This window comes from Lepidochelys olivacea (genome assembly GCF_965140295.1).
Source record: "Lepidochelys olivacea isolate rLepOli2 genome assembly, chromosome: 26".
NCBI classification, from domain to species: Eukaryota; Metazoa; Chordata; order Testudines; family Cheloniidae; genus Lepidochelys; species Lepidochelys olivacea.
In genome coordinates, this window is record NC_140436.1 from 7,583,504 (window position 1) to 7,856,361 (window position 272,858).

The 272,858-nt window shown below is 42.9% G+C and overlaps 1 protein-coding gene across 2 annotated transcripts; it reads right to left on the minus strand.

The window, feature by feature from the left end:
* Window positions 1-44,515: 44,515 nt before the first annotated feature.
* EBF2 (EBF transcription factor 2) lies at window positions 44,516-222,059 on the minus strand. 2 transcript variants are annotated; one of them, XM_084615097.1, is made up of 16 exons: window positions 221,484-222,059; window positions 218,825-218,981; window positions 217,759-217,822; window positions 217,359-217,414; window positions 216,947-217,020; window positions 210,380-210,448; window positions 96,311-96,392; window positions 80,499-80,616; window positions 78,598-78,728; window positions 77,828-77,954; window positions 68,582-68,670; window positions 67,290-67,355; window positions 67,011-67,188; window positions 64,711-64,896; window positions 61,308-61,475; window positions 44,516-48,513 (listed from the first exon to the last, which is right to left on the minus strand). In XM_084615097.1, the coding sequence occupies exons 1-16, from the start codon at window positions 221,612-221,614 to the stop codon at window positions 48,494-48,496; spliced, it is 1,716 nt and encodes a 571-aa protein (XP_084471223.1). In that variant the 5' UTR covers window positions 221,615-222,059; the 3' UTR covers window positions 44,516-48,493. The 2 variants fall into 2 exon arrangements, with proteins under 2 accessions (XP_084471223.1, XP_084471222.1); XM_084615096.1 differs by having other exon boundaries at window positions 44,516-48,601.
* Between the last annotated feature and the right edge of the window lie 50,799 nt (window positions 222,060-272,858).

Below are 272,858 nucleotides of genomic sequence, written 5' to 3' on the forward strand. Positions count from 1 at the left end.
CGGTCTGGGTATTCATTGCAATGCATTAGCTTTATTTTATTGTCAGTATCTGCATGGCTCTAATGTGAGCGCTGTAACTCTTTATTGAAAAGGGAATAGGAATTCTCGGTAGTTAGTGTCTTCTGGTATCAAGGCCTATTGCTTGCTATATTTATGATTTACATCTGTTCTAATTTGCACTCTCTTCTCAGGCAAATGTTGCACTGTGTCTGCTACATGGTGCAAAACAAGTGTGTTGCAGACATGCTGCATGGTTTCACACTGTATTAACTCCATCTTAGCTGTTCTTTGCTTTGCCTCAATCTCTTCACCACTGAAAATTTAGATATGGTAAAAAATAGGATTTGCCATATTGGACAGACCCCACTGACCCAACAAGTCCATTGCCTCTGGCAATGTTCAATACCAGATGCTCCAGAGGAAGATGAAATACCCATAATGCACTTGGTCAACTGCATAATCCTGTACATCATTACAGATGCCTGGAACTGGGGAAGTGAACTTCTTAAAGGTTTTAGAGAACCGTATGTCATAGTTCATGGCAACTGCACCTGTATTCCCCCTCCATGGCCCAGCAAATGGCACCCACTTTAGGCTTCTGGTCTGCTTTCTCTTGCCCCTGGACTGCAAGCTGCTGGATTTCCAGATGCAGTTGGTCACTCTCCAGCTGTATCCTCTCTGGTAGATCAGTCCATGATCCCAATGAATGCGGTTGCTACTTTAGTCAGGTTCTCTCCACTCTCCCACCAGGGCGTCAGCTCCAAGATTTCCCCACCAGCTGGACCCTCTGCCAGTGGGCTGGATGTTCCCTGTCAACCTGGACCATCATTTTTCTTCTGGTCATCAGAATACAGCAGGTCGACCAGCTGCACCCTTGTCTGCTCCTCAGTGTCTGCTGCTTTACAGTATAGCTCAACCAGCTGGCCTTTCTTCAGCTATTCACAATTAATTTCCCCTGTCTCTTTCTTCACTATTACTTTCCCGAAATGATTGAGATTTTTCGGTTCTTTTCCCTTCCAGGGTACTTGCTTTCCCCGCTGTTGGCACTTACAGCAATTCACCAGGTCACAGATCCCACGCATGCTGCCGCCAAACCCGACTGTATTCCGATGGAACCCTGTTGATTTAGTGCCTATTTGGTTTTATAAGACTTTTCCCATAAGAGTCAGTAAAGGATAGTCATGATAATATCACCCCTCTTTTGGTAAATTTGAATGACAATTTTGCACGGTTGACTTAATTCCTATTTTGGATGTCTGAGTCGCATTTCCTTCACCCTAGCCTTTTAGGGCTTGATCCTACAAATTGCTGAGCAGTCTGGCCCCAGTCCAACAAAGCATGAAGGCACCTGAAATAAGCAGGGAGAGATTTTCAAAGGCGCAAATGCTAGTTAGGTCCCTAACTCCCATTGACTTTCTCTAACTACCCATTGCATCTTGAAAAATCTTTCTTTAAATCAAAAAGGTTCTATAGAAGTTACTCTCAAAACCTATAGAACCTCATAGAAAAGTAGATCTTTTGCTTGTTTGGCTTTAAATTATCCTGTAGAGTTCCACTGCAGAGGTACAATTCCTCATTAAATGCTATAGGATGGAACAAAAATCCTATGGAAAGGAAATTATTTTCTATTGGTTCCTATATGAACAAAAAAAAATTTTTTTTAAAGAGCTGTTTTATTTGCCCATTTTTAAAAAACCACACTTCCACAGGTTCACTTGAATGCTTAAAGATAAGCATATGCATAAGTGCTTTTCTGGATTGGGGCCACAATATTCCACATGTTGCAAGATAGAGCCATTAGTGGATGACAACCAGATTTCAAGAAGATATTGATGGCTTTGGATGGTTGTCTCAGCTCAGGCTGCCTGCCTTCCATGCGTTAATCATACATAATGAGACATTTGCCGTGCGAATATATTTACGCTTACAAGAAAATAATGTTATAACATCTTTATACAGGTGATCGCATCCAGTACTGAATTGTAATGAGAAGGAAAGCTAAACTCAGCCACATGCTAACATGGACATCCAAGTGGAAAGTTACTATGAAGTATATTTTAATAATAGTATTTTTCCTTCTTTTATTTTATAAAGCATTTTAGAGGAGCAGAAAAAACCATTCCTCCAAGAGCTTTGATCTGTATCTTTGAGACAAAATCCATTAATAGCCTGTTTGGTTTGGCAGTATCTTCGCTTCTGGGCAAAACACGTGCAGATAACCTGTTGGGGAGGCAGGGTGTGATGGTATGATGGACACACAACTTTTTGTGTCAGAGATGCAAGTCAGACTGGAGTTATCCATTCTGGCTTCTTATTTGTCCAGTCTACTCTGACTTGTTACACACCTCCTGGCAGTTAAAAATGCCTCCCCTTCCCGTACAATGTGAAGAATATGATTCAGGGACACTGGAAATACAATTTCACAATGGAAATACTTCCTGTGCTTGCATGACTGGTGAGTTACATGCTTATTGACAATATGATATTAATATGCTGAGACACACAACTTAGAACTTGGAGGCAGTATCGTCTGGATTGGGCATCAGGAGAGTTTTTCTTCCACTGACCAGTTTGCACCTCTCTGTTTCTCCTCTTGCCATTTGTCTGTTCAGATTATAAAATCTTCAGGGCAGGGACTGTCTCCTTTTTGTGTCTGCTCAGCACCTGGCACGATGCACCTCTAATATTGCTTGGAGCCCCTAGGTGCTGCCATAATACAATCAAGTGAGGCGTGAAGGGCTTTCAGTTTCCATAGTCAAATGGTGCTCATCATCTCTCCAAACTGAGTCTCAAGTTATTCATACTCCGTTGCCCATTTTAGCAGAGAATGGGTGACTATAAAACACTGGCCATGCTACCGAATTTACCTGCAAGTAGTTAAAACTGGGTTGTACAAACCTTATTCACATGAGCAATCCTTACTTGCACAAGAAGTCAATGGGACTATTCTTGTGAATAGGGATTACTCATGTGAGGAAGGATTGTGGGATTGGGGCCAGGAATGGGATCCTGACACTATGGAAAAAATCCAATAGAATTTAATCATATGTGATAAATTGTCTGTAGCTTGTTTTGGGGGCCATCCAATCGCATTTAATTGAAAACTGTATACATGCCATAGACTTCTATAGGATAGTTTCCACACCCATCACTACCCAAAATGACAACCTGTGGAAATAATCTAATTCTGTGTTAAATACTATAGGTTTATAAAGTAATTTCTATAGATCCCTATTGATTCCATCTCTGCTAAACTCTGTAGGACTTTCCCATAATGTGTGAACACCTATAGTTTTCAGCAACCTCAAAAACAGGCATTGATCATATAAAAACTGTAGGAGTTCAATATACTTCTGTACTGTGGGCCAGATCCTTAGCTGTTGTAAATTGGTACGGCTCCACTGAGGCCAACGAAGCTAGTTTGATTTATACCCACTGAGAATCTGGTCCACGGGTCACAAATACATTTGAAGCAAGAAAATCTTCCGAAGACAAAAGAGAGATGTTGCCTTTGTCACTGCAAATGGGTTTTGCCACTTTCTTCTTGTTGTTGCCTGTCTTCTAAACCGTCTTAGCGTGCAGTGGCATAGGTGTCTTAAGTCTTTGTCTGCGTAGGCAAGAGAGCATATGTACAATAGCTGCTAGCCATCTTGGCGCATATACAGCAGTCTTGTTTTAATGTTTAATCGCTAATTGGTGCGATGATCAAGGGACAGGCGAGGGAGCACTTTGACATCTGATCTTTTGAACTGATTACATGTGCTTTGCGCTACATGTTGTTTATCACGGTCAGGCTAATTTCCTTCGCCGAGCGCTGATTTCTTTTTGTGGTGAAATCTCACACTGAGGCTGGCAGGGAGAGACTTTCATTTTATTTATTTATTTATTTATTTATTTATTTAAAGGATTCTAATATGCACTGGGCTCCTGTTATTGACCAGACTCTCCAATAAATGTGATTCAAGTTCTGTTGGATGATTGGACTTGAACTTTTCTCCCATGCTCGCACTCAACTCTCATTTTCTGTTTGTTCTCTTTGTTCATTCGTTTTCTCTCCATCTTTCTTTCCTTCCCACCACTCTCTCTCTTTCTCTGTTCCCCTCTCCTTTATTTTATCTTCCCTTTCCTGTATGGTTTGGGGTTTCGTTGTTGTTGTTGGTTGTTGTTACTTCTGTGACTGAAATCATACCTTTCAGGGTCTCCTTTTAATCTTGCTCAAAACAACAGCAGCAAGAATACAACCCGAACTGTCAATCCCAGTAGGGGAAGAGGGTTCTCTCCCTTTTTGTATTATTATTATTATTTGTTAAGGGAAGTGGGAAAAAAATGGAGAGAGAATTTGACATTATTGTATAATTTAAAATTGCACAGCCTACAGCCCACAAAACAGAGCATGTAATTACACACTTACTAGAGGTAACAGCAGTGCTGATAATTATTCTTTACACAGGAGGATCTCACTGATATCCCAGAGTCGGAAAGTGGGAACTACAATATCTTTAATACCATCCTTAGAGACCCTTATAAGCAGAGGAGAAGTCTGAGGAGGCACACAGGGTCCAGAGCAATATCTTCATCGCACCAGAATGTCAAGGGCTTTAGCACAGCAGAAATCAATAGTTTCAAGTACATTTTTTTTAAGATACAATATTTTTTTTATGACCCTACCCAGAGAAAGTACAGCAAAGCCAGAGGTGCGGCAGTGGTATGAAACAAACATTTTGAACGGAAGCCTTGTCGGTTTAGAAGAGCAGCAAGCTAGATTTTTATGAGAAACAAGTTTGGCATTAACCATCTCTGGGCTGTAATCCTGGAATTTCTTTGGCATTCCATCTCTGCATTGTTTTTCTTCCCTTTCTATTGCCCTTTCCATGTGCACCTTGTCTAAAATGTTGTTGTCTCATAGACTTTAAACCCAGGTCACTACGATTATCTAGTCTATCCTCCTGCATAACACAGGGCATAGAATTTCACGCAGTGATTGCTCCATTGAGGCTGATCACTTGCAGTTGAGCTAGTGTATATCTTTTAGAAAAGGATTGCCATCTTGATGTAAAGACTTCCAGTGAAGGAGAATTTATCCTAGCCCTTGGTAATCTGGTCCAATGCACAATTTACTCTGCGGTGTTCTTATATGGGCCAGATTTTGCTACCCTTACTTGCATTCTGTAGTACCTTGCTCTGTAAATAGTTCCATTGATTTCATGGAGTCTGGTAACACGCACTGAGTTAGGGCAGCAGAATCTGCCCCCTATACGTGGGATACTTTTTCAAGTTACCATTCAGCCAAGGCATGGAGAAAATCAAAGTAGTGGGGCCTGATTTTCTCCCACTGCTCTGGGCCGCTTCACGTGGTTCAGGCAGTGAAAAGTTATGATTGACTGACTGTCCAGTTCTGAATTCCTCGAGAGTAGGGGAGTTTTCAGTTCGCATAGTCAGCTCCTATTCCAGATGTGTGTCTCATGCTGGTCTAAGGGATGGGAGGGCACATTCTGGAAGCAGGAGGGTGTGGGACACTGTTCCTCCTATTCTCAACTGTGATACAGTCTCATGAGGCCCATTGCAGTCAGGTATAAGCTAGAGCAGCGTAAAGGCTGCTGTAACTGAAGCTGTTGAGCCAGGACTGGTGTGGATGCACCAGGAGAGTCAGGGAGGCATAACTTGCTCCCTGATGGTCTCAACTCTCCTGCCTGAGCCGATCACAGCATGATTGGAGAGAATCTGGGTCATGTTTCCAAAGTGCTGAGGAAATCAAAGCGAATAATGCGTCGAGGGGGGCTGAGGAGGAATCAAGGGACATAAAGTTAATTAAAAAAAATGTGTGCTTAATATCCCTCCTATCCACCTTAAAGTGACACCATGATCTCAGAAGTTGGCTTTAATCCCATCTAAAATCATTTACGCTTCTCCTTTCACTCGGGCCACAGGCTAATACCGCAAACATCGTTCAAATGCCGGTGAGCGCTCGCTCCTCCTTTCGGAAGGAAGCCTTTGTTATCCAAAACCATCCATCGCAATATGGTGGGGGGATCTGGAGTTAAGACAGCAATGTGTGCTGTGTAGTCATAGTCATTTCAGATCTGAGCTAAACCGGCTGTTGCTTGGGGATGCTGGGTGGGCAGCGTGAGGAGATGGGAAGGATCACAATAATTTCTTCAGGTTTAAGGCACTGAGACTCGGGAGATCTGAGTTCAGTTCCCAGCTCTGCCGCAGACTTCCTGTGTGACCTTGTGTAGGTCACCAAACTTCTCTATGCCTCGGTTCCCCAGTGTAAGGCTCCAAGTAATTTCTGCAGGCTTCGGGGTTGTTTTTTATTTTCAAGGGCTGGGGATGAGGGGGAAGGGGAATATGCTGGATAGAAAGTGCCTCGAATCCCATCTGCATTGGTAAAAGATTTTTACATTTTATTTTACTGTCAACATTTACAGAAATTAAATTCCCAGTATCTGGAGCTACCGAGTGTCTTAGCAAATCCTCCAAGATAGGAAGCCAGATCTTCTGGCGATCAGGACCATAAGTGCCTGATTTTAAGCTACACTGAGACCTCTTTGAACTGTTCTGGCAGTAGAAAGGAACCTTTGCGTGGGTAGAAATTCATCCCTTTCCCCTGCCATTAGGCCCCAATGTCTTAAAAAATAAGACTCTTTTCTTCAGATTTGTGAATGGTGATCGAAGAAAAATGAATTGGCCTCAGAAGTAAAACTGGATTTAATGGTGATCAAAGATGTTTAAGGGCTTGATCCAAAGTCCTTTGAAATCATTTGAACTCCTGTTCTCCTGATCAATTGCTACAATCCTTTGTGGCAGGGTTTGCAGTGTGGTTCATAGCTCAAAGGAACGATGACCTTCTGTTTCAGACATTGTACTCAAGAGGCCTGGGTTCAGTTCTCAGCTCTGCCACGGATTACCTGAATAATTTTGAGTAGGTCATTTAACCTCTCTGTGCCTCAATTCCCTACTTGCAAAACTGAATAACAACTCATCTCCTTTCTCCCATCTTGTGTCATTCTTTTTAAAATGTAAGCTCTTTGGGGCCGGAACTCTTTATTAATATGTGATTTGTGCAATGCCTTGTGCAACAGGGGCCTGAGCTTGCTTGTGATTTCTAGGTAATGCTGTAATACAAATAATAATAACGATGGATCATCTAATTTGTCATCAAGGTCCTGGAAGGACACCAGCTAAATCTCCATGCCTGTACCTTATGAAACAGAAGGCAAAACATCCTCGTCAGGGAAACGAATCCTTGCAAAGACCAAGATTCTTGCATATACTTTTTAGATCAATACAAGTACCTTGTTCTCTGCCTCATTAGTGTTTGTTTAAAGAGGAAATTCAATTTTTAGTCACCTGCAACTTTCTGTTGCTTTGTTTGATTTGCCATGGTTATGTGGCAAAGGCATGCAGAGCCTGTTTAGTGGGATGTACGTCTAGGAGATAATACTCATAAGTCTAGGAGATAATACTGAGAGAGGGGCCTAGGAGGCTGGCTTTGGGTTTTACAAAATCAGATCAAGGAGGCAGTTGGGTTCAAGTTCCATTATTATTTATACCTGAATCTCCAAATTGAGGCCTAGATCCTGCACCATCCCTCACCACTCATTGTCTTCAGTGAGTCCTTCACATTTGGGAGTCAGATAAACATTCTGGTTTTGACCCATCTCCTTGCTGTTTGTTTATTTCAAGTTCCCAAAGCATCCTGGATTCTTTTTGAAACCCATCTGCAGATCCTTGGCTAAATCTTGTCCTCTTTTCTTACACTTCGGATGAATGTAGTGGTGATGTGGCTGTGTGGTTTCCAAGATATTAGAGAGATAAGGAAATATCTTTTCTTGGACCAAGCTCTGTTGGTGAGAGACATAAGCTTTCAAGCTCACACAGAGCTCTTCTTCAGGTCAATAGTAAATTTGCTGAACTAACATTACTATATGCATTTATGTGTTGTGACAGCCAATCTGATAGCTACCTTTGCTTTACTCAGATGTGTTATATCTTGGCATTTTGTGATTCACATGTTATGTTGCTAATTATTATTGTTTCACACTTAATAACATCTTGGTAACTAAATTGCTCCAGGGTTGCAAACTTGTTTATTACATTTTAGCCCTGAGCAAATTTTTGCATCCAAGCTCCGACCTCCGTCCCCAAATATGAATTTATATTGGAAATTCTGATGGATCCTGTCCGGAATGGGGGCAAAGCAACACAGCTGTGAACGAATAATGTAAAACATTGACTTTGTTACACGTCGGGATTGGGGGTATCTTTTTTTTTCTCCCCTTCCTTTCTTTTGTGTAAATCTGTTTTCACCACAGGAGCACATGCTGTCTCTTCTGGCTACAACACTACTTACTAATTCATCGATTCATCTTTAATGAGGCCCCCTGCCAATGTTTAAATAGCATTCAGAACAAAGAAAAAGGCAACATTTCCAAAACAGCTGCTTCTCTCCGATCCTGACATATCAGCCCTTTGGAATATCAAGAAATATATATTTTTTTCTTCCCTTAAAGTTGGTAATTTATAATTTAGGTGCAGCTTTATAATTAATTGTTTGCAGGGGGAGAGGGGATATAGAAAGAGATGGGAATGAAAAGGGAAAAAAAGAGTAAAGTTTCCCTCAGGCTGTTATGATACATGAAACCAACACAGCTTCTGTGGATTGCACTTGCACTGCAGATATAACAGTGGGAGAATTTTCTTTTACAGCCAGAATCGTTTGTTGTATGTTGCAAGTTGGTGCAAGGACATGACTGAGGAAGTTTTTCTGCATCAGCGGCACATAGGAATATACAGCCTCAGGATCCAGTTGGTTAACAACCCCCTGATATATCGGGGTGGATTTCCATAGGCTGCTCTTAAGAAGACTGTGGAGTGTCCATTGCCTTAGTGACTATTGTTTGTTTTTATTCCAGTCATATCTAGAAGCCCCAACTCAGATCAGGGTTCTGCTGTAATAGCTATTGTATGCACATACAGTAAGAGCGACAGTGGGGAAAAGAATGGAGCCCTTAAGGGTTATGCCTACACTTCGGCTGGGAGCAAGTCTCCCACCGGGGCTCAAGCTCACCTCTGGATGTTGTAGCCTCTGGCGGAGACTTGGGCTAGCCATCTGATCTGAAGCCTAGGGGACCAGGTGGGCTTGAGCTTGGGTGGCTCGCATGAGTCTCTGCCAGAGCTCGCAACGTCCCAATGGCTCGAGCCCAACTAACATGTGCCTGCCTACCTGGCTGGGAGTCTCGTTCCCAGCTACAATACAGACATATCCCTTGTGTACGTCTACATGGCACACTAAGCCCAGGTTTGTGGGAACCAAGCTTGTGGACTGGGGGTTTCCAAGCCCATGCTTGAGCTTCCATGCTGCATTGTACACCCAGATTTACGATCGTTGGACCTGGGTCTCGCAGCTGTGCCGACACCTACATACTGCGCTATGCAGACCTTCTGACTCCGGTCTGCAACATGACACTGCACAATGACAGGGTTTGGACCAGAGTCCCGGTGGGACTTGAGCTCTGACCCTTAGCAGGGCCCAAGACCTAGGTTCCGAGTGCTTGTTGACTTGAGTCAGACTATTTTGTGTGTGAATGAAAGAAGGGCTTAGTCAGAGCCCAGGTTTAGCATGCAGTGAAGACATATTCTTGGTGACTTAAGAGCCTAATGCCCATTATGAAAAGTAACTTCAGCCCTTAGAAGCCCAAGTCCCATTGATTTTCAATGACACTGAGACATCTAAGTCACTTTTGAAAAGGAGACCTGGGCTCCTAAGGGACTTATGCTTTTTGAAAATTTCACTCACACTGAGCACACAATTTAAATAGACAAGGAAGACAAACAGTGGGAGAAAGGAAAGGTGGTTATCCCCATGTTACAGATGGGGAATTGAGGTATGGAGAGATGAAGTGGCAGGTCCAAGGTTGTACATGGAGGCTGTGGCAAAGCAACTGAACCCAGATCTCCTGAGACCTAATCCACTATCTTAGCCTCAAGACCATCCTTCTTCTCCGGGAGGATCACAGTAAGCAACTTTATACTGCCCACAAGAGGTGCCTGCTTGACAGCCCTGGAGACTGAAACTCTCGGTTTGATCGACAGAAAAAGTACACCTAGCAACAGTGTAGTCCCTCACACTGCACCACTTCCTGGGACTGGAAGGTTTTGTCTCTGTGATCTATTCAGTCCTTGGGAGGAAGGACTCCGAAGGAATTGCCATCCAGGATACCAAATGTGCTTTGTAGGTTGTGTGTGCGCTGTAGGATCTGGACTGAAACCCATCAGCTGAGATCACATAGGTCCTTGAACGGTCGTCATGTGGCCTATCACCCATGTGAGCTGAATTCAAATCCGTGACCTAGAGGTTGATAAAAGGCTCCATTTCTCATTCCCGAAATCTTTGAGCCATCCGATGCACTCCAAACTGTGTGTTTCCCTGTGGTTTAGTAGTAAACAAGAGGTTCTCGTCGTCCTCTTCACATGTTGCAGTATAGAGAATAATCAAACATTGTTTGACTCTCTCAGCAAGTCACAGCCCAGAACCACTAACTTTGCATGGTTACATTAATAGTAAGAAACACTGATATAGAGTTTAAGTGATGTGTCCTGCTCTACTCAGCAATCCATTCGTAACTACCTAATCCAGTCCAGGATCTAAGAAGACCCTATGTGGCTGTAACCCACCTGCCCCCTCTGGACCTTATCCAGTATGCATTTCCAACCCCACAGCAATAGAACCTGGATCTGTAGCCCAAGCTGTAGAGACTCGTGTTCAGCTCTAGTCGAATCCCTGGTGTCAACCAAGATGGCAGCCATCACGTTGTGACCACAGGAAGCACAGGCCATGTTAATCAGTCTGAGACCTAGAGTGAACTACATAGCCATGTCTGGGTCCAGCAGCCTCGGCAGAGAATACTCCTCTCTATTCATTACATCAGAGTCCTGTCTCTTCTCAACTATGACGGACACAGTACACATGCGTGAATCTTCCTGTTGTCAAACCAGTTTATTTTACTTGTACATACAGATATAGGGGTGAATATTTTAATACCCACCTGCTCTCAGAACGGTGAGAGAAACACTGTCAAAGGAGCTCCATGCAGAACAGAGGGAAGGCTTTGAAAGAGGAGAGGACGTTGTACATTTATATAACGTAGAATCTAATTTAGATTCTAAAGGCTTTTTACATTAAATAACAGCACGACTCTTGTACTTCCCCCAATGCACCTGAAAACAACAACAAACAAAACAAAATAAAGGAGGCTGGAGATGTTTCCAGGGAAAAGATTCACGATTCTGTTTCCATGGAAGCGACAGCACATCCCAAGTGGCAGGAAGAACCGACAGAGCGCAGCTATGAAAGTTAAAGTGCCATCTTCCTCTTTCCACCAAAGAGCAGAGCCGGGGATGGGGGTGGGGAGAAATGGTTTTGAAAAAGAACAAGGGGAATTAAAAGGATGGACGGTCTAGTGGTTAAGGCACTGGATTGGTGATCTGGGTTCCATTCTTGGCTTGGCCACTGACTTCCTGTATCACCATGGGCAAGTCACTTAAGACCTGATCCCATTCTTGTTGCTATCAGTGGGAGTCATTCCATTGACTTCAATGGGCATTGGATTGGGGGCTTAACCATTCTGTGTCTCTGTGTTATAACTCTAAAATATCTCCTTTCGTTGGCCCTTTCCTCTTGTTTTTTAGATTATAAGCTCTTCAAGGCATGGGGTGTCTTACTATGTGCATACAGCTCCTAGCACAATGGAGCCACCATCTTGGTTGGGATGTCTATGACCTACTGTAATACAGATAATAAATAATCCAAAAATCACAAAACTCTGCATATGGAAAGGTGATTTAATTGCCTAGATGTGTCGCTTCCAGAAATTACATCTGGGGAATTGAGCTGCCACCAGTCGTCATTGTGCTGCCTCAACAACATTTCAGGCAGCACCAGAACCTTTAGGTGGTACCAAATAGGTGTATAAATGGTGGCACCACACGCCCAGCAGGCAGACTGTAGAATATCCACCTTTGTCCTCTTACTGTCACGGGCAGGAGAGACTGTCCACGTTTTTTTTTTCCTCGTTCATTTGGCCCAGAGCTGCCGTGAAATTTTATCTTGCTTAAATTTTTTTTGCAGAATCAGAAGATGTTTGAAAACTTGTAGGATTCAGGCCTTTGCTCGAAAGTCAGTAGGACTAAGGAGCCGAAGTCTTTTAGGCCTTTTTGAAAATGTTACCGTATCTCTCACTATATGATCCCCTGAGCCATCAACATGCTTTGTGACCTGTGGAAAATACCTGTGCAACAAAATCTGTCGCCTTGATGGAAGGAATTCCTGCTATATCTGCAGACTCTGCATTAGTAAACTGAAGAAATTCAGCTATTTTCTACCGTTTTGGTGAGCAACGTGTGCAATAGGTTGTGGTAAAATATTTGAAATCAGGGCACTTTTGCATCTTGTTGTGAATTTGAAGTTGATCCTGTAGTTGAGATTTGATTTTTTTTTTTTTGCATGTGTTGAAATGTGCCAATTTTCAAGCAAAGCAATTAGTCTGTGGAACTGATTGTCACTAGGTATTATTGAGACCAAGAGCTTTGCAGCGTTAAAAAAAGACTAGGCATTTATATGGATAATGACAACATCCAGCATTGCAATAGGCAAAAATATGAAAATAAACTCCTAACATTTGGAAAGGTTATAAAATTTGCATGCTTCTCAGTATAAGCCAAACGAAAACTAATAGGGGCTATGCAGAAACTTGGCATGTCAGCAGGTTATTCCATAATGTCCTATATTAGGGTTTATTGTACATTATTATGCTCAAAATGTACTGGTTCGGACTGGTCAGAAAATTCCAATTGTCTTTTGCTGGACACTTTTGGGGGAAAACAAACCTTTTTGTTGACGTTTTCTGTGACTCTTTTCAACTTTAGAAAACTGAAACTCAAAATGTATGTTTGATTTGTCCATTGAAAAGAATCAGAATTTTGCTGTGAAAAGCTATTTAAAATGTTCTTGACCGAGTTTTTGACGAGCTTGTCACTTTACAGAACAAATGGAATGATGTGAAGCCTGATCCAAAGCTGGTTGAAAAGGATGGAAAGACCTCCATTGACTTGCATAGTCCCTTCCTCTTTCTGATTTTAGGCGTAACATGAGGAAGGATGACAAACAATGGGGTAAGTGGCAAAGGAAGGGAAAGGGTTACCATAGTAAGACCACATGGTAACTTAGTTGTGGTATACACACATCTTGATGGTTCCATTGCTGTTTGTACCTGAAGCAGCTAATACTGGCCGCTGTCAGAGATGGGATACTGGATTGAATAGACCAGTGATCTGGCAGGTTCCAAGTTTTCATTGTGAAACCTGAGAAAAGTGAAATGAATAATTCATTGCTCGTTTGCAAAATAAGATTTTTCATGTGTGGTTTCAAACTCTTGATTTTGTCTTTATTAATATACATGAACTGGAAAACAGAATTCAAATTACACTGATGCTTATCCCTATTAACACTAGCCCTAATGCAATCAAGTATTGTAGGTCTTACTCGTAACAATTTCCGCCTATCTCACCTTTCAGTTGTATCTTTTTTTTAACTTGTAAAGAAGCAAGAGGGTCAGAAAATCTTGCCAGTGTGAAAGTAAGACATTTTAGAAGCACAAAAAGAAGCCAAAGCAAAATTCTATTCACTCACCACCACCCCCAACCAGATTTTTTTTTGCCAAATGTTCAGTTGATTGCAGTTTAAATTTGAAATTTTAACTCCCCTCATACATACCTCTGATAAGGCTATTGAACCACTGGAATAAACTACCAAGGAGAGTAGTAGATTCTCCATCTCTCAACTGAATGCCTTGGCTCCATCAAGACTGGATGCTTTTTGGAAAATGTGCTTTAGCCAAACACAAGTTATTGGGAATGTATGGGAAAGTGGGTGAACTTTTCTGGCCTGTGTTATGCAGAAGGGCAGACCCTATGATGTAATGGTTCCTTCTGGCCTCAAATCTATCACCATCATCATCCTGGTCCTATTATGCCTCTGGTGGTTAGGGCAGTGATGAAGCTCCCTCTCCTGTCTGTTTCTGGCAAGTCTTTCAATGGTTCCCCAGCCATGTCCCAGGTTTTTCAGCTCGGCTTCCACAGCTCTTCGCCATGTTGTTTTCGGATGGCCTCGTTTTCGCTTGCCTTCAGGGGTCCATCTTATTGCTACTGTGCGGATGGAATCAGTTTCCATCTGAAGCACATGACCGATCCATCTCCAACGCCTCCTGGCAACGATGGTGCTCAGATCCTCTTGGCTGCACTGTGTCAATAGATCTTGGTTTGAGATTGTTCTGGACAAAAGATGCAGAGGATTTTTCTGAGGCAGGTTGTAGGGAATGAAGACAGTTTGGACATGTCAGACTTTCTCATTCCCCAGCATTCTGCACTATAAAGTAGTGTTGAAAGTACGCAGCTCTGATAAATCTTGAGTTTGGTTTGGTGGTGTATTTTGATGATTTCCAGACTGTATTTAAGCTCCTGAAGGTGTTCCTGGCTTTATTGATTTTGTTCTGGGTGTCCTGGCTTGTTCCACTGTCCTGGCTGATGGTGCTGCCCAAGTATGTGAATGTTTCTACATTGGTGAGACCATAATCCTCTATCTGTACTGGTGATGGTGAGGCACTATTAAAGGCCATGAGATCTGTCTTCCTGCTGTTGATTTTAAGTCCGATTTGCCTGGCTGAATGCGTTGACTTGAGTTGTTTTTTTCTTGAATATGGTGTTGGGTATGTGATAGGAGAGCCAGGTCTTCAAGGGATGAGACGAATGTCCATTGAATGCCTCTTGGCATGTCTTCTGTTGTATGATGCATTATCCAGTCGTTGGCAATGTTGAAGAGGATTGCAGACGTGACACACCCCTGACATACTCTTGTTTTGACTTAAAAATTGAGCTCACTGTGATCAACACTGCATGTCAAGTTGAAATAGCAGCTTTTCATGACGTTGATTATGAAATCTATAGAAGGAAATATTCTGTAAGTAGCTCCATGTGGGGCAAACCTGTGCCCACCTAGACCCATTGAAATCAGTGGGGCTGCGCAGGGGTCTGGCTGCAAGGAGCTCCTGGCAGGATCAAGGTCTAAAGCATTCCATAAGCAATGTTCGTGCTCGCGACTCGTTACTTTTAACTAGCAGAGCAGTTTTGCCATGGTCCTCTTTGAGAGAGCTTTAACTACTGCCGTGCAGACATAATCAGGGTGCAAAGAATGAGCTGGCCATATGCAACAAGCAGGAAAAACAGGCATGGTGGAGGGGGAAAAAAATTAAATTTGCTTCTGGCAATTTATTATATAAGTGCTTTCCCCCTCCCCCGCCAAGCATTAGAGAGAGCTCCAGTGTTTCCTTATGAATGCTGGAGGAGAATGTCCAATTGGGCTAATTTTTTATACATACTGTCAGAGCATTCAGCTGTCTGCTTTGCAAAAGGAAAAGACATGTTATTACTTCTCAGAAGAAATGTTTTTAATTGCATACTATTGATTTTTTTCCCCCTTCCCTTGCTGGAGCACATGTTCTGTTGTTGATGGATATAGTTGAATACAGGACTGGCGTATGTGCATAGACTGGCACCGAAATAACACAGTGTGTGAATTGGCTTATTTTGGTGCAAGATATGTGTAGATCAGCCCATGTGGAACTTACTTTTTCTTTTGCTGAATTTCGTGAAATAGATACAATTGATCTGTCTTTTTTTTTCCAATGGACTTAGGCTACACTGTGTATATTTCGCTTTCTGTCTGTCCCTCTCTCAGTGGATTCAATGAAATGTACACAAGTATTCATTCTCTCTCTCTCTCTCTCTCTCTCTCTCTGTTTGTTACTACTGTTAGCACCCAGTACAGCACAGCCATCAGTCCATATAAAATGATATCATGTCTGCATTTGTGGCTGCTCTAATTTACCTGTTAAATTCCCTCTCCTCCTTCAATACTGGAGTGGCTTTTAAAGCTTTTTTTTTTTTTTTTTTTTTGGGGGGGGGGTTAATAGTCACATATATTTTACTTGGCTTCCCGTTGCAAAATAAAACAAGCTGTAGAACCCCCCAGTCCCTCTCGCACACCCTGGGGAAAGAAAGTAATTTTGTGAATGGCTGGATATAAGCAGGTTAAGGCAGAACCATGGAGTATAACCCTTCCTTTATCATTACCCGTACGTGTTATGATGATATGCAGTTCAGAGCCAATAAAAGACACATGCATGCATGTTGATAAAGGGCCAGGGAGTTCTAAAATTGTTTTCACATTTCTATGTAAAGCCATTACTGATTTTTCTTTGCCTCATAACCTGAGAAATGGAGCAGACATACAGGAAGTCTTATTTTTTATTTCTCTCAAGTAGACTTGTAAAGCATGCAGCTCTGGTATACAGTGCAACAAGAGTCAAATGAAAACTGGATTTTTTTTTACTGCATTACTTGTAGCCCCTTAATTCAGGCAAATACCTTCAGAGCAGGGAGGCGGTGGGTGAAAGAATAGAAGGTTTCAAGAAGCCGACACTACATTCATTCACCTTCCTGGCGATCAGCAGATTGTTCCAGTGTATGTGTGTTTCTCCAGATCACCACCGTCCCACGCTGTCACATTTAAGGCCTTGAGAAATGAAACTTTAAAATCATTTTGTTTTTTTCCCCAATTACCACTTGGGAAGCCGTTTAATACAACGAAAGACAAGGTGGGTGAGGTCATTTATTGGACTAACTTCTGTTGGGGAGAGAGGCAGGCTTTCCCGCTACACAGAGCTGTCCCTCAGGTCTGAGAAAGGTACCAAGGGATTGTCTACACTACTGGCCGGATTGGCGGGCAGCGATCGATCCAGCGGGGGTCGATTTATGGCATCTCGACCGCTGAGCACTCTCCCATCGACTCCGGTACTCTACCAGAACGACGGGAGAGCTTCAGCTGTCGACTTATCCCAGTGAAGACACGGCGGTGAGTAGATCTAAGTACGTTGACTTCAGCTACGCTATTCATGTAGCTGAAGTTGCGTCTCTTAGATCGACCCCGCATGGTAGTGTAGACAAGCCTTAAGCGTGAGTGTGTCAGCTAAATACAAGGTTGAACAGATAGTTTAGCATAAGTAGTTAGCACATATTTCAAGGGACCATTCAAGGTGAAGTGGCCCGTTAACACTCCTGCGGTCATAGGATAAAACAGCAGGTTTGTGCGTTACAGATTGTTGACATAAGCCATAAATCCAGTGTCCTTATTAAAACCATGATTTTTAGTGTCTAGCAAAATTATGAATTAAAGCTCCCAGTCTTGTCTTTTGAAACATCAAATAAAACACCATTTTGAGCCTACTTGTTCTTTTATGGAGTGTAATTAATTCATTTTCAGAATTTGCCTTTCATCTCATTGCTCATTTTACAAAGGTGCTAAGCCCTTCCCATCAGGACAGAATTTAAACAGATTTGTTCCTGCATCCTTAAATTAAGAGTCGATTGAATCAGTGTTCATTAAGGTGGGGCAGTCCAGTGATGGTGCAAAGAAGGGCTGGTCTGGTGCTTAATACACTGGCCTGGGAGATTTGTGTTCGGTTTCTGGCTCTGCCACAGATTGCCTGTGTGAGTTTGGGTAAATCCATTTAATCTCTCCATGCCTCAGTGCCCCATTAGTAAAATGGGGGTAATAATACTACTTTTCTCTCAACCTTTGTTTACAGTGTAAACACACCAAGCTCTTTAGAGTAGGGACCATTTCTTGCCATATTGAGCAGCAGGCCTCCTGACAGAAATTCTGGGCCCCTAGGCAGAACAGTCAATGGGCCTCGATGGTACTAGTGAGCTTCTGGGTACGCTGTCTTTCAACACAACCATAGCTTCCACATGCCTGTCCGGCGGCCTTCGTCGCCACCAGTACCACCCCATGCGTGTCTAGGAGCATAGGCACCGACTTCCAGATTTCCCGGGGGAAATTATCCCAGAAGCTAGATGTACTTCACCCTAAAGTACTTCAGTAAGACCCTCTAGCCCTATGGTGTATCAATAAAAGACATTAAAATACGATGGTGAGGCAAATGTGTTGAAATACTGTACTACTATTTCATTTCCTTTACCTTCTGTATGCTGGCGATGCTGGCTTAGTTTCAATATGTGTTTAGATATTCTGTATTGTGCACAGTTCCATTACTACAAAAGAGCATAATCTAGAGGTTTAGGGGTTTTTTGGCTGATAGTAGCTTTCTTTGGCCTGGAGATATATGGTAGCTCCAAACAGAGAGGCTATGTTGGCAGGGACAATTACAGCTGTTTGTAGTATTCCTACTGACCTAGCAATTATCTGATGGTGGGCCCAAGCAACTGGAAAAGCTCAGGGCTGTAGCAACGAAGGAAGGAGGGGATTGTTATTAATAATAACTTATGGTGAAAAATTATTTACACAGCAAAACCAATTTTACTCAGCACTTTGCAAACATAAATAAGACTCATCCCTTCCCCTGGAGAGCTTCCAGTTTAATGATGCGTAGTATTTAGATGGCACTTTTCATCCACAGATCTCAGAGTACTTTACAAAGGAAGGTATGTAGCGTTAGCCCCATTTCACAGATGAAAGGCTCAGAGAGATTAAGTCAGTTCTTTCAGATCATACAGCAGGTCAGTGGCAGAGCCGGAACCCAAGCCTCAGGGCTCTGTCTAGTTGTCCTGTACACTGGACAATGCTGCCCCCTTTTACTAAAAGGGAAGAAAAGACAGAGGGCAGCCGTTAAAGGAAGAAGGGAAACGTCTGGCTTATTGGTGAGGAGAGAAAAGGAAGGAAGAAATCCTGAAAGGTGGGTTTCAAGAAGGGGTTTCGGACAAGTAAGAGGTGGAGAAAAGAGTGGTCTTGTTGGACAGGAAGCGGGAAATGGTTCCAAGCAGGGGGACGCTGAGAAAAGGTACAAAGGTAAGAAAGGGAGGGGTATGGGGAGAGGACTGGGAAGATCATAGGGAGTTGTAGGAAGAAACGAAAACAGAGCTGTAGATGAGGATAAGATCATGCAGGGCTTTGATTGAGATGTTGGTGCAGTTTGAACCTAATATGGTAGGAGCAAGGGAGGGGACTTGGTTGAGTGTTGGGAGAACAAGGTGATTTACGCAGGTGTGCTGTGACTAGAATGGAAACGGCTGTTTTCTAAAGGAGGAAAATGATTTTAAGGCCAGATTTTCAAAAGTGCTCAGTACCCATAAATAGGGGCCAGGTTTTTCAAAAGCTCAGATCCCAGTTAAGTCCCTAAATGAAGGGGCAGGATTTCTGAGTGAACTTAATGAGCCAAAGGCTTCTTCGTGGGAGCTGCTGGGTACTGAGACCTCTTGAAAATATCACCCACTTCATTCAAGTGTCTAAATGACAGCTGGCCTTAAAATTCTACTCCATTCTGCGCTCTTCAGGTTCTTATCCTATATCCATCCCCATGGCATCTGAGCATCTGGCTTGACATCAGGCACCTCACATAGGGTCTTTCCCATAGCTTTAAACAGTTATCGTTAGCCCTAGTACCTTTGTTTTTGTTTTGCTTTCTCTGTCATTGGAAAAAACTTGTAAACCTGCACTGGCAAAATATTAAGGGAGTCTGAGCTGAAGAACTGGAAACAACACAGATAAATAGGACAAGGTCCTGCATCTTCTGACAACAGCTCTGGGTATTAAGTCTCCATTCGTCCCTTTCAATCATCCATAAAACGGTCTCCAAAACGTAGGCCAGTGTTCAACGTAATTCGTGTTTTATTTGTATTCCCAACCTTTCAATTTTGGGTAGAGGGAAGGTGTGGCATCATTTTTAGTAAGATGACATTCCATACATGGTGGTGGAGGAAAGGTTGATCTAAGTCACCTTTGCAAATGGAACTTCTTTTTATATATTTGATATGTGTTGCGTTAGCACCTAGGAGTTGCAGAGATAAATCAAGACCATATTGTGCTAAGTGCTGTACAAACACAGAACAAAAAGATGGTCCCTGCCCCCAAAGAGTTTACAATCTAAGTATAAGACAAGACAACAGATGGATACAGACGGATGGGGAGTACAATGAGTCAATAGTCTCCAAATAGACAAGAAAGACACAGGTTGGGGAGAAAAGGGTATAACACACAGCAGAATAAACAATGTGATGGTGGCAAATAGTGCCGTGTTTATTTTTTAGTCAGTCTCCAAAGTTAGTTAGGAGCTTTGGAAAATGTTAGCCTTGCATTTCTTTGTAAATCACCTGACATGCCATCATTACTACAAATAATGCTAATAATTCTGTCTCCATGTATTTGTAATATGCCCATCCAGATGACAACATGTCTTGGTTTCCAAATTAATGTAACTGAATAAAAATGTCACACTCAGTCCAGAAGAATGTTTGATTTCATTCCAGGCATAAAGTAACAAATTACCTTTATTGGCAGCGTCACCAGAAACCGGCCTCAGTCGCTTTGCCATGTCACTTTCAAGTGCCTTGTTGATATTTTTATGGATTTTTATTATATAGCTTGTTATGCAGCTTAGAGCAACCACGCCACGTTCTGGGGGAGCAGCAGGCAGTGGGGGATGAGCTACAATAAGAATTGTTACACTCCTGGTTTTAATATCTTTTACTTCAAAGCAAGGAGTTGATTTGATCTTTCATCATCTCAGCTGTTGTTTACCAGCTTCCTACAGATGCTGTTTGAACTAACAAACCTCACATTTCCTGGTTTGAGTGAGTAATTCCCTTGGCACTTGCAATCCGTTCACTTGGAAGCTTAGTCATCCTGATTGAATGATGCCACTAACAAGAAGGGGATAAACCATTTAAACGTGCAGTATCACCTTTCAATCAAATAATAACTGGCTAAATTAGCTTGGCTTAGCTTCTTAGCCCTGCTGTTTGTTTACTGCTCAGAGGGGAAACAGCCAACAAGAACAGGTCTGGATTTTGGGTCAGTTTGCTCCAAGTCTCAGATGTGTTTCTGATCCCAGGACTTCTCTTTGGTGCTGATTTGTGCATAGCATTTTTGTTTACTAGCAGAGTCTTTTAAATCAGTTGAACTGTAAAAATTACAGATGAGGAAAGAGCTGCTAGGTCACCTATTCCGCGTAGAGCTGAATAAGTTCTTCTTCTTCACCCGTTGCTGTAGTGTGGAAGCGCTTTAAGTGGGGTTACTAGCATCAGTCATGTATGGTTCATTTTTTCTTCCTGTTCCCAGCTCCTCATCTGGGAGAAGATAGAATATGCATTTAAAACCATATGGATTACAGTAGAACTGAAAGGCCTCAACAAAAATGTGGGTCTCATTGCTGTGGGTACTGTACAGGCGTATAGTGAGAGACAATCCTTGCCCCACAGAGATGGCAGTCCAAACAGACGAAGGTTGGGAGGGGAAGCAGAAGCAGAAAGTGACTTGCCCAATCTCATGAAGCAAGTCAAAGGTGGACTGGGGGAATCGAACTTGCATCTCCAAGTCCACTTCCCTATCCAGTGGACCACATTGGCTCTCTTTTCTTTTCTTAAATGTATGGTTTTTTTTGGTGGCTGTTTTATTAGTGAAGGTGCTTTGAAGAAATACACCTTGAACTTGGAATGGAAGGCAGTGAGGTTTGTGGTAGGTCTTACATCCTGCAGGAGAAAATCCCACAGTCTTGGACTGGCCCCCTCAAAAGCTCAGTCTCCTGCACAAACCCACTTTACCCTGGCTGTAGACAGTTCCACTACACCAAAGGAGCAGAATGACTGATTGTGGTCCTCCTCTTGGAACGTTAGGCAATCTTTTAAGTATCCCGGGTCCAGATCATTAAGAACCTTGAAGGTAAGGATCAAGAACTTGAATTTGATGTGATATTCTATGGGAAAGTATCTGATCATCCTACAGGGCCATATTTCCCATTAACTGCAGATTGTACTGGTTGCACGGAGCACACTACTGGAATCTCTGTGGTAACTGTCTATGTAAGTGGAAAATTATAGACTCCGAAACCACTTACCCGTGTCCAGCTGGAACTGCCCCTCCCTGGGTGCGAGGAGGTTGCAATCAATACCTCATGTTCTTAGATTCTTGTCTCCAGTGCAATTTTATTGAACAAAAGTTTAATTGACCTGAAAGAGAAACTTGCTGGGTTTCAAAGCCATCGGTGCACCTAGCAAAATAAACATTCTTTAGGGCGACTTCCGTGTTATTTCTGTGCTCAATTTCTCTTTTTTTTTTTTTTTTTTCCTTCAGTCACCTCTTACAGCAAAAGGCAAAACCACTGTGATGGAATCTACTCCGTTCCCAATATTTTCTAATAAAACACCATTTTTTAAAAGAAGGCATCTTAGTAAGAAGCACGTATGGGAAAAATGATGGATGGTCTTGTTTCATAGAGGTCCAAGAATAATTTCTCCACTGTTCAGGATACTGGAATATTTAGTCTACATCAGAGGCATGGGACCTTGATCAACTAGAGTCATTTTGTTACTGAATGGAGTCTGAGAGTCACACAGGGATGTAGAATTTGTAAAATAAGAGCCTGATTCTCATTTGCACTTAAGGCTCCTTTGCGTAGCTAGTGGCATAAGACTGTTGTATCAGATCTTTCACAAAATCTATTCACCTGATGTGCTTTAGGGTTAAATTAATTCAGTTAATGAGTTAAATAACAGATGAGGGAGAGAGAAATTAAGAGGCACAGGCAAGAAGGGAAGAAAGATGCTTGCAGCTGAGTTTTGGAAAGTGAGGAAGAGTGATGCAGGAAAGCGACACTGGATGGCAAGGAGGGTGGAGGAGGGCGCACTCACACCCTTGGTCGTCAGATTTTATGAAGGGACTGAGAGATGGTCATGACTGCAGAAGTGTGTAAGAGTTTTATAATAAATAGGAGTTAAGGAACAAGTTTAATACAAGCTAGAGTCAGATATAGTTTTCACTTCTCTTAACTGGTTATTGCAAAGTACCTACAGATGGCGCAAATGTCTCTTATTTATTAATTATTTGTATCGAGGTAATGCCTCTGAGTCCCAGTCATGGACCAGGACCCCATTGCGCTAGGCACTGTACAATACAGAAAAAAGAAAAAAAGATGGTCCCTGTCTTGGTCTCATGCCATTCAGAATCTCACAGTGCTAAACCCAGATTGACTTGTGGAACTTGCTGCTCCAACAAGGACAGGTTCCGACCACTTGAGATAAATAGTCTCTTTGGGTGATGCACAAGCGGTGTATTTTCCACTCCATGCATCCGATGAAGTGGGTTTTAGCCCACGAAAACTTGTGCCCAAATAAATTTGTTAGTCTCTAAGGTGCCACAAGGACTCCTCATTGTTTTTGCTGATACAGACTAACACAGCTATCCCTCTGAAACCTGTAGTGACTTAGATTCCAAGGGAAAAATAGGACCTCATAACCACAGGGTCTGAGGGCCTCACATCTGCCTAAATAAGGGCTGCATGAGAACTAGAGAACCATGGGTTCAGAACATAGGAAAGGTTCCTAAGTCACGTGGGTGCACTGAAAATTTCACCCTTAATCTTTTACATTTCTTTTCCTATGAGAGATCTTTCTAAGCATCAAATTGTTTTCCCTGGCCTTCTCTGTATCAGGGTTGAGTATCGCAGGTCTTGACGAGAGAGAATATTTGAACATATGTGGATCTTTCTTTCCCATTTTAATAGAAATCCCTAAATTCATACAAGGCAGGACTTTATGCTAGGTGACTGGCCCTAAAAGAAATAGCACAAAATGATACTTTAAACAGCCCACAGTTCCTAACATGATTAGACTGATGAGGATTCTTTACACTTTAAGAAACCTCTGAGGCTCACAAACAGGGACCCTATGTTTAATTGTTTGGATACAAACAGCCTTGAGTAATTTCCCCAGGTTTTATATCATTGCCCTATCACAGTGCAATTAGCGTGAAAGGAGGTGCCTTGAAAGCTTGGAAAACAGTAACTACAGACCTGGTTGTGCTCAGCAGAACTTCTTCAGTGCTTTACATGAAATCTTCAGACAAACTCATTGGACAAAAGTTGGTTTAAAACAAAAATCTAAAAGTCCAAGTTTTCCACCGAGGCTTATTTAAGGAATATAAATAAAACATGTCCTGGATATGCTTTTAACTGGGGTACAGGCAACCTGCAGCTGATGTAAGAGGGAATTTGTCCTCACTTAATGTTCAATCTGTGCAAAGCTTACTGTTAAGTCCCAAGTTACTGGGAGCTCCTTAAATCAAGGCAGGGAGACTTGATAGTGAGACACAGAACTGTGAGCTTTATTGATCATCCTTCCGTTGTATTGCACTGGGCTGGAAAATAACTCCCTGGTTTGAAAGGGGTTCTCTAAAATGTTTCTGTGAAGAATCGGTCCACGTGGGTTTGCTTGCAGGCCTCAAAGTTGGAAAAGGTTTGCGTTCGAATGAGCCTGGTTTCTCTTCAGTCCAAATTTGCTGTGAGCACAGAGGCATGATTTGGGGTGATTGTGTTTGTGCCCATTTGCCAGGACTGTAATTGGGACTAGGTAGACAAGGGGGGTGAGGTAATATCTTTCACTGGGCCAATTTCTGTTGGTGGAAGAGACAAGCTTTCGAGCTTCAAACCGCTTAACCGCCATGGGATTTTCTGTCCCTACAGCAGAAATGGATTCTGAGGAACATGGAAATTTTAGCACCGAGCATCCAGTCGAAAAGAACTCTTGTGCTATTAATTGGTGAGCCATCTTTATTATTTATTTGTATTGTGGTAGCACCTACGTGCCCCAGCCTTGGACCAGAATCCCATTGTGCCTGACATTGTACAAACACAGAGCAAAGCCTTTCCCTGCCCTAATGTGCTGCCAGTCTCAATTTACCGTCGTGACCAAGAAATAAGAATTGTTGATGATGTGGGAGAGTTTTTTCAAAGGCACAAAACAGTTAGGCTTTCAACTCATGTTGAAAGTCTATAGGTGTTAGATGTCTTAACTCCCATTCATGCCTTTGAATAATCTCTCTTTCTGACATGATCTTACCACCGCGATTCGTAGCATTCTACTGCTTCGAGAAGTTGAAATGCGAAGAAAGGGAATTGAGGAAGGGGAGTGCTTATTGGGCACGTAGAGGGACACTGTAATGGGTTCCAATTAATGGGAGGGGTAAGCCAAAGAAGGAAAACTTAGTGACGAGGGTATCTTGTTTGTATCCTCTCAGAGAGTCGATTACATGCTTATCACACAGCACAAAGCATGGTTGTCTAGACAATCATCTAATTGTCTTGGCTCGGTAAACAGCGGCCCTAGTGACATTCCAGACCTTGACCTCTGCCCCATCCAGCTCGAAAACAAGTGCTGTTAGGAATCATGTAACGTTGTGTATTAAAAATTGTTGAAGAAGGTCAAGGGGTCAACCTACTACAGGAACTTTAACAACATTTCTGAATATAGCACACGCTTCTTCTCTCTCTCTCTTTGAGACTAGGTATCTTTGTACGAGAGCATTAGTACAGCGCTGGTCCTTCTAGTAAAGGATGAGTCTGCGCTGGTACACTCTGGTGTGTGTGGTATTTAAAAGGTAGGGCTTCTCGGACATACCGTGTTGGACTTTGTAAAAAAGCAGCAATTCCCAATTAGGAAAGGGACTATAAAAATATTATAGTTTGGTGTTTGAATAGGAAGATGACAATAAATAGGGTTATAAAGAGTTTTCCAGTCCGAAGGCCTGGTCTCTAGGTACTGCATTAATAAACAGTAATATTAACTTCCATTACCGTAGGACCTACGAGCCCTAGTCATGGACCCAGGACCCCATTGTGCTAGGTACTGTACAAACACAGAACAAAAAGACTCTCCCTCCCCCAAAGCGCTTCCAATCCAAGTGTGAGACAAGAGACATAAATAATAATTTTCTATCCTCAGTAAAATTTTCCAAAGTGGTCCTGGAGTCTGACGGTATGTCTACGCTTTGAGCTGGGGGTGATTTCCAGCTCACGGAGACCTAGTCATTCTAGCACTCATTGAGCTGGCGAAATCAAACCAGAACATCGACATAATGGTGTGTGGGCTAGCTGCCCCAAATACGTGACTAGTGTCTCTGACGGTAGTGCACTAGGGCCGGCTAGGCCCTCCCACGGCCCGTGATACCACGGCTACGCTCTTATTAGTGTGTTAACATGATGAACATGCGAGTATGTCTCCTCGAGCTGGGAATTGCACCTCCAGCTCAGGGTATGGACATACCCAAAGGTCCAAGCACTAAGGCACTCTTGAAAAGTTTCCCTGAAGCTTAGCAAGCTGGTGACCAGAAAATTCTGGGTAGAGCCTGCAAATATAAGGTTAAGTTCTCTGCTGGTGTAAGCAGATATTCTTGTTCCTTCATTCTAATGGGCAGGCGCTAGTCCTGTCTGCTCCTCAAGAGGAGAACCTTGAAATATAATCTCCCGTTTGAGAATCCTGATGATTCTATTTACCGAGGGCCTGATTTTCAGAGGTATTAAGCACCCAGAAGTGCTACCTACTTCAGGTTGCAGCTGGGGATGCTCAGGACCGCTGAATATCAGGCCCTGAATATAGAAACTGAGGTCCCAATTCAGGAAGGAACACATCCCTAATATTAAACACACGAGCAGTCCCGTGGAAGTTTTGGATTTATTGAAGAGAGTAATAGATGGAGAACTGTTTATAGACTGACACAATCTGGGCTAAATCCTCAGCTGGTGTCAACTGGCATAGTTCTATTAAAGCCAGTTGACACCAGCTGAGGATCTGGCCCACTTATCATGCATACCAGAGGTGTTTGCATGCAAGTGACTATAGAAATCATTGCGCAAAAGTTGAGCACTCCAAGCTCAATCAAATATCTGATCCAGAGAGGGTACGTCCATGGCTTTAAAGGGAATAAAGGAACGAAAATTGTGAACTGTTAACTGATTTTTATTTTTTTAAGGAGTTTTATAATGACAGGTCACATTCTGGAGGACGATAAAGCGTCAAATCTAACACCCATTATTGAAAAAGGGCAAAAGATACAGCAAGCAATTATAGTTTAACACCAGTTGTGGGAAAAATATTAGCAACCATTTGATGGGATTTGGGGAGTGAACAGCTTGGAAAGTGTAATTTGATTAGAGATGGCCAACTTGGGTTTTTGAGGGAAGTTTTAACGAACTTGGAGTTCTTCAAAGGTATTGCTGCTGTGGGAGGCAATACATCTGGATTGGCTAGCCTTACACTTGGGGTAAACTTTCGAAGTGGTGAACTGGGAGGCAACCACACAGCTCCTGTTAGTTTCATTGCACTGTGCCACTGAGTCAATTTTAAAGATGTTTTAGATGAGGTGGAAAATCGGCTTCTTGACCACTCCTGGGGATGAAATGTAGACTCGGTCTGAATGGGTGCCACGTGATTGACTGAATCTGGCTCGTACTCTTTAAAACCGTGCCTGTGCCTATACCCGTGTGCGTGTGTTAATAAGGGAAAAGGACGAATAGCCATCGTGGTTCAAGGCACGGGACTGGGACTCACAATCTGGGTTTGCTGCCCAGCTCTGCCACGGGCACCCCACGTGACTGTGGAGAAGCCACTTGGAGCTACATCTTGTGAATGGGTCTGCCAGGGTGCATGAGGGGGCAGGGGCTCAGACCCGGGCTCCAACCAGTGCCCAAATGGCTATGCTACAGTTTTACAGCCCTTGAGCCCTGTGAGGTGGCTAGCCCAGGCCAGCCACGGGTCTTTGATTGCAGTCTAGGCATAGCCTTAATTCCCTGTCTGTAAAATGGGGGACAGTCTGACACCCTCTGTCTCGTCTATTTAGACTCTGAACTCTTCAGGCCAGCGATTGTCTTTAGCAGTGGGATTAGCTCTGCCACTGACCTGTTGGTTGACCTTGGGCTCCACCTCTCCACTCCACCTCTCTGTACCTCAGTTTCCCTTTGCACCTTTTGTGTCTCTTGTCTAGTAATTTGGGGCAGAGACAGTCTCTCATCCAGTGCCGAGCACAAGGGACCCTGAGCCAAGCTGAGACCTCTTGAGGCTACTGGAGTGCAAACAATTAATGCTAATAAAAAAAGAAGGTTTCCAACAAAGAAAAAGAAGCTGGCTCTAAACACTAGCTTCCCTAACGGCAAAAAAAGGTTATTCAGGTTCTGGGTTTGAACCCACTTTTGTTTCATATTCAAGAAAAGGATTTGGAAGGGTAGAAGCCTGAAGTTAGGCTACTAACTGGATATTTAGGCTCCCAAACAAGCTACCTGACTTTCCAAAGCACGGAGCCCCACTGCTCAGCACTTTGTTCAGGAGCCACGAATAAAATGTTTTAAATTGTCTCAGGGTACATCAGTGCAGCCTGCTGCAGTCAGACTGGGTCTCACGCTACTGTGCCAAAAATAGCTGTGTAGACCATGTGGCTAGCTCTGGCGCTTGGGCTCTGAAGCCTAAGGTGGGGGGTGGGCCTCAGAGCCTGAGTCGCCACTTGAGCACTGTCTATTTTTAGCACGGCAGCATTTGCCCAAGTTTGTCCACCTGGGAGGCTCGCTGCTATGAGCTGTGTAGATGTACCCGAAGTGACTTTTTTTGACCCAAAGACCATAGGATTTAGGCTCCTGAATCACTTTAGATGCTCTTGAAAATTTTACCGCCAGACATTAACTTTGGAGCCTATCTTTAGACTTCTGTCCTTGAAAATTGTGGCCTGACTGTGCACGTTAAATGTTACAATCTGAGGTATGTGACAGAACGAGGAGTAATGGTCTCAAGTTGCAGTGGGGGAGGTTTAGGTTGGATATTAGGAAAAACTTTTTCATTAAGAGGGTGGTGAAACACTGGAATGCGTTACCTAGGGAGGTGGTAGAATCTCCTTCCTTAGAGGTTTTTAAGGTCAGGCTTGACAAAGCCCTGGCTGGGATGATTTAACTGGGAGTTGGTCCTGCTTCGAGCAGGGGGTTGGACTAGATGACCTTCAGGGGTCCCTTCCAACCCTGATATTCTATGATTCTATGTGGGTCCTACAAAAGTGGAAGGTGCGGTGGGTAAGGAGAAGGAAATGCCACCGTGTTTCGACGTATTTAGCTCTCTTTGGGGGCCCACAAATGGAAAATGTAGTTTTAATGCAGACAAATGTAAAATAAGAAGTCTGGGGGCAATGCACCAAAACCGAGAGTACGTGTTAAATGGAAGAGCCACGGAGCATACTGATCAGGAAAGGGATTTAGGGGTTATTGTAGAAAAATCCTTCAAGCCATCATCCCAGTGTATCGCTGCAGTTGGGCGGGGGGGAATGCAAACCAGCTCAGTGCAAAGCATTAGCAGGAAGTAGAGAATACAAGTCAAAGGAGTGATCTTCTTATTGTTAAAGTGCTTTAGCCAGACATCAAGAACTCTGGTCACCGCCTCACAGGGAGCAAAGCATTTGCTTTTTAGCAGGACTCGTATAGCAGAGTTCTGATCGCAGGGCTTTTCCCGATTGTTCGTAATGGAGGAAAGTCTTGAGAGATTGAGAGGATTCCCCTCAGGAAACAGGCCTCTGTGGGTTGAATGGAAGTATTCAAAATTATTAAAGGTTTCAGAGTAACAGCCGTGTTAGTCTGTATTCGCAAAAAGAAAAGGAGGACTTGTGGCACCTTAGAGACTAACCAATTTATTTGAGCATGAGCTTTCGTGAGCTACAGCTCACTTCATCGGATGCATACCGTGGAAACTGCAGCAGACTTTATATACACACAGAGAATATGAAACAATAAGAGCAGAAGATGGAGGAGGGCGGAACTGGGTGCTTAAGGTTCGATCCTCAGCAGGGGTAATAGGGCATGGCTCCATTGAAGTCGCTGACACAGCTGGGAATAGAATCTAGGCATCTTGAGTGGAGTTCAGTCCCCTAAATCACAGCAGCATTTTACCATCTCTGTGTATTAAGAGCCAGTTCTTCAACTGCCGTAAAAGGGATTAGGGCTTAAAGGAATACTCCTCCTGGGCCTAATAGCCAGCAATTAGCGTATCTTCAATATCCTTTATCATGCAGCTCTGTAATTTCATATTTATTTCCCATTAAATTAAATGAATACATTTTATACCACACCAAAAATTGTCTGGTATATTTGTATGCAGCCAGTATTCAGTTTGTTTATTGTTGAACTGCAGGAAGGGGACCTCATTCGAGTGTAATTACAGTGTGTAGGACTTATCGGGGGCTAACAAAGTTCTTCTAAGCTCAGGATCTTTCATTTCAATTGATGGAAGATTAATCTTAATTATCATGGACACGAGAGCGAGCCCAGAATGGAGGGGACATGTTTCAGAGGCTACAACAAATGGCTGAGAGCCAGGAGGCCTGTTACGGACTCACTCAGCTACCTTGGTCAAGTCATTTAATCTCCCTCTTCCTTATATCCCTTATATGTGCTTCCAAGGGATAATAAGCACTCACCTTTCATAAAGTGTGTCAAGATGCCTGAGTGATATTTAAGGGCAGAGTTATTAATGAGGTTCAAAACCAATATGAAAACTGAATTAAACGTAATTTTTGTGTTCAGCAAAATTTTTGTGTTTTTAAGAAGTTGAAATGATTTTTTCCCTTCTAAAATTCTCCTGATTAAAGCTGATGCTTTGTATTTTCAAATTTCAATATATGTAGTTTTTTAAATGTATTTATTATTTTAAAATGTGATGTTGGCTGAGATTTTTCAAAGTTTAACAGCCTTGGTGGTTGTTTTTAATTTGTATTCCAACAGCCCCATCCTGGTAGGCACAATACAAACATGATAAGAGATGGTCCCTGCTCCAGACAGCTTACAGTCTAACGACAGACAGGCAAGGTGGGAAGGGAAACAGAGGCACAAACCGATTAAGTGACTTGCTCAAAGTCCCACAGCAGTTCAAGTGGCAGAGCCAGGTCACCTGGCTGCCAGTCCATGAGACCACACAACTGTCAGAGACCCACTGTCCCCAAGCAGTTAGAGGGGGAAAATCCTATCTGAAACTGTTTTTTAATAGGAGACACTTACTGTATTGGAATTAAAATCCACAGAATCTAGAGGGTTGTGGCAGTTACTTCGATTGCAAACTCTTTGTGGGCAAGGGCCGTTTTTTGTTGTTCTGTTTGTACAGCACCTAACACAATGGGGTCGTGGACTGAGGCTTCTTGGTGCTATGGTGATACAACTAATAAATAACAATAATTGCAGCAATCTGTGGGGAAAGGGTTGGAAAACTGTACCTGAATAATACCAATGTTTGCTCGTTATATTAAAATAGGTTAGGATCATTGTGGAGGTAACTGAAACAACATAAAAACCCTGAAATCCAATATGCATAAATACATAATTAAGTACATTTCTTTTCCATATGGAGAGGATTAGCCTCCTCTCCTCAGTGGGGAATTGCTTTATTTGGTGTCCCTTTCTTTTAGATGGCTTAAAAGATATGTTGAAAGGGAGTTGCATCCCCTGACTAATGAATGACTTTTGCAATAAGGAATTTCAGGTTTATGGGGAAGACTGCCTCACAAAACTGGCGTTTACGGACCTTAAAGGCTGACCTATCATATCTGCCTCTTTCTGATCCGAAGTGGGCCCTATGGGGTGATATTGCCCACCTTACCAAGACTTATTGCTAAGTCATAAATCTAGGGGGAGAGAGAGAGAGAGAGAGAGATGTGTGGCTAGTAAATGCTGAAGTATCAGCAAAAGCTCTTTAACTTAGGTTTCATAAGTCTAGAAATATTTTTTCACCCTTGTGAGTTGAACCTCTGAAAATCAATAGAGCTTGAGAGTTGCCTGTATTGATCTGAAAGCCTGACTTGTATTGAAATATTTGTGTGTGTGTGTGTGGCAGGCAATGAGGTGTAGGTAGATTTGAGTGTAAGTCTGTCTCATTTTTCATTTAAAATAGATTAAGACTATTAGGTGACTCACAAAGCAAATGCTTAAAAGGAAGTGAGTTTGTTTGACTTACAAACAGGCTTCTGACAGATACCAAGAAACGCCTTCTCCTTATTATTATTTTTCTTAAATGGCAAACTGTTTGGATGAAAAAGTCAAGGAGATCTGATAAAATTAGCACCATGTTCTCTTGGGACTTTCTGGGGCTGCTTTGTTTGCAAAGCCAATTTGGACACTGCGTCTTTGATCTTCACTTTCAGTAGTTGAGCAGGCATGTTAGTATCACTCATTTCACATGAGATTTGGGATTCAAGTTTCTTCAGCAATTTAAAAAGCAGTACATTAGAAGGGGAATTGTCTGCCGGTCGTCTTAGAGTCTCAATACCCTTGATACTAATTTGATGTGATGCATTTCACCAGATGTGTCTACCTGAAAGATGTTCTGTGCCCGGGAGATTTGTGCTACTGCTGTAGAGTATTAAACTTGCTTCCTTCTCCTCGCCCCTTCCCTTTCATCCAAAAGCATCCACAATTTTAATCTGCATATAGATGCCACACGTTACAAATATTTCAGGGGGAAGGTGGAGAATCACGAGGAAAAACACTGACAAATAATGAACCAAAACTAAAAATATCGTTTCCTTGTGAATGCCCCCTTACATACTAATGCATAAATGTGTTTAGATCAAACTGCAAGACCCACATTTTTTCCCAAAAGCCACTTTTCTCTTATTCATGACGAGTGCTTAGATCACTAGCTTAGGACTTGAGGAACTGGTGTTGAAATTCCTGCTCTGCCACATACTTCCTGTGTGACCTTGAGCAGGTGACTTAGTCGCTCTCTCTTGGTGCCCAAAATTGGGCTTTGTATATTTGAGGTTTTCACCTATCTCTGCTGTAGAATACAAAACACTGAAGACAATGGGAGTTGCACACATGCAAGTGACAGGCTGAAAACTACCTGGGTTTAGATGATGAACTCTCTCCTTTGCATTTGCCTCCACTGCCATAAATCAGAATAACCTCAGAAATGTGAGATGCTACATAGAGAGAGCGCACGCACACACAAATCTTCTTAATTGTATTGTTGAATATCTCAGATGCATCCGTTGCCAAGCTGGCATATGGTATAAATTGTACAATGCCTTGTACGCTAGTTGTACATAAGTAACTGCAGCGTGAACAAAAGCAATGGCACACGTACAACTATACTTCTGTGCGCACAGGTGGTTTTGGTTTGGGATTTTTGTTCTGCCCGCTAGCTAGCAGGCATGGCAAGATTTTATTTGTGTTTTTGTTTGTTTTTTGGTGGGCGTCGTTGCATGGTACGAATGGGAAATCCATGGCTATTTTCTCGGTGTTCTGCTGCTTTCTAGGATATGTAAATTAAGAAGGCAGCATCTTAACTAGTGAGGTTTTCAGCTTCCCTTTCTAATTTGTGTAGCACTTAAAGTAGGTTATTCTGGTCTGTTCAAAGTGGCACTGGAAAAGTCCATGGGTGGAGAAAATGTTTCCTCTTTAAGCAGGACTGCAGTAAGTGGTGGCCATTGAACCTGATTACTATCCATGTACTGTTTCAGAGTAACAGCCGTGTTAGTCTGTATTCGCAAAAAGAAAAGGAGGACTTGTAGCTCACAAAAGCTTATGCTCAAATAAATTGGTTAGTCTCTAAGGTGCCACAAGTCCTCCTTTTCTTGATCCATGTACTGTGAGCTGTCCCTGGCAGTTTCTGAGAATGTTTGTTTTGCACATTACTTGCTCTCTGGCTCCATCCTTCCAGGAATTCCTTTGGTCAGACCGGATGATCTAATGGTCTCTTCTGGCCTTAATCTGTAATATCTGAATATCCTATATTTGCTGTGCTCTGGAGAGAGAATTTTGTCCTAAAGTGGATGATCTCAGGTACAAAACCAATTTTCGACCCACTTATTTACAGATTACCATTTTACTTGCCCAATACTTTTAAAGATCAGGACGACGCAACAAATTGAGACACAGAAAGATTGGCTGGCTCAAACCTGGCTGGCTTTTCAAGTGAATCTCAGTCATACCTGGCTGTTTTGTTAATGTAAGATACCTTTTCTCTCCAGAAAAAAATATCCAGTTTTATGTCTGCCAAGCTCCTTGCTTTGAGATTCTGTAGGCAGATTCATAGAATATCAGGGTTGGAAGGGACCTCAGGAGGTCATCTAGTCCAACCCCCTGCTCAAAGCAGGACCAATCCCCAACTAAACCATCACAGCCAGGGCTTTGTCAAGCCTGACCTTAAAAACCTCTAAGGAAGGAGATTTCACCACCTCACTAGGTAACCCACTGCAGTGCTTCACCACCCTCCTCGTGAAAAAGTTTTTCCTAATATCCAACCTCAACCTCCCCCACTGCAACTTGAGACCATTACTCCTCGTTCTGTCATCTGGTACCACTAAGAACAGTCTAGATCCATCCTCTTTGGAACCCCCTCATTCTTCTCTTCTGCAGACTAAATAATCCCAGTTCCCTCAGCCTCTCCTCATAAATCATGTACTCCAGCCCCCTGATCATTTTTGTTTCTCCCACTTGATTACAAGCCTTTGAGTGAAACTATTTTCTGGGTTCCCTGTTTGTTCTTTACTTGCTGGTGGTTTTGGTTGCATTCCCGTGTCTTGGGATCTTTTCTCCCATTTGGTAACTCTAGCCTAAATTCACAAAAATTGCTAGTGATTTTGGGGTGCTCAGTTTTTGCTGGCCCAATCTGACCCCTCTTGAAAAGAACAGGCCTTATTTTCAGAGAACAGCCATTCAAAAATCAGCTTCCTTTTAAGAAGCCCCATATTTGGCAAGCCAAAAAAATGACAGGATATCTACATATCATCTGTGGCCCTTACATGGCCCACGTCATGAGAGTCTAGTTTCCCAGGCTAGCTCCCTAACCCATGTCGTTCCAATAATATCTGAAAACATCATAATGTGTAGTTAAAAAACAATTTCAAATTTTAAACATTCCGGAAAATAAAATAAAGGGTTGGGGGTGGGGACTTCTCATAATTTTTTAATGGATTTTTGACCAGCTATAGAGTTGGTTGAAATTTTACAAATATTTTCCTCCCTATTTCTTTTTTTGTCATGATTTTCCATGATTTCCCCCCTCCCCATTTTTTTTTGACCATCTTCTGTCTTGTGTTCTCGTTGGTACCATTGCATTTGAATATATTGAAGTACCCCTTACAAACTTGCAATGTTCTGGGAACAGAGGGGGGCATCTACATTTCCCATCCAACACGCTAAGCGAAGTTGAACTGAAGATCATCCAACTGTTGGTCAGATAATAAACCCTTTTGGGTTTGGATCTATCCTAGAACCAAAACCCCAAGCAGCCAGTTGGGCTCTAGGAATTCTCCCTCCCCTGAAATTCAGAGAGGCTTGGATTGAGGTCCCAAATCTGGCTTACAGCTTTTTAAAACCTCAAGTTCAAAAACTTTTCTGTTAATAAGCAAAAGGGGGGAAAATACACCAATGCTCTATTTATTGTCATTCCTCAATGGCAAAGCAAAGGAATGTTTAAGTGACTGACATCAAAGATCTGGTTTCTCTGAAGCTAAAGAGCCTATTAATCAAAAATTTTAAAGTGTTCTTTAATTACCCTCTAATAAAATGACACACACAGAGGGGGGCGAGGAAACATAGTATACTTTTCGGGGGTTTTATGTTTGTTTGTGTTTCAAATCTCACCGGAAAATCTCTCGGATCCCCCTGGCCTCTACTGCCTAATTCCTCTCTCCCTTAGCTATTGATTATCATTTAACTACATTACCAGTGTGTGATGTGATTCTACAAAAAAAGTGTTTTGGGAGAGTGCGCCGGCTCCGAAGCTTGTTTCTGACAGGTTCAAATGCAATGGAAAGACTGCATTGGGAGAGTACAAAATGGAGCACTTGTACAGGGGGATTTAGACTGTCAATTCAGCAAGAGACTTAAGCACGTGTTTAAATTTAAGCCAGAGGGACAACTCTGGGACATAATGTTCCATGTGTACCTTGCTGGATCAGGGCCTTATTGGTTATGGAGGAGGTGGTCTCAAAGCTGTCCCAGGAGTGCTCTGCATATATGTAAATAGCCAGTTAATAGATAAAGTGCCGGTAGATGGCAATCAAGAATATCAAGTGTGGTCCCTGGATTATGTAGGAACAATAAAATGGCACTGTGGCTTCCTCTGGCAGCCTTCAACAACAGCACCGAGGAGAGGAGGTGAGAAGCAGCTGTGCTTCGGAAACACTTCTACCGATGGAATGATGCTACGTTTAGAAAGAAGGGAGGAGGCAGGGTGGATCTTTTTATTAAAACCTCACACAGAGAGTGGTAATTGCTGAGGCTGGGGGAGAGAGAGAAATTTTTAAAGGCAGCAGCAGAGAGGCCGCTAGTTTTGTTGTATTGAATTTAAGATAATTTTACCCGGGAGGTAGGTCAGGCGGTGGTTGAAGGTGGGAAAGATGAAGTCGCTGGCTTGTAACCAGACCTTCCTATCCAGTGTTGCCGTCTCTTTTATGATTTTATCTTGAGTCTCACGAATTTTGGTGTATTGCTTCAAGCCCAAATTCTTAGAATCGAGAAATTGCACGAGAAGATCAGCTTCCTTTTATTTCAGTAAGTTTCTCGCACTCACGGTTGTGGGGAAAATCTAGAAAATGTGAAGCAAGTGTACCGTAAAGTCTCATAAATCAAAAGGCAAATGAAAAGAACCCAACTTTTTATTTTTTTTAACCTTATCATTTTTTTAAGCCAATTTCATGATGTCTTGGGGCCTGGCTCATGATTTCAGAATGCTTCCAATTAGCAGTCGCCATGCCAACTGTAAACTCCAGGTTACCAGTGTGAGAGGCAGGGGAGAAGGGGCCTTGCAGGAGCAGCATGAACCAATCCTGCTGCTTGAAGGAGATGCCAGAATTGACCAATGTCAGTTCTCCTAATAAGTCAGGGTGTGTCTTTGGCTGGGGGAGGGGAAGGGGTGCTGCAACTCTGCATTGTGGTTGGGGCTGATCCTCTCCCCCCCACTCCTGCAATCATGGCCAGGGTACTTTTTGGTCTGAATTTGCTGCTAATGCAGTGGGGTGGGGTGGGGTGGGGGGGGGGGGGGAAGAACTCAGCCGAGTAGGTAACATTGTGGGCTGATCTATTTTCAAATTCAGACAGTTGTTAATGAAACAGTTGCTGTTTTGTTGACAGAACATTAATTACTTGATCTTAGGACTTGGTAATTGCACGGGCCCCCTCTGTATACATCACTAATTACATTAGCAATTATATGGTATTTTAAAGACAAAGAAATGACTGCTGCAATTGCAGTGTCATAGGGACCCTGCTGGTAAATTTCAATCAAGTTTCTAATATTTTCATGAAGTGTCGAGACAGGATCTCTCTGCAGCTGAATCATGCAGAACGGCTGGATTGCGATAGGTTGTCTGGCTATATTCTGCACTTAGCTCCCCTGCCCCCGTTCCCTGGAAAGCATTGGGAAATACAAGGGTGTATCTAGAACCTCTAATTAAGATGAGCTGTACTCTCCCTTATTAACTTGGTGCAGTCTTGGCAGCTTATTGGAAATATTTCTTTATATTAAGTTAAAAAATCATGAATGAGTAAGGCCTCAGAAAATCATGAGTTTTTTTTTAAAAAAAACAAAACTTATTTGCCTTCTGGGTTTTGAAACTTTAGAATGCACTTGACTCATATTTTCAAGCTTTTCTCAGCAACCAAGTGAGCTAGAAAGCAACTTATTTGTGTATTTATTTGTAAATGAAAGCTGAAAGTCACATGCCTCCGGGATCTGGGGCTTTATAAAATCCGTCAATCACGGTGAAACTTGCTTTACGACTGTGAGAGTTGGCAACACTGCAAATGCATACGTTACGTTGCCCTGGAACATAAAGGATGCTTCATGCTGCCAGAGCTTTGTAAAGGGGCCTTCCTTTAAATAAGAAACAGGACCATTGCGTACACAACTAGTCTGTGTGAAAACATGCTTCTATTACTGCTGCCTTCCCCTTCTTGTCCTCCATACCCACTTGTTTGTTAATCCCCCTGTTGCATCTTGTCAGTAACAGTGACTGTAAGCTCTTTGGGGCAGGTACCATCTCTAATACTTGTTTGTACATTGCCAAGTAGAACGGGTTCTTGATCCCTGGTTGAGGTTGCTAGGCACCATTGTATTGTAAGTACTAATGAGGGTGAGCTCTGCGCTCCTGGGCAATGCGCTGGCTTGAACAGGACGTAAAAGAAATAGCACTTTTGAGATTATTTTAGCTCTCTTTTTCCCTGTTTCATAGCTCTACTTTTAGCTTGCAGGCCAGAGGGGAACGTAATTCTGTGGTCAGATCTTCAGCTGGTGTAAATCAGTGTCGTCCCATCGACTTAGTTTGACACCTACCAAGGATCTGGCCCATGTCTTGTAGAAGCTTCAGCTTGTAAACAAAAACAGGGAAACTATTATTAGCCAGAGGCAATCTCTCTCTTTTATTTACTCATCCCCATCCCCTTTGTCCCACCACCTCGCAAATACAGTTGGTAGAGATTTTAAGGTAAATAAGGATGTGTAGTGAACTGTGCATACAGCAATAAAAGTTGTTTAGCAGGGATCAAAAGTGGACTTACCACCACGGAAAGCCCCAGTCCCTACCACTTGAGTTAAAGGAAGTAGCACATCTTCAGCTGGGAGTGAATGAGGAAGGATACTTCACTTCACTGTAGAAATGAATGGGTGAAATTCTATGTCCTGTGTTGTACAGGAGGTCAAACCAGATTAATTTACAGTAGTCCCTTTTGGACTTAAAATGTATGAAAGAGCAGGTGCTGGAAGCCACTAGAAAAAACACATGACTAGAGCTGGATGAAAAATTGGACAGGTTTCCATCGAAAAAAGGAGTTTCGTAGAAACGGACCCGTTCATTGGGAATGTGTCTATTTGTTTTGTTTCTAGAAGGTAAAAATGTTTTGTTTCAATTTTATCATTTGGATTAAATTTAATTTTGACTCTCTCCTATTAAAATACTATCTACATAAATATAACAACATTAAAAGTCAAAACGGACAGAATGAAAATCATAAAGCTGAAATGAAATGTGTTACCTTATCAAAACAACAACAGTTCCCCATGATCAAAATAAAACGAGTCAACGGTTCCCAACTGAAAATGTTTGGAACTTTGGTTTTGTGGGAAATTTTAACATTCCTGCTTTTCATTCTGATTTGAATTAATCTTTTTTAAATGCTGGTTTTTCCCAGAGAACAAAAATTCCAGTTCCCAGCTTTCCACATGACTACATGCACTAAGGTTTGATCATATATTCATTGAAGTCCATGGCAAAGCTCTTATTTACTTTAATGGGGCAGGATCAGGAACAATACCAGTTGCATGTGTATTAATTTTATTCCAGCCTAATTAGTGTCACCTTTTGCCATTGTGTAGCCCAATTATTAAGGAAAAGAGTTTGTTTTGCTTTTAAAGTTTTAACTTTGAGGTGATTGGATGTTTGATTCTTTCTGAAATTCCCAACTCCCTGCAGTCTTCAGAATGGCACTGACCTCATCCCACTCTATTGTGGGTTTTTGCCTTTTGCCAGCAATCAACTTTTGGAACTCTGCCTACTCTAGCTAATCTTGTTGCTGTATATTTTCCTCCCAGCCACATAATGTACGTAGCTGCATGTTTCTGTCCCACAACTGTGGATCATGCACAATTTATGGTTAGGTTGGAACAGCATCCAAAAATAATCCAGCTGTTCGTGCCCAGGCGGGGTTGCAGTAATCATTGATAATATTCATAAAAATAAGAGTATGTGATGAGTGCACCTACTTACTGTGCTATAAAAAATGACAACCGATTACTAAGTACATTAAATGGAAATAATAAATGAAGTCGCAAACTCAAGTATTGACACCAGGAAAGGAACTGACAATGGATCATGATTAATACTGGCAATAAAGTAGGGTGATTTTTGTGTTATGCATGTGGCTGCATTTTCTTGTGAAGGATAGATAGTTTAGCAGAAGCACAGAGAGAACCAAGAAACCTGATAAGACAGACACCATCCTTGGATTGCCTCCCTGGGACAGTATTTTGGTGCAGTCTGTTTCGGAGGAGGAAGTGTAGGGTTACTCACTTCCCCTTGTCTATGTTGATGTTTGCTAGACACTGTCTATGTTTCATGGCTGCTCTGTCTGCACCCTCTTGTATGGCCACCAGCTGTCTGTTTAATCCAGTCCCGCAAGCAGAGTTAATGAGACATTCCTACTTATGTAACCTGGTGTGATTAGAGCCTCAGATCTTTGCACCTCAGCAGCTGCGCGTTGTCATTGAGATAAATATTTTAACTGCTCTGTCAATTCCCTAGTCCCCGCATAAGTGGCTGAAAGAGAGGCTACTGTTTCACTATGTATAAAAGTGGAATTCAAGTTCTGACAAAACAAAAGCCTAAAAACAACCTATGAGGAGGGGGGAGGGGTGGGATTGTTGCGGCTGGTCAGTGGTTGATGGAATTTAGTTTTCCATAGGGCCTTTCCTGTGCGAGGTATTTCAGAGATTTACAATGTCCTGGTTGCCCGGACACAGGCCAAAGTGGCAGATGACTGAGTTCTCAACAATATCGCGTGCACAGCCCTTGGCTTTACAGTTACAATCATTGGTGAAGTATCAGTGTGCTTGGTGCTGTACAAAATGCAAAAATGACCCTGGTCTTGAGCTCATGTGTGAAATAGGATCCCATCTTATTTTTCACAGAGAAAATATTAGTCCGCTGGGAGAGCTGGCCAGTGACTGGACCAGGAGACTCTCATCAAGACTCCTGGTTGTCTTCCTGCCACTGTCCCCCTTAACCAATGTGGACCAGTCACTTAATCTCTGTGTATGCCTCAGTTTCCCCCAGAGACAACAACTGAGAACAGGGCCTTGCTGTGTTAGATGCTGTACAGGTGTGTACCAAGAGACAGACCCTGCCCTGAAGATGTGACAATCTAAATAGATAAGACAGACAACGGGTGGAAGGGCAGAGAGAAGCCCGTAGTGGGGAAGTGACTTGCCTAAGGTTGTACAGCAGGTCAGCAGCAGAGCGGGGTATAGAACTCAGAGGCACTGGACTGGGATTCAGGAGGCCTATCCATTAAATCATGTTTCCTTGGGGTGTCTTCAGGATTGATTGATGAGTTTGTAAAGTGCTTTAAGATCCCTTTAATGATGCTCTGTAGAGAACCGCAGGATCTTACGTGATTTGAAAAAATTAAGTGGCCGTAAGCCAAAGTCCCTACTGTGGTGATGGGTTAATATTTTCAAAAATGCTAAGGACTCTTGACATTCACTGGTATGTCCACCAGTGAGAGGCAGAAGGGAATTCTGTTTGTTTAGCCAACGGATGATAAATCTTGTCCCCCGTTTATGAGAGGGAAAATGTTACAGACCTAGGACCAGCCCTATGCATGGTGCTGCAGTCATACAAGAAGTCCAGGTCCCCAGTGCAAACAGCTTAATACAAAACACGGATGAAGGATGGGGGAGAAAGATTGCATTGGGAAAGCAACATGACTGACCAGGCTGCCTGTGTGTTCCAAGGCTTTGATTTAACATCGAATGTGAGCTAAATTTTTAGGGTTATGAGGCAAGGCATAATAGAATTGGGGGAGAGAGGCTTGAATTCTCAAGAGGTTAAGGGAGTTAGGAGTCTGGGTGTTGGGCACCTAACTCCATTAGGCACCTTTGAAAATCCCAGCAAGAATGCATAACGGAGGAAGTGCATTTAGACGACAGATTTGGAAGAGCTTGATCAGGGAGCCATTTGTAGGCATGGGGAATCATTGCTAAATCTAGCACTGAGTTGGGGGAGAGGGGCAGAGGTAAAGGGCATTGGAAGACACATTAACTTGGCATAACGTAGATTTAGACCCTGATGGGGAGGACCCAAATCCAAGGTGAGAATGAGTCGTTTGACTTGGTGCAAATCGGCTCACTTGGGTGCACCTTGTGGTGGTCTCCAGAAGGGCATGTGATCAGGGAAGGTTGTGTTACCTGCAGTGTGGCAGGCAGAGGGATCTGTCTGAGCTGGTCTTGTTTTTGAAGGCAGTTTCGCCTTCTGTAGTATGGGTCAAGAAAATGCTTGTCAATCCTGCTTCTGAGATGAGGCAAGTTTGTTATAACTGTGTTGTTCTGAACCCACTTAAGAAACAATAAAAACCAAACCAAGATCAGCTAACAGATTATTTTCCAGTGTAGACTGGGCTTCATAACACAGAGCACACACACATACCCTCTACTGCGTGGCTATGGTAGTGTGTGGTTGACTCAACATACCTTTTGTGTGTGCGTGTAACATTAAAGTCAGGAATTAATCATTTTTCTAAAACCGACTAGCCGTGAGATTTCCATGCATTTCTCCCCTCCCCGCAGCATTTTGTTTGGAATTTGCTCTGACTCAGGTGGGGGGTTTCTAAAGGTCAGTCTGATCACATATCACAATCGCACAGTGTGCTTGTGCATCAAAAATTTCTCAAAAGAGATTACAAATTGGTAGCACAGCGTAGCGAATTTCCGGGCTTTCTGCACCATCACAATGAGCTCTGCCCCCTTGCATCTAAAAACTAGGTCACTGCCATAGACTAGGAATCCCTTTCAGACTAAATGTGTAATTATATCCCTAGAAGTCTTTGCTTACTGTCACATTCCAGCAGCCTATATTAAAAAAAAAAAAAAAAGCGTCAAGCCTAATCTTAAATATTCTGGGCCAGATCCTCAGCTGGTGTAAATTGGTGTAGCTCGACTCATGACAAGTTGATGGGTTCTTCTCTTTGACAGTTGGGGTTGCGTGGTTTGTTAACAAGGATGCATGGCTATTGTTTCTGTTCCTCGAACGAACGATTGAAAAATGCATTTCCCCCTGTCAGTTTTTGGATGACACTTCCAGAGGTTTCATATGTGTGTCTGTGTGTATAAATATAATGTCTGAACACTCACCAGTGCCAGATTCTGTCTTGAACTAGAGCTTGTCAACAAACTTCTGCCAAAACTCTGTGTGAGGGGAAATGGCTTTTTCCTCCCCTAAGTGAAAATGTTTGCAAAAAAAAAATTCATTCAAAACTTTCTGATTTTGTTTTGACAAAAACACTGAAAAAATGTTCAGTTTTTGTAAACCAAGCCCTACCCTTCCCCCTCCCCCCCCCAAAAAAAAACCCCCCAGATGTGCCATCTTCAGATTTTGGGTTTTTTGATTGGGCGGGGGGAGGAGGAATTGAACAGGAGGTTTCAAAAGACCCTCCTCCCTTCATCTTTCTTTTTTCAAAATTTTTCATAAGAAACAACTAGTGCTTTTTTTTTTTTTTACGAGCTACCTACATGGGTTACCCAGACCTTGGATCTAGAGGCATAAGGGTAAGAAAGTGTTGCATGCCTCCATACTGCCTCCCAGGAGCAGGTGGGTGGGAATGGTTAGGACCAAGGTTCTTCCTTTCAACCCACTTGCTGGTCATCACAGTTGAGCTGGTGCAGAGAGTCTGGTCATTTATTATTGATTTAGGCCAGGAGCAGCAAATTAATATGCACATAATGAAGCAAGAGGGAATAGCGACTCAAAGTCTGACTTGTCATGTCTCCTGGGTTACTGCAGCTGAGGGCAGAACCCTTCCTCAGGGCTCTACCTAAAGACACAGGGTAGCCCACATGACCATGGGTCATATCAAATAATATGACCCATAAGTCTCGTCAAACCAGACTAGGCACTTTTATTTTTAATGGAAAAATGTTCATATTTTTTTTCCTATTTCATCAGCTCTAGTCAATGACTTGCTGCTTGCCAGCTCAAAAGGACAAGAGAAAACAAACAAAAACCCTCTATGCCTCTAACTGAAATCTGTCCTTTAATAGATAATCATTAAAACCCTATCCAGCTTCTGGGAAATGAGTTTTCGTCTGTAGATTTCTAGGGTTCGTCAAATATTTGAATGTGTTGAAGTTTGACCCCTCTCCCCCAGTAAAGGGAAATATAACCCCATTTTTAAGACAGAGCCAATAAATGTGAAGGCTAGAAATGATCATTACGGTCATGTAGTCTGCCAAAGATTTCTGCATCTAGCCCAAAACTTGGGGTTGAACCTTTCTTTTAGAAAAACATCTAGTATTGATTGAAAGACTTCACATGATGGCAAATTTCCCACCTCCCTTGGTAACCTGTTGTAATCGTCAATTACATGTGCTGTTTAAAAATGAGCATCTCACTACCACAGAAATACCTGGATAGATCCACAAAAATAGAAGAAGAAATACATAATAAAGGCTATTTGACATTCAGAAACTTTCAGACCATTCTTTTTACAGTACAAAAATTTTATTTTTTTTTGTTAGGATAATTTAAAGTTTAAAACTGAAGTAGACATATTCATTTTACAAACAAGATATTCTTCAATAAGTAGGACCATTAAAAACAGTAAACAAAAAAAAGCTATCTTTACAAAAAGCTCTGTGCATAGCAACTTCATACCGTATATAATAACTGACAAAGCAAAAAAAAAAAAATACAAAATAAATGAACTATACAATTGGGAGAAATTATTTTACAAAAGGGAGAGAACGGTCTTTTAAAACCATGCATATTGAAAATGTGCAAAGAAATAGGGAGAATAAAGATGCTATAACAAGATAAATAATGAAATAAAACATACTCTTTCAAAGTTATGATAAAATTTGTAACTACCTATCGCAACACTTGTCTTTCTAGTGTCAAAAAGGAAACTTGGTAGAGAATTCTTAAACAGCAATGACTAAAAAAAGGACTGATTAGTTTATTCCTTTTTTAAAAAAAAAAATCCTTACACACAAATTTACACATTAATTTTTTTTACTTTTTGCCACTGCCAAAGTCCTTGTTTCGTGATCAAGGATTTCTGGTTGTTTTTATTTACACATGTTTTTCCACGTAAAGCTGCCAACAAGTTGAACAAGATGCTTTCTACGCATGAGCAAAATTCATATTCTAAATCATGGCTATGTTAATTTCATTACTTTTGGTCAGCTCAAGTCAAGCTAAGACGTCCTTTTTGTTCACTCTGTGGGCAGCTACATTCATATTTCTCTTTCTCTAGGTACTTGAGAGAGTCTTCTAGGTGGGTTTTCTTTAGGTCTAAATTGTACTCCTGACTTTCCAAGTAGAGGGTGACTAGCAAATAGAGTTAATCAAAATACCTTTTTTTTTTTTAAATGCCACAGGAATTTTGAAAATTTTAGAAGCGTTTGTTTCAATGGTCTGATTTTCTTTTTCTCTCTTCAAAACTGGCAGGATTTTTTTCAATATATCTAAGATGACCAATCAAAAAAGCACAGTTTGAACAATTAGCAGGCTAGTATTTTCATGAAATGTTTCCAATGAAAAGTTTTGAGCAATAGATGAAATTATTTAATTAAAAAATTTCAGTAGCTCTAACTAGCAAGCAGCTGCTTCCCAACATATGGTCTAGAAATCCATATCCAGGATTTTCTTTGTGCACAGAAGTTCTAAGACTGACTCCATCTCCTTTTGACAGCAGAGATACCAGTATTTGAACGTAACCAATGGGAATCATTGGAGAGGCGAAAACAGGGACACACATCTTTATGCACTTCATGGAGCAAATGGACTGCTTCAGTGGCAAAGAATGGAAAACAAGAGATGCTTCAGCATTTATGGGAGAGGCCCAGAATGACAGGTGGACAGTGAGGGGTGAAAAATACCCCAGTGAGTTTCGTCCATCTCTTGGCAACGTAGGGCCTGATTCACTGAAGTCAATGGGAGTCTTGATTCCAGTTCTTATAGCTCTCAATGCAAATTTTCTGTATAGACAAGGGAGCCTCAAACATCAATTTGTGGCCTTCTAGTCTCATTATGATACTGAGATCTCTGAGTATATAAAAATTATTAGATTATTTGTGCTATATAACAGTCACCAGGTTAGTCAGATTGAGGGTGAATCTCGGTGAATTTATAATAGTACAGACTTTCACTCAAGACTCCTTACCACGTAAGGTCCTTTCACCTTCTTCTGCAGATCATTTGGTTTCAAGAAGAGTCACCCGTTCACTCCCAGATGGTGCTAAGGGCGCACAAAGGATCTGCAGAGGCATTAATTCTCACAAACACAGTTAATGGTAAGTTTTATCTTATTTTACCTTCTCTGGAATTCAGACGTTTTATCTAGTCTAACTAGAAGACTTTGGTTCACTCCATATTCATGATTCTGCTCCTGGAACACCAAATATCCCCAACCAATTCTCCTCTGCAGGGTACACTTAATTGCCACTTATGCTGCTCTTTAAATTGGGGTGTTGATTTTAAAAGCAAATAAAACCCTTTTCAAAGTGGATTTCATGCCAGTGAAAAAAGCACCTAATTGATCATCTATCAAACAGCCACAGCATGGTCAGTAGCAACACAAGCGTCTCCCTTGCCTGCCTCCCAGTTCTATCCCACTGGGATCATTTGAGTTTCCTTGGCTTCTCTGCTGAGCTGGGAGCTGATTAAGAGCCAGATCCTGCAAACAGTTAGGCAGATTGAGTAAAATTTCTCACATAAGCCCTGATCCTGCACTACACGCCATGAAGACGGAGCCTCGAGCGGGATCAACTCTGGTGCAGTGCAATGCAGGATCAGAACTGTAACTAATCCATCCCATTGACTCCATTGGGATTGTTTACATAAGTTAAGTTACCCAGGTGTCTGCTTGTAAGGCTATGGTCCTATGATGCTGGTTCTTGAGATGGAAACACCTGTCCACTAGAGACTAGACGAAGATCTGTGAAGTTAGGGGACACAGCAGCTTTCAGTCACAAATAACCTGGGCTAGATTTGAGGCTTTATAGCCTATTACTAATCCACTCCCAACATAGAAATGCACATTAGCTCAGCACTGCCAAAGTGTCATGAATGTTGACTCACTCCCCTTCTACCATATTAAATGATCACAGAATAAACTAATAATTTACTCACCCATCAAACACAATGACTCTCCTTGGCGAATGGGCAAATCGAATTTTGGGTGTTGCTTTATCTTAAGGGTGCATTTGTAAATAGTTAAATACATTCTTAATAGATGTAATAAGAATGTTCCAACCATACCTAGTGTATGTTAAAGACACTCCTAAGAAGAGCTGGTTGAAAACTTTTCGATGAAAAATGGCTCTTCAACTAAATGGCAATTTTCGTGATTGTTTTTTCATTTTTCATCAGGAAACCAAAAAATTCTCATTGGTGTGGCTTTTCCCCCTCCCCTTGTGTTTCCTTCTTTTTTCCCTTTGGGAACAGAAAATGGAAAACGAAACAAGTAAAATTTTTCCTTTTTTGTTTCTTCGTTGAAATGCTGAAAATTTTGAACCAAACAAATCTGGTGGGTTTTTCCCCATTAAAAATACTTAGCGTTGTTTGACTAGAACTAGCTCTAGTTATAAGAACATCAGTGGAAGATGGCATAAATAACCTGCTGGCTTGCACAACAACTGAATGACCCTTTACTGAGATGTATTACTCATTAAATCCATTAAAGATGAAGAAGCATTTTCCAATTTACTGATGAAAAGTGCTATAACAGAGTTAGGTGGTATTATTCATTGTTGTTATTATGTAACCCTTTATGACTGCACCCTTAATATAAAATGTAATCCTATTTTGTAAGTCTGCCATAACTTCATGGAAAACAATCATTTAGAGAACCTTTCCGATCCCCCTCCTGTTCATGTGAAAATTTGAAAACTAAACTCCTCATCACATGAAAACCTGATTTGTTCAAACACTTAGAAGCCATTCATTTACCAATAGGGTCTTTGAAACTAACCACCTTACCCCAGTACCTGAAAATCTTAAGTGAAGCAAAAGATGGAGAAGGAGGGAAAAGATGTTGATAAAATTCTTACATTAACTACTGGCTTATATATATACTGCAATGCGTATAAAAGTTTGTGATGCGTTAATCAGAAAGAACCCTACACATCCTTGCACATGGCTCAACAGGGGGCGAGGGAGAGAAGAGAAGAGCAACGGCAGCAACAAGTCTCTTAAACTTGTCACTACGTTTTTGCATCTTTTTTTTCTTCATTGTACAACAGGAGGAAAAAGTCCAAAAAAGGTCTTAATTGCTACCTCTACATACAATAAGTTACAAGTTTATTTAAATAATTGTAAAACATCTTACTTTTTTTTAAAGAGGTTAAACTATAAGTAAACACACACATACACCAAAAGTTCCATCATTCGTGTCAGTTTGTCCTAGAAATTCTTCCATGCTGGTACCCTGTTTTGTTGTTTGTTTGTTTCTGCATAAACTAAATTGGTATCTGAAAGGCTCCATAGAAAATAGAAACTTCAACTTTTTTTCCCCTACAAAGTAAAACAAATAGTATCCAAAATATCAAGCTTGAATCCTTTGCCAACTTTTTTTTCCCTTTTCGTATTTTACAAACGTTAGGAAGGTTTCATGTCCGTCAAAAAAGACCTTGCGTTTCTGACCCCGTTATGCCAACCGCTGTCCATCCTGGCTCTTGGCTGATCCTTTGTTTGCAATGTTTTAGGAGTTGAGATGGCTACATAGGAAATGTGGAACGCATAAAAGATCCAGACTCCTGTCTTGTCCGATTTGTAGCAGTTGTTCCTTTTATTTTTTCCGGGCGGGGCTTTCCCCCAAAAAAGACCTTGTAGTGCTTTTTTCTTTTTTTAAGTGGTCCATCACAATAAGTAGTTTTGTGCTGTAAAAGAAAAATGAAAAACAAAACAAAACCAAAAAGCAAAATGTCCTCTTCTTTTACATCGGGGGAACGACAAGACCAGTCATGGCTGAAAATGAAGATTGACAAGGTTGAAACTTTGGCGGCTCTTTTATGAATGCGGAATTGTGAGCCACGCCTTAATAGAGAAAGTGACAGGTGAGCCACTTCCTCTCCCACCTGTGATCAAATATCCCCATGGCAACTATCTGTGGAAAAGTAATACTAGGCAAGTTTATTAGTCATAGAGTTTAAGGCCAGGAGGGACCACCAGATCATCTCATCTGACCTCCTGTGTATCACAGGCCGCCAACCCCACCCAGCACCCGCACAGTAAACCCAACTACTGAAATTAGACCAAAGTATTACAGCCCACAGGCGACTAAACTATTATGTGTTATAGGCAGAGAATAGGAGGGACTGAGGTGCACCAGTGCCCAGGGCCCGCATTGACCCTTCAGCTTCTTTTAGTGCCAGTTAGCAGCCTGAAAAGAGGCGCGAGCATCATGTGACCCAACCCGCTTGTCACAAGCAGTGAATGAACCACTCCTTGAGAATAAACTCCTCCAAAACTTCTTGCCTTCTGATGCTGTTTGTTGGCTAAATGAAGTGAGTTGGTGGCTTCAGCATGGTGCCCAGCTTGAGACGCCTTCAAATGGCCTGATGTTCATAGGGTGGGTGCTCGGCCCTCCCTGAAAATCGGCCCCCTTTCGGGGGCCTGAGGTTGGGCCCCTGAAATCACGAATCACTTCTCAAAATGTAGGCTCAGGTGTCAAAACATACCACAACCACCAGATCCCTGGGTGAGTGGTCACAGCAGAGTGGCCGAAGATGGACGACGCATGAAAACAACCCCGCTTCCAGCCCCCGAGAGGTGGCCCCTCCAGAACGGGGGGTCACACATCGTAGTAGGGCAACTTGGGAGAAGCTCGCACTGCCACTTCCCATCCTGTTTTCCTTCTGTGCACAAGTTACGAGGTTTTGTCTCCAGAGCTGTTAATCCAGCTCCTTTCCTCTCCACTACATTCAATATAACTTCTCCATCTCCCCCTAAACCCTAGTGAGGCAGAGAATGAGTTCCCATCCCTTGACTTGAATTACTTATTTTGAATTAGCGCTGTATAAACTCCTTTCTTTTTTTTTAAAAAAAACCCAAGATTTCCTTTTAAGGGTGCCTAGTCAGATGCTTAGCAATGAATACTGGTTTATTGAGAGGGAGGTCATCCATCATTGTTAGAGTTTTATACTGCTGCCCATCACCACAGTATCTGTAAAACCAGTAGCAATGTCCTTAGCAGAGTTCACGTAACGTCTGGCCCTTCTCTCTTTTTGGGGGTCAAAACTCAGCTTGGGTCTCCCATTCTCCTTCCCCCACGCCCCACCTTCAAATTTCTCACTTGCAGAACTGGTTAAGCTGTGACTGGGCAGTGGTAACATGGAATCAAATGGGAGCTGTGCACCTGAAGCACCTACAGGATCTGGGCCCAGGGCTGCCTTTCCCCTTCCATCTGAGAGTGACCAGAACTAGATTTTGTCCATTTAGCTTCAGCAGAAATTATCCACCAGCCTCTCTTTCTCTTGGTTTATCCCCTTTGTCTGAATCGCTGTAGTTTACCGGGCACGTTCGCAGAACGCTGGACACAGGTCAACTATTTACTAGTCACTCTCACTGGCTTTAATTGAAGCTGTGTCTTTCCTAACAGACAACCAGAGCATTTTAAGCTGCCAGGAACTGGTACTGTTCCCAAAGGCTTCGTTGGGTAAGTTTGTTTGTTTGTTTGTTTATATATATTTAAAACAAAAGCTAGGGGTCATGTTTTCAAAGGGGCCTTGTTTCAGTGTAAAGCCCTAATTCTACAAAGATGTATGCCCATTGAAATCAGTCAGATTATTCATGTACTTAAAGTCCTGTCTTTGCAGAGCCTTGAATTTCACCCTTATGTTTGTGTTAAAATAAATTGCAGGAATAGGGTAAGAACTTCAGATGGCATAACTCCATTTACTTGAGTGGAACTTCATTGATTTTAAGCAACTGGAGATCCGGCCCACAATTGGGATCATTTAGCATTATATGTAAATAAATGTTTTTGTGTTCAGAAAGGATGATGAGGAATAAAGCTACCCTGCAATTTTAGGGCACAGAGACAGAAAGAGAGAGTGAAACTGACCAGTCTAGATTAATTGTTGCTGCTGAGTGAAATCTTTCTTTAAAAAAAAAAAATTGGCTAAGAATTCCCTGTGTGCAGTGCTGTTGTAGCCATCTTGGTCCCAGGATATTAATGAGACAAGGTGGGTGAGGTGATACCTTTTACTGGACCAACTTCTGTTGGTAAGAGAGACAAGCTTTCTAGCTACACAGCATTCTTCTGGTCTGGGAGAGGTACTCTGGGTATGTCTACACTTAAATCATGACAGTGATGCTATAACTGCACCGCTGTAGCGCTTAAGGGCTTGTCTACGCAGCTCAGCTCAGCTCCACCACTGCAGCCGTAGCGCTTCAGTGTAGACCCTACTCACACCAATGGGAGGGGATCTCCTGTCAGTGCAGGTAATCCACCTCGCGCTCTCTACGTTGGGAGTTTGGTCGATTTAATTACATTGCTCAGGCATGTGAATTTTTCACACCCTTGAGCAAGGTAGCTATGCTTGCTGTAAATTCCTAGTGTCGACCAGCCCTCAGTGTGTCACAGCTAAATACAAGGTGGAACAGTTTGGTTAGCATAAGCAATTAACAAACATTCTAAGAGACCGTTCAAGGTGAAATAGCCTGTTAACACCGCTGTGGTCATAGGACCAAAAAACCGGGGGGATAGTGGGTTATAGATTGTTGTAATAAGCCATAAATCCAGCGTCTTTACAAGACGCTAAAAATAGTCTGAATAAAGTTATGAATTTATGGTCCCAGGCTCGCGCTCTCTTTTTTTTTTTTTTTTGGAAGGTGTTGTGTAGGTTTCCGTTGAGGACGAGGACTGAGAGGTCACATGTGGAGCGATCATTTTGTGAAAAGTGTTCACTCATGGGCGATAGGGTGTTTTTGCCTTTTCATCATTTTTCTGAGAGTTCACATGAGAGGGTCGTGATTGTCTGGTTTCACCCACGTAGCTGTGACTGGGGCATTTAGTGCAACAGATGTGGTCCTCCACATATTGTGATATGCATCTAGGGTGACCAGATGTCCCGATTTTTATATGGACAGGCCCGATTTTTCATTTTTTTTTTTCTTATACTTGCTAAACTAATGTAAGAGTGGCCGTGGACAAAGCTTTGCTGGTTTAATTAAATCAGTTTAACATTTAAACTGACGCAACTTTGGGTGTGAACCAGGCCCTGGATTCTTTTTAAGGTGGGAGAGTTGTCAGAATAATTATATTGACAAAATTCATTATTGCTTTAATTTAAAAAAAAAAAGAGGCCGTACAGTCCAGAGCATTGGGCTAATATTTTTACTGATACAAAGGGCAGCGATATCAATTAAACTCATTTCTCCTAGTGCTGGGCAGAGCTCTAATCACCCCTGACGCTTCCATCTGAATATTGCATCTCCAGCTGTTCCTGTGGCAATGAGTAAGTAGATTTTAAGAATATTTTCTCTCCACACACCCCACGTGCACACACTTCTTTTCACAGCTCAAGTAAACGGCTTGGATCTGCTGCTTTCTCCTCTGCCCCACCCTCTTCCCCCCACTTCCCTTTGGGGCTGTGTTGTCAAAAGCCTATTTCCCAGCCTGTACCGCTTTTTATTGAATGTTTGCGAGGTTTGGATTAAGGTCTTACACTGCTAGCAAAGCTGTAATTATTTTTGCCTGTATTACTATATATTGAATCGATGTAACTTTTCAATAAAGGTGGTTCAATGCAGGACACTCCCTGATGGGTTGGGAATATAGAAAGCAGAGTCATTATCCCAGAGGGTTTTTTTTTTTCTTGGAGGGAAATGGAAAAAGAATTAGAGATGAGCCTTATTGTATTAGCCTTCACAGCTTGCAATTATCAACTGAAACACTTGATTAAAATTGTCACAAAGTTGGAGAATTTTATTTATTTATATCTATATCAAGCACCAAGAATACCCAGATGCTATGGTGATAGGCTTCTTCAGTGTGTGTAATTTAATAGTAACAATAGACACTACACAGCAATGGACCCTTTACATTTCTCCCTGCCTTGTAGGGAAAAGAACTCAGTGTTACTCATGGAACTCACCTAGCAGGCTAGGAAGAATTTTAAAGAGGTAGGGTGTTTATAGTAATGTAACCTCACACGGAGCGAACCAGATTTTCAAAAACAACTCGTGATTTTTAGATGGCCAACTTGAAACCCCTTTAAAGGGGCAGGTGCTCAGCCCTTTCTGAAAAACTGACCCCCTGTAAGGTATATCAAGTTAGGCACCCACAATGTCTCGACATCTGAAAGTAAGTGTGTGTGTAGCCATGTGTACAGAGACCCCATTTTATGGGCATGGTATTTCAGAAGTGCTAAGCACTCAGTTAACTCAATGAGAGTTATCCGTGCTCATCACCTATAAAAATCAGAGGCAAGGGGCGTGTGTGGGATGCTGTTGGGTAGGGGCAGGTGGGTGGAGGACAAAGAGAGGCTGGGGACCTTGACAGGTTGCCCAGGCAACTTTAATTCTGGTAGTCTTAATTTTTGGGTGCTTGGTTGTGCAACTTTAACATTCTTTCAGCATAGTTTCTTGGATGTAATATGCACATTTACTCTTATTTAAATATGAAACACTTCTTTTTACACCCCTACCCCAGCTTTTTTGCAGTTACCATGGTAACGTTTTGACAAGGCTGTCTGGCCAATGTAAGAAGATTGACCAAAGCTTGACCTAAGCAGTCCAAAGTCTAACAAATTCTTAGATATCTCCCCTTTCTCTTTACTAACACCCTACACCACTACCTCTTTGTTGCACTCTAGCAAAGGCCTGGTCTTTCACTTATCCCCAAACCTGAGGGTTATATTATATTTTCTTTTGAATCCTAACTATGAAACCAGAAAAGCTGTAATTGAAATATGATTAGGGTTGATATTTTTCAAAGATCTCTTGAATTAGAATTAAACAAATGTGGTGACAATGAAGTTGCTGGTTTGGGGAAAGAAGTCCAACATGTTTGTCAAATTAAAATGTGTTTGGCTTAATTATTGAAAGAAAAATGGAATTGATTTTTGCAATTATGCTTAGATTCGCCTGGAACAAGTAGATATGCATCGTCAGTTGCCTTTTCCATCATGTTGCTTTGTGGGAGCGAGAGGAAGGTAGCTTCCATTTCAACAGCGGATGGCTATTCAGAGTGGCAAGCTACAGCACTTCCCCAAGGAAGACTAAGAATTCAAGTAAGTTGTTGGCTTACATGCTGATAAGAGGGTTTAACCCTAAAACTATTGGGCCTTATTTTGTGGGCAGACCACAGTTCCAGCTGATGTCAATGGGAGCTGCAGCATCTCTGAAAATGACGCCCATTGGCTCTTAATAGACCTGGCTGAAATTTTTCATTCAAAACTTTTTTTAAGGCAATTTTCAGGGTTTTTGTGTGTAAGATTTTTCCAGTTTTTCATCTCAACCAAATATTTTGAGGGTTTTTTGTTTTTCCTTTTTGTGTCATAGAATGAAAGCTGTCTAGGGTTTTACTTGTTCAAAACACCTTCAACTTTGCCAAAGAAACTGAAATGCTGTTGCCCTGTAACTGGCATTCGAATGCAGCTCCTAATCCTCTGCTGTAACAAAAGGACGAGCGTAGCCTCTCACTTGCATAGGGTAAAAGTTGTGTGGGGATTAAGCCCTTGATGGCAGCGCTGGGGGTTAAGTGGAGAATGTGCTATGATCTGAGGGCAGGATGTTGACTAGAATAAGGGTAATGCAAGATGTGGCCCTGTTGGCTTCTGTTTGTCCAGCATGTGTCAGAGATATGTGGCACTGCCTTCTAGCAAAACACAGCATGAACTCCTGCACATGGGAGTGAGTTTATGGCAGTTTCACATGGACAAGGGTTGGGCGGGTGGGGGGTAGAAATAATATTTCTCTGTATATTGGCAGAGTCCAGACTCTATTTGACAGGGCCTCCATGGCTGAATGTAGCCCAGAAAGCCTGCACTTGATCAGCTGTAGCCTCACTAATGGGTTTCAGTCTAAAAACAGAGAGCTTGCTATGGCTGCCAGGAATACAGATGGGATGATGGATGGCGAATGCTAAGTTTAAGTCTCTGTGTTAAAACCATGAAGATGTTTGTATTAAATTGAAATGTGGGTTTATTTGTTTTTGCTTTTTTATAAAAACAATTGTGCCATTTAATTCTCTCCCTCCTTTAATTGCTGCAGGCTGTCTTGTATAACTAATCAAGTGATGGGGCTAGAAGAAGGGGACCACATGGAACACCAATGAGTTACACCAGCTGCCGCTCTGTAATAGGCATTAGAATGCAGAGGTTAAGGTAGGAAAGCATTATGAATTACAATGTGCACAGTCTCCCTGCCAGCTGAGGCAGGGTGATGCAGCATGGGAGATGTAGTTCAGCTCGGGAGTCTGGCCCATAGAACGGATGGGGGGCATGAGGCACTGTGATGGCATTTCCAAATGGAAAATGGCCAAAACATTTACATTGTGGGGGTGTCGTGGTTTTTGAAAATGAAGCTGAAATTTTCCATGGAAAGCAGATGCTGTTTTGGAAAAATGTCAAAACCCCAATTTTCCACAAAACTGGTTTTGATGGCAAAGTTTTGACCCACTCTAGTTAGGTAGGTGAGGATCTCACCCTGACCAGCTAACACATTTGTAAACAGCTCTGTCTGTGTCTACACTAGCTGCTAAGTGGTGTTTTAAATCACCACCCGTTTTCCCAGATTAGACAAGACCCTGGAATTCTATGGGAAGAAGGAGAAATAAATTAACTTGGCTTGTCTACATGGAAATCTGCACCAGATTAATAAAGGTGTGGGCTTGTTTTATAAACCAAGTTTGTTAAACTAGTACAAAAAGCTGACTGGACACTCTTATTGCAGTTGGAGAGAAGCTGAACTGTAATACGCCTAAATCAGTTCGGAATGACCTTCTACTAAACCACGCTTAAGAGTGTCCACACCAGGATTTGCATCAGTTTAACAAAACCGGTGCAAAGGTGGGTGTAGATTAGGTCTCTGTTCCCGATCTTTACTATTCTGCAGCCACTCAGGACTCGCCACTAGAACTTATCTTTTTGGGACCTGTCATTCTCTTGACCAGGTCAGGCGATGAGGGGGGAATTTAGGGTTGGTAACGACTAGCTTTTGCTCGTGAACCCCAAGTAGCCCCCCCATCCTTCCTGCAAAGTATACCATCCAGCCCTAAGAAATTGAGTGGTCTTGTATGTCTACACTACAATTGGAAGGTGTGACTGCAGCACATGTAGGCACACCTCACCAAGCTAGCCAGCACTGCTCTGGCTTAAGTGCTGGTATCACCCCTCCCGCTTGTCGTGTAGACACACCTTTACAGGTGAGCCCTTCCTGCCCTCCCCCTCTTTATGGTGTGTGATGAATAGGGCCTGAAAGATGTTTTCCCATTAAAAATAGATAAATAAACCTGTTTGTATTTTACACTAGAAATGGAGGTCTGGTCTCTCTCCTGGCTGATTGTAAGGCACCTGGAGAACTAGTGAAATTGACCATCTCAGAGAGTGAAACTGAGCAACAGTAAAGAGAGGAGGAATCTTTTTATGAAGACTGTTTTAAAACTTTTAAGTGTTAGCTCATGCCCATTTAATCGTTTCAATGGCTAAACAGCCCTTGGGAGAAAAGACCCCTTAGTTAAGATCCCCTGTGTTCTGAAGTGTGATTTCCCAATACTTCTCTCTATAACCAAGAAGCTGGGGAAAAATACTGGCAGCCCTCTATATAACATGCAGAAAAACTGCATTTTTGACCAAAAAAAAAAAAAAATCTTTCCTTATGATGGTTGGATAGCCTGAACTGAGAGCAAACCCCATTGCTGGTAACCTGTAACATGCTGAAGGCATTGTCTATGCTCAGGATTAAATCAGTCAGAGGTGTATTATTGATGTGTATGTCGTGGTGGTGTCTAGAAGCCTCTGTCAGGTCACCCATGTGTTAGACACGGTGCAAACAAAGAGATTACAATCTGTGTAGCTGCATCACTGCTGAGCCCCCAGGGCAAACCTGGAGAAGGATGGGGAAGCAGGGGACTTGAGTTCTGTTCCCAGCTCTGCAACCCTGAACAAGTCACTTCTTCTTCAAACTGGGGTCAACCCCAATGGGTGGCCTTTGGGACTCTCTACAGCTATGCTGATGACTGAGTTGGGGATATGCCACAGTGTAGACATGACTTGAATGCCCTTTAGATTGGCTAGGGTCCTGCGGGTTAACTGAACCACAGACCTTATGAGGGTTGCCTCCTGTTCCTTGCATTTTTTTTCTATTGAAATGTCCTGAGCTGGCCAATAGAAATTGAGGCAGTCAGTGTTCCAGCAGTTTCCAATTTACTTGCTTTCCTATCAGCTGCCTTACATCTGCGATGAGATGATTAAGCATAGTGTACTCATCATGCCATCTGATGTCACGTCACGTTATATCTTCCCTATGCCGTTTTTAAACTGGCTTGACGTATGACATGAAATCAGCATGCAATTTTTCAGCGCGGGCTCGCCTGCTATCAATCTGCAGTGTGTCTAGAATTGGATGGTGTTCAGGATGGACTGCTGCTTGTTCCACCCCATCGTGTCCTGTTATATAATGGGAATGTATAGCAGATGGAAAGATGTAAGCAGGAACACATGGCACAGGATGGGGTTATCTGAGGGTATCCCCGCATGGCTTGGGTGCGTTGGCTCTCAGCTTTGTGTTGTACAAGAGGCACGTGGGATTGCTACCTAACCTTACTCCTTAAGGTAGGGGCATGCTTTCTAAAACAATACTTAATCCTCTCTAGCAGCTTCCATCTAAAGACCGCAAGGGGATTCTGGCAAAAATTCCCCACCATTGCGAACACTGCTGTAAACTCCACCAGTGACAGGACGTCCAGATTCTGAAAGGCACTTAGCTGACAGGTAAGGTGGAGTTGCACGAGTGGGTGCATTACAAACATTAAGGCTTTGTCTACACAGAGAAGTTAATTGCGATTAAGGTCGGGTGTGAATTTAAAGCGCAGTAGCTATTCCTGACTAACTTCTGATGTGGGGACACTAATTCTGGAATAAGAACATGCATGCAGAGAGTTAATCAGGAATAGCTCCTGTATAGGCAAGCCCTACATTAACTCTCACAAAAAGCCTTGTGAGGGATGTAAGTATTATCCCCATTTTACAGATGGGGAAACTGAGATGGATACAAGGTCAAATAATTTGCCCAGTATAGGAGCTGGGAATAGAACCTACATCTGACTCTTTGGCCTCTGCTTTCATTGCTAGGCTATATACTTTACCTCCATGAGCCTGACCCAAAATCCACTGAAGTTGCTCATGGAAAGAATGCCCTTGATTACAAAACGAGTTAGATCAGGCTTTACTAATACAATATACATTTTTAGAACATGTGTTAACTGGTGGATGTGAACCCAACATCTTAGAGTTCAACTTGCCCAGTCTACACTAGGGTTTTAGAATGCATTAAACATTTTTGCGAATGTGTTTTTAAAAAGATACCTTTTATCCTAGTGTAGGCCAGCCCTAAAATAATGTTGACAAAGGAGCCCTGCCTCCGGGGAACTTGTGTTTTTTTTAGAAAGGATCCAGACCCATGGCCTAATTTCCAAATGAACATCCCCACAGTGTTGACAGTCCCCAAAAGTCAACAGGAGCGTTCCAATGAGGCTCCTTAAATGGCATTACTGTGCAAGGGATTAGAAATCTGCATTGCAGCATAGCCCGAGGGCTGGTCTATATGCAATTTTTAGTACTAGTTTCACTGTACTGATGTGTAAATTTAAGTATACTAAAGTTATATAGCGGTAGACAGGCACCTTTATAAAACGGCAGCCAGTCTAAGGATCCTGGCTGCGAGCACTAACATCTCATTGCTGGATGAAGGAGAGAGGTAGCTTTTCTACCCTTCTTTGAAAATTAAAATGCTGCTTGAGGTTAGTATTTACAGTATTGCCTACAGGGACCTCTTGTGCCAGGCATTATACATACACATAGTGAGGGCTTGTCTAAATGTAAAAGGTGTACTGCTGTAACTGTAGCTACACTCCCATGGTGTAGATCCAGTTGTACTGGTATAAAGATGGTTTTTCCCCTTAGAGTTATTACCGCATGGAAAGGGAATAAGCTATGCCACTTTAAAGGTGCCCTTTATTGCTACAACTGCATCCACACTGGGACTTGTACAAAAAGCGCATGGAGACCCCCATGAGAGAGAGTGAGTTCCAACCCAAAATACTTCTGGTCACACATTCCAGTAAGGTTTCACAGATGAAGGGCTAATAGATGGAATAGACATTGAGCAACATGAGTTATGGACGGATATAAGCAATCTGTTGAAGGAACAATTGATTTAACTATTTAAAAATGGAACTTTAATATGAAGTGTAACCGAGCGTCCAGTCTAAATAGACAAGACCAACACGGTATGTGTAGACTAGGAAAAAATGTGTTGTAAAAATTGAGTTAGCTACTTTGAGGCAGCCTGGGGTGGACCCCTACTAGCTTAATACAGCTGTAATAGGTTAGAACCTTTTACCTAGTGGTACCAGAACCTAGTGCAGATGCAAAGTGGTATTGGCTATCTTGAGGTGGTTGGTTTGGTTTATATACTTTTCTTTCCTTTGGCTGACATAGCTACAAAGGGTGAGTGGGACAATCACTGTTTTGAGTAGCTTACGACATGTGAGGGGACTTCCTAAAATGAGGCCTTATCTCTACACAAGTTGGAGCAGTTTACCAAAGGGCTTGTGTAGTCCCATTTCAAACAGGACTATGTCAACGTGAACCTGGTACCTTTTAATTCTACATGGAGCTGTTAGGGTGTAGCACAATCTATAATTCACATCCCTGTAGTCTGCACTACGGTGTAGACAAGCCCTAAGGCTTTTTAAAAACAGATTTTGCTAAAACTGGTGCAAACATGTGTTATTTCAGTAAAGCGCTAGTCTATGGGGAACAGGTTCAAAGTAAACTAAAATAAAAATGTCTACATAAGGGTTTGCACCCATTTAAATTCACATCCTAAATTAAACCAGTGCAACTTTCTTGTGTAGAGAAGCCCTACATCTGTTCTAGAGCTGTGTAATCTGATATCACTAAAACAGTTTAAGAGTGACTTAAAGAGGCACTCAAACTGGTTTAAGGCATCTGCATGCTGATTTTAAATGGGTATAACTTCTCTGTAGACAAAGCCTTATTTACCTACAGTTCAAGTATTTACTTCAAATCCTTTTACCCTCTTTTAAACTGATTGGGAGAGAAGTAACTTAGCTGTATTCTTTTCTCCCTCTTCATGAAATGTACTTATCTCTTTCTGGTTACTTGAAGACACAGCCAACCTTCAGGAAATCTCACTGAAACTAACTTGCTTCATATGGACCTGTATTAAAGGCATGAAGTCTCTCAAGTAAGTGGGCTTTTTTTTTTTTTTTAACAGCTACAGCACGCTTTTAAAAATATAATTATTTTTGTCTGATGCACATATGGGGGTGTGATTCTTTTATAAAATAAGGAAATTTATGTGCACTCCCTGTGGCCTAGGTAGGGATTAATAATGCACCCAAACAGGTGTGTTTTGTATGGCTCAGTTTGGAATTACCACTGAGTCTTGGCATGGCTGAAGTCCCAGAGCCGTGTTTTCTAGGGTATCGCTAATGAATCCTGAAGGAGCCAGATCGCTTCACAGGACGTATAATTTTTTTTTTTTAATGACGAGTTGGAGTGTATGTGCGTGCCTCATGTCTCCCCAACAGCCTGTTGAGAAAGGAATGCAGGACAGCTTTCCATTCTTATCTCAATGTTCACATTTGTTTTGCAGATCACCTTTAAAGAGGCTGTAAATGCACTGTAGGGCTCAATTCCCTCTATGAGCCTAAATCCTACAGCAAGTTTTAAGAAACTGGCTGCTTCCTATAGAGCTGTGGATTAGCACTGTGGGCACATTTAAATGTCCTTAAAGGTGAGGGAGAAGCCCTCGTTTTCAAAAGAGCTGGTATTTAAATGCAATTAGGGCATATCTATATTTGCAGCGCATGCAGTGAAGACCTCTATGCGGACGGGAGAGACCTCTCCTGTGCACACGAGCGCTTATGTCGGCCTAACTTATGTCACTCAAGGGGGTGGAATATTCACCCCCTTGAGTGACAGAAGTTAGACCGGCATAGGCTCTCTCTATGCTACTGCTTAAGTGAGTCAAGCATAGCTCCATTGAAATCAAGGTCACTTTCTTGAAGTCTACAGTGCTATCTACATGTTCTATTTAGATTTAGAAAAAAAGGTTAAAGGGTGGGGCGAGAAGAGAAATCCCATCCATAAGCTCTAGGTGTCCTTCGCCTAGTTTAAAAATAAATTCAAAATGCAGCAATTTAAGATACTGCATTACAAAACCTCTGTGATGGGGGGGAAAAAAGGCTAGCGAATTTCTCACAACACAGAAGGCCCTGGGTGCCACATGCTGAGTTTATCTGTAGCGCTTTCTTTTGAGATGTTGAGAATCTTTTTTGTACATAAACACAAGTCAGATCCTGCGCTGCTGTAAATCCGCATAGCTCCCTCGAACTCACCACTCACAAGATCTTTCCAGCCCTGTATGGTATATTGCTACACCTCTGCAGGCTGAAAATCAATTTTAAATGTCTTACCTCTAAACCCATTTCCATTGCCACTAGAGCAGGCAGGGGAGGGAGACCCTTGGGGCCTGATGACAGGGGCAAAGGCACTCTTCTGTTTGACAGCAGGAAAGACGGAGGAGGAGAATGGAAGGATGGAAGAAGCGCTGGAAGAGCCAACTGTTGGACTTGAAGACATTACTGCAAAATAAGAGATGATCTTCTTCAGCAATGGAATTGATAAGAGACTAGGTAAAATTGCATTGCAATACATTGTTTTCCCACCTTGATTCAGCTGTGAGAGTATAAAAATAATATTAATAAGAAACTTTTCCTATCCCAAATAGCTAACCATGCTCCGCTGATACGTATGTCTCAAGCAGATGCAGTTTTATGTAATATTACTGCTTTCATACAAATCGTATCCCAAAATGTTTTTCTCAGGTAAAATTAAATATAAGCATGGGGAATAATATTTTCAGGGGAGAGCTGAAAAAATGGCAGAGTGATAGCCCAGAACTGTTAAAATGAAGGAGCTAGAGAGGATAATGCTCTTTTACTCATGGGTTGAATGAAACAAAAGAGGATCTGCTGCTAGAGAAGTTGATGGGTTAGGGCCGGTCAAATAATGGTAACCATATCCCCTCCCCAAAAGGGAAAGTTTTAAATCTAAATAGAAAAGGAGGACTTGTGGCACCTTAGAGACTAACCGATTTATTTGAGCATAAGCTTTCGTGAGCTACAGCTCATTGCATCTGATGAAGTGAGCTGTAGCTCACGAAAGCTTATGCTCAAATAAATCGGTTAGTCTCTAAGGTGCCAAAAGTCTTCCTTTTCTTTTTGTGGATACAGACTAACACGGCTGCTACTCTGAAACCATTAAATCTAAATGCAATTTTTAGCAACCGAAATGAAACCTATTTAGGTTTCCCCAATGGAAGAGGAGGACAAAAATAGCTGATTTGTCCTCTCCCCCTCTAAAAAAGCCCTGCAACATTATGTTAACTCTAGAAGTGCGAAACAGCTGTATGTTTGCCATTAAGAAATATGCACAATAAAGCAACCTGTTAATCCGAACTGCATTTCAAAGTATGAGGCAAGGGATAAACTCAGTCTGCGTGGACTGAGGTTTGTATGAACCCAAAGAACTCAGACTTGAAGTCTAAAGTCATTGCAGCAAAACGCTGTGGGGGCCAATCCTGTTCTCACTACTAAACAGGGAGCAGGCTCTGTCTCCACCTGAACATTATGCATATTACTTTTAAACTTAAGTCACTGTTCTAACAGCAATGACATAGTTTTCAAGTGCCCAAAACTGTGATGGATTCAAAGATTTCAGGGCCTGAATGGATCATTATGGTCATCTCATCTGACCTGCATGACACAGGCCATAGAATTTCACCCATTGGGCTATATTTTAACAAAAGAAAAAATGATTTGCACTTAGAGCAGCTTTCAGCCAGGATGCTTGCAGCGCTTTACAGGGTCCTGTTAAGCCTAACTTCGGCGTAGGACACATTGTCTTCATTTTTACAGATGGGGAAATTGAAGCCCAGCGATGGGAAGTGACAGGGAAAGTCAGTAGCAGAGCCAGAAGTGGGGTCTGCCTCCCAGACCTCTCCTCTCTAACCCTGTGTCACTCATTCATAGCTCAAGATTCAAATGAAACTCGGTCTCACTTTAGGTCTCAGTTACTGCTAATTCTATTTGTTTATTGTTTTCATGGGGATTAAGTGACTTTAAATGCATCTTTTACAAGGAATTCAGCATGGATTATGTGATGATATCAGTAGAGCTGCAGCTTGGCAGAGACCAAAATGAAGCAAAGGCCCTCTTCCCTTCACACAAGGCCCTGCTCACAAATTCACAGCTGGAATTTACTCTGCATCTATTCTTCTTAGAGAAGAGAACATTTGCTTTAGTTAAGGGGTCTGTCAGCATTTCATTATAAACGCCTATTGTCAGGGGTTTATAATTCAGCCGTAAAATTCTCTCTCTCTCCCTGAGCTGAAACTTGGCACGGAGAGCGCAGCCAGGAAGTGAAGGCTGTATGTAAAAATTTGAAAAACATCTGTTTGGCCATTTTGAAACTCTACCAGCATAAAAACAATAGAAGAGGCAAGTTTCAGATGTATTTTTGTGTGTGTGTGCGTGCATGGAGGAGAGGTTCACTGGTGTAATTAAACCAAGAACCCTTCCATTTGATATTGCAAACCATTAGCTAATGCAGACTCCTGCTTTTTTTTTTTTAAATACCAGGTCAAATATTAATTCCCAGTTGTGCAGCCCCTTACACATAGGGGATAAAGCCATAGCTCTGTGATGACTGTCTGGAATGATACATTTATAGTCTCAGGTTGGGGCCATCCTGTGCAATAGATATTTTTCCCCCCAAAAAAATCAAATGTAGCACTGGCTGAACAGCCCTGGAGCCCTCCTTTTATAGAGGGATGTTTATTACAGAGACTATGGCAATGGTAGTAGAAGCCACTCTGCCAACCGTCACAATATCCTCTAAGGGCAAGAGGGGTAGTTGAGCTTTCACAGCCCATTCTACTCTAAGAGGGAGGAAGGCTTGGATTGTTAAAGTTGCCCAAGGGAGTTAACTCCAATCTATGTCTACACTGCAATCCCGGGGTGTGATTGTAGCTCAAGGAAACATATCCAAGCTCACTTGGATATTGGAGCAGTGAAGCTGCAGAACTGTGTACTTCAGGACTGTACAAGTCCACCTGGGATGCTGGCTAAAGTGCTCGGGTATCTGAGGAGGCAGATTAAAGCTTAGGGCTTGTGCTAGGGGCTATCGCCCTGGGCACCAACTTCTAGGAGGCACCATGTTGCTGTGGCACTTGCTTTTGTTTTTTTTTTTTTTTTACTCTGAGTGACCTGGGGGGGGGCACCAAAATGTTTTCTACCCTGGAGGGTAAAAAAGCTAGGGCCATTCCTGTTACAGCTAGCTTGGATATGTCTACATGAACTGCAATCACACCCCACAGTGAAGACATACCCTTAGTATGATTGGGGTGAATAATACCCTGTAGGCTCCTTTCAGAGAGCCAGGTGAAACACCTAGAGGGTCTAGAAATGACTCCAAAAGCCTACCCCTTTTCTAATAAAAATTGTAACAGGTGTTTTACAACCATCTTGTTATGGAGCAGGGATAAAACCATTGACACGTGATCCTTTTCTATTACATTTTATAAGTGAGCATTTGGCCTCCGCTGAGACTACCAGCATGGGGGACAGTTCTGATGGTAACTTTGGGAGGGGAAGGATATAACAAATTATTAAGTCTTGACAGGCCTGATGGATGCCTCTGACGTAAAGGCTTTGAGATCCTCAGTTGAAGGACACTGTAAGTGCAAAGTTTGATCCACGTACGGCTTAAGTGTAAAAAAAAAAAAAAAAAAAGTCTGTCAAAGAGGTGGGCACTTACTTCCATAGGGAGATCCTGTTGGAGAGCCATTAATGAATCCAGGTGAGCTGGGAACTCCCAAGTTAGACATCGGGACATTGCTGTAGCCGTTCATGCTATTACTGGAGGTGCTATAATTAGACTGCTGAGGTGTTGAACTGGAAGAGTAACCTCGAGGGGAGATGCTGCTTGTATTACGAATGTAACCTGAAATAAATTAAACATTTCACAGTGAGTCAGTGAATATGGCCTGAAACTTTTCTTTTCTCTGTTTTCCCAGTCTCAAAGAAATCTTTTGAGATTGCTCTTTTAGACCCAGATTCAACCAAACACTTCAGCAAGTTTCAATGGGACTGAAGCTTGTCTTTAAATGCTTTGCTAAAATATGGGCCTAAAACACGCTCAGAAATTTGTGTTTTTTGAGGCTGTGTGTGTATTTTCCTAATCAGATTTGATAGTTTAAAACTTGAAATCGGAGTCTGAGATCTGAAAAAAACAGTAAGCTCATCTTTTAATGGTTTTGTAATTTGTGTGGGTTGAGGTTATACTTTCCAAATAATTAATGGATTACCACTTAAAAATAAAGTACCAAAATGTATTAGTAATGGGAAACTGCAGTCAACTTTGGGATATACCCTCCTCTTCTTGTCTGTCACTGTGTGAGAAAAGATTGGCCCCATAAGTCAGAAAAAATTGGCTCAACTTGACCAGTAGGGACAATGGTTGTAAATACTGTAGGAGCAGGTTTTGGTCCATTTTTCCCCCAATCAAACACAATTTCAGTTTTCAAAAATGACTGGAAAAAAAGAGGAATGAAGCTAAAAAAAAATTCTGTATTTTCATTTTAGGCTCAGTTATTTTTCAGTGAAGAAACTTCATTAGAAAAATGTCATCACCACTAATTTAATGTAAGTTAGTTACCATTTAGGAAATCACTGGATTCTGCTAGTTGAGTTAATCCAGGTAAATTAATAAAGAAAATGCAAATCAACATGAACAATTACGTTTTTTCTATATATTACATTCCGGAGCTTGTTAAGACTTCATGATATCCAGTGCTGAAACCTTACTGCTGATCTGTGTAACATTACCTTTCTAGTTACATTTGGCAGGATATACCTGGACATAAGTTCATATGACATGACTTTCACCTCCTGGGAGGACATTGTGTCCAACTAACTGTGCATTCAGACTACCCAGATTGTATATTACAGGAATCTAGTGTTAAACTGAGAAATCAAGCACTCCAGTCAGGACATTCCAAAAGTTTAAATTGCTCCCCTGATGTTAGCTCTGCTGTGCTGCATGTATTTTATGGCACGCATTACTAACAATGGTACATTAAGGTTCACATTCAACAAGGAAAACAGCACTAGTAAATACATGCAATTTGGCAAAGTTAACATTGTAGAAGAAACAATTAACTTTTAAAAATTCTCAGCCTCTCTCCACAATGGTAGTAGATGCATTTACTGTCTTGGTGTTTTCTGAGGGCATGGATATGACTGAAAAATGTGAATTAGAATGGAAGTTGGAATTCAGCCTTACGTTTGCCAGAAAAGAGACTATGGGTAAAAATTTCAAATGCACCTAAGTCCTAATGACTTCAGTGAAAGTTAGAAGCTGAAGTCCCATTATCAAAAGTGACTTAAAGCCCTTGAACCTAACTCATAGAGGTGCTTTGAAAATGTTCCCTTCTTAGGATCTGCTCCAAAACCCACTGAAGTCCAAAGACTTTGGATCAAGCATTTACTCATCAGATCTGCTCCTTGTACTTGGATAGCAGGCCAGAAATTTGTCAAAACAGTTTTTCAATTAAACATGTAGATTTCAACAAAATTGTTTAGCTATAAAAAGCAGTTTTAAAAGTCTGAAGAGGTCAAAATCAGAATAAAAATCAGCCAAAACGAAATTTCAAAACTTTGTTTTTGGTCCAGGACAGAATGGAAAAAATTTAAAATCATGGCATTTCCTGCAAAACAGGAAACCAGGTCCCTGCCCAGCTCTAGTTTTGGTGACAAAAATAAGGGGTTTGTATGATTTACTCCAGCCCCACAGAGCCACTATTCTGTCTCCTGTGTCACCACAAGAGTTGTTACCTAAATTCCAGTTGCAGAACCTTTATTGTTGAGGACGCATGAGCTAGAAAGAAACTAGCTTGCCCAGTTTGCCAGCAACACATTAGCTATTAAGAAGGCCGGGTGCTACTTTTCAACCAAGTAGATATGGAAATTGAGACACCAACATGAAAACAGAGATCCCCTGACGCTATTTTTACAATCACATTTTAGGATATGTGCAAACATTATAACAGACATTACCTTGGTTGTTCCCCTGTGTCGACTCGGAGATGCTGACTCCTAACTGGCTCCCATAGGAGTTGATTCCCATCATGCTGCTGTGAGCTGGAGAACTAGACAAAGCAGGGATCTGGCCGGGATTCCTTGGGACACTATACAATGCTTCTGCTATGTCCGCAGCTCGCTTCAGAATAATATCCTACAAGACAGCAACAGCCTACGGTCAATTTAACTTCAGGAAGTTTTTACAAAACCTTGAAAAAGGTTTCCCCCCACCCCCACAAAAGCAGTCATTCTAACCTGGTTATTATGTGGTGTTCCATACAGTGCTTCAACTAGGTCAGCAGCTCTTTTCAACAGCATCTCCTGGAGGAGGAAGAGATGTATGAAATGGCAAACCTTCAGAGACCCCCTCACCCGCCAAAAAAGACCGTTTTCTGCCTGATCTGTTGTTTGTTTGAAATAAAAACCAGGGCCAAGATTTTCTAGTGTGACTGGTGTTGTGGGAGGTCCAACCTGGTATACTTTGAAGGAGTCTTGTTTTCAAAAAGTGCTGCCACGCACCCACTGAAAATCGAGCCCCTTTCAGGTTGGGCACCCAACATCGCCAGTCACTTCGGGAAGTTTTTACCTACACGTAAGAGCATCAATAAATCACAGTTTTATACTTTAACTGATAAGTGTGCCATCCTTCTGTCTAGGAGCTCTCCATAGTCCTGAAATTGCTCTTCAGAACATTGATTATAAGAAAATTTAAGGTGGGGTTTTCAAAAACACGGAGATGAATTAAGAGCATGAGTCCCCATTGACTTCCAAGGGGACTTTTGTTCCTTACTCAGCCACTTTTGAAAGTCCTACCCTTATTCTTTAAATTACACACATGCTTTTTTCTCAGTAATTGTAACAAACAATTAAGATTCCTCAAAGCCATCTTCAGTGTTTCTGTCATCTGCTGTTAATTATCTCTGGTTTTAGGGTTTGTTTGTTTTTTAATTACCATTATCTTCTTTCATCAGGCAAATTATACAAAGTTATTATTACTTTTAAATATAATCAGAAATTAGGCTCAGATTCTACAATGGAAGGGTCAAGCATGGCTATTATTATTGGTATTGCAATAGTGCCTAGGAGCCCCTGTCATGAACCAGAACCCCATGTGCTAGGTGCTATATAAACCTGGGTCTTTATACATTATCAATGTATCTGTTCCATGTGGTTTCAAAGCAGGCAGCCTTAAAGCTCACCTCTTTCCTGCTGTCATTCTGCTGATGGACCCCCTAAAACTGGATCTGTGTAGGCAGATCCCTGCAGCTCTATGGATCCTTATAGAATTCAATGGGGTGCCAGTTGAGTGCAAAGATCTGCTGCTGTGGATAAGGGCAGTAAACTACAGATTTGTACTGGGAGGGTGTCTGCAATGGTGGGTTCCCAGCTATGGAACTGATTCTCACACTGGCAATAAAAGAAATTCCACGTGCAACACATGGGCTGTAATGGTCAGATCTGACTTACCACTCTGTGCTTTATTACATATCAGCAGAAAAGAAAGTTGCAATTTAAAAGGCTTAGTGAAATGCTCGTAAATCTTTTACCTTGGCTAGTCTCTCTGGGTCACCGGGATGCCTCGGGATGACCTTTTGCAGTCTCTGGAAACCATAATCGATGGTGGGTTCATTTAAAGCTGGAAAAGAAGAGTAGTCAGACATGAGTGTGAGCCTTAGGCAATTGCTGGTTTAAAAAACCCCACAAAACAAAACATGAAGCCTTGAGGTGTATTCCGTGGAAGCCTGATCCAAAGTCCACTCATGTCACAGGAAAAACTCTTGTTGAATGGAACACCAAACCCTGCAGTGTCCTTAACATCATAACCTTAACGAAAAATTGGCCCCAATTAAGGGAGAGTCTCAGAGCCCAGCCTCCAGCCCGAGCCTGAATGTCTACACTGCTATGTAGACAAAGCCTGAATCCAAACACCCGAGTCAATTGACAACAGGCTCAGATTAGGTGTTGTAGGTTTTTCTTTGCAGTATATACTTGCCCTTGGAGACATATCCTCAGCGAGAGTAGATGGGCATAGCTCCACTGCAATCAATGGAATTATGCTAATTTACACCAACTAAGGATCTGGCCCTTTGGTTCTACTATTGCTGGACCACCAATTTGCTCTGTCAGCTTGGTTGTCACTTTCTCTGTCACTCTTTCTACCAAGCTCTCAGGATTCTTGTGAGGCTTTTGCTTATAGAATCCTTTAATCATCCTTGGAGTTCAAGGTAACTGAGCTCCTTGTCTCTCTTCTCCATTTTTACCTGGCTCCCTCTCACCATCTCAGACTCTCTCTTTCTTCCCAGTCCCTCCCATCTGATGAATGCAACTCATCCCACCTGTCTAGGCTTCCTGTGGCTGCCAGAAGAGTCATCCATTCCCGCTGAACCTACAGCTTGAAACTGCCTGCCAGCCCACTGCTCCAGATTCTATGCCAGCCTCATCCACAACCCCTACTTAATGTATTGTTGCTGGCACCAAGCCCCAGCTCATGACCAGTGGGAGGGCAGAAGAACAGGGAAGGTAACATATAATACCTGGAACAGAGGCAGGTAAATTTTAGACTGGATCTACTTAAGATTGCTGATCTGGTACCTCATTCCTCACCTCAACACCCTCCATGTCTACTCCTGAAGTTGCCTTATCCGTTAGCATTAGTCAGTATCCTAAGACTTGACCCAATGCTTGTGAAATGCTTTGTAGTTGTCCATTGGAAGACAAAGTATTGCAGCCCAAATTGTCAAAAGCTAGTGGTGATTTCAGGTGCCTAATGCCAGACCTCTAACAGGTGACTTTCAGAGGGTGGGTGCTCAGCACTTTCTGAAAAAAAAATCAACCCCTTTGAGGTATCTCAAGTCAGGAATCCAAAAAATGAGCCCCTCAAAATCATTAGCTCTTTTTGAACATTTAAGCCTACCACGTGGTAGTAATTATGTTCAGACACTTTGTGTGGGGAGTATGCCTACTATGAAACCCTCATGGGCCAACTGGCGTTTGGATAAAGTGATGATCCAAAATTCAACTATGTACCCCAAATTCAAAATTCATATTAGAAACCAACATTGACTTCTCTAAATCTCTGAGTACCCAAAGTCTTTGGCTGTCCTCAGACACAACGTTTACTAATAAAATTAAGGATCTGGCTTGTAAAAACCCAACTTGCAAGTGGTGATGAGATTTAAATGAGAAATTAACTCAACCAAGTGCTGAGAATCTTGCTAAAAATTCCTTGTACTGTTCAATGCTTAACATGTCCTTAACTCATTTGGCAGAGTCCCCATTCAATGGCAGCATCTTCCATCTCCTTGTGCCACTTGGCCCTATAAAAATGATCACTTGAAAGAAGTAGTGCCAACAGCTGAAAGGGTCCCATCCTATCCAACACTTAGTTCCTTTCCTCACAGTACTCAGCACCTTAGAGCATCAGGCACTAGAAGAATGAAACCATCAAGTGACACAGAATATTACTCTGATCCAGATTTTCTGTTTATCTGTGTCTGTCTTTGGTATAACACCATGAAGGTAAAAGGTCATATTCCCCACTGAGATACATTTTATATTTACTTTTTATTAAATAATTATGGCATGGCATGAAGTTTAAATATTACCGGAGCTAATAAAGAGGGAATTGAGTAGAGAAAACCCAGACCAGAGAATTTAGTCTTGGCTATACTTAGAATGTCTTCGCTCTCCACTGGGAACCATTCAGGTTTGCTTAAGGAGTTTAATAATACACATTTCAACTGCCACAGAATCTAAATCCCATTTGAGAAAGGGGGAATTTTTTTTGTGTGCCAATCTTGAGAATTCATGACAATTCTCTGGAGGGTCTATACATCATTATGTGCCATTTCTCTTCTTGCTTGCGAGACTACTAGTTTAGGTTATATATCTTGGACTAAGCAAAAAATAAATATATATATATATGTGTATATATTTAGCTAAAAATATCTAATGAGGAATATCCAAATCTATTACTCATGGAAAGGAACTGGCTACTACCCAACATGGTTCTTTCCCAAGGAATTGGCATGTATATATTTGTATTGTGCTCTGACATCTTAGAGCAGGAGAAGGTTCCTAGATCATATAAAACTGTTCTAAGAACAATTCAACCATTTTACACACATTATATATACAGCGGCTTTGATCACAAAGGACATGCCCAAAATATCCAAGTTGTTCACTTTGTTCACCAATGAAAGGCGACCACCTCTGAGGGAAACGCTTCCAATTGAAGCTGAAGGGTGGTGGTGGGGGTTGGGAGGGGTGAGGGTTTAGGTTCAGTTCCCAAGTTGAACTGTGGCCACAACATCGTTACCACCCCAACCCATTAAAAAAAATGCTATGGGATGTTCAGGTTATAGAAGGTGCATATATATATACGCACTCACTCCGAAGGCTTATAGGCCAGGATTTTGAAAAGTGACTAGTATCTTGGGGTGCATAGCTGGAGCCTCCTTAAGGGGTCTGATTTTCAGAGGATGGATTTTGAGCACTTCTGGTGTCTGAAATTGGGTATCTAAATAGTATGACATCCAGAATCACTAGTCACTTTTGGAAATTTTGGCTGTAAGTCTCAGGAAATCTTCCTGTTTCAGCTCACCATGGTTGTGACAAGCCACTTTGGTAAGCAAGTTTCACACACTAAACATCTGTTGAATTTTCAAGGTCAGACAAAAAAATTTTATGTGGACATCAGGTAACGGGGTAAAAAGAGTTAAAAGCTAGTCAGCAAATCAGATGGTCACCTAAGCTATTCACATCCCTCTGACATAACTGGTTTGATAACAGAACATTTACAGTCAATAATAGAGCTAGGTCTAAACGCACTGTAGCCCTCCTTAGTTTCTCTTTTGCACAGGCATGAATTCAGCTGGTATGCCCTACCCCGTACCTCTTTTATGCTGCCTCTTATGCTCCAGAATCTAAGCTTTCATTTACGATACAAATAGGGGCTTGTCTACACTTGGAAATTTATCAGAATAGCCATTCTGCTGCTGCCCCCCATGTGCACACTTGTATTCCAGAATACGAGCGACTTTCCCCCAGTTTCGCTTAATCCATTTTGGATAAATCTCATTCTGGAATAAGAGTGTCCACATTTGTAGATAATCAGGAACAACTTCATGTTCAGTCAGACCCTACGTCTCTAGCCGGAACAGTTGTTGAGATCGCCTCAAAAGCAGAAACTCACACTCATGGAACTGGTGCAGTGCCATCTCCCTGCATTTGCAGAACCTGAACAATAGCTCTGCCCCACTCTTCTCAATGAAAGCTAACTCAAATACCCAATGATCACTGACGCTTTAAATGTCAGCATTGTTATTTCACTGCCCAATCAAGTCACGTACACATGAGAGGGAGGATGACATGCACAATCTACTATGAGTGACAACTCATTCTGACGCCACCAGCAAATGGTCTTAGGAGATACCACTTCTTTCCCTCCCTCCTATCAAGAAGAGACCAATCCAAGGAATTTAGGAGAGCCCAGCAGGGGAGCTGGGAAACTTCCGCAGAGGGGAACCAAGCGCAAGAAGCCCACTGGACCAGGTCTGAGTGAAGGGACGCCAAGTGGAAGGAGCCCAGCGGAATCCATAGGTGTGTTCTGACCTCACCGCAGGAAAGCTGAGTGACTGGAGCCCATAAAGCATGTGTCAAGCATCTGCACAATCTACTGTTTGTGGTGAATCATGTGCGTGGGGCTTATTTTGTGGGCGGAGCTTCAAAAAGTACCAACTATCTTTCTTTTTTCCCAATCTGATCCCTGTCTCCGACTTTCGAAGCACCCTTTAATTTATGACAATGTCACTGAGTACTCTGCTGTATTTGCTGGGCCTTTACAAGCAACTCCCTAAGGTCCTATGGCTATTTCAATGCCCCTTTCTGGCATGTGCCCTTCATAGGCTCGGGCGGGACAGCAGCTGCCCGCAAGAAAAATCACATGCTTTTCCCAAGGTTAGTTTCCAACACTATCTCCATCCTTGTAAGTACTTCTTCCGAGAGAAGGATAACAAGGCCTTCTCAATTCCAGTTTACAAACCTTAAAAAACCAGCACGTCCTACAGTGTGCTGCTGGCATATTTCCCAACCCAAGGCAGCCCATTGGGAGTGCAGTAAATCCCACAGATCATAGAAATGTAGGGCTGGTAGGGACCTCGAGAAGTCATCAAAGTCCAGCCCCCTGCGCTGAGACAAGACCAAATAAACCCCAGACTATTCCTGACTGGTGTTTGTCCAACCTGTTCTTATACTGCATAGATGAGATTAGTTTACCTATCAAGCCTTTCTGTACAAGGATGAAAAGCTATGTTCAAAATCTTCCTGCCACATTATGTTTGAGATGAGTTTCCCTACAACAAACTACGTGCAGAGCTGGGGTCAAGTATAAGATCAAAAGCTTACAATGAGCCAGATTCTCACCTGAGCTCCATTAAAGTCAAGAACTTGGGCTTATATATTATTAGAGGCAGAATATAAGGCAACTGCTACATTAGTCGTGGAGAACAAATGCCTTCCTGTACCAAGAACGGCTAAGGAAAAGGGGGCGGGGTCACTCAGAACCCAGAAATGGGTGAGTCACCTTTAGTCACAGCTTTCACCTTTTTATACTGCAAGATATTAGAGGTCAACGTTTTGTCCTAAGGATGACATTTTACATAGTCATTGATTAAAAAAGAGAGACACGCTTTTTGTTTCTCTCTCTATATAGAATTACATAAAATTTTATATAATTATATCCACATTATCAGATTCAGCAAGGCTGTTCAGCAAACTCCAAGAAGAAGCTAGCAATGTCAGTCGATTTTTCAAGACTTTTCCATAGACCTCTAAATTCTGTCCGAGTTTTCCATAATGGGATCCTTATGGAAAAGGCCACACATTAAATTTTGGTGATGAGAGGAATGTGATGGCTGAATTGCAGCACCCCGAGTGATAGCACTTAAGAGTAGGAATGCTGAGAGAACCTCAATGGCAGCATTGCTCACACTGCACACTTCCCTCATAGCCTGTGCTGAATACACATCACAGGGAGCATATGCACTCCGGCAACAGCACCACTGTGGCATTTAGACTTACCCTGGAAATTTCTCTCTGATTCTTATACTAACCATTTATATCACTCTCTTCTTCAGCTTGTCAATGCTGCTCTTTTATAAAAAACTAAAGCTTCATCAGATTGAACATTACTATTTGATTATATACTAAATATTGAAAGCTTTACTCTAATCATGGGGAATCATGTACTTCAAACTACCAAAATCATTTCTGTTCCATCTCCACCTTTCTACAATAGATCTGGATTGGCTTGTGATTAAAACTCTGGGCCAGGACTCAAGACACCTGTGTTCAATTCCCAGACTTGCCACAGACTCCCTGTGTGACCCCGGGCAAATTGCTTAATCTCTCTCTGTCCCAATTCCCCAGCTGTAAAATCGGAGTAACAACACTTCCTTTCATCTGTTTAGATTGCGAACTCTTCAGGGTATGGCCTGTCACTTACTATGTCTATGTACAGTGCCTGACACATTGAAACCCTGAGCTTAGTTGTGGTCTCTAGGTTCGCGAGTAGTATGAAAGTATAAATAATAATAATAGTCATAGAATCTTAGGACTGGAAGGGACCTCAAAAGGTCATCTAGTCCAATTCCCTGCACTCATGGCAGGACTAAATACTGTCTAATTATGCTCATGGTCTGTCTTTAGCCAACTATTCAGTGCTTCTAACACTACATGACCCTTAGTTAGCTCTTTTCACCTGAAGATCTCACAGCACTTTATAAACGTTAAGGCCCAGATTTTTAAAAGCATTTAGACACCCAGCTCCTATTGAAATCAAGGGGTCAGGTACCAACATATCTTTTAAAATCTGGGCCTAAGGGCCTAGCACGATGGGATTCTGATTCCATTTGGGGCTTCTAATTTCGACCAAAATACAAATACTACTAAGAGGAGATGTCCCGCACTCTTTGATCTTCTGGGGATGGTGTTATGGCCTATGTGTTTCTTAGGAATATTGCCTGACGGAGGTTGAATGTAAAGAGTATTTCTTTAAAGAAAGGGTTCTCCACTTTTTCATAGTGTTGACATAATTTAATAGAGAGAACCAACCTTTCCTCCCATCTGCCACCACACAGACCACCTCCCCCGACATAAATGTGAGCAACTACAGCCAATCCTTATAAAGAACTTCCAGGAAACATTTAAGACATTTTTAGCTGTTTTACTCTCCACGAGAGAGGCTTTCCTGTGCTTGCCTATCTTTCCCTTCCCTCACTACTGTTGTATGTGCCCACTGGCTGCCATCCTCCACCCAAGAAGTGGCTGCATTTTCCTGGTGCAGTAGGTAAAGTTTGTAAAGCACTACGGCCACAAAAAGAGCTCCAGAATTTTTTTTAAAAAACCTTTGCGGTTCTTCATAGCACGGTCAAAACAGACTCATGATATCACAGCCATGGAGAGAGAAAAATAAACATGTTATTTTCATAGCTTGGCAGTTGTTTTTGCTGCTATTATCAGCAGCAATGACCTGGGGGAATTGATTACGCTATACTTAATAGCTGTGTTTATCATTTTGCCTAACATGATGGGAGAACTACAAGTCCTTGGGTAGATCGATTGAAAAGTTGTCTAATTTCACACCAGCTTATGTACTTCTGAATCTTCTGCTCACATGCTATTTTGTAACATATGGCAGTAAGCACCCACTCGCTCCTCAGTGAATCTAAACAGATATCTCCACGCTGATAACAAGAGCAAAATAGGCAGATTATATTATCCTCTCTCTCTTCTGCTATTTGTCATGTACATCTTCATGTCCTCTTTGGTGGAAATACGCTAATTAACATGTCAGAGAGCAGCACTACAGTTTGACTTCAACCCTCTAGAGATGGCACAGATCAGCCCTGCACATAAAACACAGACCTACAAAAAGAGGACTAATTTCCCCATAATAAAAAGACACTGCTCTGTTTTATGCATTTCTCCATCATTAAGACCCTGATCCTGCACACGAACATGCAAGCAGTCCAATCCATTGGATTTTCAGTTGCGTATACACTTATATCTTTGCAGGATCAGGGCCTAAATAAGTAAGAAGTGCCACCGAAGAACTTAAATTTTCAGTCTCTGACTCACGATATGCTCAAGAATTAACAGATCCTCCCCTTGTAAATTTCATACCAGACCCAACCCTGGTCCTGCAGCCTGTTAGTAAGTGAAATCAATGAGAAAGCTCATTTGCATAGGACTGGGTCCCTGATGGGTTTTTTCAATCTTGTGTCTGTACAATACAATTACATTTCATGCAGATTTGAGATCACAGTCACTTGAGTTTCAGTAAGTATATCTGCTAGTTAAAGAAGCTGTGCTCAATGTATTGAGGGCTCAGATTTATCCTTCCACAAATCAAAGCTGTCTCTTTAAAGGGAATTTGCTTACAAAAAATTATGGCAAAAGTCTCACCTCACAAACACGGGTATAAATCCAGAGCAGCTCCTTGCGCTTTAGTGAGGTTATTCTGGGGCAAGATCCGTTTCAGGCCCTAATCATCTGGGGCCCAGTCCAAAGTCCACCGACGTCACTGGAAGTCTTTCCATTGACTTCAGTGGGCTTTGGATCAGGACCCTACAGTGTAAACTCACTGGGTCAAGGATTGTTTTCTGATTTGTCTGCACAGAACCCAGCGTAACAGGGCCCTGATCCTAGACTGGATTTCCTGCCTGCTACTGGAATACATATGAATAAATACATTCTTAAGTAATAATAAACATGAAAGCTTGTAAAAACACATTAAAAATTAAAATGAGAATTATTGCTTTTTTAAAAATTATATGTTTAATAAATTTATAAAAATATCAATATTTCATTGAAAAAATTCCCATTTTTGAAACATTTTGACTGGCTCACCAGGTAGTCAAAAAACTGCAACATTATTAAGGAAAAATTTCTGGGGGTTTTCAGGTTGAGAATTGAATTTTTTTGCTGTGAAATTTGTCCAAAATTTGATATTCTAGAAATGTTTTCCAGATCTAATAGTAATAATAGGTTTTTTAAACCAAAAATCATTGCTTAAATTCTCAGCCACCTCAATAAAATATTACTACTAAAAATCTATTAGTTACATATATACATAATCCTCTAAAACATGCTACCATTCTCCAGCCACATATATTAGGAGGTAAAACTTTACTGTGTATACTGACAGCAAATGAAGACTCTTCTTTAGTTGCACTGATTTCTTTTTCTAGAGCTATAGATCTCTCTCTCTCTCTCGATATATAAATATTCTTCTGATGGCAGAGGTAAATGTGGGGCACTAAACAAGTTGACAATATCCTTTTAAAAAATAAAAAAAGTCATCAAGATTTATTTTGCACTCAGCTCATTGGCTTCTTTAGACATAAGACATTCTGCCTATCCCTGGGGGCCATCCTGAAAACAAGAGGTTACCCCCAGTGAGAGAGAAATGTAAAATAAATACTGTTATAAATAAAACATCTTCCAGTATGCAGAGCAATGCTATCAAGTTACTGTACACTTAATATATCTAGAGAGAGAGCCATACTGTATCAGCATGAGCTTTAATCTGCAAAATATATTAACATGTGGAGTAATATTCCCTTAGCTTCCTCATTGTGTACAGGTTTTATCTCCTTACACTTCCAAATACTCCAAATAGCAGAACAGTTTTCAAATGGCATGTGGCAAGTATTTAAAAGAGAGTAATCGATATTACTGAGAGGAAAAGACATTCATGTTCCAGCCCTCCACAGTAAATCACGTTCACCTACCGGTGTAAATAAACCTGCCCGGGGCTCCTTTGCAGAACTGTTTGGATTTATACGACAGTGTGACTTCGACTACACCAGGAATGTGACGAGGGGGGGTCTGGACTCGAATAGCGTGAGGTGTGATAAGCTGGGAAATAACAACAAGAGAGAAGCATGTCATGTATGGGATGTTGGAGTTTTTCCCCACTGGCCCCTCGTTGTGTTTCTCAAGCAAATGAAACTGTTTACTACTTCCTAGGAATTGCCAGATTGGATCAGACCAGTGGTCCATCTACTCCAACATCTTGTATCCAATCATGTGAAGCACCAGCTGCTTCAGAAGAAGGTTCAAGAAATCCTGCATAAGGCAACTTACAGGATAAATTGCCTACAGGGAAAGTTTCTTCCTGGCCCCCATTAATTAATTGTTGATTTATGCCCTGAAACTTGAAGGTTTGTTTCCTTTCCCAAACTCCAGGCCTTTTCTTTTAATCCTCCCCGTAACTCTAGATATTCTTCTTATCCATATAAACATCCAGTCCTTTTTAGAATCCCACTAAAAGTTCATGGACACAATGATACAATGTGGCAAAGTATTCCACAGACTAACCAAGCATGGGCGAAAAAGCATTTCCTTTCCTCAGTTTTAAAGTAACCATCTTCCAGTGTCATGGACCATCCCCTTGTTCTCGTGTTATGATGAGAATGAGCGAATAGTAGTTCCCCATCGACCTTCTCTATACCAGCGATATCTATCTTCGGCTATGCAATAGCAAGTTACTTTTGCCTACCTCACTCCATACAAGCATGGTCCCAAATACAACTTGTAGCCCATCGAAGAAATTGTCTCCTATAATGATCACCATTGCGCCCCCTGTAGTCCAGCCTTCACTTGGGCTAATAGCTTTGATGCATGGTGTGGCTAAACAGAAAAGGGATAACAGAGTGGTCAGTTAGTTTTCTTGCAACTGGTTTTGGAGCCTAGGTTTTTGGGTAGGTCGGGGCCAGTTATACCCCATGAGTGGATGGCAAAGCTGTTATTTGCACGAATTGCACTGGTGCAAATTGTGACTTATAGTTTTGCCTGTCCACTCTTGGGGGTTTGCACTGCTGCAGCTGTATTGCTGGCTTGTATACCCAGTGCCACCACAGCTAGGACACGTACCCTTAATTCGTTCACCCACGAAGACGGCTTACCACTCCAAGGAACCGAAAGTAAAATAAAATAATGTTGTTCTCTGCCTTGCTCGTGTTAATTACTTGCCTGTTCATTACCGGCACTTAACATTGTGTCATTAAGGTCTAATAGGCCAACTGTAGTACTGGGTGTAAAAGTGAAACCCTTAAGTGATTGGGCAGAGGCTGTTTTAAAAACACTCATTAGCATATGATCACACAAGAACAAAAAAAGCAGGCTGTAGGAGGGATGTGTTACAATTTACTGTGTTTATCAATGGGATAAAGAGATATGGAAATAGCTTGCCTTTCCTCCAGTTCCTATCAAGAGACAATTTCTAATAATTTTTGTGACTTTATGGAATTTTTGTGACTTTTTTTTCCTGCTCTTTTCCATATGTTCAAGGCCTCTGGACTATACATCCCATCAGGAACCCAATATGGTTTCCAGGCCATAACCAAAGTCAATCCATCACTCCATTCCCAATGTTGACAGGGTCAGAGGTGGAGGGGAACTTTGGCAGGGCTCCAAAAACATGAGACTCCTTTGAACAGCCAGTCAATCACATCCAATCAGTCAAGGAAAAACTGGATGGCTTCCTAGGCTTGGAATCCTGGGATTTTCCTTCTACCATTTCACTACCCGCTGGGGGGGAATTAACACTGCTCCGAATTCTTTACTGATTCAATCATTTTCTTCCAGTTCATTAATTCTTCTTAGGTTGATACAGGGCACATTTAAGAAGGGGGGCAACAAAACAGTGTAATGAAATAATAGCCTTGCTTGTCTCTTCTACTAACATCACAAACTCTTCTCACTTTCACAGGCTTCAGGGAGATTGGAGAAGGGGGGAAGAGACATAGATAGGATTTTTAAGTGGTGCCTGTTTTGAAGAAGTGGAGTTTGTGAGAGGGGCAGGGACGGGGGGTGGGGGTGGGGGGACGGGGTGGGGTGGGGGGGGTTACCCACTTTGAAGCTTAACAGATACAGGTATTGGTAATTGCTTTAATATACCCCAAGAACCGTCCCATGGACGACGGCAATTCCTGCTTAGCCAAACAAACTAAAATCAATTAGTGTCAGTTTCCTTCTGCGCATTGTTATGCTTTGCACACAGTTTGTTTAAGAGAACCAGACACTTTTTCATACACATCTTGCACTGTAATGTTTCTGTTTAAGTAAGATGTCATGTTGCCTAATTTGCCTGAAATCAAGTCTGGGCCAGCTGAGCAGTAAGTCTGACATTCTTAGCTAATTGTGAACGCTTTTACAGAGTTTTTCATCTTCACAGCCCTGTACAAATTAACTAATGAATAGATGGGGGGAGTCTCTCTCTTAGGTGAAGAAGGATCATATTCTGCATGCGGTAGAGCCTTTCTTGGGTTCATCTTCCTTCTCTAAAGCCCCTGAAGTTCTGCAGCTCTCTCCACTCCCACCAAAACAAACAAAAATTCAAGTGCAGAGTGTGTGTGTTTGTTTTCACTGGTGTACCATATTCCAGACAAAGTTCCATACCTTCTGAGGGGTCAAGTCTCCTCGCTCTCCGTCCATGTTTAGAGTTGTTATGAACAAACATGTTGTCAGACACTGCCAATACATGTCCATCAACATTCACTGTTGTTGATAACACAACCTAGGAAAAAAGGCAGGTAAATGACTTGTTTTAGTATTCAGCTTTTGATGTATTTATTATTATATTGAATTAAAATCTTGTTCTATTTGTAAAATATAATAGTTTATTTCCCACTGGGGGAAAAAGTATTTTCACTTTCTATCCTGTGCCTTCATTCCATTTAACATGGCATCCAAAGGGCCATATGCTATCCTCAATGTACATGACATAATGAACCAGTGACTAGAGACTATCTTAAGTTTAGTTTTCTGTGATGCATTGTAGCATAGAGGTCTGTATGTACAGACAATGAGCGCAGACTGCAGAGCACCAGAATAATGTGCTCGCTGCTATGTATATATAGAAGCACAGCCATCTGCTATCCTACACACACGTACATCATAGGAAATCAAACTTACAACCATCTGCTTCTAAAACATAGGTTTCTAAAACATGAGATAAACAGAAACTTCCATTAGCTGCAAGGGGTAGAAGGGCCTGGTTTCCAGAAGATGGCACTCAGTACTTTGTGCAAATCAGGCCGCTTTAGGGGTGTCTTAGGTTGGGCACCCACAAATTGTGGCTCTCAAAATCATGGATTTTGAAAATCTTGCCCTTTTTGTCCAATCTCGCTGGGTCCCAACAGGACACAAGTCAACTCCTACAGGAAATAATCATATTTGTTACTGAGACTCATTGAGATCTCTCTTTAAAACAAAATGTCCTAAGCTATAAATCTATTAAACCCAGAGATATGTGCGTCTTTAAACCACATATATTAAAAAAAAAAATCCTTCATTTGAACAAGTATGAAGAATGTGCATCTCATTAGAACTTTGAAGTCCAGACCCTCAGCGGGTCCACATTGGTGTACCTCCCTTGGCTTCAACAGAGCCTCCCTCATTTGCTGCTAGCTGTTAAGGATCTGACCCTGAGCGTGTGCATGAATTTTCAAAGATGCCATTGTCATGCTTTAAGTAAGAGACTTTCAGGCTTTAATTGTTGATAAACTGTATTCAGCACACAGCAGGAAAACCCTGCCCTCCTGTAGGATTTTGCTGGTTTAAAAATGCTCTCGCTCGGTCTCTTTTTTTTTTTTTTTTTTTTACGACAAGGTTAATTCATTCCAAAAGGCTCTTGTCATACTGTACATTAATACTTCTCATGCATTCCTGTCACAAAATGTGCTGCTTTTGTGTGTGCCAACTGATTTCATCATTGCACATTTGGGTGGAGTGAGACTCTGTTCCAAAGTGAACGTTTCCCGCATGACATAGCTGAACCCAGTCAGATGCACCTCATTATTTTCCGTTAAACAATGGAAATAAATTTTAATCTTTCACTGGCCAGCACAGACCATGCTATGGCAACAGGGGAATAGACCTGAATCATTCCAGTGTCTGAAATATTTACGACAAGATTTTAAATTGTAACCAAATGTAAATCAAAAATATACCCCATATATATATATATATACACACACACACACACTCACTCACACACACACACAAAATATACAAATACCCAGCCACACAGAGACAATTTTATATATCCACACACACAAAATATATATTAATACACACAAATATAAATCGTACACATTACAGGTGTGTGACTATATAGGTATCTGTATTATACACAAAAAGTGAGAGAATATAGATGATCAACATTTCATTTAAAAAGGTTCTACTGGTCCCTGAAACACAACAATAACTTCCAGACAGAAGTCACATTCTTGTGAAGTGCTGAGCACCCGCAAATCCCATGGTGAGCAGGGATTGCTGAGACCCCCGTAAGACCCCTCTCCTGGGTGGTTTCATTTTGTCACCTCTCAGGTTCACCACTGGGGGGGCGAAGACACCACCTCACAGAATGAAGCCAGAGTAAATAAATAAAACCATCCTCTGAGATGGACCCAACTCACAGAGGTTGGGTCTGGATCTGAACTCGCTCCGTGTTTTTTGGAGGTTGTTGGAGCTTAGGTTTTGGTTTGGGCCCATCTCTTGGCATTACTGCAATTCAGCAAGAGAGAGATTGTGTCTTCTTGACTATGATTCTTCTGGTTCACTTTTTTATCTATGCTACAGAGTAAGAATGTTTTAGATGATGGAGGTAAAGTTACTGGCGCTCCAGACTTAGCTCCACTCACTCCCCCTTGCCAGGTGAGGACAATCAAATGGTTGAATACTGAAGATTAAGACTCAACGTTTTAAGAATAAAAGGAAGCAGAATGTGCATTCCACCATAGTCTCTAACTCCCAGGCCCTCCCCTTTCACAAGCCAACAACTGCTTTCCCCCAGTGAGTATTTCCTGGGTCACGGAGGGTGACCCTTTCCATCTGGAATCAATCAGTCAACTCCTGACAACTTCCTGAAACACCTCACTCCATTTCCTGTTCTCTCCCCCTTCTCTCTTTCCCCCTGGTTTGCTTCACTCTTCAAAACTACAGGCCACAGCAGCTTAATGTTAGAGGGTCAGACACAGTTAGACTCCAAAACACTACACAAGGACACCTTTGACCTTCAAAAATCTTTACATCTTAGCTAAACAAATCAAGGTCAACATTTCTTACCATTACCTTGTTAACCATTTATAGGCAGTTTTGCCAATGCCCTTCTGAATGCATATCCATCAATACCACTTGTTCTCCCAAGATCGTAAAACATGGCAAGCTTTGTTTTCTTTATGTGTATTGAGTGCTGGTGAAAGGTGCTGGCATGACTTCCCTGGAGATTTAAGTCCTCAAATTTATCCACAGCACAGGCAAGTTACCTCAGGTACCACTATGCCAACTTGTCTGATTCCTCATCTGATGAGACCACCTCTCCGGGTGAGATTTGGCCACTAGGCCCATTCAGTTTATGGCTGTTCCACTGAGATCAGCAATGGGTGGCACACGTTGTTGTGGCTTTGGTAAACTCTTCTTGGGAAAGAGACTGAGAACACCAAATTATTTACATAGGGCATCAAACACCCTTTTGGCTCACGGCTGACCTGGGCTCAAGTTTAAGCAATTACGTAGAAACAAACGATTCTGCATCCCAATTCCTTGAATCAGCTAGTTCTCCAAACTGTAGTTTTAGAAGAAAATGAAGACTACAGTGACCTGAACAGTTAGAATAAAAAGGACAAGGCATCACATTCACAGATCTGAATCGGGGTTCCAGCAAGCATAATGGAGAGAGATTTGTGATCTTGTAAGTGGGGTTTTCAGCAGGTCTTAAGATTTACTTTGCTAGTCTGGATGGTTCCTCTTTACTGGCCTCAGATATTAGTTAATTATTCCCCGGCAACATTAGAAACCTGCATGTTTCTTCGAGTGCTTGTTCCTGTTCATTGCAATCAGGTGCGTGAGCGCGCACAGTAGCCAGAAGATTTTTCTCCTAGCAGCATCCAGGGGGTAGGCCTAGGTGCCCTCTGGAGTCGCACCTTCATGGCACCCAGTAAAGGGCCCTGCCGACCTGCCACCCTCTCAGTTCCTTCTTACCGCCAGTGACAGCAGCTGGGACTTCCCCTTGCTCTTGCTTCGGCAAGTGGCTTGGCAGTACTTTCAGTTTTTGCTGTAGATAGTTAGTTCTAGGTGGTTAGTATAACATAGTTAATTCACTTATAAGTTTCAGTTATGGGGAGGGTCCTCCTCCCCTCTTCCCCCCCCCCCCCCCCGGTTTCCTTCCGCCCCATTATTTTTCACCGGGGCATGCCGCGATCCCCAGGCTTCAAGACTTGCCAGGACTGCGTGAAGCGCATGGCTAAAAGTGACCCCCACACCTCCTGTTTACAGTGTCTGGGCAAGGGCCACCAAAAAGACCACTACAAGATCTGTCGGGAATTCCAACTGAGAACTCTTAAAGAGAGGGAGCAGAGGGCTTAAAATCCTCCTCATAGAGGCAGCTCTCTGACCTCAGTCGGACCCAGGCACTGGGGATCCTGCTTCCAGTATGTCTTCTTCAGCACGGAGCACTCCGGCGCCATCTTTGAGAGATCCAACGTCAAAGAAAGACACTGCCAAGAAGGCTCGGCACCATCATGGAGGCTCTCAGGGGCACTCCAGCCTTCGGCACCAGTCCCAATAGCCGGCATAGAAGAAGAAGAAGAAGAGGACAGAAAGAGGCCGATCCCCCTCAGCAAGATCCAGGGATCAGCCATCAGTGACAACTCAGTTGGGCCATGGCTCTGAGGCTCAGTGGGGCTATGTCGACTCCTGCCCAAGTGAGGCAGTCAAGTCCGAGCCCGTCACGCTTGCCGAACCCCCTCAGAGCACCTGCTGCTCCCGTCCACCCCGGAGCCTTTGAGGCAGCACAGGACCTGCTGAGACTCACGCCGCCAGTCTCGCCCCTGAGGCAGGAGGATGTGTGAGCACTGCAGGCTCCATCCCGGCACCCCGTTCAGTCAAAGGGAAAGCCAGCAAGGATGTCACGCCAATCCCCTTCACCTCGGTGCCCACCGACGTCAGTGCCTCCATCCAGGGAGCGGAGTCGGTCCCCAGGCGAGAGTTGCAGCGCTGCCCAGGTCCTCCTATTCTGAAACGTCAGAGTCGGACTCGTATCGCTCGGACAATAGCAGGAGCAGAAGGTCCAGCTCATGGCACCATAGGGGGTCCCGCCCAATGCAGTGGCCCTCACAATAGCAGAGCCCGGCTCAATAGCAGAACCCGAATTCTTTTGGACTCCATGGGCTTTCCATCAGGGCCAGAGTCGGAGCCATGGATCCCGCTTGGGAGCTGCGTCGGTGGCGTCTGCAACATTTGTTCCGCCACGACCAGCAACTGAGCCAGTACCTCTGGCGTCAACGCCATCGGCCGTGGCACGGTCACGGGCATCGACACCGACCACGGCGCCGCCGGGGGCATCAGACTGCTGCTACGGTGCTGGCTGCAAGGCCTTCAGCACCGACGTAGTCATCGACGCTGGCTGCGAAGGCGTCAATGAAGACCCTGGCGCAGGTGCGACCTGAGGCAGCTACACTGGTGCTGGAGTGGGACCAGGCATCGGCACCAATACCCAGGCCCTTCACGGCGCTGGAACTGGGCCAACCAACCACAGCCCCCCCCCGGGGTCACGAGATACCTTGGGTGGGGATGGTAGAGAGCAACCACCCCTTCTGGTGGCCTCCTCCGCCTCCTCTTCACAACCTGAGGTGCTGGCGGGCACTTCCGTAGCCCCAGCTTTGGAAGACTCCAGGGTGTTGCAGCAGTTGATGCGCCAGGTCTGGGCATTAAGGCGGAGGAAGTGGTCGAGGATGCAGACCCTGTGGTTGACATCCTGGCCCCCTCTGGCCTTTCCCGTATCGCTTTATCATTTATAAAGACAATTATGGACATGACTAAGACCCTGTGGCAGACCCCGGCCCCACTGCCAAGTGTAACTAACGCTGGTACTTTGTGCCCTCCAAGGGTTATGAACACCTTAATTCCCACCCCAAGCCTGACTCTCTGGTGGTGGACGCTGCTAACCAGTGGGAGAGGCAAGACTTTCAGGGCCCTACCCCCAAGAATAGGGACACTAAAAAACTAGACCTATTCGGGCAAAAGGTGTACTCAACAGGGGGACAACAACTCCAAATATCTAACCAGCAGGCCATTGTCAGCGGGTACTCCTACAATACCTGCTCGGCGATGGCTACATTCATGGAGTTGCTCCCCTCAGACTCTCCACAGAAAGCACCTCAGGTTTGTGGTGAACAATACCCACTACCAATTTACAGTCCTTCCGTTCGGCCTGTTAGCAGCACCTTGAGTCTTCACCTAGTGCGTGGCAGTCATCACTCCAACCACTCCAGTCATGCATCGATGTATCGACCAGCCCGGGACAGTTTGGACAGGATCATGACCCTGCCTTGCCCAGTCCTCAACTCCTTCCTGTGGTGGCTCAACCCTCAGGAGGCGTGCTCAGGGGGTCTCCTTCACCAGTCCACAGCCATCTCTGTCACTCGTGATGGACGCACCAGACGTGGGCTGGAGAGCACATCTAGGAGACCGCAGGACTCAAGGTCTCCAGCAGATCTGGCTCTCCACATCAGCGTCAGAGAGCTGACAGCTGTGCACCTGGCATGCCAGACCTTCTGGGCATACTTAAAGGGACAATGCACATCAGTTATGATGGACAGCACTACGGCAATGTTCTATATCAACAAACGGGGCAGCCCTCTCCTCTCCCCTGTGCCAGGAAGTCCTCATGCCGTGGGACTTCTGTGTAGAACATTCAATACACCAACAAGCGTCGTACCTCCTCGGGATACAGAATGAGATGGTGGACCACCTCAGCAGGTCCTTTCATGGCCATGTCACAAATTCAATCTTCCAGAGGTGGGGCTTTCCCCAGATAGACCTGTTCTCCAGGCAACGCAACAGGAAGTGCCAGCAATTCCAGAACCACAGCCTGGGCTCGAGAGCAGACGCGTTCCTCCTCCACTGGGGAGGTAGTCTCCTATACGCCTTTCCACCCATACTGCTCATTCACAAGGTACTCCTCAAGATCCAGAGGGAACGAGCTCAGGTCATATTGATAGCACCAGCCTGGCCCCATCAGCACTGATACACATCTCTCCTAGACATGTCCGTGGAAGCTCCAGGTCACCCTGCTGCTCTTCCCGGACCTTCTGACAAAAGATCATGGTCGCCTCCAACATCCGAACCAGACCAGGTTAGACAGGTCCTCCTTGGCAGCAAGAAACCCTCTAAGAGAGCTACCTATCTTGTCAAGTGGGAGAGATTTTCAGTCTGGTCAGCGCAGCACCTTACGTCCCCGACGCTGGCTCCAGTGCCACTTATTCTGGACTACCTGCTCCATCTGAAGCAGCAGGGGCTTTCATTGTCATCAATAAGGGTTCACTTGGCCACCATCTCGGCCTTCCACCCGAGCGCGGAGCGCCGCTCTGTCTTTGGTAACCCAATGGTCAGCCGGTTTCTAAAAGGTCTAAAAGGCCTCACGTGCGGCAGCCTGTCCTGGCTTGGGACCTCAACCTGGTAATTTCTAGACTCATGGGACCGCCCTTTGAACCCTTGGCGTCGTGCTCCCTGCTCTACCTCTCTTACGAGGTGGCATTCCTGGTGGCATTCCTCATCCAGGAGGATGTCTGAATGTAAGGCCCTAACCTAAGAGCCTCCCTACACCGTGTTCTATAAGGACAAGGTTCAGCTCAGAGCTCACCCTGCTTTCCTACCAAAGGTTGTCTCTCAATTTCACATTAACCAGGACATCTTTCTCCCAGTATTCCACCCTAAGCCACATTCCAGCAGCAGGGAGCAGAGACTCCATTCTCTGGGTGTCCGCAGGGCACTGGCCTTTTACATCGAGAGAACGAAGCTGTTCAGAAAATCGGTCCGGTTATTCATGTCAGTGACCGACAGAATGAAAGGTCAGCCTGTGTCGTCACAACACATCTCGTCATGGATAGCGTCCTGTATTCGTGAGTACTATAACCTGGCAGGTGTTCCTGCACCTCCGATCACTGCACACTCCACCAGGGCTCAGGCTTCATCTACAGTGTTCCTGGCTCAGGTTCCTACTCAGGAAATCTGCAGAGAGGCGACGTGGTCCTCCATCCACACTTTCACTACGCAATTACTCAGCAGGCTAGAGCCGATGTGGCCTTCGGACAAGCACTGCTCCAATCAGTGCATAACTCCGACCCCGCCTCCTGAATTTGGGCTTGTGAGTCACCTGATTGGAATGGACATGAACGAGCCCTCCAAGAAGAAAAAACGGTTACTCACCTTCTCGTAACTGTTGTTCTTCAAGATGAGTTGTTCTTGTCCATTCCAATACCCACCCTTCTACCCTTCTGTCGGAATAGCTGGCAAGAAGGAACTGAGGGGGTGGCGGGTCGGCAGAGCCCTTGGATGCTGCTAGGGGGGAAATCTTCCAGCTACTGTGCTCGTGTGCTGCACACACCTGATTGGAAGGAACATGAACGACACATCTCGAAGAACAACAGTTACAAGAAAGTGAGTTACCATTTTTTCACTACATCCCTGTGCTATTCTCATTTCTCAGCTGGATTACTGTAATGCACTCTGCTTGAAGACCAAGCTAAGGCTTCAACTACTGCAGAGAACAGAAGTGCTATCCAAGTTTGACGCATTAAACCTGGGCTCTGTAGGCTGCACTGGCCTCCCTTTTGCTTCCAAACACAATTCAAAGTGCTAGTTTTAATTTATAAATCCTTACCTGGCTAACTGAGTGAGAGGCCACCTCTCCTCCACACCCCTTCTGACAGCGAAGATCTGTCTAGATGGCTGTGATTAACAGTCTCAAGATTTAAACCTCGGACACTAACAGCTGGACATTCGCAATGGAGGATCCTTGCTAATTGAGTCCCCTTTTCAGCAGGGTACATATTTCCATGTCCACGGGGGTGGCGAGAAAGGAGGATTCTTTACGTAGCCTGAAGATGTTCTGTTAGGAAAACTAGCTAATATTGTAAAACGCTTCCAGACCCTCCGATGAGATGTAAGGTAGGAGCTAAGCAATCTCTCCATCATATACACACTATATCTGTCTCTGCGCGCAAATATGCACCCCCCCCCCCAATTATATGTATCTAAATGTATCTAAATACACACAGTGTTGTACATGGACAATACATACACACAGTGTTGTACATGGACAATACATATTGCTTTTGTATCCCTAAACACACACATTTACATATGCATGCATACACATCAGGCATACATGCATTTACATACATGCAACACATCTCATCGCTGTGGAAATGAGCTCTAAAAAAACAACAACCAATTCCTGATACCCTTCCAAGTGAGGAAAAAATTCTTTATGACACTTGACATCTGGAAACAATATTAAATTCCTGATGTACTTTCCCTTTTAATTGTGCAGTCACAGTACCATGTTATTTTAATTTTTCCAAAAGAATAGCTACTCTGTGGATATTTTCATTATTATTTTCCACCTGGGTGGAAGCTACACACATACACCGGCTCATCCTGTCGTCTTCACTCAGGTAAGATTCCCACTGATGTCAATGGGAGTTTTGTTTAAATGAGGACTTCAGGATTAATGCTTAGCATACCGTGTTTGCTGTCTAGTTGAACTAGGGATGGGCTTAACAGAAAAATGCCAGCAACCTCTCTCTGCACCAAACTTCCATTGATTTCAGTTGGAGTTCCACATTTAGACCCCGATCCTACAATGAAGGCACAGAGGACTATCTGCATTGACCTTATTTCAGGGGCCCCAGAGTGCCCATGGATTCTAGTATGTTAGAACTTGTGGATTAATTCTTAGCCAAGGTGAGCTTTTTCTCACATGCTCAGGGATGAACTGAGCAAACCAATCTGGGGTCAGGGATCTCTAGGGATATACCTTGTTTCCCCCCACCCCTTTCTACCTCTCTCTGGAGCACTGAGAAGGGGAAAACCCGAAAGGGTATATCCCATGTCGTTGTTTCTTTTAAATGCAGTGGGTAGACAGGTCTGTGGTTAGAGCTAATATTTTCCTGCTTGTCCACTGTCTGAACCACAATGGTGCTCTAGGATCTGCTCAATCAGGATGATCCTGGCGCAAGGAGAATTCCCAGTCAACAGGAGGCTAATGTTTTAGCACTGAATCTTAGCTATGCATTTTAGCTGAAGTGCCTCATCACAAGTCAACGGAATTACCATCCTCGCCCTTACGCAGTGGTCATTACCATTAAGTATCATTGGACTTCAATCAAGGTCCCTGGGAGAAGTCCTCATTAAGTGGAGTGGAGTGTATCATGGTTTTTTTATGCTGTTCTTGGGGGAATTGCCCTCTGAGAACATAGTGATGATGGATATGGTGGTATTATGAAGGCTTAGCTTTCCAGTTCAGGTGAACTCCAATTGCCAATATTAAAAAATGGGGCCAGATCCTCAGCAAGTGTAAACTGGCCTAGCTCCATTGAGGGTCTCACCTCGAATGACAAATATTTTCATGAATAAAAGTACTAATGAGTTGAGTTGGCTAGAATTTGTGGGGCCAATATATGGACAGCCACTGGATACTTGGGAAAATATTCACCAATCCCAAAAGTTGCATGTATGGCAAGTGACTTCAAACATCTGAGGAGGGTAACTGATGTAAGTGAGCATCATAGAGTGCACCATTGTTATTTTTAAAATAGTTTGGGTTGTATTTTATGACAATTCACTGAGTTTCAACCTTTGTTGCCGCAACCCACTGGTGAGCGTGTGGTTACAGGTCCCCACATCTGTGCCAAATCCACAGAGGATGTGAATCTGTTACAATCCCACTTACAGAGCCTTGGCTCTTTTGTGTGAGATGTAACAATTTATCCTTTAAGTTCTCCAAGTCCCCAGTCTAATCCCTGGTACGTCAGCCAAGAGGCCTCTCTCTCTCTCTCACACGCACAATCTAAGCATTTCCCACAATCAGATTCCCGACCTCCAGAATTCTGGTTTTGTAAATAGTGCATGTCACTTCTAAAGCCTCAGCCAAGTATTTCCAAGCACTTTACAAACATTAATTAAACCTCACAACATCCCCATGAAAGATAATTACGCCCAATTTGCATATGAATAAAGAGCACACTAGATGTTCTGACTTGCTCAAGGTCAAAACACGAGTCAAGGGCAGAGTCAGAAACGGAACCCAGAAGTCCTGTTTCCATCTCCTGCTCTAGCCATTAGGTTGCCTGTAAGAAAGATGTGTGTGTGTTGGAAATAATTTAAAATAAAATAATCGCAAACCATTTCACTTTGGAAATAGATGGTTTCTTCCCACAGTCGAAAATTGACTCCAGGATTGGTCAAAAAGCCATAAGTTAAGTGATTTTCATTGTGTCTTTGAAGCTCCTGCTCAGTAGCAAAGCACATTTCAAACAGTTGATGAGATCACAAACCATCTGGTGTTGCTCTCAAAACTGAAGAACTATTCTTAAAAAACAAGAAACAAAAAAGCAACCCTCCCCCGCCCCAAAAAACCCTACACTCTGTAGGCATCTGGAGATGCATTACATTTACAATTCAGTGTTAATTTAACCGGTTTGTTTTTCTATTTTTTTAAACAGGTGCGATATAAATGAAATGAACTTAGACTTTTAAAAAAAAAAAAAGTAAATCGTACCAGTGCAGTATAATAGCTAAGACTTGTACCATTCCTATAAATAAGCCGGAGCCGACGCTTTGGATCCCAGCACCCGTAAACTTTGGTTGTGACCCAATTAAAGCCCAAACTCTGTGGTTCACGCTCATCTCTAATCATAACCATTACCTTGAGACTCTTCCAAGTTATGAGTAACCCAGCCTCTTGGGCTTGAAGAATTCCATAAAATATATCATACAGTGCAACTTCAATCTACATCATGTATGTTTGTGTGTTAACAGCAAATCCTGAGTGTGCTTCATGCTTTTAATGCACCCAAAATTCATAAGTCTCTTTGGGTGAAACCAACTCAATTTCAAGTGATGAAATCAGGTCAAATCATAACTATGTCAGTGTGGGGTAGGGGACTGTTTGTGTTACGTTTAGTAAAATGGGTCTCCAATTCCTGGGGGTGGGGGGGGGCGGTAGGTGCTACCACAATAGAAGTAAACAAATAATGTCCCCATCCAGCAAATATTCATGCACGGTGTATTATATGAGTGACACCACGGAAGTCAATCTACTTATGTAAGTAAAGTTAAGCACCTGTGTAAGCTTTCACAGGACTAGCCCTTTAATAATACTCAAAAGCTCTACTAAGAATGTATTAAGGAAGCCCACTGAAATTCTTTAGATCTGGTCCACAAATAAAACCAAATTAATTAAATCAGGAAAATCAATAAAATAGCTGTTTCCTATTTTTGCCTAGAAGTCAGACTCTGCTTTACACAGTTATGATGGTCTCGCATTTCTAGGATTGACAGCTGTCTTCTCTAACCTCATTAAAAAAAAACCCTGTCACATTCATTACCTTTGTTGATGTAAAGCTTACCAAGTGGAATTAAAATGAGCGTGTTTGGAGTGTGAGAGCACAACCAATATTTTGGGATGACTCGCATGTTTAAACTTTTGACACCAAGGCAGATAAAACAGGTGTTCGCACAAATTAAAAGAAAAAGAACTAGGTGGAGCTAGAAGATGAGAATTCCCATCCAACTGCTCTTTGCACCCTACCCACTGCACCGCTCTTAAGAAAATCATTGCCCACATTCATTTTCTATCTTTTCCATGCAGATTTTGGTTAGGTACTTATTCCCTTGTCCTTGAACTCACCTAAATTTCAGGCTCTATTAGAAATTGGGAACGAAGATAGTTTCCTAGATACACAGTTCTGAGCAAACCTGGACTAAGATCCTGCTCTTACTGAAATAAACAAGATTTTGCCATTGCAGTGGGAGCACGTTTATTACTTTGGATCAGAGTCAGGCTGGCATCATGATTTTGACACAGAACTAGAGAAACCTAGGGGCCTTGACTGAGTCTCTTGATGAGGTTTTAGGTTTGACCCTCAAGGTTGAAGTGAAACTCTGAGGATATAAACCCATGTGGGCAAGAGACCAGAGGGAGTTCAAATAAGCTCTGTGAAACAAAACCGGAGAATTTCATTTGGCTCCAATTTTCAGGCTTGGCGTAGAGCAAGGTAGAAAACCCAGAAGGAGAAGGAGTCTATCCCAACTCATTTTCTTCTCCAATAAGCTGCTGATTTTAGTACACAGTTCAAAAGCAATGGAGAGGCATGTGTGAGAAGCATGCCAGGCGGATGGGCTCAAGGCATTCCATTGGTAACCACGTGAATGACTAAGGCTGATTTCAGTCTCCTTGTTCCATGTTCAGCTAGAAATTTAAATTCATTCAGGCTCCATATCATCACCACCTTGGGATCAGAGTCAAACTGGGAGCAAGACTGATGGCTAAAGATTGACCTCAGCCAGAAAATCTGGATCCAGATCCAAACTCTTCCACGGTTTAGGGCATGGTCTGAACCCAGGGGTTCGGTTTCACCTACTGTAGAGACGGGGTACGTGGCAAAACACTGAAACTAGATCTAAAGTTCAGGTGTTCTTGGATCCAGAGTTTGGCTTTGGGGCAGCCTCTAAGCAATATTATTTTTATTTATTTATTTTTATTGCAGTAGCGTCAAGCAGCCCCGGTCACTGACCAGGGCCGCCCCATTGTTCTAAGCACTGTACAAACGCAGAACAAAAAGACAGTCCCGAACGGTTTCGTTTCACTACATTCCAAAATCATTCTCTCTCCATCAGTCTCCGTACTGTACTCGCTGGCTCCCATTTATGAGCCATAAGATGATTTTTGTTCCTGTTTCAGATTTTTTCCTCGCATCTTGGCAGGCAACATCTGGGATCAAAATAACAATCTATGCTCCTTTGCTGAGGAGGGTTGCCATTAAAAAGGCAAGGTTCATTCGCTGACAGCTAACAGAGTGTCGTATCCAAGATATCATCAGCATTCCCTAAACTTAGACGAGGCAATAACTATGGAGTATCTGAACCCCTTGAATAGTAATTAGAATTGGTCTAGTTACTATTTATAAATAACTATTTTTCCCCACTAAAAATTCAACAAAAATGAACAGGTTTTTTTGTTTTGGTCTTTACATTTTTCTCTGACATTTTTGAGCTTTGCAAATTGAAAAACTTTTGTTGTGTTTGTTTTCAGCAATCAGAGTGTTCAGTTTTCAGGTTTTCAATGGAAATCTGAAACGTTTTGAGAACGATCCTTTTGGGGAACATTTCTATTTCTGAACATTTTCTGTCCAAAAACCATTCTGATGAAAAATTTTCAACCAGCCCCAGCAACAACATTCAGTGCATGAAGCATCTTTCATGATGATGGCCGTTGTATACGGAAATATTAAGTGCTCATGTGGCTCTCATTTTGGGCAACTAGCAGTTCCCATTCTTTTCAACCTGCCCCTTCATCTTTAAAGTGCTTTACAAACACTGAGTGTCCACTCCTACAGCCCTTACTCACACAAGTAGCCCCCCTCAACATCAGTAGAATTTTTCATGTGAGTAAGAACTGTAGGATTGAACCCAGTAACCAATCCTTACAATGTATCTTGTAAGTAGGCATGTTTAATTTTTATTTTATAGATGGGGAAACTGAGGCATAGAACCATTATTGGGACCTGACCGAGGCCACACAGCAACTCAAATGCAGAACTAGGAGTCTAATGCAGGAGTGCAGGTCTTGCAGTCCCATCCTTATTCTTCCAGACATTGTTGTCTTTCCCAACTAGACCATGCTGCCTCTGCAGGAGAGCAGCTTGGCTGAGAATTTTGTTGCTGATACATGAGTACAGAGAATACTGCTTATTCTCCCCGAGCTGTATTGGCTTTCTATGCATTTCTCTTATGCCCATCACTGCAATATCTAGATACCCAAGTTAATGAACTAGGCCTCACATAACTCCCATGAAATATGATCCCCATTTTACAAATGGGGAAACTGAGGCACAGAGCAGTGGCATGATTTGCTCAAAGGGCTATACAGGAAGTCTGTGGCAGTCAGAAACAAAATCCAGTTCTCATAAGTTCAGGTCCTGCATATCAGCCAGACAATGAACCTTCCCCTGCCCAGCTGATCCTCCGTCACTGACGATAGAACAGATGATGAAAGGAGCAGACATAACAGGAATATCAATAATAAATAATAGCACCACTCACTTAGACAGTCCTTTGCATCTGCGGAGCTCAAAGGGCCTGATTCAGCAAAGCACCTGAGCATGCGCTTAAGTACTTTCCTGAATCAGGTCCAAAGAGATTTAAAGAGGTCAGTGAGCTGCATTATCCGCATATAACAGGTAGGAACTCTGAGGCACAGAGACATGGAATGACTTGCTCAGAGTTGCACAGTGTGTCAGAGTCAGGGACAGAACCTAGATTTCCTGAGTTGCAATTCGGTAACCTAGTCACTAGACCACATTGTCTCTCTGTACATGGGATACGGAGGAGCCATTTTTAAGGTCACATTTCTACGGTGACCTCTGGAATGTCACTTTTCTCACCACGGAGAGTGCTCTGCAGTGCTTCCAGGCAGCATTAGAAATGGTTATCATTTGTGCGAGGGATGAATTACAGGTGCAATATTTATTTATTAAGTCTAGTTGCTTAAAATATTTGGGGTGAGAGAGGAGAGACGGTGTCTGCCTTTCTCTTCACCAGGGTTTGCAACCTGACACACTTCACCTCCCTCTGTGGTTTTATTAGCTGGTATTCTCAATACATCAGCGACAGCGATGATGAAACCAGTGGCAGATTTCTCTGCAAAGCAGCTGGGCCATTGTCCCATGGGTCTTGTTGCTTTGCCGTGTGAGATCTTAAAGTGACCATGACTATTTTGGCTGCTGTTTTTAAAGAGGCTGAAAGGGAGGGTATGCAAGAGTTAAAAAGCGGGGGAGAGTGGGGAGTAGAAGGGAGGGGTGCTTGTGTACCATGTACACAGCTACTGTGAAAAATTCTGAGGCATCTAAGTATCACAAACATGATCCCTGCTGTGGGTGTGAGTGCTTTGCCCGAGGGTGTCAAATCAAATATCCACCGCTGGTTGGTACAGTACATTGCCCCCTCTTGGGGATTCAGAGGGGGCGGGGGGAGAAGAAAAAAAGGTTTAAATGCAGCAAATGAAGAAAATCTTTAACAATATCTGAAGCGGTTTATCATTTACTGTCACCTTGTTTATTATGAACAATATAGGTGAAAAAAAGAATGGGGGGAAAGAAAGGAAAGCAGACAACTTACTTAATGTCAAGTCTCCGAACGCTTACCTGGAAACGTCTCATGTCTCTGGGGTTTCCTGCTGTTTTCAAACAATTCTGATTGCACTTGAGGAAAAATTTCAAGAAGAATCTGCAAAGAGAAAAGACTGTGTCACTTCTATTAACAAGAAACTAACATCTAGTATTATTTTACCTGCTTTGCATTGATGCAAGCGTGCATCATCGTGATGTACGTGAGGGTATATAAACCAGACTGTCTGAAAAACTTAAAAATAAATCACATTTCTTGCTGAAATTTGTTACTTATAAGAAACATCTAATGTGATTCTAAATGAAATAGGAAATTAAATGTCCTCTTTTGGCTAGATCCTTAGTTGGTGTAAGTCAGCCTAGCTCCACATAGCTACACTGGCGCATACCTGCTAAGAATCTGGCATTCTATTTTTTGAAGTGTCCTTACTTGTGTATTTGACTGCCCTTTCTGTTTAGCCAGTTTCCCTTATTTCTTCTGTTGTCTGCGTAGGTCTTTTGTGCAACAACATCGGAGGATAATGCTATTGTAAAAACCACAACAATTGGCAGGGTAACTCTGGGGCAGGTGAAAGACCTGAAACTACTTTAAGCTCATTAAAAAAAAAGCTGACCAGATTTCATGTTGACAGTTAGTTACTAAATTTTTATTAAAGATAAACAGAACTGTTGACCGTCCAAATTACAATCTTACATAATAGTAAGAGAAAGGGTGACAAAAATAGAAATTAAGGGAATATAGCAGACCCAATGCAGAATATAGGTGATGATTTAGAGTAGGTATACATGCTGGTGCTGTCAAAGTTATCAATGATTTTTTTTTTCTGTCAAATACACCGATCCTTCGTACTTTACAATTCTGCATGGTCGTAGGTTGTCATTTATGTAAGTTGCATTTCCAGCACTCTAGGCAGAAACTGCCGAACGTTATGAACCACAGTGCTTGGATTTTGCGCAGCCTTGACATGCTATCACTCGAGAGCCGTTCTCAACAGGCCCTTCCATGTGAATAAGCAAATCCATCTTTCTAATGATGGCTGCACTGATAAGACTCATGAATTTCAGGAGTGCAAGGGGTTAACACAACCGTTTGCAAACATTTTCACTTTTCAGATACAAAATACCCCCCAACCATGCTATCACGATCCCAGCGTGACAAATGAGAAATATTTAAAGTGTCCTCCATCGTGAATGTGCACAACTTCCGTGATTCTGTTCTCAGAGCACATTTACATTTGGAGAACAAAACAGGTTGAACTGGGACAAGAAAATCTGTGTAGGCTACGAGAGGGAGGGAGGACGCATGAGTATAGGAGAGAGATTTTAAATAGTTGAAGAATTGGCATGGAATACAGTGAACAATTTATTTATTTATTTCGCTTGCTGAGTGCTTTTCTTAAAAAAAAAAAAAAAAAAGAAAAAAAAAAGAAAAAGAAATCAGCTTTTGCAGTAAGTTAAAGTCCCAGGTGAGCAAGGCCTATTTCCCTTTCTGTTACTATGACAACGATTTTTTACCGCAGTCCCAAAGTCCCTTCAGAACTCACACATTCATGCCTTGAATTAGAACTTTAAAGGAGAAAGATGTATATTTTCCAGGGTTTACCAACAACAAAATAATAATAATAATAAACCAGAAATCAACTTGGCTTCCTCACCGCACTTTTTATTTACGCCTCTCAAACATCCACTCCCCCCAGCACACAAAATAAATACTTAAGAATCTGATTCCTTTCTATGTGTCTCAAAAAATAACAACGGCAATCCTCCCCACAACCCCCGCCCCGAAGAGATTAGAAAGATGGGCCCACAACAAAAATACCCTCCTATGGGGTTCTGCTGCACTAAAGGGTTCCATTATTTTTAAACCAGTCTGAACCTTTTCTGACCCTTTCTCTCATATGTTTCACAAAGGAAAACTATCATTTTAGCCCAATCATTTGCTGCTCGCTTTCCCTTTGCTCACAATTGTATTAATTCTTGGTTCTGTGTATGCTGCAGATAAAGGTAAAAGCCCAGTGTCCGTACTGCAGTCTCTTTTCACTTTGGTATTCAAGTTCAGCAGTGGAAGATGGATCAATGCTCCGTTGTCAGAGGGAAACTTCTATGAACAGAGCCCTAGTCACTTGGCTGTACAGAGAACCCAAAATCATACAAAACTTCATGTTTTACGAGCAGAGCTGAGTGAATGCAGCAAAAACATATTCACTAATATTCTTGCAAATAAGTCCAGTTGATTCCTTTTGGTGTGGAATTCACGATCCCTTTTATTTGAATTTTTTGGCGAGAAACATTTTGTTTGCAAATATGTTTCCAGAAAGAAAAAACCCTTGTGCATACTAGCACGCGGGAATATTTGCAAATTCAAGCCAGAAACGCTCTCGCTTGCAAACACTCTTTTTGCTGCGTTCAAACCATTACAAATGCTGGCAGATAATCTGCAAAAAGACAACAGGACCTCTCCTGTTTAGGAAGTTTAGGTCATCCAAGCTGGGAAAACAAATAATGTCATGTGACCGAAGCAAGCAACTATCCCGAACAAATATTGGAGACCATTTGCCAACAAACCATAAGCTAACTATTCGTAGAGTAATTGCAAACAAAGTCTTAAGAATCATGACCTGTTTGTGGGTAACAGGCAAATGGAAATAAGGGCTAAATTAATCAGAAAAATTATTTCCAACTTCAATTTTTTTACCTCTTTCTCTTCACGTAGGTCCACACAGACAGAAATTCAACCCAAGTAGAGCCTCTTAGAACCCAGGAAGGGAACCAAACCCAAAATATTTGGAGCCAGATCCTCAGATGGTGTTAATGAGCAAAACTCCATTGAAGTCTGAGCCACCAACTGAAGATCTAGACCATAACTTTCTTTTTTTAATTAAAGAAAACCATTCATTGCTCCTTGTAGGCCTGATCACCCCCTGTGAGATGCCAAGAGCCCTCATCTCTCATTGACCTCATTGGAACGGAGACCGCTCAGCACCCCAGCACATTGAGGCTTCGGGGATCTGCCCCAAGATACTCAACAACTAGTGATTTGCAGTGCCCCATCCAAGACATTTTAAAGGGGCCTGACTTTCAGGAAATGCTGAGCCCCTGCCTGCTGAAAATCAAACTTTAAAGTGTCTTAAGCTGGCCCCCCAACATCATTAGAGTCACCGCTGAAAATCTTAGCCAGGGTATTTAATATTTTAGCGTTCTAGTATTATTCTGCCATTGCCTACATTGTGGCTTATGACATTTATATTTTCTTCAGAGCCCAGTGGATATACTAATGTGCTTAATGTTTCCCCCCTGGTTTTAGACTTAAACACATGCACAGAGGAATTTTCATCTTTCCTCCAGTTGAATCAGGTCGCTCACTCTCTCCTTTCAGGTATTTTCCAGTCAATTTTAACTGCAACTGGGCACCCGTATAAAGTATTTGGCCTGTCATTATATATATCCATATATATCTTAAATGGTTGCATCTGGGAAAGGCATTAATATTTATTGAGGCATTACCATAAAAATGAAATTTTTTGGTGGAGGAAACAGAGGAGGCAAGGCTTAACATTGAATGAAGTTGATTTAGGGGTAACCGGAGAATTACAGAGGGGCTTTATTAATTTTTTTAAATTAGAACCTTTAGCAACTTTTTGGACTTAACCCACACATGCATCAAGAAAAGAAAAAATTGACCCTCTTTCTTAGCTGGCCTTTGTTCCTCCATAAGAACCATGCTCGCTATGGGTTTAGCAGACTGCTGAGTTTCCAGCCAAAAAGTGAGAGATATGGCTCATTCATACTGTGTATCAGCGTTCGAGGTACTGAGGGACAAGCAAGCTAACTTTGAATGACTACCACTAAATATCTGGCAGGGCTATAGAAGACTTGGGTATTTTAATGCATGTGCATCAAAAATAATTAAGAGATGTTTTCGGCCACCATTTTTTAAAATTCTTTTTTGTTCCTCCTCAGATTAGGTTCCTCTGTCCACAACCAGAGAGGGCCTTGGAGGGGTCATGTTGGAAGACCCTGCACATACTACCAAAAATCTGTTTTAGTATCCTGCTGTCACCAATTATTGGTAAAGTACTGTACCACTACGAGGCTCTGTATACAGAAACGGAGAATGGTCTAGTAGATAGGGCACTGGACTAGCACCCAGGAGACCTGGATTTGGTTCTCAGCCTGGCCACCGACTTCTTGTGTGACTTTGGGCAAGTCACTTAATGGCCTGGGCTATATAGGAGGAGATGGTCGGACTAGGTGATCACAGAGGTCCCTTCTAGCTTTAGAATCTATTAATCTACCCAAACCTCCATTTCCTAGCTGTAAACTGGGGCCAGAGACTGCCTCTTAGTGGGTGTACATAGAGCTAAGCACAGATCTCAGCTGGCATATCTAAGCACTAATATAATACTACTAACAATATAACTATTAAAAAAAACCCAGTGAAATCAGCTCTCCTCTACCAAATGCTTATATTCTAAAGACCCGATCCTTTGAGGTGGTGATATCCCTCAGCTTCCATTAATCTCAGAGCAGAGGGCAGTCAGCACCTCACAGCGCTATGGTTTAATGGCACAAGTACATACAGCAGGGGAAATAATAAAGTGCAACGTACAGACATTACAGCTTGTGGCACTGAGGACCAGGCAGGATTTTAGCAGCCAGAGGAAGCAGAGGGAGGGCACTTAGCAATGATTAATTGGGAGGACAGTCTGACACGTAAGGAAAGGCACGGAAGAAAGGACGCCATTGGGAGAGGGAGAACGAGATGAAGGGACAGAAGACAGAGCAAGAAGTGGAGGCAGAGAAATGACCTTCTCACCTCAGAGAAGTAGATTGGGCAGAATTGTGGAGAGATCTGGAGGGGACCAGAAACCGGACCTGAATGCAGACGCATGTGCAGAGGGTAATGCTGGTGTCAGGACCTGATCCCAAGCTCGTTGCCAAAGACTGACAATGATGCCAACATGATTCTGATCAGGCGGAGAGAGGCCACTTTCTTGGTTTCCCTGGCATTTAAAAAGACTATGCCTGCCCCACTCCCTTTTAAGTTGCAGGGCCCAAATATCCTGCAATTACCTTTTATTTGGGCCCCAGCAGACACATCATGCAGGGAGAGTTCTTGCCTCTGCCACTCCCTGCAAACCAAACAGCTACAGACAGGGCCTCCTGTCTGGCATTTGCCCGGGTGGGACCCAGTCTAACAGGTCTTTTCCAACACTCACTCTCCTAATCCCGTAGGAGCACGACCTAACATTTCAATGGGAATGCCTCCATGCATCATGGCGGCGGTGGTGGGGTGTGTCTGTGGAAGGCTGTGTCTGTGGAAGGCTGTGGCGATGCCTATCCTTTCTTAATCTCTATTCTCCAGGGATTAAGAAGAGTCCGGTTCAAAGCCCACTGACATCAGTGGCAGTCTTTCCATGACTCCAGCGACGTTTGGATTGGGGCACCAAAGAGCAATCCAACATGCAGCAGAGGGAAGTTCATTTTTTCAATCTATTAAAAAACAAACAAACCAACCCACAAGATTTGGGACTTGTCAGTCTTCCCATTTGGAGCCACAGAAAGACTTGACGTTTTGATAGCCCCGTCCTGGGGCTTCTAAAGTGTTTTATAAACTTCAGTTCATTTAGCCACCCTAAGGCCTTTTGAGGTCCAGCAGATGTGGGTGACTGTCACCATTTTACAGATGAGGCAAGTGCGGGCCAGAAAGGGGGGAGGAATTGCTCCCCACCCCATGGCAAGTCCACTGTAAAGCTGAGTCAAGAACTCAGCTCTCTCAGTCCTCTGCCTTAACCACCCTTCCTCTCACCATTTGATTGCCTGCTCACAATAGTGCCGCTGTTTCAGAGGTGAAATATCAGGAGAATTCCAGAGATGTGATTTCATCCTTGTAAGTGGCTCTCCTGGGCATTAAAAAAAAACAAAAAAAAAAAAACGCACTTGAAAAGCAAATCCAGAGACAAATTGGGTTTATTTGGCTTGCTGTGGAACTCGGACTCACAGCCCTAGTAACTTTCTCGCACAAGAATGTACCTACTTCACGTTTTCCCGCAAATCCTATGATGCTATCATGTACCTGGAGATTGTGAGATGACGACATCCTGCCTCCAGAAACTGAAGTGTTACCAAAAAGTCAGAGCATGAATGTAAAAGAAAAGCGCTGTGCTGCTATTTTGAATAGCCTTGTTTTAATGTAACTATATTAATATTAAACAGCCCAAGAACCACGTCAGAAGGATCATAACATGAAGGGTTTGATGCCAGCTTCACCAAAGCAAGGAAATTCTGAACTCAGGGTCTCAGTAGTCTCTTAAGTCACCCATGTGTGTCTTGGAACGGCAGGCTCTGAGGTCGGTGCGACACGTAACCTAACCCGATGCTACAACACAAAAGGAACAACAGGACAAATGGGAAGGGTTTATTCTGAATTCCCTGCTTTGGTGTGGACTCAGGTCTTGCACAATTTAAGTAGGGGTTTAAAATTGGTTAATTGCATTTATCGGATATCATCATCTTGATGAATATCTCAATATCTTCTGTATAATCTGCACATTATTCGCTGGAGTCATTCTGCTCTATGTCAGCACGGATTATTAGGGAGTCAATCAGAGGACCACCCACTTCTTCAGCAGTTACAGGCATGGGGCACTTCACAACAGTAATCTACGTCATACGTGCACTGTACTGGTGTAAATAGTGACGGATGCTACAAGAATACCCCCTCGCAGTTGTACGATACTACACACTCAACAGTTAATTTATCTTCACCACACTCCTCTGTGCTAGCTGCTAACCTCCCCCCTCCCAGGTTACGGATGTGGAAACCAACCCATGTAGGTCAAGTAACTTGCCCAGGTTTGTAGCGGGAGCCGCTGTTGGCCGAGGGAATAGAAACCAAATGACTCGGTCCCGGATCTGTGCTCAGGGCACGAGACCATGCGGAGATTCCATTTGCACAACAGAGGCTTTTTAAGCAGGCACATTGTGGCTCCATTCTAGGGTGCCCCCGACATTGCTTTGGAAAATCAGGGAGCACTTCACTCCCATCAGATAAAATCGCCTGCTCCAATCCACAGGGATAGAGCTACAGGGGCACCAAACGGCAGCCCCACTTCTTCTCTCCAACCAGCCCTACGCTGCCGGTGTAGAGTCAGAGCAAGTGCTGAGCTCAGGGCTCCGGCTGACGTCAGTGGGAGCCAGACCTGCATGAGGGAGGTGCGCAGAGATGCAGCGGGGGTTTCAGAGAGTCTGATCCAGTGTCCTCATTCAATTGTAATATGTACAGGAACTGTCCTCCACATTCTTGAATCCCTGCTCTGCCTGCCTGTATTTTCCCTGCTTTAGACAAAGGGTATGGGCCACGGCAAGGGTTACAGCACCAGGGTGTAGATACTTGCTACAGTGACAAAAGTGGTTTTTCTGTCCACCTCCTCGCAATGTCTATCCCAGGGTTTAGGTCAGCTTTACTACGTTTCACATCCCTGAGTGACATAGCTAGGTCTCAGTTCAGGCCTCAGACTCCTTCTGCCCAGCTCTCAGGCTCTTCCTCTTCCTAAACCTCAGCTTTCATTCCCCTATTAGTTTCATGACTCCATCCTTACCAATTATGACTGACACAGTCACCTACATCTCTACCAAGTTACCTCTCTCTCCTCCAAATCCTTCCTTGTCCCTTAGCTTTCCAGCACTGATCTCTGCTGTTACCCCCATTTTACAGAGGGGTTACGTGATTTCCCCAAGTGTTCTGTGGAGCACTGGGAACTGAACACAGTTCTGCTGAGTCCCAGTCCAGTGCCTTACTCACAAAACTATCCCTCCTCGCACATCCTCTCTCTCTCTCTAGAACACGTGTGGCCAAACTGGGGCTTGTGAGCCACATGTAGCTCTTTTACAGTTAAAATTCAGCATGAGTATGCTCCCACGTTCCCACCCCCCATTCTCCGCCTACCAGACTGGGCTGGGGGAGCTCAGGGCTTCTGCCCCATGGTGGGGTGATGGGGAAGTCCCGGACGACTAGAAAAAGGCTAATGTAGTGCCCATCTTTAAAAAAAGGAAGAAGGAGGATCCTGGGAACTACAGGCCAGTCAGCCTCACCTCAGTCCCCGGAAAAATCATGGAGCAGGTCCTCAAGGAATCAATTCTAAAGCACTTAGAGGAGAGGAAAGTGATCAGGAACAGTCAGCATGGATTCACCAAGGGCAAGTCATGCCTGACGAATGTAATTGCCTTCTATGATGAGATAACTGGCTCTGTGGATGAGGGAAAAGCGGTGGATGTGTTGTTCCTTGACTTTAGCAAAGCTTTTCACACGGTCTCCCACAGTATTCTTGCCAGCAAGTTAAAGAAGTATGGGCTGGATGAATGGACTATAAGGTGGACAGAAAGTTGGCTAGATTGTCGGGCTCAACGGGTAGCGATCAATGGCTCCACGTCTAGTTGGCAGCCAGTATCAAGAGTCGGTCCTTGGGCCAGTTTTGTTCAATATCTTCATAAATGATCTGGAGGATGGCGTGGATTGCACCCTCAGCAAGTTTGCAGATGACACTAAACTGGGTGGAGAGGTAGATACGCTGGAGGGTAGGGATAGGATACAGAGGAACCTAGACAAATTAGAGGATTGGGCCAAAAGAAATCTGATGAGGTTCAACAAGGACAAGTGCAGAGTCCTGCACTTAGGACGGAAGAATCCAATGCACCGCTACAGACTAGGGACCGAGTGGCTCGGCAGCAGTTCTGCAGAAAGGGACCTAGGGGTTACAGTGGACGAGAAGCTGGATATGAGCCAACAGCGTGCCCTTGTTGCCAAGAAAGCCAATGGCATTTTGGGATGTATACGTAGGGGCATTGCCAGCAGATCGAGGGACGTGATCGTTCCCCTCTATTCGACATTGGTGAGACCTCATCTGGAGTACTGTGTCCAGTTTTGCGCCCCACACTACAAGAAGAATGTGGAAAAAATGGAAAACGTCCAGCGGAGGGCAACAAAAATGATTAGGGGACTGGAACACATGACTTATGAGGAGAGGCTGAGGGAACTGGGATCGTTTAGTCTGCGGAAGAGAAGAATGAGGGGGGATTTGATAGCTGCTTTCAACTACCTGAAAGGGGGTTCCAAAGAGGATAGTTCTAGACTGTTCTCAATGGTAGCAGATGACAGAACAAGGAGTAATGGTCTCAAGTTGCAGTGGGGGAGGTTTAGGTGGGATATTAGGAAAAACTTTTTCACTAGGAGGGTGGTGAAATACTGGAATGCGTTACCTAGGGAGGTGGTGGAATCTCCTTCCTTAGATATTTTTAAGGTCAGCCTTGACAAAGCCCTGGCTGGGATGATTTAGTTGGGGATTGGTCCTGCTTTGAGCAGGGGGTTGGACTAGATGACCTCCTGAGGTTCCTTCCAACCCTGATATTCTATGATTCTATTACTAGGGGCTTCTGCACTGCGGGGGAAGGGGGGTGTCTAAGGGATTTAGCCCCACAGAGAGTCATGGGGGCAGAAACCCCATGCCCTGACAGGCACTGCCCCATGGGGCAGGCTGTGTGTGTCTTGCTGCTCTCGAACTTCTGAAGATTATTGTATGAGGCTCAGTAAATTTGGCCACTCCTGCTGTAGAATAAAACACAACATTCCTTGCTGTCCTGTGGCTGGGGTGTTTTTAAGAGCTCATTTAAGTTCTAAACTAAGAATAATCAAATGTAAAGCTACAACACACCACCCAAGCCCAGCCACATACAGCTCAGTAAATGCAATGTTTATCGGCACATATTTTGCACATTTTTTGCTTTATACACTAATTTCTTCTCTGAAATAGATTGTGGTCCGCTGTCAGCGGACAACAACAGACCTATAAATCCAAGGCTCCGATTCTCGCCCATTTGGTAAACAATTCACTTATGAGGTCTAGCAAAATGATCCCTTCTTCAAGGAACTGGGATTGCACGAGCGTGCATTGCCTGTGACATACACAGGCACTTTTCAGTGCTGCATGGCAACACTCGCTAGGAAAGAGAATCTCCAAGGAAAACCTCCTTGTTTTTTTGCACTCTGATGAAAATCTGACACCATTAATGAAAATAATAATTGAACTCTATGGGCTCGAATTGAAAATGAAACACAACACTAACAGCGTGTTTGTAATTGCAATTGTTCTCCAAAAAAGCCTTTTGAGGGCTTTTTGCAATATTAGCAGTTTCCCTTTTTCCTTTGGGTTTTCCTTCTACTCCAAAACTTTCCAGTAACTTACAAGACAATGGCTGAGAGCTTATTTATACAGTAAAATCCAGATTATTCACACCATTTGGCCCATAACCAAATGTGTTAGCATAATCAGAAGTCAGTACACAGGAAGTCAATAAAAACAGGGGATTGGGCTGGCTGCTTGTTGGAATGTAAGGTTCAAATATTATTCTGATTTGTGCAGTAGCACTTACAGGCGCTAGGTAGTCACATCATAAGAGAATTTAGAGTCTAAAGAGACAAAGCAGACAAAGGGAGGGAGGGAGGGAGGAGGGATTATTATCCCCATTTTACAGATGGGGAATTGAGGCACAGAAAGATTAAAGTGACTTGCCTGAGATCACAGAGCAACTCTGCAATCAAGCTGTGAATTAAATGAAGGTCTTTCGCATCCCAACCTGTGCCTTTACCACGTCCTCTCAATAGAAAAGCAGTGATGACACTTCTGTGTCTGAGAAAACTAATTCTGAACAGGATTTCAGACGAAATTCTCCTCCGTTACATCCACACTTTGCACTACGCAATCTCAGTTACACCCATGCCAACTTCTGTAGTGCTCTGTATTTTTGGTTACACCCATACCTTCTTCTGCGGTGCTTTACCCTTGTAGCTACACTGTACAGATCTTTGTAGTGCTATGGCCTCCGAGTTATATTTTGCAAACCCCATTGGCTACAAAGAGATTTGCATGCGGTGCAAGCGGGAGGAGAAGTTGACCTCCATTCATTTTCTCCAGTGCAGTGACTATTGCTTGGAAAGTACAAAATTAAGTTATTTGGCACCCATCTAACCCAGTGAATTTATCTTTGGATTCTTCCACCACCTCCTTCACAAAAACAATCCATGCTAGGCTGAACTGTGAACACCAATTACTGAACTGTGAACACCAAGTCTTTTTGCTGCTGATTGGTCCACTGGTTTTTACTATTGCTGCCAGATGGTAGAGGCCAGAGCATAAAAACTCTCTACCCTGCCATTAATTCAGCACTTGGTAATAACTTTCCCGTGACTCCAGGAGATCGGAACGTTGGGCAGACGTGAATGTTCGGAGACAGAATCAAGGTTAGGCACCTATTTTACACCTGCCAGAGTGGATCTCACTCAGATGAATGCTCTCACTCATCTATGAAGTCAAGAGCATTGCGTGTCCCTAAACTGTTGTTGTATGGAATAAATATGCATTCATTTGCCGAGGAAGCAGAATGACATCCAAGCACCTTGGATCCAAATACATCTTTCCCCTTCCTCCTCCAAGGTCTATTCAGTTTGTAGTTTTACACCTATTGTACTTATGGGTCTACTCACTGATGACCTTGAATCTGAGCACTGGTGTAACGTTATATTCCTCTGACAGATTTATAGATTGGCAGATAAGGGTGCATTCCTTCCCAAAGACAGGACAGCATCCAATGTTTGTTAGCATCATTCAACTAAAACTGACTTTTCACCTGCTCCCATACCATATGCAGCTGCAAATTTTTAAATTAAACTATGAAGCCATGCATAAATTTACATATATTACAGACTAGCCTCTCCATTTAACATGCAAATGTACTCCAATGTTTCAGAACACCTTCTGTCGCTAATTAATTTGCTGAATTATAATTAGACTAATCCTGCATAATTAATAAGCACAGATTTTTTTTTAATTTCTAAGCAGCTTGATGAGATCATTCACTTCCTTCTATAAACTGCTAAGTAACTGTTAAAAAAAATCTGGAAAGAACATATGTGAAAAGGTATGTTTGATGTCGCATACAAATTCAAACTAGCGGACAAGATACAAGAAAGTCAAGATTAATATAGGTATATGGATGAAGCAAACGTTCAGACCATTATTTTCAGAGGCAGAGACTAATGTGCTCTTTGTCTCCATGTTTTCTTCCTTGGGCTTTTACCTTCTGAGATCATAGACTGAGACGGGAAAGGATTACAGAACCGTATGTAGCATTAGGAGATGATATGATATTAACACGCCCTTGTATATCAAAACACTCTGCCTGTACATGCTGTGTGAGGATAAGCTCCTTTGATGGTATTTGGAATTGTTTTCATTTCAGCTGCCAAAACCAACGGAGATCATTCTAGTGAAACGATTAAGTGTCATTAGTACTAGATCCATTCAGTAATGATTAAAATGAAGGGTCTCGCTTTAATGCTGAAGAGCTTCGTCTCAAACAAACATGTGTGTCAAAGTGTTCCAAAAAAAAAAAAAAAGTGCCATTGTATAGTGCAGCAACATGACTCGGTGTCTATTCCTGACTTGCAAGGCTACCCTAATGCATAAAGGAGACCAAGTATGGAGATCTCAACAAGTGATTTAATTGTGCAGAAAAGGGGCAGCCACACACGCAAAAAAGAAATCTGTGGACTGAGCACAGGTAGAATTTTGTGGGATATTTAGCAAGCGATCATGCAAGCTAGAAATAACACAGGTTCAGCTTGTAAGGTTCTCATTTAGTTTTCACTTAGTCCTTAACTCAATTAGCATCCCCACTGAGCCAGGGATTCAGGGTTTGACCCACACGGACGGGATCAGGGGAAACGTGTTCCCTTTCTGAGAAGTTATTGAACCATTTAGAATCAGCAAAGAGATGGCTTGGGAAGGGGGATGGATTTCACTTAGTTCCACCCCAAATAACTGAGATCAACCACTCTCACGCCAAGAGATACGTTTGTTTGGAAAGGGGCATGATGCACCAAGACGTTGAAAAACGACCAGCGATTTTGGCTAGCCAACTGGGGACGCCATAAAGGGGCCTGATTTTCAGAGGGCAGGTGCTCAGCATTTTCTGTCAATCCGGCCTCCTCACCCATTTTAGGTCTCCTCATAGAAGACTGATGTGTACGAACCTTAGATGCTTAAATTATATTTAGCTTCAGACTCAAGGCCAAGTTAGTTAAGGAGAAGAAAAGTTATCCAGACCTTCTAAACCGCACCGACCACCCACACTGAACCCTAACCACCTGACTGACAGGGTGATGGCAACAAACTAACAGGTTGCTCCATGTCATCCTGGAGCTAGACGATACCCCTAGAGGAAGAGCTTCTGTAACGATTCTCTGCTGTATTAGCTTTAGGTGGCCGCCATATACACAGAGCTTTTCCATAGCCACTTAATGTGCCCATTGGATGCCCAGAAGTCCAAGAAGAGGAAAATAAATAGAAAGCTGCTTTTTTATTTCTTTTATATGAGATCTCTCTCTTTATCTATCTTTAACATATCTATCTCAATAGGTGAGATAGATACTGAGTAAGGACTTCAAACCAAAACAAACCAGTGGAACATGCACCCAATCCTGGTTTTTTACACCAGGGGCATTACACTAGAGCTGAGTTGGACCAGAGATATTAGCCCTCGGTCACACGGGGAGTCCGAGGCAGAGACAGGACGAGAACTCAGATCTGTGGTGTACCAATTCAGTCCAGTGTACATGGTCAAGCCAACTGATATTCTGTTATTCTTTTGAGTCAATTCTTGCAGCAAAGTAATGAGAATTTCCTGGTGCATTTTCCAGTTCTAACATGCGGCCACCAACAAATTTCAACATCCACACCTCTCAGGGGTTATTGATTTTCAGGGTTTCCTACCATCTCACAATTCCCTGACTGTGGAAATGGTCATCAGTGGTGTCGAACTAACATGGGCTCCAGGAAAGTTTTCAGCTTTTTCATTTCAGACCTCTTCAGAGCCCTCTCCAAAATCTGCTCTTCTGTGGAGGCAGAGAAAATGACCAGCCTTAACTTTTCCTGTTCGCCTCAAAAAATATTCTGACACCATCTTTAGCTGCGCTTTAACATTTTGCACCAAAATCCGTTAATTTTCACTAGCAAAACAGCAGAAATTCATAAAAGTTTCATATTTGGGGGCAATACAAAATAATTTTGCACACTGTATGTATGGATATTTTTTTTAAATCACCCAATTTAAAGTAATTCCAACTTTCCCTCCAAACATCTCATCCATCTCTTCTTGCTAGCTTGCAAATGTAATTAACCTTTTCAGTACCCTTTGCGATAGTGTATGCATGCCAGAGGCTTGGAAAGATGCAGTATTTCAGTCGGGAAAATAACCACACATTAGAGCCCCGCGTGGGAATATTCTTAATCCCACTCCCACCCATTCCCGCTATGATGGCAGCGGGTCATGCAAGATCCTGGTCCTGCTGCAGGGCTCTACCGCACATCAAATGAGAAACTACAAACGTGAACAGTATCTACTGGCAATGGGTGGGTGTCAAAAAATGCAGCTCAGATACTTTTCCAGTTTGAGTGAAAAAGATTCTCTTCTCTTACTTCAATTTTGCATCTTTGTTTGGCTCAGTTAACAGGCTGACGGTGCTCAAGAACATTTTACTTTGCTTGTTTCTGGCCTGTCAGTGATTTACGTCCTGCCCTGAAATGTTATAAAGATGCCCAGGACGTAGGCCAACATTTTCAGAAACGGCGAATGATTTTGAAATCATTTAGCTTCATGAGCTTCAAGAGAGCTCATTTTCAGAGGGCAGGTGCTCAGCACTGCCTCAAAACCCAGGCCCCTGTAAGGTGTTTCAAACTGGGCACTCCAAAATTGAAGCATTCAAAAATCACCCGTCAATGTTGACATCTTGGCCTTAAGGTTTGCCATAAAACCATGGCCCACTAAGTCAGGTATTCTTCCTCTGGATAATACCTGGTGCTACAGAAGTAATTGTTCTTCTCACTACACACACAATGTACCTAGCTGATTGTGCTGCGCTGTTAATGAGGAAAGAAACCTGCTTTTTGACCCTTAAAGTGATCGATTTATACCCTAAGGCATGAGATTAATCTCATTTTAGCAGGTATATGTAATACTCTGGCCTCGGGTCTGATCCTACACCACTTCAGACAACAGAAGCTCTGCCACTGAGTTTAATGGGTGTAGGATTGGGCTTGTAGTGCGTGAGATCACATTTTGTTTTAGTGGCTGAAATTAGGAGCCTGCTACATACAGACAGCAAGCAGAGCTACTCCTTTAACAGAGTGGTGGGGGCTTGTGCTTTTGGTCGGGAAGGCCACAGGTTTGATCTACTTGTGACCATCACAGTGTCCGTACATAAGTGACCACGAGTTCATTGCACATAATTTTATTGTCAGTTGCACCATTACTCAGTCTTTGTTTAGACCCAACCGCCGTACTGGAGTCCACGACAGCTTCCACCAGGGAATTCTGCACTGTGGGAGGAAGCATTTCTTTGTGCTGGTTCTAAGTTTACCACTTATTAATTTCAGCAATTGACTCACCTATTGTGGGAATCGGACTAGCCTCGTGAAACACACCAAATCCCAAACCAAGCATCTGATTCCTGGGTCTCCTCGTCTGGAGGATAAGGGCCTGATCCTGGAACATATTGTTTGATGAGAACTCCAGAAGGCTGAAGAATGCAAACAATCTGGGACCAGATCCTTCTTGGCCAAACTTTCTTTCCATTGACCACACAAGGCAGCCCTGTGGTTAATGCTCTTTTTATCATGCAAGGAGCATTACACGGCTAATAGCCTCCTATGTCCCAGTCAGAACCTAAAGTGGTCGTTCTGGGTTTTGGGTTTTTTTTAAACCTCATTAAGGTAAGGCTTTAGCAATGCGGAGCTTTATGGTTGGCCTAATGAGACTGTGTGCGGGCTCCAGATGTTTCCGAGTGCTGCAACTATGGTCTACATTCCTCACTTACCTCAAACTCCCCGAATAGACTTCCCCAATTGGAGATCATAGAGCCAGATACAACGCAATGCATAAGGCCTGTGTTGCAGAAGCCAAGATATTAGACTTTTCAAGGGTTTGGCAATGTGGGAGTTGGATATATTTCTGGAGCAAAAAGCTTTGCTTTGTTAGCCTTGAAAGGCTTTGCAGCAGCTTAGTCCAATCCGTGTTACCTCTTGGAGATGTACAGGACATTGTATATAATATATCTAAAATGTAGATACTTGCATCACAGCTTTCTAAGCCTTCCTTCGGCTTACTGATTAAAAAATATCCATGTTCCAAAGCTTTAAATAATATTAAAATTAAAATTAAAAAATATCCATGTTCCAAAGCTTTTGCTCCATGTGCATTATCACCATTTGTTCTCTCTTGGCTGTTCCTGACTTAAGTCCTACATGCCTCGTGCATTGAGTAGTCAATGCATACAATGAATTTGGCAGGTTTTCCTCTTCAAATTTCTACCCCAATCATAAATCTCAAGGTAAAGTTTTGGAGCAAGGTTTTGGAGTGCTTGCAACATTTGCAGGATGTTTTCTTCATTTATTTAAGCCAGATGTTTGCATTTTAAATAATTTGGAAGCTGTTACAGTAAATAGACATCAAGGGAAGCTAATGGGAGTAGCATTGGCATTAGGAAGAACTTGTATGATGAGAGATTCGACTAAGAGCCAGTGCCTTCAGTGTCACGGTGGGTTAAGGAAATGAATACATGCAGACTGTTGGAATGCACAACGTATCAGACAGATAGATTGGGGACCAGGGGTTTGAACTGGAATTGGATCGAACTCCTCATGAGAAAAGAGATTGCATTGTGCACGTTTTTATCACAAACATTTACGGTTCTTTCACCCAAGTATGAAACAATTAAGAAGAAGAGCAATCTCAAAGTTACAGATTGCTGATTTTCTAGTTTTTAAACATGTTCACTACACCGATGTAGCTTTGACAAGATTTTCTGAAGCTCCCAAATGAAAGATCCAAGTTGCCGTACAAGCTTATTTTGCGTTGGGTTGTGCTGCTATTTGGGAAGTCAGGACAGCTGGTAGCATGGACACAGACTCAGGAGACCAGTCTTCTATTTCCAACTCTGACCTACCCCATGACCTGGGGCAAGACATTTCACCTCTTTGGGCTTCCCTTCCCATCCTTTGTCTGTCTTGTCTATTTAGATTGCAAGCTCTTCAGGTAAGGGACCCTATCGTACTGTGGATATGTACAGCACCTGGCACAATGGCGCCCAGATCTTGGTTGGGGCCTACCATGATACAAACAGCAGCAACAACGTGACTCCACATCATCCCCTTCACCGTGCGGCGTGAATAGGCTGAAAGTTGAAGGAATTTGTACAACTGGAGTCAAATCCAATGAGAGAACACTTTATATCCTTGGGCTCTCACCTTTGAGCATACACACCTCTCACTAGCTACGATGATTCAAAAGCAGGAACACTAGTTGTTGCGCTTCTTGGTATGTTTCCATAAGGAAATTCTTTTCAACACACATTTTAACCTGTCATTTGTATCGTACAGCATATTTGATCCCAGATGATCTCAAAAGCAAGAAATAATTCACCACTAAAATGCAACCAAGTCAGGGGTACAGGGCAGCTATCCAGTGGCACCCTCCAGACAAGGTGGGTGGGGTCAGAGGAGGCTATTTTAGCTAAGGACATTGGCGCAAACCCATATGGCTTATGAGAAGAGCCATGTGGGGGTAGGGGGGAGAAGAGATCATATCTAAGCCAGTTCACACTAGCCAAGGATCTCACCCACACATTTAACATACACTATGAGCAGATAGGATCTCGATTGTTAAGGTCTGGCTTGAAAGATACTCTGTGTAATAAACTGTAATGTGTTCAAGTTATCTACCAAAAAAGATGCTGCGAACCGGTAGTACTAAGCAGCCTATGTACTTCAAAGCCTGGTCCTGATCCTGCAGTCTCTCTCTGTCACGCAAAATTTCCATTGGTTTTAATGGAAGGACTACAGGATTAAAGATGTGATCATCAGGCCTCACCAATACGCTAATTTGCATTAGTGTCGTTAAATCAGTTTTGTTAAACCAGTGCAACCTGCTGTGTGGATGCTCTTATTGTAGCTTAACAGCATCTTATTTCAATTTAATAAAGGTTTTCCCAATCAATTTAAGCTTAAGTGAAGTAAGCCTGGTTTAATGGAAATAAAATAGCGTCCACACAGCCGTTTGCATGGGTTTAACTAAAATTGACTGTAAAAATCACACCTTAACTTAAACTGGCACAATTCTGCATGTAGAATAAGCCCTTAGATCCATGAACTCTCTGGGATCTTTGGGATCTTTATTTTTTCTTGAAACACAATTGCAGCCAAATCCTCAGTTGGTGTAAACTGACACTGATGTCAGTCAAGCTATGATGATTTATACCCGCTGAGGATCAGGTCCTTGGAAATCAGCTACTGTGTCTTTTTTCTCCCTTCCCATAAGCTTTTTATTCCCCCTCCCAATATGCAAAAATGTCTGAAAATCCTAATGGCTCCAGACCATGAATTGATGCAATCCCCCGTAATGGTTCCTTTGGAGCTGTTATGAAGTATTAACTCAAAGCACTGTGTAACAGCTGCTTCAGAGCCGTTATGGTCCGTTGGGTCCAAAATCCACTTTTTAAAAGGAAGGGGGGACAGGATGGGGGGAAAAAGGTGCTAAAATATAGATTTCAATAGCAGACCAGAATAGCTCCATCAAAACCAGTACAGCCTGTCAAGATAATAACCATTGCAAGGTTGTTTTTTTAAATGTCTAAATATCTGTGCTACACATGACAAATGGGAACAGTGCCTGATCAATTGTTTGGCTGGGTTTTGTTTTTAAGTCTCATTGACTGCGTAAACTTTGAAAGTGGTCTGAATATGAAAACCATCATCATTGTTCCATTGTAGCCGTCACAACAGGCCTCCCCCTTCTATGTGCATTCATATACATCATGGGAGTCTTGCTCTGGCCAGAAAACTAAGCTCAGTGCTGGGGTTGAGAGTCAATAGGGCCTGAACACCTTAGACAGTTTTGAAAAACTCAACCAAAGATACGCACACATCCCCTTCCAGTAGCTGGGTCACTTTGAAGATAATCGCCTACTAGGGCAACCTCCTAGATGAGTTAACTTAATTGGTGGAGGTCCATGCTGTGGATCTGAAGCTCTCAGGTTCAAACACTGCTGATGACCCATACTGGGAGTCTCTGCAACTTGACACATGAAGGCAGAAACTCTGTCCTTTGTCCTGTGCACCAGGCCATTTTAGGGGTCTCTGGAAGACGCTCAGTTTTATGTACCTTTTCATCCTGAAAAACCTAGATTCAACAGGCTGAGAGTTTCAGTCTTAACTCCATGTTTGTGAGACATTTCAGGGTATTTGAACAGTCATTTGTGGTTTAAACAAACTACTGGTTTGTGGTACAGCTTAGGAAAATACTTAAATAGAATTCCAGGGATCAACTATTAGGAACCATTTAATTTGGTCTAAATAATTACTTGGACATGTCATCATCCAATAAGAATTTGGGGGAAAGAAGACAACAGACAAATCTATCGTAACGCACATCTTCATTCTAAATACTCATACTACTGACCTAAACGTACTTACGTGTATGTGTGTGCCCACTGCATAGCAGTTGTTTGTGTGTGTGTGTGCTTTATAGAAGCTGCTTTTGGCATTTTATTTAATCTCCACAAAGAAAATTAAAAACACAACTTTCATTTGTTAAGTAATTTTTAAGGGCATTTCTCTCTACCATTAAGTGGCAAGAAGGATGCCCCACAACCATGAATGTAATCGCTATAGCCTCAGGCCTACTGAAGGTTTGGAAAAGCACGCTAGGATTGCTAAGATTCGGGGACTCAGAGAGCTTTCCAGCCTACTAGAGGGATCATTTATACTGTGGTATCACCCAGAAACCTTAATCAGGATCAGGGCCTTGTTATGTTAGGAGCTGTAAAAACACAGAGGAAGGCATGGTCTAAGTCCCAAAAGTTTAAAAACCTAAAGATCGGTTGAAATGGTTTATGACTTTCCCCCATCCCCTATTCCAAAGATGGGTTTTTGTTTTCCAAACATCCCCCTTGAAACATTTGCCACCCACGCATTGCAGCACTGAGCTGAAGCAGAAGCAGAAGGTGAAACTGACTAGAAATTGGTTATTAAAAACAAAAATCACCCACTTCCTGTCTTCCAAGTTCTCTCCCAATTTCCCCCTTAAAACTCACCCCTTTCCAATAATCCTTCCATCCTTGGTCTTTTCACCCATCTGTCCCTGAACTATCAGCATGTCTGGTATAAACTTGGGTCCATATGCTGCAAATACTAGCAGGCACAGGACTTGACTTAAAGTGGTTGATTTAAGATTACTCATGGTAGCAAGTGTTATGCTTGCTTGTAGTAAGCATTTACAAGAGCACGTCCAACCCTACAAACACTACTGCACATGTTGAAATGGGACCACACTTGCTTAAAGTTGAGTCAATGGGATTTCTTACATGGTTAAAGTAAGGCTTAATATTGTATTGTAGTGGGTGAATTTTGGCTTCTCCCTATGAGCTGAGTTATCTCAGCAACATAAACCCAAACGTCATGGTCCTATAAACAATAATCTGTACCCTGGCACTCCTATATGGTCACATGAAAATAACAGACCTGGCCCCGAAAGGGTCACACAAGAGCTTATAAAGAGGAATGAAGTGGAAATCTGGGATTCAGAATCTTTGTGAAAGGAGTTTGGTTGATAACGCTGGAGATCAACAAGGTCTCTCTGTGCATCCACTGAACAACCACCATACAAATTGTGGCAGTGCAAACTTCCCAGACTGCTCTGCCCTTACCCAGATTGTCTCTTGAGTTTCCATGTTCATTTACGGTCATATCAAAAGCCCAACGAAGTCAGTGAAATTCTTTCCATTGATTTCAGTGGGCTTTGGATCAGGCCCTCAATCTCTGACCTACCTGAACTACCAACTGAAGTTACAGTTGACAATAATGATGGATATTTGCAGTGTTGTTGCTCTGTTGGTCCCGGGATATAAGAAAGACAAGGTGAGTGAGGTAATATCTTTTAATGGACCAATTTCTGTGGGTGGAAGAGACAAGTTTTCAAGCTTCACAGAGCTCTTCTTCAGGTCTTGACCTGACTTGAAGAAGAGCTCTGTGAAGCTCAAAAGCTGTCTCTTCCACCCACAGAAGTTGCCCCAATAAAAGATATTACCTCACCTACCTGTCTCAGTCATGAGGTAGGCAGTTTGAGGTATGGATGCGAAACTAAAGAAAAGGCAACTGAAAATCTACCACACAGCAAAAACCTCATCCACTGCTGATCTAGGCATCTAGAGGGCAAATGACCTGAGTTGAGAATGTTCTGGGGTTGCTTAGAGTCGGATTGTTTATCTGTGCAAGAAAAAGGTTCACAATTGCTCATACACGCAGTCCCATCCAAGGAAATGAGATTCCTCTTGTAACTGCTCATCATCTGTGTAAGAGGTTCATAAACTCCCCCTTAATTACAAGATAATTAGAGTTTCAAATTCACCACTTCTGAGCTTGCACTGGGAAAACCTGGCCAAAACTGAAGGGAAAGAGCCAGATTTCTAAGCAAGCTCAGCACCCAACACCTCCCGCTCACACAAGTACTTACATTGCCTGATTTTCAAAAGAGCTCAAGCTTACATTTAGACACCTAAATCCAGGCAAGCTGCATTTCAGATGCACTCAGCACTGACCAACACCTATTGCCCTCAAGGGTGGATGCTGGGTGCTTTTGAAAATCTGGCCCACTTTAGGCTAACCCTAACAAGTCACCAATCAATTCCTTACCCATCACCTGTGCCACGAACATGTCAGTTAAGATTTTTTCAGACGCCCACATCAACCTAATGATTTTGGAAGCCAAACTTTAGTGGACCCAGTTTTCACAAAGTGCTGAGCACCAGCCTCTAAAAAACTAGGTCCCTTTCAAGAATCTCAAGCCAAGCAGCCAAAATCACTAGCCACTTTCAAAAATCTTCACCATCAGCTTTTTTTTAAAAAAATCCTTTGATCTTATCCAGTGCCCCATGGTTTGTGAAGCTGCTGCCAGAAGCGTTTCTTTTATTACTAAAGGACCCTGAATAAACATGTACTTTTTAAAAAAAACGCTGGGGGGGGGGCAAGGGGAATAAATCACTCCAAATTGTTACTTTGATGAATGCGGACAAAAGAATAAAATTTGTCACCCACCTAATATTACCATCAAGGTTTTGTCTAGCTACATTCCTTCCAATTTAAAAACAGTTCAATACCCCTCTTACGTTCAAGTAGCAGCACTTAATAAACAGTGATGGATGTTTTTTATTCCCCCCTGCTCCCTGTGTTTCAGACTTCCCTATGTCTGTTACATGGGGATTGTTTAGCTTGGGGGAGATGATGTAGATCCTCCATCTTTCTTGCATTGACATGCATCCCTCAAGGAAGGACGACCATATTTAATTCATAACCCCCGTTGGCTACACAAACATACAACTTCCCATCAATTAGGCAACACAGAGATGCTGTTAAAAATCAATGAGCTTATTATTAAATATATTTTCTTTTCATGTAACAATAACAGATATTGCTGCTCTATTGTTATGGCTGCGATATCAGGTGTTTTAAGCAGCATTTAAAAAGGGCTTGATTACTTTTGATGGGGCTGTATAATATCAAAGGACATCAGAACAACACTGTCCTTGCTGTGCTGCTTGACGCTGTTTGGTACTCGGGAAAGTGGTGGTAAAAAGGGGCCAGTGAATGTTTCCTAAAGAAAAACATATTGTACAGATACGAAACAAGTTGCTGCTGGATATTTAGCTGATCTTAATCGCCATGTGTGTGTGTGTTGCGCACATACACACAATATCGATCAAAGAACAGCCTGCACATATTTGTGTTTTCATTGTGGCGTGTTTATTAGAAATTATTTGGATATTTTGACACATGCCACTAGCAAGGGAGCTCCCTGCCTACAAACAGAGATGTTAAAACTCTGCCAGCTCAAGCAAAGGTTAAAAAAAAAAAAAAAAAACCCACTGCGCAGGTTTTGGCAAGCACATCATATGCTGTCTGGCCACAGCTGATCTGAAGCGAGTCCCCTGTAATTATGGGAGAAAGTGGAACAGGTTTCCTGCTAATTGGAAAATTCTGCAAATGGCACCAGTGAAGTAAATTGACAGTCGTTAGAATATTAGCAAAATGAGAGAACTGATTAGGAAAAAGCTCAGATGTGGACTTCTTTTTTTTTTTTTTTTTAAACTACCTGAATCTACCAGCAAATTGATAATAAAAGGTGACCTTAACTACAACAGCTGTTATTTGACCTGGACACAAATGTATATACACGTGTGTGTATAATACACATTATACAGACACAGAGATATAGAAATAATTCTAGACACACACAATGTTATAGGTATAATTATGCACACCCATGCTATCTGTGTACTAATCTATGGCTGTTCCCAGACCAAGAAGGCATAAAGAAAAGCTTTCAGCTTTCGAAAAATTCTTTTCTAGTGCCAAAAGATTCTGTGAAATAAATCCGTATTTAAGGATGATACTGTCAATAAGCACATTCTGGCAAAACTATATTCATTTGAAACCCTTTAATCCTTGAAACAAATCTTGCTAGATATTTGTTTACCTATTTAAATATTGAAGTGATTCTTTCCTCGGAGAAGCTGGATTTCTGTGGTAAATTTACTCTTGATATGCCATTGAGGAGAATTCTAGGAGCAACTTCACCTCATATTTTATTTTAAAATGTACAGGAAGCAAAGTGGAATTTGGCCAAGATTCCGGCCATCCACCAACACTTAGGTATTTGTGCTTGGTATTTTTCAGCTACTAGGGGCAAGGGGAAAAGCAAACATGAGAGGAAAAAATAAGAGTCACTATTGCATATACCAGCAAATCTACCTCCCTGTGATCACTGTCACTTCATTCAGAGTCTCATTTCTTTTTCCTAGGAACCCCATGAAATAATCTCTAAGGACCTGATCCTACTCCCATTGACTTTCCTGGGAGCTGGATCAAGCCCTAATCTGTAGGATGCTTACAACTGGTTTTCACACAACCATCTCCCTCGCTGCCAAGATCCTCAACTCCCATCAGCTTCACTGGCACCTCAGGGGATAGAACCTGTGATTAGCTATTACTTTACCCCTCCCTCATGGAAAAGTCCTATAGAATTTAATGGGAATTAAGCCAAGGGATTCTAACAGAAATTATTCTCAAACCCTATAGGGGAATTTAAAGAGAATGAGATCCTTTCCTTTTTTTTTCAAACCATCCAGCAGAAATCTAGAGCAGAGATACGACTGCCTGTGAAATTCTATAGAGGGTCTGATAAAAACTCAAGTTATTTCAACAAGACTTTTCCCTAACAGCTCCCACAGCAATTTGTATTGCATCTAAACAATGCAGACTCTGAATGTTCAGTATAGAACCAAAATTACTTTAGCCATCCTACATTCAATAAACTTAATAAAACTCTAGCCTGATGATTATATATTGCTCTTAAAACAAAAATTCACACATTGCGTTCTCCATATCAATATATAGACCACGTTTTCGTGGGTAACGTTTTAGAATCTAAAAGAGTTTAGTATATTGTAACTCTTCTTCCTCTTACATGTACTTTTCTAACTCCCCCCGCCGCCCCCACATGTAAAAGCCTAGATCTGGTATCTCTTTTGTTGTACTTTTTTTTTTTTTAATGGAGAAATCCAATAGAATTTAATGGGAATTTTCATCCTGACTATAAAATTCTTTAGGCTGGTTTAAAAAATAAAAGCCACAGAAGGAATTTAGTAGAGAATGAGAGCTGATGGGCCAGAACCTCGACTAATGTAAATCAGCATGTGTGCGCTGATCAGGCCCTCTGGTTTGTAGAATAATTTCTATAGGAGTATGTTGGTTTCACTCGTATTAAATTCTATAGGAATTTTGCATAAGGGGATTTTCTGTTGGAGAGGTTTGAGTTCAAGTCTAGTGTTTTCATTTTCTGTATTGATGTTTCTTCAGGGTTATTTCAGTGGCTCAGGGAGTCAAAATAATGCAAGAACTGGTCTTCGCATGATAGCTCCTGGGTGGCAGGAATACACAGCAATGGCTAGCCCTTACGCTATTTTGACCATTTCACTGCCTAAAGTCTTGGTCCAAATGCCATTAAAAATATCAATGGAAAGATTTCCATTTACTTCAGTGCGTTTTGGATCAGGCCCTAAAGATGCCAGATCCTGCTAATCAGTCCACCCAGGATGATCCATGCCTGTGTGGACTCCAGCTGGAACTGATCAGGATGTGGAGTAACTTAGAGTATAGGGACCAAGTCATTAAAAACAAAAAGCCCACCAATGCAGAGATACGTCAGTTTGCCAGGATAATAATATTTCCTGCTTCCTCACCCCAGTTCCTGTACAATCAGATTGCACTGTCCTGATTGGTTTCAAAATCCCAACAGGGAGCTCCAGCTGGTTTCACCGATCATGAGAGCGGGTGGCCACAGGCAGGCCTTAGAAGGGGCAACCAAACTCAATTAACTCTAATCCTGATTCTTTCTTTTTTTCTTACCTCCCCTTTTTCGGTGATGGCTTTTTTGTTTTGTTTTGTTTTGTTGTGTAGTCCATTTCCTATCCCTCATTCTCTCTGACAGTTCTGCTTCACAAAAACAAAATGGGGGGTGGAGAGCGGGGGGTGTCCAACCACCAAACCAACACAGACAGTTTGTGCCAAATACAGTTGAGGGGTGTGGGGGAAAGGAAAGGGAGGGGGGGAAACCAAGTCACTTTCAATCAAGTGTCACACCTTTAAATAGTGGTTAAATCTTTGCATTATGCAGCTCATCCCTTTTACAGCATGGAGTTCCCGTAGAGAATTCCCTGTTTACACTGGGAATTCCTCCAGGAGCGCATCAATAAAGCTGAACAGATGTCAGGGTGGAATGCCAGCGGCAGTGGCTGTTGTCAGGGGTGGTGGGGAGTGAGTCAGGGAACAATAAAAGGAGGCATCTGCTGCATAAAGCCCTTGCGTGTGGGTCAGGTTTTGCCAGTGTGTTGAGATTCCACCCTCTTCTTTGTCTGGGCACATTGCCTCTCTTGTTCCTGGATGACAGGGGTTGACACATGTCACCCAATCCTATCAGAAAGACTATTTGTTTGGCTATTGCATATGCACTAGTGTTTTTGACCTCCTCTGCTCGGAATATATTGAACAACACTGGGGGGGGGGCAGGGGGGGAACCTCACGGGTCCTCACCGATATACAATTTCATTATGCACTTTGTGTCCAACGTGAGGATGTAGATGACCTGCTTTTTAATTAAAAGCATGATTGATGAGACTTTACTGACAGGAGGACCCGAGATTTAAAATACTACCTAAAGAGGAACTGGCCCCTGTTGGTTTGTGAAGTTTAGGTTTGTAATAATAATAATAATCATAATATATAAAAATTCAATTAGCCGCTGAAGAGCGTTTGTAAAGAAACAGCAGTATTTGAGCTGTCACTGACGGAGTTTTGTCCTGCTTTAACTGCAAATCTCAACACAATATCAACTGCAGAGGGGCAATAATGTACATTTTTTGAAGTCCGTCCCAAAAGGAATAGAAATTTGCTAAGATTGTGCACCATCTGCATCTTACAGTGACTTTATTCACGTTGCCGAAGTGTGCTTAAAATCTAATGTGGTGAAAAAGCTCCAGGGTATGGGTTTAAATAGCAATGTAAAAAGCAAACAAAATACATATAGTGTGGTAGCTCTTATTCTCTTCAGTCAGGGATCAGGACCCTATTGTGAAAAGTACTATACACATATAATGAACAGGTCCTAGCCCCAATAACTTGTTCAAGGTCATCAATGTAATTTTCAAGACGATGGATTAAATGTAGCTTCTCACCCTCTGAAACAGAAATAATATGGAGGCTAAACAGCTGATAACCTGGTAAAGTATCCCCTTGCATGAGGAGCTTTTCTTTGTTATTCTCCAATCCTTGCTGTTCCCCGTGATTTTAGATCTTAAATTAGGTTGGGTTTGGGTTTTTTTATTTAAAATGTATTTTTTTTAACAAGTAATACTCTGCCCAAAAGTGACCCTTACCGCCTAGGTCTCATTCCGAGTATATAATTTAAGCTGCAATTTTCTTGTCAATAACAAAACAACTCCCAAATAAAAACGTATTATTCTAAAAGGGCAACAAATATCTGCTGAAAAGTGACTCCCAAGGGTTCATAGTTAGTTTTGTTTTTGAACTCTTAAATTAGAACCGGCAAGTGAAGCCTAAATATTGGAAGTTAAAAAAACAGCGACTATTCCATGTACATTGCACTAAATAAGTGAGTCCAATGTCAGTATTAAGTATTCAGGGCCAGATTCCCAGCTGGTGTAAATTAAAATGTTATCTCCTAGGAGCATGACTATGAACCTACTGTCTGAAGCTGAGTATTAGAGTCCATGAAACTAGTTGCAGTAAGTTGAACAACAATAAATAAGTGAAAGATATTCAAGTTTTTCCTTTAAAAATATTCAATATGGTTTGTTCTTAATTTCTTAAACTGATTTTCCCCTTCTTAGTATTCTTACTGTGAAAGCGGCAATCTTCTATAAAACAGGAATACTCAGTTACAGGAGAGGGGGCAGGAACCTTATCTCTCAGCCAAAAGGATTTAGAAGTACACACAGGCTTGCACTATACAGTAGTGCAGAAAGTTAAAACCTTTGAACTTTCTTCATCTATCCAGATTTCACCTTCACTTTTCAAGCCCAGAAAAAAAAAAATACACGAGTGCATGTTTTAAAATTCCTTTCTGATTAAATGCTTGTAAAACAAAAGCACAAAAAACCTCTGCTTTTCTTACATACATCAGAGGGTTTTTTTCCCCCCCCTTTCAGTTTGACAATTAGAAATTATTTTTGGCTGCTATGTAGCTAGCAAAGGTTAATTGGTCTTGCTGCTGTTAAATACTGAATTCTGATCATTTGATTAATGAGGTGTCAGAAGCCACAAGTAACCAACCCTTTTTGGAGAAAAAGCAACAGAAATCAAATGTATTTTTAAAGATTTAATGTTCTTCCCCACACCCTCCACCATCCTAAAGGCAGCTGTTTTGAATACAGTTTAGATTTCAACCTGGTCAGGAAAAACCATGGGAAGAGAGATAACAAAAACTGTTTTGCGGTATGTAACCCCTTCAATCTCGGAGAACATGGGAAGTTAGAAATTTCTCTGGGCCAGATCTTCAGATAGCAGAGATTGGCATTGCAGAGTAAAGCTATGCAGATTTACACCCTCTGCCAATCTGATCTTTCACGTGTAAGTAGATACATTCTAAATTTTCTACCTTTCTCCTTCTCCTCCTCTATATCTATATCATCAGTGAGATATGTAGGATCTGTACATTAAAGAGGCTCCCAGTTTGTCAGTCTTACACTGGGAATTTAAATAGATGCTCTGCAATTTTAAGGAACATAAGTGTCCTGTACATTTGTCTTATGCCTACAATGAAAATAAAATGGTAAATATTATTACACTTCCATTTGACTCCACTCACCGAGAGCACTGATCTCCTCGATTAGTGGTATAAATGCACTTTGTCACAATAAACCACTGTATATTATGTTTATATATGTCCTTCAGGCATGTCACAACAGTTTGGCATTCTGAGTTGCTCTACCACTGTGTACATTAAATAGTCATGTAGTTACATTAAACAGTGGGGAGTTCACACTTCACAACCACTCAGTGTTTTAAAACAGATGTGGGCTGTCTGTTGTCAGGCTGTAATAGAAAGACTTAGGAGGATCTTGGTGGAATTTAATCTCCAGTTGATTGAGAGCTCCCCAATCTCTCCTTACTACATTCTTTCCCAGAGCACCCCAATATTACAAGGGGGTGGGGGAAAACATCCCCACAACAACAACTTTTGTATCACGGCATGCAGAGATCTGAAAGGAAAAGAAATAAAAGAGATTCCGAATTCGGAATACTTTGTGGCTCGGAATATTTTTGAGTGGGGTGGGCTGGAAGGAGTGCCCTGGGACTTACTGACAGGAGAATTTTTGACAGTTGATGGACAGATGAATTCCGTCATGGAAGCGTTCGTCGAAAGCGGCAAGGCCAGATGGAAACTCACAGCTTGTCTTTAATATTAATTTTCTTTCCCTTTTTTTTTTCTTCTTCTCTTCAGGAGAGCAGAATTCCCTAATTCCCTAAAATGTTGCAATGCATCTTGAGGTATTATTTTTCCAATGCCTTTTTCCCCACCTACTCCTCATAAGAAGTGCTCCTTTGTGTTAATGCATTTTTTTTCTCCTTCTCCTTTTGAAATAAAAAGAAATCAGAAAAATAAAATACATTTAAAAAGAAAAATCAACGAAGCTACACAGCTGTCAAAAATTCTGACTGGCTTAAAATACATATAGATGAGTAATATCTTAACCTAGTATGAGATTTTTTTAAAGATACATATGAATCCGTTACAGCTAGCAAGTTTTAGCTTACAGAAAGAGCACTTAATAAGCACCTCGCTGAAATGAATGGATACGGAAGGAAAAGCAACACATCTGCTATTTTTTTTATAGGGAGAAACATCCTTATCTTCACAGAAACATAAAGATGACAGTAGGCTCGATTCCAAGGAAGAATCTTAGATAGTCACTTAGAGAGAGAGTTCCTTTTGTTTATTTTTAATTGGCATTTGAGAGAGTCGAAAACGAGCCACTATGAAAGTCATGAACCTCTGCTATTTCCCCTATATTTACTGATCTACTTGAACTCCAGCACATCTCTCTGACGAAAACATTCCTCCTTTTAGACCTAAATTTACTTCAACATCTCACACAACGGACTCTCACTTTTTCTTTAAATCTATTGTCAACTGGTTCACATGGCTAATGCAGACATGTGAAACTGATGTAACAGGCAATGACCGTTATAGCTGAAAAAATTAATACTACAATTCTCTTGTGGAAAAGTCCTATAGAATTTAATAGGGAGAAAGTCAGTCTGGCTCTATATTAATTTAATATGTGAGATTCTATAGGAATGTACTCTAAAAACTTATAGAATTGAATGGGGAATGAGATTTTTTACAGGCTTTTTTGAACTATCTTATTGAATTCTACAGCAGGGAAACAGAATTCAATAGTAAATTATATCTAGGCAGCAGAATGTGTCAAAAGTCCCAAAGAAAGGATCTCATTCTCCTTTAAATTCTATGCGACTTTTCCATCAGGATCTTATAAGTTTCCTGTGCTAGTAAGATTTCCTTGAGCTGCTCCATTCTGGGTTCTTATTCCACGTTAGCATGTTCAAATCTATTCTCCAGTAACACAGCATTGCTCTATTCTTGCTGCATATTAGCTGGTTTGCAGATTATTATTTCACATTTAAATTAGAATATATGCACATTTTTGGAATTTATTTTTTTCCTCAATCTTGGTTACGTGTAAATATTTGTAATCAAAGACAACTGATATGCAGTCAGACAACCTTCAGCAATTACAGTCATTAAAATGTTTGGCTAAACTGCTAAAAGCAGAAAGACACAATGGATTTGCAGTTTTGTGATAAACCGAAATAGCACTTCCTTGCTACAGGCATACACATCCAGAGTGCTGTTTGAAACACTCCAAGGTAGAAGTAATTGTCTGCATAGAACTTCAGTTTAAGGAGAGGTTCCCTGTAGCCGGAATTGCAATTTGCACATTGCATTAAAACACCAGGGAAAGTGCAAGGATTATGCACAGATGTTGCAAAGAATAATTATCCAAAGTTTGATGTAAGGACCATGCCTAGTTAAGGCCATTTGTGCACATTTTATGTATGACCATTTCACAATGCATGCCTGATCCTTGTATTTTTTGCCGAAATGAGATTCGTCGTAAGTAGAGTTGTGCGTATCAGCAGTTTCACTTCATTGTGGTTTGTGCACACACACCACACAAGCATTTTAATCCACATGCTTTGCCCCCTCGCTGAGTTTTGCTTTGAATTTTGGGTTCACAGAAACCATGCAAGTACAAAAATTGTCCCAGACAACTAGCTATCACCTCATTCTGCTTCCAAACTGGTGATGAGCTCAAACAAAACCTTGGATCCAAGAACTTTGGGTCTGGAACTCAATTGGCAGTTTGTGGCTCAGCCCATCTTTAGTCAACGCTGTAACTTTCACATAATTTTATGATGAAACAACAACATTAGCATAGGTCACGAAGTCCACTCAACCCTCTTGATGAACCTGATCCTAGTTTTGAATCTGCAAGGAAACCCCCCAAAACCAAAAGAGTCTCTCTCAGTTTGGGGGGGGGGGGGAGTCACACAGTTTTTGCACAGCTCTAACTTTCACAGCACAGGACTCTGATTCGGCCCATTGTTAGTGGGGGCTCTACAGTCATCAGCTTCAACTAGAGAGAAGTTCCACTGTGTTGTACAAACTAACTGGAAAGAGCACTTTTCGGGGCAATCTCACATAGAGAACTGGGCTAGAACAACTCTGGAAATAAAGCACCCACTAAAGCAATGATTGGAAAGGAGAAGTTGCATGGAGATCATGACAAGTACTCAAATTCAGTGGTGACGAGGGCCATATAAAATACCCAGATAGAAGGATTTACTTCTCACAGGCCAAATTCGGCTCTCTAGGCACACAAATGCAGCTCAGCTGGAACTGTGCGTGCCTTTGAAAGCAGAGCTTGGATTTCAGCTGTGGAAACATTTCTGATCCTGATCAATGCTATAATCTGGCAGTCACTGGTATAGACAGAGCTCAGCATTAATGTATCATCCAAGATCAAGGCACTTTGCTTGTCCACAAAGGTCTCCTCATTTGCCAGTGGTCCCTTTTTTTTTTTTTCTTCAGGGGGCGGGGGGCCTCAGTTGGATGCTTCTAAAAACTGGTAATGCTGCCCTTGAGAAATTAAGGGGACAAATCTGCCCCCTACATGCTGCTCTGGTAGCATACAGAGCCAGTGAAGGAGCCATAATGGGACGGGGAGGATTCCTCTGATGCAGGAGTAGCGTAGGATCAATATAGCCAGCCCTTCCTTCTTGCAGCCCCCAGAGTAGCGGGCATACAAAAGGGGTTGGGGGCCAGAGGGGGAGAAGCATACCACTGACTGCTATGAGGGATTCCCAGGAGGCGCAGCACTGAATCTGTCCCTAAATAGAATATCTGATCATTTGCCAAATTAGGGATTGGGCCAGTACCACAAATTACTGAACTTGGTTCAGATTTAAGGTTGAACCAGCTAAAGTTAATTGAGATATAGCTGGGACTTAGCATCTAACTAATAATACCTAGACCCTCCATCTTCGGACCACAGTGTCCACTGAATGCATCCGATGAAGCGAGCTTTAGCTCACGAAAGCTTATGCTCAAATAAATTTGTTAGTCTCTAAGGTGCCACAAGTCCTCCTTTTCTTTTTGCGAATACAGACTAACACGGCTGCTACTCTGAAAAGCGTCAACTCTGTGTTCAGTAAAGACAAATAAGTGGAACACTCTGCATTGTGGGGACTTTTGATGAGATCTTTAAGACCTCCTGTGCTTTGCATGGACATCCCTCTGGCACTTTTTGATTTAAGGGATGAGGTTTACCTGGGCATGTTTGTGCCAAAATTTCCAGTGGTGTACAGCATGATGTACATCCCACGACTTGTTGCATTCCACCCCAGAAGTGACTGCATTTCAGTACTGCTGTAGGTATAGGATTTGGGATAAATGCTAATTATGCTTTTTAATATTATATTGCTCTGCCCTTTTCATCGACCTCACTTTACAAACTTTGATGAAGTAAATCTCACACCACCCCACTGGACAGAGAAAGTATTTTTTCCCATGTGGAAAAAATGAAGCAGAGAGATGCTGAGTGACTCGCCAAAGGAAACAATTGACCAGATTTGGCTCCCAGAGAAGCCGAATGACAGAGCCTCCTTTTGACCTTAATAGGATCAATATCAGGCCTAGAGTTAAAGCCCAGATGCTACACTGATGGGTACCAACAAGAAAACCTGGATGGATGGATGGATAGCCGCAGACAGATGGAATATAGGAGGATGAGTAGATAAATAATAGGAATTCAGCCTTGTGGTCATGTAAACACACTTCTAGCATGTATACATCCCACTACGTGCCCAGTTCACTGAGTCTGTTACATCTTCTAGCTACAGGACTTAATCTTTCACTTCCTCAAGCTGTAGAGCTGCATGCTTTAGAGGTCCACAGAACAATCCCTGGCCACAACTCAGATGGTGGTTATCACATTCACACCTCTCTTCTTTTTCTCCAATGTACAACATTGAGCTTGTTTACTCTCCATTGTTCCAGATGGCGGCCTTAGTGCTACCAGATCTCAAAATGAATCCAGGCAACACAGCGCAACCCTTCTCTTACCCGCATATTGCTGAAAATCTTCCACGTACCAACACAAATCAGTGGGTAGATTTTAAATCCCGTTCTTGCTTTCATTTTTAAATGGCTCGCATCTTTCTTTATTCCCATTCCTATTCCAGTTTGACCCATATTTGGTTTCGTTTGCACAAAGGGAGGTTGGAGAACTTCTCCACCCAGCAAATGTGTTTTGGATATTGTAATGTTCCTGGGGAGGCTAAGGATTGGAGCCTGTTAAACAAAATAGATGGACAAACTCTGCTTTGAGTCTGCTTTTTTTTTTTTAAATGGTGGTGGGCATAAAAATAGATTTAACGGAAAGCAAGGGTCTATATATGCTCTCAGACAGACCCACACTCTAAAATCTGTAATCATTTCTTGGACCAGCTTCAGCAGGTTCCGGGAGGGTATGAAGCACAACTGACAACTGAGACTCAAAAAGATACCCCCAAATAACAACCCGAGGACCTTTTATTAAGCAGTTGCGCATATCATTATGTCCCAGTTAAGCTGTCCCATTTAAACTACGTGTCCAGTTCCTAGGACGACAAATTCAAGTCGAGCCTTTCATCCTTTCAAGGCAAATAAAGTACATGCCACACTGTTTATTATGTGGGGGCTTTACAAGAAAGATTTTTAAAAACAGATTTCTGTCTGGTCTGCATGGACATCAAATATTCAGTGGGCACCTTTTTGGGGGTGGAGGGCTGCAAGTGCAAGGGTCTGCTGTTCTTTCGGGACACATCCTTGCCCTCTTCTGAATGCCATGAGACAGCTGCTGTCTGCCCAATAGCTGACCTCCACCCCAGAGCAGGCTACATTTCAGCAGGTTTGCATGCATATGACACTTGTAGGGAGCTTCCAGGATGAAATGAGCCCAATACAGCGATCATAAAATAGTACCGGATGTGGTTGTGCATTACTAGTAACAGGACTGCACACATGTACGGTGCCCATCAAAACGCTTTAGAAACACTCACAACGCCCCTTGGAGGTATGCAAGTATTCTCCCAATTTCACAGATGGGAATACTGAGGCAGAGAGCGGTAGGTGACTTGCCATAGGTTCAACATTAGGTCAGTGGCACAGCTGAGAGTAGACCCCAGGTCTCCTGACTCCCACTCCATCCAGTGCCCGCACTCACACGCTGACTAGTGTATGCCTAATAGTGAAGACGACCTTCATGCTGCAAGCTGCTATACATCCTAGACTCCTAGTAAAGTCAAGGGTATTCCACACTGTGAAGAATGGCTCCCTAAAATGGCATCGTTCATCTAAGCCATGGCCTTGTAAAGCTCAGATACGGGGGCTGCATACTCAGTGTGGTGCAGGCCTGGAATCTACGGAACACATGTTGAAGCAGGCAGACACATGGTGATTTCCCATGGCCAAATTACCAACCAGAGTGTAATAAAAACCGATTTTTCTTTCCAGGAGGAGGGCAGGGGAAGAGGAGAGAGGAAAGTGACTGACCTTGGGTCATAAAAGTCATCTCAATTGTGCAATAATGTGCTCAGCTTTTTGGCTTCGGGTGCTGTAACACAATCTTGCTAACTTTTGTAGCCCTGAGGCGATATTTTAATGCATCAGCCCCAAAACCTAAATGAAAATGTGTTATTACAACGGTGACGTTTATGCCACTGTAGCTGGCAACATGAGGTCAGTCAGTGTTTCCAGCGGAGGCTTAGCTTTGTCCAGCAAACCCTGCTTTACAGTGAAATCTCGCATAAACTAACCACCCGCAGCAACTCTGATGTACCAATTTTTCACTAGCTGTCTGGCTTTTTTAAAAAAAAAAATTAAACAAGTTCTTCAAATTAAAAATCTACTTTCGGTTCTCCGTGATTTTTAAAAGGGATTATTCTCACCAGTGACATCATTTATAGTTAATTTTAAAACTTCTTCAAGTGGTTAGCCCAGAACCTGACATTATTAAAATAGGCACCCAATACTGCCAAGATTTGCACATGTGCTTAACTGCAAGTATGTGACTAATTCTCATCGATCAGATAGGACTCTTCCTGTGCTTAAAACTCATCACATGCATAAGTCTGTACATGATTGAGAGCTTATTTCATTCTATAGAACATCTGCTCAAACACCACAAATAAATCTGTGTATACACACACAAAATACCATTTCATATATTTTTACACACACACACACACACACACACAAATGTGTGAATTCAGAACTAAATTGACAGCTCTGGGGACTGAAAGCCTCAGTGAAGTAGGGTGTTCTTCAAGCATACCTGTAAAGGTTCAATTGTCTCTCTCAATTTAGGTGTTTTGCCAGAAGCTGGGAATGGGTGACAGGGGATGGATCACTTGATGGTTACCTGTTCTATTCATTCCCTCTGGGACATCTGGCACTGGCCAATGTCAGAGGACAGGATACTGGGCTAGACGGACCTTTGGTCTGACCCAGTATAGCCATTCTTATGTATATTGCTTGGCGTCTTTGGGCTTTGATCTTGCAAACACTTAGGCGCATGCCTAACTTTGACTACTCAAATGCGTAAAGTTAAGCAAGTGCGTAAATGTTTGGAGGATCAGGGCCCATATTTGATGTAATACTACTACTTTGCTCTCGGGCTGAGCAAAACATTTCCATCAAAACTTTGATGGAAAATTGGGTTTTTGACTAAACAGAAAGTTGAATTTTTTTCATCCAAAAACCTTAAAACTTTTTTTTTGCACTAAAAACTGCTGAAAACCAAAATATTTAGGCTGGAAAAGATTTAAATGTTGGATTCCCTTCCCCCTCACCCCACCGCACCCTCCAAATAAATCAACATTTGCTGACTCCTCTACTTCGTACTTACATAAAGCCACAGATCATCCATAGATCTCTAAATCAGTTTCAAAGGTGGAAGGGGATCATAATCCCTATTTTACAGATCAGGAATTTGAGGCACAGAATAGTGAAGTGACTATAGCCAAAGGTCACATCCATGGCAGAACTAGAACCCAAGTCTCCTGGCTCCCAGTTCTATGCTCTAACCTCTAGATCATGCTGCCTCATACCTAGTATGTAGGAACAGTCCAGAACAGATGTCTTTGATCCAAACACCTCCAAACTTTGCGGGTGTTCAGATAAGGAATTCTGTCCCTTCGCCGTATGTTTCCTGAAGGTTGAAGTAAAAAGCCAAATCATGCCAGTGAGAGTATTGTAAAAACATATATAAAGGTAGGGAGCTAAAGTTCACAGAGGTCATGGTTCGCCACCTGCGCGTCCTATGTGTATGAAGATGCATGTTGTTAGACCAGGGGAATCCCCTCTAGCTGCAGCCCACTCTGCTTCATGCATTGATGGAGCAGCAAAGTTTCCTAAGATCTCTGTTACACAAGTGTTCTATATCTGTATATATGTAAATAGTTAACAGATAAGGTGCCAGTACGTGGCACTGAATAATATGTAGCACAGTTCCTGGGTTTTGTAAGACTGGTAAAAATCTGTGTGCCGCAAATGGCTTCCTCTAATGGCACTGTAAATCAGCTGTTAACACCTGTCAGTTTCACTTTGTTGCTCTGTTCCTGGCAGGGAGCAGAAAAGTGAAAACAGATCTTGTTCGTTTCATGATGGTGCTCAGCTACCCTCAGGAAAGGTTTGGGGGGAGGGAGAATTGAAGCAAACAGGAAGAGCCGGGGGAACAATGGGGAAGAAAGGAGAAGGCAACCTGAAAATAAAAGTGGGTTGGGGGTGGAAAAAGCAAGAACAAACAAGGAAGAAAAGAAAGGAAAAGTAGTGAAGATGAATGGGGTGGGGGGACCAAAAAAAGGAGAATACGTGCATTTACCTATTTGACTTTTTAAAATGGCAGCTAGAAACAGTTTCTCTGGCACGTCAAGGACTCCAAAACATTTTTTACACCCTGTGTGCATTAGAGAGTAGTTACAGTGTCTACACTCCATCGTTTTACTATATGACCCTTCATTTAGACACGCTGTGCCAATATCAGCCCTGGTTCAGGGAATGCTCAGTATGGCCTTAAGGCCCCTGGATTCAAGGGCATACTTAAAGTTACGCATAATCTTCAACATCTTCAGGACTGGAGTGTAATGCAGGGTTTACATCATTGCGGCTGACTCGGATTATTCAACTGGTTTAGGAGCACCAGCGTACGCCTTGCTTTGGATCAGTGCAACTCACCTATGCCGGGGTTTGGGTGTGAATTTCTCCAACGTAGACAGACCCCTGTTTTGTATTTGTGGCAGGAGAACAAGAGTGCTGAGCCCTGCTTTAGAAGGTCCTGGAAGTAAAGGTTGTGGAGGGGGTGAAGAGCCCATAACAATCACAACCTCGCCAGGCCTCCAACGTGATGACAGTGCTGTCTGTGGGCCCGTCTCACCATCCTGCATCTGTTACGCATTTACAGAGGGTTTGCACTCGTAGTTTTACAGCGGTTTAGACATGTAAGTAGCGTCTATACTTAAAAGACCACGTAAAAGGTGGAAAAGATAAAGCAGGAATGGAGAGATGGGGAAAAAAACCAAGGTGGACAGATGCTATTTTAAAAGCAGGCATTGTGATCCTTTTATTGACCAGTCTCAGTGTCTCATCAAACTGCATTTGGTTTTGCTGTTTTATTAGCTTATTTATTAACCACCATCCAGGAGCTTATCTGGTGAGAGACTGAGAGACCTCAACTTTACACTCCAATCTCTGAAACTGGGATTTTCAAAGGAGACTAAAGAAGTTAGATTTTGAGCAGCGAGGGGCACAGACACTTTTGTTCAGCATTCGTACAACCCTAGTGCAGCGAGTCCTGGTCCATAACTTGGAGCTCCTAGACACTGCCGCGATACAAATGGTAAAATAAATAAATAAATAAATAGGCACTCGGCGCCCACTGAAATTAAGTGTGATGTAGCTACCTAATTTCCTTAGGTCCCTTTAAAAATCCCAGCCTCCAAGTTGAGTGCGCTCAGCACTTTGCAGGATTGAGCCCTCTGAAATTTAAATGAATTTAAAGCAAGAGGGATTCTAGAGAGTTTAGGCTCTCACAGAATGGGGCCATTATAGATCAGATCACCGCGTACGGTAGCGTGCCGCAAATATTGCTTGTTTCAGTTCTTATGAATGTGCTGGCATGAAGAAACTCATTTTAGGTTATCAAGGGTCTGATCCTGCAATCTCAGAACAGGCAGAAGTCCCAGAGAATTCAGTAAGAATGGATGACTACAGGGCCAGATCCTGCAAGGTGCTGAGTGCCCTTGAACTCACACGGACTTCAGCGCAGCAAAATGCAGCAGATGCTCAGCATCTCCAAATTAATTATGTAGTATTCTTTCATTCAGAGTCAGATGCATCCATTGCTAAAAAAAATTCGGGGGGAGGGAGGAAGGGGAGTTCCAGGGGTAACAAACAGAGGCAAATGTTAAAATAGATAATCATACAGGAAATCAACATAGATTTAATTTCAAACAACCAACACTGAAACATAAAGAAGTGATCTGCAACAACCGCTCACAGTTTAGAACAAACACACCAGCTGTGACAAAGCATCACAAGTTCTTAATAGCGTTCAAAGGACAATGAAGATTTTCTATATTTGAGGTGTAAACTCGGGATGTCTTGATAGCAGGACGTCACTTAATATTTTGTCTATTTCCTGTCTTTAAAAGACAAAACATATCCCGTGAGTCATACAAAAAACAATGACCTAGCTAATGGCAATTGTTTTGTTTGTCCGCATGAGTCATAATAAAAGGTGCGTTTCTTGACTGCTTTATCTTTCATGACAAAACCTCAATGGCCAGATTGTCAAAAGATCTAAGCAATGCTTCCGTATTGCTGATTGGATGCCCAATTCAGGAAAGCACTAAAGTGTGTGCTTCACTTCAACACCGAAGTGAAGTGCTTTTCTGAATCCTTGGGGCCTCAGACGGGTGTGAGAGGAGAATCAGCCCTGAGGAACCTAACTTCCACAAGTACTGAGCGCTCACAACTCCAGGGGAACTCTGGGAGCTGCCACATGCGCCTCACCTTTCAAAATATGTCTCTAGCTCAAAGTGCTGGATGTTGAGCATTTTAAAAATCTAGCCGCTTCATCTCGTGAAAACCCGGCTGCAGATTCATTGGAATACCCTACTGAAAAACTCCATTAGAAAGTTTAAACATTCCTTGCGGTGATCAGAGATAGACATCTATGTTCCCAAACAACAACAACAAAGCGTTCCTTGTTCTGACTTCAGCGAACCCGCTCCAGACCTTGGATGCTGATAGCATTTACTGTATGGTTTTTATGGTTCCCAAACTGTTCCATCCCCTTGTTATTCTAACAAGAAATGGCATTTGCAATATCCCACCCCAGCCATTTAAACCGTAATATAAACTAGAAAACTTGGACCGATCAAGCCAAGTGCTAGTAAAATACAGTAAACCAATTTTTCCAAACAAGGGGATGCTGTCTAGTGGCTAAAGGAGGACACTGGTAATCAGGAAGACAGGAATTGCAAGCCGAGATCCAGGCAGTATCCTGTCTCCAACAATGGCCAGTTCCAAACCTTTGGAAGAAGGAAAAGAAACCCCTTAGTGGACAATTATGACATAACCTGGGCAGAGGGGAAATTTCCACTTACTCCTAGGCTCTTAGTGGTTGGTTTATGCCCGGAACCATGAGGGTTTGTATCTCTTTAAAAAAAAATTACCCTGTGAATAGTCTCATTATGCACATAAAATGTCCTGTGTTCTAAGACTGGAATTTCCAAACTGTATCAGACCCGAGGTCCTTCTTGTCCACTAAGCTGTCTCCGACAGTGACCAGCAACAGATGTTTCAGAGCAAGGTACTAAAACCCATAGTTATAACACGTCCCGCATGGATATCTTGTCCTAACCCCTAAGCAAAATAGGCTTAAGCCTTGAAATACGAGGTTTAATATCCCTTCTAAAACATTTTTTCCCCAGTATTTACTGTAACAACTCTAGATACCCTTGTTACCCACATAAGCATTTACTCCATATTTGAGTCTTGCTAAGTTCTCCTATTTTTGACTTGCCACTGAGTCACTGTCACTTTGGTCAAGTTACTTCACCTCTCTGTGCCTTGATTTCCCCATGTAATAGGTGTAATGATGATACTTAAATAACTCACAGGGTTGTCTGTGGGGCTTATATCATGCATACAACTTGCCTTGCAATCCTCGTGGGACAGGTCCTTTTGTAAGAAAACAAGTAGCCTGTGTGCGCGTGTGTATACGCATAAATTCTTAAAAATATCAGCGACCATGGCTCTTTGCACCTAGCATCAATTAAGGCCTCAGTGCAGCAATATGATCCTCCTGGGTTGACTCTTGCACCTATGTGGAGTCTTATGAAAGACAATGAGGCCCTGCACAGACCAAAATGCAGGATCAGGGCCCAGTACCAGCCGGGGGGTGCTTAATTGTTGTGTTGACATACCCTTCATCTCTTTGTAAAATGGGATATAACAGCACTTTCCTACCTCACAGGGGATGTTGTAAAGATAATGCATTAAAGATTGTGAGCTGCACAGCTAAAATGGTGATGGATGAGGGCCATATATACACACCTTAGATTAGGGTGACCAGATGTTCCGATTTTATCGGGAGAGTCCCGATTTTTGGGTCTTTTTCTTGAAAAGGCTCCTATTACCCCCCACCCCCGTCCCGATTTTTCACACTTGCTATCTGGTCACCCCATTTTAGATAGATTACTCCACTATGACTACACCCACATTAGGCTGGGTATAATTAATACGGTGCAATTAGTGTGCAGACAAACCCTTAGTATCCAAGTCCTTTTATAACAACTTCAAAAGCCCAAATTCCACAAAATAACATCACCCCCACTCCTTAAGAAGATACAGGCAGGTGATAAAATAGGCAAATCCCTAACCCTCACCTTGCGCCTGGATGCAGAATACCACACAATCCAAAATACACAGGGTAGAAACATGCTAGGAGGGGAAGGTCCAAGGTAAAGGCAAGTACACACTCCCTGAAAATTGCAAAAACCTGAAAGAGACTCAGCTCTGTAATTTTATCCAGACCCACAAAGAGAATCATTTAAAAAAAATGCTAAAACATAAATGCACCTACACTCAGCATTATTTCCCATGGATTTTCTCTGGGTTTTTTTTCTTCTTCTTCTTCTTTTTTAAATCTCCCTTCCCCCCCCCCCCCCTTTCACTTTCTACATCTGTACTTTATTCAATGAACACATCTGCATTCTTTCTTTCTGTTTTTGGCCAGAAACTCTATCCAACCCTTATCACTGACACCTCTCTGCAGTTTCAAATTCCGACCTTGTGCCAAATCCCCATTTCCTGCTGCTTAATTTCCATTCATTTACTCTTGTTTTTGCTTCTTCTGCCATTCTCAGCATGGACCAGCTCCAACCCAGCTTCTTCTAATTTTTTAAGGAAGGCTCCCTATTGAGTGCTATTGGAACTTGATCCTCCGCTCCAAGCCAATGGCTGGCTATTGTTTATACTACCTAACAACAGTTGCCAATATTACTGCTTTTTTCCTTTTCTTTGTTTCACTCTTTAAGTGTATATCTTAAGACCCAAGAGAGCCCCTCTCCACATATGGTGACCCATTAGGTCTGGTTTTATTATTACTTCTGCAGAATCTGAAGTAGCCTCTTTATAAAAAAATAAAATAAAGAAAATATAGAAAAGAACGTCTGGGGTGTCTTGTTTACATCGGTCTGGTGATCTGGCTCTGTGCCTACTTTTGGAATAAACTGATAGACGGATAGAGGCGTTCAAAACATCTTTTTTAGTGGCCCAATAAAAAGATATGCTTCATAAAGGTAAAACCCCCACACCAAGGCGCCTTCAAACTTAAATCACGGCTGTAAATGCCAGGAGTGAGAAAACTTCCTGAGTTTCTAAGTTCTAAGGCACTTTTTTAAATCTCTCTCTCTCTCTCTCTCTCAAGTCTGTTCTAATGGCTTGCAAACTTCTCTCCAATTTTTTTACATGAGAAAAATACTCAGAACTCATAAATAAAATCAATTAAATTAAATAAACACGGACCAGACTCCGATGCCCTTACTTCTGCTGAGTCGGTGCCTGGGATCAAGAAGGTAACAGTGGGCCTGTTCAAGGAGCAAACTACTAACTCAAGTTAAGTCAAGATCTGGGGCTAAGTGAACTGTGGCATAAAAAGATAAAGAACATTTTCTGTTAAGTCACAGATTTATGGGATTGCATCCCTCACCCATAAGCATTGGCATTGGTGCTCTCTTCAGTACTCATTAGCTCTTCTTCCAGGATGATCTCTCTCTTTGGCTCCATTCCTCTACTTCTGCTCATTTCCCTCTACTTCATACCAATGCCCTCCTTTGGTTCTCCTGGACTGCTGCTTCCAGGTTCTCCTTCTGTAGACCCTTTCCTCTGTTCTGAAGGCTCACAAATCCTCCTACTTCACAAATCCGGCTACTTCTAAGCCCCTGTAGTACTTGGGCTCCTCATAAACATTAACAGATTTATCCTCCTCACAGCCCTATGCAGTAGGTCAGTACCATCGCCATTTTACAGATGGGGAATCAAGGCACAGAGAGACTAAGTGACTTGTCCAAGGGCTGTGACAAAGCTGAGACTTGAATCCAGATCTCCTGAGTCTCAGTCCAGTGCCTTAACCACAAGACCACCTCGCTCTCTCCTCTTACATCATCTATCCCTCTTTTTCCTCTTACAACTCAGGACATCCATTTTATGGCTCCAAGCTTAAAGGGATTGTAATATGTGTTCTATCCTCCTTGACTGGCTGGTCAAGATAGAAGATAAGAGCCTAACAAGTCACTCCTTTAGCTCAAGTAGTGGAGATCTGTGTTTTGGGTCAAAGGTCCAGGATTCCTACCCTGCTGATACCCTCTGTGTGGGTTACTACACAAGCTTCTCCTTACTTCAGATGGTTCTCGGAGGTCCTAGTACGCAGAGTTAACACCTCCCATTAGATTTCTGGGGGAGATGAAGGTGCTTAGCCCTATGCAAGATTGATCCCCAAATCATAAAGCTTCTTCTTGAGCCATTGCTCAGACTCTTATGTTCTCTCCTTGAAGCTGCATTTAAAAAAAAAAAAGAAAGAAAAAGCTCAAGTCCAAGAGGAAATTTCAGTCCCACAAAGTTTGAGTGGGTTTGTAATGTGCTCCAACACATTCTCCCGTTCCTGACTTGGGTAACGATGATGTCACATCTCAGAGAGTGTCAAAAGAAACGTGCCTCCTTGTAAGGTTTTATGACAGACATGTCTTGCACACGCTGCAGAACCACATTCTCCCATTATTTATTTATGCGACTGGAAATAGCAGCAGCAGCAACAAAGTTCGTCACAGTTTTGCTCTCTGTTTCCACATTTGCTGGCAGCCTGGCTGCATGCCCTGTTGGCTAACATACTGTTCGTGCATATCTCCTTCACACACCAACCCAAAGACAACAAACAATCTGCTACTAAACCTTACGACCAATTCCACCTGCCACACTCAGAGGATGGGTGTTGGGCTGGTGAGGAAAACGAGGCAAATTCTAGATTTTGGGGAAGGCCATGGCGGCTAGGGCTTTAGACTGTGGTTGAGGAGACCTGGGTTCTCGTCAGAGCTCAGAATTTAGATTCAGGATCCAGAGAGATATTTTAGATAGGATACTTCAAGGCAGCATAGTCTACTCTAGTGGAGAGGGCATTAGACTGACCTGAGCTCTATTTGCAGTGCTGTGTGACCTTGGCAAGTTACTTCCCCCAGCGTGTGTGTGTTTCTCCTCCTAACATTTGCTGGTCTTGCCTATTTAGGTTGTAAACTCATTGGGACACGTGCTGTCTTATACTATTGTCTGTTCAATGCCGAACACAATGGGACCTCCTAGGCACTGTAACTCAACCTAAAACTGGAGTCAAAGCTCACTGAACTCAGAGGAAAGACCGTCATTGACTTCAATGGGCGTTGGATCACATACACAGGACCTCGTTTACCCAGGCCAAGTGTACCTTGGAGCGAACTATTACTTAGTGTAAGGGGATGAGAATCTAGCCTTTAACAATGAGGATTTAGAAACAGGTCTGGAGACCAACATCCTTCCCTCTGCTCTTCAACGCTGACCTACTGGAATGCACCATACAGTAGGGGAAAATTCCTCTCCCGCTGTCCAATTACCGCATTCAGGACATTTGCTTTTGTACTGGATGGAAGCCAAGAATCTAAGCATCAATTCCCTTGCTCCACTGACCCCCGCTCCGACTCGGTGTATTCCAAGAGGTGTCTGACACCTGCTGAGGCAAGGATTTGGGATATTAACTATTCTAAATGGGTTGGTATTATTTTCACCCAGTTTCCCTCCCCTCAAGCTATTTCCTTCCTCCATCTCCCCTCTTAATAACATCCTTGTGGAGGAATCTGCTATTTTCAGCACTCCACTGCTGACTGGGAGAGGCAGCCTGTTCCACAGTGGCAGTGCCTTTCCACAAACAGCCACCACCCGGCGCCAAACTGCAAAACAGAAAATAACTCCAGAGATGTGGGTAATCATTTGCGTGCAATGGGACAGCGAAGAGACCAGACTGCAGGAGGAGGTGGCTTTAGGTAGGGATCTGAGAACAGAAAGGGAGAGTGGGTAGAACCTGAGAAGCAAGAGGCTCCTACTTCCAGGTGTAGGAGACAAGGTGACCCAAAACAAAGAGTGGGAGAAGGAGACAAAACAATGGAAAACAGCAGAACTGCTTGGAACCACCGATGTTTGGAAGAACTATAGGCCCAATCCCCAGCGGACGTAAACAGCTGTAGCTCCAATTAAGTCATTGTGCCTATGAGGGCTCTAGCTTCTGCTTTTTCTTTGAGTGTCACATCAGATTTAGAGACAGGCCCATCCCAAAATCCAGATCCAAACACCAGGAGGTTCTGAATTGGTCCAGGTCCACATTTACCTCCTACCCCTCTCTCTGTGATTTGCCACGCAAAAACTCCTGATCCAAGCACACCAAGAACAGAAGAATAGCCACATTGGAACAAACCACTGGTCCATCTAATCCAGTATCCTGTCTCTGAAAGGCACCTGTGAGCTAGCATGCCCCTAGGCGAAGTTTAATTTTAACTCCTATTAGATATTTATTGGCTTAAACCCTGAAAAACAAGTGTTTGCCAAAGCTTTTTTAAGAAAATGTTTACTAGAACAACTCTGGATATTCTTGTCAGTCATATAAATGCCTAATCCTTTTGTGAATCCAGGTAAACTCTTAATCTGTATGGTATCATGTGGCAAAGAGTTCCACAGTTCTGCAGTATGTTAAATAGAAGTGTTTGAAAATGTATTTTTATATGAAGTGTGTGCCTGGATCTATCCCTAGTCATATTGTTCCTGGGAGCGTGCTATGTGCAAAACCAGTCCAGATAAAACAGGATAAAACATTTGTCTGCACCCAAAACCTAAACTCAGACTCTGAGATAAGGACAAGTTCGCATAATTTATTTTGTTGCCAATAATGCTGCCTGTTGGGAGCAGCTGCAGTTCCTGATTTTGGCCATGACAGTCAGAACGGAGTGAATTAAAGCTGCTGTACATGAAATCAGGATCTATCAAAATTCCTTTGTCACTAAAACAAACCTGTGGATCTGTGGACAGACACATCCTTCCAGTCCAACCTCCACTTCCTGCAGTAGATTCTTCCACCTAATGCATGGGAAGACCTACCCTTTCTTCCACTTGCAAATCCTTGCTCTTTAGAGGGGAGTGAAAATGTTCAAATGAAAGGGCTTGGGGGTTTTTGTGGGAAAATGGCCTCTTTACGCAAACGAAAAATGTCACAAACATTTTTCATAGTTTTCAACTTTGCCCCCTTAACGGAAATAAAATCAAAAAATGATTTTTTTCCTCTTTAGTTTACTCCAATCTGCCCGCCCCCCCTTTGTTTCCCTTCTTTTCACTGTCAAAGCAGAAAAAAGGGGGAAGGAGGGGAAGAAAAGAGTGAGGGGGGAAATAAAAACTTTCAGAATACATTTCTTGAAAGTTAAATCAACTCTTTGCAAATGTCAAAAGAAAAGCGTTTTCAAATGTTTGCAATTTTTTTTTCCATTTTCTGACCAGCTTTATTGCTCTTCCTAAGTGAGTTGGGTCTAGCAGCAAGTCACTGTGCATTACTACTCCAGTTTGTGCTCTCTGCCATCTGCTGCTGTCACCTCAGCGCTTCTCCCTCATGATGTTTCCAGCCTTAACGGCACAGCCCAGTCTGAGCCAAACCTTGTGAGAATCACCAATCTACACCTACTCGTCGACACTTCATGTTGGAATTGACGAGGCTCTGAGGCTGGCATTCTGAGCATCAGCCCTTTGTCCTTGCGAGGTCAATGAATTGAGTTCAGTTTTATTTTTTGGGAATGGGGTGAGATTTTCTCTAGCACAAAGGACAGTAGGAAAAAAGGTGTGTTCTTGTCTTGTGTTAATCAATATGTGTTAACAAAAAGAAGGTAAAATCATAATGTAAGAAGGTAATTGTAGTATTAATATGCAGCAGGTTGTGGTAAACAGTCAGACAAATAATGGATTTTTTGGTTTACTGACAATTTAAAAAAATCAAAACAAAAGCTTAATTTTGAGTCAAACCGACTTTTATTTTTTCATTTCAGTGAACCAGAGTCACCCCCCCCCCCAAAAAAAAATCATTTCAGGTTGAACAAAGCCTGAAATTAAAATGGTTTCTTTTTGATTTCAAGCATTCTTGCAACATTTTAGAATTTTTTTTAAAAAAATTAAATGAAAGGACATTTTTAAGCAAAAATTCTTTCAAATAAAAATTGAAACTTTTTTAAAAATGGGATTTTTGGGAGGGGGAGGGGGACAAACAATTTGGCTAAATCAACACAAATTCACAAAATATTTCGGCGTCACCAAATCTGCATTTTTTGCCCATAAAAAAAAAAGTTTCACTCGAAATAAGTTGTCCAGCTCGACAGGTAAATCCTGGTCTCCCCTTTGTGTTTATCTCAGGCTGCTAACCCATGTGAACACCACAAGCAGCCTTGGTGGCCTGGGATTTTACCTTGTGTCTGCTGAAAGTCATGGGAAGTAGTAAACCTATCCCCGCTGTGTCCCTTTGGAAATATCCTTCTCTCAGTGGAGATTAAAGATCCCATCAAATGCTCTCCCCTAATGGCAGGGGTATGTCCCTGTAGCCAAACTGAGAATTTCCCTTCCTTCCCTCCCGCCCTCCCCCTCATACTGTTCTGCAGCTTGCCCTTAATCTGAAGGCAAGCACCCCACCATCGAAGCAGCCGCATTTGGTACGAATACACACTTTTTTTTTTTTTTTTTTTGCCTTCGCTCTTCATTGCCTGCCAACATTTAAGTGGCCCAGGCAGGCCAACAGGGCTAATGACGGATGTCAAACCAGAACAATAGTTTGGTGGTGTGAACAAATATATATCTACATGACCCAAGTTAAAATGAATTACAGACACTGATCGGGATCATATGTAAACTGGTGTCTTTCTGGAGGCTAGCCAGAATCCTTCAACATAAATCCCTTGCAATGAGTTATATCATTAGCCAGACTCTGTACATTACCAAGACACTTCTCTGTACATGGTCAAATAAGTGCCATGATGGAGTCGATGCATCTTAAGGAGCTCCAATAAGAATTATAGTCCAGTAGAACAGAAAGAAATAAAAAATGCAATAACTTTTCATTGATTAATAATAATAAAAATAAATACAGCACCTTTCATATGAGTCACTCAACACACTTTAAAACTGCTGATTAACAAAAGCCTCATAATGCCCCCAATTGGGAAGGAAGCTGTCCCTTTTTTTTTATTAATTATTATTATTATTATTATTATTACAAGTGGGTCAACTGAGGCACAGAAAGGGGAAGTAGCTTGACCAAGGCCACACAAAGATTCTGTAGCAGAGCCAAGAATTTACTCTGATCTTCTGACTCCCAGTCTTGTGAGCCTTTACCACAAGACCAATCCTCTTCCCCTGAGCCAGGTACAAGATGTGATACAAGGGCCAAAACAACAGGCATAAAGATTCTGACAGATACACTAGCCGGTTACTAGAACCCAGATTCTTAAAAACATCACTGACAAGTGGCACTGAAATGATAAACCTAAAGATAATTAACCCAGAGACAGAAAACCATTTGGTTTATCAATTTTCCTCAGGTAGAGGCTGAGAGACTGATTTCCTTGCTTTGCCACTGACTCAAAACGGGGCCTTGGGAAAGTCACTTGACTGCTTCATTTATGCCTCAGTTTCCACATCTTTAAAATGGGCATAATAATGCTAATTAACTCACATGAGGCAGTGTGGTCGAGTGGATAGGACACTCAAGAGGGGCTCAGGAGAACCCAGCTCTGTTCCCACCATGGCTACCAACCTGCTCCGTGACTGTTTGCAAGTCACTTCTCTGTAGCACTTCTTACCCCGTCCACCCTTTGCTTGCCTAGTCTATTTAGAATGCAAGTTCTTTTGGGCATGGACAGTCTTGTTATGTGTATGCACAGGGCTGAGCATAATGGGGCCCTAATCTCAGATAGGGCCTGTAGGTGCTACTGTTGCATAAATAATAAATAATGGAAGCGTGAGCTTTGGCTGCATGTTTGCAAATTGCTAGGGATCATCTGATAGAAGGTACACAGAAATATCATGGCTACGTCTACACTGCCCCACAGTTCAGACTCTGGGGGTGTGAATAGCAGCGCGCACCACAGTGCTGTGCCGTAACTCCCCCGTGTGGACACTGCAGGCGTGAACTAAAAGGTTCCTACTTTGTATGAATGTAATCCTGTTTGATGAGGCCTATGTTAACGTGAACCACGAGCCTTTTCGTTTGCACCTGCAGCGTCCACACGGGGGAGTTTCACCGCAGCACTGTGGTGTGCGCTGCTATTCACACCCCTATCGTCTGAACTGCAGACAAGCCCTAAGTGTAGTAAAAAGAATCAGAAAATAGATGTCACGTATTTTGCCAATGACCTATTCATCTGTGTGCATTCCATTTTGCAAGAACATCCTAACTTGGGACATCATTTTTAAGTGACGCTGAGTTTTCTCCTTTCGCCGATCACACAGCAAGTCTGTTTTGAGTGTCTCTTGGCAGCTTTGTGGCAGCGGTGACTTGCGAATTTTTGGACTGGTTCCTCAGTTTTTACCTTGAGAAAGACATGTTCCCTTAGGGCATTTCAGCTCTTCCTAAACCTCAGAGAGGAAACACTTTTCGGCTCACTACAGCACGCAAATGCAACACAGGATATTTTTCCAGCTCACTGATATTTCATAAATATCATTTGTTGTCATGTGGTTAAATTAAAAACTCGGGATATCAAACATCAAACAGTATGTTAATGTCAAGTATGCTTGAATAAATACTAAAGAGTTCAACTGACTGAAGTGTGTGGACTACTAGCTAATTAAGAAAGAAGCAGGTGTGGAAAAAACCCTAATTTAAGCAATTTTTTATAATTAATAATGTTTACTTGTAGTTCCCCTTATAATAAGGCTCCAGTTTAACCTCTTGTGGGTTGCTAGCTGTAATCCAGAATTTTAAAAATATTAATTGAACAGAGTGTTTTTAATAGGAGATCAGTTTTCAGACCCGGGTAATCTCCTGGCATATATTCAGAGAGAGTTTTTGTTATGGCACTTTATATCAATTGGCTCAATTACCAAATAATTCCAGCAAATTAAAAAACAACCTACTTTAGTGGCCATGGTGCTGATACCTTTGGGGACTACAGATATAAGAACCAGGAGGAAAATATTCAATGCGATTGCTTCAAAAATTATCCATGAAAAAATAAAAAAAAAATTCAGGAAGGTTATTTGGATGCTGACTTTGCTGGTGGGTCTTAAACTTCTCAGAGGAATAGTGTTCCTGTAACACTACAGTCTAGTTTTACATAGACAAAAAATTTAAAAAAACAACAAGATTTTTATTTGAACTGCTTTGGCAGCACACATATAGCCAATCAACTAATCCAAGGCTATATTTAATGTGGACTTTCTTTCCAAGAAGCCAAATGGAAGTAAAGGAGGAGAAAATGGCCACAGATGTAAAAACAGACCTGGAATATTTCATTGATATGACATATCTACTGCCTTTAATTACAAGAAGAATGTATGGGAACAATGCATCCTACTCAATCCGGGTCGAGGGAACAAAATAGGACTGGATTAGATAGGACAACTCAAATCCCCAGAGAGATTCCCATATTTAATGCAAGCTCCACATGTTTGATATGTAGGGAAGCAAGTGGGTGTTCCTGGACTTGATCCACTATTCATCATAATACCGCAGCCTTGTTCATTCCCAGTGAGGAGGCTTAAAACCATGAAACCATATGTAGAATATTAAAAATCATTTAAAGTTAAAATGAACATTATGAAACCATGCACTCCACTCGAGGCTTCAGTCCAAAGCCCTTAGTGCGCTCACTGTTCCTGTTGATAATGGTTGAGAACTAAACGACACACACAACCATTCATGGCGACACTGCTTCAGTGTATATTATGGGTTCTAACTTATACGAGAGTAGGCTCGGTGTCAGTAACTGATGTGAATGCCACCTACAGCAGCAATGATCTAGTTTATAATTAAAGATCAGAAACTCCAGTTTTATTTCTTCACCCTCTTAATATTGGGTGGGGTTTGGGGGTTGTTTTTTTCCCCTTTTTGCTGACATTAAATTGTTTCTCAGATACAGTCAATAACTTTACTATATTTTCCTTGCCGCTGAATTAATCATAGCTCTACCCTAACCACATGGAATTTAATTTCCCATAAGAGAAATGTTTACTTTGGTTTACTTTGTTGGAACTCAGCATACTTATACAGTCTATAAAGATTTACTGTAACATATTTTGTTAAGCAACATTAAAGCCCTTGCTGACAGATCTTGTCTTACATTACTTCTCTTAAATTCTTATCCTTTAATGCCTTCGCTATACGTCGTTGCACCAGTAAGGAAACCGGAGCAGCTCTGATACACATGTTGCAATATTACAAGAGCTGCAAGATGGTTAGGGCCGGATTCTGTCCCTAGCTTACTCACGTGAAGCAGTCAATGGGACTACTCACAAAATAAGGTCTGAGTAGAGGGGCAGAATAGGGTTCTTTATTTAATTCCTTTTTATGCATTAATTTTAATCTATGGCTTGAGGAGCTTAAGTAAATTTAAACTTAAGCTAAGGCAACAAAAGACAATGGAATCCAATGGATAGGATGCTGGACCAGAACTCAGGACACATGGGTTTTATTCCTCTCACACTACCACTGATCTGCTGTGACACTCTGGGCAAGTCACGGCGCCCCTCTGTGCCTCAGTTTCCCCATCCGCCTGTGTCTTGTCTAGTCAGATTCAATGGGATCTGTCTCTCCCGATGTGTTTTGTGCAGTGCCTAGCACAGTGTGTTCCCAATTTCAGTAGGATCCTGTTGATGCTAACACTACAAACAAACAACAACGTACAGTGATTCTGAGGCTGCATATTACAGACAACATTGTTCCCTGCTATGCCACACAGACATGGCCTAAGACAGAAGAAAACCTAGAACCATGGTGTTCTCCAAAACAACTGGCTCCACTACTCCCATGAGAGACGAGTTTGGCCTGATGTTCAGAGATACGAAGCACCTGCAGCTGTCAGTGAAGCCAATCGGAACCACAGTAGCTCAGCACCTCTGAAAATCAGGTCCTTCGGTGTTCGCTCTCGGTAGTAGAAAGGCTATTATGTCCTATAGACACCCAGGCACTAAAGGGCTGTGATACACATATACAGTAGGCTAGTACCATTACAGAAATTGCATTGAAACCTCATACTCTTGGGCATAAAGCATCAGCAAGGAATTCAGTACTCTGTGTGGCTTTGAGCAACCCTGGCTAGGGAGAATTTTTGGTGGGGACAGGTCATTGCCATTTTAGAAAGTATTTAGCATAGATTACCTGGTGGAGGTAGAACAGCACCACACTTAGATGCTGTGACCCTTCAATTCCCCAAAACATGCATTGTCCTTACAGCTCTTTTACGGTCCCATGCCTACCACATGGGCAACAGTGAGCAAAGGATCAGCAGCCCAATGGAAACTGGGGAAGAAATCATGAAAAGGGAGCTAACGAAAGAAATCATAAGGTGCTTAAGCACTAGTGAAATCAGACCTACCCTCGACTGTGCATGTCTTTTGCAGCATGCGTACACACACATGAGGAGTGGGAGCCTGCAGCTGGGTGGAGAACAGCAGAGGAAAAAGTGATTTTTAAACATAATTTATTAAATCATTGCTGAGGACAGAGAGGAAAAGAGGAGCCTGGTAATCTGCAGCTGAGACTCGGAGGCGGGAGGGCAAAGGGAGAACACAATGTATTCTTTATGGAAAAAAGAATGTTTTTTTCTTTTCCTTTCAGAATCTCGCCCTCCCCGAAGAAATAGCAATGTTTGCCTTAAAGGGGAAGCGCAGTGATTAGTTCCACAGTATTAGTCCAGGGCCTGATCCTGATCCTGAAAACTCTTTCTAACAATCCACATGTGAATAGTTCCATTGATTTTAATGGGACCGCTTGCCAGAGTAAAGCCTTCAGCTGCGTAGTGTTTGATTATCTACTGGCACCGTCTTGCACACACTTGCGACTAACACTAAGGGGTTCGCTATGGCTAGCAGTTCCATTAAAGTCAATGGGACTACTCACACAAGGTTAGACTGGCGGCCTGTTATCTGCCCTCAGTAAGGCGCAACGCATCGTTGCATTGCCCAAGGAGTGGTGCAGGGACCGAACTGTGCCTAACAATCTAGTCCCTGCTTCCCCCTTGTTCCACAAGGGAGGTAATCTGTGTGAGCCCTTTTCCTGGTGCAGCATACTTCCCTCTCAGTGCCAGCCAGCTCATGGGAAAGTGAAACCAAGGCTATGCTTGTTCTCTACCCAACCCACCTACCCATGCAAGAGAGAAGGGAAGTAGCAGACCCACTGCACCTCCTCTCTCCCTGACATTGTGGCCCACAATGCGGAGAGCTGGTCAGAGTAAAAGTGGCTTATGCCCCTTTACCCCACTGGACAGGTGCAGTAGGCAATTCACAATGGAGCTCACAGGGAAGCCCTGGGGCGGGGCGGGGTGGGAGAATTAGTGTCCAGGCCCTTATATGATTGAAGAAATATTTAAATCTAGAATCTCTTATTGACCTGGCACACGTTAATCTGGGTACAGTCAAATAACATACTGGGGTGCGAATTAGCGCAGAGCCATCTACACAAGGCTTTTCAGTTATTACTGCAGTGTAGGTGAGACAGGACCCTGCACCACTAGGTGGCTTCATTAACATGCCTGCTCACTCACTGGACAGGATTCTCCACTGCCTTGCACCTTGTTCCGTTGTTTACATGTGTGTAAAGCAGGTGTAAAGATGCTAATCACACCAGACTGGTAGCATTTTACACCCAGCTTGAATGCTCATAAATGGCAGAAGGTACAAGGCACTGGTGAATCAGATCCTCTACCTCTTGCACCGGGCTGACACCGAGCACAGGTCAGAAAATTCCTGTTGGAATTTTTTTCTAGTCAGAAAATGTATTTTGTCTACATTGAAACATTTTGCAGGAAAGTGTTGAGCACTTTCCAACATCTGATGGAAAAAAAGTCTATGAAATGATTTGTTCTGATGTTCTCATTTCATTTTGTTTTGTCTTTTGCATACTATTTTAAATATTTTGTATGAAGTATGAAATATTATAATGTTGCAACATTTCTATAAGGTCATTTTGATGTTTCCCAACTGAAATATTTCTAAATTGCCGTTCTGCAAAAATGATTATTTTTTTTTAAATCAACCAATTTCCTTTTTTTGGTCAAAGAAATCATTTTCCACACCCCAAAGTTTTCCATTTTTCAAATCCGAAAATGAAAATTTATCAGTTTTCATTTTTGTTCCCCATTCTCCCCCTTTCCTGCCTCCTTTTTCAGTAGCAAAATAGAAAAAGGGGGTAAAAAGGAAAACCACAGAAAGAGAAAGAAAACAGCCCAAAAATCAAGAAAAACCAAAACCGCAAACATTTTCTATTAAAATTTCCTACAGAATTTTGGAACAGAACAAAAATAATTCCTCTCCCAAACCTTGAGAATGAAAAATTACTCAGAAGTTTTCAAATTTTCATCCAGTTCTTTAGTAAATTAAGTTGTACTATTTTTTTTAGCCACCTTGCAAAGATTCAAATTCAGAGGAACAAGCTCAAAACGCGTAGACGTGGTTGAAACAAAACAAACAGCAATGTTAGTCTTCCGTCCCATCCCCTCCCCCACCTTCCCTGGCCTCATGGGACTGGAGCCTCTCAAAGCACCAGAGAAGCAGGTGTGGGTGTATTTTAGGCAACAGCAAATCAGTTTAATTAAGCTCTCCGCAGACTTGCAAACCTAGGGGTTTGCTTTCTCTTCCCCTAACAAAATAACCCACAACAAGCAGAGCTGCTCTTGCGTGAGTTTGTCCAAGGTCTTGCACAGCTGATGGAAGAGACCCAATGCCACAAATGTCACAGAGTTCTCTTAAGTGTGTTTATTCTTGACAGTCTTACAGTCAGCAGTGAGTACGACGCAAGTGTGGAGAGACTACTATGTATCATTTGTACTACGGTACGCCAGGACCTCCCAGTGAAGAACTTGCAACCCATTGTGCTAGGTGCTGGACGAACGCAGAACAAAGCAGTGGCCCTTGCTCTGAAAAACATCACCTTTGCAGGTTGTTACTACAAAATAGAATTGGGCAGTGGCTGGACATCAGTTTCAAGAATCCCATTGACCATTTCAATCAGGTCCTTTCTCTTTCTCCCTCTCTCAGGTTGCCCTCACAAGCACCTCACAATCTTTTAATGGTCTTTATCTTCACAACACCCCTCTGACATAGGGCAGTGCTGCCATTCCCATTGGACAGTTGGGGAACTGAGGCACAGAGAGAGCAAGGGCTAAATTTTCTATGGTATTTAAGCACTTCACCTGCGTAGGTGCTTTTGAAAGTCCCAGTAGGCACCGATCTGCATCTTTGAGCCTCAAAGGGGTTAGGTGACTAATGTCACAGAGGAAGTTTAGTGGCAGAGCAGGGAACTGAACCCAGGTTTCCAACTCCCAATCTAACCACTGGACTGCTCTCTCTATTCACAAAATGTCTACAGCAAGGGAAGGATCAAGGCAAGCTTTTCACCCGTCACGTGTCCCTCAACCCTGATCTGCAAGGACAATTTTTGGTGGTGGAAAGGCCGTTCCACCCCCTGGGTCCATTCTGTTCTTGGAATCTGTGTTGAAACTGACAACTTTGCATTTTTAATGGATGTAGTCACTGGCATGGAGGCCCAAAAAGCACACTTCACCAAAGCCAATGAGCTGCCATCAGAAGGTAACAACATATACTGGATTGGAAGCAGAGACTTATGGGCCTGATCCAGTTAGAGTCTCTGTCGATCTGGAAGAAAGCACACACACGAACACCCGTTTCCAGACACAAATCATCCTGGGGCAAGATACAAACAACACACTCCGGATTCTGATTTATGAGCCCTGAATGATATGGTATGAGGGCCCAGAAGGAGCAGTTCACAACCGAAATTATTGCAGCCAAATGTTGGTTGGTATTTTAAATCACTCACTAATATGGATAGGTTAATGTATGTCACACTTGCTTAAGGTTCATGAACAGAAGAAAAAAATCCCTACGTCTTCTACTTGTTACTGGCTCTTTAAGCCCAGTGATAGATACACTTTTCTCTAACAAAGTCTGGTATATTATTTACTGTTTTCTGAGTCATTGACTTTAATCATGCATCTGGATTTTTAAAAGTATATTTGCTAAGTCAAAATCAGGGACAAACCTCTCTTTCCCCCCCCCTCTCTGGGGAGAAACCCCCCCAGCATTTTTCAACTCCATTTTGTTTTAAGAAACTTCAAAACATAACTTTGGGCTTTCAAAATTGAACCAAATGTCGGCACGGAGTCTTCTTTCAATTTTTCATAACAGTTCTGCCACGGCCGAAAAAACAAATTAAATAAAGAAAAATACTATCAAATAAGGTTAAATGTCTGGCTTAAGCTGACAAAAAAAACCCCAGGAAATTCAAAGTTAAGGTTGATACTGACAAACTCCGGTTCTCGTGAAAATAAAGGCAAAAGCAGAATGGTATGAATTAAGAAAAACGTCTGCCAGAACTTTACACTTCTAGGATAAAGTCCATTTACAGGAGGGGAAAAAGAAAATACATAAAACAGCCCCTTCCCCTCTTATGTCATTTAAATGTTGTTGTGTGTATTAAATTTTTTACCAGGTTCATAAAACACATAATTTACTCAAGGGACAAACACTATATCTAGTGTAATGACATAATTAGGTGGTTTTGTAAAGTGTTCATTATTTACCTGCCAGCCCGGAAAACCACCAATAGTGATGTTTGGTCTCTCAGGTAAATATGAAGTAAGGCGGGTTTTGTTTGTTGGTTTTTTTGGAGGGGGGGAGGCAGAAACCCCAAACATTTGAATCTTCATTTAAGGACTTTTGTGAAAAAATATATATACACAGTGTGATCATTCTTCCAATTAAACATAATGGGCTTGATTCTTATTTACATGAATAAGACGACTTTGCACGACTTTTGGCAATTCAAATGTGGGAATAATTCTAATATATACTAGCAAAGTGGGGTAAATGAGAACCAGGCCTCATTTCTTCTTCTTTTTTTTTTTTTAAAAATGCATTCAATGGAAACATGGCTCTTTGGAGCCATTCTGATATTTACATGTTCAAGATGCAGACATTGTATAATGAAAATTGTGCTTAATTCAACGAGAAATGACTGTAAATGGAAAAAGCCTTTTTTCTCCCACACACTCTAATTATCTTGGCCATTTTTACAAATTTGTATAGTTAGTTTATTTTGATACACCTAAAAGACTGTTCCTAATTTATGGAACATCAGCTTCGAATGCTTTAAAAATCATTCATGTTTGAGTTATACAAGTGAAAACTAATTCCTCAGTAATTATGATTTGTATTACAATAGTCTGTAGTAGCATCTAAAGACCCCAGCTGAGATCAGTGCCCTATTGTGCTAGGCAATGTACACACACATAATTCTACTATTTTGCGCTCGTATGTGACGTTCTCCGAATGTTTTACAATTATTATATCAGCTCTCCATGTCTCTTTGAGCGACATTATCCCCCTTTTACAGATGAGGTGACTGAGGCATAGGGAAATGAAACAACTTGCTTGAGGAACCACAGCAAGTCAGCAGAAGAGAGCCTTGGATTCTTGACTATTCGTTCACATGCAGTATTATAAATTACGTGTGTGTGTGTGTAAAACCAGACACACCAGATAAGCTTTAAATTTAATACGTCCTTCTACCCTCATAGGCAAAATAAGCTGGCCCACCCAACAAACCTGATAGGAAGTTTAATCCACAATTCTAGTTTTATGTTCACTGTACACATCTCTGGATGCTGGCATGTAAACTGGAAATGCGTATAAATCCTTAATTGCAACATCAGTCACAAATAGTCAGCCTGTAATCAGAGTTGTTATTGTACATCCTTGTACTGAGCTCTGCCCACTACACTAAACGATACTTGGGAAATGAGACAAGCAAGTGCGTGATCCATAGCCTTGTTTGTCTCCACATGGAAAATGTTGCCAAGGAAACACCCTAATATCAAAACTGAAATATAGTTTGACCCTTAATTCCAAAAGGAGCTGGAGGGAGTTTACTAAAGTTCAGCAGAGATTCTGGCTAAATGTGAGAAGGGTGTTTATAAAGGAGATCCTAGCACCAGGATGGAAATTTGAGAGAGATAATGCAACTTGCAGTGTGACTGTGTTTCTTAATATCGTTGATTACACCTTTTGTACACTCAGACCAAGTGAAAACACCCTAAATGCAACAGAAACAAACATTCTCCAAGGGGAAAACAGGGAAACATACATTTGGGGACAAAAAAGAATGAAAATTTGTAGTGTGAGCAGCACAACCCCCCACTGCCCCCCCTTTTTTTAAAGGTACAATTTTCCAAGAACTGCATTTTTCTGACATCTTGCGCATACTGAAGTCCATGGAGATTTCACATTTTCCACACTCAGCACTTTGAGGGTCAGAGAGGTCAAAGTACCAGTATTCCCAATGGATCGCTGATAGTTCATCCAGAACAATCAAGCTACTGGCTGCTCCTCCCCCCTTGTTACTAAGCTGACACGGGTGAAGAACTAGCCAGTTCCCCTTTAAAATAGAAAACCAGAGGCAAAAGATTAATTAGGGATATTAAGTTGCTCCGATAATTCAGTGTTTTAGATCTTTTAAACTGGGTCCCCCTCCGCTCATCAAAAGATAAAAGTTTGCATCAATTTCCAATTAAACATAACTGCAGCCTAAGCTGTTCGTTAGCTCCCATAAACTAATTATGGCTATAGTTTCAACATTTACTGCAGTCTGATGTCATGCAAAATTGGCAACTTTGAAAACTCTTTGGGGCAGGGACTGGCTTTTTACGCCATGTCTAGCAGATAATGTCTAGCAGAATGGGGGTTTTTTATCTGCGATCAATATCCCTAACTAAAGCCAACATATACTAATAATATCAATAATAATTATGACACCACGTGTGTTTAGTTATTTATATCTAGCTAAAATGTAGCTAAGATGGTCATTAAGCTTGAAAAATATTTGCTACAGAAAACAAGGCCAATTTAGACAAATATACAAAAGAACAGTCTTCTGATAATTTTACATAGGTTACTACAGTACCTTAACTAAGAATCCACAGTAGAATTACTGCATCCATATTCCTACATGTGTACTTATGGATTCATAGCACTCAAACACCTTCAAATTCCACCCTGTTATTTGTAAATACTCTATGCAACTCATCTCTATCTGGTTTTGTTCGTTAAGTTGTGTGAATTGTAAACTTTTCATAAAAATAAAATATTTGGCTGAGAACTGGAGTTGAGAGCATGTGGATGTCCTTATGTTTACGTAAATAGTAAGCTGAAGCTTTGTGGTTACGATAAATGTAGTTCCCATGGAATTTAAGGAAAACGTTTCTCCAGCTCTCTATATCAAAGTTATTCTTCAAAATTAAAAATTGGCATCACACAAAGGGCGATTAGGAAGAATTTTTTTAAAAAAAAATCGGAGTACAAGAGAATTCTGTTTAAGCAACACGGGTTTCTGGTTGTATTAGTTCAGAGCTTACACAGCTGCCAATGAAAAGTTAAAAATTACAACCCAGAAGATGAACAGATGTGGTTAGATTTACACTGCTATGTTAATCTTTCTGAGCTTCTTAGATAGGATTCAAACCAACATCCAGTTTTGCCAATGAAATAAATACTTCTATTCTGTAGATCTTTTCCCATGTTCATTTCTTATCTAAAAAAAATACTTCTCATACAACAAACTGCACTGCATCACGTATTTTATGAGAATAAATGACAACTTTTTTTTTTTTGTTAAATAGGATGTGGTTAAAAATTGTTAAATCATCATCGACTATAGTTCTAAAAGACTGCATGCAATTTTTTCCATGTTCTTCCCCCACTTTAGAATTGAAATCCTTAAAATTTAGCCAATTTGGCAATCTCCACCACAGACAGCTATTAAAAACTGTTCAAGCTTTCTAACTTCCAGAACCGTTTGTAGGCCCCTGTAGAAGCTGAATGGCTATTCAACGTCTTTAGAATCACTCATAATATTCTGGGCAAAAGCCTTAGGAAAATGACAAAGTAAGAGCTAGCTGCCAAAAATACAGTATATTTCAACCAAAGACTGGTAATATTTGGATATGATTTCCTGTATTTCTCTCCTATTTATTTGTCGAACTGATCCATGTCCCAATGTTTAGAATTTCCATTCCTTGTACTACTGCAAAAAAGAGCCCAGAGGTTTACATGAAAATGTACTGACCTCAGCTGGGAAGAGTCCTTCTTTAAAATTGGGGGCTCAATTTTCAGCACCCACAACTCTAATCAAATTCAATGACAATCACTGGTGGGAGAGGGGCGGAAATCAGGCCTTTAAATTCTTTGCAGCAGTTGCGAGTAAATATTTTTATGAAGGGACATCTTAGAGCAAAGTAAAAGACATAAATTCCCTAAAATTATTTGGCTGGTGGTATCAGATAAAGGGTTTGGACTTCGCCACAACTGGGGTTAATGAGATGAACTTGTCAACATCAGACTGTTGAGACATTAAGAGGATTTCATTGTGTGCCACCTTTAAACTCCAGTGTTAACTCAAGTTGCAGCTTCTAGTGAATTTTCCCTGTGCTAAGTGATTCCAGATGAACCCTAGTGACAGGCTTCAGTCTCAGGATACTTATTCATTTCACATTAAAATCTCGTGTTCCCAGGTCTGGGCCGTTATCTGGCCGAGATCTGAGGAGGGAATACAGAAAGAGAAGCATTTCCAAAGTTAGGGTCAAACCGAAATAACCCAGAGCCTGGAACTGACTGATAACCACTTACAGTATTTGTTGAGATTGTAGTTTACTGGGAGTTGAGGCAGGCTGGAAATGGATTAAGATTAAAAAAAAAAAAAGCCACAAAAAACACTTGAGCCCTCATAAAATATCACCCAAGCAGGGAAAGACAAATCTGAGCCTTTTAGCTGTATTATCAGCTTTAAAACAAAGTATTCAAAATGTTGTATAAACTACAGATCCATCTTTCAGTCCGTTCAGAATTCCATTCACTAGCATATATTATTAATCATTTTCTCTTTTTTTTTTTCTGGTTCATTCAAAAAAAACCCCTCAGTAAAATATTGCAACACAGCTTTTTTACCTACTTACTTATAAACCTTCCCCCCGCCACTATCACTATAGAATCGGAGCACTTATGACTGATTAATTTAGCTTCATGACAATCCCTGTTTTACAAATGGGGAAACAGAGCAGCAAAGTGACCAACCCAAGCTCACACAGGAAGTCTGTGGCAGAGCTGAGAATTGAAACCAGGTCCCCTGAGTCCTAATCCTTTGCTTTAACTACACAACCATCTGTCCATTTCTCTCCCAAACTGAATCAGACTACTGGCCTCACAAGAATGGTATCTAGCTTCCAGCAGTGGCCAATACACGATGCTTCAGAGAAGTCAAGAAATTCAGAATCAACATGGCCAGCTGTGCAATGCTGTACTTTAAGATTTCTTCCTGACCTCTGTTCCAATAATTTTATGTCCTGAAGGATGGGAGTCGATTACCCTCAACTTAGCTGCCACGTCTACAAGTGTTATCACTGGGGAGCAGAGTCCCAAGGGCTAAACTTGCCCTCAGACACATCAGTGAATTCACCCCAATGCAGACAGATGTGTGCCACTAGGTCCCATGCTCATGGCTTAAGCGGTGCATAGAACCTAGTGTAGCTCCTTGCACTGGAGGAATAGTTGCCATTCCCACGTTTTTCCCACTGAAGCCAATGGAAATTGTATATGGGTCCCAGAGTTCGACTCCAAGAGTGTGGGGTCCCATCCTGTTCGTGTTGAAGTTGATGGGAGGTTGGCCACCATCTTCAGTAAATAGTAGGCCCTTGAGATGTGGTTTTCACATCCCAAAGGGGATTTGGAAGCTCAGTTCACATCAATTTCTAATGACAATTGGGCACCCAAATCCCTTAGCCAGCTTTCAAACCCCCAACTTCTGCGAGCATCTCTCCACACAATACATCTTGGGGGGCCAGAGAGGTGAGGGAGACAAGGTGACACTCTTAACACCACTCAAAGGAAATAACTAAGAGTTAATCTCACTCCTCTCCACACACACATTTATCCGTCCCTTTTACTGACACTTCACAAAACTAAAAGTGACCCCTTGTCACTTTGAAGCGGTAGGTAAAGCACCATGAACCCTGTCCAGAAGGAAGTCAGTCGTCACAGGCCGGTGGGCAGGTTGGCCTCAGCCCCAGAGCCCATCAGAGGTGTCTGTCACTGAACTCTTGACACGTTGTGAAAAGTAGAGTGAACGTTATGCATGCACGGATCTTTCCCCCTCTTTCTGATAAAGAGACAGACAGACAAGCCAGAGAAAGCCCCCGGTGCCTGCAACTAGAGTCAGGACTCTGGGCCTCTTGCAGAAGCGTGACAATAAAATTTAGAAAACGTCCACGGAAAAGCAGCAGCAGGCAGTGTTTCTTTTTACGACTGCCAGAGTGCTGGCTCTCTCCCTGAGCAATTTACAGTGCAGCCACACGTCAAGATGGCTGGTGGGAACGGAGATGTTCCCAGTTACTCAAAATAGATCAGGGACTCCGCTGGCAGATGCCTGTGGTATTTGTCTGGCTAATTTGCTTTTATTATGGGGAATAAGGTTTCTGTGGAACGTCTATTTTGCTTTTATTATGGTGGCGCAGTTTATGGAAGTGTCTGTAGAGTCTTCTCTTCTTTTATTTTGGCGGGGTGGTCCAACAATGTTCTGTAATATCCTAGCTGACTTTTATAAGGTGGGGAATTTACATTTTTAATAGACTACTTTACTTTCATTGTGGTGGGTGCTTTATTTAATTGTACGTAATAGCCTACTTTCAATACAATGGGGAGATTTATACAAGCATTCAATAGCCAACTCCTTTTACTGGGGGGTGATCTATGTAAGCATTTGTATAGTGTGCTTTACTTTTATTACTGCAGGGGCATTTATAAAAGTGTTCCATATTTGCCTGCTTTTATTACAATGGAGAGATTTTCATTATTATTGTCATAAATGCCTACCGAAACTTTGCACTTCTAAAGCACCTTCCATCTCAGGATCTTGAAGCCCTCTCCAAATGTTTACAAAGCATTGTTTAGATATGGTTGTAAGTGTGCACGGCAATGTGTCACACCAGTCCGGTTGCTTGAAGGGTTTACTATCCAAAGGCATGAGATAGAACCCTGGAAAAACAAAACTGACTAATATAATATATACATGAGGGGAAAGATCACCATGGGCCACACATCATGGAACAGGTGAGCTCTATGGAAATTTTGTGTGAGGGGAGAGTGACAGAGCTTTCCTTGTGTTAGCATAGTGGTGGGGAGACTCATGAAGATGGGAAGGAGAAAGGAGACTAAAAGGGGAGAGGTCAGAAATAGTTCTGAATGGAGCAAACAGGGATGATGAGATGGAGGAAGAAACACGGTAGCTAGACGCCAAACTGTGCAACCTGGAAAAGAGTAGTTTAAATGCTGTGAGGAAGACGATGAGAAGCCAGCAACATGTCTTTGGGCTGGGAGGGGCAGCAGAAAAGAATTATTTTGGAGAAATGTTTTCGGATTCATTGGAATAGGGATAGAAGGGAGGTCAGAGGAAAGGAGGCTAGAGTAATCCAAGTGTGAGATAACTAGGGCACGGACTCGCATCTTGGCAGGCAGAGCTGAGGGGATGGAACAAATTTTAGAGCAATGACAGGCGAAGATTTGGGGATGGTGCAGACAATGGGAGGAGAAAGGCAGGGGAGACGGAGAGAGAAAGAGAGGAATTAAAGAGGACTTCAAATTTCTGGGCTTGAGTAACAAGGAAGAGCGTGGTGTCCACACTAACTGGGGGAGGTAGGAATGGTGCTCAAAGTGAGTGTTTTCTAAGTACTTTACGTGAGAGTTTGTTGAGAAATTTTAAGTACTTTCAGCCATTTTTTTTGAATTTTTTTTCTCTCTCTTTAAAACTCTGTTTTTTCTTCAGGTTTTGCTTAAAAAGGGAATTTTTGGACACCACAAAAATGTTTAATTTAGGGAAAAAGGCCATTTTTCAATAAAAAAGAATTCAATGGAAACATTTTGCTGAGCTCTACTTCACAGAGATTGCCACACACATGATTAATCACGAAAGACATCTCTTAGGTGTTACCACCACAATTATCACATAGTATCCAAGCATCCACAGTATCCAGGGGCTCTCCTGTCGCTGTAGTTACTCCACCTCCCTGAGGTAGGTTGACAGAGGAATTCTTCCGTCGACCTAGCGCTGTCTACACCAGGGGTTGGGTCACTTTAACACCGTCGCTCAGGGGAGTGGATTTTTCACCCCTCTGAGTGACATAGCTGGGCAGACCAGCCCTTAGTTACAAGTCATGTCGGTGACTTTTGAAAATCTCACCCTAAGATAATTAGGCACCTAACTCCCATTGACTTTCCATGAAGATTTGTTGCCTAATTCCCTGAGGCACTTTTGAAAATCCTACCCTTAGTCTAAGTAATAACTATTCCATGCTAGAAAGAAAAAAGTTTCCTACAGTCTTTGATTCCAATTGTCCAGCATATTTGTATGAAATAGATAGAGAGAGATTCCTGAAGGGCTTTGAACAGTGAAATTTCTGACAATATGCCAAATGTTTTTTGGAAATTCCATGTAAATATCCCCTAATATCAACGCTATAACAGGTTTTCGGGGTGGGGGGGGAGTCATTTTCTCAGTCTCCTGGTTTCTGAGTAGGAGAAATATTGCCTCTCGACTTTAGAGGGGGGTAGACCTAATGGTTTGAGCTGGAATTGGGCTGAGACAGAAGTAATTCCTGTAGGCAGGAAATGGACTACTCCGTCCTCTGTGGATGCTACAGCTGGTTTGCCAACTCAGCACTGTGCACATCACCCAATACTGAAAGGATGGCCCGGCTCATCATGCTGCATGGGGCTTTGTCCTGTTACAGGAGACAGCGTCATTTCACATCATCTTAGATGCAGCATGGTTCCAACTGAAAAAGCCCTTTTTGCCCCTGGGGGGGGGGGGGAGAAGGTGATCAGATTTTTTGTGGCTGGACCCAAATGTAATCCCCAAAAAGGGACTGTAGACCAAGTCTATGGCTCACACTTAAAACTGGCCTCCTGCTGGGACTGGATTTAATTAATATTAAATTAAAAGTTTAAGTAAGTTTAAAATAGGCACTAGCAATGTTCAAATGGACACGCAGGAGTTGCTATCCTAAATCAGACCAGCTGACCATCCAGACACTGAGATAGGGAGGCCCAATGTTTCAGAGGAAGATGCAAGATAACCTGTATTGGACAATTATAGAACCACCTTCCCACTGGGAAAGTTTCTTCCTAACTCTAGAAAGTCAATAGTTGATTTATGCCCTGAAACATAATAGTTTATATCCCTTATTATATTTTTATCCGGTGTAATGGAATGGTGAATTTTCTTAAATATCAAATTTTTTTGAATCCTACTAAGCTCTTATCCTCAACACAATCATGTTGCAGTGAGTTCCACAGGTTAATTATGCAGTTCCATTTTTTTTTAAATTGCCAGTTTTAAATTTGTTGCCTTTTAAGTTCAGTGCTCGTCACTTCTCCATACCATTCATTATTTATACACCTGTATCATTATTATTATTAGCAGTAGTACAGTATGAGGAAATGTATCATAATTCAGCCTTATGGACCTGATCTGAAGCACACTGAAGTCAAGAGGGGTCTTTCCATTGACACCAATGACTGCTGAATCAGGTATTCGGTCTTATTATTACAATTAGTATTGCGCTAGCACTGAGTGGACCTAACCAAGACTGAAGAACTCATTGTGCTAGGCATATAGTGAGACACACTCTTTTCACTGAAAATCTAAATGGATAAGTCAGACAAACAATGGGAGGGGAAACAGAGGCACAAAGAGGAGAGGTGACTTGGCCAAAGTATCTCAGCAGGCCAGTGGCAGAGCCAGGAACAAATTCCCAAACTCCCAATTCCCAGTCCAGTTCTCTATCCGCTAGACAATAGTGCCTCTTAATAGCCTCCCTCACACATCTCTCGCTATCATGTCCCCTGTTCTTCAAGTGAAAATCTGACAGAAACCGGTTTTCTCAGGCTACATGGGCACGTCCCACTGCATCACCTACCCCTGCCTTTCTTACAGATGAAAGCTCAAGTACTTTTGTCCTTTTCAATTGCTGGCTGATGTTCTCGGTTGCGTAGATTTAACCTGAATGGTTCATCTCACTTTATGACAGGATGGCCCATATGTCATCCAAAATTACAAACAAAAGAAAAAACAAAGAAAGAAAAAAGCCAGATTCAAATGGCTGAGCAGCGAAAAGGGCACAAAAGAGTTGGCCTTCCACAAAACCGTGTTCAAACGTAACTGAAAATAAAAGAATCTTCAGAAAGGAAGCTGTGGTTAGACCCTCTCGTCGTTTGGTGAAAATTTCACCTCTGAAGGAACAGAGGTGGGTGGAGGGAGAGAAATACACAGCACCACGCAGGACTCACAAATACTAACTAAAAGCAGGATCCTTGTTTCCTCCTCTGCACTGAGATAAAGCCAGACTCTCCCAGTCCCAGGAGTGCCACCCCCACAGACCACCAAAATAAGGCAAAACAAAGAGGATTCATTTACTTGCTCAAGGAGAACATCTTGTTTTACGAGCATTTCAATTTTTGGTAGAGGACAGCAGCATAAAGCTTTGTGGGTTTTTTTTTTTTTGCTCTGCATGGGAGAACAGGGGCAGGAGAGGAGAGGGAAGGCTCAGACAACTTTATCCCGGAAAAGGCAATCAGAGGGGCTTCTCACAACGTTACAAAAAAGAAAAAAATATTAACGCTTCACAAGTTCCCCATGTGGCCTCCAATGCTCCTCCTCGCCCATCAAAAATTCATAAAGGGAATCAGCATTCTTTACCGAATGGGTCCCTGAGGTGCCATAGACCTTGTTGGAGAGAAAGGCTATAAATATCGAATTATATACCTCATGGGAAGAAAGGGCTGAAGACTCAGCTTCAAACCCACTGCACGATCCCCCCAGGAGACCTCACGTCAGACTCAAGGTCCAACATGGCAAGGAAATGGGTCAAGTGTGTCAATTTCTAGACCGCCGACCTTTGACACCTGTAATGACGCCCAGAGTCCGCCTCGGAGATGTTCGCGCATCACAAACTTTCCAAAGGTCTCTAAGTCAACATAAACACAGAAAATAACCAAACCAAACACCATCCTGATGACGCCGTAAATGCTGGTTGGGAACCATCTCTGGGCCATGAACGAGAGGTCCTGGGATCATGCCCACGTTCCCAATACCTCTGCGTGATCATTACGCAACAGTATTTTAGGACTCCAGCATTTTCATGATGAGCACTTTGATCCAGGATTTAGCTGCTCCCAGCTACAATACAAAGCGCTCTAGAATCAAATGAGAGAGACAGGTTCTCAACCCAGAAACAAACATCTGCTTTTTTAGTTGTTTCCACTTTAAGTTGCAAAAAAAAAAAAAAAAAAAAAAAAAAAGAGGTTGAAGCGCTAACCAAGCTGATTTTTTAAGCAATAAAATTCGGTCCATAGGCCCAATCCAGCAAACACTTACTACCAAGCACAGTGATTTTATAGCAGTACAGCTCAGTAGTAAGTGCCTCCAGGATCAGGCCCCTAAAGATTCTTCTCAACCAGAACCATTGTGGCTTTGCAACTGCTATCCTTGCATCTCATTGCACCTGGCAAAATAGCCTGATTTACCCCCAACCACAAGCCGATTCTCAATGCACGTGGTACTGAAGATCTTTTTAATGCCTCAGGGACATGAAGACTTATTGTAATTCCCATTGCTATAGCATATTTCATCCGAGAGGACTCCTGGGAAAGAGAGGGCAGATGGGGAAAACAGTACAAACGACTAGCTCTTTACCTACCTCCGAAATGCAGCCACCTCTGGGGAAGAACGCCTTTCATCAGCAACCCTAAACAACTGCTTAGTACAGGGCATGAGGGACAGCTGTATCCAACAAACCCACCCGGAATTTTAGGTAGGCAAAATGGAATGACCCCGTTCCTAAATTGGGATCTGGCTGGGGCCCCAGTGCTAACAACCCTCTTACAAAAAAGCACCATGGGAACCCTAATGATATTCGATATATTTTGCAGCATTCCCCCTTTACAAAAAAGATAAAATGAAAAGGATTTAACCATTGTAGTCCCCTTGTGATAGACAAAACAAAATAAAAACAAACAAAAACACACAATCCTGTTGGGACTTCCCTCCTCTTCATTGATAAAATTTAGCAAGTGACTGGTGCAGACACACTCATCCTGGAAGTGCCCCAGGCATAGCTGTTTCTGGTCCCTGATCTTGGAACGTACTGAGGGAGGGATGCAGAAGTCAGTCTCTCTGGCTATGTGCTCACACTGCTAAAAAATTGTCTTGTGATTCACCTCCAGCGCGGCTCTATCACGGGCAGTAAGGAGAGAAGCTGTAGCATACATAGGTCTCCGCAGGCATACATGATATGGTTGTAACAAGCACCTAAGCCTCGTCTAAACTACACTTCTACTTTTGATACCGCTGGTGGTGAATTATAAGAGAAAGAATGGCAAGGTGTGCTGTGGTCAGGACACCATACTAGAATTCACGAGATCTGCGTTCAGTTCCCAGCTCCGCAACAGACTCCCAGTGTGACCTTGAGCAAGTCACTTCATCTCAGTGCCTCAGAAGCCTCATTTGTTAAATGGGGATAATAATCCTTCCTTTGTGTGTCCTGACTATTGAAATGAAAAGCTCTTTGGGGCAAGGGCTTACTAGGCGTATGTACAGTTCCTAGCACAATCTCAGTTAGGGTCTCTTGATGTGACCATAATATAATTAATAAACAGTAAATTCCATTTTTGCAAGGGTAGTAATTCCTGGGGCTGCCTCTCCTAGGCATTCTCAACGATGCCTGCTCCTCCCTCCTGTGTATCTGTCTGTCCCTTGGGCCAACAGTATTCATCTCAGCCCCCAATGGATGTCTTTCTCTGCTGAAAGAGGGGAACTCGCCTTTCTTCTTCTTGTTGGACCACCAGAGAACAGACATGGCTTTTGGTGAGCAAACCGCACGCCACCATCTTCGGGGTAAAAATCATTTTAAAATCCAAGAAATATGTTGAACTATGGACATTTTCTTCCCCTTGGACAGACTCATTATATTTCACTGAAAACCCTCTGCCATTCAGACTCTCATAAAAAGTATAAACCCCATTTATTCACCATCTCAGAGGAAACCAGGTTCCTTTGGATAAGCGGGTTATGGATAATGGGGGCTGTCATCCCAGCATAGAAGAGGTCACTTCCTAGGTCTCCATCTCTGAGACACAATGAAAAGATGACCAAAAGACTTTGCTGACTGGTCAGATCTAGTGGGCATACACGTGTGTATACACACACACACAGCTATACTAAAACCCCAAAACTATATTACACCCACACACACCTACCTCTATAATGTATATACACACAGTACAACCCCAGAGATATAATCAAATTTAAGTTACCCCTTAACCCCCAACCCTGCTTCAATGAATTTGGTGCTTAAGTAAATCACCCATTTATCTCCAACAGGGGGCAGAGCAAACGTCCTCCAACTTTTCCACCATCTCTAGGGCTAAGAGAAGATAGCTGAGCCCATGTCGACTCCAGACTGTCCCCAAGATGCTGTTGCAGTTTTAATGTATCTGCTCCTGCTTTCTGTGATCTACATTGGCATCTCTATTTTATGTCCGGTTTCTGGGGTCTTCGGTGATGTTCACCAGGAGAAAAACCTATTTTACGATGTGTGTGTAAGCACGGCTGGTGAAATATCTGCACACACAGAGGTGAATACTGTCCCTCTCCCCAACCAAATTGTGCTATCATCCAGTCTGAATGCCCCAGTGCATTGCGATTTCTAATCTAGATCAACATTTACAACATGGGCCCATGTAATCAGACCAGATTAGCCCATCACTGGGCCAGAGGCCAACATACACTTTTGGAGCCCTGCCTTGCTGGAGAAAGAAGTGGTTTCTTTACCCAGCGCCCTCCTCTTTCCTTGGCTTTCTTGGGAATGGCCGAGTCTGAGTGGTGGGTAAGACTATCTTCGCCCATCCATCCGCTGGTGCATATTCGCATGTGAACTGAAAGAATTTAACTCTCTAGAATGGGTGGCATTGCGACCTGGCCCACAGGGCCGCCACCCCCCTCAAATTTGGCCTGGCCGACCCTTGTCATAACGGAGGGCTGGCTGGGTCAAATTTGAGTGGCATTGCGAGACCCATGCGCTGGACTGCAATGCCACTCGTTCAAGTGAATTAAAGTTCTTTCAGTTCATGTGCAAATCCACACTGGTAAACACAAACACACACGTTTCGGGTCCCACCATATGCCTTCTTTGCCTATGTGTTAATCTGGCCTGGCATATAATACTTTCTTCTTACACAACCCCTTCCATCCAAAAACCTCACAGTGCTCGACAAATCATAATGAATCAAGTCTCCCAGTCCCCCTGTTGGGCATAATCCCTTTTTCACAAATAGGAAAAGCGACACAGAGAGAGGCAAAGTGTCTTGCCACAGGTCACAAAGTGAATCAGAGGTGTGGTGAGAAAACAGGTCTTTAACATCTCATGCCTGTGCTTTAACCTCCATATATTATAAAATGCATACTATATAACATATGCACAAACACAGGTTTATTTCAGAGTAACAGCCGTGTTAGTCTGTATTCGTAAAAAGAAAAGGAGTACTTGTGGCACCTTAGAGACTAACCAATTTATCTGAGCATGAGCTTTCGTGAGCTACAGCTCACTTCATCGGATGCATACCGTGGAAACTGCAGAAGACATTATATACACACACAGACCATGAAACAATACCCCCTCCCACCCCACTGTCCTGCTGGTAATAGCTTATCTAAAGTGATCATCAAGTTGGGCCATTTCCAGCACAAATCCAGGTTTTCTCACCCTCCCCCCCCCCACACACAAACTCACTCTCCTGCTGGTAATAGCCCATCCAAAGTGACCACTCTCTTCACAATGTGTATGATAATCAAGGTGGGCCACTTCCTGCACAAATCCAGGTTCTCTCACCCCCTCACCCCCCTCCAAAAACCACACACACAAACTCACTCTCCTGCTGGTAATAGCTTATCACTCTCCAGCTGGTAGTGGCTTATCTAGAGTGATCATCGGGTTGGGCCATTTCCGGCGCGGGTCCGGGTTTTCTCGCCCTCCCCACCACGCGTGGACTCACTCTCCTGCTGGTAATAGCCCATCCATTGCCAGCGGGAGAGTGAGTTTGTGGGGGGGGGGGCGGAGGGTGGGAGGACCTGGATTTGTGCTGGAGGTGGCCTAACTTGGTGGTCACTTTGGATGGGTTTTGCCAGCAGGAGAGTGAGTTTGTGTGGGGGGGGGGCAGAGGGTGAGAAAACCTGGATTTGTGCTGGAAATGGCCCAACTTGATGATCACTTTAGATAAGCTATTACCAGCAGGACAGTGGGGAGGGAGGAGGTATTGTTTCATGGTCTGTGTGTGTATATAATGTCTACTGCAGTTTCCACAGTATGCATCCGATGAAGTGAGCTGTAGCTCACGAAAGCTCATGCTCAAATAAATTGGTTAGTCTCTCAGGTGCCACAAGTACACAGGTTTATTTGTTTACATTTGGAAGGCACATATCCAGTGATGAGACAAGAAGTTCTTTAATACCATCAATAACATGAGTAAACTGAAGTTACAATCTGCTAGATATGGGCATCCACGCTTGCCTCTCCAAATTTTTGTACACACACACACACACACACACACACACACACACACACAGAGTGAATGATACTTCGATCACTGAGAAACTCTGAATTTTTACTACTATCATTTGAATTAGGATTAATTATTCTGAATAATTAATAATAAGTAGTAATGTATTAGGAATAATATTTAAATTATTACTACTATACTAGATGTGCATAAGACCCTGCTAAAGTATTGATAATGGTACAAAAAAACATGAAAATAATAATAAAAGCAAAATATTCAGAGCTGTGGCTGATCATATGATAGCAAGTGTGTGTCTCTCTCTCTCTCTCATAGTGTGCTGGAGTAAACAAAAATACACAGTCTGTAGTCTCCGGAAACAAAACATCATAAATTCTCCTAAATAAAGGAAAATGCGGTTGACAGGACACAAGCAGTTGAGAGTTACACACCAAACATACAAGAGATGCTAAATCTAGTCAGCTGTATTTGATTAAAAATTAGCAAATCTTGGTTTACAAAATTGAGCGAACCAGTATCAGGCTCCAGCATAAAACTTTCCCTGAGTTGTTCCCGTAGCTTCTCTATGCTACAAGATCGGGTTGGTGCCAACTCTGTGCCTTATAAGCATACTTCTCTCGGCTTCTCGGTGATCTCTTCCCATGCATAAAGGAACTTAAAATTAGCACTACACATATGGAATGCCTGCCAAACATGTAATAGCAGAAACAGGGTAAATAAAGCTGCACCAAAATTAAATAAATAGAAGAACATAAGCCTGAATCAGACTCCTGGCTCCAAAAGCCCGCAAATTCAGAGATGTTGTAATCAGATCAGAACTCGATGGCTTGGGCCCACATTTGCAGTTAAAGTCCTACATTTTTCAAGCTTCGATAAAAAAAAAAAATGGATACAAGGTGAGGATATTTCACTAGCCATCTGATTAATAGTTCGTACTTACCCTCCACTGTCCACCTTCAAAGGACTTTACAGACAGTTCATTAAGATCCACAATAACCCCCGGTACAGTAGGTATGATTTGCATGATATATGGGCCCCATTTTAAACAGAGGGAAACTGAGGCACAGAAATCTAGACATTAAGTTAGTCAGTGGCAGATCTGGGGTTCTAGAATGGTCGAATCCTAACTCCTAGTCTAATCCGAATCAACAGATCACCATGTAGACCCAGTGATAGAGCTCAAAAGTCCTGATTCCTCATCCACTGTTCTGATCACTAGACTATACTACCTCCTGGCCAGTGGTAAAACCCAGAAGCCCTGATGCTCTAGACACTTGACACTACTTCCTCTTGCCATTTTAAGTCTTTTGTCTTCATAAATTTGGAGGAAGGGGTGGCTAGAGAAGAGGAACACAAGTTGGGAAGGAGCAGTGAGTAATACCATGAAGGATACATACGGATGCATGAAATAATGGACATACTTCAAAAGGTTCAGGTTCTTATCTGACCCCGATTCAGATCATTTAGGTCTACCAAACTTTTAGTTGTTTTTTTTATATCTGCTCCCGGTCCCAGCACGGAGGAGGAAAGCACAAGAAATTTGAAACAAAGCCAACTTTTCCAAACCTCAGGCCCAGATTGTGTTGGAAAGCATTGTCCAAAGATTTAGGTCATTCCTCCTTTTGTATAAACAGGTTCTTCTCAAATCCATAAGAGCTGTAGGTGTAACTCGTACCATGCCAAGACCCAAATGTGAGACATAATAAATGACAAAGGCCCAAAATGAGGGACATAAAAAAAAAAGAATAATCCTGGAAACTTAAAATGATGTGGGGTCCCCCTTCCTTCAGCATACATAATTCTTTCTATAACCCCTGTGCCAGGATTCTTAATTTCTGGTGCAAATAATTTTTAGTGATAAAAGGAAGGGGATAGCAAATGTGTGTGCAATGTAGGTAAATTTTGGAACCAAAATCCCTTGAAAGGAGGTCCACTTGAGAAAAGCATGGGCCCAGGGGCCAGAAATGCGGGACCACATCCTCAGCAAATGTAAGTTGGCAAGACTCCATTGAAATCAATGAAGCTATGTCAATTTACACCAGCTGAGGACCCGGCCTGCTAATTCATGCATGGAAACAGAACCATGTTCTTGGATTTAATAGGAAAGCTGAATTTCACTCGGAGAGAGAGCACCTGAAACAAAACGGGGATGATTTTCATGAAAACTTTGTGGTTTCTTTCCCCCACTAGTGCTACATAATTATTGTTAATTGTTTGTCTTACTGGAGCACCTAGGGGCCCTAGTCATAGATCAGCACTTCCATTGTGCCAGGCGCTGTACAAACAGAACAAAAAGACAGTCCAGGCCATGTTACTTGCCCTGAACTCAAAAACTAAGGCTTTCACGCTTGTTCCCCCTGCTCTTTTACCAAATTGTAATGATTATTGTTTTAAAATGACTCTATAAACTCATCTTTGCAATGGATAATTCATAACTGCCCTGTTTTCTTCTCTGATGCTTATAGCGCTTCCTGCGTTGTGTTTCAGAGCATCATTAAATGTGATTTTATTGCTCCCTCATTGGAAGTGCCCGAGTATTACCAGGGCCTGGAGATTTACAGCCGATTTTAAACTCAGATAATGATGTTTAATTTGTTATTGGCTGTGTAAAGGTTAACAAAGAAATAACTCAAACTATTAGCGCAGGGATAACACATTACAATAGGGCAATTAAGAGCCATACCTGGCACTGCACAAAAGATTGATCTCTTGTTGGGAGAGGAGCCTGGATAGCTTTGTACTTCACAACACATTAAGCGCAAGTGGAGCACTTGAGTCCCTATCTTCCTTTGGGCAAACAAAATGCCTTTGAGCTTGCTCTCGTTAGGAAAGTTGCACAAGAACGAGTGAATTTAAAATTGATCTAGTTATACCAGCGCAACCCTGGCGTAGAGGCACTTAAGTTGGTTTAAGCTTCGCTTGGGTAGATTTCACTTACACCGGTAAATTACCTGATTTATTTTTTTAACTGATTTTGTTACACTGGTACAAGGTGTTTAATATAGATCAGCCCCTTTCCCATCCAGCCTGCTGGGTAAGTGAAGGAAACTGAAGAAGGAGTTGGGAGATAAGTCATTAAATACAGGCCCACTGCTGGTGGAAAGCCAGAGAAGATATGCAGAATTCATGGAGGAAAGACAGGCAGATGCTTCCGGAAAAGACAGTTGTGTCCTCCCATCAAGAAATGAGTTCCTGGGGAGGGAAAGAAGTCCACCCAGAAGTAACATGCAAACAGGCAAACATGTCCTTCAGACATTCAGGGGAAGTACACAACCTCTCTCTATAGGATCTGTCGTGGCCATTGTCCCAGTAGAACACGATGTGAATGAGATGGTAGAGCCAGAATTGCACAGACTTTGGACTGGGGATCCTAGATCAGCTGTGAGAGGCGCAATTTCCCAAAATGCCTGTTCGACGGTCTACTGCTATACCCCCATCAGCCCCGGGGGCTGGCAGCTGCACAGCTGCATCCATAAACAGCAGCCCTGCCAAGAGGCAGAAAATTGAAGACCAACAAGAAACTCATAAAAGCCACATGAAAACTGTGGAATTCACTATTTTATTGCCCAGTAAATTTCTAGTGGGTCAACATCTCCTAAATGACAATCAGCTGAGGGGCTTGGTACATGCCTCGGCATGCTCTCAGATCAATGCCGCAAATGGAGACAGAGGATGGAATACGCCTTGTGAACCATGTCACACTTTAATATTGAAGCAAGGTGGAATCTGTAAGGTTCACAGCTCCAAGTTGGTTTTCTATTCATTTTTGCTTCTCATAGTGCATTTGTTCAACTATCCTGTTGCTAAGGGGATACTTATTCAGCAGCTCTGCAAATTTACAGGGGCCTTGATCATGGGTATTGCCATATCGGATCAGTACTGTGGTCCCTCTAATCCAGTAACCTACATGACAATGGGAAGTTCTAGATGTTTCAGATGGTGCCAACACAGAAAACCTTGTATGGACTACTCTGAAATAACCTGCCACTAGGGGAAGCTTCTGCCTCACTCCTGTTTGGACCTGAAGCATAACTGTTTATATCCCTTCTAAAAACAATTTAACCATCTAATGTACCTGTGGATCTTCTTGTTATCCACATACATTTTAAATCTTTTTTTAATCCTGCTAGCCTCCTGGCTTCAGCAGTATCTTGTGGCAATGAGTTCCATAGGTTAATCGTGCATCATGTGGAAAAGTATTTCCTTTTATCAGTTTTTGGCATGTTTCAAATTCCTTGAACGTCCTTTTGTTCTTCAATTACGAGAAATTATTTCCCATTTTTATACCTTACATTATTATATACACCACTATCGTGCCATCTCCTCTCTCAGTCTAACACACAGGGTAAAATCCTGGCCCCATGGAAGTCAAATGGGAGTTTTGCCATTGATTTCCATGGGCCCAGGATTTCACCCTCAATCTTTTCAGTTTCTTTGTCCTCGTGGGAAAACTTCTTCCTGCCTCTAATAATTTTCTCCTCTCGTTTCTGAGCCCGCTTCTATTCCCACCTTCCGCATAGAGGCAGTTTCTAGTCCAGTGCATGGACTAGACTCCCACTGACATGAATGGGAATTACACAGCTGCATGGAAAACTGCAGACAAAAATGATTTTAGAATTACAGGTGGCACTCAGATACCATGGTGAGGAGCTCGGTATAAGAACACATGTAGAATAAAACTCCCCAGATGGAGCCCAAAAGAAATTTACAGGTTTTGAGTGGGATTTTCAAAGGACCCAAGTGAGAAGCGCAACTCCCCGTGAAAGCCAAGGGGACCTGGGCTCTTAAGTCACTTAAGTTCCTCTGAGAATCCCACCCTTCGTTACGTGGTAATTGCACATGTGGAGCAAATCCTTACAAGTGTTCATCTGCAAGTTCAATGGCAGTTGCAGGCACCTGGATGTAAATCACTTCCCCCTCCTCCCCATGCGTTTGCATCCACTCCTGGGGTGAAACAGTTTCACAGTGGACAGCAACAGGACACAACATTCAGTTTAAACTGCACGGTGACTCACACTGGCAGATTGCGTGACCCACATCAGAATTTAGTCAAGACGAGATAACCTTCCAACCTACAAAAAAGACAATGGGGAGCTTTAGGGGCAAGCGGTCTGGGTTTATGTCTCAGAGAGCTGCACACAGCAAGTCTAGTACCATGCAAAGGCTCCGTACCAATTTAGAGAGAAGGTGCTGCTTAGTGTAATACCAGTGACCACTTTCTTCCGTACCACGGCTTTTGACTTGGAGGTCTCCCATTGGCGCACTGAACTGCCCTGCCTCTGCTTAGCTTCTGAGAGCAGACAAGATCCCAGCTTGAGGTGACACGGCTTCAGCAGATACCTTATCGGAAGTGGCAATTTTTCATATTTCTTGATTAAATGGGGCCGTGGTTACAGTGCAAAGCAGGAGCAGCTGCCCAAAGGACGAGATCCACCGCCTGCGTTTCTCCCTTTCGCTGTTGAGCCCCCTGCCTTCTCCTCCACCGGCAAAGAAACTGCACATGCAAAATCATTGTTACTTCCAGGATATTGGTGTTAAAAAAAAATACATATATTGATGAACTACTTTGTCATTGTTAACAGCACTGCTGACAAACTCACAGCAGGCCCACTGAGAGAAAGACAGCGGCGTGTCTACTGAATGCCTGTTGTAGCTGAGACATGTGCTCTGAATTAGGCAAGGTGTGTAAATTATGACAGCCACAGCTCTTTAGAGAATGCCCAGGTCTGAAGGATTCTGGTTCCACTTTTGTTGCTGCTGCTGCATTTCCCTATTGTTCTCCCCTCAGAAGAAACTCAGCTCCTTGGAGAAAACATTAACAGGCGTCAGCTCTTGAAATGTCATTTGACAGAAGCAGAATTGAAATGCTAAAAGAAACTGCAGTCTCCCTTCCTGGTATTGTTTTAGTCTCACTTACCTCAGGGACAGCCCAACAAAACGGTACTGGAAAAACATGGGCATGAAACTTACAACCTGATGCGTATGTGGGGAGAGCTCACATGCAACACAAAAATAAGGAGTCCGGTGGCACCTCAGAGACTAAACAGATTTATTTGGGCGTAAGCTTTTGTGGGTAAAAAAAACCCACTTCTTCAGACGCACGGAGTCACGCAACACAGACTGCCGTGGCCACATAGCAATGCGGGTTGGAAGCAAGGCCTGGTTCTCACGAATGCCTCCCTTCCAATAGCAAAGCAATATCAATTAATAGGTGCATTATTATTATTATTGTTAAATCTCTGTATTGCACTAGCTCCTCGAGGTCCCAAATGGGGGTCGTGCTAGGCGCAGCATGCTCAAACTTACAGGGCAGCGAGCTTTTGGAGAGGCAGGCGGTGGGTGTGGAGTCGGAGCCGCCGAAGCAGCAGCTAACGCAGCTGGGCAGATAGGCAGCGGTAAGACGCCCGCAGTAGGTGTAAGGCGGAGCTACGGTCGCAGGTTGGCAATGTGCAGCAGAGGAGAGGTGGGCCAGCCTGCGCGAGGCAAGGAAAGTGGAGAGGCAAGCTAGGGTTTAGGAAGAAAGGCAGACTTGCAGCCAGCTCTGTGAAAGAAAGGGAGACACCACAACTGCAACACTTCACTCTCTAGGCTATTTACTCTATGCAGTTCAGGGCACTACACGTTTGGAATGAAGGGTCAGAAAGGTGATGTGACGGAAGCACAAAGTTACAGGGCCGACAAGCTTTAGTTATGCTGATGTGGCCCGGCCACTGGCCTGCCTGCATGGCAGCTTTGAGAAGTATCTACTTGCACCATAGCTATAAGGGAGCAGGCCGAATGACCAGTTCGCTATCACCAATAAATAGTGGCACGTCCCACATGTGCCTTAGGCTCCCATGACTCTCCGTCCATTCCACGATAGCCCAGTGGCAGTGGAGGGGCCAGGAGAGCTCTGCCTGGTGATCCCTGAGAAGGGTGCACCTTACAAAAAAAATAGACGAGTCAGTTGCACTTTTGCTTCTCTGCAACAGTCCTTTCAGGATCTCCTGCCCTAGCTCAACACTGCAGTGTCAGACAAGGAAGCTCTCCAAGGGAAGGAGAGATGGTGGGTCTGTTGGTTGTGTTTTGAACAACTCTCATTTGGAATGAAAATAAACAAACACATAATTGGGGGAGGGGGGTGTTAGGGTTAGATTTTTTTTTTTTTTCCAAAACGTGGGACTAAATCACACCTGACAACGCCTGTGTAAAATTGTTGTCCCTTTAAATACAAAAACACTAACACTAGCATAAAACTAAATGAATGCCAGCAGCGTCTTTCTTCTTCCATAAAAGAGCCTAGAAGTTCACACTCACCATGAATTAAGACAAAGGCTCAGGGTGATTCATAAAATGCTTTTATAGACACACACGTGTGTATAAAAAAGGGAAGGGATGCCACTTCAGAAACTCACCAGCATTACCAGCCCGGGAACGTTGTTCCTGTCATTGACCTGGCTCTGCTGCTGGGGCGCATGTGTTGTCTATTACATGCAAATGTTCTTTCCAGAACTGAACTATTGGGGGTAACATGGCAGTAATCGGCAGGCAGCAGCACTGGAAAAATTAAGGCCCTGATTCAGGAAAGCATGTAAGCACAAGGTCAAGTCCGTGCCTGTTCAGTAAAGCACTGCCTAACACATATGCTTAATATCAACTGACTTCAATGGGATTTAAGCACATGCTTGAGTGTTTTGATGAATAGGGGTGGCTCTTAAAGACTGTGTAAGTGCTTTGCAGAGTTCAGGGCTGAAAACACCTGAATCCTACAGAGCCTGGTGCTCACGATTCAGTGACTGGAGGCAGGGTCGCCCAGATGTGGGGGGACAAAAGGTGCATTTTGCTCTGAGCCCCCATTTGAGAGGGCCCCCCCAGGTTGTGACTTGGTGCATGGGGTCACAGGGCCACTTGACAGAGGGGCCGCTGGGCCAAACGTGAGTGGCGTTGAGACCCCAACACGTAAGGTCGCAACACCCGGAGCAAGAAGCCAGACCCAGAACAGGAGCTGCCTTTGCTCTTCCAGGGTCGAGCACAGTAAGTGCCCACTGAAAGTTTAATTTGTATTTTAATTTTAGCACGATCTAAAACGGAGAATACATTTTCGTGACGGTTACCATTAAATTACAAGCTGTGTTATTACAGTTGCCTGTTTTGACACCGTCAGATCAAGTGTCCGTGTAAACACCCTGCTAAGTTACAGTGAGAGTGGCTCAGTTGTGCGGACTGAGTGGAAACCGCCTGCGGGCGTCCCTGGTTGCAATGACCGTTTAGGGCAGGAAGTGAAGAAGGCAGCAGTAACCCCTTGAAACTTCAGGGGAAAACTGAATGGAAAAGGGACGGGAGGGATGTGTGAGGGAAGGGGGGAAGAAACATCCTCACAAAAGAGACAAACAAGTGTGAAATTAATTAACTCATCTACATCTTGCACCCAGCAACCAAAGCCTGAAAAAGTGTCACCAGCATCTGATGTGTGGAACGTTTTCTCTCTTGGGAAGAGAGAAAGGATTGTCCAGTGGTTCAGGCACTAGCTAAGGACTTGTGAGACTGGGTTCAAGTCCCCTGCTCTGCCACAGACTTCCTGTATAACCCTGGGCGAGCCACTTTGCTAGTCTGGGCCTCCGTTCCCCATCTGGAAAATGGGGATAACAACATTTCCCTATCTCACAAAGGTGTTGTGAGGATAAACCCAACAACAATTGTAAGGGGCTCCGATACTACAGTAATGAGGGTCCTAACTACCTAAAATAGATGCAGGCTGATTTAGGAATAAACATCTGAGCCCACAGGAGCTTGGTATGTTATGCTGATGCTTAACATCCACAGTGCCTCCACTGTGAATCTTCTCTGTTTAGCAGGCTGAGGGAGTTGGATACTAGTGGGAAAACCATGAAGGACAAAGGCAGGAGGCGACAGAGGGCAAACATCCAGCCAAGGCAATTACAGCATGTTACACAGGCTTGGCCTAGTGTCTTTCATAGCTCTTCCAATCACTGCCAGAATCATTTGTACAACCAGTGCCTAACACAGCGCCTATTGTCAAACTAATACAGCTAGGGTCACTGGATTTGCCGTACTGGATCAGACAGCTGGGCTAGCATCCTGGCATTGGAAGTGGCCAACAACCCATAACAGATGCTAGTTGCATCCCTTAATGTGATGCTGGAAGGTGCCCGGATACCAAGGTGATGGGCAGAGTGTAAGAACCTAAAGAGCAGAGAAATGTCCACAATTTCAGGGAAACCGTGAGAGCCCCCCATAATGCATTTGTGCCAGACTCTTCATGAAGGAAATAAATCCTTCCTGACCTCTGAGGTGACGTGTAGTACATTTCCATTGTGCTAGAGAAGAGACAGGACTGGGGGTAAGGAATATAAAGAGAATTCTTTACTGGACGCAGACAAACCTGGTGGTTCTCTCTGGCTGTCAAGCTCTCTGAATAGTTGTGCTGTCTAGGGTAATCAAACAGGGTGTCCTCTAAATCCTCGCCAGGACTCAGCAATCATGAAAGAGATTGCTGGACTATACTACAGTGGTTTAGTCCTCTCCTTCACAAGCAGTTTAAGGGTCACTAATATTTGTCATTATCTAAGTCCAGCTGCAGCATCAATCCATGAGCTCCTGTGAGAATTCCACAGGCTGGCTATATGCTGCATTTCCTTAATGTTTCACCAAAAACTATGTTTTTAGAGGTCAGATTATTTATACTGTCTCACACACCCAGAATATGAATCACACATGTACTGAAGATCTTCACTAATGCCTCAATTTTCAAAAGAATACTTGACGCCTTCAATTTATTCCCCTCTTGCATTAACTTCAAGTGACTATGGGATAGCTTAAAGGGAATCCCCTCTCATTCTCCTCTTTCCAAGACTAAATCATTCTAACCTTTGCAACCTTGTCATATAGGATGAATGCCCAGACCTCAAACCATGACCACTGCTCTTGTAAACCTCAACGATAGCTTTTGGATGCAGTGACCAAATCCATAAATGCTGCTTGCAAAAAAGAGAAACCACTGCAGTACTGCTAACCAAAAGTTGTGAATGAGGATCCCACTGCCAAAAAAGTAACAAGGCTGGGTAAAAATAATGAGATTTTTAAAAATAATAAAATGTGGGTTCTTTTCATCTGCCTTCCCGTTTGTGAGCCTCGATGAAGGGGCCATTTAGGAATCTGGGGCAAAAATTGGGGATTGGTCCTGCTTTGAGCTGCGGGTTGGACGAGATGAGCTCCTGAGGTCCCTTCCAGCCCAGAGATTCTATGATTCTATGGTTCCCATTTTCAAAGTTTTCTGAGCAAACATGAGGGCCGTAAATATACTTACTAAAAAACAGACAACAACATGAACTCTGGGACTCTCAGATAATCACATGACCCCAGGAGCTGGGACTTTAAGAAAAAAAACATCAATTATCTCAAGACTGGCAATAAAATCCCAAGAGTTGGCCACGCTGCCATTAAGCCATCTCAGCTGACTAGAGATGGGCTTAAACCACATCCAAACCTGGCCAGAATTGGGATCTTGATTTGCGAGGGGTGGGGTCCTTTAAAAAGAAAGAGGAAGCAGTCGTAATTCAAGGAGAAATACACTGATGAGCTTGCAAAACTCTCTCTCGGGTAAATCTGTATTTGAGTAGGGTCTCTTTTAACACATTGTTTTCTTCGGAATTTTTCCAGTCTCTCAATTCAATACACATTAATGCCGTTTTTAAAATTCTATATTTACCCAAGAGACCCAGTAGGTGTCTATTATGTAAATACATATTTGGGCAGCTTATTAAGACAATTACCTATTCAGTCGGCCACAACAACTCCATCCGGACCCAGTTTCTCAAGCAGTTAACTATGTGTATGTAACCCAGACGCCTCCTGGGTGTGGTTCCATCCATGTCGTGGCACCGAGACCACTTAGAGAGAGAGAGCTTAATGAGTCTGCTCTACAGCCTTAGCTAACGGGCATATGGCTTTTGCTCATGTGGTAGAGGCTCATGCATTTCGCTCCAGAGGTTCGATCCCACCCACCGACAACCGGGATCTGTCGGTGTTACACGTATACTGTGTAAAAGTTTTCAAAGGTCAGATTATCTACCCTATCGCAGTAACCTAGGATATTCATTACACAAAGCGAAGATGCACATTAAGACCCAAAAACAGTTAAATGCCTTACTGATTTCACATTAAAATGCGAAGTTAGAATCAGTTTTTAAGTTGTTAATAAAAAAAGTCATCATCTCATCTTCCATTCCAAATTTCTAAACGTGAGAATTTTTAAAAAATAATGCTCTTAATTTAGAGCTCAATGCGATTGTGGTCATTTCAATTCCACAGTGCCGCAGTGCTCAGAAATGTTCTCACTTTGGTATAATTAGGGCTTTATTGCAGGGAAAATGAACCAAATGAAAGTTTATCAACTGTTTAATTAATACATAGGTTGCCAGTGCTTCCGGCCAGACATCGCCAAGTGGGAATCTCTTGTTTGTCTCCTACTAAAGGGATCAAAATACCAACTAACCACTGGTGCCCACAATTAAAGTATCCATTTAGCCACACCTATGCCAATCAGTGATGATTCCCCTCCAGGAAGAGGACATACAAGGTGAAACATAACCTTTGGGAAAATGTTTCTAACAGTTCCCACCTGTTATTATTTACATTATTGCAGCCTTGTTGTGCTAGGTGCTTCCCTGGAAAGCTTACAGTCTAAACAGGCAAGACAGACAAAGGATAAGATGGGAAACTGAGGCACCAAATGGGGAAGTGACTTGCCCAAGGCCGCACAGCAAGTCAGAGCAGAGCAGAGCTTAGACCCAAGATCACCTGACACTCCATCCTGTGCCTACCTATGAGACCACATTGTCTCTACTAGCTTTTCTGATCGGCCATTGCAAAGAAGCTACAATAGCAAGAAGATGGAGGGAAAAGCATGATAATAAAAACATAGCCATAATACCCTAATACAGTGCTTTTCATCCATAGATCTCAAGCCACTTTACAAACACCCCCCACCCCCGGGGACTGAGGAAGTCGGCACCTATGGGTGTAACACTGTTTGATGCAATAGGCTTATGTACCATCTCCAAAGGGAGAACACTGTATGTTATAGTCACACGTGGAGTTTTCTATCACTATTGCTATCACTGGTAATGAGTGCTGCATGAGAACACAAGGCACCCGGAAAGCTGAATGAACCGAGGCATTAGACACAGAATCACAAGGGTGGAGGGGGGTTGAAAAGAAACATCCACTTTTACTGTGACCTCCACACAAACACTTTACGGGCCAAATCGCGCTCCACATCTAAGTCAATGTCAAGATTCCCATCCCCCCTGAATTGGATCAAGGTTTGGCCATTAGTGGCTTCCCTGCTTTTGATCACTGTGTGTGGTCACCCCATGCCCTAAATATTGAGAAGCATTATTGAATTTGCACCATAGGATCCACCTGTTTGGTTTTTTTTCATAGATTCATAGATACTAAGGTCAGACGGGACCATTATGATCATCTAGTCCGACATCCTGCACAATGCAGGCCACAGAATCTCACCCACCCACTCCTGTGAAAAACCTCTCACCTATGTCTGAGCTACTGAAGTCCTCAAATCGTGGTTTAAAGACTTCAAGGAGCAGAGAATCCTCCAGCAAGTGACCCGTGCCCCATGCTACTGAGGAAGGCGAAAAACCTCCAGGGCCTCTTCCAATCTGCCCTGGAGGAAAATTCCTTCCCGACCCCAAATATGGCCATCAGCTGAACCCTGAGCATATGGGTAAGATTCACCAGCCAGATACCCAGGAAAGAATTTTCTGTCGTAACTTAGATCCCACCCCATCTAACATCCCATCACAGGCCATTAGGCCTATTTACCATGAACATTTAAAGATCAATTAATTACCAAAATCATGTTATCCCGTCAAACCATCTCCTCCATAAACTTATCGAGTTTAATCTTAAAGCCAGATAGATCTTTTGTTGTCGGTATTTGTCTGGCCTCATCACCACAGTATCTGAGCACCTCACAACCTTTAAAATATTCATCCTCACAACACCCCTGGTGATGTAGGGAAGGGCCCTTATTGCCCAGATGGGGAACTGAGATGTAGAGAGACTAAGTGACTTGCCCAAGGTCACCCAGGAAGCGGGCAGCGGAACAGAGACTTGAACCTAGATCCCAGGCTAGTACATCCTTCCAGTATACGACATTGTTCTTTTTCAGCTTTCTCCCGGGTCCCTTTTTAATTGGATCAAGTGTCACAGTCTGGGAACAATGGGTCATTTATCCTTTCTTGCGTGGGTACAGAATATTGAGATTTAAAGGGTTCAGAGCAGGTGCAGATGAAGTACATGCACTAGACGAGCACTGATTCACCTCCCAGCTTCCAGGTTACAACATGGTTCCGGGTGATGATGAAACTTTACAGTGGGAGGTCACAAGGCATCCATATCCTTCCTCCCCTGTCAGAACAGATGGCCTGTACAGTTTCTGCCCAATCACAATAAAGGTTGCTCATATTATTGCACCACAATAAGATCAGGTAGCAGGGTTCCATGGAACATTCTTTGCTGTTCATTCAAACTTTGAGCACTGATCTTTCTGTGTGTTCTTCTCTTCCTGGCCCTCACTCCAAAGTCGGATGGACCACATCCGAACAAATCTCTGTCTCTCTCTAGGAACTCCCGACTGGCTACAAGAGCGGGTCAAAATGTTTCAAACCTCAGCTTTCCAGCAAAAATTGAAAATTGTGATTTTCAAAACCAAAACCTCCCAAAAGTTTGTGTTGCACATTTGATTTGACTTTTTTTTGGGGGGGGGGGGGCAGCTAGCAGAATTTTTTTCAAAATTCAAAAAAAAAGTTGAAATTTCACAAAACAGTCAAAAATGTCCAATAATCTTCATGTAAGCTCGAAAGCTTGTCTCTTCCACCAATAGAAACTGGTCCAACAGAAGATATTACTCTATCCACCTTGTCTTTCTGCTACCCTGGGACCAACAAGCTACAACAACACTGCCAACTAAGAATCTGCATGATGTTTTCCCCCTGGTGTTTCAACCAACTCGGGTGTTACAATGCTGCACACACCACTAGCCACTTGGCATGCTGTAACGGGAGCAGGAGTAGAACTTAGGCCCTCTTTCGCCAGCAAGAACATCCTGCCTTTGAAAAGGGGAATCTCTTTCAGCGGTTGGAAGTATAGAGCCTGTGACACAATTAACAGTATAGGGCAAAACTTTGGGCTAACACATTATTATTCATTTTAGATGTGGGCACATCCAATTCACCTTCCCCATTGAATGTGCCTGGATAGGTAGATGGGAAGGCTTCCATATTCCTTGAGAGCTATGCAAGCAGGACACAGGAAGCCTGGGTTCAATTCCCAATTCAGCCAAAGACCTTGTGGGCAAGTCAGTACACTGTGCCTCAGTTCCCCATCTGTAAAATAGGACAAATACGTCTCTCCTTCACCGGGGTGTTACGAACATAAAAACCTATTATGCATAGATATTACAGTGGTAAGGGCCATAAAAGCATATAGACAGAGCTAGTATGCTGATAATGCCAGGCTGTTTTCACACAAGGAGGATGATCAGGAGTGGGGAAGATAGTTATCTTCTGACCTGAACAAAAAGCGTACCCTTAGTACAGATGAACCTTTGGTGCAAGTAGCATTATTATTGCCCTTCTGGCAAAATTCTCCTCCCAGACCCTCACAATGTTCTCCCTCCATTGGCAAATCTCTTCGTCAGCTACTAGGGAAAATCCACCTGCACACCAACAGTAGAACATTGGGAGTCCCTTTCTGCCTGCAAGTGTCAAGGGGAATTTTGGCCTTCTGCTTCAGACAGTCTCCACATTTCTTCCCTATTTCTGTCAGTCGGATACATTGCTCCTAATTCACAAGTGTTCCTTCTCTAGACTGTTGAGACCAGCTCTGTCAAAGCACAAAACTGGGAGCCAGGAGAAAAGGAGTTCTAACTGCAGCCACACCACCAGTGTCTTCTGCACCCTTGGGCAAGTCACCCTCCTGGAGGATGGGGATAGTATCTACCCATGTCACAGCACTGACATATGTTGAAGATGAAAAACTCAAGGTGCTCAACTTATTTAGAAAACCTCTTTTGATTCTACATATGAAGAGAGTTGTTGACAAACTAAGTTCTCTTATGGTACAAACACTATTAAATGAGGGCCTTCGCCCTGGGAAGTAAGGGTTTTCTCCCATTTTACAGATGGGGAAACTGATGCAGAGATGTTAATTGACTTGGTATCACTGTCAGTGTGAGGGTTAGAACTCAAATTCCTGGCTCGCAGTTCTCTGTTCATACCATGTTTTCCCCACCCCCCCCCCCCCCACCACAACAGCTGCCATAATTGCCTTATCCACGCAGAAACACGGGCCAGTACCCCATCCCACAAAATGCATTTTTATCATGATTGGATCTTGAGTGATAATGCAATATTTCCCCAGACTGGTTTCCATAAACGATATTTATATCCTTGCAACCTCCCCAGTGCCAATAGCAGAGGGCAAGAGCTGACCCGAGGAAGATTTTTTTAAATAGAATAACTGGTCAAGTGAACTTGTGCAAAAGAGGTCAAACAGCAGCTTTAAGGAGGAAAATAAAAAAGCTCAGCTCAGCAGTTCTTACTGGCACCGTTTCACGAATCACAAGAAGGCTGCTGAGAACTAACACAGTATATTATTGGCATTACACAGCTGGGAAATGAGGAGCAGGGGCGAGGTGGTTAGAGAGAATGGGAAAGGGAAATGAGAATGTTCTAAGTCTTCTAGCATATCCAGCCTCAAATCAGCCAGGCCTCCCCTATTAGCGAGGGATCAAGATGGAAGGGACCAAACCCCTACTCTGCAAAGGGGCACAGAACTTGGCGATTCTAAACAAACTCGCCGTAAGATAGGCAGAGCAGCGGGAAGAAAAGAAAAAAGAAAGGTATAAAAATGAAATGGGAAAGCTTGCCTCAGTGAAAGAGCCGTGCCTGTCCAAGTCACTAGGCCATTACAGGAGGCAAGGGGAAATAGAATATTATTGTCTGGCCATAACTTTATCTACATAGAATCTGACTTTGCAAATACTTCTTTTCTCCCCTTTTTTCCCCCTTCTTTTTTTATTTTAAAAGAAATAAGAAGGTGTCTGCTGTTATTGGTCTAATGAGCTAACTCTGAAATCTGAGCTAAAGACAGCTCCCTAGCGGCTGCTGACTGTTCCACAGACGGAGAGGAAACCTCTTTCAGAGTCCATCAGCGCAAACCGTTGCTGACAGCTTGGGACTACACAACACACAGATTTATTTCACAGACAGCCACAGACAGGAATTTAGCACCCTGAGCTGGCCTCCTGCTTAGCAGAGAAGGTGTTAAAACTCAACCACACAGAGCTCCCTCTCTCTTCTCCCCACCTCTCTGAACAAAACACAGTAGCATATTAATCAAGTGGTCACCTGTTCCAAGCAGAACCCCCCCACACCCCACTAGCCCCCCAAAAACTGTATGCATATATTGCAATGGAGAACCAGTGGGAGAAATTAGACAAGCGTGATAGTTGCTTCTGGTGCCGACCAAGTTCAACTGCAGCACCACCAAAATTTCCAAATATTTTGCACAACCTTTCATCTTACAAATTAATTGATTTCCAAACAACAGCGAATGCCATTTGTATCTTGGAATCGCTTAGTTCCTTGGCGATGATTTAAAGGGCTGGGGGGGAGGGGGGAACTCTAAGAGCATATTACACAGCCTGCTGATATTACATTGCCCAAGGGAATTTTTTTTTTCTTTTTCGCTCTGGTTTTAACTTAAAAGTAAGGGTTTTTTTTAAACCATTTCTCCGAAAATTTGCTTGAAAAGATTAAAGAGGAATTTGCAGAGATTTACACCAGTTGGGTTTAATAATGTGTTGAGAAGCCAATGTTTTAAGAAATGGTCAGGCTGGTTACTTTGGATTAATACCAAAAAAAAGGAGGAACTTTTATTCCTATTAATGCAACTGACAAAGCTCCATCAGAGCTTGGAAACCAGAAACCAAAGGAAATTTAATACAGTTGGCAGCACAGTTATTAGTGATTAGATTTACAAATCTCGCTTGCACACACTCTGTGCTCCTATTTTTAGGTATTTAGGAAATAAAAACCCCTCATCAATGGCAGTGTGTGTGAATGTATGTAAGAGGAAAATTCATTCTCGTTCAGCACGCTGGCTTTCACGCAAAGCACTGGAGCAATTACACCAGCCAGCACGCTGTACCTGAAATTTAGCAAGAATCATTAGTATTATTATTCATCTGCTTGATTTGGGTCTTTTGCTTTAACATTCCCAACGACACCACCGCTGAAGTTCTAATTCTTCCCTCTGCTTGTCAACGTAACTCCCGTTCATGCTGGCCACCTGCCTTGAGGGAAACAAGTTACACCAGAAAAAAAAATATTAATAAGTACAATAAGAGATTCCTTAGCTGGGTCTGGAAATGCACTAGAAGACCTAACAGAGATGGAAAAGACCTAACTTTTTATAAATCTATAATTCCATTGACAGACCAGCCCAAGAGCTAAGGATTCAAAGAGACTGTTTTGTAAGCACTGTATTAATAATAGAAGCCTAATTCTCTGCTCAGTTACTGGTGTAAAAGGCTTCAGATTAACTTTAATTCTCTCTCCTACAAAAGAGATAGCTATCATTATATATCATTGGACAACAAGTGATTTAGGAATCGAGGTCTCAGTCCCTAAGTCACTTTTGAAAATAGGGCCTAGATTCTTAAGTCACTTAAAACACTTTTGAAAATTTTATCCTGTGATTTTCTGGATTCATAAATTCATAGAGTCCAAGGCCAGGAAAGATCATTGTAGTAATCTAGTTTGACCTCCCACATAAGGGTACAATCTCCATCAGGAGATTTTTAAAAGCAGGTTAGACAAGCACTGGTCAGGAATGGAATAGATAATACTTAGTCCTGCCATGAGTGTAGGGGACCAGACTAGAAGATCTCTCCAGGTCCCTTCTGGTCCTATACTTCTACGATTCTATAACACAGGCCATAGGATTTCCCACAACATAATTTCTTTTGAATGTCCTTTTAAAAACACATCGATCACGATTTTAAAATTGCCAGGGATAGAGAACTCACCATGACCCTTGGTACATTGTTCCAATGGTTAACTGCTTAAAAGCCTTGGCCAAGATTTTCAACAGGCACCAGATCATCCTCAACAGGTATAAAGCCGCAGAGGCCGTTGACTTCAATGGAGCGGTAACAATTCGCACCAACTGAAGGTCTGCCTCAAAATTAGGCTCCGAAGTCGAGATTTAGGCTATAAATGACTTGATGTTCAGAAGTGCTGAGCATCTTGCAGGGCACTTATCTGAGGGAGGGGAGGATCTTTGGGTGAGATATTTGAAAGCCACCCAGTGGACTTGGAATCTTAATGCCCATTCTTTTCCCTCTCAGGGGCAGCTCTGAATACCTCAGTCAAAACAGGGATTTAAAGAGTCCAGGCTCTCATTTTTTGAAAATCTCAGCTCATAAGCCTGGCCATTTTCAGAGAAAGCTTGGATTTCCAGTGAGCGCAGGGATTTGAGCACAGCCAGCAAAGAGCAACAGTGAGTTCTAATCTGTTCAGGAGGTTACACCTCCTTCTTCCCCTGCACCCTCGCAAACAGTCCCCTAAATCAATATCAGCAGTCTGAGATGATCCTGTTGCCGTTCAATTAGAAGGGGCTAGCCTTTTAACACCCTAAGTCGTTTCTGATGTACGTTAAGGAACTCTCTCTCTCTCTCCCTGGCCCAGCGGAACTGGGCAGTGTATTAACTAGGCTGCTTAATAGCGGCAGAAATGTGTTTGCATTCCAAGGTGAAATCTATTAACAGGGAAAAGATGAAGTGTGAGATTTCAGGGCAGACAAGATGATCGGATAATGACGTTATCCTACACAATAGTGGGTACGGTTACCATTTTAATCTAAGCTATTTGTTTACTCTCCCGTCTACCCACCTACAGAGTGTATGAGGCCCTAGATTTTAAATACTAGATACAGAGGTGAAAGTCAGGAATCAACCTCACATGGGCTCAGTGTTAGATGCTTATCTGAGCTCATCGAGTGAAAAATTGGACTGGAAATTTCATTGGTATAGATTATCCATCTCCCCCTTTAAATAGATTTATAAAAAAAGTTCGTAACACATTTGTCTGAGTATTGAAATGACGCACTTAAATATTAAAAAGCGCATGTCAATAAGCAAGCACAGCCCCAAATCCAAGTTCGTAACAGAAATTAAAAAAAAAAAATCCCACCCTGAAAACATGCCAGTCCAGTAAGGAACCCAATACTCTCCACCTCTGGCAAACAGATGGGCTGTGCCGGTCACCCCTACTGGGAGCCAGTATGATCTAATGGGATGGGGTAGGAATCAGAGACAACCTGGGTTATATAGTCCCAGTCCTGCCACTATCCTGCTGTGGGACCTGGGGCAAGTCACTTCCTTTCTCTGTGCCTTAATTTCCCCTCTCACCCTGTCCGTCTTGTCTGTTTCAAATGTAATATTTAGAATATCATCTTTATATTGAAAAAATGAAATGTTTTCAGCTGAAAAACAAAACATTTTACCTTTTGAATTAACGTTTTATTGTGCAGATTTTTGTTCCCCACCCCTCTTAAAAAAAAAAAAAAAAAGCAGCGTTCCAAGGTAAGCATTTTCGCGTCAAAAAACCAATTTTCTGTTGAAAAAAGTTCTACGGAAAATTTTTGACCAGCCCTATAAAAACCCTCCGATGGATAACAAACCAAAGACCGGAATAGACCCAAGAGGGAGATCTATACAAAAGAATACTGAAATCATGAAGGATCAGGACCTATGCTGATTTACACCACTAGAGTGTATAGCCTTAAGAGCAAACAATGACAGGAAAATGCTCAGAGAGTTGGTTCAGCCCACCCTGGAAAGGAGAGCGTGGATGCTTCCCTGAAGCTTATCAAGCTTGGAGAGTAACATATTTTCCTTCCCTGATCACCCTTTCTCCTAATCCAACCAGATAATTAGTCCCCTTCCCTTACTCTAGGCCTCATAACTCCCATTAGCCACTCAGCCCGATTCCCGCTTCTCAGCCCATTTCCCAAAACATCTCCACCCCAGCCAGTGCCCTTAACTTTCTTTATATTCCATCATAGGAGGGCCCTCAGCAGATTTGACTGTTGTTGAGTCCATGACAGCTGCTGTCTTCAAGTCTCAGATCATTAGGGCCCCAGAACACACAGCGCGCCTCTGATCCCGAAGAAGCCCCAGTGACTGCTTGAGTTTGAAGAGGGCAGCACGGGTCCTCATCGTCAGACATGGCTGAAAATCCACTGTGGATTTTTTCAGGATAACAGGTGCAGCAAATGAACCTCTGATGGGGCATGGGGAGCATCTGGGAAGACTTTGTCAGAGATTCAGCTGGGTTGCCTTAGTTTTCTAAACCTGTTCACCCATCCACACTGCCCACAGGAGATCAAAAGACAAAGTGGAGAGAGGTGAAGTCCATTCATGACAGTAGCTAATGCTAAGCAATAGAGCAGGAGTAAATGTATTATACACGCCAAACCACTAGAGGGACATGAGAGGAGGGATTGGCTTGGACAAAGAATTGAATTAGTCCACTGACTCCTCTTAATTCAGACCACACCAACTATGCGATATGGGTATTTATATTGGCTCTGAGTGCTTCTCTCCAGCTCCTCCAGTCTGTGGACTGTGTTGTAGGAAAGCATTAAGGAATGCCGCAGACGTACTTCTTGTAACAACCAGCTTCAGATCGGAACACACACACAGGGCAGATTAATTGTGTTTTATATACCTCTCCTTCCCACCCAGAAAGATGTGCGTCATACCGTTTCCTACACCACAATCTTGTCATAAGCAATATCCCCTTCCAATAGCATACCCCCATCTATGCACCTAAAATATTAAGATAGATGATGGAGGAAGTGGGAGAGGGATGTAATTTCAAGCTAAGAGGAAGAATCAACCGCCTGCACGGTCACATTTCAAACAGAAGAAAGAAAAAGGCACCATTCAGAATGGGAGGGTGTAAGATCAGAGTGACCATCCGCTCTCTGATCCATACTACAGAAATCTCACCTCCCATTGTCCCACTTCCCCTGCATGCCCAGAAGACCCACTGATGTCAGGAGGAGATCAGTGCATAGACAGAAAGCTCAATGCATTATCCTTTATTATTTTTACTGCAGTATCATCTAGAGGCCATGTCAGGACCGGGGCTCCATTGGGTGAGGCGCTGAGTGTACTACACAGTCCCTGACTCAAACTAATAACCTAAATCCTTCCAGTCTGGTCAGACAGGAGACGTTCACTCAATGAAATTTAAATTGAAAGACATTACTAGGCAGATCATTTCTATTTATATAAACAAGAATTGTCCCTCGAGACCCCTGTCCGAATGGTTCCATTTTGGTGCCGTTGTACATAAGTTCCCTCTGAGATTTATCTTTAAAACTGACGGCACCAGTAAAAAATTTGCCCATCTTAGTATAAAGCTCACACACATGGTTCCCCACTAAAGACAGAAGGAGTAGTACATAGCATAGCCCTTATTTATAATCCTCTGTAAATTCACCAAAAAGTCACGAACTACATAATATCAGTTCTTATAGACTGACATATTTCCCTGATCTTTCATGAGCCACATGGGGAAACAGTTTTCGCCTGATCTGAATGAAGAAGAAAAACAGTGATCCTAATCAACCATTTACCCTTAGTGGCTTCCCTAAACAAATCTGGGAAAGAGCTTAAAGGCTTGGGAATATCCTCGACCCTGCTTGATGCACTGTAATAACCCTCCCTAATTATACTGATATAAAAACTAATTGGAAAGATAGCAAATGTCAGGGTAAGATGCAAATTGTAGGGTGTTAATTGCTGAACAGGTGCTGCAATAGAATTAAATGAGCATCCTGATTAGGAGAGTGGAAAAAACAAATGTGGACCCCGAAATCAAGTTGGCCACGTGAATTATTTAGCAGCCTCCGTGTACCAGCGAAAGGTCATGTTGATGTGACCTGTGCTTTGTGATGGGTCGGCTGAGAAAACAATAGTGAACTCTAGGAGAAAACACAGCTTTAATGAGAGAGAGAGAACTTCGAAACCTACTAGATTTGCAGCACTGGGATAAGGGGAGATTAATGGAACGCTAGCAGAAGGTTGCACATGGACCAGCCTGCTGGCCGAAGTTGTCCATTTATCCAATGAACAGTTTCAGGAAAGATAGCAGCAGCCTCACCCGTGTATCTCAACCTTGTTCTAGAGGAATCCTGAGACGGCAGGAAAGAGAGCTCACTCTCCATAGCCGCCAGTTCAGTTTTTGTCAGCTGGCAAGCAAAGGTGCCCAATGAGTGCCCTTTGTGGTGGTCGTTTTGTGATGTGGACATCAGTCCATTATTGTTTTGGACTAAAACCTGGGGTAGGCACAGTCTCCTAGTTCTGTATTCATACAGCACCTCGTAAAGTGATTCTGGTCCATGATCGAATCTCCCTGGCACTCGTATAAGACAAAGCATACTTTTTTTTAAAAAAAACATCAGATCTTTCACATAGACCACTATGGGTATGTCTACACTGCCTCTGGGAGCGATCTGGCTGAACATCTAACTATTTTTGGCACGTTAGGGCAAGCCCCGCTAGCACAAGGCTGTGCACCTGGGCTAGGAGGCTCGCTCCCAGACACAGTATAGACACACCCCAAAAAAGTCGGCATATATTTCAGTTCCCACCGATAACCACTGGATTAGAACTAGTGACTAAAAGGCACAAGGTTCTGTATCTCATTAGCAGCAAGTATTATTTGTGAGAATGGTACAATATCCTTAGCTATGTGACTAGATTCATCTTTAGGAACTGCTAAAGCTGGTTAAAATTTTCCTAATCTTGAGTTTCAGATTAAAATTTTTGATTAAAACAAAATTATTTTTGCTAGAACCTCCCCCCCAAAAAAAAATTTCAATGAAAGATTTTGTTGGTTTTTTGTTTTTTTTTTTAAACAGGAGTTTCAAGAAGTGATAGAACTGGTCTAATTTTTTTTGGACAACTGAAAAATTTCATCAACATTTTGAGAAACTGGTAAAAAAAAAATTCAAAATTTTCACGGAATATTTCACAGGTTATTCAGCCAGTTCTGGGAATAGGTTTATAAACCACAGCGAAGCTTTGATGCGAACACAAAGAAGAGAATAAGGACAAGTTCTTCCATCCAGTTCAGTTAATGAACCTGTAATTCTCTACAGGTGGTAGCAATTAATAGTTGCCGTTTAAAATTATTATTTGCATCACGGTAGCACGTAGAGACTGCAACATAGACCGTGGCCCCATTATGATAGGCACTGAGCAGACACATAATAAGAGACAGTCCATGCCTCAAACAGCTGACAATCTAAATAAACAAGATAAATAAAGAATAGGGAGAAAGAATGTAAGTAAAGATTAAGGGGCTGATTCTCATTTACACCACTGGAGCGTAAAGGGGTCTTAAAATGGCAAATATACTCTTACTCTGTGGCTCTTTTATGCCATCAAAGCAGTACAGTCTTGGTTTAAATGGGAACTGGGTTCTAATTATTTGTGGCACATGAACACTGCAAAGCTATATTTTACCGCTTCGATAGCACTTTCCAGAAGAGGATCTCATAGTACTTTTCAACCCCCACCAATGAAGCTGTTGAGTATTATGCCCATTTTACAGATGATCAAACTAAGGCATAGAGAGTCCATAACTTTCAATGGGACTTGGGCTCCCATGTCACTTCAGCACTCTTGAAAATCCCACTCAGAGAGGCTAAACAATCTGCCCAAGAGGATGTAGCAGATCAGTGCCAGAGCCAGAACCTAAATGTGAGAGACCCAGCTCCCATTCCCCTGCTCTAACCATTAGAAGATATTTCGTCTTGAAACGAAGACGGTTTGCTGTGGCACAAAAATAAATGCCAAGTCATGAGAAAGATACCCATCGGGTCCAGCACACCGGAGAACGGGAAGATGCCTTAAGCACATGGCTCCAGGGTCAGTCTACATGCCCACATGGGGAATTACGCTACAAATAACTCAGGAGGGAGCAGATTCTATTTCAGGGAAAGATGAAGTATTTTAGATAGTTCTTGGCAAAAAAAAAAAAAAAAAGTCTGAGAACTTAGATTTATGACACCGAAAACTGAGGCTCCTTTTATATTCAGGGGGTCTGGTGCAGCGTGGGTGACGGCAGAACAGAGTGGGAAGTGTAATGCAACTATCCCTCTCCTGGGATAAAGACAGCAATTCATTATCTGTACTCCTTCCACCTTGGGGCCTCCTCTACTGGGGGAGGTGACTGCCAGTCATACTCCATTCTGCAAGCTTATATTTAATGTTTGCAATATGGGTTAGAAGGAGCAGGGGCACAGGCAGGCAAAGTTAATTTCTCAAGTTCAGATCGCTGTCTTTCAGAGGGGAAAGGTCAGCGCTTAACCAGCTAGTCTCTCCAATGACTTTCGGTTTAACCTCTCTGTTCAGCACCAGTGCAAATAGGCGGGGTGCATCTGCAGTGTCCTGAAAAAATTGATGCAGTATTAAACTAGGTGAAATATAAATATTCTTTTAAAATGCAACATATATAGTGGATGAATGGAATATAAATATACACACACACACGTGTGTGTGTGTGTATATATATATATATATATTTTCATTCATATTCAGGTTGCTCAGGCAAAGATACAGTGTGTGTATAGCTATCTATATAGGTAGGGGTGTGTGTGGGTGTGTGTATACACACACCCACACACCTATATAGATAGCTATACACACACACTATATCTTTGCCCATGCAACCTCAATTCAGCCCCCTTGTGGAGATGCATTATGATACAGTCTTTAACGACACGATCATACATTTTTTCTTCATAGAACCCCTGCCTCATTCAGTGCCTGTTGCTCTCGGTCTCCTTGCCCAGCCAAACCCAGTTCTTTCCCTCCTCTTCCTCATCTGATCTGCCTCGCTCCCACACCTTGCCAAGTTCGGATAGATTTTCACAGGAACAGCCAAAGGCACATCCTTGACCTAAGGCCACTCCCCTGCCAAATTTGAAGTCCCTGTTCCAAAGCATAGGGGCTCTGGAGCTTTACAAAGAAAAGGTCTCCAGGTATTTTTTTTTTTTTAAAAAAAAACATGGGCAAAACCACATCTTTTTCCCTCGCCTCTTTCTCGGAATTGGTGGAAATGGTTTTGATTGGTATTTTCCAAAAACAATTCAGCCTGAGGCAGATACCCAGCATGGAAATGATCAAATGGTTAAAGTCTGGCAAAGTTAAAAGAAACTGAAAATAAAGTCCTACAGGGGGAAGTATTGGGTGCTTGAGAAGAGGCGGTGGTACCAGCTCCACTTATGACATTTTTGGAACAAATTTTTCAGAGTAGGTAGATTTTGAAAAGTAAATAGTAAAAAATTCTGTTAACAAATCAATACCTCGTTGTTCTGTGCACCCCCAAACTGAACATCCCAGACGCCCACTTTGTGTTCAAGTCTAAGGGGCAGATCCCCAGCTGATACAAATTGTCATAAAGCCAATAGAGCTATGACAGTTTAAACCAGCTTAGGATATGCCCCTTAAACATCACCCGACACAGTCTCAGAATCCCCTCTTTTGCACCCATCAGAGCTATTCTCAGGGCAGTTGGCTCTTGCTTGGCTTTGTTTTTGTCAAATGGAGATACCCCACTCAACTGAAATACCATCCAACGTGTGAGTGTAGAAATGCTGGCAGTGTTAAGTGCAACACATTATCTTAATTTATCTGAAGACGGTTTCAATTTTTGCTTACAAAACCAAAGCGGGTGGATAGCGACAGGAACACAGAGAAACAATGTCAAAACCCCCCACCACTGAAATGGTTAAGGTCACTGCTTCTGAAAGACAACCATGCTTTAGACAAGTTATCATGCAGGACCCCCAGTCTGCTTGTGTTGCTTGGCTAAATAGTAAAAAACTGACAGTGATATTTTTGAAGGCACAGAAGTCAAGATAGAAAATGAGAGAACCAGATGTCTTGAAGGAATGCTGGGAAATGCTTAAGATAAAGGGCTCCCCCCCCCAACAAGAACGTCCCAAAGGATCTTATGAAGCTCACTGTCAATAAATGACACTGACACAACATTATATATTTTTCCACCCTTCTTTTTAATTGAAGGATTTTGACTGACCAAACACATCACATTTTTCAGCAGCTTTCTTGGGCATTACCCTGGTCAGATATTTGGTCAACATCAAATGGAATGTTGTTCTACACTGGAGTAGATGCAGCCCTACAATTTGAGAATACAATCCAAAAGGTGCAAAACACACACACATACACACACACACACACACGAGGTTCTGTGAAAGGCCATAATTCAGGAAATTGGCCCTATTCAAGATAGCTTGAGCTTAAGTACCATTGAGTTCCATGCTTTCCTGAATCTGAATGGATTTAAAGAACATGTGGAGGGCTTTCCTCAATCAGGGCCTAAGCAAGTTGCAGAAGGCACTCAGGATCCTTGGAGGAGGCATGCCGTGACCCTGCAGAATCAGGTCCTTTAACCCTAACCCAGATAGACCCTTGGACCCTCACAGAACAAGCTGAAGTCAACAGTGTCTGCTTTTATGGAGTAGTTTGCAGGGTGGGACCCATTGCCAATGTTTTTGAGGGAAAATGTTTGTATGAAAAAAAATTAAGAGAATTAACCTGATGACCTAAAATAGAAACAAAACTGTCGGATTTTTGTAATGCACTTGGTCAATAGCAAATAAGGGGCCAACGTTGTACAGCTTGCTTGAAGATGCTATGTAGTATTTCTAGATTTATATTTATGTATACTTTTGTAAGAGCTAAGTTGTAGTATTATTTCACACTCTAAAAATCAACACACATTCAGCATTGCCAACTCCCATGATGTTTGGTGTTCTTCTCAAAGCCTCACCTCCTGCTGTCATGTGAATACATGAGAATTTTAGCTTTCATGTTTAAAAAAAACAAAAAACAACATTTCTAGGAGTCTTAGTTATGGAGATAAGCTTGAAAAACATGAGCCCTAAACAAAAAGGCAACAAAAAAGAACCCCAAATTTATAAAAATCTCGTGATTTTGAAGACAATCTCATAATTTTCTGGGTCCGGACTCATGATAATTGATCACTTGGGTTTGTCAATACTGCAGATTCTATATCTTGTTATATTTAGGTGGGTTCCCACTGAAGCCTACAACAAGGATCTTTTACCAAACCAAAATAATTTCTGTCTCCAATGTGCTGTCTGTTTACTTCTTGCACTTCTGTGTGACTAGTGAAAATAAACCTGCCTGTCTATTCATCTGCATCTCTGGTCTTTCATCTTTTGATCATGGTGCACATTGTCTGCGGGGGAAATGTCTGCTAAACCCAAACAAAATACCCTGTAGCAACTAAATAAAAAAAATCAAAACATTTTTCTTAATCTTAAAGTTTATTAGTTAAAAAATAGTGCCAGCTTTTTTCTTTTAGTCTAAACCATCTATCTGGGATTTATTTATATTACACTAGGATCTGGAGGAGGCCCTCTGCTGTAACTGGGACCCCAGCGTATTAGGTGCTGTACATGCACTTTTCAAGAAAAAGTTCCTGCCCTGAAGAGTTTACATTCTAAATAGAGAAGACAGACAGACAGTGGGAGAAAGGAAGTGTTGTTATCCCTATTTTAGAGATGGTGAAACTAAGGAACAAAGTGATTAAGTGACCTGCCTGAAATCACACAAAGTTTGTGCTAAAGTCAGGAGTTGAGCCTAGGTTTCATGAATCCCAATCTAACTGCCTTAGCCAGGAGACCGAACCTTCCTCTCTAGGACACAGCTTCAGCAAAGCATTTAAGCACATGCTTAAGTTCCACTGAAGTCAGTGGAAATTAAGCAGGTGCATAAGTGCTTTGCTGAATCAGGGCCTAGATAAATGGCTTATATCATCATAGTATCTGAGTGCACAACTGTGGCCCTTTAAAAATAATTAAATCCCGTTTGTATCTGGCACCGACACGCACCGCAGCAAGTCCGATTTCTTTATACAACATTGGCTGGTGGCGTACTCACTTTGTATTGGCTTCCAACTCCATTATAATTACCCTCATTATGCCCCCTCTTTAAAAAAAAACTTAGTGGATGTTCCTCCAAGGTTGGCGTTTTGAAAATGCATGCACGCATGTGTGGGTGGGTGGTTAATGCAAATACACTTTGCACAGTTGTGTTTTTGCGATGCAGCTCTTGGGTATGGAACCATAAGAGCAAGACAACTATGTCTTTCCTTTCTTCTACAGCCTCTTGCATAGAGCACCAAAGATCAAGACAAGGATCCAGAGGGAAAATACGCTGGTGGAAAACTTTCCCCTGGAGAAAGCGAACAGACTAATAGGGAGCAAGCAAACACCTACAACCAGTCTGAAAATACGACTCCATGGTTGTAGTCAGCAATAACAGCGGAACGTGAAAAAGGCAGACAGTACTGTTGGCGCAACCTGTGGTTTAAGTGGGCCAGTTCTTTGAGGGGAGCATCAGTAACAAAAGGGAAGCAGAGCCTGGAATCTGAAAGGATTTATGGTAATTGACAAGATTGTTTTATTTTGCTGGGAATCCAGATTTCCAATGAGTTTTTTGTTTTGTTTTGTTTTGTTTTTTTTAAAGAGAAGAAATATCTTATTTATCACAGCACAGAGTTCACCGCCTTCATGCCAAAACCTGAGCTGCAGGGAACAGGGCTCATCCTTCCACAGGCTGCTGAGTTGGAGTCATTTCAGCCACTAAGCTCTCCAGACCCTAAGGGTCCGAAGTTCTGATGAACTCCATGGCTGGACCTGCAGAGGTCACCTGCTTCGGCTCAGCCCATGGGCCTCATCTTCAGGAGGAAATTTGACAGCACTCAGGCTTGCACAGTGACGCTCCGGTTAGCCAACAAGATGCTGTCTGACCAGCGTAAGCAAGCACGAGTCACAGTCAGCAACAGCTCAGCTAGGTGTAGTTAAATACCGAGACGAGCTGGGTTGCCCCTTCACTAGCGGACAGGATGCTGAACACAACTTGCCCTGGTCTACTCCAACCGGTCATGGTCAGCATCGTCCCTTACCATCGTCATTTGTATGACAGCCGTGCCTAGCAGTGCCAACTGAGACCGGGGTCCCATTGTGCTTGGCAGACAGCCCCGACCTCAAAGAGCTTCTAGTTTAAATAAACAAGGCAGACAAAGGGTGGGTAGGGATGTGGGGACACAGAGAGGGGAGGGGGACTTGCTCTAGGTCACACAGCAGAGCCAGACAGAGCCAAGAATAGAACCCAGGTCTCCTGACTCCCAGTGTGGCGTATCCATTAGACTACACTGTCCTCTTGGTAATTAAAAATTGTGTTTAAACTTAATTAAATTCCCTTTTGAAGACAAGGCTAATGGAAGACCAAAAACTATTTGTGATCACAATAGCTGAAACCTGTGGCCCTGGCTTTCTACCCTCCCTTACCCCAGATTCCTTATCTTTTCTGTTCACAACTCCCTCCATGCCCACAAAAGAAAAGTGGTTTCTTGGGATGCTGCTGCACATGCTTATTGATTCCTGCTCCCTACTAGGAGCTTGATCCAAAAGCCCATTCAAGTCTTTTTCATTGTGTCTTTCCACCAACTTCAAAAGCTTTGAATCAGACCCTGGGGTTCGCGTGGCGTAAGAATATTGGCATCATGCATCTTCAGGCAGCTACAGAAACCTGAATCGAGAGAACAGTGAGAAACTTAGAGAAACAGTTGAAAAGCAGCAATTGAAGGGAGAGTGCCCTTCATCAGTTGAAGGAAGTCTCACGCCATGCTCCCCACCACAGTCAACCCCCCCCACACACACACACACCCCCAGGCACCTTCCCCAACTGAGAAGGATCTCTCTCAAAACAAAAAACTCCACACACCTTGGAGTTCTGCCAACTGACGGCTAGGAAGCTGCACCTGATGTAACCTCTCTCTAGGCTGGATTTGCTTTCCTGTGAATAATTTCTTACGCACAGCAGCGATGGAACTGCATTGACTGCGGCAGGCCTCAGCTTGCATTGTCACCCCTACCCTCCGCCACCCTGTACAGTTCTCTGCTGCCCCAGTTTTGCCTCTCTGTGTGCAATGCAAGAGTGGAGGGAGTGTTTATGAATGACTTAAGTTACCACTTCCCAGAGTCAAAAGAAAACTTTCTACCAGAAAGCAGAAGAAGCTAGAGTGAAATTTGTCCTCTTCATGCTGGTTGTGTCAGGCTGCTACTGGGAAGAAAATTGAAAGAGAAGGAGAGGGAAAGAGAGAGAGAGAGTTTCACCCCACACACACCAGCTGAAACACACATTTAAAAAAAAACCAAAAAACACCTAGAGCTCAGAAGATTTCTTTTTTTATAATTAATAGTTTGCTTCTTTCTGTAGCTACCACTGGCATTCAGGAGCCAGGAGAGGGCATGGATGTTTGAAAAATAACTACTGGTCAAGATCCAGTGATTTTGGAGTCCCAGTTTGAGACACTTTAAAGAGGGTCTGGTTTTCAGAAAATGCTGCGGAGAACTGTTTGAAAAATTATCACAGGAAATTTTGAAAAAAAGAAATAAAAATGCTTCCCCCAAATTCCCATGAAAATGTTTTTTTGACCAAAAATGAACCCCGCCCGCGCCCCCCCCCCCGAATATATTATGGTTCTTGGCATCTGGTTTTTCAGGTGAAAACCAGAAAACTTTACCCCAGATGAAAGCTTTTCTTACAACCCCCTCCCCGCCCCGCCACAATTCAAAAAAATTCCTCCCCACATTTCAACAAAAAATTTTCCATCAGTTCTAGCACTAAGTATCTGCTCTCTGAAAATTAGGCCCATTGAAGATGTCTCAAGTGGGTTCCCTAATTTTTGGCTCGCAAAATCCTTAATCACTTTTGAAAAACCTTGGCCCGAATTATTTGCCCACCAACTTCTAGGTGGAAAAATAGGTGAACATAAGCCTGCTCCTACTGAAGTCAATTTCAACAAGGGCAGGATCGGGCTTGTAAGTGACGAGGTTAACAACGCACAGCCAGCAGCGCGGATTGTCGCTGTTCTGAAGGCATAAATATCCAATCCCTCCAGTAAAAGTAGTACCATTGTCTGGTGATAACAGCTTTCTGCCACCTCCTGGCGGGTGCTACAGACCTAAGGAGTTCACGAGAGGGGCAAAGCTGTGATTAAAAGCCACAGCGTAGCGATAAGTCGCCACATTTAATAGCATTTGTAGGAGAAATACAAATTCATACGGAGAACAGCAGCCCTTCTTTGCCTAATTGGTTCACGGTCCCTGTGACTCAAATAAGCCAACTACTTAAAAACTACTCAAGAGCCACAGTAAAGAATGAAAATTATTGCTTCCTGTCATGACCAAATATTAAACACAGCACACACCTAATGACTATCACTCCCCAGGGAAGAAGCTTTATGAACAATAAAATCCCAGCAGACTTGCACTGTTTGGACTTAGAAGCCTCATTATAGGCTCACTGATCCAATACAATTTACAAGCTCAATGGACTCCACTTGATCTAAAAAACACCAAACATGGAGTTATAAATGGAACGCCCACAGAGAAATAAGCACCGGGTTCTTTAACTGGGAAGGAAATTAACAGAGGGAGAGGATGGGGGTGGGAAAAGAAGTGGGGTTTGGAAGAGAGAAACGCATTAGAGTTACAAAGGAAATACGAGAAAGACATAATGGAAATTAGAGAGATGAGGTAGGTGTGTTATTTTTTTTTATTGGACCAGCTTCTGTTGGTGAAAGAGAGAAACTTCCAAGCTTACACAGCTAGAGATTTGAGTAAGTGTGAAACCTTGTCTCTTTCACCACCGGAGATTGGTCCAGCAACAAAATATTACTTTGTGTGACCTGAGTTTAATTCCATGCTCTGCCACAGGTGTCCTGTGTGACCTTGGGCAAGTCACTTAGGCCCAGATCCTGAAACTAATGGAAGTTAGCAGCCTAAATACTTTTGAGGATCTGGGCCTTAGTCTCTTTGTTCCTCAGTTTCCCATCTGTAGATCTGAAAAGAATAGCACTTCCCTGCCTCACAGGGATACAGAGGATAAATACTTTACAGATTCTGAGGCAGTCAGATACTGCACTACTCAGTGCCAATACAAGTATCACATATGGAATGAGAGACTGATTTTAAGTCTATCAATAAGAGTCTTCTAGAAACCAGTGGACTTTGGATCAGGCACTGAATAAGAGAAAGGGAGGAAACAGACCCCACTTGTTAAAAGGGAGGCCTTCAGGAATGACATACGAGGGGAATGAAGCAAACTTAGCCTACAGGGGCAGGAATTGGGGGCGTATAGAGGATGGGGATTACAAGGGAGCCCACCAGGAATAACGGGTGTTGAAAGCATGCTACGACCAAGGGAGGGATTATAGAGAAACAAAAAGGTGTCAACGGGAATCAGGAGACTGCCATGAAGAGCAAGACTGTGGGACAAGAGGGGACAAGTCCATAAAACAGGGTCTAGACAGAGGATAAGGTAGGAGGATGGAAAGGCGCCAAGGATCAGGGAAGCATTTAGGGTCAGGTATATGCAGAGGAAGTGTACTCTAGGGTAGCCATGTCAGACCATGGGCGAGTGTCTAACATGGCTCTCCACACTCCACTGCTGAACTCCCACCCCTCCAGCGTGGGTGGGGCCAATGAGTTGGATACGCATTTTGGCAAAGCACAGCCGGAAACCAGGTAGGTTTGATTACTGGCCCATCTGTTCTCTCCATACCCAGAACTGTCTCTCTGAATTATTAAACCCACTAGGCAAAAAATAACAGCCCCCCTCCTCTCCCACGCACACAGAATTTTGGCTCATGGGAAACTCCATTCCAATTTCAGTTTGTGTGTCCATGGCGGGAGGAGGGATTCAACCCCTCTGGGTTTCAGTGAGAGTCATGAAACCAACAGACCCCAAGAGTGTAATGCACGGTTTCCCTCGGAGAACTGCATTCAGGTAAAATGTGCTCACGTAACAACATGCCCACAGGGTCAGCTAGCAGAATCTGAACCCGGGACCCATCAGCACCAAAGCACAGATCTCTACGGTTTGACTCGCCACATGCTGGGAGACATAGCACACGACTGGCCCTGGGAGGATCAGCCACAGAGGGGAATGCACACCGCACTTCCCAAGTGCATTACACACCCAAATGCATGCAGCCTGGTGGGAAGCCAGCTGTGCCACATAACTGGCTCCAGCATATGCTTCTTCCATTCCCCCCACCTCCCACTAAACTCACTGGTTCTAATGGTTCGTCATACTGTTGTCTCCTGAAGCCCTTCCCTTTTGTCCCGTTGAGATCCTTTATTATTAGCTGCTCCCAGGCCATTCAACCCCTTTCCTTGACGTTTACACTGGCCTTGGGGCTTAGACTAGGTGAAATCCACCCCTGCCCATTTAAGTCAAGGGTAAAACTCCCATCGACTTCAGTGAGGCCAGGATCTCACTCACTGTGCTTCGGCACGGTCAGAGCTCTGAGCGGGCCAATCAGGAATCTAACATGGGGTTAACCAGGCAGCAATGCTCTTTATCTGGGTTAGAGCAGAGAGAGTCTAACCAGGTTGGACTCCATCCACGCTGGCTGTCCAAATTGTGCTGCAGCATCATTGGATCTTATCGGATCGCACAGTTGCTCAAGTCCTTTGGGACTTGTTCTCATTAGATTTATTTTCTTAAGTGGTAGCAGTTGTCAGCACTGATGGGAAACTTTTAAGAAGAAATAAAGTTTAGCACAGGCATACAGCCTTGGACTGCCTGAAATTCTGGGACCTTAACCTCCCCTGGCTGACCTCAAATGGAGTTATGTGAATTTACACCAGTTGAGGCTCTGACCCATTGTATTTTGCTGACACCACCTCCAGAAATAATCCTGGACCCATCTCCCCCTCCTACTCCTGCTTCCTACCTCTTACCGCATCCGACCCAAAAATCATTACCGCAGGACAGCATCACATTGAGAGTGCATCTACCTTCCCTTTCTTCTTTTCTCTCGGTACTTATATGCCTCCTATCAGGGGCACCGGAACAGGGCAGGGGACCAAGGAGCATCGCACGGTCACTTTTAAAAGTGGGAGGGCTATGCCCTTCCACTTTTTACCTGCCTTAAAGGTGAGCAATGGAGGGAGGGGGTGGAGTCTCAGGGAGGGGTAGAACCGGGGTGAGGGAGGCCATGGTTCAAGCACCAGTGGCTCCCCCACTTCAAGGGAGTTTCCAGCAGTCCTGGCTCCTAACTCTATAGCGTCCAAGGACCTCGGACTCCTTACTGTATTTATCATCGTCACAACCGCCCCTGTGAGGCAGGACAGTGCTATTATCCCCATTGTACAGGTGGGGAAGTGAGGCACAGAGGGGCTCACAGAAAATCGGTGGTGGAGCAGGGAATTGAATCTGGGTCTCCCGAGTCTCAGGCTTGCACCCTAACCACTGGACCATCCTTCCCTTTTTTTCTGGCATGTGCATTCAAGGAGATTCTTATGCTCCTTTTGACTCAGCTCCCTGGCAAATCTGTTGTCTAGCCACATACAAACTCATTAAGTGAAATGCTGAAACCAGAAGCTGAAGTGTTCCAAAAAACTTGGGCTTGTTTTTGGAGTTTTTTTGTGGGGTTGTTGGGCTTTTTTAAGGGACTAAAGAAACCACTTGTCAAATGGCTGGGCTAGTGCATTCTAACTTACTGATTTCTCGCAAACATCCAGTCTACTAAAAAATTCATAAGGAGACAGATGGCACAACAGCAGCTCTTTGCAGGAGTGCCGCGTTTAGCAGCAAACAAAGAACTTTGACTGCCTTGGACAAGTGCAGAGATCACTGCAGGCTTCGGAGGGGTGAAGGGGATAGCTGGAGGGGGACTGCAGGGAGCAGCAGAGAGCTGTCCCCGCTTTACTCTCATAACTTCTCTCCACAGCAGCAGCAGCTTCAGAGAGTCATTTACAACACCCCAGCAGCTTCACAAGGAAGGGGGAAATGAACAGAATTAAAAGAGGCCCAAACAGAACAACTCCAGATCGACCAAGTATTGAGAATTGCTGCTCAAAGAGACGTATGAAAAAAAAATAATAGAATTTATATGCCAAGATCTCAAAGCACTTCACAAGATGGGTAATTACCACCCCATTTTACACAAAAGTGAAACTGAGGCATGGATAGTTAAGTGACTTGACGAAGGTTACACAGCAAGTGCGTAGCATAACTGGGAACTGGGAAAGGTCTTCCATCCCCCACTAACTACGAGAACATATTGCGTCCTCATCCATTTCTGCTTCACGTGGCAGGAAAAACAATCAACATCATTTAAAGCAGAAAAATTCAAAGGGAAGCCTCCAGATATTTCGAGCCAGTGAGTATTCTTCCGCCGGATGAGCATGCAATCTAAAAAACACACGTATGAATCACAGCTGTCACTTGGGTTGCAGCAAGACATGGCGTACCGCAACCCCTCTCCTACGCTGGCATATCAAACCCAGCACTTCAACACGCTACACCGACACTTCAGTGGCACATTCATAATAGCTGTATCTGGCAGCGACTGTCTTGCCTGAAGTGACTTGCAGTGGTTGTGAAATGTGCCAGACAGCCCTAGAGACTTCAGCCCTCCGTGCAGCCAGACAGCAGCAATGGCAAGGCAAACTGCGTCCCCACTGCCCCCGTCTCTGCTGAGAAGGGATGAACCACACACCCCCCGGCACGCCCAGGGTGAAAGAATGTAATTCAGTCTCTTTGGCTTCTCTGCAGAGATGTGAACAAGTGCTGATGGTTTGGGGGGTGGTTTTTTTTTTTTTTTACTTGCCTGGCAAATGGCTGAAGATCTGCAGTGTGTGTCAGTGGACCAATTCTGTGGTGCACGACCGACTGTGATTACAGTGCCAGATACTCCACTGCTATAAACCAGCATAGCTCCACTGGCCTCCGTTAAGGATCACCTCGCTCTCCTTCTTTTGCAGCAGTTCAGTGCATCTCTAAACCAAGTTAACATTCCCCATCTCACCGCTCACTCAAATCCTGTTCCTCTCTTGTATCCCCGGGATTATCAGTGCTTCCCTATTGAGCCCAAATGTGTATTAGGCCTTTTCCAGAACAATCCCCACTTCCACCGTGGGAATTGAACCCAGGATCCCTCTGCCGCCTGAGCTAGTTCTAGTAGCTCAAAGACAGTAGTGGACTCAAACTGCTCTATGGTCCACAGAGAGCCCTCTGTAAGGACAGGTAACATTTATAGTTCAGTACACCTAGAAGACACAAGTGAGATCAGGGCCTCATTGAGCTAGGCGCTGCACTAAACAGTACATGTAGTAAGGGACAGTCCCAACATCTAATAGACAAGGCAGAGCAAGGAGAGGAGAAAGAAAGCATCATCATCTCTATTCTGTAGTGGGGGATCTGAGTGACTTGCCTCAGGTCACACAGGGAGTCCGTGGCAGAGCAGTGGCTAGAAGCCAGATCTCTCGAGTCCCAGCCCAATGCTTGACCTACAAGACCGGTTTTCCTTTTCAGTTACCCTTCAGGCTCTGAAAAATAACCAGACTCGGTGACATCTAGGATACAGACCACACAAGCCACCGCTGCCACTCGCGAAGTTTCAATTGCAAGAGGAAGGCTTTATAATTTTCCAGAGATCTGCCTCAAGAATTCCTGCACCGTTTTACTGTCATCCCACATTTCCTTCAGTATATGAGAAAATCTTTGTCTCGGAGGCAACACTCCACATTCCAGAGGCTGCCAAACACTGCAACAGCACTAAGTGTCATTTCAGCCACGGGAAAGACTCCAACTTGGCTTTGGCGGAACATGATAATTTTGCAGAGTCCATAACACTACCAAGATCCTATATGATAACTTAAAAAATAAACCAAGAGGGAGGATCCAATGGAGGCTACAACCATTCAGGGACTGTTCTGGACTGTGTCGGGATGTAGAATTAAAGCATGAACACACTGAAACCAGGGGAGCTATGTCTGTTTACACTAGTTGGAGATCTGACCCACTCTGCATACATCAAGCTGCAATAGCAGGATTTAGGATAGCAAGAGTCCTCATTACAAGTACAATATAAATTTTGCGTTAATGATAGCTATGGGTCAGATTGTGATCACAGTTACACCGGTGTAAATCTGTTGCGTTTCCATTCAAGTCAAGGAAGCGTCTTCAAATTGGAACCAGGGTGAGTGAGATCAGAATCTGGCCCACCGAGAGAGGGGGGAAAAAAACTCAGAGGGGAAATGTACTGACTTTATTCCAAAAACTCCCCCTGTACACAATATTCCAGACACCGGGAAATGGACACCGTACAGTCGGATCAAATCCTGAATGATACAGCAACAACTGAGAGCGAGAAGACTTTTCACCACTGGGAGAGCACAGCCCAAGTGAGACTCACCCAACCAACATCCTGCTGACAACATTATCCGTGTGGTAAAGAGCAAACACATAAAGCTATGAGTTAGGGGAAGCACTGGGGGGGGGGGGGAGGGGGAGGGAGAGTCTTCCTGTCAATAACAGCTCTGCACACCTGCCTGCTCCCAAAACCGCAACAACTCTTCAGTGTTTTGCTGACTAAGTGATTTCCGCTGGTAAGGCTGGAATGAGTCTTTAGGGGGATTCTGCATCAGCATTCGCTTGGAGGGGTGTGGACCATATTAGGCAACTTACAGATAGATACCCAGGGAGATGGCTGGATGGCGAATGCAAGCAAGGCAACATTCATGCTCCAGTTCCAATAGCAAAACATCAGTTTCCAAGATTGAGAAGAAAATAACTACTAGGTCCTTCGGATCTAAATCGAGTCCCCAGAGCAAAGGTTACAGCGGAAATGGGTTTTTTCAGCATAAGGATTTTTGGACTTTGTTCAAGGCTGCCTGATGTTATTTTCCCCACTGAACTGTTTCCCCCTTTTTCAATATAAACACAAGATGCCCACGATTCAGCCACAAAAGTCATCCAGTTGTCACTGCACAGCACCCCTTGGGGGGAATTTACAACGTGCCAGGCTACCTGTGCAGGCAAAAAATAATTAAAGGGGTGAAAGGTGCGTTCTTCAGCTCAAAGGATGGGATGTAACATCCTAAAAGACTCACAGCAAACACAAGGGGTCCAGATCCTCAGCTGGCATAAACTGGCGTCATTCCAATAGAGTTGCACTGATTCGTGCCAGCTGAAGATCGGGGCCAAGAATTCAGCCTCTTGGCTGAATCTGAGTGCATGGTCAGATTAATATGTTGTCAGATGGGAGAGCGTAACCTGCTTCGGCATGGGAAGAGACTTTGGGCTAGTGGCTCCAAGCACTCTTAAATTAGCATCCTCTACTTTTAGTTGGGGTCTTAGTCTTAGCTACACTAACTACCACAATGACTGGGGAAGCTGCTTGAGACAAAAGGGCACCCCAACATGTCTTTAATTGTGGATGCACTGTGAATACAAACAATAAATAGATGGGACTAAGAAGTGTTTGGTTTCTTCCCAGCCTTTTGCTGTGAGCAACCCTTCTATGCTGCAAGATGGAATCCAGTTTTAGCCATGTTACAATCAGGCCCCCTACCATGGTAGGGATTACAATGGAGATGGGCCTTCCCAAGTGCCAATCACCATTTTCTCACAAACCCTTGCAGCAACAGTAATGCATATGATTGAATGAGGCAGAAAGGGAATGCCAGCGCATCGTATTCAATCCAGCCAGTCCCTTGGTGATCTCCGTTTTCCTTCCCTTCTAAATGGAAGACTCTAGCTGTCTCTCACAGATTCATTCTGGACATGGGTCAGCTGAACATCAAGCTTTCTTCAGTGTCCCCTCTTCCTTCCTCCACGTTTCATCCTCTCTCTAGGCCTGATCATGCTGTCCTGGCTCAAGAACAAGACTAACATTAACTGCTACGAAAAGAAAGGAATCTCCCCCTGCATCCATGCCCATATTCAAAGCTGCAGAATCCAGGCCTATCTACGTGGCATCAGTCACCTGTGTCAGAGGATTCAGTTATCGCAGCTTGGGTTTTCTGAACAGCCGAATGGAGGTTGGCATCCAGCTCCCACTTCACTTCCTCAGGCTCCTTGGAAAACCCCAGACAAGAGGATGAGCTCCAGGCCTGGTTCGATCTTGCACTGCACACTGACCGAAACTGTGTTTCACCCAGTGACCCTGAATTGGGCTAACATAAGAGACTTCAGCACATTTCTGGGCCATATTAAAGCACTGATTGGTCCTACCTGCCCTGCAGAAGAGAATGATGTCATGTGGTAAGTGCGTTCCCCCTACGAGTCAGCGCCCCGCTGACAGCAAGGATCTCTGTCATCATGCCTGCAATTTATTTATCTTTTTAAAGTGTACATGGAACTTCAGCTGCTTTCAATCCAGAGCTACAGTTGCCTTCAAGTATGTGATATTCACTCCTAGAGTGACCAGATGTCCCGATTATATAGGGACAGTCCCGATTTTGGGGGCTTTTTCTTACATAGGTACCTATTACGCCCCAGTTCCTGTCCCGATTTTTCACACTTGCTATCTGGTCATCCTATTCACTCAACAAATAAATGCTACTTTCCAACACGGTTGTTACATTGTAATATCTCAATCTCCATATTTCAATATTGCTTCAACCCGTGGCAGAGCTCTCTCTGAGAAGAGTTTTAAAGTGAATATTTTTAAGTTAAAACAATAAATAAATATATACAGGAAGCCAACATTAAACACACACGTCATTATTTCGACGAACCATTAAAAACCCTCTGTTCAAATACACACCCACACAAATACCCATCAGCATGTTGGACCGTGGAGGAACGTGATCTGCCTTTCAGAAGTGACCTTTCACCTGGTGCAGAGTGGCTAGTTGTAGCAGTTTGCTTTCTACCAACAAGCAATGTAAAATCTCCTAAAATAATTAGGATCCAGCTTCTCAGATGATTCCAGAAACACATACTACTCTCTAACATTCAAGCATTTGTGGGGAGGTCAGAGGGGATCATTCATCGGCTGTAGTTTGTTTGATTAGTTTGAAAATCCTAAAAGGGCTTTCAGTGCTTATGAAAGGTGCCAGATTGCCAGACTCTGGAAATTAAATTCTGTTTATCCACAGAATAGGTGTATCATAGGTAGTATTATTCTATTTACATTATAGTATCACTTAGGTTAAGCCTGTCCTGGCCCTGGCAAGCTCATAATCCATATGGACAAAACAGACAAAGGGTGGGAGGGAAAACAGAGGCCAGAGAGGTGAGCGATTTGCCCAAGGTCACACTGCAGGTCAGGGGCAGAGCTGGGAAAAGAACTCAGGTTCCCAGATTCTCAGTCCAGTGCCCTGCTCACGAGCCCACACTGCTCCCCTCATGGCAGGGCATTCTCCACCAACACTGCTCCAGCCCTGATCTGGAGGACGGCCTTTAAAAAGATAAGAACAAACTGTTTCAGCTAAGTAGAGCATCCAATCCCCCTCTACCTGATTAGTGTCTATTTGGCAAAAGGTCCCCCTCATGGTTGCCAGAGAGAGGAACAAGCTTCATATGAAACAGTCGACAGAGATCTGGAACATACTCCCGTGGAGCTGGTGGGAATCATCTTTGTTACAGCTAGGGCCCTGTGTTGTCATTAACATGCAGCAGAATTCTCACCCGTGAAGATGACTGTGGTGAAAGGACTTTATGACACTTAATATTTTCAAAGATCCCTCAGAAATTAAGTATTGCCAAGGCTGGGTTAGGAAGAAAAGCCCTGGGCTGTCTATAAAATAACAGTTTCCCTCCCATAGCATTGTACGTTCACAGATCTCAAACCACTTAAAGCAGCATAATTCCTGTTTTACAGATGGGGAAACTGAGGCACACAGAAGGAAAGTAACTTGCCCAAGATCAAACAGAGAGTCTGAGGCAGAATCAGGAATAGGACCTAGATTTTCTGACTCCTCACCCAATGCACCATGTTGTCTCCCCAGCTGCAATGGGCAAACCTCAAGAAGTTCAGACTTGAGGTTGGATAATTCTCAGATGCAGACTCAAACCAGACCTCAAGTCAGCCAAATATAGGCTAAAAATTGTGCAGACAAGCTCAATATGACATGCCCAGCACTTCTTTTTCTAGCCAGAATACTGTGGTTCTTTGGCATTTCCATCCTTGGTCTCAGCTACAAGCTGAAAGTGCGAAGATAAAGACAAAGAAGAAAAAAAAAACAGCTAAAAAAATTCAGAGCCTCCAAAAAGGATTAGGATCAAATTGACTAGTAACAATTTGAGGGAAGGGAATTATAGATACTTATTCAAACTAATTTGACCATTCTTAAATCCCAGTATAAATGTAGATGATATGTAGCTATCCTAATAATGTATAATAGACGCACTGAATATAGGCGTAACAAAGGAACAAAGAAATTGGACTCATGGTCCATCTACTCCAGTTATGGCCAATACCAAAGAAGAAAAACTCCTGCAATAGATAGCTATAGAAAAACCTGTCCCAAAGAAAAGTTTCCTCCTGACCCCTGATATTGAGACAGAAGCATTTGCCTTGAAGCATGAGGTCTTAAGATCTCTCTACATAAAGCACTCAAGTTGTGTATTTTTTAGTATTTACTAAAAGAATGCTGCATACTTCTTGTTATCCCCTTTTATATCCTGCTAAGCTCTTGGCCTCGGTATCTTGTATCAATGAATTCCACAGGCTAACTGCAGGCAGTGCAAAAAAAATTTCCTTTTCTATCCGTTTCGAATTTGCCTCCTTACATTTTCACTGAATACACACACATTTCCCCCCTCAGAAACTGAAGGCCAAGAAATATGTGAAATGGATGTTCTGCATAAGACGTATGGTAATCCCAAAACCATGCATTTAAAACCTGGATCATGTGTTTCCCAAAAAAGCCGCAAATACAACATCATTATTTTGTTAAGGAATTTTAATGAAACTGCCAGGTTACTTGAAACTGTATCTATTCCAGCAATCCAGCTGGCTCCCATCCCAGGTGAATAGACAGTATTCAGAGACTTACCATGCACAGAATACTTGGTCAAATTTAAATTGGTAGATGTAGGACAGCATTAAAATAAAAAATTTCCACCAAGGGAAGCCCAGCTTTTCTGAAAATAACTAGCTCTAAGGATAGCACTTTAGGATCGTACAGCAAAGACATCACAGGAGAGAGACAGACCCGTGGCTGTCTCCAAGCAAACGCAGCCGTTTGGTTTGGTTTGTTGGGTGACGTGGAAGAGAGCGCTTTATTTCCTACCTGTCGATGATCACAGGATCCGAGGGAGTCTCGTTTCTGTTGCCGCAACTTTTCTTTTCACAGCACCGGCTGGAGCGGGGAAGAAACCAAAATGAGAGGATTTCTGTGAGTATTAAACGGCAAAGCAACGAACTCTAAGCCTTGCTCAGCTGAACTAAAGGCATTGTGGACGTTTAAGTGGTATCCAGAAAATTCTAACTGGGATTTTCAAAGGGGGTCTCAGGAAGGTGCCCAACTCCCCTTTAACGTCAACGAGATTTAGACACTCGGCTCCCCTTAGTCTCCTTTGAAAAATCTCAGCCAAAAGGAAAAGCAATATGGTCGCATTTTATATTAAGGCTCCATTTATAAATGTTTAACAGATGTTGTAAGCATGTAACAGACATGAGCAGCATGTGTTCTAGACGGTTATAAGCCCACCAGTAAAAGGTGTCATAGCCGATGACAAGCCATGGTTATAAGCAACCTACTAACTTGTTGGACACCGTAATAATTGATTGACCATTTATTCCACATCTGTTAACCCTATTTATAAATGGGAACGTAATATAAAGTTTATACAGTGTGGTCAGCAATATGATGGCATAGAAATTGTACACATCAGCCTCTCTCTGATGAGCATGCAATGTAATTTGCACCCCGTTTACCAACAGACAAGTTCTCTCTCCCATGGGTATGTCTAGGGCTTTACAAGCATAAGCAAGATAACAAGGTCCCTGCCCCAAAGGGATACAATAATTAAAGTACGGCATAGGGACTTTATTTAAAATTTACACACACACACACGTACTACGTGTGTGCATGTAAGCTTGCGTATGTACATACAGGCACGCATATATATCCTGCGAGAGCACGGCTGCCCGCGTCTGGGAGGTAACGGAGCACTCAACTCTCATTGCCATCCGTGCAGACGGGGCACTGGGCACCAGTTCAGGACCTTTGTACGTGCCCATTCTGTTTGAAAACCAAAAGAGCTAGACCCATTTATGCCAACTAAAGAGGTGGTCGCTTGACACATGCATTGGGGGGAGGAGGCGGGAAGGGCTTGCTATCGCTACATTATAAAAACATCTCATAGCAACGGTGTGCAAGCCCATCAGACGTGTTAAGAGAATCCTGATGCTATGGTAAATCAAATAGCTCCATTTGACACAACCAGGATGTTAGTGGCGGGAAACAATATTTATCAGCAAAACGGCTGAACATTTAAGCACACTGTATCAAAATTCCCTTCTGCCCCAACCGCCAGTGGGTCAGCTTCAGTTACGCCCGCATCAATCCAAGCAGTTGGTCCCATCGCCTTTTTGTGACGTTATTTGGATTTACACCAACGTAACCGAGAGCTGAATTTGGCCCAGGCTGTGTCGTTTTATGTGCAGTGGTTTTGAGGGGGCTGAACGCATTTTCAAAATTCCTAGTTAGCCTAAATTCAGCTGCTTTCCACAGGGAATTGCTCTGACCAGAGGAAAAACAGATAAAAATGCACGAATGAGTCCAAGGCTATACAATATGAAGGATTAACTCTTTTGAAGTCAATAATACTCAGATATACAATGCTTAAAATATAAACATGGACATAAAACTTCCCACCTCAGAGCTATTAAGCATTTTAAGTACATGCATTCAATCAGCAAGCTGTAGCATGATAGGAACTGTCTGGCTTTCCCTTTGTGAGTTTACACGGCCCAGCAAGATGGGATGCAACAAGCAGATCTCTTTCATTAGCAGTTCTAACGTGAGCTATTTTGACATTTTTTGTATTCCTTTGCCTCAATCCCACAGTTATCCATTGAGTCCATGCCTTTAAAAATAAGGGATTCACAAGATATTTGAGAATCCCTGGGGTAGGTACTTATTTGGTGTAAACTGTCAGAGCTCCATTGACTTCAGTGAAGCTACAAGAATTGACAACCACTGAGACTCTCTCTTCCCCCCCGTCACTCCCATGTCTAACTTCTTTTTGAGTGCACCTTGGATAAATTTCACCGCCCGTTGGCCATTTAGACAAAGTTTCATACTTTGATAACAAAAATCGAAGATTTCAGATGTTCTATTCTAAAGAAAAAATAAACAGAACCCCCTCATTTAGAAGAAAAGGAGGACTTGTGGCACCTTAGAGACTAACAAATTTATTTGATGCATCCGATGAAGTGAGCTGTAGCTCACGAAAGCTTATGCTCAAATAAATTGGTTAGTCTCTAAGGTGCCCCAAGTCCTCCTTTTCTTTTTGCGAATACAGACTAACACGGCTGCTACTCTGAAACCTGTCATTTAGAAGAGTAGAGAGTTGACTTCTATTTTAAAGCTGCAAATATTATGACCAGTTGGAAATGAAATCAGGAGCAAATCTCTTGTTCGTTTTAATGCAGCATACTGTTTGCCACTATCGAACAAAAAAAAAAAACTTAGCTCAGTTTTTTAAAGAAAGAGTTTTACACTGGTGTGCTTTTTTTTATGCTAACCAAAAAAAAAAACAAAAAACCACAGTTCCTTTCTTTGCAATAATACTCAAAAGATCATATAACTCATACAGTCGATCTCACGACAGACACATCAGATTATAACGTCACAACAACACGCAAAATGGAGTAAAACAATCGTACCCACACCAAATCTCTCTGTCAGCACACTGTAGAGTTGTTTAGATTAAATTACTCGGATTTGGGATGCAACATACCTGCTTCCTGGCAAAAACCCACCTCACTGTTAGATTTAGTTTGCATTCTTGGTTATCACATTTACGAGCTTTGAAGCATTATGTATTATTAAAAATATGCCTTTGACCCAAAGGCGTCCAAGCACTTTGCAAATATTAATTTTCTCACTGTTTGCCTCTAGTGTAGTATATTTTTGGTAAACAACTAAACAATTTCCTCTCACCCTAGTACTTTCTGAGCCCCAGAACACAAGAAATATTTTATTCTGAAAGCACCACCCCTTTCCACAAAATGACAAGTTTAGTTGTGGATCAGATTATTTCCAAAATTTGAGGATATACCAGTCAGGTGTTTCAGCTGAAGTCCATCTCAAATCTTCAGGTCCCCACTATCCAAGGTACTTCAAATGACCTATCACTGTGGCATTTAAATACTGACAATCTTCCAATTGGGTTGTTATATAATAGTTGTTCCTTACTGGGCTGACCCTGCTTCCAGGTAAATCAGTGGTAAAAATCTCAGTGACTCCAGTATTTGGTCCATAACATTGGTTTAAGTGGAAATTAAGACCCTGATCCTGCTAATATTTAAGCACTTGAGTAACTTTATACACACACACACACACAAATGTACGTGTCATTCCTTTGGTCCTAATGGAATTACTCACTTGCATAAAGTTGTAGGATCAGGGCCTGAGACTTATTATTGTCACAAAAATAAATCCTTACCATGCTTTGAGCTATGTTATTTTCTCATATAATCAGATCCACACAGGATACTTTAAGTCTTGCAGTATGAAGCGTACTGGTGAAAAAGCAACAACCAACAAGAACAACAAAGCCAGCCCTAGAAACTAGATGCCCCATAAGGCCCCATATCAAAGAAAGCCCTTATGCATCCCCTTCCCCCCCACCACCAGCCCGACTAAAATGGTTTTAAAATTCAGCCCTCAACTTTTTTTTTTTTTTAAATCTGTCTCTAATTTCAAACTCAAATAAGCTCACAGCATGGTGGCCTTTGTTTTGTTTTCTTCTCCCCAACTCCTCCCTGCAATTGCATAACAAAAGTGTCTAAATTCACACCATCTGGACGATAAAGACACAGGCCCCAGTGGCCGCCTGGCCCAGCTGATTAGAGCTCCTGTCTAGTCTGAGCCTTGTGGCGAAAGTCACAGCTGTGGGGCTTGCTTGCACTCAATACAACTCTGTTATTAGCCAGCTGTAGGCCCTGAGACTACTTCTGTTCAAATTATAATACCTTTTAACCCTCTGAGCATTGAGGGCATCGCGGGCTGCTGGCAAAAGCATAACAACTAGTTTTCTCTTGGTTGATAATTGGTAGAACAAGGTGACGACGAACAGTTACTCCATGAGAAGAGACTGTTTACCTTGATTTCCTACCATTGAGAGAAAAAGATACTGTATATTTAAGAGAGACCTCCACCCTAGATGGACGGTTCCCATTACACTGTAATAGCCCAAACGCATAAAGCCCATTGCTAAAACTTTCAGAACTGTAATGAATAAATAAATTAAAAGCTCTAACTGAACGCACTCATTATTGGGGGAGGGGGCGGGAGGGAGGAGTTGAGATTTTAAATTTTCAATTGATATGACAGATTGTTGCATCCGCATCAATATTTAGACAACTTTCCTGCTAAGGATACATCTGTCACTGTCTGACTAGAAGATGGGGGGGGGGGTTGGATGCACTTGTCTGTATACAGCATGAATATCTGAGTGATTTTCTATGACAAATCAAATCAAAAGATCAAAAGGGTATTTACCTGCAACTAACAAGAAAAAGAAAACAAACCCTATAATTTAAAAAACAATAACAAGCAGCATCAATTTGGACCTCAGAGTGGGCACATTACATTAATGTTTTATATACTGTTACTAATGCAAACCAAAGTAGGGGCTTTAAAAATTGATGCTACCACATAAGCATCATAGAGCAAGGAGGATTTGATTAGTGTGCTTAAAAAAAAATGTCAAGTTTAAGTAGAGTTGGATTCATTCATTCCCCCTGGTATTATTCAAATATAATGCCTCTTCCAAATAGGCAGCATCCTGTTTTAAAAATATCTCTGAACAAGACATTTAAAAATCAAATGTCTTGATTAGGTTACACAGAGCTTTTGATTTGGTTCACTAATCTGTGTCTTACATGGAAAGGACAGCCCTGAATTGTAATTCTTCCTTGGCTAATCTATCAAGCAGGAATTTAGTACAAACTGAATAATGGTTTACATTTGTAGAACATTACCTTAAATCAAGCATGGAATATATTTATAGGCATCAAAGAAAGCCCAATATACAAAAGCTTATCAGAGAGTTTATTTAGTACTTTTAAAATGTTGGTCATTGTCAAAGGAAAGATCATTTTGTTTTGAAGAAAGGAGGTTGTTTTGGGTTTTTTCACTCTTAATATAGATTCTCTCTCATCCAGCAGGAGTGAAAAAAAATGGATTACACTAGCTGTCATTTTGTTATTAAAATCGAGACCCTAGTGTATAGAAATCCAAAGATTTTGCTTCTCCAATGATTATCTAAGCCAAGCCTTTCACAAACAGGGATAGCATATATATTAAAATAAATAGGTAAGTTTTAAAGAAACCAAAAAGTAATATGCCCCACCTCACTCTTTTTTGATATATGCATAAATACAGAGCAAATTGTAGGTTATGTAAAGACAAAAAGCAAATTGTGTATCACGCATCTAAACACACACATCTATGAAAGTAATATTTGCAATGTTCAGAAGTAATGGTGTACAGTTACTCTGTTAATGAGGGCGACATATAAGAGGTAAGTTTTGCATGCATGTGTGTATGTATGAACATGAACACACACACACTTTTGCATACTTCACCGTCATTGCAGTTTCCCAGGTACACCAATTATTCCATTACCTTTTGAAAAATGTGAAAAATACTTCCCCCGAGCAACAAATTCTATCCTATTAAATTGCTTTTACTGTATCGTCCACTGAGAAGGCAATACTTAAAATTATTAGTACAATGTGCTTTTTAAAACAAGCAACATTCAATCCAAGAGCTTTTCAAAAAACCTATTACACTAGATCACAAATGTGTTTAATAAAGGTCAAGGTTGGGTTTGCCTTTCATTTTATGAAAGACCATTCTGTGCACAATTTAGCACATTTTAATACAAGGACATGGCCTGTTTGCATAATTAAATGTATCAAAAAATAGTAATTGTGTGAGCAGGAAAAAGAATAAGCTACCATGGAAGCAAGATGTACATACATAAGATACATGTACCTAAAGACATCCACAAATGTGATTCAAAACATCCTGACCAGTATTTTATCCTTTAACGTATCATTTCAACATCCCAAATTTTTTGTCTATTTTATGCAAAAGCAGAAGTTCTGTAACCATGGCTTGTAGCAAAAAATTATTGCAAAGATGTATTTTGGGGACAGAACTAAAGAACATTAATTATGTTCATTTAATTGATAATGTTAAAATATGTCACCTGGGAAAAATAAATCAGGAGTGCCTTCTAATTTTCAGGCAGGTTCTGGAAATTGACAGTAATCATTTTAGAAGGGCAAACTGGAAAAGCTTAAAGAGATAGAAAGTTGGGAATTCCGGGCCCTTTTATTTTGTTGTCCAAACCCAGTGCAAAACAGGACAAAAATAGTGCAGTTCAGATCTTAGGCAGGATTTCCAGATCTGTAGTACTAAATAAATTGGCATGTAACACAAACCGAACGCTGTATCCGGGCAAAGAGAAATTATTCTTTTGGAAGAGCGTCCCCGGTGCAAAAACGAAACTCCTCATATCTCAAACTTCTATGGAAAACCCCTGTTAGCATCTTTGGAAGCAAACTTACTCTTATTAACTGAATAAATCCAACGCCACCAAGAGAATTGTCTTACCTACACATGACTTCGTGAGTAAGCAGAACTCTGCACATCTCTGGATTCTTGTTCTGGCCTTCATAAGTGATGGGCTATGAAAATTAGGGAAATTAGTACATGGAGGAGGTTTTTGGTTTGTTTGCTTCTTGTAATATTCAGTTTTTTAAAACTGCAGAGCCCCGTGGCTTGCAATTCCCACCCTCAAAGTCTTTTTTGCACAAGGTAGTCAGTGTGCATATAACCCAGTGTCACTTACAATTGTTAAGATCTTAGGATCACTGGGGGAAGGAAGAGGCTAAGATATTGTTTTTCAAATGCACTGGAAATTAAGGTATGCAACACAGACGCTGGGGTGGAGAAAATAAAGCACAGAGTGAGAGGGAAATGAAAGAGTGGGGATTGTACAACACAAAAGCCGGCCTCAGCTCACCTGTTTCGTGACTGAATCGATGAGCCTAACAAACAGGTCCTGTTCAGTTCTGACACCTAGAGAGAGAATGGGAAGAAACAGGAAATCCAACAGTTGCAGAGATAGGTCGGGGAAACAATCTAAACCATCCTGTGACTTTTCTACTTCGTTTTACTTCCTATCAAGCATCATCTGAAAGTCTAAGGCTGCTGTTTTTCAAAGCATGGGTTTACCAAAGGGTGTCATATTGGCCAGACCCGAGAAGCAGCTCTCCACAGTGAGGATTTTTGCTTCCAGAAGAGAGACAAAGGGACTTCAATGTATTTTATAGAAGCGATCTCTGCAAGGTCTTAAAACTTTATCACGGGTTCTTCGTTCCCAACCCCTTCTTTTCCACCCCGCGCCTTTTGTAGGGACTTACCATTGCTGTAAAGGAGTTGAAGTTTGTAGTGTGTGCCGTTATTGGTCTTTTCATTGCCTTGTTCCTGAAAGAGAGATTTAAAACTATCGTCCCAGAATTTGTTTGGTGCTGTTCTCGGACAAAAGCAACCCGCTTGCAAATCACTAATGGATGTGACAAGAAAGTTCATTAAGATCTTTGTGAGGTGGATCCACTGATTGGGATAAATTAACCTACCGAGTGACCCAGGACAGACATCCCCTTCTTGTGGCATTTGCAGAAACTTTTCCACTTGCTATAAAGCTCCCAACTTTATAACATAAACGCTCTTCCCCTATCGGGTGAATTCACAAATTTTAAGCAAGCTAATATACAGCAGATCGACGCTGGCAGGGTTTTTTTTTAAAAAAAAAAAAAAAAACTGTACGTGCAAAATAATGAAATTGTTTTACAGTAAGTCCTATCGGTATTTATTTCCTGAAGGTTTATGTTACCGGGACATTTCTCACGTGAACTGGGACTGTAATTTATCAGAAGACAATTATTCATGGCGTCCTTCATAATTAAAAGTCCTTGCCCCTAACTAAACTAAAGCCAAAGATGGTTTCTAAATGCTTAATGCCTGGATCTAAAACTCAAGAGCAAACGTTTCCGTTGACTTTGGAGTCTGAAAAGAACAGGCTTAGCAGATAATATGACAAATCACAGCTCGCTCAGGGTACTCATAAAACTTGGCAGATCCGGCATATGCAAAAATACTAATAATATTAATAAAAAATACAACAAGGTATTGGACCCCGGTGTGGTTTTATTCTATTTTATTGTAAGTGGATGTATGAAACTCCCATTGTAGCTCCCGCGGTGGCAGAAATTAACAAGCCTTGTTAATTACAGCGAAGGAGAGAGTGTTGAGAACAGGGGAGGAAGCAGTCGTCCTGTTACCTAACCCCTGACCACAAAACCAGGGGTTAGGTAGCAGGAAAGGGTGGCTGAGAACGACAGTACTTTACAATGGGTGGGGGCGCCGACGGTAAATTTGGGGAGGAAAGAAAGCAAGCAAGCAAGAAAGAAAATAGACAGGCCTTACTTTATCATTTTCTACGAAGTCCACAAAGGCGGTCCTCTCTATTTCCACCGGCTGCCCCTGCCTGTCGTAGAGAGCCAGGACAAAATGAAAGAAATTGGATTTCCTCAAGTTGGAAGGTGGCTGCTTTTCAAAGTGGGCTCTGGACAAAGCTACGCCGCTGTGGAGGAAACAGATGGAATCGGGGAGGGAGGGGAGAGAAACAGATGAATTAAAAGGTTGCACTCAAAGGTTGCACTTTGATTAAAAGCAATCAAAAAAAACACACAGAAAAGGATTCTAGAGAGGGGGTAGGATTCTCCTGGTCTATAGCACACTGGGTTATTAACAGTCAATTGTTACTAATGACTTTGATCTCGGCGCTTTCCACTCCACCCTGGCGCACTCACATCACTTCCGATTAAAAACATTAAGTGAAATAAAAGTGAAGCCTGCTTGAATTTCGGTGGCAGCCAAATTAAGAACTTTTTCTTCTCCCAAATGTTACAGAGTCTAGAAACTTGATTAATATTTTCCCTCTTATGCCTTGATTTCCACTCTGTAGAGAAGAATAATTAACAGAACTTGAGTATTAAGGAAAGATTGCAAGGTAAGTTATTCCAAAACCGGAGAAATATTTTATCATCTCCTCTGATCCATCTTCTTCCCTTTCGTACTCATTTGTTGGGTACAATATAAGGGGTGTGTCTAGAATACAACAAAAGTAGAACATAAATGCTAAAGGATCTGAAAAATGATAAAATTCCAACTGAGTTCACTTTTCCTTTAGCCCAGGTCAACGCTCTTAAAATCTTTTCACAACTAGGAGTCTGTACTGAGGTTGGAAGGCAACTGGTTTCAAGCCATGTGCCTACCTTCCTCGGGAGCGAAGTTTCTATCAATTTCACATTGTTTAGTCACTGATCCATTTGAATCAACGTGCGGGTCTTCCCAGTGCCGTTTTGTGGGTTAACTACGTGTAATTTAAACACAGGTTGCCTGACGTTTGTCACACATTCTGCAGAAGATGTGGTGATTTCTTCCGCGCATTTACCGAGTTTGAATGATTCGGGATCTTTTCATACAATGGAAATTCTAAACCTTAGAGTTCGTTTTTTAGCAGAATTGGTTCCACTCTTTCCTTTATGTCGATTTTTACAGAATGCACAGAAGACAGATACGGGGAGAGGATTTCTCACTTACAGCATTTGTATAAAGTTTTCCTCCTTTCTCCAGATTTAACTCCTGAAATGGACTCATCTAACATTGTTGCTTCACGTACTTGAGAAAAGTATTTGACTCTTTGGAAAGCTACAAATATCCCCCCCTTTATTTCTAACTCCAACTAGACAGGTACAATGAGACTGGGCAACACACAATCCCCCTGCCTTCTTCCCCCACCCCCTTCCGGGCCAGTTTAATAGCTTGATTTTTATCATCTTGGGCATAAGAACTTTGATCGCTGTATTTTTACTAGACATCTAGAATAACGTGACGTCCCAATGCGAACACCGATCAATTAGCCGCTGTCAATTGGCGATTTCTCACAGTGCATCTAACATTTGTTTTACTTTCGCTTTCCCCATCAAGGTATTTTTTCCTCCGCATATAAATTAAACCATCAATATTCATTTAAAAAAAAAAAAACCAACAGCTTCTGATATCTCCTCTCGTGCTGCTTGAAAGATCTTCCATAGAGATCAGATGGAGGTGGTGAGGGCATATAGGGCCATATTGGTATATTGGTTCCTAGACCAACGTACATGCAACGCGGTTGTATGTCCCTCAAGTCAAGTTGTCTCTATCCTCAACTTTCTTCTCGGGGCGATTCAGCCCCTTCCCACACGTGTGCCCGAAGGCTGGCTAAAGAGATACTTGCAGAACGTGGGGACATGTTTTGTTTAGGGAGGGTTTCGTTCCCCTCTCTCCTCCATAAAAAAAGAAGAGGAAAGAAGGGGGAGATGAGGTCTGTAACTCAGAGAACCCGGCACTACTGGGGCGTATTTATTATGGAACAGAGGGATTATCCCCCAAACAGAAGCAAGAAGGCATCCTCGTTTGCAGTTGGACGGGTTTTATATTCCAGCTAGCACTGAGATCTACATAGTGTTGACAAGACTAACGCAAGGAGTTAGTAAGTGGGGTCAAGGACTCGACTCAGCTCATTCACACGACAGCTCTCTCCTGCACCGCTGATACCGGCAGTTTTGCAAAACCCTGGTCAAGGTATCTTCCCCTTTCCCTCGTTACTCAAACCCACGCTGGGCTCGCTTTCTGCCGAACCCTGTGGCTCGAGTGGGGAGGAGGGTGGCGTTCGCTATATAAAGCATGAGATCAAGGATAACAAGGTGATTTTGAATCAAAACAGGCATAGCAATTAAGTTTAGCCAGAAGAACATCCCACTCAGACGTTCGGGCATACAAGGGTCTAAAGAGTTACTGTTCGCAGTATTGCTATGGATGGGTGTCCCACACCCAAAAAAAAAGAAAAGAAAAAAAGAAAAACGCTCTCCCCTCCAATCTCTGCTCTCTGACTTCCTCTGCTGTGTGTGTTTGTCTCTCGCTACAGTTTTGCCCTCTTGGATTTTCACTGACTGGGGCGGGGGAGTAAATTCAGTCGCGAGTCTGAACAACAGCGGGAGGAAAGGGAGGTTTCAAAAGGGGAAACACAAGGCTCGATTACCTTTGTGCAGCTACGTTTGCATCCACAACCCCAACATTTCTGACCCAGGACCTGACGGGATCCATTTCAGACGCGAGAGATTTCTCTTTCAGAATCGGTCCTCTTCCTAAAGTATCTTGAATCCCAAACATTTAAGAAGTCTATTCCAACCGGCAACAGTTTCTTTAAAAAAAAAAAAAACCCAAACAAAAAACAGCAGCCTTTGAAATTGACACCCACACTCACAGAGATCCCAAAACCACTGAAGTTCAGCTTTAAAACCAACTTCTTCTGCTTCTAAAGGCTACGTGAGCTGCTGAAAAGGCCTTCCCAAAAAACAAAAAACAAACAAAAAAAAAAGTTTTCCCTCTTGCAAAGTAAAGTTATGCTCTCATTCAGGCTCGCCCGGTCCTATCATCCTGCAAACGCCGGAGAGGCAACAGCATCCAAACACTGACCGCTGGATCACCTGTTTCTCAAGGACACGGGGAAGAGGACGGATTGCTGCCTAATCCAAAAAAAGAATCGCGATAAATCGTGAAAGAAAGGGAGAAACGGAGCGAGAGAGTCTGATTACACAGCGAACTGCGGGAGCCAGGATGCTTCCCCAAGCCAGTCCCCATCAATGGGTTACAGCACCGGGAGAAAACCGACGGGCGAGGGGGCGGGGCGGATTTCCATATTAGGGGACTCGATTTGCATAGACTCACCCGATTGGAGGAGTGCAGACAATTATCAAGCGGATACACACTCATAACTCCAGCTCCAGGCTGCCAACAATTGCCAATGGGAAAGTGGGCAGAGAAGCAACAGTCCTCAGACTTTTCTGATTGTTGAGTAAGTTCCTTCCCAAAATTACTTCGCTTTCAATTTGTTAACCTCAGATGGAACCCACTCAGGCTAGGGTATTATCCTCTTCTTTTTTTTTTTTAAGAATAAAAGAGAGAGAGAAAAATTTCTAGGAGCCTTGTCGTATGTGTCCCTGCCATCAGATGATGAGTTTTGTAACAAACAAATAATAAAGCAAACGTCCTTTTTTGAAAATCTGGAATGTCTTATTGCTACTGTTTTAGGAGCACTGTTAGCGAGATTATCAGCGAAAACTAAACAAGATCTAATCCAAATATCTGGCTCTGGGGGCACTGGAAGATGCTCACAGAAAGCGTGCGGGGTTGGGGACAGATTGTGCGCGTCAGCGAGGGAGAAAGAGAGAGCTCCACACCTATTCAGTCCATAAAATGCACCCACAATTTCACACGACACCAGAGCTCTGAAATCGTCCCTTCAAACTTTTTATTGCGTTGCATCTAGGCAAAAAATGTAGCCACTGACAGGACACAGCTATATTCATCCATGAACCAGAGAGTGGTTCCTTTTTTAAAAAAAAACAAACAAACAAATCTTTTTGGCTTGGCGTTATTTTCTTCCTGGCTCTTTTGTATTCTGATCTGTGCATAGATCTTCCCCTGAAATCTATATAACACCAACGCGAAAACAGATTTCAAGACAATGAATGCAAATCTGTGCTCAAAGACCATCTGCCAGATGAAGGAATCAGATGTTCCATAGTTAAAGGGACAGTGCATGGATTTCCTTGCCTCATTATTTAGAGCTCCCCTCTTTAACCTGCTTTATGTTTAGGAGGAGAAATAAACATTTCTTGTCAATCTCAAACCTAGTTTATTACAGTCAAAAAAGGGACCATCTTTAGTTGCATTTTAAATGTTTGCCTTTCTACGAAGTGTTAGATAATTATAAAAGTTGATTTTTTTAAAAAAATGCATTTAAATCTTTTCATCCGAAAAATGTATATTTAATTCACACACATGGTGCGGGGGGGGAGGCGAAGAGGGGACTCTAAATTATTCTGTCTACATGCATGACATACATGGTATTAGATGAACTATAAATCTCCACGCGATCTCTGTTCAAAGATATTTACCACACTAACCTTTCTTTCCCCCTGCATTGATAAATATGCATCGAGTGATTTGTCAGTTTAGCAAAAGGAAAGCCTGACTTTAAAAAAAAAAAAAAAAAAAAAAGCAACGATCAGTTCTGTTCATTGCCTCTGAAGCACCTGGTATTGACAGGATACTGAGCTGTATGGACCTTTGGTCTGACCCAGTATGGCCATGCTTATGTTCTGGGGTTAACAACAATATATTGTACCAACAAACATTCCTGTGATGTGCAATAATAGAATCTTTCGATACAATTTCTCAGCTGTGAAAAGCATCGTTTGTTTCTGAAATTAGGCGAGATCACTTAAACCATCAAAGAAAGAGATCGAGAGTATTCAAACTAGATTTACAGGCGATAGTGTGTGAGCTATACACAACAGGAAAATTACCTTCGCCCATTGAATCCTAAATGTATTTCCTGCGCTAAGAACGATTTCTTTGCATTTTATTTGTATCATTAGGACTGTAAACAGAATTTAACTTGCCCCTGAATGTAGTCCTAGAGCTGGGATGGAAAAAATCCCATTTGTTCTAACCCTGGATGGCTTATTAACCGGGAGAAAAGGCTTTCAAATAATTGGAGCTCCCTGCTCCAAGTGATAGCTAAAAATGAGTCCGACCAGGCTCCTTTAAGATGCTTATCCAATAAAGTCTAATCGGTTACAAAATCTTGGTGGAAACTTCACTTGTCTCGCTGCGTGTGTGAGGGAGAGCGAGCGCTGACCCAGGGGTAAACGTGCCAGGTTTCCGGACAATAGGGGATCGTGTGCCACCGTCCCCGAGGGGAGTCTGGCTTTTAAGGATTCAGAGCAGGGTCAGAGGGCACCGACTCAGGTCAGGGGAGGGGCACCCTCTTTGCCCCCAACAGCTGCCACCAAAATTTGGCACTTCAGGAACAAATGAAAGGATCCCCTCCACTCCCCATATTCCCCCAGAACTGCCCACCCAGGGTACGCTTCCCCCATCCCTTCCAATGCCAAGTTAACAGTCGGTCTGCGGGTACAACTTGGGGCGGCAGGAGGGAAGGGAAAGGGACTTTCAAATGCAAGATCTTTGTGCTCTCTTCAGGGAGGCATGACAGGTTTGCGGTGGCGCCGAGAGATAATCCAAGCCAACTGGCGAAAATGGACTCAAACCGATTCCACCCCGCTTTAGAAGAGGGATCATTTATTTTAGGGTCTCCCTTCCCCCACAGCGTACATCATTTACTTACACCGAGGGGTTTTATTTCCCCCTTCCAAAAGGACAGGACGATGGGTTTTTAATACTTTGTGGAAGTGTTCATTCCAGCTCCCATTCCAATAGCAAGTGTCTGGGTTTAATACCGTTTGAGCCAAAATCCCCTGGCGTAAATCCACGACACCGCCCTTTATTTCAGATGGAGTCACTCCGGATTCAGACCAATGTAAACCGGGTTTAATTTGGATTCGTGCCTTTTAATGCATCAGTTTGCTTAGGCGAGCCAATTTCACACACTAGTGAAAGGACGATGCCATCAAATAACGTGTCAAAACTAAAGAGAATGCATCATTTAAAAACAGGACTTGCTAAAGGTAGGGTGACCAGATGGCCCGATTTTATAAGGACAGTCCCGATATTTGGGGCTTTTTTCTTACAGAGGCACCTATTACTCCCCATCCCCGTCCTGATTTTTCACACTTTCTATCTAGTCACCCTAGCTAAAGGATGCCTTGAAAGTGGAAGGAAACCTCTTTATTGTCTTCCTGCAAGAAAATAAAAGAGCATTTAAAACTAAACAGGTTGGTGAGGGCCGTTTACGATTGGCAATTGGAGGCTTAACAGCAGATAACTAGTCGTTTGAAACAGCAGCCCCAGGGATACAAGGATAGACAATGAGCTGTGTCGTTTAGCAACAGGAAGGATCCGGGGCGACTCTACCCCGATTCAGCCTTCCAAAGCAGACAGAGGTAGAATCCAAGATTTTGTAGGCACCCAGTTCTGTGTTGCTTCGTTACTCTGTGGTCCAAACTGCCCTTTCAAGAGGTGTCAGTCCGAGTTCTTCTTTAAACCGCTCTGACTCCTGATAACGCTTTTTTTTCTCTCTCTCTCTCTCTTTTTTAATGCGTAACTCAGTATTTGTGGTTCTTTCCTTCTGTCCCAAGCGCAATCTCAACCTCGCCTCCACCCACATTTCGGTATCGAAACAACAGGTGAGGACATCTTGCCTTGGCCACTGTCATGTGCTCTTCTTTGTTATAAACGGACACAGGACATTGCTTCTCACCGCTGACTACTAATAGGTTCCTGACTAAAGACCTGATAACGTTAAAGATTTCCGGTCCAAGGTATTAAATATTCGCCCAGATTTTTTAGACCTCTTTAAACAGACTATCCTACCCCTTCTCCCCTCTCCCCAAGCGTTTGGAAAATGAATGAGGACCAACTTGTCTGAAGCTACACCAAAAGCAAATGCCCACCCACCAGGAAAGAGACACTGCCCCACCTATTAACCCTTTTTGTAAGGGGTTCCGAAGGAAGAGGTAAAGACAAGGGGGCAGATGAGCCAATGCTTGCAACCTACAGATTTTTAAATCATCAATGCCGGAGCGGATTAAAGTCGCAGCTTTGTTTTCTGTAGGTCACATCGTAATGGTTTGTGGCTGAGCCGTGTTTTTAAATGGTGCCTTCTTTTTAGTTTTCACATGTTATTTGATGGCATTGTCCTTGTGTGAAATTGACTCGCCTCAGCAATCTGATGCATTAAAAGGCACAAATCCAAATTCAACCAGGTTTACATTGGTCTGAAGCCGGAGTCACTCCAGCTCAAATGAACGGCGGCGTCCTGGACTTACACCTTCCGTCTTTCATTAATAAAATAAAATAAATACATAAAAATAGACCCGCTGTTATGACCTGCTTAAAGAGACAAGTTTTCAAGCACCTGGAAACTAGATGATTACCTTATACATGCATGCAGGTTCCCACGGCTCAGAACGGCACTCTCATGCATTTGGTTCTCAAGTGTATAATCAAAGAAAGCCTTTCAAGAGCCAAATAAGATAAGGGTAAACAAATGGTTTACTTTCACGTTGTAGTTTGTGACGGAAAGATGGCTAGGAAAAGCTCCGACAGGCTAGGCGCTGTTCTTAACTTCTCAAATGAGAACTGTATGGAAAGCAATCTCAAAGTCTTCAGCACAGATCTGGGTAAGAAATTTATTCCGGCTGATGCAGCCACGATATTCCTCATATATAAAGACCCTCGATTTAACGGAAATAAAATCGTAAGGACGAGGTCGCTGGGGGCGGATGGGAAGGAGAGAGAACACCACAAAATATTTCAGAACAGAGGGTTTAATGCAGTTCACCTGTATGCAACTAACAGATAGGAAAGGAATACAGCCCGCAGCTGTGATTCAAAGTACAAAGCAAGACCCAGCTAAATTAAGCCCTTTCCGATTATACCTGTTATAAACCAATAATTTTATATATTTACCATAAAGGCTATTTCAAAAGGATGCTCACTCATGTGATTGTTGGAGAAAAACATCACTAAGTATAAAATGATTGACTCGACTTCCCCCCCACCCCACCCCACCCCCATCACGAAATCACCAGAAACGTGGGTCTGTAGCTACAAAGTCTTGAGCTATCCCTGGTCTCTCTCCCTCCCCCTTCCCTCTTGTATCATAAAGGCACTATTTACTATAGGCAGATCCACACTGATCATGGTTTATAAAACCTGTAAGTTTCAAAGAATCCACTGATCACTGCAACTTACACCTTTATAAGCACTGATCAACAGAAGTTTGGAAACTTACAAACTATTAAGTCAACATGTAAAAACTTCTGCTCCACCTCATTCTTCCCCAAAGAGAGAAAATATTGTATCCATCATAAACTCTTTCGAGTTTCCCACATATTCCAATAAGTAGGTGCTTTTTCACTAAAACAGAAAAACACATCTGTTAGGTTTTATATTCAACCCCCTTTTTTTTTTTAAAAAAAAAAAAAGTTACTTTTACTGCCTTTTGCCTAGCGTGGTTTTTGGAACACGTTAGCAAATAATATTTTACCATGGGGAGTGTATGTTCTATTTTATTTTATAATGCAGATTTGAAGAGTCTTGTTGCTGGAGTTTGTTTTTTCTAACCACATGGAATGTTGAAGCAACAAGCACATTCAGAAAAAATATTTTAGGTGGGTGTAGATTTGTGCTGGGGTCTTCTTATTTTCCCATTTACAGAAGGCTGTTGAGATCATTTTTCAATACATCTTTGTATAAAGACATTTTAAAACACCCCAAATCAGAAAATCCAAATTTGTCATAGCCCTTTCATTCACCCACACTGAACACATACCGGATCCAGTTTTTGCTGGCAGACACAAAACTTGCACCAACTGGATTTGTGCAGAAATACCCAAGGGCAGAATTGGACTCATCCTGCATTAACATATACAGTTCATAACCCCAACAACCACCCAAAAGGCTTCCTATGGCCTTGATCCTGCAAACACATTTATGCACATGCTTGAGGTAAATAGATCTGCTAAAGTTAATAGAACAACTCACATCTGTCAGCATGTGTTTAAGCGTATATGTGATCAGGGCCTATATTGACCTTCCCAACTGAATTATTTCTATTTGCCGATTTAGGTCCTGATTCAGCAATGTAGTTAAACACGTGCCTATCTTTAAGAACTTGAGAATATCATTGAAGAGATGAGACAACTCACCCACTTAAAGCTCATGCTTAAGTACTAAACAGGAACCTTAGTTTTTGTTTTTCAGTGCACATACTTTTCTTTAAGAAAAAAACACCTCTCTCTCTTAGTTTCTTGGGTAGCTGTGGAATTCTACATAGCATAGCTTGAGAACTTAAGTCGGGAAATTCCACAGGCAAACGGCGCACAAAACACACACCTGTGTAAACTAATTAATATTGAGGTTTAATATGAATATTGTAAAATAAAAGAACATTGGTTATTTCACAGTCCTATAAGTCCAAAGCTGTTGGTAGCTGCACACTGTGCCTGTGCAAAAATGCAAATTGTGTTGCATTTATCACCACTATTTTATTTGTAATTGATCTGGAGCTCAGTTTTCACTGAGGACTAACCACCTGGAAAAGTCTGTAGTCCCATTTCAGGTATACCTGTGCTTTTCAAGGCAGAAAAATGTATACGTATTTACTTTCACTCGTGTGTCACTTGGATGAGTGGACCTGGCTCAAAACTTTCCAATAACTTCCATCCTTAGGTTGAATCCAAAAGTTCAGTACAAAAAGAGATTTACAGATAGTTATGCCGCTTGGTTCAAAGCCCATGAAGTCACTAGAGAGACTCCCACTGACTTCAATGAGATTTGGATCACACCCATGTTGAGTTATGGAGGGCTCAATATAAACTTAATGATAGCGTTCCCTTGCTTATTTTTATGTATTTATATATTGGCTTCTCTGTGGTATTTTGAGTATCTGAGTACTTCAAATATTCAACTTATTCTAACCACACACCTATGAGGTCAGGAAGTATTATTATCCCAATTTGACGGGGGGGAAACTGAGGCATAGAAAGGTCATACAGCAAGTCTGTGGCCGAGCCAGGAACAGGATTCAGACCTAATATGCATATTAACCATAGAAACCTCTTTCCTCTACTCACTGGACTGTTCTTCTTTGTGCAATACACATCAGCCTTGTGCCAACCTAAAAACCTTCCTGAGCAACACAAATACATTCGCTAGCAAAATCCTCAGCTGGCGTATGTTGTATACAGTCATTGGAGTGAGACCAGTTTCCACTTGCTGAGGACCTGGCCCACTGTGTATGTAACTGATTTTTCCAACACATGTACAACATCCAACTATACTGGACATTCCTATGGATTACAAGAATACTCAGAGTTATAACCGTTAAGGCGAACCCATTTGGGAAACAGATATTAAACCGCATGCTTCGCGGCTTAAGCCAATTTCTAACTATTAGGGATTGAGATAGTACGCTTTTTTAAGGACCATTGCTTTTTGCTCTGAGTTTGTACAGCACCTAACACCATGCGGTCCAGAGTCCATGACCAGGCTCCTAGATGCTACCACAATACATATAAATAATAGCACTTTGGAGGATACCTAATATGGGGAGGGTGGGGGAGGTTATCCTATATCTGCCTGTTCTAATGCCTTCCTCTGGTGCTGGCCACCGTCAGAGACAGAATGCAGGACTAGACGAACCACAGGTCTGATCCATTCTGGCAGTTCCTAAGTTACAACTCCCACACAATCAGGAGGAGGCTGAAAGTCCGCATGTAGTGTAACAAAAGCTTTTCCAGAATGGAAAGAGACACTTCTCAGTTCCTCCCTACAGTATGTGAAAACAATATCAATCAGGAAAGCTGCAGAAAACAATTTTTAGTTTTAAATTTATACAGGGCTATTAAAATGCCTAATTTAAGGGAAGCGAAGTGGAGTTCTGCTTTATGTAGGCTGGGGTTTTCAAAGGCGCTCGAGAGAACTAGACACCCAGGCCCCGATCCTGAAAAAGCTTATGCCTGTGCTTAACTTTACACATTGTGTTATTATTTGCACTACCCTAGCACCTAGAAGTCCTAACCAGGGACCAGGACCCCGTTGTGCTAGGTGCTGTACAAACAGAACCAAAAGACAGTCCCTGCCCCATGCTCCACTGACTGCACTGGGACTACTCCCAGTGCATACCATTATGCACGTGTGTAAGTCTTTGCAAACTTAGGATTCCCAGTGAATTGCAATGGCATTTCGGTACCGAATTCCCTTACAACTCCCCAGCACAGTCACTATTTGGTTTGTAAGAGGGTATTTTCAATTATTTATTGACTATTTACTTTCAGTAGAGTCTAATTTTGCCTACAGATTATTTGGCGGGGTGGAGGGGGGGTGGACCTGGCAGGTTTTTATACTCCTTGTGATATTCAGTTAGGGCTTAACACTTGCCCAGTTTTTATATTGCTCTGCTTAAGTGTTGATCTTTAATGCAAAAAACTCAGCCACTTTAAATTTTACACACACTTCAACAGTTCTGTTCTTTTAATGGGCACAGTCAAAGACACAGAAAATGCTGCATTCACTCTTGTGTTATGCAAGAGAAAGATTAAAGCAAAAATGTTTCTGTTTGTCAGCTTTGTGCATTTGGCAACGTTTTGTGCACCGAGGGTCACTCTGTTTTACTGGTGGTCACTTGCATTTTTGTCTGTGCATAACATTGGGGGTAAGTCCACATGTGCATGCTTCCCAGGCATTTGCATGACCAATACCAGCGGCAGCAAAGCTGAAACTCTTGAGGCAGATGCACCAAGAAAGCTGAATGTCTGGGAGGGGCGCAGAGAGGGCAGAAAGAGGTGGGCCTGAGAATACTTGGGGGTGGTGTTCCTGGGCTTATTCCTAAGACATCAGTAAAGGAGCAAAAAAATTCTTGTCATTTTTAAAAAAAAAAAAAAAAGGAATGAATAAGAATAAATTTTAAAAAATCAGGTCACACTATGGAGAAAAGGGGTGCTCTCCAAAAACTGTTTTTATAGGACAGTTTAAACAAAGAAAAAAAAACTCCACACAAGTTAAGGGCATCACTTTAAAGCTGAAGAACTGCAAAAAACAGCTAGAATCTTGGCTGTGGCAAAGGATTGCAGAGCAAAACACAGCAAAAGGTGGCTTTTAGCTATCTTTGTGTTCGCCCAATCATAGCCTGGCGACGCAATGAGCTAGTCCCCCAGTGTAAGTCAGAGCAGCCTTAGGACTGCTCTAAACCACGCTAGCGGCCAACAGCTCCAATGAGCAATTACAGTAGCCAAGAATCATTTCCCCTGGCCATGTCCCCTGTGCTGGGGTAAGCAAAAGGCTGGCATAGGAGCAACTACATCGGCTGTGTGCCCTCACCGAATCCCTCTACTGAGGTGGTCCTTCCATGGCAAGCTGGGTGAGCTCTAGACCCACCTTGCACCAGTGGAATGGAGCAAAGCAGCCATGTGACAGAAGAGAATTTGGCCCATTCAAAGCAGGCCTGAGATGAAAAAGATATTTTCTCTCTCTCTCTTTTTTTTTTTTTTTTAAATAAGAAGAAATTATTTAGCTACATACAAACATCAAACGCTTCCTCCACAGGGTTGCCCCCATCCACTTCAGTGGGAGCAAGAAAAGGTTAGCAGAATCAGACCCAGGGAGCTTAAAAGGAGGACACTGAGCAGAGGAGCGATCCTGTGGTCCATGTGTATCCCTTTGCTTCAGGGAAGTTGGACCCCTACACCGTTTTCAAAAGAGCCTGCTTTCAGATCAGAGCATCTGAACAGTGGAATACGTCAAAGCACATGGCATCATGTGTAGGATACAGTTCCTTCCCTGCCCCTACAGATAATCCACACGCTGCAGCCAGCCAGCATGGTCAGTCCTGGAGATATGGTTGGAGAGCATGCTAAGGCGGCAATATTCACATCTGGTTTCACCTGAATTTATCTGTCTGTATCTGCCTTTCTAGCAGGCCCAACACCATGGTACCTCGACAACCAGGACAGAGTTTACATGCATTAGAATGCAAGCCCTTCACCTCAGAGATTCTTTCTTCAGCCATGTTTGGAAACAACTTGCCCATTTTGGCACTAATCACAACACAAATAAATATTAACATCTAGACACCTCAGACAGATGAGGCCTCCACTGTATTAGGTGCTGCACAAACACACAGTAAATGACGGCACCTGCCCCACAAACTTATGCTCTAGAAAGCAAGGCCTCGATGGATGAAACAAGCAAGCAGATGGGAGGACAGGCACATAAAAGGAACACAATGTCTTTGCTCTCAAATCATTGTGTGCCCAATCTTTAGCCCACCAATGACAATAATCCAACTCATCGTTTTATTAATATTCATTAGTCTGACAGCAGCACCTCAGCCCTCCATTGAGATCAGAGCCCCATTGTGGTGGGAGCTGTACTCACCTGACACAAGAGTTGCCCTGAATTGCTTACAGTTGAAATAGACAAAACAGACAAAGGGTGGGAAGAGAAACAGGACCACAGAGAGGTGAAGTGATTTGGCCAAGGTCAAGCAGCAGGTTAGAACGTAGATCTCCTGACTCCAAGTCCCATGTCCGAGCCGCCCGGTGGTTCGACCTTTTTCCCCCCCCCCCCCACCCAAGAACTCCTAAACTTAAATAGACAAACCTGTGGACCCCCAACCAGAGGTGATACATGCAGGTGTGGGGGGCACATGGAGTTATGTGTTTCCCACCCCCCCCTTCCAGATGTCTGCTTTCCTTTTGGCCCTGCTCCCTGAAGTGCTGATGCAGCAGGGCAGAGCAGTGGTGCGTCTTCTTGGCTAGCTGCTGCCTGCTTGTGGAGTCAAAGGCTGTGAGTCACCCCCTTCTGATGGCAGGGGGAGATCTCGCTTCTGCAGTGACGCTGCAATTTTTCGTTGCGCTCCCCCAACCCAGAAAGGCTGGGTGGCTCACTGAGGTGAGTCTTGGGGGTGGAGGTGGCGGGGCTCAGGCTTGGGTTTCAAACCCGAGCCTCGCAGCTCGGGGCTGAAGCCCAGTCCTTGGTGGACCCCCCGAAACCTGCTTAGGACGGACTAGAACCCTGGTTGAGACCCAGTGCGCTAAACACCATTTTCTAGCTTATAAAGGCCAGCGCTTGATAATTCTCTTTTTAAAACTTGCCCCCATTTATCGTCATCTCCACTTGGTGCATGGCACTCTCTGAATACCCAAGATACAGGGTGGGAGCCGGTCACCATCCAACATGCATAGTGAACCGAGAACTGTTGCACCAGCGAGAATGACCATAGTCGATGGCATCGCATCAGGCATGGTGTAGCCCAGTCCCCAGATCTGGATCAATCCTGCGATTCCACAAACCTCTGGACCAGCCCGATGGTCGGGTCAGAGCGCACCCCTCTGCACCCTCATGCGTCGATGGGAGTGGGGAGTAAGAATTCACTGGAGCTGCTGTGACAGCTGTAGGTCTAGAGTCTCACATAAGGCCCCCGTGCGCTAAACCCACCGTTGCATCACCCCTGTCGCCCCCCAATTGGTGAACTGAGGCCTAGACTGGCAAGACACATATGAAAGAGCATCACTGCCTGTGGCATTGCAGCCTAGTGGCTGTCAGTCCTCGACACTCCTGAATCCACGGCAGGCAAAGATAGCTGGTCAGCCAGGACTTTGAAGTCAATGGTGACCCCCTGTAATTGATGCCCATGAGCGAGGGAATCACCCCTGTGGGGTTCTGCTGCTAGGCTAGGTTTTCTCCTAGTGGTGTCAAGGTAAATACATTTTTGGCATCACCAGCTAAGAGGACGAGCCTTGCCTTGATTTGAGGGCTTTTTCAAGCGGCCCACATGCAGTCTGCTGTGCTGAGTGGCCTTGGCTTGGAGCTGGGCAGGGCCCTGAATAACCACAAGCCAGTGCTGTTTGGCAGCCGAGCACTTCACAGCCTGAGGAGGGGAGGCACATTTTACAAGATGGTTTATGGCAGCTATTTCTCCCCCTTCTAGAATACGAATTACGTTAACGGTGACAGGGTCTACAGGCAACAAAAAGCCTTTGCAGGCATCAGACAGCTTGAGGCTTTGCTTTCGCTCTTGGCCAACTACAAAAGCCAGCCCAACAGTTCCTACGGGTGGCCGGGATCATTGTCCATTAAGTAATCACTTGGAACAACTGGTTTCCAGTGAGAAGCAGAGAGAAAACTTATTATGTCTCAATGAATCACATGAAGACTGGAGAGGAGGAGGAGATCTGTATTTCAAGTACATCTGCCACTGGGTTTTAATATATAATCCTAAGAGTAATCAGGTAAGAAAATCCTAGCTCCCAGCCACCAAAGCACAAGTCCCATAAAACAAAAGAACCACGGCGTCTAGGTTGGGAAGTCACATGTTGGCATTAACTCACTACCTGCATTGTTTTGTTACAGCAGCTTTAGCGGCCCGGGTGAGATCAGGGACTCGCTTCATTCCATTGTTATTTAATGGTGCTATTTGGATACAGCTGTAAATCAAAACTAGCATATTTAACCAATATTTGAGTGGAAATAGTGGTAAGGTAAAGGTTGTCTTGCTCTAAATGGATCCCATTTGCACCTCCCTTGTTCATGTATTCCAAGGCTAGATGGGGACATTGTGATTTTCCAGTATGACCTCCCGTATAACACGGGCCATAGAACTTCCTCAAAAGAATTCATACGGCAGATCGTTTAGAAGAACAGAGTCTTCTTTAAAAAATTGCTAGTGATGGAGAATCCACCACAACCCTTGGTAAACTGTTCCAGTAGTTTATTACTCTCACCATTAAAAATTTACACAATATTTCCAGTCTGAATTATTCTAGTTTTTACTTCCAGCCATTGGATTGTGTTAATCTATCGCTGCTAGATTGAAGAGCACATAATTAAATATTTGTTCCTCTTGTAGGAACTTATAGACTGTAATCAAGGTCACCCCTTAACCTTCTCTTTATTAACCTACAGTAAATAGATTGAGCTCCTTGAATCAAACACTCTAGGGTATGTTTTATAATCCTTCAGTGATTCTCGTGGCTCTTCTCTGACCAGTCTCTAATTTATCAACATCCTTCTTGAGTTGTTGGCACCAGAACTCGACACAGGACTCCAACAGCGGTCGCACCACTGCCAAATACAGAGGTAAAATAACCTCCCTACTCCTCCTTGATTACAGAATCCTGCAGAGATTCCCCTTTTTATGCATCTCATGATCCCATTAGCTCTTTTGGCCACAATGTCACACTGGGAACTCATCAAATGTTGATGGCTACATCTTAAAACAGCTATCCTTTTGCCAAGTTCATGATCTAGCAGGCACCCCCCTGGCACGTGTGTCTGTATTTGAGGCAGCACTGCCTAGTGAACAGAGCACAGGAGTGGAAGCCAGGACTCCCGAGTTCTAATCTTGTTCCTGGTCTTTGAATCTTGACACACATGCGCAATTGTTTTATCATGTGTACAGTACACGTAAGATAATACAGGTGCGTATGTTGATGTACATTTGATTTGCCGCTCGAGATAAAACTTTAAAATATTGAGAAGGGTCATTTTATATAATTTTACAATGTTATTTCAAAGGCGAACATTTCCATTTCTGCACTTTATTATTTGTTGCATTTCTGTGACTGCACAGACTTGTATTCTCCCCGTCTTCAAATTTTTAATGGCGAGAGTAATGAACTCCTGGAACAGTTTACCAAGGGTTGTGGTGGATTCTCCATCACTAGCAATTTTTTAAAGAAGACTCTGTTCTTCTAAACGATCTGCCGTATGAATTCTTTTGAGGAAGCTCTATGGCCTGTTTTATACGGGAGGTCATACTGGAAGATCACAAATGTCCCCGTTCCTTAGGCCAAGTCTACACTTAAAAGTTTTCCTGACATAATAACATTAGTGATGGTGTTTTGTTGTTTTTGGTTTTTTGCTGACCGCAAAAGCCCTAGTATCAATGCAGTTATACCAACAGCAGAGTCCTTCTACCTTGTATAGCTTATTTAACTCAGGGAACTGGTAGAAGCATCACTGGAAAAAGCACTTTTGCCAGGAAGGTTTACTGATGTAGCTAGACTGTATTGCTATACTTGCAAAGCATTTAAGTGTAGACAAGGCCTTAAGTATAATTGTCCGTGTAAGTACAGCAGATAGAGAGCTACGGTCTTAGAACGGCTATGGAAGTTTGGGCTCTGACTTCAATGAGAGCGAAGGACTTAGGCTTCCACTCCCTGACTTTACAATGTATTTCATCATCCAGGCACATCCAGACCGACACCTTGCAGGTTGAGCACCACCCTGATCAGTCTCTAGCAAAGTCCTTACGGCTGGTCATCCTTATAATTAATCCTACAATAGGGTCAGTCAAGAATCGGTTGTGCTAGGTGCTGTGCAGACAAAGAAAACTGTCCCCGATCCAAGAAGTTCACAAACTGTTTGTCAGACTGGATGCAACAGGTAGACAAAGCAGATGAATGGGGTGGGGCCTAGGTTGGAAGGGCCTTTTTTACAAGGTAACAATAAATGCAATATGGTTTAGTAGAAAAGCAGAAGTCGCTGCTCATCATTTGACTGACCAATGGTAGATGGGAGGGATTTGGAAGCATTATTTGCATATTCCTACATCTTAAGGTCATTACAAAGGCCATACAAGAAGGGACCATTATGATCATCTCGCCTGACCTCCGGTATAACACAGGCCATAGAATCTCACTCAGCGCCTCATTTCTGGTTGGCCAAGAGCATTTCTTTTAGGTAAAGACGCCCCATCTCAATTTAAAGACGTCAAGTGACTTCAAACCAGAGGTGAGTTTTAAGGAGGAATTTGTAGGCAGTGTTATGAACGCTGATGGCATGGTTTACCTCAGGTATACGGATGGCATGGAAGAAAGTGTGGGGGCTTGAGGGAGAGGTGGAATTGAGGCTGCCATCACTGGCTCAGAAAGGTAGTAGATCTGACAGACAGGGCAGGGCTAATCATGAAAGGCCTGAAAGGCAAAGACAAAGAGCTTATGTTTGATGCGACGGAGGTGGGGCAGAGCTATGGAGAGGCGTAAAGAGGGGGGTGGGAGTGAGGAACCAGGGAGAGGATCCTGGCAGCAGTGCTGCAGGTGGACATAAGGGAGATCACTGAAGCAGGCAACAAGGCCACAGAAGGAGATCGCAGCAGTCGAGGTAGGAGATGAAGGCCCGATTAAGAGCCTCAACAGTCTAGATGATAGAAAAAGGCCAACTCTTTGAAACATTACGGAAAAAGAGGCATTAAGAGTTGGAACCAGCCTGGTGAAGGGAGAGGGCCAAGTCAAAGATGACTCCAATCGTGTTATGCGATCCCTGCTGACAAACCCCTGTGCTTGCACGGAACCCCAGTGACTTCCCACTGACCTCTTAATTTGTATAGGCTCGTTTTATTTAATAATGGTCAATAAAGCTTTGAAACATTATACCATCTTCCCGACAAGGATTTCAAAGTGATTACGGCAATGCACAAACAGCACAACTGGGACAGGCACCCCATTGTGCCAGGTGTCATACACACAAGCTCACAATCGAAGTAGACAAGACATGGGATTGGAGAAGAGAATATAATATATAATTATATATAATCCCATTTTGCATATTGGGATTGAGTCTGTAGAGATTAGGTGACTTGCCCAAAGGCACGCTGAGAGTCTGTAGCGGAGCCAGGAACTGAACCCACATCTCCGGATTCCCAGTCCTGTGCCTGATCCACAAGTCACCTCTAATGAATTGCAAGAGTCTTGTGAGACTGTTTATGTTCAGTAGGGAGGATATACTTGTTATTAAATAAAGACAATGGAAACTCAAATTTTTAAAGGGTACTTATGTAAAGAAGGCGATACAATATGATTGAACACCCTCAGCTAGTCGTGCTATAAACTATTCAACTTTTGACGTCCCGTCCCTCCTCCCCTCCCCAAAGCGGAGCTGGCTAGCATACCTCAATCTGAAATTTATATCTTGTGTAATCACCACCACCAAGGCACTGCACGCACCATTTGCCTGTGCAATGGTACCACCTTGTGGCCACTGGAATCACAGTACCACATTAAATTTAAGAAATGACTTCTTTAGTAATAAAATAGGCTACTTGCTATTTAGCGATTTCATATAAAGGGGATAGCTTAGCAGGGATTTCATTTGTGAGTAAACTGAATAGCTTCTTACTTGCCTGGTGTATATTGGAAAGGACACTGATGGAGTTGAAAGATGTGTTACTTTTAACAGTTTGTGTTATTAACATGAAGTTGAGACCTGTGCTCACAGCTTCATCGGGTTTACTCCAAGGACAAGCCAGATAGAAGCCATGACTAAATTCTGATCTCTCCCACTCACCCATCCCTCAAAACGTGGACTCCAGCAGTATCAGTCCCCTGACAAGGAAGGACGCTTGTATATCCTGTGAGCTGTATCATGTTTCCATAGGCTCTCTCCCCTACAGGGTTTTATTTGCTGGACTGGTACACTTCAGGGAAATGTGAGACGATGCCTGAATGATAAAGTCATCCAAAACCTTTTACACTCCTGAAGTAATGGAGACACCTTGTGGGAGGAAGGTTTGTTTGCTTAGCCTTTGGGTTCACAGTGCAGGACTGCAAATCCAAGCACAAGACTGCTTTGCCTTCAATGTTACTTTGTCTGGCATCCCCGAGATGGATACAGGGCTTGACTTGCCCTTGGCTATTGCACTTAGTGTAGTGAATATTACCAAGTGGCCAGACTCCTGTGTGAACTCTTTGTTCTCTGTTCAGATGCGTAGGAGAAACTACACACCATATAAGGAAACAGAGAAGTTGTTAAGGCACTAGATTGGGACTCAGAGGATCGGGATTCCATTCCTAGCTCTGCAAAAGACTCCCTGCAAGACCTTGGGCAAATCACCTGATCTCTATGTGCCTCCACTCCTCACCAGTAAAATGGGGATAACCCCCCTTCCCTTGAGCTTGTAAGCTCTCAGGGCAGGGACTGTCTCTTACTATGTGACAGCAGAAAGAACAACGGGGACTGGTTTTAGCTGAGCATTCCAAGGCCCCAGTGTAATATAAATAATTCTTAGCAATATTTAATCTTTAATGAATGAGAACAACTGCGTTCTGCTTCACAGAACTGGCAGTTACAAGGAAGGGTTTCTGTTTGTGCCCTACGCAGAGTTATTTCCCCTCATCCCCCTATCACTTATTACCTGCACTGTAATAATGAACCTGCGGCAAACTGAAAGCAGTACAGCTTCCAGCAGGCATTGCAAGCCATGCAGAGTATTAGCACCACCAACTGTTAGTCGGTCAGCAACTGCACACTGAAAGGATTTTGAGCTGCATCCTGACTTCAAAATTAATAGCAAGTCACAGTCATCACCACATGTTGACATTCTCAAGCAATAGTTAGGTTTCTAACGTCAGCCTAGCCTTGTTGGTTTTAGAACACACCCTTTGGTGCGACGGTTACTGCCATGGTGAATGCTTTAAAGCTAAGATTATTTGCATCGGTTTCTACTCGGAACATGCCTCAGCACCGGGAGTAACGTGCCTTTGCATCACATACTGTAAGGTAGTTTTCAAAGGGAAAATGAATTGTTTACAGCATTAATGGGATGGCTGGATTGCTCCTATACGGGCACTAAGAAATGCTATCGGTGCTTAGAATGGGGGACAGAGGATAAGGACACCTTGGGTTCTATTGCTGGCTTTGCCATTCAATTGCTGTGTGACCTGGGCCATGTCAGTCATTCTGGGCCTCAGTTTTCCCCATCTGTGAAATGGGGCTAATGCACCCCAGAAATGTGATTTAACATCCCCAGATGAAAGGTGAAATACGAGTCCAAAATAGCAGCAATATTACTTTGAGATAACTCCTTGCATTTGGTGCTGTTGGAGGACACTGAGTGGCAATTGCTATGCTCAGCATTACTCCAAGTAAAAAAGGTTGCAGAGAACAGATGTGAGCGGGGGAGGGGGGGAAACTGTATTTGCTATAAGACATCCTGCAGGATATAAACCTGGGCTGCTTTCCAGAATATTAGCAAAGGCAAGCTCTGTGCAGTAATTTATCCTGCAACGACTGATGCAGAACTCTGTTCGAGGAACATTATGGCGAATAATAAACCTTCCAAGAAGTGGACATGTGGCCTAACGAGAATACCCTCGTTCAGCGTGCACCTCAAAGTAGTCACAATTGCACTCTGTTTGCACAGCCACTGACTCGGAAATTGGTGCCAGGTAAGCTACTTTGCCACTTTTACACCTGTTTTCTCAATGAGCTTATACCAACACTACTGAATTTGACCCATAGTCTGCTAATGATCTGGGAGCGTGGAGAGATTAATCTCTCAGTGCTTTCCCTCTTGCTGCCAGCACAATCTGACCCCAACATTTTGTAAAGCCACTCCCTTATCCTTCTTCAAGTCTCCCTTCTTAAGACTCACCTGTGATGACTACAGACCCCTGCGGGGTTGATAACAACTAAGCGGAGATGGTGAGGAACATTGTCCATTCTGCTAGCATTAACGGCATGTCTACATGGGGAAATTGACCAGAACAGCTGTTGCAGAACAAGCTATTCCACCATAGCTGTTCTGCAGTATCCCCACCCGCTGTGCAAACTCTTATTCTGGAATAAGAGTGCCTTTTTCTGAAGCAGATTAAGCTAAAATCAGAAAAAAAAGGCACTCTTATTCCAGAGTCTGCCTCAGTGTCTGCCTCAGGAGCTATTCTAGAATAATTTATTCTGAAATAGCAATTCTGGTCAATTTTCCTGTGCAGACAATCCCCACGGCTGAATTACCATCGGATTTGAGCATCCAGCTCCTTTTGGCTCCTTTGAAAATCTCAGCTTGTTGTCCTGCCCTTCCCCAACATGCACCAATGTGTTTGACCAGATGCAACAAGTGAACGTGTCAATTAACCTAGATTGTAAACCCTTAATTTCTTCCAATGTTTATGCAGCACCTAGCACAAAAGGGTTCTGACCCCGATAGGCTCTACTGTATTAAAAATAATATTAATGTTTGGAAAAAAAGACACTATTAAAATACAAAAAGAAAAGGAGGGCTTGTGGCACCTCAGAGATGAACAAATTTATTTGAGCATAAGCTTTCGTGAGCCACAGCTCACTTCATCGGATGCTGTAGCTCGCGAAAGCTTATGCTCAAATAAATTGGTTTGTCTCTAAGGTGCCACAAGCACTCCTTTTCTTTTTGTGAATACAGACTAACACGGCTACTACTCTGAAACCTGTCATTAAAATACATTGATAAAATCTCATTTATGAATAGTGTAAATGACTGTCAGAAATAGAAGCCTTAGGGGATATTATTTTAGCTAATTCAACACCAGTAGTTGTGTGTGTGTGTGTGTGTTGAGCTCTTGCTAGTTGTATACATTTCTAAAGACTAATGTTGCTATAGATCACTTAAAAAAATCTCCAGAAGACTAGATCCACTTACATGCCTGTAAAGACACATGAAGGAGCTATGAACGATACAAACACTGAAATACCCGCATGTAATAGCCTGCGTACCTATTGAAGAGGTCTCAAAACTGAAGGTATTGTCCTCACACAAAACTAAGGGGAGCATAAATACCAGTTTCAGTCCTTATTAGGTCTCAAAGCAGTAGACCATGATAAGATTAGAATCCTTATACGAAGCTATTCTGTTCCATAACTCGCTGTAGCCAGACAAACACTGTAGACTCCTGAGATCAATAACAGGACAGTGACTTGCTATCGCACATGTTATGTATTTATATAGCGTCAATCACGGTAGTATCTAGGAGCTGAAGATGAGTGAGTTAAGATTGCAAACATTACCCTCATTAAGGAATCTAATGGCATGTTAGGAATGAAGCCCTGCTTTCCTGAATAGTTACCCAACTTTCAGACTAACAGCCGTGTTAGTCTGTATTCGCAAAAAGAAAAGGAGTACTTGTGGCACCTTAGAGACTAACCAATTTATTTGAGCATGAGCTTTCGTGAGCCACAAGTGAGCTGTGGCTCACGAAAGCTCATGCTCAAATAAATTGGTTAGTCTCTAAGGTGCCACAAGTCCTCCTTTTCTAGTTACAAAACTGTGTACTGATTTTCAGTGGACGATCTCAGAGCATTCAGCCTCAGCACTTCAGTGAAGCAGGTATTACTCTCCCTATTTGGGAAGATAGATAAAAGGGAGTCAATGGGAGATTAAGTGACTTGTCCATAGCCACACAGTGAGTCAGTGGCAGAGTTATGATTAGAACCCAGGAGTTCCAACTCCCAGTTCCATACTATACTCAGTCCACTAGGTTATGACATGCTACCTCTGTAGGGAAAGGCCATGAATAAACTGGATAGGTACAAAGTACCGAGACATTCTCTAAGTGAGGAAGAAAACACGTAGGTGCCTATTCAGATCTTTGTACCAGCTTGTGTCTGTCTCCTCTGCAGCTCCAAACACCAAGCCCTGTACCAGCCTACTTGAAAGCATCCAGAATGTATGGCTAGGAGACTGCTTTGTCTACCTCTCAAAGGGCATGCTGAGCAAAGAGCAGCTTTCAGAGACCTCATGAAAGAAGCCAGTGAGCAAAAGGTGCAGGTGCACATAATTTATTTTGAATCACCCCTATTAGGCCTCTGCTTGTCTGCTCAGCTAAACAGAAGAGCCAGGACTATGAAGTGCCCTGGACGAAGGATTTGGACAGACAGAGGCTGTGGGACCCAATGACTAGTTCTCTTTGGAATTAGAGGGTTTCACAAGGTCACCACAGTGAGCTCCTAATGGAATCAGAGAGTAACCCAAGCTACTTGATGAGAGGCTTTACTACCAAGCTCAACAGGAGAAACCAGGAGCTGCTTTCAAGTCCCGCGCTAAATGACTCCATTCAGCCTAGGGTAAGAGCAGAGCCAGCCTGGAGAGGAGAAGATAGCGCATGGTGCACATATCTGCTCATCATAACCAGCCTGTCTCTTGCCAGCCGGCACTGGTGGGTTGCCCACCTTGCCACACCTGTCTGGCTAGGGATCATCATTCCCTATGTCCTTCAATCGCCTTGAAGCTGCTCCAGAGGCTGCAGCACTCCCTGGGACAGCACAAACAGCCACTTCATCGTGACCTATGCTGGTTGCTAGTAAGCCAAATATATATATTTTTTAACCAGTAGGATATTGAGCAATCTATGCCAAAGGCATTTTAAGCATCCATCTTTCCCTGCATCCATCCTTGTGAGTTAAAGTCAGCCATGTAAACTTGCTCATCCGCCGTAGTTCCAAGTGACTTGGGCTAAGGACAGAGCCTACTCAATTCAGTCTCCCCCAGCCCCATCTGTGGAACTCACTTCCCCCAGGGACGTCTGGATGAGCTCCCTCTTCATCTGTCTTCAGTGCCTTTCTAGTCAGAGCAATGCATCTTTGGCTACTTCAGCCTCCTGGGTTTTCCATCGTCTCTTCCTTTTTTGGATTATCCCTTGACCTGTTCTGCTTCTGAAGGTAACAGTGTTTTCCCCCTTCATGCAATGGACTCAAATTGATTTCAGTTTTGTTTAAACCCTACACAGCAACAGCCCACATACCATATATGGAGACGGGGACCCTAGGAAAAAATGCCCAATTCAGTGACAAACAGCAGGAACGCAAGATTTACATACAACGGAATTACTTCTAGGCCTAAGAAGAACCCTGCACTTCTTTATAAAGTACAGCTGATGATGCCTGTATTCAGTTTGTGTCTCACATCCCCCCATCAGGGGCTTATCCACAGAAGTTTAGGAGACAGCTACCGCTTCTGGCTAGCGCATTTATTTCTTTCGCTCATGCAATAGAAGCTCGTTCTTTTCGTGCTCAGGGTGCTGCGTTCAAACCCACTGTCAGCCACACTAGAGTCGGAGACACAAACCTTTCCTTTGGAAAGATGCATCACTTGACTCAGTAAAGAAACAGATGTGTGTGATTCAGAGCCATGAAAGCGCTAATTAGCCTCCAGCCCTTTGTTTCTTTCTTTTTTTTTTTTGTTTTTAATCAGTACGACACAGCACACACACACCCCTGAGTCAGGTCAGATCACCTGATAGAACTGGATGCATCACACCAAAGCCCCGGGTATTCCCAGCAGCGAAGCTGAAGAAACATGTCCCTTACTCAGCAGCCGGGGCTAGCTAGCAAAGGCCGGGAAACACCTCTGTATGCTGCCTCCCTGTTTAAAGGGCTTCATCTTTTCCACACCCTTAATAAATACCTGACACCTGAGCTCATCTCTAAATATGATCCAGCTCAACCAGAATTTACAGACCGATGCAGGAATCCCCAGGAGAAATCTTGTGCTACGCCAGAGGTCAGACCAAGTGAGCAAAATGGTCTCTTCGAACCTTAAAAATCGATGATTATTACTTGTGTTGCGGTAATGTCCAGGAGCCACATGCAGGGACCAGGACCCCATTGTGCTGGATGCTGTACAAACAACAACAACAAAAGTCCCTGCCCAAAAGATCTAATGTCATCATGGTTTGGCACCACCCCATTGTTTCATCCACCTCTTGCATCCAGTCTGACACTATGTTGAAAACTCTCTGGGGCATGGCTTGGCTCGTTTGTTACTTGACTGTACAGCACTTAGCCAAATGGGGCCCTGTGATGAGCTCCTTTAAGGGAGGATGTGGCCAGCCACGCCTGCACCGTCATTAATTAATGCTCCCAGCCAAAGGGAGTGGGACTGAGGAGGGTCAGGTGACAGGGCTGAGTGAGTGATATCGGTCTGGAGGGAAACCACAGGGAATGGGCAGGTCTCTGTGAGGAAATCCATGAGCCAGAGTCTCCAGGGAAGCAAGCCCAGGGACCCAGTGCTCTACCAGACCAGGGAAGGACACATGGAAAAGAGCCCAGAAAGGGGCTGAAAATGGTATTCCAGGAGAATCAGCCTGACCGGGGAGGGGGCAAGTGCTCTATCCCACAGCGAGAGAGACTCTCAAAAGGTAGCCCAGAAAGGGGCTCGGAATAGGGCCCAGAAGGTGTGCTAAAGAAAGGCTCTGAAGGGCACAGGAAACTTTTTGTTTGTTGGGCCTTTTTAGTTGGACTTTTGCTACCCCAGAAGGGGTTAAATTTGTCATGTGTCTGAAAGGCTAAGCTCCATCTCCTGAACACACCACTGAAGGGAGACCCACCTTGGGGAGGGAAACTGAGGCACCGGTTGCACCACGCTCCAACAGCAAGGGGCATTACAGGGTGACTATGACCCACGACAATCCCTGTTTCTTGACTGGGGTTCCTCGGTGCTACCATCGTATCTTTAACATGAGGTAGAAAGCCTTTAGGTGAGCCGAATACCATTCATTAGGATTTCCTTGTTTTAGACGGCAACTCCCCAAGAGCGTGTGCAACTGCTTATCGAGTCGAGCCCCTTCTATTTTAAAATAAAACAGAGACATAAATCAGTCTTCACAAACATTTCCGAATAATGCAGTAGCCTTTGGAATACTTGTCTAGCTATAATAAGTTCCTTCAAATATCTTGATATGTATCAGTGAAACATTACCGGGAAACTGCCTTCTTTGAATTACGTTTGTGATTCAGACATAATGAGATCGTCCGGCAGCAGTTAAGGACAGCTCAGCCCCAATAGTTATAACCCTGCATTTCCTTTCCAGGGCTTACAGCGAGCGTAAGGTTTATTTTGCTTTTCTCTGAAGCATCTGGGGGTGGCTACACTCAGGCTTTGTCTACACTTAAAACGCTGCAGCTGTCCTACTATAGGCCTTCAGGGTAGACACGCACTACTGCGACGGGAGGGTTTCTCCCGTCGCAGTAATTAATCCACCTCCCCAAGAGCTGGTACCTAGGTCAACAGAAGAATTCTTCTGTCAGCTTATTAATGTCTACACCAGGAGTTAGGTCGGCATAGCTACATCTCTGAGGGGGTGTAGATTTTTGACACCGCTGAGAGATTTAGCAGCACTGATGTAAATCTTCAGTGTAGCCCAGCCCTCAATGACAGTGTACTGGACAAGGAGGATTGTTCCCACGTGGTCATGTACAAGGCAGAGACAGAATTGTAGAAGTGTAGGGTTGGAAGGGACTTCAAGAGGTCATCTAGTCCATCCCCAGCACAGAGGCAGGATAAAATATACCTAGACCATCCCCAACAGGTGTCTGTCCAACCTGTTTTTAGAAAACTCCCACAGACAGGGATTCTACAACCTCCCTAGCCCACCTATTCCAGTGCTTAACTATCCTTTTAGTTAGAAAGGATCTCCTAATATCTAACCTAACCCTCCTTTGCTGCAAACTGAGCCAATTACTTCTTGTCCTACTCTTAGTGAACATGGAAAACAATTGCTCACCATCCTCATTATAACATTTTACATGTTTGATGACTGTTATGTCCCCTCTCAGCCTTCTCTTCTGTGGACAAAACATACCCAATTCTACAGGATATCATATACAGAACGTGTGCTTTACAGAATACATTGCTTTCGGTAGAGCAGTAGAGAAAAAGAGAGAACCCTGGCTATTTAAAGTGGGGAGGGGCATGTAAATGTTACTTGTTCATCTCCTTGTCGTGCCTTGAACTCCTGGACGTATTTACTGCATGACTTCTTGCGTTAAAATAAGAAAAGGAGTACTTGTGGCACCTTAGAGACTAACCAATTTATTTGAGCATGAGCTTTCGTGAGCTACAGCTTACTTCATCGGATGCATACCGTGGAAACTGCAGAAGACATTATATACACACAGAGACCATGAAACAATACCTCCTCCCACCCCACTCTCCTGCTGGTAATAGCTTATCTAAAGTGATCATCAAGTTGGGCCATTTCCAGCACAAATCCAGGTTTTCTCACCCTCCGCCCCCCCCCCCCCCCAACTCACTCTCCTGCTGGTAATAGCCCATCCAAAGTGACCACTCTCTTCACAATGTGTATGATAATCAAGGTGGGCCATTTCCTGCACAAATCCAGGTTCTCTCACCCCCCTCCAAAAACCACACACAGTCTGGAGGGACGGTCCTCAATCCCCAGTAATGACTTGTGATGGCTATTATCACATTTGAATACATGGATATTTAGTCAAATGAACAGTTTTTAAAATGGTAATCATACCACCTAGTCTTTCATCAGTATATCTCAACACACTTTACAAAGAATCATTATCGCCATTTTGGGGAAGGGGAAACTGAGGCAGAGCCGCAAAGAGACTGGCCCGAGGTCACCCAGTAGGCCAGTGGCAGAGCCAGGAATAGCCAGGTGTCCTAAATCCCCAGTCCAACATGCTCTCCACAAGACCCCCTTGGAAGCTGAACTTCAGATCCTCAATCGGCAATCAGCAGTGCCCAGCATTTATGCCAGACACCATCTTGTAAAGTCCTCTGGCCTGGTACATGGGAGTCCTCGGCTCTCAATGGAGCAGCAAAATGCAACCGACTAGCTCCACTATGAAATCTGCTTTGCAGATCGGAACTTCCTTTCCGGAGCTTACATACCATGATCATAGGGGCTATCAAACATCCTAAAGCACCTCAGATAGTCCGGTCAGTTTCATTTTTCTGTCCACACATGCTAAGACCATCAGCCTAACCGCTTTGCTACACTTGCACACGCAGAGAGGGATAGGGACATGCATCGTCATTACAAAGCACTCAGCTCCTTTCTTCCCTCCTGGGCTTCAGGCCTGCTACCAGACAACCACACAGCAGTGTTCTCGTTAGTGCAGAATTGGGTTCCCCTGTGCTCCTCCTCCTGCTTCTCACATTGCACCTGGTGTTGAGAGGTATAACTCTCCACACTAGCAATGAGCAGGATCAAGCCCTAAATGCAAGTAGGTATGGTTTAGAATCCAGTGGGAACCTATCTGCAGAAACCTACCAAGTACTCTGCTTTTTAAGCATTAACAGGCTCAAGCTATGGCATGCCCACAGCTCCTGGAAGCAGTAAGCCCTTTGCAGGACTGAACCCATAACAAACATCCTCTTGCAGGGGCTTTGAATACTTCTCACTGCACATGCACCGTAGCTGGAACACCTTGTTTTCGTACCTCTCCCCGTCACCAACACACAAAATTCTACCTTCTTCTATGTGCTTAAGCATGGTTGTTGCTTACCAGGACTCCAGAAAGACGTCCCTGGCCAACGTGGGCAGGTTTGTTCTGTTTTTCAGAATGAGAACTGCATTATAAGGAGCATCATTTGGCTACCACAACTGTCCAGAGCATGTGAACCCCGGTCCACACTAGTATGGTTTCCTTCACCAGAAATCCGTTAGCAACCACCACGCTGAGCATAGTCCAAGCTAACAACATTCTGCCCCAGCATTGGCAAAGCTTGAAATGTCAAGTGAAATATGTATGTGTAGGGATCCAGCAGTTACAAGAGGATTCCTCAGACAACTACAATGAAATTTCATTAGCTTGCCACACTCCAGAAGAGCTGAGTGAATAATTGGTTTTTCAGTTCCAGGGGTGAACAGAAAAATCTGGGTTAAAAATTTGCTTCTGTTCAAATCGAAACTAGAAATCTTTCGTTTTCTCTTGGCAAAAACAAAAACCAAACAATGGATCCAGATCAAACACAACATGTAATTTGACCGAACATGATTGTTTTGTTCTTAGTTCTATTTGGGGGTTTGTTTTACCCTTTCGGGTTTATTTAACAAAAGAAATACAGCTAAATTTCAAAACACTGCTTTGAAATGAAAAATCAAAACGGTCAAACTATTTTGACTATTAAAAAAAATTAAGCCAAAATTCCTTAGCTGAATGAGACCCAAATTTGCAAATAATTTCAATGCCCTGAAAAATACATTTGCTGAAAATAATTTGCCCAACCGTACTCTCTCATTGGCTAGAAGGGAAGAGACTAAAGAGGTTACACTGTGTTTTTATTCTGACTTGCCTCTGTGCCTCAATAAAACCTACACTGAGGTTTTCATCCACTGATATAATTACACAGAGATAGCTGTGCGAATGCATAGGTACAGTGTAAAAAAGGACTTCCACTAATGCAGTTGCTATCTACTCTAAGATTTTTTCCAGCAATTCTGTTACACCTATGGCCTAAATCTGGAGTCCCCTTTTACTATTAATCCTGTTTCGTATGATAGTGCCTAGAGACTAACCAGGATTGTCCAACGCCGACCACAGCAGGGCCCCAGCCACAAAGGACAGTAGTAGACAAAGCAAAAGAGACAGTTCAGCTTCCTGGAGCTGAACAAAAACAGCTGTATGAGGAAAATACAGACAGGGGGCTTGTGAGTTTTCCAGTAGCACCTTCCTGGAATAGATCAGGGGAGCTGAGTGAGTTTTTAAAACCACACAGTGTCCTCCCTCCTATGAAATTACTCTACAAAAACTCATAACAAACTAAAACAAACAATTCACCCTACCGGGACAAACAGGAAATGTGGCTGGCTCTGGGCCCCAGGGGCAGCGCAGGAGATGAATCCTGCACACACAACTAGGCTTCTCTGGTCTGCCTTTCACAAATCCTGCAAGGTTCTGCCCATACTATTCCCCCCTGGGCTCTCTCCACTCTGCAACGAGCACTGAAGTGAAGACAGCTGAGGAAAAGCTGCCCTTTCTTCATCAGGAGCTAAGGTCACATGAACCAGCCCCTGCTCCCAGCTCTTAAAGCTACAGGGCTTTTACTGGGGGGGTCTCATGTCTGTATTACGAGTGCTACAGTCATAGGTGCTGACTCCATGGGTGCTCTGGGGCTGGACCACCCATGGGAAAATATAGTGGGTGCTCAGCCCTGGGTCCTACAGCTCTTTCCCCTCCCTCCGAGAGCCTCCCACCCATTGCATGCAGGAGGCACTGTGGGGGAAGGAGAAGAGCAGGGGCAGGAAGAGGCAGGGGAGGAGCAGGGAGGGGGCAGAGCAGGGGTGGCAAAAGCCCGGCAGAGGTGGGAAGAGGCGGGTGAGGGCTTGGGGCGGAGCAGGCTCAAGCACCCCCCGGGGACTGGGGAAGTCGGCCCCTCTGGCTACCGTGGTGCTGCAGCTACGCTGGTAAAGCAAGTGTCTGTGCTACAGTGACTCAAAAGGTTTTTCCATTGCTGTCATAAATCCACCCCTTGAGAAGCAGTAGCTAGTTTGACAGAAGAATTCTTCTGTCGACCTAGGGGTGTCTAAACCGGGCATTAGATTGATTTAACTATGTGTCTCGGGGGTGTGAATTTTTCACTCCCAGGGTTGACCTAAGTTTTAGGTGCAGACCATGCTTAACACTGCAGGCAGCAGACCTATCATCACCCCACAGTCACTGTACTTTTAATCACTCCACACAGGTAAATGCAGGCCCCTTAGGACCAGGCTGTGAACGCCCAACTCTCTCTGATGAGCAGTGTATTTAAGCAAGTAACTGCCCTCCTGTAGCAGCAAGGGGTGCGCAATCTGCTCCATGCCCCAGTTCCCTGTTCGTAAAATAGTAATCATGAAACTTCCTTTCTCCCACCTCTTCGTCTGCCTTGTCTATTCAGACTGTAAACTCTTCAGGGCAGGGAAAACACACGAGTACAGCTCCTTGCACACTGGGGCTTGTAGGTGCTATCACAATATCTTCACTAGTGATTTTCCGGATTTGTAAAGATGATGATGAAAATAAGCAAGTTTCAGCCACCTCACCTATAAGTTAACACCTGGTAAATCAAACAGTCAGGGCCAGGGTACTGCCAAAAACCGTGAAGGCACATCTGCGTATCAGTCAGACTCGTTCAAGAAACCCTCTTTTCACAGCTGAAGAGACATCGAGTAGCAGCCTATACAGCATCTCCCTCCAACTTTCCATAGGCGGCAGCATTGGTGCAGTTTTGAGGTGAAGTGGCTACACGAAAGCAGTACGGTTGCCTGAACAACGGAAACCACCTTTTTTTGAAAAAGCGTTACAGAAATGAATAGCTTTCTTACAGGATTTTAAACCATCCTATACAAATATACAGAGCGATACAGTTCTATAAGATGGGACAAAAGAAAAGAGACCCACCCTACCAAAAAGCTTACAATTGAATCTTATCGTGTCTCTACACGGGGAAATAGTGCAGAATAGCTATTCCACACCAACTTCCCACGTGGGCACTTTTATTCTGCACTGAAAGTGCCTTGGTCAAGTATCATGTAGTCCACTTTGGAAGTGGATTAAACTACACCACAAAAAGGCACTTGGTGTGGAATAAGAGCATCAACACAGGAAGCTCGTGCAGAATAGTTACTGCGCTTACATCCGCACCCTATCCTATTTTGCAATAACCGCCCCGTGAAAATAAACCCTTAGCCAGATTCAAAGAGGAACTGGATATTTGTACAGATAGCAAGAACCTTAAGAGTTATAATAGTTAACAAAAGAGAACTGAGAATGAGATACGACCTTATAGTTCTGGGTTTACGACAATCTCTAACTATTAAGGGTTCATGGGAGATAGATTACCCCACATCTGCCTACTTGGGGGTTTCTTGCACCTTCCTCCGAAGCATCTGTTTCTAGCTAATGACAGAGACAGGAGATTGGACTATATGGACTTTGAGTCTGTTCCAGTCTGGCAATTTCTGTGTCCCTATTTTGTGATTCTCTGTTGCATTCTATAGACTAAGTAATTTTGCACAAACCTGTCAAGAAATAATTAAGAGCCATCAGCAAACATGCCCATGCGAAATGTTGGATCATCAGCTCAGGTGGCCAAACTTCTCTGCTTGTATCCACAGCACATTCAACTGCAGGGTAAGCTTCCCCGCAATGCACTGCCAAGGTGCCTCAAACTCTGCCGCACAGAACGGTCTCTCAGGAGGAGAAGCAAGCTCAGTCTCTGAGGCTCATTCATGCCTTGCCCACTGCCAGCAGGGAGACAATTAGCACCAGCTCGTGTGATGGTTTTTAGTCACATGGAAACCTATCCTTTGGGAAGCGGATTAAGGCCCCGTCTACACTACAGGAACTATATCGGCATTGCTATGGCACCAACAGAAGAGCTTTTTCCATCAGAGTAGGAACACCACTTCCTCAAGTGATGCTAGCTAGGGCGGTGGAAGCAGTCAACCTACCTGCATCTACTCTGGGGGTTAGGTGTGGATTTCTCTCACTCCTGCACGACATTGCCACGTCGACCTAAATTTTAAGGGTACCCCAGGCCTGAGATCAACCAAACTCATTACACACAAGGCCACTGAACAGCCATCGGACGGCAACAACTTAGTCACATCCAACCTGGGTTGGATTTGAACCAGCAACCTAGAGGTGAAAGGTTAGATAGTCCATTACTAATCCCCACAGTACCACTGACTGTCACTTTTAAGACGAGGCTCTCTGTGGGAAGGGGAGGTATGTCATTTACGCCATAATATTTTAGCTGCTGGAACTAAATCACACAGCAGATAATATTTCACTGCATTTCTAATGGGAACGTACAGATGACATTATCATTTTTATGGGTCGGAAGACCATGAGGGATGTGGGGGAGCAAAGCAGGATATATGCCTTTTCCCAGCTGCAAACCTATACTGAACTGACATAATACAGCTTCCCACGGATGATTCCCTCCCAAGAGCTAAGGCAGCAGCAATAAAATGACAGCTGAGCCATGAATCTTGCTCATTTTAGTTATTAAAATAGAACTCCTACTACAAACGCCTGTTAAGAGTAAAAAGATCACCAGACACATTTTCTGTGGCCTCTCTGTAGCTCACCTTCCCAAGACATTTTGCTGCTACCTAAAGAAAGCCAATACGATAGGCCCATGTAGGAATTTCCCAGACAGGTCAGAACCTCTGACCTGGACCTTTTCCACAGCATCATGGACCAGTTATCACTGGCACAAGTGCCAGTAGAAACAAGAACCCTTTTTATTAGTGTTTTGCCACAAGTGCAGGGGACTGGACTCGATGACCTCGCAAGGTCCCTTCCAGTTCTACGATTCTATGTCTGGAAAAGCGGCTATTAACAGGGCATCCCCTATCCTGGTGACAAACATCATTCACGTTTATGTCATAGACATAACTTTGCTCTGTAACCAAGATCAACCAGATCAGACCAAGACTAAGGGTTTGACCTGATTATCTTCCAGCCTATACCATAAATTGGGCATCACAGCTGTAATTGGGTTACTGGACACTGTGTTAGAACTGGTTTCCTGGTCTAGATGCAACCGTAATGTAGACAAGGCCCACATTTCCCCCATCTCACCAATGTGGTGTCAGTCTTCATCTTTAAATATGAGGGCCAAGAGGATAAATCAGTCTCCAGGCCCACTCGCTGAGACTGTGAACAAGGAGGCCAGCATCCAGTAGGAAATGGAGCGAAACCCCATTTCACATAGGCCCCAGTTACTTCAAACTGGGCTTGATACCCATTAGGGACCTCAGCATATAAATTAGATGAAAGCAAGTTGGTTAGGCAAGCAACGATCCACAACAACTTCTTTCTAGTCATCTTCGTTCAGCTTATTACCTCATCCTCCCAGCCCATCACCTCTCTTATCTCTCCATCTTCTATGACCTGGTGTGTATTTTTTCTTATTTCCCGAGAATAAAATACGACTATCCAGGGCTCTCGGTGCCCTCACTCTAATGGTGCTGGGATTTTATTGTGCAACAATTTCAAACAAGAACTCAGCCAGTCAGCCATACACTGACAAAAAACTCCTTTCCTCCCCTTCATCATTTAGAAAGCATCCTCTCGGGCCATGTCTACACAACAGGCGTTTTAATGGCATAGATACGACACCACAGCTACGTCTTCGTAACCCTGTAGTATAATCATAGATTACAGTGATGGAAGGGCATTTTCCATCACTGTAGGAACTCCACCTTCCGAAGACACGGTAGCTAGTGCAACGGAAGCATTCTTCTGTTGACCCAACTGCGTATACACTATGGCCTAGGTTGCCATAGCAATGGGATTCTGGGGTGTGGATATTTCACACCCCTGAGCTCAGCTATGTCAACCTAAGTGAAGACCAGGCCTTAGTCTTTTCCAAAACCCTCTCAAAGGAGGTGCCTTTTGCAGCCTGCCCAGAAGGTCACCAAATCGGAGGTAGTTAAGACCAAAGCGGGGAGAAGCAATTTCAGAGTAAGTCCTAGTACAGGCATAGTTATACTGGTACAAAGCACATTATATCAATCTTGCTTATTTTGCAGGGTCACACGAGAACAAGTTATACCAGCTTAACTGCATATACACGAGTGTGGGTTTCCTGCTATAGCTATGCTGGCATAGTTTAGGCCTTACCATAAGACAAATAATAATAATAGGGCTCCATAACACATTATTCCTGAGCTACGCAGCCCCCTGCTGAAGCTACTCCTTCCACACGGAGTGACTAATCGTGCATGCCCAGAACACCAAATATTTTGGTACTTCTGGGAATGGCGAGACCCTGCCTGCACTTGCATGACCCTGCCCCAACTGGGATGACCTTGAATAAGGGGACACCATAATAAAGAGTGTGCCACCCCACGCCTGCCAGGGTGACCTCGCACAGTCACGCTGGCAGGGGCAGAGAAAGGCACTCTTCCTTATGGCATCCCCCTCCTATCCAATACTGGACAAAACCACATTCGGTTTTGTCTCAGTACCAGAGGTGGGGGACTTTCCTGTTTAAAACAGGAGGAGTATCCTCCTGCTTATACATGCAACTTGGAAGTCCTGCTTATCCTTGCACATCTTATATTTAGCATACTGGTCAGAAAAAAAAATAAAATTCCCCAGGCAAGCTTCCTATAATCTGTCCTTCTGCACATCTCCTTCTGCATCGCCTACTCTGCTTCCTCTTTCTGATTTCAGAGTAACAGCCGTGTTAGTCTGCATTTGCAAAAAGAAAAGGAGTACCTGTGGCACCTCAGAGACTAACCAATTTATTTGAGCATGAGCTTTCGTGAGCTACAGCTCACTTCATCGGATGCATACTGTGGAAAATACAGAAGATGTTTTTATACACACAAACCATGAAAAAATGGGTGTTTATCACTACAAAAGGTTTTCTCTCCCCCACCCCACTCTCCTGCTGGTAATAGCTTATCTAAAGTGATCACCCTCCGTACAGTGTGTGTGATAATCAAGGTGGGCCATTTCCAGCACAAATCCAGGGTTTAACAAGAACGTCTGAGGAACTGGGGGGCGGGGGGAGAGAATAGGAAAAAACAAGGGCAAATAGGTTACCTTGCATAATGACTTAGCCACTCCCAGTCTCTATTCAAGCTTAAGTTAATTGTATCCAATTTGCAAATGAATTCCAATTCAGCAGTCTCTCGCTGGAGTCTGGTTTTGAAGTTTTTCTGTTATAATATCACAACTTTCCTGTCTGTAATTGCGTGACCAGAGAGATTGAAGTGTTCTCCGACTGGTTTATGAATGTTATAATTCTTGACATCTGATTTGTGTCCATTTATTCTTTTACGTAGAGACTGTCCAGTTTCACCAATGTACATGGCAGAGGGGCATTGCTGGCACACGATGGCATATATCACATTGGTAGATGTGCAGGTTAACAAGCCTCTGATAGTGTGGCTGACGTTATTAGGCCCTGTGATGGTGTCCCCTGAATAGATATGTGGGCACAGCTGGCAAAGGGCTTTGTTGCAAGGATAGGTTCCTGCGTTAGTGGTTCTGTTGTGTGGTATGTGGTTGCTGGTGAGTATTGGCTTCAGGTTGGGGGGCTGTCTGTAGGCAAGGACTGGCCTGTCTCCCAAGATTTGAGAGAGTGTTGGGTCATCCTTCAGGATAGGTTGTAGATCCTTGATAATGCGTTGGAGGGGTTTTAGTTGGGGGCTGAAGGTGACGGCTAGTGGCGTTCTGTTATTTTCTTTGTTAGGCCTGTCCTGTAGTAGGTGACTTCTGGGAACTCTTCTGGCTCTATCAATCTGTTTCTTTACTTCTGCAGGTGGGTATTGTAGTTGTAAGAAAGCTTGACAGAGATCTTGTAGGTGTTTGTCTCTGTCTGAGGGGTTGGAGCAAATGCGGTTGTATCGCAGAGCTTGGCTGTAGACGATGGATCGTGTGGTGTGGTCAGGGTGAAAGCTGGAGGCATGTAGGTAGGAATAGCGGTCAGTAGGTTTCCGGTATAGGGTGGTGTTTATGTGACCATCATTTATTAGCACCGTAGTGTCCAGGAAGTGGATCTCTTGTGTGGACTGGACCAGGCTGAGGTTGATGGTGGGATGGAAATTGTTGAAATCATGGTGGAATTCCTCAAGGGCTTCTTTTCCATGGGTCCAGATGATGAAGATGTCATCAATATAGCGCAAGTAGAGTAGGGGCGTTAGGGGACGAGAGCTGAGGAAGCGTTGCTCTAAGTCAGCCATAAAAGTGTTGGCATACTGTGGGGCCATGCGGGTACCCATAGCAGAGCCGCTGATTTGAAGGTATACATTGTACCCAAATGTAAAATAGTTATGGGTAAGGACAAAGTCACAAAGTTCAGCCACCAGATTTGCCGTGACATTAACGGCGATAGTGTTCCTGACGGCTTAGTCCATCTTTGTGTGGCACGTTGGTGTAGAGGGCTTCTACATCCATAGTGGCCAGAATGGTGGTATTATTATTATTATTGTTATTACTATTACCAGCAGGAGAGTGGGGTGGGGGGAGAGAAAACCTTTTGTAGTGATAAACACCCATTTTTTCATGGTTTGTGTGTATAAAAACATCTTCTGTATTTTCCACAGTATGCATCCGATGAAGTGAGCTGTAGCTCACGAAAGCTTATGCTCAAATAAATTGGTTAGTCTCTAAGGTGCCACAAGCACTCCTTTTCTTTCTGATTTGACGATGCTGTTGCTTGTCCCAGTCTTGTTTCATCCAAAGAACCAAGCAAAAATGTGGGAACATGCACTGGGTTCGCTTGGCAGATACGAGGAGAAACCAGACTCCGTCCCACAAGAAAGAAAGCTGCAATGGCCCCACCAATCAGCAGCTAATCCCTCAAGAAGAAATTAACCTGGCCACCAAGCTGCCCTATTTGGTGGCCAGACTAGCTCTTGGCTAAAACGCCATCTGGGACCTTCACATCAAATGCTAACCCTAGACACACCAAGGATAAATACACTGAGTTGCACTGAAGAACTGAGGAGGACCGTCCAGCTCTAACCACTAGGCCACATACCCTTACAAACACATGGAAAGAGCCCAAGAGAGCTGACTAGAGCTGGGAAATGTTTTTTGTGCCCATGGGAAAAAAAAATCAGTGAAAACAAAGAGACAAGATGGGTGAGGTAATATATTTGATCGGATCAACTTCTGTTGGTGAGAGAGACACTCTTTTGAGCTACACAGGGCTCTTCTTCAAGTCTGGGCAAGAAGAGCTCTGCACAGCTCAAAACCGTGTCTTTCTCACTGACAGAAGTTAGTCCAACAAAAAGATATTACCTCACCCACCTTTTCCCTCTAATATCCTAGGACCAACACGGCTACAACACTGCAAACAAAACGAAAACAAACGCTTTTTTGTTTTCACACAAATTTTTATTCAAAGGTCTTGAGGATTTTGTCAAAAAAACAAAATTCCCATAATTGAATAGTTTTCAGCCACCAAAAGCTCTCAGCTGAAAACTGATTTATAGCAGAAATTTTGTTTTTCCCCCCAAAATTGATAACATTTAATCACAGACAGACACTTCCCATGGAAATTTCCATTTTGATTTGGGGGGGGGGGCAGAAAGCAATTTGTTGTTAAAAAAAGTTTTGAACGAAAACTTAGATCTGGTCTAGGTCTGATTCCCCTTTCCCCCTCTTCTACCCATTAGGCCACATTCCCCCTACAAAACCAGAAATAAAATCCAGAAGAGCTTACTCACTGTCTCCCACTCCCACTGGTTCAGCCACTAAACGAAGCTGCTCTCCTCCTCCCAAAGTGTGGAATAGAACCCAGGAGTCCTGACCTTCAGCCCCCATCCTGCTCCAACCTCCAGACACAAGGGCTCCCTCTCCTTTAAAACTGACCTGAAAGGCATTTATGTTTGTATTTTAACACACTTTCCCAGTCCACACCTACACCGTCTCCACTTATAGTGCAGGAATTGTTTGTAGCATAACCCATTAATAAAAAACACAGCTAGTTTGTGTCACATCGATTTGTTCAGTGCTCTGCGAGCTGGGGAAAATTCAAGAGATGATGAAGATGGATTGATTTGTATTTTCTCAAAACAAATTTAAAATCAATGAGCCCTTAATTAATTGTTCCTTATATTCTGCAGCCTGAGCTTAGTTAACTCTCATATTATGAATTAACACCGTTGCTAATAAAATGTGCTCTGGGTTCGCCCCCTCTCATTGATGTACTGTACCCACCACAAGACAGGTCAGGCAGCCTCTCTTTGTTACAGTTATAGCACTTGTGTTATTGACTCAAGTACTCATGTGTCCAAAAATAGCCAAGGGACTGTCCATTCTGTTTTGAGCCAGCCAGCTTCATGTCCTAGTGTTTGGCACAGTAATGGAAATTCTATCCCTTTGCCATGCAGAAGATAAAATAAAACCAAGGCCCTGACCACTTGTATTCATTTAAAGATGTCTTGACTTTTTTCCTCTCTGCCTAAGGTGCCTACGTCTCCTGTATATCGAAGCAAAGACTGTTAAGAGCATTAGTTTAAGTGTCTTGGCTAAACTCCACTTTGGATAATTAGGTTCTCCCCTTTGATCTTCCCTGCAGTTTTGTCTGGACAAGGTCCTTCACTGTAAGTCAGATCCAGCAGACGGTCTATATACATAACTTCATCTGAATTCTCTGTCAACTCTGCATTATTGAGTAGTAGCAGCATTACGGTAGTTTCAAGAGGTACCAACTGAAAATGGGCCCCATTGTATTAGGTGTGGTATATGAACATAATACGACAAAGTCCATCCTTTGAAGAGCTTGTCAGGGAAGCAGACAAGAACGTCAAAGGGTGAAAAAAGGTAGAATTATTATCGCCATTTTTACAAATGACGAAGAGAGAGATTGGGTAACTTGCCCAAGGTCACACAGTGAGTCTGTGGCAGAGCTGGGAATTGACCCTAGATCTCCCAAGTCCCCATTCAATGCCTTTAATCAAAAGACCTAACTATTGTGTGGAGTTGTTGTGTACTGCTAAACAGCTGCCAACTTCCATCCCAGAAATGGCTACATTTCAGTGATAGGAGACGCGATTTCTGAATATGCCTGGAACACGTAAAGAACTTGATGTGCACTCAATTTAAAATACATAAATATTACTACAACGATGGACAATTAGGAAATAAAGCTCGGTTCCAGACCAGTACACATTGCTATGATGCCATAATTGCAAACAGTGGTTTCTGATGAGCTGCATATGCAACAGCTAATCCTGGTTATTTTAGTTTTGTTGGCATGTGTCAGCTCAAAGCAAGGAACAACAACACTCAACTGGGCATATGGATTTAAACCCTTTCAGGGATCCTGGAAACATCATACGCCATGAAGGCAAAGCCCTGAGGGTTTATTATTGTTTTCACCAGATGTGCAAAAGGGGCTGGAAGTTGACGGCAGAGTGTCTCATGGCCAAAACCACTTTCCAACATGCAGAGAGAGTAGCACTGGTTAAATATTAGTCTGGATCAAGCAACTTTAGGGCTATCCAACTGGGCTCTTCAGATGCAATGACCCAATTCACTGTGAAACCCTTTCCCAGCCCTCTCCCTCTAAACCACTGTGCCACACGAGCATGGGAAGGCGTTGGTGATGTTCAGAACTGGTATGGTTTTGGAAACAGTTAAGGGGACAGTGGCGGGAGCTTTCCTGTTGAACAATATGCCCACCAGGGTCACAATATAGGACAAGTCCTGACTCCCAAGCAGGGGCGCTGGAACAGGGGCTGAGAGCCACTGGACCACGCTGTAAACCCTGTATATAATGGAAACCACTTCAAGCCAGGGGGTGCAGCATCACGCCCAGTTCCAGCCCCAATGCTCCCAAGTGGTCTCATCTTGTTTCACCACAGAGCTGTCGGTGAAACGTACTCATGATCAGGATGGCAGCAAACACAAAACCAGCATCGGCGGCCCCACATGACTCAGGAAGCTCCACACAGCTGCAGATTTGGCAGCACACGCTGAACTGGCCCTGCGTAAGTCAGTTCTGTTGATCTCCTGCCTCAACTCCAGTTGCTCTGATCCTGGCACGAAATGAAGGAGCAAAGTATCAAGCAGCGACGAGCAGTGGCAATTTGTTTCGAGCGGCTACAGAAAACGTGTCTGAACGTTAACATTAAAGTGCTGCATTATTATGATGACAGCTCTGATTTCTAACTGCACTTTCAAAGTCCAATCAGCCTGTGCTTATTATTATGCAATAAAAAGACTATATAGACTGCAGGTCAAGAAAATGATTGTCTAAGTGTTACATGCAGTATAATAGGAAGGGGAAAAGGAACATTTAGCAAAAACACAGCTGGGAGATTAGTAAAGAGGAAAATGACAGCTGGTAAATCAAGGCATTTAGAACTAAAATCCTCTCTCTCTGAGCAAGGAAGCAGAGTCACCGGGATGTAGAAAGGACAGAAAGGGACTAAAGGAGGAAAGACATCTATGATATGTTCCTGGCTCTGCCACTAACTCATGAGGTGACCTTGAGTGGATCACATAGGGCCAGACTTTCAGAAGCGCTCAGCTCCCATCCAGGCACCTACAAAAGAGAGAGATTTTCCAAAACGCTCAAGAGCAGCCAGTGGCTTAATTGACTTCCGTGGCAGTGGCTGAGTGCTCAGTTCCTCTGAAAACCAAGCTCATCTTCAGACCTATGAGCTTCAGTTTCTATATGATCTAGAGCAGGGGTGGCCAACCTGTGGCTCCGGAGCCCCATGCGGCTCTTCAGAAGTTAACATGCGACACCTTGTCTAGGCACCGACTCCGGGGCTGGAGCTACGGGTGCCAACTTTCCCATGTGCCGGGGGGTGCTCACGGATCAACCCCTGGCTCGGTCACAGGCCCTGCCCCCACTCCACCCCTTCCCGCCCCCTCCCCGAGCCTGCCGTGCCCTCACTGCTCCTCCCCCATCATCCCCCCAGAGCCTCCTGCATGCCACGGAACAGCTGATCGGGAGGTGCGGGGAGGGATGGGGAGGCGCTGATCGGTGGGTGGGAGGACCTGGGAGCAGTGGGGAGCTGCTGACGTATTACTGTGGCTCTTTGTCAATGTACATTGGTAAATACTGGCTCCTACTCAGGCTCAGGTTTGTCACCCTTGATCTAGTGGATAGAGCACCAGACTAGGACTCAGGAGACCTGGGTTATATTCCTCACTCTACTACTGATGATCTGCTGGATAACCTTGAGCAAATCATTTCCCTGCTCAGTTTCCCCTTCTGTAAACTGGGGATAATGTTACCGACCTCCTTTGTAAAATGTCACCTGTGGGCAAAAAGTGCTACGTAAGAACTAAATATTCTAATATTATTAAGGAGAAGTCCAATAAGATTTAACAGGAGAGGAAAATACTTGATCCTGCTTTCTATCTTGGATCATATTTTCATACGTTATGGATGCAATTTCCGTTCTTTGATTGATTAGATTATAATGACATTTGTTTCCAGTAACAATGTGCTCAACAACAATGTCCTTGAATAAACTCACTTACTTAACCATTGTGTTCATTGTATTGATTGTACGAACTTCTATAACATGCATAATTTTGTGGTTCTGGTTTTCTCTAATTACTTCTAAACCAGCAGAAGAATCGGTGTGTACGTGCCTTAAAATAATGTTTTTCTTACAAAATATGAATAAATAATGTTTTTTTTAAAAGAACCATTGGAATGTGCAATATTGCATGCACACTGGACTTACCCTAAGTTTATGGTCCGAGACTCCAAAGCTTTTCAGTGATTGGATTTGATGTAACTAACAGAGGGCCAACCGGGACACCACCCAGAGCAGAAGCTAAAGATCAGATCAGGGAGGTGGGTTCGGAGGGTGGAGCAGATTGGTTTGCTCTTCACTGACCTTAAAAACATAACCAAAGAAAGCAAATAAATCTCAGAAAGTCCACTTCACCCGGTGGATTGGCTGAGTGATGTGAAAAAGCCAACTGGGGTTGGGGTTGGGGGTTGGTAGCAGCAATGATGCGTCTCCCAAAATGATAATTTACTCCCCAGAACAAAAATATCCTTTAAGCTTCTCCTCACACCTCCCAAAAAATTATGATCGGGTCAACTGTCTTCACTTCAAACACTTGTCCTCTTCTATTCAACCAGAAACCATGAGAATTTGTGATATGGCATTATCATGTACACTGTCACACACCCCAGTTTGAGCACTGGAAAGGCCCAAACTCACTGAAGACATGATCCAAAACCCACTGAAGTTAAATGAGAGTCTTTCCCTTGACTTCAACAGATCAGGGCCTGAAATCACAGATTCAAATCCCAACTGGCCTGAGTAAACCTTTCTTCCTTCCAGCGTAAATAAGCTAAGTTCCATGCCATTTATGTTCATGGATCTTTCAGATGAGAACTTAAGGCCTGAGGCCCTACATCCTCTGTCTATCTAAAGTACTTCTCACCTTTAGATATAAATATCATATGAATATGAAAGATCCCTGGTTCTTATCAGAAGATAGGAGATTCCACCCCATGTCTTTGACCAAGACTTTTCCTTTTCACACTGTGGTATAAATGTGATGGTTACCAACTGAGATCTGCCTTCAATATGGAGGTCTATATGCAGGGACTAATCCAAGCGCCAGTGAAATCAATGGCAGTCTTTCTACGGACATCAGTGGGATGTCATCGGGTTTCTAGTGCTGTGGGCAAAAGGCACACCATCAATATGGATTACTCTTATTATTGTTTGCAGCATTCAGTACCTAAACTGTAACATTTTCTATTCAATCTATGCAGTTCCGCTTGCGGCTCTAGTGAGCATTCCTATGTAAATGTATACTATCACAGAGGCCCCTATGCATCAAAGGGGGGTCTTCTTCTGGTCTCAACTGACCCAATCAGTGCTTGTGCGGAAGTAAGCTTTGCTCTCCCCCTGGACTTTGAAATCAATGTTTGACCCTGGCATGGTAAGAATAGATCACAAAAGACAGAGATGCCCCAAGGGGTTATCATCAACAGTGCTCTGAGGGTTGACTTGAAAGAGGGTGTGCAGCACGTCTGTGTAGTATATTATGTGGGGCATGTCGCAAACAAGCAAAAGGGTTTCAGTGCAGCTAAAGAAGGCGTCAGCAGTTTATGGAAGCGAAATGGTTAATTCCACTTTTTCCTTCCGCTCACCTGATTGGGTGCTTTAACACCTAGAAAGACTAGATTCCAAGTTACTGCCAAGGGTATAGACACAGGATCATGCAGTTTAGAGTGTTACGAGGAGGGAATAAACCACTAGCCAGAACAATTAACACGCTGACACTATGCTTAATGTATTCTTTTCAGAATAAATTTTGTGTCAGATCTAACCAAAATAGTGTTGCAGATGCAGGATTTAAATAATGAAAGAGGGTGACTCCATCTGATGCCTCAGAAACAGGGAATTCTAATACATTCCTCCTCTGATCCAAGACAAACTATCCTGTGCCTAGATTGAACAGAATGGGTTTGCATTGGGGGGCGGGGGGAGGTGTATGTGTGTGTGAAAGAGGACTGTATTTGGTTTGGGGTACTTTAAGTGAGTTGATACACAAGTATCAATAAGTGAGTTTCTTATTTCTTTCCTTCCCCTACCCCTCTCCCACTTACGGGGGGAGGGGGGCCTCCCACTAAGAAAATTTTGCTTGGGAAAAAAAAAGTTCTTTGCTTAGAGAACGCTGCAGAGTACTCTCTCAGTCTACAGGCAGAGAGGAACAGAAGGTCAAGAATCAAAACAGGTTAGGATAGAGAATGGCTGAACATTTTTAAACCCCATCAAGTAAGGGCCATTGCTGTGCCACCACTCGCCTGTATCACCCTTTAAATAGGTCTCAGGAGTTCCCCCTCTACAGGAACTTCAAAAACTGTCTTGCCTTCAAGGCTTTTCACCTCCTGCTGCTGAACTTGAATGCACCATAGTTCTGGGACCTCTGAAGGAAGTGACACATTTTCCTCCTGGAAAGGAAGCAGCTGCCTGCAGCAATAGTCCCCAGGCTTATTCACAGGCTTAGCTCCAACTGTCCATTCTCTTTCATCGCTTTCTCGTAAATGACTTCTCATTACGCAAGCTGTGAATAACTCCGTAGAGGGTGTAATTCAGAGATCTGGGTCCTGATCTTGAAAGTTCCATAGGCGTCAATGGGGTTCTTCAAGCCTGTACTCTCCAGGTAGAATAACTGGCAGGATTGGGGTCTGTTTTTTCAATCCCATCCCAAAGCAGAAGGGAAATGATTGGGCTCGTAAGGCACTTTTTTGCTTTTCTATGTTAGATAGAGGCCTTTAAAGCTTTTGGGAGGGTTAAATGGGGTAAGGGGGAAGAAATGGCAGAATATTAGAAATTCAGGTCTTGCAAACCAGGGTTAATTGGAAATCTAGTAAATTTATGACATCAAGAGTGCCACTGAAGTGATTCATTAAGAGAGGATTTTTTTTTTTTTTTTTACTCATCATGTTCTTGTACATCAATTGTTCTGACTTAAAAGGAAAATAGGGCTCAGGTAGAAGAAGAAGAAAATATAAACCGTCTGTTTAAGAGCAGACAATTGTCCCTGGCTGAATTCAGAACAACACCTCCACTGACATGTAAACCGGGCCTGTAATTTGGGATACCTTTTCTAAACCACACGGGAGCCTAAGTTTTAGAATCAGCAACAGAGCAAGCATTAGAACGAAGGATTTCCTGTCTAATACACAGACCACACCTTTCTCCTGTTTATAGCATTAACTTATTCCCCACCAGAAAAGCCATGTAAATGGAACAATCCACTTTGAAATTCTGGCCTCCTTCCTTCCCTTCCCAGTTCATTCCTGGCATGACTTTCAGACTCCCTCAGTCGCACAACCAGAAGAGTCAGTTGTTATTCCAAGACAAAGGCAAGTACGCAAAGACCGTCTCAGAACAGCTTGAGCTGCAATGCACAAGTACTTTTTAATTGCTGCGTTAACTAACGTTTGCAAAACACTGTGAAGATGTCCTAGAAGAACTAAGTACTATTAATTACCAATAGAGGATTGAAACTAAAAACACAGACCATAAATCCAATTATTATAAAACAGCAAATGATAAACCAATAATAATCACACCACTTAACTACATAACACTAAAAATAACTCCTGCCCCTCTTTTTAAGGTTTTCTAAAAAGGTTGTTCGGATACCGGTATTACTAACACCATGCATTCAAAGACCGGTCCCCTAAAATCGCAAGACTGGCTTAAAAATCATGAGATTTTAAAAGAATAATTTGGGGGGGGAGGTATTATTTGCTTGTTGGATTTTGAGCCTTTAGAGGGTCACTTTTTCAAGCTTTTCCCAACAACCACAAGAGCTAGAAACGTCCATGAAAAATAAAATAAAATGAACAGATTCTCACATATTCCGGATTCCAGGAGTTGGGGCTCCACATTTAACATTGGGAGAGCTGGCAACACCGGCCTGCTCTATGTTAAGCAATGCAGGGTTCTATGTTTGACTTCAGCAATCTCCACCATACTCCAACCTACGCTGTACAACTAACTTAAAAAGAAGTGTTTCTTCAGAAAAAAGTTTGACCACCAGGATGGATAGGTTCATGCAACCTAATATTAACAAACAGACCACGAATCTGCAATGAGCTCTGTGCAAGCAGATTACTCTCCCTGCTTAACCCACCCAATTAAGTAAATAGGCCTCCTTACAGCCATAGAAGACCTCCTCCTTTGCAGCTCATTGCAGAATCAGGAGTTTATACTCCCCTTTAACTGGGCTACAGCTGCAGGAGCTGGAATTACTTCTTTATTAACAGTAGCTTCAGTATTGCACAGAGAATGACTATATCATCTGGGGGTAAGTCCCCCGCGTTGTGTCTTCTATACTTGAGTTTACCCTTTGAAGAAGAAAAAAAAAAAACCCTCTCCGCAGATATAATTTACCTACCTCACAGGACAGAGTGGTAGCTCGTTAATTAACTAATGCTTGGAGATCCTCAGATGAAAGGAACCATAGCCCCCAAGCAGCATGAGATAAATTATACTTATAAAAGATGGGGCTTAATGGTTAACTGCAAATTCACTTATAGCTTCCTGCTCTTACAAGTAAGCTACTTGTATACAGCTTCCTTAGTCCCAGTTTTCACTTTTGTGGACAGCTGATTGGTGTGACCGGATTCCCATTTTACAAATTTCAATAACTATTCCGCCCTATCCCAGAAATAGGCCCTGTGAATAGCCCATGAATGTTTTTTTTGAAGCAAACTGAATATTCTTTCAGCTGTATATCCTAGCTCCTCCTCTTCCTGCTAGGCTAGCTTGGCAGTTGTCCCTCATAAAAGTCATGGTGATTAGGGCCGCCTTCATCTATAAGTCACTTCCTGCTCCTCAGAAATGCATCACAGTATCTCAAGTAAGTTTATTTTAAACTATGTTGTTTCCCCCCTGCCAAAATGCAGTTACCTAGAGCTCTTCAGCCATAGGTCTCAAAACACTGTGTGAGGGTGTGCAGGCCTAATCATCCTCGTTTTACAGATGGGAACATTTAAGCCTGGAGAAGTTAAGCCAATATTTACAGAGGTATGTCAATTCTGGGGGGTTCATAATGCGACTACGTGACCCTGATTTTTAGAGATCCTGAACTGCAAATAAGGCTGTAGGATCTGAGCACCTCTGAAAATCAGCCCAGAGATTTCTTGAATGGAGTATGCCAAAACTGAAGCACCCCAAATCGGAGATCACTCCAGAAAACATTAAATTACGTGTTTTGTGCCACGTCATACAGCGAATAAGTGATAGGAATAAAACCTAGGTCTCATAATTGCTAGTGTTGTGCTCTAGCTATATCCCTAGGTTTAATAGGCTCATGTGAACTTCCCAATCCATTTCTCTATTCTCCTTTTGAATTCCAAAAAATACTTGTATTCCAGCCTGTTTGCTTCACCTGTTTCAGAGGCTCAGCAGTTTTGCCTGAGCTTTCCTGTGATTTTTTTTTTCATTTATTTGAGATTTACTTTTCAAATAAATCCCATGCAACTGAACTAAAGTTTAAAAAAAAAAAAAAAGGTGCATCAAACTGGTAACTTTTTGCAGGCTCTGGTCTCACATGTGGCTTTGTGCAATTACTCATCTTTAACAAACCAACTCTGAGAATGGACTTAAACTTGTCTTGTAAACTATTTCCCTTAACACAGTTGTGAAATCTTTCCCAAACCAATTAGCTTTTGTGCTAGCAAAGGCAGGGCTAAAGAGCCTGGAACAGCCCTAATATAGGAGAATACCTATAGGGATTTCCAATACCAAACTCCATTGAGGCTTCCTCCTGTACAGCTATTTAATCCAATGAGCTTTATACTTTTTAAATGACAGTTAAGCTGCTTGTGTACCCGAATTCCTCGGCTTTCTTTGCAGGGGTTTGTTCGGTGAGGAACAGCTTAGGGAGCCACTAGACTTTATTGCTGTGTTATTTTGCTTAAACAGCTCTTTAGATGATTGTTACAAAGTGATCTGCAAGGGATGTGTCATCTCTGTCCAATTTTACCTAAAATCTCCGGTGTCTGCAAATGGAGAGATTAATTCCCAAGTGCTCATTAAGTTGCTCTGCTTTTAGTGGACCGTGCTCAAAGCTGCTAGCAATTTTAATTTTATACCTTTCCAAAGAGGGAGCATTAAATAAAAGAAAATCAGTTTTAATAACCAAGCTATTATAATGCCTTCAGCGTCTAGAAGCTCTAATAGGCTCTGCCAATGGCCCCAATCTTACAAACACTTACAAGCATGTTGAGCAGGTGAATAGAACCATTAACTTCCATGGGAGAACTCCTGGGAATCAAGTTAAGGATTTACATAAATGGTATTCAGGGTCAGGCTGATGATAGGACTGGAAATGTGCTAGTTGTTACCTTTGTTTAAACAGAGTTATAGCTGTGATGATTCCCTGAGAACAGGGATTTTCAGGGCTTTATAGAGCCTCCTGTTCTGAGTGAACTCGGGACAAGTGAACCGACTGACAGCAAGGAGAATGAAATCCCCATATGCTTAATGCATCAGAATGTGACAATTGCCATTCCAGATAGGGCCCTGGCTATTCTGAGAATATTTATATCGGTGTAAACCCCCAAGGCAGACGTGCTGCACTGATGTAAACTGGGGCTTACACTAGTAACGTAACATGTGAGTACGCTTGCACAAAGCTCACAAAGGTCAGGGCTATTTGACCATTTTGTTAAGCAGGAGTTTCCAGCTGACGATAGTACAAAAATACTAAAACAATGAGTTGTCAATTTGTTGGAAGGTATTAATTAAATGGCTGTATAGCTAGGAACATTGATATGAAATTAAGAATTGGAGAATTTAGGCTATTGGGAATAGGGTGACCAGATGTCCCGATTTTATGGGGACAGTCCCGATTTTTGGGTCTTTTTCTTATATAGGCTCCTATTTCCCTCCCTCCCTCCCCCCCATTCCGATTTTTCACACTTGGTGTCTGATCACCCTAACTGGGAAACTTTGCCAAATATTACAATCTTTTAGCCTCTGCAATGATTTCCCGAAGACAGTGATGGAAGCCTCTGTGTTTGAAATGTATTAAAACTAGACTGGATGAAGTGCAGGAGAATATGCTGCAGGAAACCATTCTGCACTGATGCCGGATAGACTAGATGTGACCTAATAGGTCGGTTCTATCACTAACTTCTGTGTTCCATTATAATTAATGCCTTTGTTATTTCTGGAATTGGTTGTTATAATTAATTATCCTCTTGTCTAACTGATCATATTATTAAGAAACTGCGGCAGACACTGAGTATGCGGCTGTTAGAGTTCTTTCTTGTGTCTAGATTGTTTGATCATTGCCTTAGTTTTGATATATTTTCATTAGTTACCCGTCAGATTTCACTTGATTTGTGTGAACTGATTTGTGTGTATGTGTCCTTACCACTGCCCTCTAATAAGCTGGATCAGAACTGCTTTGCTATGTGTCTCAGTCCCTATATTGTTCTCAGCTAATGTCGATTGTCCTTTAGTTAAGTGGCAAGGATATGGTTTTGAAACACAAGGATATGGGTTCTAAACTTGCAGCTGCTGTGAAATTCTGCATGGCCATTATGTGCGGCCTAATGACCTTCGATTGTCAGCTTTTTAGGGCAAGGACAATCTTTCAGTTAGTGTTTGTACAGCACCTCCCACAATGTGGTCCTGGGCCATGATAGGCATTTCTACCACAATACAAATAATAAACAAAAACAAAAATGAAAACGGTGAAGTTCTATAGGTGTCCATGACAGACTTCTTATCGTATGTTTCTTGATTTTCTTAAGATTAATATCTGTTGATTGTACTAAATATAATTTTAAGATAGCTGTCACTCTGGACTCTACCTGAGTCTAATTTATGCAATGTGAATGTGGAGTTTGTATTACCTTTTCATATGTGCAAACATGAATCAATTTTTAAACCACAATTGAACAGGGCGTGTGTTTAAGAATATTTTGTGCTATGTAAATGACACGGGGACTTCTTGTGAAGGGTATTGTATAAATGTAGCATATTGCTGTTCAAGGCCCTGATTCAGCAAAGCTATTATGCACATGTTTAAATCCCATTAAAGTCAATGGGAAATAAGCATTTGCTTAAGAATTTTGCTGAATCAGCGCCATAAGGTAAACATTGCTCATTTGCACTAATCACTAAACTGGTGTAAATGACCAGATGCCATGAATTAATAAGTGAGTGAACATACACACAAGCAAACCTTATGCATCCCAAGATGTTTCACTTTGATCACAACTGTCATTTAATGAATGTTATTTATAAGTTTCAGAGTAGCAGCCGTGTTAGTCTGTATCCGTGAAAAGAAAAGGAGTACTTGTGGCACCTTAGAGACTAACAAATTTATTTGAGCATAAGCTTTCGTGAGCTATAGCTCAGTTCATCGGCTGCATGCAGTGGAAAATAAAGTGGGGAGATTTGATATACACAGAGAACATGAAACAATGGGTGTTACCATACAGACTGTAACAACAGCGATTAGGAAAAGCGAGCTATTATTTGTTTATATTATTCTAACACTTCACTATTATAGTCTGTAGTTCAGTTTGTTTGAAAGAAAAAAAAAACCCAGTGGTCTTTGTATTATGTGGAATTATAATACTTTGGCATCATGCTATTCAATATTTGCTAAAGGGTAGGGAGGAGACTGACTTTAGTTTGCGCTAATTATAGAGTGAATTAAGGAATCTCTATTACATTACAGAGCTAACGGTTGTTTCTGAAACAATGTCTCTGAAGAAGTTTTTGAACTAATGTGTGCTGTAAACTCTGGGCTAAATCCATTTCTGGAGTAACTCCATCAGAATCAAATGAATGACCTGAAGCCCATAATGCAAGGGAGACTTGCTTGCTAAGTGGTGGCCAGATATTTTTGCTCAGAGCTTATGCAGCATTGCTATCAAGGAATCCTGAAACAACTGACCAGGTTTCATGGCAAATTTGATACTCAGTCCAGGTTTGCCCAAAGGTTTATAGACCTAGTGAGTGGAGATGGTCAGAACGCCCCTGAGGTTTGGGAAAGTTTTTGGACCTTGTTTTTCCGGCTGGCCCTGAACGCTATAGTGAGTCAAACAAACAGTACTGGGTAATGACAATCCTCAGACTTTGGGCAAGTTTGGCTCTGGGCTTTGTGACTTGCTCTAAATTCTGCAAGGGACCAAACAAAAGATCTGTATCCAAACACTCCCAAATGTAGCAGAAGTGTGGCTAGGGAGCTAAACTTTGAGCTATCTCCACTTTCAAGTGAATCTGGAACCAGCCGTGAGTGAAAAATTTTAGTTATTTGATTTATTTATAGGGTTGAATGCAGCCCCCAGTACCATGCAATCAGAATATGAATCTATCCTTTTAGGAACCCTGTGAGGTAGACAAGTGTTTTATAATCTCATGGAGGCTCAGTGACAAAGGCTTAAATTTTCAGAAATGGCCTGTGATTTTTGGCAGCTCAGTTTCTGAGTGACTAATATGAGACATCTTGAGGCCTGATTTTTCAGAGACTGGAGGGCATAAGGGGAATTAAGAATGGGGGAGAAGGAAGAATGGAGAGGCTTGTGGGGGAAGAGGGAATAAGGGTGTATACAGAGCTGCTGGCATGAGGGGAGGAGACTATGGGACCCTGGAATGGGGGGGGGGGGAGAGGCACACACAGAGGCCCTGGTATAGGGGGCGCACAGTCCCAGGCATGAGGGAGAGGATTTGGGGAGTTGCAAAGAGTCCCTGAAATAGAAGATTGGAGGATTGCCCATGGGTGGAATGGAGGAATGCAAGGAGCCCTTGGTGAGTGCGGTGAGCTTGGCCTACAGAAGCTATGAAGGACACAACCTTCTGGTTATATCTGAGAATTGTGTGGGATCTCCATGAAGAAAATCAGGCCCTAGATATTTCAACCCAGAAACACCAAATCAATGAAAATTTTGTCTTAAGCAACCCTAACCCTTTAGCAACTTGCAACTCACACAGCGAGTCTCTGGTAGAGCTGGGAATACAATAAGAGCTCCTGAATTCCAGCCCACTTTCTTCTCTGGGGCTGATTTGTGGTTTCCCATTTAAATCCTTGTAAAATCATTGAATTTTTAGATCTGTTCAAACGGGAATTTCAAAGTGAAAGTTGAGGTACGTGAACCCCACACTGACTGAAAGCAAAGGAAACATTTACACAAATCTCTCTAAAGCAAACCTGATGAATTCTGCAAGGTCCTAACTGGATTGGATGGAGTCATTTATCTGAGTGCTACATGTTAATTGCAGCTGAAGACTTGAGCTGGCACCTAGCGAGCTAAAAGGGAGCCTTCGTCCTTTTCAAGCCAGCAGGAGCTGTGCCAGGCTGGTCTCGGCTGGAAGTCTTTCTTTGTAGATCTTACAGGCTGTCAGGATGAAAGGTAGATGTAGGCTAAAAATGGCTTAGGAGCATGGCTGGGTATATGCAGGTAATAGCAATGAGAATGGAGAAGGGTTATCAAGTAAAATATGAACTAAAAGGCAAAGGACATTGTGGAAACCATCCAAGGGGGGGAAATGTGCACTCAAACAGGGTCTGTGGCCAGAACAGAGGAAATGCTGGATAAGTCTAATGAGGAGTGTCATCGGAGGACAGCAAGAGTGTGAAAAGGAACAGGGAAGACTCAATGCGTGGTTGAAATAAGGAATAGGTCTGAAAAATAGCACAGGTCAGAAATAATAGGTGCCCCGAGAAGGCAGCTTGATCTGACACAGATGTTGAAATCCATTCCGTACCTTTTCAATGTGATAAATCTAACTTCAGAAATAAAACACACAGCCTCCCCACGATGATTTGTAACCAAGTTCTTTGGGGGATTGGAACGTGGCTAATTCTTCAAAGTGCCATGTCAATTTGTGACATGAATCCGTGGGGGCCCAAACCAGAACCATTTATCCAGCAGCTAGCGGATGCTGGGTTGTGTTATGGGTGCAGTGGCACAGATGGCATGTGCTAGCCAGAGGTGTGAACACAGCAGGTGCAGACAGGGGAGAGGAATAGGTGCAGAGCTTGGCCAGAGGTGAAAGTGCAGTGGGCCCAGGGCTAAGCAGGGCTGGCCTGTTGGGGAGCATAGCTGTTTCAGGTAGGCCAGGTGTGTCGGAGAAGTGAATGCTTTTGTCAGGTGCAGGAGAGAAGTGTGGGTGCAGTGGTCCCAATGCGCAGAGAGGTTGGCGGATGTGCAGCTGGTGGGGGCTGGGCAGATGTGCAGGCTCAGTGTACAGAGAGAATGGGCATGGCTTACTGGTCGGAGCTGGGCAGGGCAGTAAACACAGTGGGTTGGGATGGCTGGGGTGCAGGTGGGGGGGATATGTGTGGGTGCAGGGAGAAGCTGGGGTGCAGTGAACACTGGCTGGGGGGTGGCTGGGGTGCAGCTGGCAGGTGGTGGGGATATGTGCGGGTGCAGTGAACAGTGGCTGGGGTGCAGGTG

Bases quoted from the DNA above. Each gene is read 5' to 3' on its own strand.
- EBF2 (XM_084615096.1), bottom strand. From the start codon at position 221,614: ATGTTTGGGATTCAAGATACTTTAGGAAGAGGACCGATTCTGAAAGAG. The intron at 67,189-67,289 runs GTTAGAATGACT...GCTGTCTTGTAG, and splicing joins GAACACCACATAATAACCAG to GATATTATTCTGAAGCGAGC. The intron at 48,602-61,307 runs GTAAGACATTTA...CTTCATTTTCAG, and splicing joins CAATGGAAATGGGTTTAGAG to CCATGACTGGTCTTGTCGTT.